At 40.4% G+C, this 288,358-nt stretch overlaps 5 protein-coding genes and 2 pseudogenes across 11 annotated transcripts; 3 read left to right on the top strand and 4 right to left on the bottom strand.

Annotated features, from left to right (window-relative positions):
- The first annotated feature begins 2,796 nt into the window (after positions 1–2,796).
- On the top strand, positions 2,797–51,699 carry RIMKLB (ribosomal modification protein rimK like family member B). 5 transcript variants are annotated; one of them, XM_060113121.1, is made up of 6 exons: positions 2,797–2,819; positions 24,018–24,253; positions 42,258–42,488; positions 44,213–44,299; positions 45,452–45,655; positions 48,465–51,699. In XM_060113121.1, the coding sequence occupies exons 2-6, from the start codon at positions 24,079–24,081 to the stop codon at positions 48,926–48,928; spliced, it is 1,161 nt and encodes a 386-aa protein (XP_059969104.1). In that variant the 5' UTR covers positions 2,797–2,819; positions 24,018–24,078; the 3' UTR covers positions 48,929–51,699. The 5 variants fall into 5 exon arrangements, with proteins under 5 accessions (XP_059969104.1, XP_059969106.1, XP_059969105.1 ...); XM_060113123.1 differs by lacking the exon at positions 2,797–2,819 and adding an exon at positions 11,821–11,841; XM_060113122.1 differs by lacking the exon at positions 2,797–2,819 and adding an exon at positions 12,298–12,320.
- A 42,250-nt stretch (positions 51,700–93,949) lies between these two features.
- On the top strand, positions 93,950–137,680 carry A2ML1 (alpha-2-macroglobulin like 1). Its single transcript, XM_060112843.1, has 36 exons — positions 93,950–94,014; positions 94,506–94,689; positions 95,000–95,162; positions 95,886–95,938; positions 103,814–103,834; positions 104,555–104,714; positions 105,349–105,433; positions 105,926–106,052; positions 106,537–106,651; positions 106,986–107,095; positions 108,098–108,265; positions 109,791–110,018; positions 112,625–112,685; positions 112,933–113,078; positions 113,535–113,684; positions 114,297–114,491; positions 115,770–115,858; positions 116,511–116,615; positions 117,231–117,459; positions 117,627–117,753; positions 118,898–119,019; positions 119,586–119,637; positions 120,000–120,083; positions 121,707–121,883; positions 122,046–122,127; positions 122,487–122,643; positions 125,484–125,558; positions 125,740–125,902; positions 127,720–127,934; positions 130,536–130,751; positions 131,134–131,261; positions 131,445–131,535; positions 131,839–131,907; positions 136,502–136,604; positions 137,038–137,079; positions 137,602–137,680. Exons 1-35 carry the CDS (start codon positions 93,950–93,952, stop codon positions 137,076–137,078), a joined length of 4,356 nt encoding a protein of 1,451 aa, XP_059968826.1. The 3' UTR covers position 137,079; positions 137,602–137,680.
- Positions 137,681–157,132: 19,452 nt separating this feature from the next.
- On the top strand, positions 157,133–179,263 carry PHC1 (polyhomeotic homolog 1). 3 transcript variants are annotated; one of them, XM_060111910.1, is made up of 15 exons: positions 157,133–157,482; positions 160,282–160,439; positions 161,543–161,653; positions 162,457–162,537; positions 163,012–163,161; positions 163,894–164,049; positions 170,197–170,686; positions 172,077–172,855; positions 173,425–173,572; positions 173,816–174,027; positions 174,625–174,739; positions 175,590–175,698; positions 175,906–176,056; positions 176,518–176,749; positions 177,625–179,263. In XM_060111910.1, exons 2-15 carry the CDS (start codon positions 160,326–160,328, stop codon positions 177,777–177,779), a joined length of 3,003 nt encoding a protein of 1,000 aa, XP_059967893.1. In that variant the 5' UTR covers positions 157,133–157,482; positions 160,282–160,325; the 3' UTR covers positions 177,780–179,263. The 3 variants fall into 3 exon arrangements, with proteins under 3 accessions (XP_059967893.1, XP_059967891.1, XP_059967892.1); XM_060111908.1 differs by having other exon boundaries at positions 157,403–157,482; positions 163,918–164,049; XM_060111909.1 differs by lacking the exon at positions 163,894–164,049 and having other exon boundaries at positions 157,403–157,482.
- On the bottom strand, positions 177,219–190,061 carry M6PR (mannose-6-phosphate receptor, cation dependent). Its single transcript, XM_060111913.1, has 7 exons — positions 189,824–190,061; positions 184,357–184,536; positions 183,349–183,515; positions 182,205–182,314; positions 181,799–181,929; positions 180,818–180,944; positions 177,219–180,346 (listed from the first exon to the last, which is right to left on the bottom strand). Exons 2-7 carry the CDS (start codon positions 184,533–184,535, stop codon positions 180,224–180,226), a joined length of 837 nt encoding a protein of 278 aa, XP_059967896.1. The 5' UTR covers position 184,536; positions 189,824–190,061; the 3' UTR covers positions 177,219–180,223.
- On the bottom strand, positions 186,552–187,446 carry LOC132498765 (small ribosomal subunit protein eS6-like; annotated as a pseudogene).
- A 36,671-nt stretch (positions 190,062–226,732) lies between the features above and the next one.
- A2M (alpha-2-macroglobulin) lies at positions 226,733–279,601 on the bottom strand. Its single transcript, XM_060113440.1, has 38 exons — positions 279,516–279,601; positions 277,112–277,295; positions 274,362–274,521; positions 274,148–274,200; positions 272,219–272,239; positions 271,786–271,954; positions 271,257–271,341; positions 269,805–269,925; positions 268,931–269,045; positions 268,675–268,784; positions 266,236–266,397; positions 264,599–264,826; positions 264,293–264,356; positions 263,029–263,171; positions 261,845–261,994; positions 259,771–259,938; positions 258,734–258,842; positions 257,034–257,154; positions 253,729–253,957; positions 252,871–252,997; positions 252,397–252,518; positions 251,950–252,001; positions 249,919–250,002; positions 249,471–249,647; positions 249,059–249,146; positions 247,698–247,854; positions 246,835–246,909; positions 246,208–246,388; positions 244,723–244,946; positions 242,877–243,095; positions 242,590–242,717; positions 241,614–241,704; positions 240,443–240,511; positions 239,471–239,573; positions 238,990–239,031; positions 228,985–229,109; positions 227,880–227,982; positions 226,733–226,863 (listed from the first exon to the last, which is right to left on the bottom strand). The coding sequence occupies exons 1-38, from the start codon at positions 279,599–279,601 to the stop codon at positions 226,733–226,735; spliced, it is 4,776 nt and encodes a 1,591-aa protein (XP_059969423.1).
- LOC132498362 (non-histone chromosomal protein HMG-14-like) lies at positions 276,096–276,400 on the bottom strand (annotated as a pseudogene).
- Positions 279,602–288,358: the final 8,757 nt, after the last annotated feature.

Below are 288,358 nucleotides of genomic sequence, written 5' to 3' on the forward strand. Positions count from 1 at the left end.
AATAAATAAAAATTTAAAAAGAAAAATTGATGTGAACCTGGTAGCGCCAAACTGGAAGTGGTTAGGTGTATTCCACCAACAGGATCTTGGAGTGAGACTTGTAGAGAAAAGGCAGAAGCAAAGCAAGAGAATCATGGCTTGGCTATAGCTTAAGGCCTCTTGGGCTACCCTTAGGTTTCAATATTGCAACCCTGAGGTATTTTCAGGCTTAGATTTTGGTTTGCTTATATAGGCCACCTTGGAATTAGAGCCACCTCAGTCTAATGGCCCCTTGCTTAATGAATTTAATGATTTCTCTCTTTTGACCATCATCTTGTACGTGATTCACCAAAAATTTGGTATTAGCGGCACTCTGTCACCATCAGAGTTGAGTTGCTCTTGTCTCCTTGTGAAACTGATTATGATGTCAGGTTCATAGAAGAATTTGTTTTGGGGGAATTCCCTGGCAGGGTAGTGGTTAGGACTCCAAGCTCTCACCGCCGAGGGTCTGGGTTCAATCCCCGGTGGGGGAACTAAGATCCCACAAGCCATACAGCATAGCCCCCCAAAAATTTTTTTTGTTTTTGTTATTCATCTCTTTTCTGTTCTACAAGCACAGCGAGACCATCTGATGTACTGCTGATGGCTGTGAATATGCATTTAAGGCCTTTGGACAACACAGTGCACCAAGGAAACAACCATGATTAGGAGGGTAATACCAAGAGTGAAGTATATTCCTTAATCAGGACCTCCCAGTTGTTCTCAAATAAATCAGAGAATGTACCTGAAGGGTTATCAACCCCTGGCTATTAATAAATAGCCAAGTGGCTATTTATTAATCTCTTGTATTTGGTACAATACCAGTTGCGTTGATCCAGCTGCAACAGGAGACATTCTGCTATGGCACACATTTCTCCTTGTTCAGCTGATAAGTAACGTTAAGCAATTCTATTATCTAAAACCATCCTAGCAAGAAAGTCTAGGGACTCTTGTTGTGCAACTATGGCCTTAGTGATAGATTCAGAGATGATTGCCAGAGTTAAAGGCCTTCCAGGAAGTGACCTTCCTTATTCACCTGGAAAGGCTGCAGGAATCCTGCAAACAGGGTAGCAGGCCAGTTTTTCCCAAGGGGCTTTATTGACTCCACAAAGTCAACCTTAGTTTTACTCTGGGCTTTAAATTGCTTTTAGAGCTGCACTTCTGTCCTTGTAAGGACTCAAGTTATAAGGCAAGTACAAAGTACAGTTGTTTTTAATTCCACAAAGAATAGTGTTGCAACCTGAAGGAGATCAAGAGGCTGACCCACCCACCCAAATACATTATCTTCAATGAGTTTCTTCATATTAGGGAGATTTCCAACTAAGAGGGAAAGATTCCCATGTTCTAGATTTAGAGCCCTGTGTCTTTGGAATATTTTCGTAAATGCTTCCACAATGACCTCAGAATGTTTTTCTTTCCCTCTGGATACATAGTTTCATTTTAGCTTAGGAGAGAACGCCTAAAAAAAGGTTTTGAAATCAGCTTCCAATGAGGCCAACTTCTGACCACAGGCCTATTTTTAAAAATATATATCCTCCCTCCCCCACCCCCAATATCTTGTCGGGTTTCAGCTGGGACAAACAGTAAATGCCTGGTAGTTTTGACCAATCCCATGGATGCAAGAGGTGTCTCCAAAGAGGGTGCAAAAGATACTACCTTCCCCAAATCCGGAGCCACTTCCAAAAATAGCCCAAAGAGAGAGCTAGCAACAATCAGTAGAATCCTAGCCACAAATAGAATACAGCCCACGTTTCTGTCCGGCTGTATTTTTGTGCCCCCAACCTGAGGACTGAGGTTCCCGCATATGCACATAAGAACCAACAACCTGAGTGCCCCAGGCAGGCAGAGAGCCAAGCCATGTCCTCAAGACACAAGTTGAGACAAGAAGGCAATCGCTGCCTCTAGGAGAGAAGCGAAGGATAACAAGTGGGTACCCCCAAATCAACTTCAAACCCTGAACTTGGTAAGGAAGGGACAACTGAAACTTTACCTTCCTCTCTTGACCAGGTGCCACAGACAGAGATCTGGGAGAACTGACTTTTTAAGAACTCTTACCCTTGGCGCACTTCTGCCAGTTTCCCTGAGATCCGGTCTGCAGGGTGTCCCAGTGGGTCTTTTTTAAAAAATATATTTATTTATTTTTGGCTACATTGGGTCTTCGTTGCTGTGCGCGGGCTTTCTCTAGTTGCGGCGAGCAGGGGCTGCTCTTTGTTGCGGTGCGCAGTATTCTCATTGCGGTGGCTTCTCTTGTTGTGGAGCATGGGCTCTAGGTGCACGGGCTTCAGTAGTTGTGGCACACAGGCTTAGTTGCTCCGTGGCATGTGGGATCTTCCCTTACCAGAGCTCGAACCCATGTCCCCTGCATTGGCAGGCAGATTCTTAACCACTGCGCCACCAGGGAAATCCACCCAGCAGCTCGTATTCTGGTAACTAGAAACTGTAGAGGAGGAAAAGTAATTTTCTTTCTACTTTTTATAGTGAGAGAAGTGCCCTTGTGCTCTAGGGCACCTCTTGACTGGATCTAGGTTAAAAGTTCCCCACTGTGTCCACTGTAATTCAAGATTGTCTGTGGTGAGATTAATAGACTTGTTCAGTCTTAAAATTTTACTCACCTGAAGCCTCACACTGGACCTAGTCCAGTTTAGGTCAGACCCAGTCCAATCCCCGACCCAGTCCGGTTTTTAAGTTGGACTCTGGCTGGTTTCCGGACCCAGTCTGGAAAAACTCAGATAAAGTCTGACAGCTCATAACACGAGGATCCAAGAGGGACTTGGACACAGAGAAGCAGACACAGAGAAGCAGTGAGTTAAAGGGGCTACATGGATACGTCCACCTGGTTCCTCATTTCTCCTGGGAGGGGTCCCTGGGGGGCTCCTTTGGGTCCTTCTTCTGACAACAGAACAGTTGAAAAGAGGCATATTAAAACTTTAAGTAAGAGTTTATGTGAACTAAAATCAGTTCTAATTGGGCAGCTTTCCACCGATGGGAGCTGGGGAGAGACTTACATAGGGAAAAGGGAGAAACAAGGAAATTATTGATGGGTGGATTAAAATTATGGATGTAGCTGAAAGCCTATTTAGTGGCCATTCAGTCTAACGGCCCCCTGGTTTAATTAACTGAACAACATTTATTAAGATTTAGGGAGGGTTCCATGAAAGAATTGTGAGGAAATCAGTGATTATCAAACTTTAGTGCATCAAAATAAACCAATGTATATCATCACAATGAAGATTCTTCAGCTTCTTAGGGATTTCAGTTTGGTACGATTGTGGGGTAGGGATAAGAATCTGCAAACACCTCCAGGTGTTCTTACTAAAGGTAGGCCTTCTTACTTCTTACCAGTATTTCTCAAACTTGAGCGTGAGTCAGAATCCTCTGAGAATATAATTGCCAGATAAAATGTGGAATGGTCAAATAAATTTGAATTTCACATTTTTAGTATAAGCATATCTCAAAAATTGGGGATTCCCGGTGGCGCAGTGGTTGGGAGTCCGCCTGCCGATGCAGGGGACACAGGTTCGTGCCCCGGTCCGGGAGGATCCCACGTGCCGCGGAGCGGCTGGGCCCGTGAGCCATGGCCGCTGAGCCTGTGCGTCCGGAGCAACGGGAGAGGCCACGACAGTGAGAGGCCCGCGTACCGCAAAAAAAAAAAAAAAAAAAAAATTGAGACATCAACTGTTGTTTTAACTAAAATTCAGATGTGCTTTCTTTCCAAGTGTCACTAAATCCTTCAAAATAGCAGTTTAAATTTTCCTTGTGGCAGATATTTGTGATTGTTGTCTGTTTTGTCTTTTTTCAGAAATTTCAAATGACGCAGTTTCATCAGGAGATTATTCTCTTTATCTCTGATTCACCTATTGACCTTTTTATAAGAATCTTCTGTCCTACTTCTACAGTCACCTTGGTAATGTACTGGGTAACAAAAAGCTCAATAAACTGTTATACCAAATCTTTCATACTTTTATCTTTTTTCTTAGTTTCTCCGTTTACTTTCACACCTCCGTTTTGTCTCTCCACTGCTTTCCCGTCCTAAATCTGTTTCTCTGCTTTTGTTCAAGTCGTCTTCGTTGAAATGTCTCCCGGGACTTTCTCTTTCCTTTCCTTTTCTTTCTTTCTGTTTTCTTTCTCCTCTTTTTCCTTCTCCTGAAGCCTTCCATGACAAAATTAAAATCTGTAGAAACAAGTTAGCGCACTAGGGACCAGGCCACGGTATTGTGTTCCAGAAGGAGGTTCTGTTCTGACAGTCCTTTTGCAAGACCAAATTCCCAGTCAGGGGAAAAGAGAGCTTCAAGAAACAATTGCTTTGCCCGAGGATCTGTTGGGAGAGTGATGGATGGCACTGCACTGAGAACTGCCGGAAAAGGAAGGGAGACCTTGCCAGGCAGCGTGAGGGGAGGAGGCGGCTGGGAGAAAGAGCCAGTCAGGAAGAGCTAGGAAAGGGGCGGAGAATGGGCTGCCTGTATATGCTGCCTGCAAGACCTTTCTGCAGATGTTGTGTCTTTGTGAGCTGACTGCAGAGGCCATGTGCATGCAGACTGTATGTGAATGTATGCGTTGCTTATTTCAGATCGTGGGTCTATGAACCGCTGACTGCAAGAAACAGGAATGTATTGTTGAAAGGATTTTGCAGTCAGAGTGCTTGTTTGTGGTTGTGTGGTATGTGTGACTGACTTTTTGCCAAATGCGCTCTTCTGATGCCAACTCTGAGAGTTTAGTGGAAGTCTGGCCAACTAAGCTAAGACACAACAAAGTCAGAAGGAAATATGGGGGCAACCTGAGATGGAAATAGAGAAGCTGTTGCAACGAGAGAAAAAAAAAAAGACTTGGAGAAAGGGGAAATGAATGAGAAAACAGAAAATAAGCAATAAAAATTCCTTCCTTAGAAAAGGAAGAAATTTGAAAGGAAGACAAAGAAAAGCAACATTCTTCCAGATGCAGGCACTATACATACATACATACATATATATATATATATATACATATATATATATATATATACACATATATATACATATATATATCCCTACATCTTCTGGTGCCTTGGTGAGATATTTCTTGGCTTTTCTCCCTTATTTCTTTCTAGACGCAGTTCATCGTGGCATATTTATTACACGTATATTTTGGTTACACCAGGGGATATTTTAAAACTTAACAGTTATCCAGAAAGGAACATTAGTAGCTCTTAAATGAGAAAGGATTTTTGGTTGCTATTGTTAGACAGGAGCGCTATTGGACATAATGGAAAGACATTCAGTTTTGATCAGAGATTAATTGAATTTTAATTCTTTAAAATGTTTAAGCGATTAAAACAGTACGTGAAGTGCATGACATTTCAAAAGCAGGGGTGTTGAAATACAGTTTCCACATTCCAAAGGTGGTTATTGTTGCTACTATGATTATTAACAATTTAACAGGCACTACCTACACCTGCAATGAGATATTTAAATTAGTCACGAGAACTTCTAGATCTCGACTGACCGATAAACACAGAGGCAGCATAACTTTGAACTTGGATGTGGACTGGGGAGGGAAGTCCTAGTTGGGACCATCCCAGTTTCGCTTTGTTGCAAACACACTACATATTTTGGATGGTTTCAAACTGCAACCATTATGGTGTCTTCCTCAGCTCTTTGCTTGCTTCATTTTTAAAACCTTAGAAGTTATTAGAATTGTATTTCCAGTATACTAATTTTGCTCCATGCGCTAATATGTTTTTTGGTTCATTCGGCCATCTTTTCCTCCCTTTCCACTATTGTTTTCATCTGCCCCTCTCCTTTTATTTTCTTCTTTCATCATGTTTTCCTGGTTTTGATTAAAATTCACTTCACTTCTCTCCTCACCACTCTCTCCTTTATGGAAATTATTCCTTTTCAGGCCTTGTCTTTTTCCTCATTCCCTTCTCTGGTGTCTTTGTCTCCAGCAGAGGGGTCTGATGTTGATATGAGGTAGGGAATGAGGCCTGGGAGAAAGCAGCCTGGGAAGAGGGAAGAGGGCGGAGGAAGCGGTGCTTCAGCTGTTTCTGCCATTAGCCTATAAAAGGCTGCCTGAAGTCCGCCTCTGTAAATTCCTCCCCTCCCATCCCCACAGTCCCCCCTGCAAAGGGTCTCTCCACTTCCCCACCTTAAATCCCACCTCCCCTACCCCCCACCCCACTACTTGGGTGACATCACTCTCTACCAGCTGTGACTGCCAGGGACACTGACCTACTTTTGCCCTCTCAGTCAGGCACTAAACCCTGGTTTGTCTTTTAAACCCTGACTTTCTGCTAAACCCTTTTTGCCCCAACATATCAGTGGGTCCCTTTTTGAGCCGCCAAACATTTCAGTTCCCCACAAAAATAGTAGTTTTTATTTTTAGTAACGGAAGTTGGAGAAAAAGCTTAATGATAAAAAGCTTCTACGACTTTAGCAAATCCATCTATGACTTAAGTGGATTTGTACTTTGTTGATTAAAATGGAATCTATATGTATTTGGACAATAACATTAATAATAATTTTTTGGTTGACTCTTTATATGTATGGTTGAGGAATGGACTATGAGATCCTTTGTGACAAATTCCAAATATATATATATATTCCATATATATATATATATATATATATATATATAACCATTATTTATCAAATGTTTGTATATGATGTTAGAGACATAAGCCAAAATAGCAGGCATCAATATCCAAATAAAACTTTACATACTAAGTAGTGGGAAGAAACTGCCAACAAAATCAATTGTGTAGCCTTTGAGGGATTATAAAGAGTTGGTTAAGAGTATGTACTTTGATGCTTGGATCCAAATCACGGTTTTGGCACTTGCTAGCTGTGTGAGGTTGAAAAAGTTACTCAACGTCTCTGTTCCTCAGTTTGCTCATTTGTAAAAAGGAGATAACTCAAGCGCTGTAGGGTTATTAGGAGGATTAAACATGTTCTAAGACATATTAGGTTTATTATGAGACTGGGGACAGATATAGAACTATATGTGTTTCAAATATTTCTGTGGCAATTTCCTCATTCACCGTTTATTTACTAAGCAAGCCAGTGTTAATAGGTCCTCTATCTTGGTCTCCATTGTCTGCCCTAGTTGTCCAGAAAAGTTTTGGGAAAGTAGCCAGAAGGTTTGGAACTTGTATATTTCGAGAGATTTGCCTAGTCATTCCACTGTGTCACTCATTTTTTTCTTTCTCTTCACTGTCTCCTCATGCTCCTAGGATGAATCCCAAACTGAAAGGCACTGAGAGAGAGAGAGACCAAAAAATCAAGGAAACAGTTAGTTTGGGGGAGTCAGGTGGAGTCGATGGAAGAAGGGTTAAATAGAAGAGCAAGGAAGATTAAACAAATCTAGCTTGATGATCAAAATGGCTTTGTAACCCAAGAGAGCAAAAATGATTTAAAAACAAAATGTAGAAATAGGGTAGATAAGGATTTGGACACAACAGATATAAATTGTTCTGTTTCTTTGCATCAAGGATAACTGCATGCACTTAGATTAATGAACAGAACTCCCTAGTCTAACTTTTTCGATGTGCAGAAGATAGCAAACTGGACCAGGACAATCATGGTTGTGGCAGATCATTAGGATGATCCCAGAACGCATTCATTCATTCATCCATTCAATCTGTAAATGTTTGTTAATCATTCAAGGTGCTGCTGGTGACATAGGTGTGTGGCAGATCCTACAGCCCATGCGTGGTTCGATACCATCATTTCTATGGTTGAAATGTCAACAAATTCAATCCGGTGTCTCCCTGCACCTAGTGGAGGGTTCTTGTTTTCTTTTTTTCCCCTATTATTTGAGGCTTCCTCTGTTCTTTAAAAGAGAGCATGCTGCTGCCTTTCCACCTTTGCTTAGTCCATCCTCTCTTCTTCTATTCTTCCCAGACTGAGATACTTTTATGATACTCCAGTGGATAGGGAATCAGGAGACTCGGAATTGCCACCAATGATTTTATCTCATTGCCTTGATTTTCCCTTCTGTCAGAAGAGACTAACAATATTTACTCAACATTTCAAGGTTGCTTGAGGCTTACATCGAGTTTATAAATGCTGAGTGCTTTAAATTAAGAACATTTTACAAATGGTTATCTCTTTAAGACACGATTCTCAAGCTGTCATGTATCTAAGATTCAACTTGGTAAGCTTGTTAAATTTGCAGACTATTGGCTGATTCCATAAGTTTTTTGTTTGGCTCAAAAAAATGCAGATACCCGGGCTCATTCAGAAGGTCGGGGTGAAGGCCAAGGAATCTGCACTTTAAACATCCTGGTTTATTCCTGTGTAATACAGAAAAAGAAATAGTAGCCAGATGCAATTAAAGGAAGGGGAAAAACCTACATCACCTCTTTTTCTAGGGGGAAAAACCTACATCACCTCTCTTTCTAAGTCATTTTTTTCCTTTACACTTTTTCTTTCTCTGATGCAGCCAATCTGAACAGTCTTTCCTCCCTTTCCCCATCCCACCCTCCTTTGTGTCTGGCATCTGTATTTTCTTAGCATAGTTAGAGAGGCGCTCAGCTTACTGTGCACAAATGGAGTGGAGGGAAAGGAGGAGGGATGTGGGTGGAGAAAGGCTAGATCAGGGTTTAGCTATTCTAACTGAAGACTGTTGCCGCCAGGCTGGTTCTAGCCGGCTGGCTCTGGGAGAGGAAGCACAGGGAGAGCTACATCCCCTGCAGCTGCTGCTACTGTTCTTATTTGCTAGTGTACGTTCTGATATAGGACACCCACTACCTTTTCTCCACCCACACGAATCACATTAGATACCCAGTGATGTACACTATTTTAGGTACTGAGAATAATTCTGGATTCATTCCTGTTTACAGTTTTTCTCTTTACTACTTTAGGCCTTAGTTTTGATCAAACCCCAGCTTGTTTGTTTGTCTTTAACCCCAGGAGAGAAAGATTTGCACCAGATGGTATCTATGGGGTACTTAAAGTTTTTGCTTGACCCGCAGTCTAGATAATAGGTGAGTTATGCTTTCTGGCTGATATAGATATACACCAATGCAACTCAAGTTGAATCAGAGAACCTGGGCAACTTTGTTGGGGGAGATTTTGTTTTCATCAAATCCTCTGTTTTATGTGCCTCGCCCACTATCTTCATATTGTCCACCAAGAACATTTCAATAAGGCGATACATGGATAATTCCAGCACCTCTTGTCTAATCCTCAGTCCCTTCAGCTTGGGTGAACATCAGTCTTGTGTAATAATAGCTAATATTTATTGCACGCTTCATATGTAGTGCATTATATTTAAGTTACCTCATTAATCCTTATAGTTCATTGAAATAGTTAATTTCATTTTGTTGATGAGAAGACTGAGGCTCATAGAGGCAACAATCCCATGACACCAGCAAATAAAGCTGGGATTTCAAATCAGATAAATCAGATTTATCTGACTCCAGAGATGTGAGGTTACTTATAATATGTCTTCTCAAGGGATTCAACCCACCCGCTCCTGAAGAGTATCAATTTATGGGTTAAAAATGAGTGGCGCATGATTAAACCAAGGTAAGTTACATGGCTACCAAAAGGAGATGTGAGTCCATACCTGACCAGACATAACTACCATGAAAACACAAAGATTATGGTTGAATCTAAGAAACTGAGCCTTTCCGGAAATGCTAAAAACAATTTCTGCTCCCTCATTACTTCATACAAAAATAGGAAGTATCAATTTAATCATTATTCATGTAAAGATTATCTTATAGAGTGACATATCATTGGTTTTGTTTTTAAAAATATACTTATGGGTTTTATTTCCCTGACTAGATTAAGTGAAAAGCAAAGTTGTTGTGTGTGTTATGAATTTCTTAGGATGTGTCTGGCACATAGTGACAGTATATTGAATGACAGCAATTTTTTTCTTTTTTCTTTTCTTTTTTTTTTGCGGTACGCAGGTCTCTCACTGTTATGGCCTCTCCCGTTGCGGAGCACAGGCTCCGGACACGCAGGCTCAGCGGCCATGGCTCATGGGCCAAGCTGCTCCGTGGCATGTGGCATCTTCCCGGACCGGGGCACGAACCCGCGACCCCTGCATCAGCAACATTGGCAGGTGGACTCTCAACCACTGCACCACCAGGGAAGCCCAATGACAGCATTTTTTAAAGAGACAAGTGGCCTGTTAGTTAATAGTCTCATACCCCCTATCCACAGTTTCACCTATACAACCTGGTTTTCTTGGGCAGTGCATGGTTACTGTGAATGGGGATCCTCTGCTGGGCATGCCCGCGACCTTTTCTCTGTGCCAATTTCCCTATGTATTTGGTGTCAGATTCTCATTGTGTTCCTATCTCTGTGATCAAGCTTTCTTTGATCACAAAATGATTCTCTTCTTTTCCTCTTTAGATTGAAGGGAAGTACTTCATGTTCCAGGAGATAATATCAGAGTGGAGTAAATAGCAACATTTTAGTTCTGTAGACTTTTCCCCCCTTTCTTCTGAAGGTAGTATATCATATAACACTTTTGTACCTCTAAATGTATCTTTCGTGAAAATAGTTCACCATCCTAGGTTACCCTGTGTCAAAACGTGCAGTAAACACTTAGTTAACACCCTAACTACATTTCTCAGTCACGGTACTCTCAAGTCCCCCTGAGGTAAATCAGCAAAACAAAAAACAAAAAAACAAAGCAGACCCTAAAGATTGGGAAAGGAATGCTGAAAAGAATTTGTTGGCTGACGGGACTGAGAAGGGATTGTGATCTGCAAGAAGGCAAACATGTTAGGACATACTCTCTCACATCTGGGCTATCTGGTGTAATAAATGACTAAGGTTATTTGGAAATGAATCTTCCATATAAAGTATGGTTTATCACAGGATATTGAATACAGTTCCTTGTGCAATACAGTAGGACCTTGTTGTTTGGATATTCTATTATATACAATGCACCTGCTAATCTCAAACTCCCACTCCATCCCTCCCCCAACCCCTCTCCCTGAACTCTGTTCTCTGTGTGTGAGTCTGTTTCTGTTCTGTAGATAAGTTAGTTCATTTGTGTCGTATTTTAGATTCCACATACGACATCACTTGGTATTTGTCTTTCTCTGTCTGGCTTAACTTTACTTAGTATGGATAATCCCTAGGGCCATCCATGTTGCTACAAAAGCATCATTTCATTCTTTTTTATGGCTGAGTAATATTCCATTGTATATACATACCACATCTTTACCCGTTCATTTGTGGATGGATATTTAGGTTGTTTCCGACCTATTCATATTCTTACCCTCCTTTATGGAGGAGTTTTTCGACCTTCCTCACTAGAGGGAAATTACCAGCAACATCTTAAACAATCTTCTATCCCTTCTCAGCCATACTGCGAAGAAACACACTAAAGTGTAAATGAAAAAAAGTGTAAAACATTCATTTTACACAGTTTGGAAATTTACAAAATGCTTGTAAGTCTATTATCACATTTCATTCACACAGCAACCCTGGAATATACTCTTTTCATAACAAAGGATCAGAGGAAGTTAAGTTACTAGGTTAATTAACAAATAACAAGGTTTACACTGGTTTCTAAGCGGCAGAGCTGGCTATACCACGGTGCCCCGCCTGTATCTTAAAACCTGCCTAAAGCCTGGCGAATACATGATGTTTAAAAATTGGCCTCACTATATACAGAGGCATTGTCCTTACTCTGTACAGGGACAAGGACTTTATGGGTGTTTACGGTCTTTGTCCCCCAAACCTTTGCCTCCGGAGGGAAGACCGCGGTTTGAGGGGACTCGAGGGGGAGGCGGTCCTCAGGGCGGTGCGGGAGGTGGGCGGGGACGGGCGGGAGGGGTGGAGGCGCGGACACGCACTCCGCACACTGCGCCTGGGAGACTCGGTGGGCTCGCGTCAGGGTTCAGAGTGTGGGGGAATGGGGCTGGAGGAGGGACGGTGAGGGCGGGGAGGGTGTACAAAGGAAGGGATTCACCACGCGGTTTCGAGTTGGGAACAAACCTCGCCCCTCCACCCGTTTCCCTTTCTCAGTGAGGACGGTTTGGCGGCGGGTGGGGAAAGCGCGTCCTCGAAGCGCTCTCGCGCTCCCCTTTTCCTCCCGGCGCGCACGCGCGCCCCATCGCCTCTCCTCGACCCCAGAGGCCGCGAGGGTTGCGTGTGAAGACGGGACGCCTGGGGGTCGGGTCCTGACGCAGGTGTCAGATCCGCTTGGCCAGGTTTGGCCGGCTGGCTGGCCCTGCCCCTCGCTCGGCCGGCGGCTCGCCGCGCCGCCGCGCCTGGAGGGCGGGGCCGGGGCCGGGGCGCGCACGGGTTCTCGGCGCGCACGGGTCCTGGGCACGCGGGCGGACGGCGCGCTTCGCCTAGGTCTGGGGGAGTGCGGGGCGGTCTCCACCGGCGTCGCGCGCGCTGTGTGAGAGCGGGGTCGCGCGCGCGCACGCCAGGCGAGTGAGGGAGTGTGAGGGAGTGAGGAGCAGTCGGGTGTGCGTGTGTGTGGGTGTGTGTGTGGGGGGGTGAGTGTGAGTGTGTGGGGGGGGTGAGGGAGAGCCAGACCGACCGCGCGGCTGTGAGAGGGGGCGAGTGGGCGAGGGCGCCGGGCCAGGCTGTGGGAGCCGTGGCGGCGGCGGCGGAGAAAGGAGGCGGCTCCCGGCCTCCCGACCCCCTCCCCCTCCTCTCCTCGGACTTACTGCCCGCCCGGCCGCCCGCCCGCGCAGCCCTCGGAGGCCCCAGCCGGGCGCCGCCGGCCGAGAGCCAGGGAGGAGTCGCCCCAGCCAGGTGAGCGGGACCCTTCGCGTTCCCTCCCCGGGGGTCGTGGCGAGAGGCGGAGGCGCGCCCGAACCCCGCCGCCTGCGGCGGCCGAGTTGGGCAGAACGGGCTCCTGACGAGCGGGGCCGGGCCCGGGAGAGGACAGGGCCGTGCGCGGCTGGGGCCCAGGGCTTGGGGAGGCCGGTGGTCGCCTCAGAGCCGGGGGCGGCGGGGCGCTCGGCGGACCCCGGCCTGGGCGTCTGCGCCGGGAGGGGCTGAGGATGCCGGTGGGTGCGGGAGGCTGGAGGGAGGCGGCGGCCTCGGGCGGGGAGCAGTGTGGTCTCTCCTCGGCGAGGGGGTGTGGTGACCCTGGGGATGCGCGTCGGAGCCACACACGCGTGGCGCTAACCTGTGCTCGGCAGCGTGATGATCTCTGCCTCCACTGCTGCCATCAGACAGATTCCTGTGGTGTGTGACCGAGGCGGGAGGGGCTGGTATTGGTCCCTCAATTATTCTGTTTTAATTCCACGCTTTCCTCCTTACGTGTACATTTTTAGAAGAGTGACAGCCATTCCTCTTTTTCTTTTGAAAGCCCTCTGAATAAGATGGGTGACAGTAATTGCTTGTCTCGTTTGATTTTTTTAACAGCATTTGACCGTGATGCAGATCCCCCCCCCCGCACCGCAATAAATCCAAAGCAGTTAGGGGATAATTACTTCAGATTTGCCTTACTAATTTTTCCTTATCGCTGATAGCAGATTTGTCATCCCCTGTATTTTCTCCCATTTGTGTTTACGGATAGAGATGGGGCGTTAATTCTCTTCTGTGAGTGGGATTATTATAGTAACCGTGTTGAATGTAACCTCGATGTAAATTCTTTGCTTGTGCCGTTTTCTCATTAATTACAGGAATTGTTCCCACATCTTTGTGGAGTTGGGTTAAATTTAAAGTCTGTATGGAAACTGCATGGGCAGCCTAATATGGAAGGTTTTCCTTTTGTGGGCTTGATATTTTGATTATGGATGATTTAATTTTTAACTGTAACCATTAAAATGTAAATGTTATTTATTTTAGATCTCATTTCATAGCATCGGATAGTTCTAAGGTCTTTTTAAAAAGAAAAAAAGGATTTCTTAAACAATTGACTGTCCAAATACTTTAACATATTCACTTGAAATAAAACACTCTCTGAAATTTTAGTCATGGAGAGTCACCATAACTTCTGGAATGAAAAGCTCTAATAGAGTCATAATATAGTTCGATTTCTTTTATAATGGTTACTGGATTTAGTAAGTGTGTCAAAGGGGAGGAGGCCTATTTTGTTTTGACGTAATCTTTTGTTTATTCCAGTCTATCTTGGTTAGGTATTCGTTTCCTTCGTTCACGTCATAGACTTAGTTGTTTGTTTGGCAACATGGCTGTTGATGTTTTTTCTCTTTCTCTGTCTCCCTTGTTTTCTCTCTTGTCTTCTCTTACCCCCGCCAGGTGCTGGAGTCTGCTTGTCAGGCAGGGAGGCAGTCTGTGGGATTCTGAAAACAGAGCCAAGAAGGGGAACCGCAAATTGAGTCACATTCAGCCCTCTCCTCAGTGAAGAGCCACTTTTCTCTTCCTGCCTTTCCCCCTGTAGGGGGTAAGGAGCTGTATATCTAACCTTCAGACTTTTGGCTATGAGCTACAATTCCACTTATCTTAGTTTCTAGTTGGATAGCTTTAAATTTTTTTTTTTCATGTTTCCTGTTGAAGATGATAGCATCTGGGGGTGCAGGGGAGAGTGACAAGAAGAAATTATCCTTTTTTTTCCTTTTCCCTTCTCATTCAGTCCCCTCTTCCTCACCAGAGGGAAATACCAGCAATATCTTGTATATCTTCTACCACTTCTTAGCCATACTGTAAAGAAAGTTCTAAAATGAACATTCTTTTTTTTCTCTAAACACCAACCAAACTTCATGCGTTACTTTGTTGGGGCACAGGATGAAACATACCTTTTAAATTATCTCCCAATTCTTTCTTTCCCCAGTTGGTATTCCCATGGGGTTTGCTACTGGGGTAAGTCACTAGACGGATCAGTCTCTCAAATCCTCTCCCCCTCCCAATGAGCTAAAAGACTGAGCACCGTGAACCCTGGAACAGATTAGGGGAATGGGACACAGTAGAGTGAGTTGTTCCACACGTTGGGACATAGCTTTTATCGTCTTCTGGGGAGCAGGCATAGAGACCTAAACACAGAAAATGGGTGGAGGAAGAACTCCTGTACCCACAAACAGGCCATGAAGAGTGAGAAAACCAAACATAAAGTAAGGAGGGTGAGTTCTTGTATGTTGCTTGCTGACAACTGTTTTTTGGGGGTGGATTTGTAGGAGATTTTATGGCTGATTAGTTTACAAAGAATATTCTCTGCAAGTGGGATTAAGCCATAAGCATTTGAGAAAAGAGCCTTTAGAATTGTTCTCGTTACGCTCTTGAGGGGTAGGTAGATAGTGATAAGAACAATGAAGAAAGTAGTATGTTTAGATGTTAGCTGTACTGGCATGTGCAGTTGTTTCAAGAGAGGTTGAATCGGGAGGTTAGGTACAGGTGTTGGGTAAATTGTCCTGCATTACTTGGGAATTTTCCTGCTTGTCATATTAAGTGTTGTGAAGAAATAATGTAGTACCTCCAAAAATATCTGTACATAATATATTTTACATTTATGTGCCATATGTATCTGTGTAAATGTTTGGTTTGCAGAAAAGGACTGATTTTCTGGCTTCATGGTAACTGATGCCATGGTGTCATTTTCCGTGTTTTCTTTTCCAATGTTTTTTCCCTTTCAAAATTGGCTTGGAGGACAAAAGTCACAGGGCTAGCCAGATCTACTCCCTGAGAGCCTGGTCTGCACGGAACCCATCTGCTTATGTCTTTTTCCCTCTCCTTACTGCCCCAACCCCAGGCCCCACTTTAATTGTTAACAAAGGTTGTATAGTGATGATAGAAAGTAGCAGTAGCTTTGGGTTGTTTGTTTTTTATGCGAAACTGAAAAAATAAAATTTTTAATTTTAAACAGCTACGTTTAGATATTATGTTGTACAATTTGCCTGGTGTTTGATTTTGAAAATAGCTCTGGTTTTTTGATACCCCTTTGTAATTCAGCATAACACAGTCCTTTAAAGTAACTCCTAACCCTTAACCATGTCCTTTTGAGGTTCTATGCTGCCCACTGGGGATAATAGTAAAGAATACAACAGATGGGGATTCTGTCCTCATAGAGTTTACTGTCTAATTTCATTGGTCCTCTTGTTTCAAGAGAGGTTGAATGGAGGGCGGGGGCGGGGGGCAGATTAGGTACAGATGTTGGGTAAATTGTCTTTCATTACTTGGCAACTTTACTGTTTGGTCCTTTCCCCTGTCAATCACTTCTCCCAGCAATGTCTGGAGGAGTCTACTGGATTGTGAATTGACGAATTAGCAGAACAAATTTGTGTACATGTTGATATGCCAGGTTTTTTTTTTTTTTTTTTTTTTACTACCTTTCAAACGTGGCAGCACACCACCAAGTTGTGATCAAAAAAAATAATCCAAACCTACCTCTTAAATGTGTTTGCTCTGTTCAGTTCCTTAACGGTCCCCTTTTTGTTTCCCTCTCTCCATCTCTCTCTCTTTTAACCACGTCTGATACTAGCTCTTAGCTTCATGTTCTTAGAAATACAGAAATAAGGTCTCCAGGCTTCCCTGGTGGCGCAGTGGTTGAGAGTCCGCCTGCTGATGCAGGGGACATGGGTTCGTGCCCTGGTCCGGGAGGATCCCACATGCCGCGGAGCGGCTGGGCCCGTGGGCCATGGCCGCTGAGCCTGCGCGTCTGGAGCCTGTGCTCCGCAACGGGAGAAGCCGCAACAGTGAGAGGCCCGCGTACCAAAAAAAAAAAAAAAAGAAATAAGGTCTCCAAGATAGAGCATGGATTTGCTATAAAAGATCAGACAGGTTCTGTCTTACTGCTCTGCTGTCCCGTATTTGGCAGTATTTCAGACTTTGATGCTTTATCAGAAAACTACATCTTGAAAATTCATGCAGGTTTGCCCAAATACAGCAAGCTTGGAATTCTTCCCTGATGCTTTGGAGTTCTCAGTTGTTAGCTTATTCCTTTGACATGTGATGTAGTTAGCCATATCTGCAAAGCCTTCTTGAATATGTTAACAGCTTCCCAACCCTTTTTACAGCATAGTGTCCGGAAAGAAAATTTCGAAGGAAGGCCTGACATTTAACATGTTAAATGTGATGAACTTTGAGCTGTACTGTGCATTGCATCTCAGGAACATTTTTTAAATTTTGTGCCACGTTCCAGAGATACTTTGATGTAACATTTCTCTGTTAAGTGAAATCATTAGCAATGTTATTTGGATTCCAGAGAAAACTTAGGTTTTGTTTATACCACAGACTATTTTAGGAATTTTAGTAACAAAGCTACAGGTTATTTAAGTAAAGGTAACATATTTTTTTGACCCTTTAGTTGGGAATGTGTAAACATTTGCATGTTAATTTGCTCATGACAGTTTTTTTCCTTTTCCAGTTTTCTTTTTATTGTAAAATACACACAAAATTTCCATCTTAACAGATTAGTGGTATTAAGTACATTCATATTGTGCAGCCATCACCATATGCATCTCCAGACTCTTTCATTCTGCATAACCGAAACCCTATACCCATAAAACAATAACTCCCTAATCTTTAAATGCCCCAGCCATTAACGACCATCATTCTACTTTCTGTGAATTTGAGTACTTTAGGTTGTGGGGCATAATGTCGTCAAGGTTCATTCACGTTGTAAGCATCTGTCAGCATCTGATGCCTTTTTAAGTCATTAGATGCTGATACATTCATTTTGCTTATTATTCATCTGTCAAATGTACACGTGGGTTGCGTCCACCTTTTAGTTATTGTGAATAATGCTGCTCTGAACATGTGTGTACAGATACCTCTTTGTGACTCAGCTTTCAGTTCTTTTGGGTATATACCTAAAAGTGGAATTGCTGGATTGTATGGTGATTCCAATTTTAATTTTTTGAGGAACTGCCATACTGTTTTCGGCAGCAGCTGCACCATTTAACATTCCCACCGGCAGTTGGCAGGGCTTCCAGTTTCTACACGTACTCCCCAAAACTTGTTATTTTCTGTTTTCTTTTTTCTTTCTTTTTTTTATTGTAACCATCCTGTGAGGTAGTTTTGTGTTTTTATTTACATTTCTTAGTGCTTAGTGATGTTGAGCATTTTTTCTTATTCATGACGTTTTAACATCAGATCATTTTTAGTTCTGTTGGGGCTGGGGGTTTGTCTCTTTTGTTTACCATGGTATCTTTAGGGAGAGTGCGTAGTAGGCCCTCAAATATTAATTGAATGTATTATGCAGTTGAATGCTTAGTTTTGTGTACTTAGTAGTTTATCTTTTTTGGCTATAATAAAGAATCCCCAAATATCATTGCGTTGGAAGTTTATTTCTCATGAAAAAGAGATAGTAAGCAGTCTAAGGCCACAGCACCGCGCAGTTGTCAGGGATTCGAGTTCTTCTAACACTTAGCTGCGCTTTTCTTAGGGTTGACTCTTGTCCTCTGTCCAGATGGTTGTTGGAGCTGTAGCCATGACACCCACATTCCAGGTAGCAGAATGGAGGAAGGGCCAAGGAAGAGTACATCTCTTTAGCATGCTTCCTGGAAGTTGGAGTGCAGTACTTTGGCTCAGCACTCTGCGACCATATCTAGTTGCAAGAAAGCCTACGGAATACAAATGCAGTCTCTTAGTCATACGGCATTGTGCTCAGGTAAATATCAGATCTGTTATTACAGAGGAGTAAGTGGAAAGTGGATATTGGTAGGCAGGTGGCAGTCTCTGCCATAGAGTGTGTGGAATTTGAAGTGACTCTGGGCTCTTCTACCAGTTTCTAATTTAGACAAATGACCTCTCTGCTAGTGCAGCCTTACCTGCCCAATGGGGACAATAATGTGTCACAGGGATGATTGTGAGGATTCAGTGAGAAGATACAAGTAAACTGTCTAACACAGTATTTGGTACCTATAATTACTCAAAAGTGAATTTATCCAAATTCCCTTCGATATCTTTAGATATAGTAGAAAAGAGTACAAGGGACCATATTGAGTATGTATAGGAAAATGGATATCCTCTCACTTTTCATGCAAAATCTTGTATATAGTTTTTTTAAGAAAAGGTATTATGATAGTGCTGTAAGGAGAGAGTATGAGTGAATGTGTCACGTAAAGTTTGGAAAATTAGATATTTGCTCTGTTTTTGAGGTATACTCTTTCAAGAATAAGTAGGGGACTGTCATCCATTTCTGTCACTGTAAAGTCAACTTTGATGGATTCCTAACCTGCTCCTGCTTTCACAGCCGTACAGTCTAACTTCAAGTTAATGTGCTAAGGAAAATGGCACCCAGACAGTGATATTTTTAAAGTGGCATCTTAGCTAAAGGATGAGATTGTGGAGGAACTATCGAAGTTTCTAAGGGACATTCGTTTAGTGGATGATGGGGTAACAGGTTTAGCACTATTACTCGGTTGTCTCTGAGATTTTCATTTTATCATTCATTTTCTGTACCCCTTTAATAAGTATATCCCCCCCCACACACAATGGGGTGTTCCTACCTTTCTCCCATCTTCCTTCTTAATGCTTTTGCCCCTCTGCCTCTTACTCCCATTCATTCTCATTTCGAGCAGAAATTCAGATCCACCTCCTAAAGAGACACTGGATAAGACAAGGAAAGGAAAGAGGGTAAAATTTCAAATGTATCCCAGATTGTGTTTTGTTGTGTTTTGGATTTTTTGGGGAGGCGGGGAAGCATTAGAACTTACTGAGATGGAGAGAAAAGCCTTGATAAACAGATCCTTGGTTTAAAACCTTAAGCATAACAAAGTAGGTGTTAAAAGGTACAATTAAAGTCAACATAGGCACGTAGTATGATTTGGAGGGAGACTGTTGGGATTTAGAAAATCTCTGGAAATACAAGCTATGCCGCTTAGTATTACTTAGTTAAAAAAATTTATTTTAGGTGCATTTCTTAACTCTCTTAACCTTCATTTCTTAATCTGTAAAATGGTTACTATTAATACCCGAGGTTTAATTTGAAATAGTGTTCATTCAACTTTTAGTTTTAAAATAGCCCAGTATTTGGAGTTTGATAAGGCATGTCATTCAACATCTTTAAACATTATGCTTCTGTTATGGCACTTATTATGTGTGTGTGTGTGTGTGTGTATATTTATTTATCATATGTATGTATATTATCACACACACAGAGTTGACCCTTGAACAACGTGGGTTGGAACTGTGCAAGTCCACTGATTTGTGGAATCTTTTTCAATAAATATGTACTGCAGTACTTTACTTGCTTAACCGAGGCAATAGTGGGTGGCATTTAGTTAAGGCATATTGAATATGCCCGTTTAGGCATATTGAAACAAGATCTGAAATTCAGTTGAGCTCTTGGTTGGAAAAATATATTTAGTAGGTCAATGATAGTAGTTGAAACTGGACTGAGAATGACTTTTCTAGAGAAAGGAAAGAAGGGTTTAAGAACGAAGCCCTGGGCATTATGTACAGGGGGAAAGCTGTCAGGAGAAAACAGTTACAGGAAATAATAGTGAAAGAGTGCCTATTCTCACATTTGTTATTTTTCTGTACAAACCTAATCCACATCCAGGACAGAACGATGTCATTGAAAGTACAGCTGTAGTTATTGCCAAGTTGAGTAAATTCTAGTTTTTATATTTAAGTATGTATATATTCTTTCCTCCAACATATTTTCTTTTTCAGTCTTTTGATTCTAAGTTCATTTGGTATATCTTATCTGGAATAAAGAATTTTTCTAGTAGTAAGAGATGCCCTTAATATCATCAGATGGTAGATTGTGATTTTGTTTTTTCTTTACCAGAATAATTACCACTGGGAAGGGGGCCTCACAAGAAATCACCTTGTTTATGATTCTCATTTAATTAGCCTTACCTGGAGTATTTGAAGATGACAGTCATAAAAATTGGTGTGCTTATCCAGAAGTTTTCACGGGAAAACTATCTCTAATATAAAATTAAATTTTATAGATTTCTCTTTATTTCAGAAAGGCTAGTTTAGGGCTTCCCTGGTGGCGCAGTGGTTGAGAGTCCGCCTGCCGATGCAGGGGACACTGGTTCGTGCCCTGGTCCGGGAGGATCCCACATGCCGCGGAGCGGCTGGGCCCATGAGCCATGGCCCCTGAGCCTGCGCGTCCGGAGCCTGTGCTCCGCAACGGGAAAGGCCGCAACAGTGAGAGGCCTGCGTATCGCAAAAAAAAAAAAAAAAAAAGGCTAGTTTAGCATTTATTTATTATCGGATGTTTATATATTATTTGGTTCTTTTGGAGAAATAAAAAAATAGAGAATTAGTAGATCTGATTTTTTTTTTATATTCTAAGAGGAAAAATCAACAGTGTATATGTGGACGTTTGCAAATGCCCTATTGATCTTACACTGTTGGAGAATAAACTTTTTTCCTACAGATATGTTATTGGGTAGCCAAACCTACTACTTTAAATGTCAGGGGGAAAAAGGGGAACCATTTTACTTTACAGGGGACTCTTTCCTGTCATTGATTGATTGATTGCTGTGTGGCTTGCGGGATCTTAGTTCCCCTACCAGGGGTCAAACGCATGCCTCCTGCAGTGGAAGCACAGAGTCCCAACCACTGGACCACCAGGGAAGTCCCTCCTGTCTTTTAAAACAGTGGATATGATATGAACTTCAGTACTAACCTTTCATTGGCATACTTTGTGCTCCTAGGCGGTGTAGGTTTACTGTTATGCTTCTAACTTTTTATCAGCTTTTTTGTTTTGTCTTTTTCCTTGATGTTAACAGATGGGGGAAAAAAAAGAGAAAAGTAGATGTTTTAAAATCATAGTCAGGGAGGAGGTACCAACCTGTTCGTCTCTGCCTGGCCTATAGGAATGCATTGGTGGCCTTGCAGGCCAGGAGGGCTGTTGGAGATGCAGAGCCTCTGCTTTGCGGCTGGCGTCTTTACCTGTTTCCTGGGTATTGTTAAATGTGAATCCCAACGGAACAGTCTGAAAAAGGAACAGCCACTACAGCAGCATCCCTGGGCACCAAGGATGGTCAGCCGCTTATCCTCCCGTGGAAACTGGGGGGGACCACTGGGCAGAGAAGAGGTCGTGCCCTTTCACTCCCTGGCAATAAACTGGTCTCTGGAGATGACTAAAATTATAGTAGATAAAAAATCTAGACAGGTCTTACTTGAAGATACCAACACCAGTCAGCTGAAGGTTGTTAAGCACACTTTGCCTTTTAGAAACTGGTGATGTCATTCACTTGTACAGGAAGACTGAGTTGGAATACAGTGTCGCATACCTCTACAAATCTTTACAGGAAAACCAGGGCATAACACAAAAATCTCTTGAAGGTGATAAAATGTATTCTACGTGATCAAACTGAAGATACCTCAGTTCAGGACAAGGTGACAGCCCCCATGGGGGTACCACTTCTTCTGCAGGGTGAGAGCATTCCTCCAGTTAGAGATTAGGGGGTGTGGGCATCCCCCCTGTAAGAATGTGGTCCAGTTGCGGCCAATGATGCTCTCTCTACCTTTGCTTCATGTCTTCCAGACAGAGAGGGGAATCATTTCTTTCTTAGAAACCTAGGCTCATGAGGATTTCGAGCCCTTTCATTAAAAAGAAAATGAAAGGCGATGGGGAGCCTTAATATGAGCCTGTTGTTAGTTGTTGGTTGCACACCAGTGTAGAAACACCCAAACTTTACATGAGGATATCAGGGCTGTGGCCATGAAGCCAGCCAGACAAGATGGATGTGTCCATTGGCATCATCTCTTAGGAGTTGCTGCATGACTGTGAGATTGCAGCCCTGGAGTGTTTTTATTGTCTGGTTATAGAATCACTGAAAACACCATGTTGTGTTACGGTTGTGGCCTGGGCATTTTCCTGAAAGCTGACATGCCATAACTGCTTCCCAGTTGCCAGTGGCTATAACATCCCATCCTGATTTCTACTGGGTCTACAACTGCCCTAGTAATGCAGTGCAATTTCATGCAATGAAGTCAATCATAGAACAGACAGTGGTCAAGAACTAAGGGTCAGGGGAGGCACAGACGTGGCTTTGGGGTATTGGAGGTCAATGACAGGTTGTTTCAAAACCTACCCATTGTAAACATTTTAAGGGCATTTTTATAGTTCCCCTCTCAAGGGAAACTGGACATCTCTACAATAGATGCTCTGGTGTGACTTGTGGAGCTTTTCCTTCTGAGTGAGACCCTTTCCATTCACCTGGAAGGCCACATCCCATGTTCCTCGTGTGTAAATTGAGCCCCAGTCCCCTGATGCCTTTGAGACTGTGGGTCCCCAGGCAGGTGGGTGAGTGTGGTAGGCAGGACAGGTCGAGGTCTTGAGGGAGGGGGTGGTGTGTGTGTGTGCGTGTGTATGTGTATGTGTGTGGTAGTGCCTCTGTCCCATGATGTTCTGCTCTTACTGTGTGCATCTGTGGAGCAGCCCCTTCTGGCTGAGACTGTGGAAAGCACGTGAACGGTGCGTAAGGGACCAGTCCGGCTGCTGTGATGCTGGAAGCCGTCCACCTGTATGGCCATTGCTTCCTCTATTCCTTGCCCTTGTCCTGTCCTTCTGTGTTAGGTTTCCCATGTCATCTGGGATAATACTAGAAATCACCTATTATGCTTGTTAGTAAAACTTGTAACTTTTTTCTTCTTTTCATGAAAATGATTTTCAGTTGTCTTGCTCATGATATAAACTCTGAGAAGCAGCACTGTCTTTTTTTGTTGGTGGCATTCTAGTAAACAAGCAAAGTTTGTTTAAGAAAAATTCTGTTTAAAAATAGAATAAAAACAGTGAGTAAGAGCATGCTGTCTCCTGACTGAAAAACAAATTTTAGTGAATGAACTTTGGCATTTATTTAAATAACTTTGGCAGTTATTTAAATTACTTCCCCCACATTCTCAAATTACTTATTTTGACAAAAGTTGCTATGTGAATGACATCATCTAGTAATATGTTGCTCATCTAGTAATATGTGCTACCAGCTGATTTTTAAACATACCTATAAATATGTTTATAAGAAACTATACATATATGAAATAAAGGAAGATAATTGAACAATAGCTATAGATACATGAATATACATAATTTGTTCAAGTTTGTAGTGACGGAAAGGACGGGGTATAGTTCCTGTTCTTCATGGCTAGTATATAATCATGGTGTGATTTGTGTGAAAGCAAAAAATTGAGTAGGTTTCTCGATTTACTTTGTATGTATATCTTCTTTTCCAGCTAGAAGGAGTCTATATTCAGGAGGAAGTAATCCCAGAAAAGGAAGAACAGGCAGAGCAAGATGTGTAGCTCTGTGGCCGCCAAGTTGTGGTTTTTGACAGATCGTCGAATCAGGGAAGACTATCCCCAAAAAGAGATCTTACGAGCATTAAAGGCCAAATGTTGTGAGGAGGAACTGGACTTTAGGGCTGTGGTGATGGATGAGGTGGTGCTAACAGTCGAGCAAGGAAACCTGGGTAAGTCTACATTTAAGTAACTTCTTTGCATTTTTACTTAGAATTTGGTGACTCTGCATGTTTTAGGAATAATTAGGGCAAAGGATTTGTTAATAGCCTTATTATTACTAAGTGTCATCTAATCTAAAAATCTAGTATATTTTATGGAAGAAATGGCAACACCGGTATTTGTTAAACCCCTTATTGTATTATTTAGGAAATAGTTGGGAGGGAAATTAAAGATAACCTACTAGTTTTCTTCCATTATTGTTCTCTATTTTTAAAATGCCTTCTTTATAAGGTGCCTCTAAGGGAATTTGTACCCCATCAGGGTCCTTCTAGTAAATTGACCAAAATCCATGTGTAATTCTCATTTGCTTTTTTCTTTGTAAGATACTTTATATGTATGGTGTTAAATACAGCTTTTCTTTCTGGATAAAAGTGTCCAAATGATTTGACTTAATTTGTGATAAGTATTTTTAATATTTTCAGTAGTTCATATTGTTTTCAGATTACTTGGGGAAGAGATTTTGGAAATGTGTAGAAATTCTTTAGGATTGACTTGCAGGAATCTTTAAGCTTTGTAAAAGGATTTGTTACAGCTAAATTGATCCTTTCTATTAGGGAGAGGTGGTTATTGTGAGAATTAATAATGCAGAGTACAGATCTGCTTTTAAGGTAATTTCACCCATGGGCTTATTTCAGTTTTTCTGTCTCTGTCTCTTTTGACCTAATTCATCCTTAAGAGCCATTTATGCCACAAAATTCTGTTGCTTTTTTTCCCCCAAGCCACAGCTATTCTGACTTCTACTTCTTACTGTCCTGGGTCAGGATCTTAAGGCCCCAAATTTTAATGCTACAGCAGCCCTCTATGTCTTTTTCAAAAGTCTTTCCTTTGTAGCCCTTTCTCATTCATTAGACACTACTTTTATCATCTTAACATGATAAAACCTTCAGAAACTCTCTACTTCCCTATAACATTAAATCTAATCTTATTTTAAAGACTTTTCACGGATGCATGTGCCATAAATCCAGGAGTTTCTACGTTTGTTTTTTTTGTTTACATTTTGCATATTTTGAATTATTTAAACCTCATACCATCTTGTAAGGAAGGTAATATTATCATTTTACAGGTGAGGAAACAGACTCTTGAACAATTAAGTGGATAAATTAGAATAAAATCCCTCTTCTCACATATTGTTAACTCTGCTGTAAATGCTGTAGATAGACCATTTGTCCAACCTTGTCTCTTATTAGTCTGTATTGTTTGCCTTGGATCAGTATGTTCAGTATGAAAGCTCAGTGTCATTTATGCTCATTGCTGTTTCTTTGTCTTTGCTCATATATTTCAGTACACCTTAATATTTCTGGACCACAGTTAACTGTGGTAACTGTGGATAAGGGGACTGCTGCATTCTCCTATAATATTTTTTATTTCTGTAGAATCGATAGTAATGTTCCCCCTTTCATTTCTGAGTTTAGTAACTTGAGTCTTCCCTCTTAGTCCATCTAGATAAAGTTTTGCCGATTTTATTGATGTCTCCTGTATTAGTGTCTTCTTTTGTGTTTAGTTGCCATTTTTGTAGAAATCTTTACATTTCCTTTTGTGTATATTTCATTTGCTTTTTGCGTTTACCATGGGGATTACATTTAACATCCTTATGTTGTACTACTCTAATTTGAATTTATACCACCCGAACTTCAGTAACATGCAAACACTCTGCTCCTTTACCACTCTGTCTCCACCCCTTTCATTTGTTGATGTCACAAAATTACACCTTTATTCATTTAGCGGCCAAAAACATAAACTGATAATCCTTTTAAATGGACAAGTCTCTTAAGTTATGTAGAAAACAAGAGTTGGAGTTACAAACGAAAGTTATAGCAATACTAGCTTTTATACTAATGGTTGTTTATTTTTTCTTGAATTATATTAGTCTCTAAATTGTGAAGTACAGTTACAAACTATTGTTGCAGTAATGTTAGCTTTTCTAATTGCCCATTTATTTACCTTTATTGAGATATTTATTTTTCCATACGACTTTGAGTTACTGGCAGATGTCCTTTCATTTCACCTTACAGGTTCACCAACTCCCTCAACTTTTGCTTTTCTGTGAATGTCTTAAATTCTCCCTCTTTTTTTTTTAACCCCTTTATTGGAGTATAATTGCTTTACAATGGTGTGTTAGTTTTTGCTTTATAACAAAGTGAATCAGTTATACACATACATATGTTCCCATATCTCTTCCCTCTTGCGTCTCCCTCCCTCCCACCCTCCCTATCCCACCCCTCTAGGTGGTCACAAAGCACCGAGCTGATCTCCCTATGCTATGCAGCTGCTTCCCACTACCTATCTATTTTACGTTTGGTAGTGTATATATGTCCATGCCACTCCCTCACTTTGTCCCAGCTTACCCTTCCCCTCCCCATATCCTCAAGTCCATTCTCTAGTAGGTCTGTGTCTTTATTCCCGTCTTGCCCCTAGGTTCTTCATGACCATTGTTTTTTCTTAGATTCCATACATATGTGTTAGCATACGGTATTTGTTTTTCTCTTTCTGACTTACTTCACTCAGTATGACAGACTCTAGGTCCATCCACCTCACTACAAATAACTCAATTTCATTTCTTTTTATGGCTGAGTAATATTCCATTGTGTATATGTGCCACATCTTTATCCATTCATCTGTTGATGGACACTTAGGTTGCTTCCATGTCCTGGCTATTGTTTTTTTTGTTTTGTTTTGTTTTTTTGTTTTTTTGCGGTACGCAGGCCTCCCACTGCTGTGGCCTCTCCCGCTGCGGAGCACAGGCTCCGGACGCGCAGGCTCAGCGGCCATGGCTCACGGGCCCAGCCGCTCCGCAGCATGTGGGATCTTCCCAGACCGGGGCACGAACCCGCGTCCCCTGCATCGGCAGGCGGACTCTCAACCACTGCGCCACCAGGGAAGCCCCTGGCTATTGTAAATAAAGCTGCAATGAACATTTTGCTACATGTCTCTTTTTTTTTTTTTTTTAAGGGGAAAACAGTGTTTATGGAAAGACTTTTTTTTTTTTTTGCTTTATAACAAATTTAATCAGTTATACATATACATATGTTCCCATATCCCCTCCCTTTTGCGTCTCCCTCCCACCCTCCCTATCCCACCCCTCCAGGCGGTCATAAAGCACCGAGCTGATCTCCCTGTGCTATGCGGCTGCTTCCCACTAGCTATCTACCTTACGTTTGGTAGTGTATACATGTCCATGCCGCTCTTTCACTTTGTCACAGCTTACCCTTCCCCCTCCCCATATCCTCAAGTCCATTCTCTAGTACGTCTGTGTCTTTATTCCTGTCTTACCCCTATGTTCTTCATGACATTTTTTTTCCCCTTAAATTCCATATATATGTGTCAGCATACAGTATTTGTCTTTCTCTTTCTGACTTACTTCACTCTGTATGACAGACTCTAGGTCCATCCACCTCATTACAAATAGCTCAATTTCATTTCTTTTTATGGCTGAGTAATATTCCATTGTATATATGTGCCACATCTTCTTTATCCATTCATCCGATGATGGACACCTAGGCTGTTTCCATCTCCGGGCTATTGTAAATAGGGCTGCTATGAACATTTTGGTACATGTCTCTTTTTGAATTATGGTTTTCTCAGGGTATATGCCCAGTAGTGGGATTGCTGGGTCATATGGTAGTTCTATTTGTAGTTTTTTAAGGAACCTCCATACCGTTCTCCATAGTGGCTGTACCAATTCACATTCCCACCAGCAGTGCAAGAGTGTTCCTTTTTTTCCACACCCTCTCCAGCATTTATTGTTTCTAGATTTTTTGATGATGGCCATTCTGACTGGTGTGAGATGATATCTCATTGTAGTTTTGATTTGCATTTCTCTAATGAGTAAAGATGTTGAGCATCCTTTCATGTGTTTGTTGGCAGTCTGTATATCTTCTGTGGAGAAATGTCTATTTAGGTCTTCTGCCCATTTTTGGATTGGGTTGTTTGTTTTTTTGTTATTGAGCTGCATGAGCTGCTTATAAATTTTGGAGATTAATCCTTTGTCAGTTGCCTCATTTGCAAATATTTTCTCCCATTCTGAGGGTTGTCTTTTGGTCTTGTTTATGGTTTCCTTTGCTGTGCAAAAGCTTTTAAGTTTCATTAGGTCCCATGTGTTTATTTTTGTCTTTATTTCCATTTCTCTAGGAGGTGGGTCCAAAAGGATCTTGCTGTGATTTATGTCATAGAGTGTTCTGCCTATGTTTTCCTCTAAGAGTTTGATAGTGTCTGGCCTTAACATTTAGGTCTTTAATCCATTTTGAGCTTATTTTTGTGTATGGTGTTAGGGAGTGATCTAATCTCCTACTTTTACATGTCCCTATCCAGTTTTCCCAGCACCACTTATTGAAGAGACTGTCCTTTCTCCACTGTACATTCCTGCCTCCTTTATCAAAGATAAGGTGACCATATACATGTCTCTTTTTGAATTATGGTTTTCTCGGGGTATGTGGCCAGTAGTGGGATTGCTGGGTCGTATGGTAGTTCTATTTTTAGTTTTTTAAGGAACCTCCATACTGTTCTCCATAGTGGCTGTATCAATTTACATTCCCACCAACAGTGCAAGAGGGTTCCCTTTTCTCCACACTCTCTCCAGCATTTATTGTTTGTAGATTTTTTGCGGTACGCGGGCCTCTCACTGTTGTGGCCTCTCCCGTTGCAGAGCACAGGCTCTGGATGCGCAGGCTCAGCGGCCGTGGCTCGTGGGCCCAGCTGCTCCGCGGCATGTGGGATCTTCCCGGACCGGGGCACAAACCCATGTCCCCTGCATCGGCAGGTGGACTCTCAACCACTGCGCCACCAGGGAAGCCCCTGTTTGTAGATTTTTTGATGATGGCCATTCTGACCGGTGTGAGATGATATCTCATTGTAGTTTTGGTTTGCATTTCTGTAATGATTAATGATGTTGAGCATTCTTTCACGTGCTTGTTGGCAGTCTGTATATCTTCTGTGGAGAAATGTCTATTTAGGTCTTCTGCCCACTTTTGGATTGGGTTGTGTGTTTTTCTGATACTGTGCTGCATGAGCTGCTTGTAAATTTTGAAGATTAATCCTTTGTCATTTGCTTCATTTGCAAATATTTTCTCCCATTCTGAGTGTTGTCTTTTGGTCTTGTTTATGGTTTCCTTTGCTGTGCACAAGCTTTTAAGTTTCATTAGATCCTATTTGTTTATTTTTGTTTTTATTTCCATTTCTCTAGGAGGTGGGACAAAAAAGATCTTGCTGTGATTTATGTCATAGAGTGTTCTGCCTATGTTTTCCTCTAAGAGTTTTATAGTGTCTGGCCTAACATTTAGGTCTTTAATCCATTTTGAGTTTATTTTTGTGTATGGTGTTAGGGAGTGTTCTAATTTCATACTTTTACATGTACCTGTCCAGTTTTCCCAGCACCACTATTGAAGAGGCTGTCTTTTCTCCACTGTATATTCTTGCCTCCTTTATCAAAGATAAGGTGACCATATGTGCGTGGGTTTATCTCTGGGCTTTCTATCCTGTTCCATTGATCTATATTTCTGTTTTTGTGCCAGTACCATACTGTCTTAATTACTGTAGCTTTGTAGTATATAGTCTGAAGTCAGGGAGCCTGATTCCTCCAGGTCCATTTTTCTTTCTCAAGATTCCTTTGGCTATTCGGGATCTTTTCTGTTTCCATACAAATTGTGAAATTTTTTGTTCTAGTTCTGTGAAAAATGCCAGTGGTAGTTTCTACCTCTTTTTTGAATTAGAGTTTTGCTGGATGTAGGAGTTTTCGTTGGCAGTTTTTCTTTTAGCACTTTGAATGTATTAGACCCCTGTCTTCTGGCCTCCAAAGTTTCTGATGAGAAATCTGCTGATAATTTTATTGAGGATCCATAGAATGTGTGATGATTTGCTTCTGTCTTGCTTTTTTCAAAATTCTCTCTTTGTCCTGGGTTTTGAAAGTTTAAGTATAGTGTATCAACATGTGTCTGTTTGAGTTCATAAGGTGGAGACTGTTGAGCTTCTTAGATGTTTATATTCATGTCTTTCATCACATTTGGGAAGTTTTCAGCCACTATTTCATCAAATATTATCTCTGCACAATGTCCCCCCCAGCCTCCCCGCCCCAATCTTCCTGGGACTCCCACAGTGTATAAGTTCACTGATTCTTCTGTCTGCTCAGATCTGCTCTGAATCCCTCTAAGTGAATTCTCATTTCTGTTATTGTACCTTTCAGCTCCAGAATTACTTATTGGTTTCTTTTTTATGTTTTCTGTCTACTGGTATTAACATTTTGTTCACACATTGTTTCTTTGACTTTTTTCTCATCTTTCTTTAGTTCTTTGAGCATCTTTAAGGTAGTTTCTTTTAATGTCTTTGTCTAATCTCTCTGCCATTAATTAGGACTTCAGGAATGGTATCTGTTGATTTATTTCATTCCTTTTAGTGGCCATACTTTCTTGGTTTTCTGTATGCCTTGTGGGTTTTTGTTGAATTCTGCACATTTGAATCTAATGTGGAAACTCTGGAAATCAGTCTCCCCCTTCCCCAGGGTTTGCCGTTTTTTGTTTACTGTTTTTGTTGTTTTGATTGTCATAGACTGTCTCTGTACCTCAGATCAGCCTAAGGTGCAATCTTAATGTCTTCTAAGGTCTTTTCTGAACCTTTGCCTAGGCACTTGCAGTCACTTTTTAAATTTTCCCCATATATGCAGTTGAATGTCCTAGTGTTTAGTGTATGGCTTCTGAGAGGGGAAAAATGACAAGGGAGAAAGGGGCAAAGAGGATATTTGAAGAAATAAATAAGTCCCCTGGAAGTGACTTCAGCTGGAAGGGGAGGGGCTTGTAAAAGTGGGAGGAGTGGCACAACAAAATTGGCTACTGGCCTCTTTGTCTGCACCTCTAATCAGAAGCTGCATCCAGCCATCAGAGCAGAGATGCCGGATATTTGGAGGGCAGCATCCTTATAGACCACCCTGACTCCTGCAAGGCATGTCAGCTGCTCCAGAACCAAGTGCAGTATTGCTAAAGAATGGGGGCTGGGTAGTTGCTACTTTTCTAGAGCTGAAATTGATGAAAATTAACTGCACTTACCATGCCAGTCTTTTCCTTCATTATCCTTCAACAGGTTGACAATGCATTTGTTGTTTAGGTGGCGAGACAGAGTCCTGATGCTCCCTACTCCTCCATCTTCCCGGAATCCTCTCTGTACTCTTTTTTTTTTAATTTTTTGCGGTACGCGGGCCTCTCACTGTTGTGGCCTCTCCCATTGCGGAGCACAGGCTCCGGACGAGCAGGTTCAGCGGCCATGGCTCACGGGCACAGCCGCTCTGCGGCATGTGGGATCTTCCCGGACCAGGGCATGAACCGTGTCCCCTGCATTGGGAGGCGGACTCTCTACCACTGTGCCACCAGGGAAGCCCCTGTACTCATTTTTAATTGGTGTGTGTCTCTTTTTGTTTTGTAGTCTTATATTATATTCTGGGGAAAAGTCTCTTACTGGATACATGTACTGTGAATATCTTCTCTCACTCTGTGGCTTGCCTTTTTCACTCTGTTAATGGCATCTTCTGGTCAGTGAAAGTTTTTAAGTTTAATTAAGTATGGTTTATTTTTTCTTATTTTTTGATTAGTGCTTCTTGTGTCCCAGTTAAGAAAATGTATGTGCCCAAGAGTCCTTATTTTGAGATACATGCTGAAAACCTACTTCATAAAATACAACATTGTTAAGTGAAATTATTGTTAGGAAAAGGGCGTATACTATTTTCTAAGGGGAGGATGGGTATGTGACTGTAACTTTTGCTGGTTTAAAAAATAGTTAATAGGGCTTCCCTCGTGGCGCAGTGGTTGAGGGTCCGCCTGCCGATGCAGGGGACACGGGTTCGTGCCCCGGTCCGGGAAGATCCCACATGCCGCGGAGCGGCTGGGCCCATGAGCCATGGCCGCTGAGCCTGCGCGTCTGGAGCCTGTGCTCCGCAGCGGGAGAGGCCACAGCAGTGAGAGGCCCACATATCGCAAAAAAAAAAAAAAAAAAAAAAATAGTTAATAGAAGGGTAAATCATAATTTTCCAAGTGTGGTTACCTTTAGGGAAAAGAAAGGGTTCAAGAGGACAGGGATGAGCTGGACTACTCTGACTCTAACAAGGTTGGCCATGTATTGATAATTGAAAGTAGGTGATGCTACATTGGATTCATTATAGTATTTTTATTTTCTGTTTAGGAGTTTTCTTAATAAAATTAAAATAAATGGAGAGAACATTTCAACTGATGAAAATTTTTGACTCAAGGATAGAAGGAGAAAGTTTGGAATTTAATCATTTTTGGTATGGCACTTTGATGAGATTATAGGTTGTTTCTTGCTCAAGTTAACTAGAAATATTTTAATTGCTTACAAATCAAATAACCTTCCCCATTACAGAAATTAATTCCAGAGAGCAAATTGCCAAAAATAGACGCTCAGAGACTTGGTTACTTGGCATAGATAGGGCAGAAATCAATTAATACTACGTTCCTTATTTCAGAGTGGGAATCTCATAATCCATGGTACACAGTGGTGAAACTGGTAATTAAGTAATTACTTTTATTCACTTGGAATCATGGTCTTTTTGAAGATAAAGCCTTGGAATCTGTTAGGTACTGCCACAGGAAACTTTTTTTAAAGAGTATGAGGGATTTGGAAACATGAGACTGAATAGCCTTCTGAAGGCATTGGGGAACTTAAAGCAAAGGAATGATGAGGAGCTCAGATCTCTTCCTTCCAGGCAAATAACAAAATTCAGGGGCTTTCCAGTATTTAGGATTATAGGTCTAACCTAACCATTAGAGCATATTCTTGTTGAAAGGAGTCTTCCAGCTGTCATGCTGCTAGGGCTTTGGAGGGAATTCATGTGATATAATGAAAAGAGCTTCTGCTTTAGAACTAGTTAGATCTAGCTATCCTGGCTGATTTAGTTTTTAAACTAAACTGTTTTGCAGTTGGTCAGACTGGTTGCCTTGATACTGCTAAATTAAGTCTGCTGGTAAATTCTCTCCTTGACAAGTAGAGAAATTTCTAGATCGCATGTAGTTAGGTCACCTGCTCTTAATTGCCAAAAGGAGGTTAGAACAGACTGATATACATATTTGTCTTTAACCTGGAGCCACTGTTAAAAAGTTTACTCTTTTTCAAAGAGGGACTTGACATTTAAAGGACATCACAAAGATACTTTGCTTACACTCTCCCCTTTTTTACATTAGTCTGTTGCTGGGAGACTGCTGTAAATTTTTATGGCTGGCTTCATTAATAGCGACCTAAATGATACATTTCCCCACTTTTCTTCTATATAGTTTTCTTTTAAACTATTTCAGTATAGATTGCTATCTTATGGGGGAATAAAATGTAATTTTGGTTAGATATAACATTTCATATTTGGATAATAGAAAAAAATTCATAAAGTTTTCATGTTAAGTTAGAAAAATAGAAATATGTTTTCTTGCTTCTAATACTGAGACCTTATGCATCAGATATCAGATAACTCAAGTTTGCTTGGGAGTTGAGGGAAAAAAAGGAGATGAAGAATCAGCAGCTACCACATGTGCTGTCAGCCTACCCCAATTGACTATTGTAAACTAAGAGTAATTGATAGCCACTAACAATTATTAACTACGTACTATGTGCCAATCTTTATCAAATACTTAACATGCACTTTCCCCCATCATCCTCCTCAAAACTGTTTAAGTGGGGCTAGGACTTTATCCCAAGGCTCAGAGCATCTTAAAATAGATCCTCAATGTTTTTGAATGAATAAAAGAAGGAGTGGTTAAGTGGATGAGTCCTTTAAGGGTATTTTATCTTTTTATCACTTTCATGAAGTATTTTCTTCTGAGCCATTTTTTTCTATCTATAGAAAAGGTAAAGAGAATGTACTCAAACATGCAGAGCTTGAATGCCAGCATTTATAAAATTAAGATTAATTACAATTATTTAGCTAGTGGCATCACATTTCTCTACATTTGATATGTCCTACCTGCTTTTTGGGGTAGGGTCGGTTGTCTTGACCCCCAGATTCTGTATTTTTTAAAGGTACTTAGAGCAGAAGCTAGCCAGTCATTACCTTCAGTAAAAGATGTTTTTAAAACAGACGTCATAATCTGACTTTCCTCATCTCTTTCTCCTTTTCTCTCTCTTTTTTTCAAACACATGATGGTCAGCTGCAAAGCGGCAGTGCTCAGTGATAATGAGGCACACTGTTACAGTAGACTTCCTTTTGTTTCTTTCAGTACCACTGATGGACCTGGGAAAGGAATTTTATTGGTTCCTTATCATTCCCCAAAGAGCATACCATTGAAGAGAAAAATTTTCTTGCTACCTGGGATTAATAGTGAGATAAGGCTTGGAAACAAATTGGACAGGATAAGGATTGCTGAGGATGTTAAACGGGTAGTTTGATAGGAAACATAAAATGTATCTTCGTAGGAAGCACGTAAGCAGAAAGAAAAGGCATGTATATTCTCAAAAGAATGGATTGTTTTATTCTTGTTTTTGATATTTGATAATTTAGATGTATGAGTACTAACCCAGACTTAATAAAGACTTTTTAGTGTTGTATATAACTCTTGAGAATTATCTGACCCTTAGTACTGTAAATTTCCATTACCAGTTGTCCTGTTCTCTTCAAAATTTGGGTAATTACTTTTCATCCTACATTTTTGGGACCTGGTGGAAACTAGCCAGTGATTTTTTTAAGGTGATAATTTTTTAAATATTCATTTATTTATCCCCCCCGCCTGCATCGGGTCTTAGTTGTGGCACATGGGATCTTCGTTGAGGCATGCGGGATCTTGCCTTATGGCACGCAGGCTCTTCTTCGCAGTGTGCGGGCTTCTCTCTAGTTGTGACATGTGCGCTCCGGAGCGCATGGGCTCTGTAGTTTGCGGCACTTGGGCTTTCTTGTTGAAATGCGAGAGCTCAATAGTTGGGGCGCGCAGGCTTAGTTGCTGCGCGGCATGTGGGATCTTACTTTCCCGACCACGGATCGAACCCGCATCCTGTGCATTGCAAGGCCGATTCTTTACCACTGGACCGCCAGGGAAGTCCCAAGCCAGGTTTTTTTTTTTTTGCGGTACTCGGGCCCCTCACTGCTGTGGCCTCTCCCGTTGCGGAGCACAGGCTCCGGACGCACAGGCTCAGCGGCCGTGGCTCACGGGCCCAGCCGCTCCGCGGCGTGTGGGATCTTCCCGGACCGGGGCACGAACCCATGTCCCCTGCATCGGCAGGTGGACTCTCAACCACTGCGCCACCAGGGAAGCCCCAAGCCAGTGATTTTTTTTAAGAAAAGCTTAGGAGGACAATTCTCATGAGAGGATAGTTTTGCATTTATAGTAGGCACCAGTTCTGTGTGAGCTAAGCCCTCTTGCTGCAATCTTTTTTAAATGTCCTAAAGTAGATTAATTGATAAATAGATTTATAGTGAGTTGAGTATTTTAAAACGTTCAGAATTATCTCATCTTTTTTGTTAATGTAGCTCCTTTTATTTTACATGTGGTGGTGAATTTAATAGCTTTGTCAGTTAAGTAATGGATTAGCATTCTGGATTATTGACCTAAACAACTAAAGTTTGTTATGTGAATTTAGCTGGAAGTAGGGAGCTCAGAAGTTATAAATCTCTTACCCTGACTCCTTGCTTTTTCTAAGTAGAACTCAGCCTGAGAAAGAACAGGTTAGATTTCTTGTCCTAAATTTGGTTTTGACTGCCTTTAGCAAGTTACTTTAGCTTTCAGTTAGTCTTCCCTCCTCCGCCTTCCAAGATGAACTAATATAAAGTTTTTACTGCAGTAGTAGCACTTGAAACATAAATGGCAAGGGAGATGGGTCACTGGCAGAATAGTAAATGGGCTTTTGGTGAGAGAAAGGATGAGAAAGCATTAAAAAAAAAAAAAAAGTGAAAAGCTGAGCAGCAAAACCCAGAGATTTTGAAACTGGAATGACCAGCGTCAGTTCTCTTTAGAGAATACTTAAGAATTTGATATGTCTTGGGTTCTCCCCTCCAAATCGGGTTTTCATTAAGAATTTTAAACGAAGAGAAAAGTTGAAAGACTAGAATTATGAACAGGTATATTCTTGCTACCTGGATTGAGTGTTCAGTAGTAACCCCCTGTCACAGTTCTTTAATATCTCTTTCTCCTAGTACGTATAAACATTATGTACATTACACACAGCTTTTTGAGAGCGTCATTATCTTTTGAATACAAGTAGCTATCTTAATGTTCACCCCTGAATATTTCAGTAACTGAGGCCAAAAAATAAGGATATTGTTCCCTATCAGCCAACACAATTAGCACGCCTAAGAAAAGTAAACTCTTTAATATCATCTCATATATACTCTAGAATCAGATTGTCGCAGTTGATTCCAAAATACCTTTTTCAGTTATTTTCAAATCAGGCTCTATAAGGTTCATGCATTGTATTTGGATATAATGTCTACTTAGTCTTTCTAACTCTAGACATTCTTCCCATCTTTATTTCTAAAGTGACGTCAACTTTTTGAAGTGATCAGAACAATGTCTCATATCCTGGATTTGTGTGATAGTTTTCTTGTGATGTCTGCTTCCTGAAGCTTCCTGTGAGTTGGCATGATTAGATAGAGTTCATGTGTTTTGTGCACACAGTTACCTTTTAGTTGACCATGGATACTTCATAGTGCGTCCTTCCAGGAGGCCCAGAATGATAGTCTGTGCCACTGTCCAGGATAAGTTTGATCACTGGGACAGGTAGAGTCTGCATGGTCTGTTAGAAAAATCTATTTTTATCTTTTGCCTAGCAATTCTTTGATATTTTGGCACTATACAGATATCCCATCCACTTTTCCTTATAACGATATTTTGATATTTCATTGGGATTTGCAAAATGGTGATTTTTCTAATTTTGCTATTCCTTCTATATTAATTGGCATTCTTCTCTAAAGAAGACCTTTTCCTACTGGTGATAAATAGCTCCTTCTGAAATGGGGGCATAAATGTAATTTTTCCTCATTATTTACCAGTTTTTATTTCTTTATTTTTTAATAAATTTATTTATTTTTGGCTGCATTGGGTCTTTGTTGCTGCGTGTGGGCTTTCTCTAGTTGCGGAGAGCGTGGGCTTCTTACTGTGGTAGCTTTTCTTGTTGCAGAGCACAGGCTCTAGGCGCGCAGGCTTCAGTAGTTGTGGCACGTGGGCTTAGTAGTTGTGGCACGCAGGCTTAGTTGCCCTGTGGCACATGGATCTTAGTTTCCCGACCAGGGTTCGAACCCACGTCCCCTGCATTGGCAGGCGGATTCTTAACCATTGCGCCACCAGGGAAGTCCCTACCAGTTTTTAGAATACAGATTTATGTAATAGTTCCTCAAGTGATAGCAAATGAGCCCCCCTTCTCCATTATCATTATAGATTAATGAGCTTTTTTTGCATTGTTAGTAGTTCTTTTTTTCTTTGAAATTTGGCTAAATTGAAAGCTCTTTCAGGCTGTCTCCTGTGTTCTAGTAACTCATCTGTCTTAATCTTTGAGTGCGTCCTTGATTTTTGGCACAGAGACTGTGTCACTTTTTAATTGTGTACAAATAGCTCCTTCACTGGAAACTTCCAGTTTAAATTCTTAAAATTTGTTAGCTTTAAAGTGATTCCAGAGGTCCTGGTAAGTCCTCTGGAGTACTAAAGGATGGAAGAAAAAGAAATGCCAGTCAGCAGGTAAGCCTATCCTTATTTCCTGAGGATGAAAACACCTAGTACTTATCATGTAGCCAAACTAGTTTCAAAACACACGGGTGTAGAGCAGGCTACATGAGAGATTTCCCACTTAATTACTGGCAAGGAGATTATTAATATCCCAAAGGAATCTTTCAACTTGGGAGAACAATCAGCCCTCAGCACCTTCTCACTCTGCCTTGACAACAGTAGCAGCCTTTTAATACATAATACATTTTTTTTTTTTTTTTTTTTTTTTTGCGGTACGTGGGCCTCTCACTGTTGTGGCCTCTCCCATTGCGGAGCACAGGCTCCGGACGCGCAGGCTCAGCGGCCATGGCTCACGGGCCCAGCCGCTCCGCGGCACGTGGGATCTTCCCGGACCGGGGCACGAACCCGTGTCCCCTGCATCAGCAGGCGGACTCTCAACCACTGCGCCACCAGGGAAGCCCCCATAATACATTTTTATCTAAAAAATGTAGGAATAAAAATTGTTCCCAACCCCATTGCTATTCTAAGGTTAACTCATTATTTATTGGCTTTAAATTTTTTTTTTTTTTAAGATTTTGTGGGTAGGAGTTTATTAATTAATTAATTTATTTTTGCTGTGTTGGGTCTTCGTTTCTGTGCGAGGTCTTTCTCTAGTTGTGGCAAGCGGGGACCACTCTTCATCGCGTTGTGCAGGCCTCTCACTATCGCGGCCTCTCTTGTTGCGGAGCACAGGCTCCAGACGCGCAGGCTCAGCGGCCATGGCTCACGGGCCTAGTTGCTCCGCGGCATGTGGGATCCTCCCAGACCAGGGCTCGAACCTGTGTCCCCTGCATTAGCAGGCAGATTCTCAACCACCGCGTCACCAGGGAAGCCTGGCTTTTAATGTTTAATCATACACAATTCAAAACTTACCCAAAATATTTATATTGAAATCTCTATCCCAGTATGAAACAAAACTAGATGAATAGTTTCATAAGTTGCTGTTTAAGATGATGAGCAAAAAAGACAGTATACGCTTGAGGAAGTGGAATTGAAAGCAAAGCTGACTGGTAGCACATTCAGTTGGAATAGCTGTTTTCACAATGAGTAGAGTGGAATTGTGCATGTGTATAATGAATAACAGGGATCTAAGGAAAAGAGTCATTCTCCGTATATTTCAGTTTTATAAGCTCCGCATCAAAGATGAGTGGTATTTACTAAGAGTACTCAAGAGGTCAGTAATACTTTGCCTTTTTTTTTTTGACTTACATTCATCTGTACCTGCCCTTCTTTCTGGGCAGCCTCGGATCACCTTCTGCTTGTCTAGGATAATAAAGTGTCTGTTTCTGTTGCAGGAGGCATTGAATTTCTTTCCATCCTCAATAATGCCCATATAGTGTACTATGCAGATCTGACTGTGCTTTGGATAAAGTACTCCCATATTCCCAATTTCCGTTGGCAGCAGACCGAGAGTGGAACACATTGCCTTCTCTATCCCCTTTCTTTAAAAGGAGCAAAAAGTGTGTCCATTTTAGGGAGATGAGAAGATAATGTCATAATGGATGAATTTTCTCTTGACAGTTGACAGTGTCTCTTTTCCTGATCACTCAAGTTTTCCCAAACTCAATCTTTTTTTACCTCTGTTTCATTTAATGAATTTGATTATTCTCTCCAGGTAACACTGACTTTTCTTATTTTTCATATTACGACTTAAGACTAGATTTTCCTGTTTTTTTTTTACTCTTTTTTCCTCAGGTTTTTGTTTCCTTCTCGTATCCCTTAACTGAGATTCATCAAATCCAGTCCTAGGAATTTCCATTTTTTCTTTTTCTTTTTTCAGCCTATACATCCCCATTTCTTTAGGTATTAAGTCTTGGGCTGATTCCTTCTGTAAGCACACACACACCCCACACTACCAGATAGGAATTATTTTACACACCTGTAATACACATGTGTATTGTATATACACATCTGTATAGTTCCCATCCGTACTTCAACTATTACAGAATAGTTCTACTTTGATGTTATCACCAGAATCTTTCATATCTACATCCAGAAGCAGCATCTTTTGCCGTAAACTGGGTTCCCTTTTTACCTTTCCCATTCTCCATGTCCCCTTTTAACTCCCAATTTGGTCACTAGGCTTTTTTCTGATTTCAAGTAAAATGCTGTTTAGATTTTCCTGTTGAGGCAAGTCAGCACAAAAGCCCAGGAAATGAGAAAATGTAGGATTGCAGAAATCTGCTGCTACTGATCTCAGGATGCCTGTAGCAGCATGGTCAGTGAACGACTGCAAGGACAATGCCTGAAGCCTTTGGCAAAAAACCTCACATCTGCTGATGATCACAGCGCTACCTGTAGCTGCCCCTGGAGAATAATGACTTCTACTTCTCTTTTTTTTTTGCGGGCCCGTAAGCCATGGCCGCTGGGCCTGCGCGTCCGGAGCCTGTGCTCCACAATGGGAGAAGCCGCAGCAGTGAGAGGCCCGCGTACCACAAAAAAAAAAAAAAAAAAAAAAAAAAAAGAGGTCCCAAATAATAAAGGAACAAGGTTCTTGTTGCTCCTTACAACCTACTTTCATGAAAAAACTATTCATATACTTATTTAAGTAACATTCAAATACAAAAATATAACACATTTACCTCCCATCCAACATCCTACATACTTAGTGTTAATAGTATATATTAACTATTAGTTAATAGTTAACTAATAGTATGTTAATAGTATTTTCCCCACCATTATCTAATTATAGAAAAATATATAGAAAATTTTTAGACAAATGAAATACTTTGTTTACATCATTTTATGTCACTTTCTCTCATCACTTAAAATTATACCAGACATCTAAGTCAGTGCACATATAACTGGGCTCAATAGAATTATATTTAAAGATACACCATATGATCAATCCCTTACTCATGGACATTCATTCATTGAATAAACATTAAGTAATTACTATGTGTCACATTCTTTTCTAAAAGTTGGAAATAGATTGGTAAATAAGGCAGGTAAGGTCCTTGACTAGTCACTGTACTCTATATACATTTACATACCCAGGACTTTTAGAGTGAGTGAGTGAGCGCGTGTGTGCGTGTGTGCGTGTGTGCGTGTACACCATATTCTTTATACATTCATCTGTCAATGGACATTTAGTTTGCTTCCACCCTGTAACTATTATAAATAAAGCTGCTATGAACATGGGGGTACAGATAAATCCTCAAGATAGTGATTTCATTTCCTTGAGGTAATATACAGAAGCAGAATTGCTGGATCCACAATTCTGAGCCAAAGAGATTTTATCTGTTCTGATTAAGGGAACTGATGTTATGTGCTTGATATTACCTGTTGATACTTCACACCTTCCCCATCTTTTACTCCCTCCCTGTATGGCAGGGACTAGAAGCACTTCCTACTCTCCCTTGCCAGCAGGATTCCATTTTGAGAATCCACCAACGAGAGACAATTACACAAAATTTTAAAGGTCAAAGAGAAGTAGAAGGGGCTTCCCTGGTGGCCCAGTGGTTAAGAATCCGCCTGCCAATGCAGGAGACACGGGTTCGTGCCCTGGTCCGGGAAGATCCCACATGCCACCTAGCAGCTAAGCCCATGAGCCACAACTACTGAGCCTGCGCTCTAGAGCCTTCGAGCCACAGCTACTGAAGCCCGCGAGCTGAGAGCCCACGCTCCGCAACAGAAGAAGACACCTTAGTGAGAAGCCTGTGCACCGCAATGAAGAGTGGCCCCCGCTTGCCACAACGAGAGAAAGTCCGCGTGCAGCAACGAAGACCCAACGCAGCCAAAAATAAATAAATAAATAAATTTACTTTAAAAAACAAAGCAGAAACTAATAAAAAAAAAAGAAGAAAAAAAAAAGCATATATCCTCACTTTAAAAAGATAGAGAATTGCATGGAGCAAAATGTTTTAAAGTTCCTCATTCTGCCTTTCTCTTCCTGCCTTACCACCCACACATACTCAGAGAAAGCCATTTTTATATATTTTCTGTACATATGTAAACACAAAAGTTATTTGCTCTTTAAAAAACTTAACCTTATGCATCTGGACATTCTTTCCATCTTCAGAGATTTATGACATTCTTTTTAATGGATATGTAATACTTCATTGTATTGACATGTACTGTAATTTATTTACCCAGGTATACATTCTTATTGCATCCTCTTTGTTCTTTCAAAAGAAAATTATTTAAGGAGGAATGTCTCTCTGTCCCAGTGAAATGTTAGCAAAATAGTACATTTAGTTTTGAGATCTAAGCTTTGGTATATATCTATTTCTCTATTTTATTGTATATTCCCCTTTAATGGTTGTGGTTTCATTCCTGTATATTTCAGGTCTTCGTATCAATGGAGAGCTAATTACTGCCTACCCTCAGGTGGTGGTAGTGAGAGTACCAACCCCTTGGGTGCAAAGTGATAGTGACATCACTGTATTGCGTCATCTAGAGAAGATGGGATGCAGGTTGATGAACCGACCTCAAGCCATCCTGAACTGTGTTAATAAGTTCTGGACGTTTCAAGAGTTGGCAGGTCATGGTGTTCCTCTGCCAGATACTTTCTCTTATGGTGAGTTAACTAATAAGAATTTATAGCCTAAATTTTACAGCACCAGTAAGTTTTGAAAGCCCTACTAAACTAATAGGGTTATGTGATATAAGGAAATTTGTGAACAAGGAAGAACTCTTAGAAGCAATTTTCAGTTTTAACAAACTGGGCAGGAGAATTATGAATCTGTGTATGGTATGGGTAGAATGGACTGACCAAACTTTCTGTAATGGGCCAAATAGTAAATATTTGGGGCTTGCCAGGCTATAAGTTCTCTCTTGTGACCCTCAGTAAAGCTGTTGTACTGAGAAACGTGCTGTAGACAAAGCTTAAACAATGAGTGTGGCTGTTTTCTAGTAAAACTTAATTACAAAAAAGGGCTGTATGCCAAATCAGTCCTTAGCGTGGCAACCCCTGAGGTAAAAGAATCTGTCATCTCTATAATTTCTGATTATCTTCATTACCATTTTCATGATAATGGTTCATCAATATTTTCATATTTTTAAAGAAAATTACACTATACTAGGTGTGCTTTAAACCAGTGCTTCTAAAATCATCTGTGGTAGAGGACTTTTTTTTTTTTTAAGACCCATTTGCTGTGGGTAAGTACACATAAAGTACCGTAAAAATAGCAGAGCAATGCCAAATTGCTTTCTTGTGCTTACTCTTTTTGTATTTATTTGGACACATATCAGTAGCAAAGAAGTCACAAACAGGCTGGGGTTACTGGACCACGCTTGGAGTAGCACTGCTATAAACAGTATTATGTTAATATATTTCCTGCCTTTCCAGTTTTTCTAGTTTGGAAAGAATCAGACTTGCTATAAATCAGTATACTTTTTCATAAAAATATTTCTTAAAATGTCCAGCAGAATGCTTGGAGAGTTAACGAGGCTTTAAAAAGAAATTCCTGTCCTGTTACAGTTTGAGAGTTCTCTCTTCCTGATGCTTTTGAGATATTATATAGTTTATTTCATCGTTCTGCAATTCTGATTTTAAGAGAATGGAAAGGAGAAAAGTATATTAACCAAATTAATGAATATTACCTGTCCTCACACGTTTAAGGTTTAAAATTTGGAGACTAGGTCCTCTTAATATCTCTAACCTGCAAATTTATGATATCACAGTTGTTTAATGAACCTTTTCTTGGTCTGATTATTCTGTCGTCATGCTGATGTTTTACAACTACAATCCATTTTTGCTGTAGCTTTGCTTCTGTATCGTTTGTTCCTAGGAATATAAACAGAAAGAACAAGACATAACCCATGGGTACTGAATAGCAGCTCAGTGTAGAAAGAACTCTGATTTATAATAGAGATAAGAAATATTAATTTGTGTATTTGACGAGAGAGAGAACCGTGCCTGTGCATGCAGCATCTTTTCAACTTTGGATAAGTCTCCCCAACTGCCTCACTCTTCTGTTTCTTAATCCAAATAGAATTCTATATACTAAAGTAGATCTTGGCTTCTATTATTTGTGTGGTAGAGAAATAAGGGCTAAAACTATGAAAAATGTTATAGAGTTGGAAAACTTTGTTTTAATTTCTTTGAGTTGTATATTAGAATATTTATAGTTTAAGATAGTTTTTATCCATTTTAAAAGGAGTGGTTGTTTAACTGAAGACAAAATTTAGCCATCAGGTTCTTACCTTATACCTCCCTTGTCTTGCTGACTTTAGTATAGATAAAATTGATCACAAAACACCTCTGTTGCTGTTCTTAAATTTCTTTTTTGCTCAAACCAGGTGGTCATGAAAATTTTGCTAAAATGATTGATGAAGCAGAAGTACTGGAGTTCCCAATGGTAGTGAAGAATACACGGGGTCATAGAGGTGTGTATGAGTTATTGCTACCACACATAATATTGAAATTACTTTTGAGAATTAATAAGTGATTATACAAAACAGATTTTTTAAGGCTTAAATTAGATCTGCCTTGTATTTGCTCATGGTTATTGACTAGACAGTAGTCTTGTCAATTGAAGTTTATAGCTTTTGAAACAGAGCTTCTGAAGAATTACTCTCGGGAAATTGCTAGGTGCATGGTACCTCAGACTTACAGAAGGCGCTTTTGTGAGTTGTTCTGCTAGGCTGGAACAACAACAACTCACATTTCTGTTCGTTTAGTGGTTATCCTAGAGATTTTAAGATGCATACTTTAATGTAGGCTGAGTCTCAATATCTTTATCTTCCTTTTCAACAATGCAGGGATTCTAGATCACCAACTCCATCATCCCCATCCCAATCTATATAGTTTGAAGACAGTGTATAAAATATCTTAATAACTTCAGATTAAGTAACTGTTTCTTAAGGCATAAAATGATTCATAAATCCAAGTACTTCACAAGGTTTAGTGCTTTGACAGAGATAGCTGGGTCAGGGTTCAGCTGGGACTTTTGACTGCACTGTTTCTACTTGGCTTCTCCAGTATGGCAGCCAAGAAGTCTCAGGGCTCCTGCAGTGAATGCTCCAGTGAACAAAGAATCTGTGTGACCTTTTACAATTTAGCCTCAGAAGTCAGATAGAATTGCCTATTCTGTATTTTTCTGAAACAATTACGTCCCCTCCTAGATTCAAGGGATAGGATATAGATTCCTCCTCCTCTTGATGGGAAGAATGTCAAAGGATTTATAACCATGTTTTAAAAGCAGACACTTCTGTTGGCATAGAAGTAGTAACATACTGCTATTTTACTATATGCAAACATGGCATCTTAATATTGTGTAATATATAAAACATATGTTTTAACTCAGAAAAATGTTTCGTTGATAAGTGGGGCTAGTATTATTGGCTAACCTGGAGGAATACAAATCTTAAGAACCCAAATATTTACTTTGTCTTTATATACATTTTACCATAATGCTGTTACTTTGGTTAAAAAGCAGTTGGTTCTGAAAAAGTAGATTGGGACACAAGAAAATGCAGGTAATGATACCAACTGCTCATAGTTTGTTGACTTACATTTTTTATTCTTTTCGATCACAGGCAAAGCAGTTTTCTTGGCTCGCGATAAGCACCATTTGGCTGATCTAAGCCATCTTATTCGCCATGAAGCTCCATACCTGTTTCAGAAGTATGTTAAAGAGTCTCATGGAAGGGATGTACGTGTCATTGTCGTGGGAGGCCGTGTGGTTGGCACCATGTTACGCTGTTCAACGGATGGGAGGATGCAAAGCAACTGCTCACTAGGTAAAAGCAATGCAAGTGTCTTTCTAGGATATAAAGTAATATTATTAAAGCTTATTCAGTGAGTATTTGTATATAACTTAGATCTTTTTATTTAATATGTTGAAAAACGTATCTTTCACATGTAAATATGATTCATAGATTTACCACTAATATAACAAATGTATAGAATTGTTTTTCTAGTAATGAAGTTGGATTTTTCTGAATCATAAATTTGCTTTCACCCAGGCTCAATTTGTACCCCAATTCGCACATGTGTGAAATGTCTAACAAATTCCCTCTTTGGTCATATTATTTCATTTAAGCTGTGTCCTAACCCATTTTACCCATTAGTCCAAAGAATGTTGCTGATTTTGATTTGCTTAAGTGTGTATCTTCTGAGATTTCTTACTGTTGAAGCGCCTCAGAACGTAGTCTGGGTTTTTTCTTCTTCTCTATTTATTTTACGTTCCTAGTAATCTTACCTAGCTCATGGCTTTAGATGCTATCTATGTTATTATTTTCAAATTTATCTCTCCAGTTTAGGCTTTCTTCCTGAACTCCAGGCACATGTAAATCACTGCCTCTCAATATCTCCATGTAGATGTCTGTTAGCCGTTTTAGTCTTAACATGTCCAAAACTGAACTCCTCATCTAACTCCTCCTCCCAATATGTCCCATCCACAGTTTTCTCCTTATTGTTTTTTGGCAACTGTATCTTTCTAGTTTAGACCAAAATTCTTGGAGTCATTCTTGATCTCCTCTCTAGTCTAACACCTCAGATCCAAACTCCTTGAAATCTCTACTCTCAAAATGCATCACCTCTTGTTCCCTCTCTCTTCCCATGAGAGGATTAGAACAGTTTTACTTCCCTTCCTACTCCTCCCTCTTGATTCATTCATTCACTGAACAAATATTTTTGAGTACCTCCTAAGTATCAAGTACTGTTATAGCAGTATTTTGTATATAGCAGTGAACAAAACAGACAAAAATTTCTGCTTCCCTGGGCTTTGTATTCCAGTGTTTTACTGATGAAACCATTTAATAGTTTTAGTTCAAGTCTATAATAGAATTTCTTTTATTGTGTGTCTCTTCTGTTTCAAGAATCCTTATGTAGCACTTACTTTATCCATTCCCAGGCAGTCTTTATCTGTTTAGAGTTAATTACACCTGTATTGCAAGAATTACACTACTCGTCACTGTTTACTCCCCATCTGCATCTTCCCATATCTTGAGTTTTCTGTCCTTAGTCATTTACTGCTATGTTAGTATCTTTTCTTGATTATTTTCCCTGGATGGTGTATGTGAGTGATAGATACCTCATAGCTTGCTTTCCTTCTCAAACGAGAATGATATATTGGCTGAGATAGGATTCTTAAATTGTGTGAGTCTTGCTTCTGTTCTACTGCTTTACAGTTTACACTTTTGCAATTGAATGTCCAAATCTACTCTGATTTTGGGAGGGGGATAGGTAATTTATATTCTTTGTAAGTTTGTTTTTTGTTTTGTTCTCTTATTTTTGGTTGTTTTGTTTTATTTGAAATGCTAAACAGTTTTGTCAGGATATTTTCAGATATGTGTCTCTTCTCAGTCAGTCCAACCTGGATTTTAGTAAGCTGTTTCTGTCAGATTCAGTTTTTCCAAGCTTCAGGAAAATTTCTTCTCTCCTTCTGGGGGTTAGGGTTTTTCTGATTCAGTTATCCAAATTTTTTATCCTTCTTTTGTGACTTGACCTCAGGTTTTTTGTATGTGCTTCAAAATATTTCTTACAGGGGGTTTTCCAAGTTATAAGTTAGACTCACAAAAGCAACTCTCCTTCAGTTCCTCTGTTGAAAGTTTTAAGTTGGGTAATCATGTTTTTGTTTTAGTTCAGAGAGTCTTTTTGTGCTAAACTTGAATTTGTGCTCTTATTTCTTTCATTCAAGTCATAGACAGCTTGTTATTTGTTCTTGTTATTGTCACATCACATCAGAGCTCTGCTCTGGTTATTTGGAGCATTCCAGATGGCCTCAGTACTATGGATGCTGAGAAGCAGTGTCATTTAATTCTTTGGCTAGTGTGCCAGTCCCCTCCTTCCTGCACTCCCCTCCCCTACTCTTCCAGCCACAGTGGTAAGGGGGACTCTGGTCATATGTGCATTTACCTTTGGTCTCTTTGGGTCAGGCATACTTACATAGTACTGATGTCAGCTTTCCTCCTGTTGAGCTCCTTAAGCCAAGGTTTTGTCAAAATTCTTTTGCTTTCTAGTCCTTATCTAGTCCTTTCTAGTCTTGAAGCGTGTCTCCAACTAGTTCTAATTCTTTTCTCTCAGATACCAGCGAAGACTTCACGCACACTCCTCCAGCTACCTGAAACCCCAGAATGCTTTTGGCTTAGGAACAGCAAAGAGATTAGAATTGGGACTGTGGAGGAAGAGGAGCATGTTCCTAGATTCTGTCCTCTCTCCCTCTTATGCATCTCTATTTTTACAAATCAAAATCTGAAACTGATAAAAACCAATAACAACATTAAGTGGTTTAACTGTATTTATGCAAAAGTTCCATGTTATTGCAAGTAAGATAGGCTTCAGTGAAAGTTGAATGTCTTCAGAAAAAAATAGCATATGGAAAAAGTACTAAGTCATGAATTTGTTGAGAGACTGTGTTGGAAGGGGATTCCCTAATGAAAGAATCTTAGACTTCAGTGTCCCAATTTTACACCAGAATAACACTTTTGCTATTCTACTGATTTAGAAGAGAGGTTTAGCCTTAGAGGCTAACTTTAAGGTCAGCTTTAGTTTTACTCCAAAATTTTATCATTTTGGTAACTTATTATCTTATTTCTCTTTTGCCAGGTGGTGTCGGGATGATGTGCTCATTGAGTGAACAAGGGAAACAGCTAGCTATCCAGGTGTCTAATATCCTGGGAATGGATGTGTGTGGCATTGACCTGTTGACGAAAGACGATGGCTCCTTCTGTGTCTGCGAGGCCAATGCAAATGTAGGTTTCATAGCCTTTGATAAGGCTTGTAATCTAGATGTAGCTGGTATCATAGCGGACTATGCCGCCTCCCTTCTGCCCTCTGGCCGGCTCACCCGGCGTATGTCCCTGCTCTCCGTGGTGTCCACGGCCAGTGAGACTAGTGAGCCGGAGCTGGGTCCCCCAGCCAACACTGCTGTCGACAACATGAGCGCAAGTTCCAGCTCTGTTGACAGCGACCCTGAAACCACGGAGCGAGAGCTGCTCACCAAGCTCCCGGGGGGCCTATTCAACATGAACCAACTGCTAGCCAATGAAATCAAACTCCTGGTGGAGTGATTCCACCAGTAAATAATTAACCAACAAAACCCTTGTAAAACTTTCTTTTTCTTCTTTCCTTTTTTTTCTTTCTTTTTTCTTTTTCTTTTTTTTTTTTTTAAACCAACTTGCAATGCTGTTCATGGAAAATGCTCAGAAAGATGAGAGAAAATTGAGTAGGATTAGTTAGGAGGGAAGAATGGGGGAGATAGACGAGACCTTTGCTACTAAGATGTTACTGACTTTGATTTACAAATCCTACAGATAGAGAGGCAGAAGAGGTGAGATACAGAAAAATGTCAGGCTCTCATAGTTTTACATTACTCAGAAATGTGTAGGCTCTCAGGCCGTGAAGAACATAATATTTTCATGGTCTCTTGCTTTTGTTTTTGTACAGTTGGTACAAATTTCAGAGTAGTGTACTTAACATTGTGTTGTAATCCGTGAGGAAGACATCTACCTAAATTATAATTTTTTTATACAAATCTGAAAATTCAGCCTATACACTATTATCTAGGTGCTTTATGTTCATAGTTATGAAATCTTGAGGAGCTCTGTTATTGACTTTTCCCCCTTAATTTGGGTGGGAGGGCAACGTGAATGTGACCCAATAAAGATTTTTTTTTAATGATAAAGTTGGCATGTTTGCATGATAAAAGGGAAATGAACAGTATTGCAATGTCTGGCACACAAAATAACATTTACTCCATTGTAGATAAAATTGCACTAGTTAAAAATATGTGCATTGACTTGTATTTGTTAGTGTTTTAGCCTTTTTTGAAAGATATATGCTCTGTTAATGTTGCTTTTTTTTTAAAATACATGCTAGTCTTAACATTCCCTGATCTATGCCTGCATCTTTAACAATGGCCAAAGTGAAGAAAATGCTACCTTTTTTGTTAACAAGACACTGACTTGAAACATGTGCATTTAAAGCCTTTTATTTTTTTCCTTTTTTCTTTTGGTGGTTGGGCATTTAAAGAATAAGGACAAGGAAAAATATTTTTGGGGGGCAAATCAAGGGTCTATAAGTTCCTAAGTATAAAGTTGAAGTGATTTCTAATACCAGCGTTATATATCTGCATTTTTCACATTTTAGGAGGATGTGTGTGTGCGCGTGCGTGTGTGTGCACGCATGTGCATGCTTGCATGTTTATGTGCTTTGCTTTTTGTTTACACCAACCAATCAAAAAGGAAAGATTCTAGAAAATGGAGCATGATGGGAAACAGTTTTTTACTTTAAAAAAAAAACAACTTGAGTTGTTTTCATAACTATAATCTACTGGTAGAGGTACTCACCTAAAGACATGAGGAGAATAGCTGCTGCTTAGGCTTTTGTGTATATGTATGTTGTTTGCTTTTTTTCTTTGGTTCTAGACTGTTCAGTGTATGATTTATTCCAGGCTACATGCTTTTCCTCTGCTTCTTGCTGTGCATTTTCTCCTATTACACATAGGTTTTGGGTTGGGGTGGACTGACCGTTTTTGTTTGGGGACTTATTTAGCAGTATTGAGTCTCTTATAGCCCTACTCTGAAGCCTTCAATATTCTACTCTTTATATTACTTTATTTCTGAATTTATAAAAGCCCCCAAACTGCATATAATATGAGCCTTTAAACATGGGTAAAACTATCCCAGTGAATGGTTTGGAAGGTGTGTTAAGAAATGGAGATGCACCCGAGCTCAACGTAATTTTTTTAAGCGGCAAGTTCCATCTCCCTACAATCCTCTGAAGCTTTTTACTCGAGTCCTTTCTTGCTTCTCCGGTGCTTTTTTCCTTCAGATGGACATTAAACATAATTTCTTGGACACTACTAGAGAGACTTCGAGGCAATAAGATCAGTATTAACCAGCTCTAACAGAGGTTTGATCATGCTTACTTGTACAGTTTTTCCCCCATTTTAAAAAAGGAATGTAATAAAACTTGTTTTTTCCATAGAATTAAATAATATTAAAATGGAGTGAAAGGTTGATTGTTGACAAATAGAATAGTACCTCTGATCTGTGCAGTGTCTCATTTCACCTTAGAAAAAGATACATAAGAAGACTTCCTAATTTATTTTAGGATATTCTTATCTCATCTAAAAGAATTTGACTTGTACAGGGTTATTGTGTGACATATTGTGGAATATATAAGTACCTCTGGCTCACATGGTACTTCTTTTACTAAATGACCACACTTTGGAAGATGCACACTATTCGGGATAGAGAAATAAACAAGGGAGAAGGAATCGCTTAATTAAATCATCATTCATATGTGTGTAGAGACCATCTGGTTGCCACATAGATTATGATACACATATTTTGAATAGTTACATATCACATGTATATAGATTAGTGAATTCTAAAACAAATAGAACACCCTGTCTATTTGATGAAAACTCAAGGTTTCTGTTGGGTGGGATAAGGCACCAGGAAAAATGCAGATAGCCTTTTTAAAAAATTATCAAATTAACCAAGTACATTAGAAGAAATATCTGAGATGATTTCACTGTTAGTTTTACTCACTGCCCATCTTTTGTGCATTCACACTATGTTAAAACATAGCCTTACCAACCTATTTCTGGATCGTACACTGAATGGACAGGAATGGACATCTCAGAGTTTAAAAACATGAATATCCTCTTGAATTCCTTCAAAAAGTAAGGTAAAGAATATGAGCAAACCATACTGGAAGAACCCAAATAAAACAGCCCAGATATTTAAGTGAAAGTTAAATATATTTTCATATTGTTGAGTAACTTCCTTAAAATCTTTATTGCTACTATGAGAGGTAAAAATGTGTATTTATCAAATATGTATAGTTGTTATTTTATCATGCAAAAATCTGAATTATTGTAAAACTATTGTACATTGTTAAAATTGTAATTCTGAATTGTATTTAAAAGTAATTCTTTCTGATACTGTTTTTATGTCACCCATGATGAAAAGTGGACTATGTGTATACATAAACACACAAATATGAACTATTCCATTTAAAATTTTTAATAGTTATTTTCTTTTCATTGGTCATTTCTGTTGGCTTTAACTCCACTGAACTTTGAAATATTTCTGTATATGCTATCAAATAAGAAAATACCCTGGAACATTAGAAAAATCCATCAAGAGACTTGCTTTCATCAAGCGCTTTATCAGACTTTTGAAAAGGTATCAAAGGCGTTGAAAGAAGTAATTGACTTTCAAGATCATCTCTTCTTTTTCTCAAGAAGAAAACAAAGGAAAAAGAAATTCTCTTCATTCAGTGAGTCCCCAGTTTGGGGTCTGGGGCGCTTAGAGACATTGTGAAATCAAATCTTGTGTTACATTTTTCTCCTGGCTCACTCTTTTTGAGAAGGTTTATGGGCTATATGGCTGGTGAGACACGATCCCCTCCTAAGAAAATGTAGGTGCTCAGACAGGTAACCTCTGCTGCTACTGTTTTTATTTGTTTGTTTGTTTGTTTAATTTCTTTTATAATTTGTTTTTGTCGTACTAGGATATTTTTAAATGTAATATATTGCAGGATTTATAACCAGGTTCACTGCTTTCTTTCTTTTTCTTTTCTTAAAACAAAACAAAATTTCATTTAAGATACATTTAGGCGCCTTTGAAGCTTGGATTTTGGAATGTTTCAGTAGTGGACAGAAATCTGCTGTTGGAATCTTCTAGTCTTCCAGGTTTAATTTGAAATGTTTTTAGTTTTGTTTTGGATTTTTGTGTGGTATTTTATTTCCTTTATACCAGTGCCTTTTTGCCATGCTGTTTTGGGGTGGCTGCCTAACTCTAGTGAAAATTCTTTCTATATTAACGAAAATGTGGTGTTTTAAATTCCTTAATGTTTTGCATTTTTAAAATTGTTTTTAAAGAAATATTCTAACTGCTTGCACTATTACTGTTCTTTGTCAGCCTTTTCAGGAGACAAAAAAACAAAAACAAACAAACAAAAAAATACCCAGAGAAAAAACTTTCCTTCTTCCCCCTTCCTGATGATGAGTGAGAAGTATTGAGAACTTTCGGGGTCAGTGCCCTTCTAAACTCCCCTTCCCCCAATAATGCAGCTGTAGAATGAATGGTAAATGCAGCGGTTTGGATTCAGGCACAGCCCCAGCCTGCTGGCAGGTAATTTGATTCTTTCTCCTTTTTTTCATCACAAGGCTAACTTTACTTTCTTTTTAAAATTTCCTTTCTTTTATGTACTTTGAAGGCACCAATGGGTTTGTAATATAACTTGGATTTCAAAAAAACAATATAAACATATCTAGCAAATAATTTGGTTATAGAAAAAGTTCTGGGGGTAAAGTTTGAATTGGTTGGGATGAACCCAGGACTTTCTTTGGGGATTTGTTTTAGCCATTTAGATATCTCCATATATCTTCCTTGCATATATGTCTATAATTATTTCAGAGTGTGACTTTTTTAGCTTTGTTTTTGTTTTGGGTTTGTATGTTTCTTCCATTGTGCTACTCTGGCTTAAGCTTTTTCAGGGGTTGGTGTTCCGAATACACAGTGAGCTCACAGTATAAAGACATCAATTAGGAGTTGACAGGTATGGAAAACTAGAGTTTTGAAAGGTAAAATTAGGTTCTAGGTTATATATATGGTAAAAACTCAACATAGCCTTCAGTTGACCTTAGTGCCTCTCTTTCTGTGACTTCATTATAAAAGTGAAAGATAATGAGACAAAAGGTAATAGCATTTCAGTTATTTCAGGAGCAGCGTGATTTCAGAATTAATGATTTTAGCATTTCTGATACCCTAATTCTAACAAAGAGATAGATGTCAGCCATTCGAGATTATCATTAAATAATGGTTTAAATATTCAAAAGTTATAGGTTTGAACAGATTGGAGGGCATTTCTGAAGCACAAGATCTTGAAGCAGATTAATCAAGCCCATAAAACAAAGTTAATCACAGGAACAGGAATATAACTTATCCATTTTAATAGCCTTCCTGTTAATATTACTGTCCCTTCCTGTCTACCCCAGTCCCCCTACCCTTTTCCTCCTTTTTCCTGTCCTTCCCAAAGTTTTAGCTCTAATATGAGTTATTATCATTATGGGAGATAATCCTCTTTCTGATAGGTAGAATTTCAGTGTCAGTAGTCAGGACCTTTTCAAGATATATTTCTATTTGGATGTCCTATCCAAGGAGGCTGTAAGTCTAGTAACTCACTAGTTAGGGAATAGGAAATCCTGGCTTGTAATGCTGTTTCTACAGCTGAAGGCATAAAATAAGTCATAAACTTGTTTTGTGCTTCAGTTCTCTCATATGAGGTAGGGACAGTCATTCCCCTAAGCATCTTAAGATGCTTAAGATAAAAATATTTATGTCTTGAACTGAAATTTACCAACAAAGGAATCCTGGCTGCACTCCTGCAGTAATTTATGACGTATGGAAGGATCTTGTTCTCTTGCTGATGAGAATGGCTAGCATTAGCATGTGTGCACTCTGTGATTGCATGGGATGTGGAGGATTTGTGAACCTCCATTCCGCTGCCCCCCCCGCCCCCCAAGATCACTGCCATGTTAAAAATGATCTTGCTTTCAGATTTCACCATATTCAAACTATATTAGATGGTCCTTATATAGCATATATACCTGGCTGCTACTGTGGGGTTTGGGAACATGAGGGGTGGGGTGAATTGTTGTTGTTTTAGGTTTCAGTCAGACAGCCATCCCTGTGCCCCAGTTCCCAGAAGCACAGCAGGCCTCTAGGAGCATCCGTGGGAACGGCGCAGTCCTGACATCACCAACTCTCCTGCTCAGGCTCATCCCATATACAGAGGTCAAAGGGTGGGGCTTGAGATGGGGGAAGGAATGAGAAAGTAGAAACAATGTCACGGCAATGCCACTGTTGACTAGCCTTTGGTGCTTATGTCAGTGTTTGTTTTATTTTTTAAGTTCACAAAATAAGTTTTTATTTTGGGGTAAAGGTAGTGGGAGGGTGGAACAAAAGCCATTATTACTAGTTCATCATTATCACTAGCTCATTCTTGCATATTGTTCTTTAGTAGCGAATAAAAAATTTGAAAGCTAGACCTCAATAATAAAGAGACTGGGAATAGAAATGAATCTCAGGATATTAAAAAACAAAACATTTATGTGGTATTAATTTCCAGTTCTACAACCACTATTACCTTTGTCACTCTCCGTTTTTTGCCCTAATTCTTTTATGTATGTATACAGTTTGAGGAAATGTGCATTTGTGGTCAGTCCTTTTAAAAGGACCTAATGAAATTACTACTCTTTGCAAAAAATATACCCATTGCTTATATGGGCATACAAATGCTACCCTATTTTAAATGTAGGTGGCGTATGTGTTCGTGTTTTAATGTATTCAGAGCCATTGGGCAATAAGCAGTCCAGAACATGAAAACTCAAGCAGGTAAAGCACCTAACACCCTTAGTTTCTAGAATTACTTTTAAAAACTCCTTTATTGCTGCATCTTCCACAAGTCTTTTGGTAGTCTCTGAACTTAAAATTTGGAGGAGTTGACTACCTAGTTAAAATTTTAAGTTATGCGTTTATTATTTGTAGGGACAGGTGAAGAAGGAAAGTAACAGAAAAGGAATGGCTCCTTGAGATGGCAACTGCTGAGTTTCTAAATCTTTCTAGCTCCCCCCTCCTCCAGCTTAGCATGAACATTGATCATACGTGTTTTGATCTTCTGTGATTGGGATATTTGTTGTTTTAACTTGGAGGGGAGGTTTCGGGGAAACAGGAACTTCATACACGTGTGAAAATATGAAATGTTAAGGAATTTTTCTGTTTAATATGAATAGTAAGCAAGAACTTTTTCTATATACTCTTCTGCTGCAGCAGAGAAATAAACTGGTAGGTGGCAGCAGAAGAAAGAATTCTTCAGATTGATGGCTACTGACAAAATCTGCATAGGAGAAGAGATAGAGCATGACATACCACGACAAGCAAAGGGGGCAAAAATGGAAACAGGACTACGATCCCTGATCTTGACTCTTAAATGGTAAGTTAATTTCAAGAATGTGTTTTCAATATACCAATGTCCCATAAGTCACTGTGGTGTGTAATCATGAATGCCTGTAAATTCTTGACATAGGGTGAATTTGTCCTAACTGGGGTACTATCATTCTTTAATTTGGAAAAAAATTAGCAATATGTAAAATTAGGGATTTCCAGTATATGGATACATGTGAAACCTTTTTTTCCCCCCAGCTTTATTGAGGTATAACTGACAGGTAAAATTGTAAGATGATGATTTGATATACATTGTGAAAGGATTCCCCCCCATCGAGTTATTATCATATCCAATATGTAGACCTTAATGATGGCAAAAATTATGCTATCTCACAGTAAATGTGATTTTTTAAAAAAAATCTGCAAGATAAATGAAATATGCATTGTTAATCATTTTGTAAAAATGAAAGTGTCCCCTTTTTAGTGTGAGCACTGGGGGAATAACTACAGAAGTATGTAACTTGACAATATTTTGTGGTAAAAATGACCTTGTCTTCTGGCTATCTCGTTCCTTTCTGGTCCCATTTCCTTGTCACTGTACCTGCCCATCAGTTCCGTTCTGCATATTCACCTTTCTGTCTTGCTTATCTGTCTCTGCCCTTCTTCTCCTACTCTTTCTTCAGTTGTGCTTCTGCTTTCCTGGTTTGGTATCTCTCTCTTTAGTCATTCAGTCCCTCGGGATTTTATTTTTCCAATGTTGTCATTTTTTGTCTCTGACTACCTATTTCTCTGTGTGTGTGTGTGTGTGTCCCCATTTTCATTTGTGTTCTCTCTGGTAAATAGGTCTATTTCCTTTCCATCAACAGCTGCCTTCGGACATGTGCATCAGTACCAGTATTGTGATTTTCTACATTTTAGAATTTGATGAGGCTGAATAAAATAAATGAAGTGATATTTTGAAGTCCCTAGATTTAAAGACTGTAATTTTCCATTCTTTTAATAAGTTGCAGACCCGTTTATTCACTCAACTACTTGTTTTACTATAGTATCTGTAGTAACAGATTAAACTACTGGCCTACAGAGGCCTACCATAGAAGTTTAGAATTTTTAAGTGGAAAGCTTAGAGGTCATATACTGTAATCTTGGATTTACTGGTAAAGAAACTAACGTTCAGAGAAGTTAGTAACTTAACCAGGATTACAGAGCCAGGACTACATCTGAAGTGTCCTAACTGCCAATACGGCGCTCTTTGCATTATGTGGCGTGCATTCTTCAAAATCTGCTGTAGTCCTGAATAAGTGAAGGGCTCTGCAATGAGACCGCTGTGAGTTAGAAAGAAAGTTGTCACTGTTTGGGCTTGTGGTTAGGATACTAAGGCAAGCTGTGGGCAGCCATTTTAGGTGGTTTGTATGTAGAATTAATGAGTACATCATTTACAGGGTTTGAGAATAAAAAAGTGTCCCTTGTTAAGAGAAGATGCAAAGAGGTTCTTTGCAATTTCTGGTCAAGAGAGAAGAGAAGTGGATCTCTTAGATCTATTATACCACTAATGCTCTACCTCTCCTCTGGCCTACCTTTATTTCTGTTCTGGATAATGAATCAATCTGCAACAAAGGTAAAACATTATACTCTGATTTTTTTTTTTTCTGACAGATTTTTAGGTTAGCAACGGGAAGTAGATAGTTAAATGGCCTTACTGTGTATACTTGGAATAAAGGATTTATAGTAACATGAAGCTAGAGTAACTGATATTATTGTTTACATACATGGTGAATTCTTTTGTTTTTTAAATAGTATAAAGAGAAGTCACCTTCTATTTAAAAATTGTTTAATGCTAAATACAGTTTTACATATATTAGTATGGAACACAAGAAAATACATGCCTCAGTTAATATGGTTAGAATTTCTAAACTTAAAAAGAGTTTTGTCACAAATTTTGGTTATTATATGGAGATGTCAGTGCTTTAGAACTGAAAGAAGCTTGAATCTTAATCTGAACCAAAATTTATTGCTCATTATATAATTTATTGAAAATGTAGTCTTGAGCACTAGAGTAAGAGCATTTAAGTTTAATTTTGTTTGTTCAGGAATTTTGCTACAATAACTTTCTGTGATGTTTTAGAAAAAATGTTCTTACCTCAATTTTTTCCTCTTGGTGCTAAAATAAAACAGGATTGTCTATATTATAGGGTTGTCAAGGAGTAATTGCTGACACATCTTTTATATGATTGTATTTTTTAATGTGAAATTCAGTGTCTAAAATTGGGTTGATTTTTGTAAAATATAAAGTATCTCTATAGTACAGTTTAAATCAATCACTAGGAAACTATGCTTACCTGGATGTCTAACTGAAATAAGTCTCACAAAACTCCAGTGATAAAGACCAAAGTTTTGGCTTTTGTGTTGGCAGCATCTTGAAAAAGTAGATAAAATAATGGACCTATAAATTGAATTATTGATTCTAGAGAGAAGAAATTTCAGGAAATAAGAATAGTTTCTCCTGAAGAAGACTCAAGTAAATCTGGGAAGTAAGCTTGCTCTTTTAAACCTGTTACAGGTTTAAGCTTTTAATTTTTAATGAATGATGATATACCTTAGTATACCTTTGTCAGCTGAGATCACCAAGATGAAATGTGGTAATTACAAAAAGGGTTATGATTCTTTTTAGCAATCTAGACAATTTGTATTTTTTATTGTCACATTAGTTAATTTTCTTATTTTCCTTTTCTTTTTTCTCATCCTAATTATAAAGACTGTTTAAAACTGTGATTTAAGTGAGCTCTGTGTGTTTCCCCCCTAGGTTCTTTTGATCTCGCAGAATGGATGAAGACTGTATGTTTTTTTCAAGGAGGATAGAAGTACACAGAACAAGGAAGCAATAGCTCTAACCTGTTTAATTCAATGTGCTTTCTAAAATAAAAACACCGGAACTGGAAATGTAATGGCATGGAGTATGGTTTGTTCTTTTGTCAGTTATTTCTGCTCACTCCATTTTGTATGGGTTCACTTCAGTCTGCATATCTAGACTTGACGTCTAGCTCCACATGTGTCATTCTCTTTTTTTTCTTCACTTTTTGCAAGATTAAACTCCTTGGTTCTTGACAGACTGATCTCTCTCTAAAATATTCTGATATGATTACTCCTTTTGGCACAAAGATAGGCACTAAAATGTGTATTATGGGGATTTTCTCCTGTCCCTTTCATCTCAGTTTATCTGTCCATGCTGAATAATTATTGCTGTTTTTCTCTCTGAAGAAATGCGGCCTTTTTTCTGTTTCACTCTGACAAGGCTCTAGCACACACTCGTCATAGCATTGCTCACTCCATTTTAATCTTGTGACTGGAGACCATGTCTGACCTACTTCATTTGAACTGTAGGGGATCTAATAATATACATGTGTATACAGAGGCAGCCTTTGTAAGCTTTGACTAAATGGGCTTTGTAAGCAGATACTGATAACAAATTCTGATTTCATTACTTACTGTTTAAATGGTCTTTGGACAAGTCACCTTCTGCAAGCCATAAAGGAGTGTTTGTAAAAAAATGGAAAGAATCGTACCTACTTTGCTAGTCTAATGTGTAAGTATTAGCTAAGCTATAATACGTGTATAATCCTTAGCACATAGTTGAGCATTTAATAAATACTGTCTTTTAATTCTGTCAACTTTGGTTATTGAAATCTTATTCAAGAGCTACCAAATCTTTTTTCATCTCAGAATGGAAGTCTGTAAGGTTTTCCTTCTTGATTTTCTTTTTTAAAAAAATTAATTCATTTATTTTTGGTACATTGGTTCTTTGTTGCTCTGCGGGCTTTCTCTAGTTGTGGTGAGCGGGGGCTACTCTTCATTGCGGTGCGCAGGCTTCTCATTGTGGTGACTTCTTCTTGTGGAGCACAGCCTCTAGGTGCACAGGCTTCAGTAGTTGTGGCACTCAGGCTCAGTAGTTGTGGCTTGCGGGCTCTAGAGAGCAGGCTCAGTAGTTGTGGTGCACAGGCTTAGTTGCTCTGAGGCATGTGGGATCTTCCCGGACCAGGGATCAAACCCAGGTCCCCTGCATTGGCAGGTGGATTCTTAACCACTGCACCACCAGGTAAGTCCATGATTTCCTTTCAGTTTTCTTATTTAAGCTCCTTTTAAACTCTTTTGGTTGGATCATTTGTGTGTGTGTGTGTGTGTGAGTGTGTGTGTGTGAGTGTGAGATTTCTCCTAATATAGACGGATTATTCCTCATTCCCACATTTCATTGGCTGAGGAATTTTATATTTCTTTAAAAAACCTTTTATCTCATTTTTTTCCAGGTTTTTCCCCCCTGTCAGCTCATAACATAAATATTCTTTTCTTGCTCCTAAACCGAGAGAATTAAGTAAGGAAAATGCATACCATGTACCATAAGGAATAGTTTAGGATAGTATGACTTGTTTTCCCAAAAATGATTTGAGGAGACTTAATATAAATGTATTAAAACAAACAGAAGATTGGGATGAAGCCAAAATAGAGAAAAAAATAAGGTGAAAAGAAGGGTTAAAATGCATATGCATGCTATCAGATCCTGTACATTTGCTCTGATAGAGGTGGACAGAATTGACAAAGAGTTGAATAAAATTAGAAAATTCATGGTAACCTTAAGATAGAAGCAGATATATTGTACAGGAAAAGCAATGTTTCCTGACCATGAGATGTCCCACAGTGCAAATCAATATGACACTAAAATTTAGTCCACTAAAGTCAGTCCAGTAAGAAGTCTTTTTGATGGTCTGAGCTGATCCCATGATTAAATTTTCTCGAAGTGTTCTTAGAACCACCTATATCATGATCACATGGATTATTTGTTAGGTTCCAGGGTCCTAAACCTGAATTTTTGGGTTGCCAGGAGTCTGCTTTTTGACAAACTGCTCAAGTGACTTATTCATAGTAATGTTTGAGAATCACTGCCCTAAATCTTGTCAGTGATGGTGCCTTTAAGAAACACTGCTCTTTGGAACAGGGATTTTACTCTCTTAAAGGACAAATTCTAAGTATTTTAGGCTTTGCCATCCACATACAGTCTCTTGCTTAAAAAAAAATAACCCTTTAAAAATGTAAAAACCATTCTTAGCTCAGTTTGTACAAAACAGGCTGATCCTTACTCTAGAGGAATGGGTGGGTGGATTGAATATACCTTAGGCAATGATCCATGAATTTTACTTCTCTAAATTGAGGCTTTGTTAGCAGAGTTTGAGGTTATTTGCTGTGATAGGAAAACAGATGTATTGAAATTCTTTGTAATGAACCAAGAATGGTGCTTTGGTAGTTATGGAAGGTGGAAGAGTTGATATTCTCGTTAAAGTTAGCATAAGTAGAAATATCAGGACAGAAGGGTGTACGTTTCTAAAAATATTAAGACACCGAATCCTTCAAAGTTTTTCAGACTTGAAAGCTCAGTAAATAAGGACTTCAGTACTACAAACAGATGGGCTTAGTGGGTTGTTTACTTTTTTAGTTCTGTACTCGGCTACAGGAAGAATCCTTTAAAGGTGAGGGCTTCATGAAGCAGGCTTCTAGAGGTTGCCTGAGTACTCAGCTATTCCATGATCTCTAAAATGGTACATGGTATAAATTTGAGAGACAGTATGGATTAAGCCATTGAAATCTATGTTACTGAACGTTGTGTAGAAAGAGATATGGATGGTTTTGGATAATCTCTCCCTCTTGTTTAATGATCGTTGTAATTTTAAAGGTTTATTGTTAGAGCTGGAGGCTGTTTGCTTCAGGTTTTCTTTTTTCCCAGCTTAATTGAGATATAATTGGCAAATCACATTGTATTAAAGTGTATAACAGTGATTTGATGTGTGTAAGTATTGCAAGATATTTACCACAAGTTTAACATCCATCATCTCACATAGTTACAATTTTTTTTCTTGTAATAAGAACTTTTAACATCTACTATTAGTAAATTTCAAATATACAATACAGTATTGTTAAGTATAGTCACCATGTTGTACGTTACGTCCCCAGGACTTCTTCATCTTACAACTGGAGGTTTATACCTTTTGACCACTTTCACCCATTTCCCCCCATCCCCCAACCCCCAGTCTCTGGCAACCACAAATCTGATCTCTTCCTATGAGGTGTTTTTTTTTTTTCTTTGAGATAGTCATTTTGTTTCCTTCAGGTGTATACCCAGAAGTGGAATTGCTGGATCATATGGCAGTTCTATTTTTTAACTTTCTGAGGAAACTCCATACCATTTTCCATAGTGGTTGCACCAGTTTACATTCCCACCAGCAGGCACAAAGCTTCCCTTTTCTCCACATCCTCACTAGCATTCATCTACCTTTTTTTTTTTTTTTTTAGAAGGTAGCCATTCTAACAAGAGTGAGATGACCTTCACTGGAGTTTTGATTTGCATTTGCCTGATGATTAGTGATGTGTTGAACACCTTTTCACGTATCTGTTGGCCGCTTGTATGTCTTTGGAAGAATGTCTAATCAATTCCTCTGATCATTTATGTTGTTTTTGCTATTGAGTTGTATTTATATTTTTTCAATATTAACCCCTTGTCAGATATTTGATTTGCACATATTCTGTTCAGTATGTTGCCTTTTCATTTTGTTGATGGCTTCCTTTGCTGTGCAGAACGTTTTTAGTTGGATGTAGTCCCACTTGTTTATTTTTGCTTTTGGTGTCTAATCCGAAAAATTATTGCCAAGACCAATGGCAAGGAGCTTACTACCTATTAGTTAATGCCTAGAAAACTCTTCTAGGAGTTTTATGTTTTCAACTCTTAAGTCTTTAATCCATTTTGAGTTAATATTTCTGTATGGTATATGTGTATAGTTTAAGGTAGGGGTTCAGTTTCAGTCTTTTTGCATGTGGCTGTCTAGTTTTCCCAACACCATTTATTGAAGAGACTGTCCTTTTCTCATTGTCTGTTCTTGTATCCTGCATTGTAAATTAATTGACTGTATATGTACGGATTTATTTCTAGGCTCTCTATTCTGTTCCATTGGTTTATGTGTCTGTTCTTACGCCAATACCATACGGTTGTTTACTAAACTTTTGTGACTTGGTTAGAAATCAGGAAGTGTGCCTCCGGCTTTATTTTTTTCACCTCAGGTTTTCTTGAAGAGATCTGAGTGGCACACCTGTGGCAACCACATTCCACCTCTAATACATGCTGCACAGATCTCTTCGCCCATACGTTTGGGGAACAGCTCCTCCACAGTTCCATGAGCCTCTGACAAAAATGGCTGCATTGCATCATTTTCTACCAATGGAACCTAGAATACCATACGGTCCACCAGATTATATGGTCCAGCTTGGCAGGGCTTCTTGCATCACAGCCTGAATCTTCTACAAAGCCCTTTCTGGCTCCAGACCCTACTCAAACTAAGTTGCTTTTCATACCATCCAGTATATAGGCTGGGATAGTGTTTCTAGGCAAAATGTGTTGCCTCCATAATCTAGAGAGATCCACCGGGCATTGTGTGTGTTTCCATGTAGCAGGTGATGTAAATGTAACAAATGGTGTTTTACTTTGTAGGGGATGTTCCAGATGCCTCTTGGTACAGGTCATCTAAAAACTTTATAGGAATGGCAGATCTCCAAATCTCTGTAGAGTTTATTTCCCACCCTCTGGAACACGTATCTCAGCAAGGCCTCTGGTATGCTAAGCTTCCTTTTGCTCATTTGTCCGATAAGCATGATGTCATTGATGTAATGCATTTATGTGATGTTCTGTGGAATGTCCAGATGGCCTATAATTTAGATTATATCATATGCTTGGAGCAAAACTAAATGAATATTATCCATTCCATGTGGATGCAAACTATTTCTAGTCTTCTTTCCTGATGGAGGTAGTGGGGGAAATTCACTTACCGTACCAGTGGTTGTATATTATGTCCCTGAGCCCTAGTATCCCTGCTGTGTGCAGTCATTGGCTAGGAGTAAACCAGGAAGAGAGTGGCCTTGGAGCAGGATACGGAGGTGGATTCAAAAGAACGTCAGCTGGAGGCTGGCAAGCCAACAACATTTTTCACAGCGAGTTATAGGAGAGGTCTGATTGGCAAACGTATGACTGCCACAGTGCTCTTGGTAGATAAATAGTTCTCAAGAAGAGAATAAACTGAAGAGGAAAATCTACGTAAACCTCTCCCACTCCTCCTGACTTTATTCTCTAGAGGGAATCACTGTTAATATTTTCTTGCATATCCTCCCAGAATTTCTGAATTTATTTTATAAGCATGTCTCTTTTTCTTAGCCCAATAGAATTATGATATAACCGTGTTCCATAACTTTATAATATATTATATTGTATGATATTATATATTATATTGAACATCTTGCCATACAAGATACAAGTAGTAAACTACTACCTCAGTTTTTTTAAACAGCTACATAAAATGCTATTATTTGCTCCTACCATAATTTAATTCCTTGGCTTAGTTACCTGAAATATCCCAGTATTCTTCCAATAGATTTTTGCTCTTTGTTTAAATTGTTACATGCAACCAGAGAGTTCTAATACAGGAAAGGAGACTGAGAACATGAAAATAAACTTTGACAGATTTTTCTTAGGATAACACTGAAAACAATTTGAACACAAATTGAGTGTTGCTAGAACACCTAATCTTTGGGGGGAAAATATATGTATACTAATGGTAAAAAATAGTACCTGGGAAAACTACAGTGAAGTTTTCCATTGTTATATTCAAAGTGAATCCCACGATTTGGTCATGTGCTTAATTACCAAAGGATGGGAAGAAAAGACGTGAGTTGATTTTTAAAAAGTAATGGCTTGGTTCCAGAAACCAGGCAGAATCTTGGATTGGCCTGAGTGACACTAGATCTAATGGAGGACGGCTGGCCCATAATAGGGATGTGGTAGGATTAAAGAATTGCCAAGTCTAATTAACATCCAGGGACTATAAAGTGCCAACAAGAATAGTGAAGTCATTTGTACCAGTTCAATAAAATCAATTGAGTATTTAAACACACACTCGGAATATTTTCAAAATCCATATTTGGCATAATTAGGGTATCATAATAAAAGCAGAAAAAAGGGCTGCCAACCAATTCAATATTTTAAAAATAGTTTTATGACTTTATTTCAGTATATATTCCACTCCATCTCCAGGAAAACCCATTTGAGTGAAAACACATGCCAACAATAGAAACATTTAATATATTTGCTGACATATGTAATAAACATTTTATAAGTTCAATTTATGTGTAAGATGAATTAACATAATTCCAGACCACTTTATGTAAGGCATCTCTGCCAAAGAGCCTGAAATATACTGGGTCTAGTATACATTGGACCAGACCTGACTTTGGATAACATGAATATATTATACTTGGAGTAGATCTATACAGATTGCCCAGTTCAAGGAATTTTCAATGAAGTAAACTAATGAGACCAGTCAAGCCTATGATTTGTCCAATAGTCTAATAACCCTAGCCTAATCACTTGACAAGTATTGTCAAAGTCAAGTTAGAACTGAGTCTAAATTTCAGCTTTGCCACATGCTAGTTCTGTGATTGTGTGGAAGTTAAGTTCTCTTTGCACCAATTTTTCTATGGCAAAAATGATCAATGATAGGTTTTAATTTGATTTAAAAGTAAACCTAATAGCATTTGGAACATAATTGATGTTAAATAAATAGCTCACCTAGAATTTCTCCCCTTTGCACTGAAGGATAATGAAAGAACTATAAACGATAATCTGTCTTCCACTAGTCTGTAATTCAGCTGGTAGATGGAGAGAAGAAAAAATACTTGTGAACAATTAAAAACAAATTTGCATAATATCAACAGTAAAACAGTAATCCATAGAATGGGGGGAAATATTTACAAACATGTCTGATAAGGAATTAATATCTAGAATTGAGAATTTCTAAATTGCAACAACAGAAAAATAATTTAAAAATGGGCAAAGGACTTGAAAAGACATTCTCCGAAGAACATGAAGTGGCCAGTAAACACATGGAAAGATGCTAACTAACATCACTAATCATGAGGGAAGTGCAGAACAAAACTACACTGAGATACCACTTCAAATCCATTAGGATGGCTAATACGTTTTGGCGAGCTAGATCAGCCCCTCCTAATACATAATAGAGCAACTTTCCCACAAGAATAAGAGGGAGGGTAGGGCAGTTTTCTTCCCTAAAAAGATAGAAGAGACAATGAATGGAATGAAAGTGGGGAGTATTAATATAGAGACTATTATCTTGTTTTACTGGAGATAGTATTTGAAAGATTAAGACATAGCTTTAGAGGATTTAAGTGGCCTTCCAATGGTTACATAGTAACAAAGCCAAAATGTTAAAAAAAAAAAGGTACCCTTAGGTTAACTCTTAGTCTCTGTTCTCAGAGTGGGGATTTCAAGCACTTTGGTCTGTTTTATGATGATCTGGTAAAGGGAAATTAATTGCAATAGGTCTGGATGCTCAGGAAGTGAGAAGAATGATATATCTTCCATTAAATCCCCAAGATTCCTATCCTCTGGTATACATGCTCTATCTCCCTTTAAATGGGACCTCTGAGTATGATGAACTATCATCTTGTGATTAGGTTATGTTATATGACAAAGGTACAGGGATTTTGCAACTCTTAAAACCTCTAATCAGTTGGCTTTAAATTAATCAAATGGGAGATTGTCCTTGGTGGGCTCAACCCAATCAGTTGGGCTGGTTAAAAGAAGCTCTAGAGGACAGAGAGGAGAAATTGGATTTGGAACAGCAGAGACACCCCTGGTGGCCTTGAAACGAACTGCCATGTGGAGGGGAGAAGAGAGGGCGAGGAAGAGAGTCACAAGGAACTGAATTCTACCAAGAATTTGCAAGAGGAGCCTGAGACTCAGATGAGATTGCAGCCTCCTGACACCCTGAGAAGACCTGTGCCCAGACTCCCTACCCGTGACAATTGTGAGATAATAAATGTGAGTTCTTTTAAATCCCTAAATTTGTGGTAGTGAGTTATACAGCAATAGAAACCTAATACAAGTATCTTTATAGTAAAAATATGTATGTAAAATAAATATATACGTACTATAAATATATATTTACATGTAATATATTTTCAATATAAATAATGTTTTAATCTAATGTATAAATATACTTTATTCTATATAAATATTTATAGTATATAGGTGCTGTGGCAGATTTGTGCTGCCTTTCTGATGGTGGGATAACATGTACTGGGCATAGCTTATAGCTTCACAGGCACAGGGGTCTAGTACATTGAATGATTTAGGGCAGTAGCATTGTGTAATGGAAAGAGCAGTGGATTGAGAGACAGGAAATAGTATTCCGTGCTGCCTCAGCCATTGACTAATTGAGTAACCCTAGATAAATCACTTACTTTTGAGAAGCTTCAGTTTCCTCATCTGGAAAGGGAAGGAATTAGACTGGGTTAATTCTGATGTCCCTTCTGGCTCTAAGCTATATTAAATGTGTCAGTTATATTGTACGTAGGATGTAATTAAACCTGGAAGGGAGGATAAGCTTTCCAAAGTGGTGACGCAAAAATATTCAGGAACAAAAATGTCCTGTGTGTGTACAAAGACCAGGTCCGAAAAGGGAAGCAGCAGGGACAAATTTATGAGAATGATGAGGGATGAGGACAGGGAGATTTGGGGGTGGGGGGAGGGATGGAAAGAGAGAATCTATAGGAGGTGAGTGTGAAAATAAGGGAAGAAGTGAATTTCTCCATGCAGCTGAGATGTGAGTTGTGAGAAATTGAACTTGACAATTTATGGCCACTCAAAGGATGACAGGCAATAAATATTGTGTACCTTCTATAATTCTCTGGCCTAAATGGGAACACCAAGATAATTACTACCTTGGAAAGCAAAAAACATGTTTTAGAACTGCTGTGGGTACTATGTGCTGCTCTATCTTGAGCAGACGGAGACCTCAGCCCACAAACTGCTGCCAGCTTCAAATGAGGTGGCCCACCGCGTAGAACTCCACCCTTCTCAAGGCCGGGAGAATTGGTATTGGCAGATGTCACAGAATGGAAGAATGGAGGAACCGCCAAGCAGTCTTCCTAGTAAGGTATATTTGAAGGAAAGATGAGATCTGACGTTATGGAAGAGGATTGAGTCTAGGACACATGTTTTTCTTCTTAGACAAAGAGACCTGTAAGTCTTTCTGCTTCAAAGACAGAACACAAGATGTGGTTGAATCACACAAAGAATTAGGAGGTCCTCTGGGCTTTATTCATGTTTTCTCCTGCTTTTACTTATACTGTATAACTAATCTCTTCAGGATATTGAAGGAAGAAGTTTCTTTTTAAGTCAACAATTATATAGGTGGATAAATACTTTTAGAAAAAAATTTTGTTGCACTTTTTTTGTTGTTTTCATTTAAGAATGGTGGTATTGAGGGAGTTTCCTGGCAGTCCACTGGTTAGGACTCAGTGCTTTCACTGCCGAGGGCCTGGGTTCAATCCTTGGTCAGGGAACTAAGATCCCACAAGCCCTGCGATGCAGCCAAAAAATTAAAAAAAAAAAAAAAGGTTATATTGAAACAGTTCTGGAGATGGGTGGTGGTGATGGTTTTACAGCAACGTGAATGCACTTAATACCACTGAACCGTACCCTTTAAAATGGTTAGGAGGGTAAATTTTACGTTACGTACAATTTACCACTATTTTTTAAAAATTGAAAAGTTTGCAACACAGTTCTACCGTTAGTTTCTAAGGTCCCATTTCACATCTTCATCAGCATTAAAAATCTTGACAAATCGGTTTTTAAAGAAGAATGGTGGTCTTAAATAACAAGTCTTCAGATAATTCTAGTAGGAATAATATTTTCCAAGTACACATCCAAGCTCCTCCTGAAGTTCTGCTATTAGACATTTTTGCCCTTTGAAGTCATGTTTTTGAGGTATTTCAGGCTGAGCTTAATATCAGGTCCTGCTTCCCACAGTTTGCGTCACTGTATCCCCATCTCAGCCCAATCTCTAGGTTAAATTCTGCTCTTCAGTAAAACACATTAAATATCTCTCATCCAACAATGACACTTCACATCAAATGATCTTTGTTACTGGCAAGACTCTGATATTATACTCCATTTTTGATAATTGGATTTCTTTTTTGTCTCCTGTGGCTGAGTGCCTGTTTTGTAACTTTCCTAATACCCTAAATGCTCTATGATTGGGCTCAGAGTTTCATCTAACAAATATCTAAGGGATCTACTATGTGCCACACACTATTTTAGATGTTTGGGTTAAATCCTTGCCATCACTTGCTTTATGGTAGAGTAGGGGAAACAGATAGTAAATAGTAAATGTTCTTAGCTGGAAGTGTGCCTGGAATGTTTGAGGAACAGCAATGAGGTCAGTATGGATGGAGCACAGAAAGCAATAGTAGAAGAAAGGTATTTAAGGACCAGATTAAACGGGCCTTAAGATAACTGCAGAGACATTGTTTTATTTTGAGAGAAATTGAGAAGCATTGGACAGTTTTGAGCAGAGAAGTAATATGATCTAACTTACATTTTTAAAGGATCATTTTAACTCCATTGTTGATAATAGACTCTGGACAGGTAGAAACAGGAAGACGACTGCAGTAATACTGGCAAGAGGACTTCAGCTTCTGGCCAAGATGAAGTACCAGAGACTGAATTTACCCTGCCATCTGAAACAACTAAAAAATAGGACATAGTCTATATAGCAGTGGTTTTCAAGCACTGGACATCAGTTAGCCCATGGTAATGATCCCTTAGAGATGGAAAACAACTCGGGTGAGCCCTGTGATTGCTCCATCTTACTACATGGGGAGTTTTCAGGTCACAGTGCAGGGGAAGGCAATCTTAAAGGAGCTTAGTGGTCCCACTGAGTTGAAGAAATGGAGTTGAGGGTTAGAGGGCCAGCCTGCTGGAATTCTCAGGGCAGAGTACCAGAGAGGAAAGATGACCACAGAGAGAATACAGAGATTTGCAGAGGGTCTTGCTGAGTTTTTCAGATGAGTCTTACCAGCATATGCATGTGAAGAAACTACCCAAGGGCATCAAAAGAACCACCTGAAATTATTAGTAGGAATGGTCCCTGGGGCTAACAAAAGGACTGGAATAGTTTGTATTCCCACCAGCCACAGTGGAAAACCCAAATATATCATGGGACAAAAAGTAGAGAACTCAGAAGGGTATTGCATCAGGAGTGGGAAAAAATTGCCACAGACTAAAAGCCATTCAGGAACTTCCCCGATGGTCCAGTGGGTAAGACTCCACGCTCCCAATGCAAGGGGGCCTGGGTTCAATCCTTGGTTGGGGAACTAGATCCTGCATGCATGCCGCAACTAAGAAGTCTGCATGCTACAGCTAAAAGATCCCGCATGCCACAACAAAGATCCTGTGTGCCGCAGCTAAGACTCGACGCAGCCAAATACGTACATACATACATAAATAAACAAATAAATAAAAGCCATTCAATCACACAACAAAGCTTAAAACCAAACCTTAACAACAAGGACCTACTGTATAGCAAAGGGAACTCTACTCAATATTCTGTGATAACCTATATGAGAAAAGAATCTAAAAAAGAATGAATATATGTATATGTATAATTGAATCACTTTGCTGTACACCTGAAACTAACAAAACATTGTAAATCAACTATACTCCAATAAAATTCAAATATTAAAAAGAAAAAAAAGAAGCAAGCCTTGATCACAGCTGGGGCAAACAACAGATTAACCAAAAAGCTTAAAAGGGAAAAAGCTGAAGGGGCTTCCCTGGTGGCGCAGGGGTTGATAGTCCGCCTGCCGATGCAAGGGACACGGGTTCATACCCCGGTCCAGGAAGATCCCACATGCTGCGGAGCGGCTGGGCCCGTGAGCCATGGCCAATGAGCCTGCACGTCCGGAGCCTGTGCTCCGCAATGGGAGAGGCCACAACAGTGAGAGGCCTGCATACCGGGAAAAAAAAAAGGAAAAGCTGAAGAATGAATTGACCACAGGGGCTTTGAAAGCTTCAACATATTCCTGGAATCTAGGAGGCCATGTGCATGAGTCAGGCTGTGCACATGCTCAGGAAGGACTGTAAGGAAAAGAAAGGAAAAAGGGAATTCCCTGGTGGTCCAGTGGTTAGGATTTGGCACTTTCACTACTGTGGTCCTGGATTCAATCCCTGGTCAGGGGACTAAGATTCTGCAAGCCACACCCCACGACAAAAAAAAAAAAAAAAAAAAAAAAAAAAAGGAAAGAACTGAGAAGGCCCTAAGCTCTCGCCTCTGACTGACCTTGAGACTCTGCGCAAGCAGGAAGTGAAGACTAAGATACTGTTGCAAACTGCCTGGCTAAATCTGAAGATATGCTCCAATATAACCACAGAGCCCCTCAGCAAGACTGAGAGATTTATTGGTTTAAGGACATTTTTTGCCTTAAAGAAATCTCTCTCCAGTTATTAGTTGACCACTAAGCTAACTGAGTAAGGACTTTGGTGGCGGCACACAAAAAAGAATATAGACTTTACAGAATCAGTACAGAAGAGTCACTAAACCATCAACAATTACAAGAAGAAGAAACAACAATGAACTGGGAAGAGGAGAGACTCTGACTGCCAGAGTTGCTACATTATATTACTTGAAATGCCCAGTTTCTGACAAAATGTTAGGACACGTTAAATCAGCTATTTAAAATAGTTCAAAGAAGTAAATGAAAACTTTGAAGAACTAAAGTTTGAGAACAATATCTCATCAAATAGAGAATACCAATAAAGAAATAAAAATTATAAAAGGAGCCAAACAGGAACTCTGGAGTTGAAAAATATAACACCTGAAGGGAAACAAGCACTAAAGGAAATCTGAGCAGGAATAAGAATCAGCAAACTTGAAGATAGGTCAATTGAGATTATACAGCATAAACGTAGGAGGGAGTGGAGCTATGTAAGAGCAAAGTTTTTGTGAACTGTTGCAATTTATATTAATCCAAGTTAGATTGCTACCAATTAAGGCGTTAATAGTAATCCACAGAGCAACCACTAAAGACATAATTTAAATATATGCTGGGACATAGAGAGTAGTGTTGACATATACACTACCAAATGTAAAATAGATAGCTAGTGGGAAGCAGCTGCATAGCACAGGGAGATCAGCTCTGTGCTTTGTGATGACTTAGAGGGGTGGGATAGGGAGGGTGGGAGGGAGATGCAAGAGGGAGGGGATATGGGGATATATGTATATGTACAGCTGATTCACTTTGTTATACAGCAGAAACTAACACAACATTGTAAAGCAATTATACTCCAATAAAGAAAAAAAACATGTAGTAAAGAAACAAGGAAATTTAGTGATATCTACAACAAAAAGGAATGCAGTAATGGAGGAATTGAGGAACAAAAAGACGTATAATAAGCAAATGGCAAAATGGCAGACATAAATCCTAACATCCTTTTTCTTTTCCTTTTAGCTTGTTTATTTTTAAATTTTTTCTTTTTTTTGAATTTTATTTATTTATTTTATACAGCAGGTTCTTATTAGTTATCCATTTTATACATATTAGTGTATATATGTCAATACCAATCTCCCAATTCATCACACAACACCCCTCCACCCCCACCCCCGCCGCTTTCCCCCCTTGGTGTCCATACATTTGTTCTCTACGTCTGTGTCTCAATTTCTGCCCTGCAAACTGGTTCATCTGTACTATTTTTCTAGGTTCCATATATATGTGTTAATATATGATACTTGTTTTCGGCTTTCTGACTTACTTCACTCTATATGACAGTCTCTAGATTCATCCACGTCTCTACAAATGACCCAATTTCGTTCCTTTTTATGGCTGAGTAATATTCCATTGTATGTATGTACCACATCTTCTTTATCCATTTGTCTGTCAATGGGCATTTAGGTTGCTTCCATCACATGGCTATTGTAAATAGTGCTGCAGTGAACACTGGGGTGCATGTGTATTTTTTTTTTTTTTTTTTTTTTTTTTTGTGGTGTGCGGGCCTCTCACTGTTGTGGCCTCTCCCGTTGCGGAACACAGGCTCCGGACGCTCAGGCCCAGCGGCCATGGCTCACGGGCCCAGCCGCTCCGCGGCATATGGGATCCTTCCAGACCGGGGCACGAACCCGTATCCCCTGCATCGGCAGGCGGACTCTCAACCACTGCGCCACCAGGGAGGCCCGCATGTGTATTTTTGAATTATGATTTTCTCTGGGTATATGCCCAGGAGTGTGATTGCTGGGTCATATGGTAATTCTATTTTTAGTTTTTTAAGGAACCTCCATACTGTTCTCCATAGTGGCTGTATCAATTTACATTCCCACCAACAGTGCAAGAGGGTTCCCTTTTCTCCACACCCTCTCCAGCATTTGTTGTTTGTAGATTTTCTGATGATGCCCATTCTAAATGGTGTGAGGTGATACCTCATTGTAGTTTTGATTTGCATTTCTCTAATAATTAGTGATGTTGAGCATCTTTTCATGTGCCTCTTGGCCATCTGTATGTCTTCTTTGGAGAAATGTCTATTTAGGTCTTCTGCCCATTTTTGGATTGGGTTGTTTGATTTTTTAATATTGAGCTGCATGAGCTGTTTATATATTTTGGAGATTAATCCTTTGTCCATTGATTCTTTTGCAAATATTTTCTCCCATTCTGAGGGTTGTCTTTTCATCTTGTTTGTAGTTTCCTTTGCTTTGCAAAAGATTTTAAGTTTCATTAGGTCCCATTTGTTTATTTTTCTTTTTATTTCCGTTACTCTAGAAGGTGGATCCAAAAAGATCTTGCTGTGATTTATGTCAAAGAGATTTCTTCCTATGTTTTTCTCTAAGAGTTTTATACTGTCCAGTCTTACATTTAGGTCTCTAATCCATTTTGAGTTTATTTTTGTGTATGGTGTTAGGGAGTGTTCTAATTTCATTTTTGCCTGTAGCTGTCCAGTTTTCCCAACACCACTTATTGAGAGACGGTCTTTTCCCCATTGTATATCCTTGCCTCCTTTGTCATAGATTAGTTGACCATAGATGCATGGGTTTATCTCTGGGCTTTCTATGCTGTTCCATTGATCTATGTTTCTGTTTTTGTGCCAGAACCATATTGTCTTGATTACTGTAGGTTTGTAGTATAGTCTGAAGTGAGGGAGTCTGATTCCTCCAGCTCCATTTTTTTCCCTCAAGACTGCTTTTGCTATTTGGGGTTTTTGTGTCTCCATACAAATTTTAAGATTTTTTTGTTCTAGTTCTGTAAAAAATGCCATTGGTAATAGGGATTGCATTGAATCTGTAGATTGCTTTGGGTAGTATAGTCATTTTTACAATATTGGTTCTTCCAATCTAGGAACATGGTATATCTCTCCATCTGTTTGTATCATCTTTTAATTTCTTTCATCAGTGTCTTTGAGTTTCCAGCATACAGGTCTTTTGTCTCCCTATGTAGTTTTATTCCTAGGTATTTTATTCTTTTAGTTGCAATGGTAAATGGGAGTGTTTCCTTAATTTCTCTTTCAGATTTTTCATCATTAGTGTAAGGAATGCAAGAGATTTCTGTGCATTAATTTTGTATCCTGCCACTTTACCAAATTCATTGATTGGCTCTAGTAGTTTTCTGGTGGCATCTTTAGGATTCCCTATGTATAGTATCATGTCACCTGCAAACAGTGACAGTTTTACTTCTTTTTTTCCAATTTGTATTTCTTTTTCTTCTCTGATTGCCATTGCTAGGACTTCCTAAACTATGTTGAATAATAGTGGTGAGAGTGGACATCCTTGTCTTGTTCCTGATCTTAGAGGAAATGCTTTCAGGTTTTCACCATTGAGAATGATGCTTGCTATGGGTTTGTCATATATGGCCTTTATTGTGTTAAGATAGGTTCCCTCTTTGCCCACTTTCTGGTGAGTTTTTATCATAAATGGGTGTTGAATTTTGTCAAAAGCTTTTTCTGCCTCTATTGAGTTGATCATGGTGTATGATCCTTTTAATCTGTTGTTGGATGCTGTTTGCTGGTATTTTGTTGAGGATTTTTGCATCTATATTCATCAATGATATTGGTCTGTAATTTTCTTTTTTTGTAGTATCTTTGTCTGTTTTTGGTATCAGGGTGATGGTGGCCTCATAGAATGAGTTTGGGAGTGTTCCTGCCTCTGCAATTTTTGGAAGAGTTTGAGAAGGATGGGTGTAAGCTCTTCTCTAAATGTTTGATAGAATTCACCTGTGAAGCCATCTGGTCTTGGACTTTTGTTTGTTGGAAGATTTTTAATCACAGTTTCAATTTCATTACTTGTGATTGGTCTGTTTATATTTTCTATTTCTTCCTGGTTCAGTCTTGGAAGGTTATACCTTTCTAAGAATTTGTCCATTTCTTCCAGGTTGTCCATTTTATTGGCATAGAGTTGCTTGTAGTAGTCTCTTAGGATGCTTTGTATTTCTGCGGTGTCTGTTGTAACTTCTCCTTTTTCATTTCTAATTTTATTGATTTGAGTCCTCTCCCTCTTTTTCTTGATGAGGCTGGCTAAAGGTTTATCAATTTTGTTTATCTTCTCAAAGAACCAGCTTTTACTTTTATTGATCTTTGCTATTGTTTTCCTTGTCTCTATTTCATTTATTTCTGCTCTGATCTTTATGATTTCTTTCCTTCTGCTAACTTTGGGTTTTGTTTATTCTTCTTTCTCTAGTTCCTTCAGGTGTAAGGTAGATTGTTTCTTTGAGATTTTTCTTGTTTCTTGAGGTAGGCTTGTATTGCTGTAAACTTCCCTCTTAGAACTGCTTTTGCTGCATCCCATAGGTTTTGGATTGTCGTGTTTTCATTGTCATTTGTCTCTAGGTATTTTCTGATTTCCTCTTCGATTTCTTCAGTGATCTCTTGGTTATTTAGTAATGTATTGTTTAGCCTCCATGTGTTTGTGTTTTTTATGTTTTTTTCCCTGTAATTGATTTCTAATCTCATAGCGTTGTGGTCAGAAAAGATGCTTGATATGATTTCAATTTTCTTAAATTCACTGAGGCTTGATTTGTGACCCAAGATGTAATCTATTCTGGAGAATGTTCCATGTACACTTGAGAAGAAAGTGTAATCTGCTATTTTGGGGTGGAATGTCCTACAAATATCAATTAAATCTATCTGGCCTATTGTGTCATTTAAAGCTTATGTTTTCTTATTAATTTTCTGTCTGGATGATCTGTCCATTGGTGTAAGTGAGGTGTTAAAGTCCCCCACTATTACTGTGCTACTGTCGATTTCCTCTTTTATAGTTGTTAGCAGTTGCCTTATGTATTGAGGTGCTCCTGTGTTGGGTACATATATATTTATACTTGTTATATCTTCTTCTTGGATTTATCCCTTGAGCATTATGTAGTGTCCTTCCTTGTCTCTTGTAACGTTCTTTATTTTAAAAACTATTTTATCTGATATGAGTATTGCTACACCAGCTTTCTTTTCATTTCCATTTGCATGGAATATCTTTTTCCATCCCCTCACTTTCAGTCTGTATGTGTCCCTAGGTCTGAAGTGGGTCTCTTGTAGACAGCATATATATGGGCCTTGTTTTGGTATCCATTCAGCGAGCCTGTATCTTTTGGTTGGAGCATTTAATCCATTCATGTTTAAGGTAATTATTGATATGCATGTTCCTATTACCATGTTCTTAATTGTTTTACGTTTGTTTTTGTTGGTCCTTTTCTTCTCTTGTGTTTCCCACTTAGAGAAGTTCCTTTAGCATTGTTGTAGAGATCGTTTAGTGGTGCTGAATTCTATTAGCTTTTGCTTGTCTGTAAAGCTTTTGATTTCTCCATCATATCTGAATGAGATCCTTGCCCAGTAATCTTGGTTGTAGGTTCTTCCCTTTCATCACTTTAAATATGTCATGCCACTCCCTTCTGGCTTGTAGAGTTTCTGCTGAGGAATCAGCTGTTAACCTTATGGGAGTTCCCTCGTATGTTATTCATCATTTTTCCCTTGCTGCTTTCAGTAATTTTTCTTTGTCTTTAATTTTTGCCAATTTGATTACTATGTATCTTGGTGTGTTTCTCCTTGGGTTTATCCTGTATGAGACTCTCTGTGCTTCCTAGAGTTGGGTGGCTATTTCCTTTCCCATGTTAGGGAAGTTTTTGACTATAATCTCTTCAAATATTTTCTCGTGTCCTTTCTCTCTCTCTTCTTCTGGGACCCCTATAATGTGAATGTTGTTGTGTTTAATGTTGTCGCAGAGGTCTCTTAGGCTGTCTTCATTTCTCTTCATTCTTTTTTCTTTATTCTGTTACGCAGTAGTGAATTCCACCATTCTATCTTCCAAGTCACTTATCCCTTCTTCTGCCTCAGTTATTCTGCTATTGATTCCTTCTAGTGTATTTTTCATTTCAGTTATTGTATTGTTTATCTCTGTTTGTTTGTTTTTTAATTCTTCTAGGCCTTTGTTAAACATTTCTTGCATCTTCTCAATCTTTGCCTCCATTCTTTTTCCGAGGTCCTGGATCATCTTCACTATCATTATTCTGAATTCTTTTTCTGGAAGGTTGCCTATCTCCACTTCATTTAGTTGTTTTTATGGGGTTTTACCTTGTTCCTTCATCTGGTACATAGCCCTCTGCCTTTTCATTTTGTCTGTCTTTCTGTGAATGTGGTTTTTGTTCCACAGGTTGCAGGATTGTAGTTCTTCTTGCTTTTGCTGTCTGCCCTCTGGTGGATGAGGCTATCTAAGAGGCTTGTGGAAGTTTCCTGATGGGAGGAACTGGTGGTGGGTAGAGCTGGGTGTTGCTCTGGTGGGCAGAGCTCAGTAAAACTTTAATCCCCTTGTCTGCTGATGGGTGGGGCTGGTTTCCCTCCCTGTTGGATGTTTGGTCTGAGGCGACCCAACACTGGAGCCTATCTGGGCTCTTTGGTGGGGCTAATGGTGGACTCTGGGAGGACTCACGCCAAGGAGCACTTCCCAAAACTGCTGCCAGTGTCCTTGTCCTCACAGTGAGACACAGCCACCCCCCACCTCTGCAGGAGACCCTCCAACACCAGCAGGTAGGTCTGGTTCAGTCTCCTATGTGGTCACTGCTCCTTCCCCTGGGTCCCGATGCACACACTACTCTGTGTGTGCCCTCCAAGAGTGGAGTCTCTGTTTCCCCCAGTCCTGTCGAAGTCCTGCAATCAAATCCCGCTAGCCGTCAAAGTCTGATTCTCTAGGAATTCCTCCTCCCGTTGCCAGACCCCCAGGTTGGGAAGCCTGACGTGGGGCTCAGAACCTTCACTCCAGTGGGTGGACTTCTGTGGTGTAAGTGTTCTCCACTTTGTGAGTCACCCGCCCAGCAGTTATGGGATTTGATTTTATCGTGATTGTGCCCCTCCTACTGTCTCACTGTGGCTTCTCCTTTGTCTTTGGATGCGGGGTATCTTTTTTGGTGAGTTCCAGTGTCTTCCTGTGGATGATTGTTCAGCAGTTAGTTGTGATTCTGGTGTTCTCACAACAGGGAGTGACCTAACTTATCCTTTAGTACATTAAATGTAAGTAGATTAAATTATCAAAAGGCTGAAATTGGCATACAGCTATATAAAAGGAAAAAAGTGATCCAATGATACGTTGTCATTTTTGGTTCAAAGATGCAAGTAGGCTCGAAGTGAAAGGACAGAAAAAGATATGCCATGAAACAGTAACCAAAAGAGAGCTAGAGTAACTATACTAATATTAGACAATACAGACTTTCAGACAAAAATTGTTACTAGAGACCAAAAAAAGGACATAATGACAAAAGGTCAATCTATGAAGAAGAAATAATGATTATAAATATATGCACCTAATAACAGGTCTGAAAAACAAGCAAAAAATGCACATAATTGAAGGAAGAAATAGACAATTCAACAATAATAGCTGTAGAATTTTATATTCCACTTTCAATAATAGATAGAACAACCACAAGGAAAATCAACAAGGAAATAGACTTGAACAACAGTACATCTAGCAGACATCCATGGAACACTTCAACACCCAACAGCAGCAAAATACATTTTCTCTAGTGCATATAAAACATTTTTCAGGATAGAATATATGCTTTACAACTTCAGAATCTCTATTTAGGTCCTTTAAAAACTTTCTATCTCTTTATTGATATTCTCTATTTGATGAGACATCATTCCCATACATTCTTCAGCTCTTTAGACATGATTTCTGTTAGCTCTTTGATCATATTTAAAATAATTGACCCAAAGTCTATCTAGTAAGTACAACATCTGGGCTTCCTCAGGGACTCCTTTCTTTCTTTCCTTTCTTTCTTTCTTTCTTTCTTTCTCTTTCTTTCTGGCTGTGTTGGGTCTTCGTTGCTGCATGCAGGCTTTCTCTAGTTGCAGTAAGCCAGGGGCTACTCTTTGTTGCAGTGAGTGGGCTTCTCATTTCTCATTGCAGTGGTGGCTTCTCTTGTTGCGGAGCATAGGCTCTAGCCACACGGGCTTCAGTAGTTGTGGCACACAGGCTTAGTAGTTGTGGCTCGCGGGCTCTAGAGTGCAGGCTCAGTAGTTTTGGCACACGGGCTTAGTTGCTCTGTGGCATGTGGGATCTTCCCGGACAAGAGCTCGAACCCATGTCCCCTGCACTGGCAGGCAGATTCTTAACCACTGCACCACTAGGGAAATCCCAGAGACTATTTCTATTGATTATTTTTTTTCCCCTGTGTATAGGTGATACTTTCTTGTTTCTCATAATTTTTTTTTTATTAAACATCTCAAGTAATAATATGTGGCAGCTCGGGAAAGCAGATTCTCCTGCCTCCTCAGGGTTTATCATTTTGCAGCTTTTTAGACTAGTTATTTGTTTGTTCAGTGACTTTTTCAAATAATTCCAAAGAATTTATCAGTGTCAGAGTTTTTCAAAGTCCCTATGGATATCTCACGCCTCAGCTTTTCTTGTTAAGCTTTCTGGTTAGTCTACTGTGTGTGTCAACATCTCAGGCAGCTGTGATGTTGAAACATTCCGGAAAAGCTCTTCCCTCCCTCCCTAAGGTGGTTAGTATCAGGCAAGTTTGTGTGAAGTTGAATAAAGAGCCTTTCCAGTGGTCTTCCAGGGAACCCCTAGCAGATAGATCAAATAATGACATTTCTTTGGGAATGAGATCCTTTCTGCTCCCTGCCAGTATTAGAAGTGCAGGCTGTTATTTTAGGCTGCCATGGAACTGGGGGGATGGGACTAAGGTAAGTTAAAATGCTACAAACCTCATTGCTGTTACCAGGGTTCAGCTCTTTTTCTTAACTAAATGTTCCTTGGATCACTGAAAGCCTTAGGTTAATTTTGAATTCTAGAGCTGATTCTGACCATTCTTGCCAGGCTTTTTTGGTTGCTTTTATGGAGGGACAAACTTTTGGAGGTTCTTACTGTATGGTTTTTGCTGAAATCGCCTTAATTAGGCCTTTTTGCTCTCATTATTTTTTTCATTCTTTCCTATTTATTAAATGCCTACCACAGCCAGACACTGTTCTAAGAGGCCTGAGGATACAGTGTGTTCTTCCCTGGGGCTCACATGTTATATAACCACAGTAATAAAATAGTGGCTGGTGGTATAATGTAATTTTATCCAGTATCTTGCTGTGAAGAATTTGTGTCCTGTTGGTTAAGTAGTCAACAAAAACGTATTGAATGCTTACTATGTGCCCAGCATTGCTGACTTTCCAGGAAAACTTTTGTTCCACTCTCACGTCAATCCCTTATGGTCTACTTCTCCAGAAGGAAGGTTAGACTTCACAGGAAGCACTTACATCTGTTCTGCTACCTCTCCCCCTCCTCCCCCCTCCCCCAAATAGTCCAGTCAGATTCAAAAAGAGTGGCTTAGTATGGATAAGACAGTGCCTCAGTCAAAATAATATGGTTAGGCCTGAGGAGGAAGGTCCTGACTTTCAGAAAAGAAGATTTTCTTTTATTGAGGCGGGGGGGTGGGGGTGGGGGGTAAAGGATTTAAAGTTAAAAAGTAAGAGCGATAAAGGCATAATGAAAACCTGTATGAAAGAGGTTCCCTGAAACTTCTCAATTACACACTGTACTCCTTTGAACTTTTCCTTATAACTCTAACCCAGCCCACAGGTCTGTCTTCTAAATGAGTAATACCTAAAGCATGAGTAGCATGCATTAGGTACTAAATCATATGCTATTCAAGGCATTTCTTTAGTATTTTTCTTATTTGTTATTAGACTTTTTGTGTGTATCTTATGTTATGAAATATTTTCTTTGAAGTCAAAGAAAAGGTCTTCAAATATTTCCCCTATTATGTCTGACATGCTGAAGGTGTTTTATATATATAAATCAAATACACACACACACACACACACACACACACACACACACATACCATTTATAACTGGCTCATATGATTTTGGAGACATGTCCAAAATCTGCAGGGTCAGCTGGCAGACTGGACACTAGCTACAAACACAGTCACACTCTGAGGTACTGATTGGGGTTAGGGCTTCAACATATAAATTTTGAGGGGACACAATCCATTCTATAACATTGATCAATAGATATTTGTTGGAAAAAAGTCCTTTTCCCAAGTATAATCTGAGCACATGATCTCTCTGTTTCTCCTTTGCCTCTTTTATTAGGAACTTTCAGTTTTCTTTCACTTCTTGCTTAGGAAACTAAATGCTGGCTCAGGTACTGTCGAAGCTTGGGTGGGGTTGGGTGGCAACTGCATTTGCCCTGATGCATTCATATTTGAACATTGACATATTGCATAGTTCACTTGAATGGGTTTGGAAAAGAAAGAATTGAGCCTATAATTAGTAGGGAAGGGTGGAGGAGACCCAGAGGTAAGCAAGGAGTGGCCCCAGCTTTGGGTGGTTTTCCCCTTCCATTTTCTCAATAGTATGACTTGCTTTGGTTACTTCCTGCTCTCCAGAGGTGTAGTCTCAGATCAGCAGACCTACAGTGGGACAGAAACAGGCTTTCTCTGCTGGCTTCCTCTGGAATGAGGAGAGCAAAAAGCTGGCTTGCTGAGAATATCATAGTACTAATGTGTATCCTAGGAGACTACCAAGTAAAGAGAGCTACTCACATTTTGGACAGCAAAATATTCAAAGAAAATGTTAGCAGATGGAAGACCAAAGAATATGTGTGAAAAAGTGGAAATAATCTGGAAATGAGAAAATAACATCCTGGAGCAGAAGGGTGTGGGACAAAATATAAAATATATAGAAAAGGATCAGGAAAGCTTGGATGAAATAAAGAAAAAAATTCCAAACACACCAGAACAAATTTTTTCCTTAGTTGTACTGAGTACTTATTACCACTATTTTTTTTTGAGGATGAATAGGAAATTTTTATGAGTACCCCGTAGTTATGCCTAAGATAATACATAGAATACTATAATAAGCTATTAGGATAAGATAATAAGATAATCTATAATTATATGATATACTATTGATATAATTCTTACTCCAGAAATACTTTTATTGTTTACAGTAAAAGGTCCCTGGACAAGAACTCTTTCAGATAATATATTATGACATCTATTTAGGCTAGCACTCTCAAGTCAGGATTCTAATACCCAAACAAAACCAAGTGAGCTAACTCTTTTTAAAATACCCTTTAACACAGCTGCTTTTTCTGTTTGTACCACATGATATGCCAACCACAAGACTTTATGCAGCCTAACTTTTGGAGATTTTTACACCCTCGACATTTTCCCCTGCCAAATTCCAGGCATATTATCAGGCTGTTAACTACATTTACATAGATTTTAAAATGGATCAGAAAAGAAAAAAATAATTGGTGGGCCAATTTGACTGACAAGAGCAGTAAAGGAAAATAAACAACTTCCAATGGAAGATCAGTTAGGCTTCTACAGAGGAGCTGGTATTACTGGAGCTGGGCGATTCTCCTTACACAGAAAGCAGAGACAGAGTGATGGACAAAGGAGAGACAGAACTTGCCAAAATCAAGCTTCAATCATGTTCCTATCACATGCCAGTGTTACCGGCAAACCACATTCATGGGGACTTCAGGGAGTGTTTATGCTCTGGAGTTTATTCAAATTCAGCTGCAGTTTGATTGAAATTGAGAGCAGAAATGGAGAGGTTTCCTGATTTTAACTCAAAGTAGTGTATTTGGGCTATATTAGTATTAATATAATACTTAACTAGTGAAGCATGTTTGAAGTTTCTTTTTCTCCCCAACCTTACTGATATATAATGGATAAATAACAGTGTGTATGATGAAGGCATATAATGTGACGATTTGATAAATGTATATGTTGGTAAATGATTACCACAATAAGGTGAGTTACCACATCCATCACCTCACATAATTATCATTTTGTGTGTATACGGTGAGAATATTTAAGATCTGTTCTCTTTGCAAATTTCAAATAGACAATACTGTATTGCTAACTATAGTCATCATGCTGTACATTACATCCCCAGAACTTATTCATCTTATAACTGAAAATTTGTACCCTTTGGCCAACATCTCCCCATTTCTCCCACTCCCCAGCTCCTGGCAACCATTTCACTCTGTGTCTATGAGTTTGAGTTTTTCAGATTCCACACATAATTGAGATAACACAGTATTTGTCTCTCTCCATGTGACATTTCACTTAGTGTAATGCCCTCAAGGTACATCCATGACATCTCAAATGGCAGGTTTTCCTTTTTATGGCTGAAAGTATTCCATTGTATATATATGTATATATATACCACATTTTCTACATCCATTCATCCACTGATGGGCACTTAGGTTGTTTCCATGTCTTGGCTGTTGTGAGTAATGCTGTGCTGAACATAAGGGTCCAGATGAACCTTAGCGATAGTGATTTCATTTCCATTTGATATATGTGATATATATAAGTGGGATTGCTGGATCATATTGTAGTTCTACTTTTAATTTTTTGAGGAACCTCCATACTGTTTTCTATAGTGGCTGCACCAATTTACATTCCCATCAACAGTGAACAAGGGTTCCCATTTTTCCACATTCTTGCCAACACTTGTTATGTCTTTTTGGTAATAGCCATCCTAACAGGTGTGAGACAATATCTCATTGCAGTTTTGATTTGCATTTCGCTGAAGATTTGTGATGTTGAACACCTTTTCATGTACCTGTTGGCCATTTCCGTGTCTTTGGGAAAATGTCTATTCAGGTCCTTTGCCCATTTTTTTTTTTTTTTTTTTTTTGCCACACTGCACAGCTTGTGAGATCTTAGTTCCCTGACCAGGGATCAAACCCGTACCCCCTGCAGTGGAAGCGTGGAGTCCTAACCACTGGACCACCAGGGAATTCTCTCTTTTGCCCATTTTTTAAATTGAATTGGTTTTGCTATTTTGCTAGTTGTATAAGTTCCTATATATAGTGGATATTCACTCCTATCAGTGTATAGATATTTTCTCCCATAGGTTGCCTTTTTATTTTGTTGATTATTTCTTTTGCTGCAAAGAAACTATTTCATTTGATGTATTATTTATTTTTGCTTTTGTTACTTATGCTTTGGGTGTCATATCCAAAAAATTATTGCTAAGACCAAAGTCAACGAGCTTTTCCCCTATGTTTTCTTATAGGAATTTATGGCTTCAGATCTTACATTTAAGTCTTTAATTAATTTTAATTTTTGTGAGTGTCGTAAGATAGTATTCCAATTTCATTCTTTTGCATGTGAATATCCAGTTTTCCCAACACCATTTGAAAAGACTATACCTTTCCCAATGAGTATTCTTGGACCCCTTGCCAAATATTATTTGACTGTATATGCATGGGCTTATTTCTGGGCTCTCAATTCAGTTTCATTGGTCTGTGTTTCTGTTTTTATGTTAGTACTATACTGTTTTGTTTACTATAGCTTTGTAATGTAGTTTAAAAATCAGAAAGTGTGATGCCTCCAGCTTCGTTCTTCTTTCTCAAGATTGCTTTGGCTGTTTGGGGTCTTCTGTGGTTTCATATGAACTTTAGGAGTGTTTGTTCTATTGCTATAAAAGTGCCATTGGAACTTTGCTAAAGATCACATTGAATCTACAGATTGCTTTGGATAGTGTGGGCATTTTGACAATAATTCTGATCCATGTATATGAGCTATCTTTCCATTTATTTGTGTCTTCTTCAATTTCTTTCATTAATGTCTTATAGTTTTCAGTGTACAGATCTTTCACCTCCTTAGTTAAATTTATTGCTATGTATTTTATTGTTTTAGATGCTGTTGTAAATGGGATTGTTTCATTTTTTTTAGATAATTTGTTTTTTGAAATTTCTAAAGTCACGACTGGCCCTATCAGCAGTTAAAAAAGCTATCTGATACTACCCTTCATGGTCACCTCAGGGAGGGGTAGATAGAAAAGGAAAGGGTTGGTTTAGGATAGAAGCATATACTTAAAAGGAAGTAGTTATTAATAATAGAAAAAAGATGAAATACAGTTCAGGATATCTCAGAATTCTAATTTCATGTTCCTCTAAATTGGTATTCATTTTCATATAAACTTTCTGTAGACCATGATTGTATTTGTAATAAAACCGATTATTTACTTAAGAATTTATTTAATGTAGAATAAAACGTAAATTGGATGTACTGGTTTTCCCTTCTGTCCACATCAGTCAGAGCCTGCAAGAATCAACCACAAAATGTTCCATACCTAACAAAAAGCTTTGGCATGTGCATGTATGTGTGTGCCTATCGTGTGTATTTGTCCTAGGATCCCACAAGCCACGCAGTGGCATGGCCCAGGGAAAAAAAACAAAAAACAAAAACCAGCAACAAATACAAAATTGCAACTGAGAAAAGTGTTACAAAAAACTTGTAAGAGATTTTATTAAAGGAATTTGCTCGAGTAAATGGGTGTCAGAGGAGGTCTTTGTGAGTAGAACTTCCCTCAGACCCTGGGAAGTGGGCTCCTGCCCAGGTTCTGTGCCTCAGTAGACCCAAACTTTGGAATGCTTTCCTCAAAAATTTACAAGTCCCATTCTGATGCCTGGGACAAGCTGAGGCTGTAGGAATGAGGGGAACATGGACGGATTATTTTAGACTGTAGATAGGAGTTCCCTAGTGCATTCCTAACAAGGATCTGATGGGATATTTATGGACGATCCAATCATGATCTCATCAATGCCCACCAGTATTGACTGATTAACTGAAGGTTCCTAGGTGCCAGGTACTATATTAAATGTGGGAGATACAATAATTAGCAAAACAAAGTCCCTGCCCTCACAGCTTATATAGTCTGACTATGCACACTGGAGAGGTTTCCAAATGAATTTAGATGTGACTCTTACATTCTGGGCCTTCAAATGCTAAGTACTCCAGGGTGTAGCTTTAAGTTAATGTTCACTGTTTTCCTTATGCATCATTGCTTATATGGATATATCTTAAAGAAAATAGTAGACAATAAAGCACAGAGGCAGCCCTTCATATTTTTCTGAGCAATTCTCCTTTCCCATCAAGGGAGAGTTCATTTGGATTCATTTCACAAAGACCTCATTAATGTTGGCATCTTATTTCTTCTATCCCATATGGTTACTATTTTCATTTTATTCCAGGTAGCAGAGTACCAAACTAAAGAAGTCCTAGGAGGACCAAACTAAAGAAGTCCTGGGAGGACCAAACTACAAGAGACAGAGGATGAAGAGAGAAGGAAGACAGTTTCATGGCCTCTTTCTTTTTAAAAAAAATTTTTATTTTTAAATTTTTTATTGAGGTATAGTTGATTTACAATGTTGAGTTAATTTATGCTGTACAGAAAAGTGATTCAGATATATATCTATATATAGATATATATCTTCTTTTTTAAAAATATTCTTTTCCATTATGGTTTATCATAGGATATTGAATATGGTTCTCTGTGCTATACAGTAAGACCTTGTTGTTTATCCATTCTATATATAATAGCTTACATCTGCTAATCTCAGCCTCCCACTCCATCTCTCCATCCCTCCCCCAATCCCCTCCCCCTGGAGTCTCTTGGCCTCTTTCTATTGGGCTTTGGTGGGAGCAGTGCAGAAGGGAGGTTGACATTCTGTGCCTTTATTATCAGAACTTTGCTCTAAACTCCAGGAAGCCTTTCTGACTAAACTGCTCTTAGAGCCAACATTACAGCGCAGTTCTCAAAGTGTGGTCCCTGGACCAGCAGCATCAGCATCACCTGAGAACTTGTTCAAAATGCAAATTCTCAAGCCCAGCTACAGACCGATGAATCAAAAACTCTGGGACTGGGGCCCAGCAAGATGTATTTCAACAAACATTTTTTTGTGTCCCCCTTATTAATAAATCAATTAAGACAAAAGATGGGTTCTTCTCCCTATAGTATATGAAGTATGTGAAGTTACCTATAAGAAAGAATAATTACTTAATAATGCCACAAATCATAAAGTCATACCAAACAAGAGCCCCAAAGAGGGAAGGACCATTGAAAGAGTTTGGGAGAGCAGGAACCAAGTGAATTATTTTGAAGGTAATGAAGAGATGGATAGGATGAGGCATAATTTTTGCTCTTTACTCCTCATTTATGTGTTTATACTGAGTACCCAGGCTAGGAGAAGGAAGACGGATAAGCTTTAATTCTCACTCTAAAGAGTTTGACAGTATGGGTGGGGAAAAGAGGCATGTAAGTAAGTGACAAGACAAGGTAGATAGTGCTGTGGTCAATTCACTAGGTACTGAAGTTTGGGGCAGAGAAGAAAGGAATTAGTTCTGTCTGGAGCAGTGGAGTATATGAGGTGGATTAGAAATGCCTTCATAGAGGTATTAGTTGAATCTGGAAGGACAATGAGAAACTCTCCCAGTAGAGAAGAAAAGGAGGCAATTCAGGCAAAGGGAATGGTATGGACAAAAGCATAGGTATGAAGAAGCAGTCTTTCAGGTTTTTTCCATCTGCTTTGCTGTGTCACTCTGTGCCTTCTGCTGATCATGTGGAACCCTCAATGCCCCAAACAGAAGTAAATATCTTTCTACAAATCTTTTTCTTTTTAATGAAAGTTGCAAGTTTTTTAATTTAAGAAATACTAGAACTAATTTAATTTGTCCTATTTTTTCCGACCTCCAGATCTTTATTGATTATCAATTATTATATTTTATTTTTTAATTGCATTAAAATACATAATATAAAATATACCCTTGGGCTTCCCTGGTGGCGCAGTGGTTGAGAGTCTTCGCCTGCCGATGCAGGGGACACAGGTTCGTGCCCCGGTCCGGGAGGATCCCACGTGCCGCGGAGCGGCTGGGCCCGTGAGCCATGGCCACTGAGCCTGCGCGTCCGGAGCCTGTGCTCCGCAATGGGAGAGGCCACAACAGTGAGAGCCCCGTGTACCGCAAAAAAAAAAAAAAAAAAAATGTACCCTCTTCACCATTTCTAAGTGTACACAGTTCGGTGTATTCACATTGTTATGTCACAAGTCCACAGAGCTTGCCTTATTTTACTCTTCAAAATGTTAATTGCTTGAAAGTTGCTAACCCTACGAAAGGGTGCTCCATCATAATTTTTAATAACACTAAAGCAAAATTTGCAAAAAGCTTACTATGTGCCAGACACTGTGCTAGGCACTTTCCATTCATCAAGTCATTTGATTTTTATACCAACTCTATAATATAGGTGCTATTATTGTTCTCATTTTATAGATGAGGAAACAAAAGCATAGAGAGGTTAACAACTTGTCATGGGTCACACAACTAATAAATGGCATCCTCTGTACAGATTCTTTTCACAATTATCTTTCTTCTGCAAGCTTGGTGTCTTATGGTTGCTGGAGCAGTAAATAGATGTTTTAAATCTCCCTTAGCAGTGAAGTTAACTTCCTAGGTATCTAAGTTAAATACATGTAATGTAAATAAGCACCCCTCCCTAGCTTAGGTATTACTATTTTTTCATGGCATAGCTAATATATTATTGGACGTGCATAGCTGGAACCACACCTGTCTCCATTCTCACTTCTCTTTTAGATCCACATGGTTGGAAAATGTTCAGCAGAATCCCAAAGTTAAAAAATCTTATAAACTAAAATCAAAGGGCCAGGGTAAAAGAAGATTCTTGGCTGAAGAGAATGAAGGTGTATTTCTGTGATTTTAGAAAAGCTGTGAGAAGTAGACGTGTAGTGGTGGGCCCTGAACATGTTACAAAGGGAAGAAGAGGGGAAAAATTTTAAATCAGAAAATTCAAAGTAGGAGGAGAGACGGAAAAGGTGCCAAAGGAAGTATGCTAAGCAGGTTCTACAAACTTTCTTTCTTCATTTTTCAGTTCCTTTGTTTTGACATGTGAAACATTACGTCTACATTGCAGCTCAGAATGAATTATATTTTTGCTTTAGGCAGTCATTTATCTTTTAGAGTGATTAAAAATTGATTTAAATGCCTTTTATATTTTATTTGATATAATTTCCAGAGATCTTCATTTATTTGTGCAGTTTCTGTATGGTGTCTTATTCCAGGGGTCGGCATTTACTTTTTTCTGTAGATAATCAGATAGTAAATAATGCAGGCTTTGCATACCACATTGTTTCTAATAATTCCGCAAATCTACTATAGCACAAAATAGACACTGATAATATGTAAACAAATGAATATTACTGTGCTCCAATAAAACTTTATTTACAAAACCTGTGAAAGGCTGGATATGACCAACAGGCCATAGTTTGTCAACCCCTGTTTTATCTTCTGACTTAATTAAGAACTCCCTTTAATATTGCTTGTAGCATAGATCTGCTGGCAATAAATTCTCTCAGCTTTTGTTTGTCTGAAAAACTCTTTATCCCCTTCATTACTGAAAGATACTTTTGCTGGGTACAGAATGCTGATTTCCATTTATTTTCCCCTCCTTTTAGTACTTTAAAGATGTCAATCCACTGTCTTCTGGATAATATTGTTTTTCATGAGGAGTTTGCTGTAATTCTTTTTTTTCTTGTGTGTGTGTGTGTAATGTGTCTTTTTTTCTCTGGCCACCTCCAAGACTCCCTATTTATCTCTGGTTTAGAGAAGTTTGAACATGATGGATTAGGTGTGTTTTATTTTAGCATTTATCCTGCTTGGACTTCTCTATGATTCCTGGATCTATTGTTTGATGTTTTTCATTACTTTTGGAAAACTCTCATGTGTTATCTCTTCAAACATTTCTTCTGCTTGTTGTTTCTCTCTTCTTCTAGGATTCCAATAACTTGTACATTAAACAATTTGCTATTGTCCCACAGCTCTTGGATACTCTGTTCTATTTGTTTCTCCTCTTTTCTCTTGATGTTTCAGTTTGGGTAATTCCTAATGACCTATCTTCAAGGTAGATATTCGTTTATTATTTCCTCAGCTGTGTCAGGTTTACTAATGAGCCTTTAGGAGGAGCTGCTCATCTGTGATACCATAGTTTTTATTTTCAGCATTTTTTTTTTTGCGGTACGTGGGCCTCTCACTGTTGTGACCTCTCCCGTTGCAGAGCACAGGTTCCGGACGCGCAGGCCCAGCAGCCATGGCTCATGGGCCCAGCCGCTCCGCGGCATGTGGGATCTTCCCAGACTGGGGCACGAACCCGTGTCTCCGGCAGGCGGACTCTCAACCACTGCGCCACCAGGGAAGCCCTATTTTCAGCATTTTTATCTGACTTTATCACGTATGTCTTTATTCTCAAATTCCCTATCTGTTCATGGATGTTGTCCACTTTTTTCATTAGATCTTTTTTTTTTTTTTTTTTTTTCTTTTTTTGCGGTATGCGGGCCTCTCACTGTTGTGGCCTCTCCCGTTGCGGAGCACAGGCTCCGGATGCGCAGGCCCAGCGGCCATGGCTCACGGGCCCAGCCGCTCCGCGGCATATGGGATCCTCCCAGACCGGGGCACGAACCCGCATCCCCTGCATCGGCAGGCGGACTCTCAACCACTGCGCCACCAGGGAGGCCCTCATTAGATCTTTTATAAGATTGCTCCCAGCCATTTTAAAGTCCTTCTTTGATACTATTAACATGTAGATCATCTATGAACCTGGTTCTGTTAATTGCTTTATATTTTGAAGACAGGTGGTTGTCTTCTTTGTTATTTTTCTTTTGGTAGATTATATAATTTTTGATTGAATGCCAGACATCTTGTGTAGAATAGGAGGGATTTAGGTAAACACTGTTTGTGCCTCTTCTCAGGCAGTTTAGCATGGTGGATAGAGTCAATCTAGTTAAAAGGTGAGGTGGAGTTAGGTTTTGCTTTGCCAAGATTACTTCCAGTGCACCATAAGCTTCAAATTCCTCTTAAGGTATCTTAGGCGTAGGGTGGGGTCTGGAATGCTGGAAAGATCTCTCAGTGTTTGTTCTCCACCCTCAACTCTCAACCTTCTTTATACACCTTGTAGGAGTATACAGAGGTAGTTTCTCTCCAAGTTCTTGCTCCTCTGCCAGTGGCAGACTGCTACTACTAGTTACTTGGTGTTTGCTAGGGTAGTGGTGAGGGGTAGGGTGGTTCTCTGTGGTCCTCTTCATTTTCAGGCTTAGGTAGTTTTTATATACCTGGACATTGGAGAATGAGATTTCTCAGGATTCCTGCCTCTACTCCCTGCCTACCTCTGCTGTGTATCTGTGGCGGGTCTTGTGTGGGAAAGATTTTCCTGCCCCTCCTTCAGTTTTAGGAGACCTCTGAAAGTACTGGCCTAGAACTCTTGGCTGAGGACTGTTTCTTTTCCCTCCCCCAGGGTAGATTTTTTTTCCCTCTATCCTTTTCTTGGCAACAGTGGGTTTTTACCTGTGCAACAATGGGGGCAACAGTATTTGCTGCTCCTCCCCAGAGGCTTAAGACTTTTGAGAGAAGAGTATGGGCATCTGGGCCCTTTCCTGCAGTGATAGATAATATTGTCCACTCTGCCTGTACTACTAAGAGAGGCTTAATTTAGTCTGTCATCCTCTCCTAGTCTTTCTTGTGAGCACCTGGTCAAGGTCTTGGAAAAGAACCCATGAGTAACAACAAACTTCCCTTGCTTCTGTTGCACACAGAGATTTTTTTAGTAGTTACTCAAGCCCACATAGGCCTTTAGTAGTTCATTAAAACTTTAGCTGTATTTTTCTCACTTGCTTCTATGATGGCCCCAATACTTCCCATGTTCTGGCACAGATGAGACAGTCCACACATCCAGTCTCTGCTCTGGAGGAACTGTGTCTCCTTAGATTTCAGGGTACTTAGTTGAGCTGCAGCCTTGACTCAGCTCTCAGATTCAATTTTTTGGTTCAAGAAAAGTTGTGATTTTGCAGTTTGTCTGGCTTTTCCTCACTGCCAGGGAGAGAGCAATGTTCTCTCCAGTTTTTTTACATCTATAAAGGAAGTAGAAATTCCTAAAAATTGTTTTGTATCATATTTTCTCCCCCACCACTTCAGTTAGTATTGCAAACAATTCCTTTTGTCCTGAAAACATTATTTTAAATGGCTGAATAAAATTGCTTTGTATTAATATGGCAATTTATTCAACCAACCTCATATTATTGGGCATTGTAATAGACTTAAAGTTTTATTTTCCCAACATCTTTACCCCAACTCACTTCTTTCTTCCTTTTTTTTAAAACTGTGATTTTCTTCCTCCCTCCCTTCCTTTCTCCCTCCCTCCCTGCCTCTCTCCCTCCTTCCTTCCTTCCTTCCTTCCGGCTGTACCGGGTCTTAGTTGTGGCACACAGGATCTTTTAGTTGCAGCATTCGAACTCTTAGTTGTGGCATGCATGTGGGATCTAGTTCCCTGACCAGGGATTGAACCCAGGCCCCCTGCAATGGGAACGTGGAGTCTTACCCACTGGACCACCAGGGAAGTCCACAACCCACTTCTTTCTTTAGAGAATTTCTCCTCCCCAATTCCATGTGGCTCTATGGGGCTGTTAATCACAGTAGCCTATCACTCAGGCCTCAGAATGACCCAGGAACTCCCAGTCATAGTAGCCTGGCTACAATGATTGATTCAGAAGTGAGCATGTGAAAGGAGGAACAAAATCTTCAGAAATTTCTATAACTTAGATGAAAATTTTTATCTACCGGGATCCTAGAGCTGGAGATTCTGGATTGAGGACTCACAGCTGCCATCTTTCCCACCCCTTGAAGGAAATCCTGTGTGCGGCAGGAGATGAGCAAATAAGACAGAAAGATTGGGGGGTGGGAGATGAGTCCTGGCAGGATCAAGTCTCTAATTCCAGGTCATAAAGTTTTCAGAGTTTCTCTGGTTCAGTTCTTTCTTTATGTCTGATCCTCCCCAGTTATTCAAAACTCTTTTTTGTTTAAGTTGGCTTGATTTGGGTTGGTCATTGGTCCTAGAAAGTATCCTCACTAATTTATACTTTAGGTGGCTTTCAGGTCTTGCCATTATAAAGAACACTGGGAAGAAACTCAGAGTGGACACATTTTCTGCATACGTGCCTGCCCTCATTCCCCATAAAAATACGTTCCCAGCATAGGAGTCAGAGAATATGCAAATCTGAAAGGCTCTTGATGTGTATTGTGAAATTGCCCTTTAAGATTGTCCACTTTGTATTTCTTCTATGAGTTTATATGTTCCTATTTCCATACAGTCACAATAATACTTATTATTAATTTTAAAAATTCCCAATTAGAGAAATGTATACGACTTTTGTATTCATACTGCTCCCATTCCTGTGCTCCCAAATATGTCTTTTTTTTTTTTTTTAAGTGAGTGAGTTTTTTCTTTTTAATTTATTTTTGGCTGTGTTGGGTCTTCGTTTCTGTGCGAGGGCTTTCTCTAGTTGCGGCGGGCGGGGGCCACTGTTCATCGCGGTGTGCGGGCCTCTCACTGTCGCGGCCTCTCTCGTTGCGGAACACAGGCTCCAGACGCGCAGGCTCAGTAGTTGTGGCTCACGGGCCCAGTTGCTCCGCGGCATGTGGGATCCTCCCAGACCAGGGCTTGAACCCGTGTCCCCCGCATTGGCAGGCAGACTCCTAATCACTGCACAACCAGGGAAGTCCCCCAAATAAGTCTTAATAGAATAATAAAAAGAGAAAAAAAAGATCTAATGGGGATGGGAATTTGGAATAAAGCCAGAAAAAAGGGAAGGATCTAAAACTTGTTCTTAGAGCTTTACCGCTATGAATACTCAACACGTTTTTTTTCCCCCCAAACAGGTTTTATAGACTGGCTGAGCCAGTGTGAATGTTTCAGGGAGAAATAAATTTGAGGAAGTGAATAGAAGCCCTACCTTGGTATACCACCTCTGCCTGAGGCCCCAAAAGGTGATTGGCTGCGGCATCAGCCATAGCTCCATATATATGCTACAGTGGGTGAGCAGACCTCTGGTTCCTGGGCCTGAGGAATCTGTCCCACCCACAGAGATGTGGGCTCAACTCCTTTTAGGAATATTGGCCTTATTGCCAGCCATGGCAGAAAAACAACCCCTGTAAGTGACTGGTGTCAGCGTTGATTTAGGGCAGGCGGCTTCTTCGTCTATCCTTCTCAAATATAATTATGGGGAACAGGAGATAACCTCTGGTTTATTTTAATTTCCTTCTCATCTTTTCCCTTCTTTGGTTTCACTTTTCCTTTACCCAGAGAGAAAAGGTAAGATGACAGGAAGAAACTTAACAACAAAAAAAAAAGATATTAAAATATAGTAGCCTCCCAGTACCCTGTTCTCTGTAAGAGAACTAATTTCCTCCGTGGTACCCTAGGTCCAGGTTCTCAATGATGGTCTACTGGTGGGAGGTTTAAGGCTGTACACTGAGTTATTTGTTACTTTTCTGTTTCTCCCTTATAGAAAATAAGGTTCATAAAGACAGGGGCTTGGTCTGTTTAATTCATTGCTATAGGCTGAGTGCTCAGGAGAGGGATTAATTTTGTATTAAATAGATGAATCATTACTGCCCTGAAATCCTTTTGCTTCTTCAATAGAAACTACCTGGTGACGTTACCAGCTTTGCTTAAGTTCCCTTCTACTCAGAAGGTTTGTTTGGATCTGAGCCCTGGGTACGATGATGTAAAATTTACTATTACTTTGGAGACCAAGGGCAAGACCCACACCTTGCTAGCACATTCTGGATCGAAGACGAAGCTCTTACATTGCAAGTCCTTTTCGGTAAGTACAGGCTTAGCCCAACTGTAGTCCTCAACTTTCCTATTCTCCTCCCTGGGTATTCACTATAATTTCTCTTTAAGTATGTTTTCTGTAATTTTACTTTTGCCATGGCCTTTAAACCTATCTCTCCTAAACTTTAATTCCTGGACATAACTTCTGATATTATTCTCTGGCCACTTTTAAATGGCTCTACCCTTGCTACCCCCATCTAACTCATTTCTTTCCTTTGATTCTCCTTCTTGGGTTGAGACGGGTTGATTCTGTTCCCCCAATCTCCTACTCCTCCCCTGAGCTCCCTTGTCTTGGCCAGGTACCAATTCCTTCGGGTGGCACAGAAGAAGTAGCCACGGTCCGGGTGAGAGGAACTGGAAATAAAATCAACATTGAGGAGAAGAAAAAGGTTCTAATTCAGAGGCAGCAGAATGGCATCTTTATACAAACTGACAAACCTGTCTATAACCCAGGGCATGAAGGTAAGAGGCACACAGGTGGGATGAGACAAGAGCCTGGGAACAGCTGCACCCATCGGTAGAGGGGCTTTGCAGGTTGGTGGCAGGCCAATGGACCAAGGAAGAGAGGGGGGTCTGGAGGGATGAAGGGTTATGGGTGTTGAATACATGCAGTACTACAAACGCACAAGACTGGTTGGTAGAGTTGCTACTGTGTGTGTGTATCTAAACAAAATACAGGGAATTCCCCTGGTGGTCCAGTGATTAGGACTCGGTGCTTTCACTGCCTTGGGCCTGGGTTTGATCCCTGGTCGGGGAACTAAGATTCCACAAGCCGAGTGGTGCAGCCAAAAACACAAATAAGTCAATAAATAAAATAAAAGAAAATACACATTTCTCTTGGAATGGAATTTGGCAGGTGTAACTAGATCCCTGGTTCTCACAGCAAGCTGCTTGTGTGCAAATCAGAAAACATCATCAAGGGCATTTGGCTGGAGCCCTGCAATTCGTATTTGTTCCTTCTGCCTTAGAAGGGGATTCCATTCTGAGGTTTCAAAGTCAGGAGCCATGAAGAAAAACTGTTGGGGGCGTGAGCTCTCTCTCAGACTAGGTTTTATTACAAAAGTAAAACCTGATGGGATTTTGCTGACTAAGAAGTATGTGTGCGGAAGCAGAAAGGGTGGAAGAAAGAAACATTCTGAGAGGGGAAAAAAATCCCCTTTGCTAATAATGCCTGTTTCCTTCTAGTGCATTTTCGCATCGTCACCCTCACCAGCAACTTTGTTCCAGTGAATGACCAGGTGAGAATTTAGTTGGGAAGAGGGACAGGGAAAGGGAAAGGGGTAGGGCTGACTGAGAGAGAACAGGGAAGAGGAGAAGAGATTCTTTCCAGGGGGGGAGGCCCTCTAGGTGCAGAACGCTTGTGGGAACTGGAGTTCTAGACTCCGAGCACACATCCAAATCGTCCCCGCCCTTGTCTGCCTGAAAACAGATGCAGAGGCATCTAGCTGCCATGTTTGATAGCTGAGAACATCAATTAGGTTAACATTCCTGAGAGATGGTTCCAGTTGCTGCTGTTTTTTAAGAGTTTCTTGCAAACTTCAAGACTTTCCCTCCAGGAGTGACACCTAGTGGCTCTGCAGTTCAAATACTAAGAAATAATTCAGGAGTGTATTTAACAGAAGGAAGAAATAAGAATATCCACCCCCACCATCTTTTTTTTTTTTTTGCTATGAGGCAAGGTAATTTATAGAGCAGACAATTCTTTTAAGGTAAAGTTCTGTTGCCAAAGGTAAAAACGTGGTAACATTTGGTGAATACTTAAATTTTCCTTGAACTACTTGATCGCTAGAATCATTAGCCTTATGATAGGTTTGCTCTCAATTTTTTTTTTCTTTTGTCATTTCTAAGTGCTTTTGAAAGACCTCTCAGACACTCCTGGCTGTCTTCTTTTTCCTTCAGTTACAGCCCATGTATTCAAATGAAAATTTTAAAGATAATTTTGGAGAAAGCATTACTTATATTTCCATCTCCATGTTTTCAGAACTGCTGTTTCCTTTCCCAGTTCACAGGGAAGCTATAAGCTTATTATTAATTGGTAGCCTCCTGCAACCACTACTTTCTTTCCTGATTTAGAATTCTTTTCAGTTTCTTCTTCCTATCAGCTGTATTCTTTATCAGTTGGGTGTAATATTAAGTACTTACTTCTTAAACAGAGTGTTGATTCCAGAGCTGAAAAGAGGGTATGCAAGGGTTAAAGTGTAGCCACAGCCAGTTATTTTAGACTCTACTGCCCCCTGGAGGTTGATCTCATTAGCTACCCCTCTTACATTATCTTTCCTCTGCTCAAATTGAGCCGAATTGCTGAGAGGTGCTCTGATTTCCATAGCTATGCTCTATTTCTGTTGTCAAATTACTCCTTCCTCCTCATACCATTTCTTTAGTCAGCCCCCGCTCCAAGTTCCAACTTGAAATACTGAAAATTTGAAACACTGAATTTGAAATTCCAAATGAAACACTGAAAGTAACTAAACATTTTTTTACTAGGTAACAGAGTGGCAAAAATTGTGAGTTTACAAAGCTCAAGATTTTATCCTCAAGCAACTGAAGGATACATGACACTAACTGATTCTATCTAGCTTGGTTGCTGTACCCATTTATTCAGAAGCCTCAGGCAGCTTCCAGTGCAAATGCTATCTTCCTAGTTGAACACTTGTTTCCTTCCAGAGACTGCTTCTGCCTGACTGGTGTCCAAATCTGCTTCTTGACTCCCTATGTGAGAAAAGTACTTTGCTATCTGAGGAACTGGGTTTTTTTGTTTGTTGTGGGTTTTTTTTGTAGAATTTATAGCAATCCACAGTAATCTCAGTGATACTTGCCTCCTTAATGTGTAAAGAGCCCGGTTTGTACATGTCCTATTCTTCCTTTCAGGAAGGAGGGCAGAATATTCTCCCCACCCCTTAACTGCCACCCCAAATGTGCCACTTTGGCATGTGGATTATTTTGAGCTGAAGGCAATCAAGGTCCCAAAGAGTCAGGAGAAACTTTTACTTCTTTCTTAAATGCCTAAAAGAATGTAGATGGGGGTGGGGTGTGTGTATGGGTGGGATTGGGCCAGAAAGAGAGCTATTACCTGAGATAACATTTTTTTACTTTCCAGTTTTATTGAGATATAATTGGCATACAGTACTGTGTAAGTTTAAGGTGTACGATATAATGATTTGACTTACATCATGAAACAATTATTACAATAAGGTTAGTGAACATCTATCATCTCATATAGATACAAAATTAAGGAAGTAGAAAAAAATTTTCCTTGCGATGAGAACTCTTAGGATTTAATCTCTTAGCAACTTCCATATATAACATGCAGCAGTGTGAATTATATTTATCAGGTTATATATTACATCCCTAGTACTTATGTTTCCTGTAACTGGAAGTTTGTACCTTTTTTTTTTTTTTTTTTTTTTTTTGTGGTACGTGGGCCTCTCACTGTTCTGGCCTCTGCTGTTACGGAGCACAGGCTCCGGACGCGCAGGCTCAGCGGCCATGGCTCACAGGCCCAGCCGCTCCGCGGCATGTGGGATCCTCCCGGACAGGGGCACGAACCCGTGTCCCCTGCATCAGCAGGCAGACTCTCAACCACTGCGCCACCAGGGAAGCCCGGGAGTTTGTACCTTTTGACCATCTCCATCCAATTCCCCATTCCCCCATCCCCTGACTTGGTAGCAAAAAAATCTGATCTTTTTCTTTGCCATACCTCATGGCTTGCAGTATCTCAGTTCCCTGACCAAGGATTGAACCTGGGCCTTCGGCAGTGAAAGCGCCGAGTCCTAATCATATACCGCAGGGAATTCCCAAATCTGATCTTTTTCTATGAGTTTGTTTGTTTTTTAAGTATAATTGACCTACAACCCTATGTTAGTACCTGTTACATCACATAATGATTTGATATTGCTAAACATTTCAAACTGATCTCCATAAGTCCAGTTGTCATCTGTCACCCTACAAAAATATTACATAGATTTGGGCTATACTCCCCACACTGTACATTTCATACCCATGACTCATTTATTTTGCAGCTGGAAATTTGCACCTCTTAATCACCCTCAACTATTTCTTTCCTTTCTGCACCCCACACCCATCTGACAACCACCAGTTTGTTCTCTGTATCTATGACTCTGTTTCTGTTTTGTTATGCTTGTTCATTTGTTTTGTTTTTTAGATTTCACATATATGTGAAATCATACAGTATTTGTCTTTCTCTGTCTGGCTTATTTCACTTAGCATAATGCCCTCTAGGTCCATCCATGTTGTTGCAAATGGCAAGATTTCATTCTTTTTTATGGCTGAGTAATATTCCATTATATATATATATATATACATACATATATATATTACATCTTCTTTTTAAAATTTTTTGGTTGCATTGGGTCTTCATTGCTGCATGGGCTTTCTCTAGTTGTGGCGAACGGGCTACTCTTTGTTGCGCTGCACGGGCTTCTCATTGCAGTGGCTTCTCTTGTTGTGGAGCACGGGCTCTAGGCATGCAGGCTTCAGTAGTTGCAGTGCATGGACTCAGTAGTTGTGGCTCACAGGCTCTAGAGCACAGGCTCAGTAGTTGTGGCACATGGGCTTAGTTGCTCTGTGACATGTTGAATCTTCCTGGACCAGGGCTTGAATCCGTGTCCCCTGCATTGGCAGGTGGATTCTTAACCACTGTGCCACCAGGGAAGTCCTGCCCATTTTTTTTTTATTGGGTTGCTTTTTTTGATGTTGAGTTGTATGAAATCTTTGTATATTTTGGATATTATCCCTTAATCAGATATATCATTTGTAAATATCTTCTCCCATTCAGTAGGCTGCCTTTTCATTTTGTTGATAGTTTCCTTCACTGTGAAAAAGCTTTTTAGTTTGATGTAGTGCCATTAAAAAATTTTTGCTTTTTCTTCCCTTACCTGAGGAGACATATCCAAAAAATAATTACTAAGACCAATGTCAAAGAGTTTACTGCCTATGTTTTCTTCTAGAATATTTATGGTTTCAGGTTTAACATTTAAGTCTTTAATCCATTTTGAATTTATTTTTGTGTATGGTGTGAGAGAGTAGACCACTTTGATTCTTTTGCATGTAGCTGTCCAGCTTTCCCAGTGCTATTTATTGAAGAGGATGTCTTTTCCCCATTATATATTCTTACCTCCTTTGTTATAGATTAATTGCCCATATATGTGTGAGCTCATTTCTGGGCTTTCTATTCTATTCCATTGATCTATGTATCTGGTTTTGTGCCAGTACGATACCATTTTGATTACTATAGGTTTGTAGTATAGTTTGAAATCAGGGAGCATGATGACTGCAGCTTTGTTCTTCTTTCTCAAGATTGTTTTGGCTATTTGGCATCTATTGTGTTTCCATACAAATTTTAGAATTATTTATTCTGGTTCTGTGAAAAATGCCATTGGTATTTTGATAGGGATTGCATTGAGTCTGTAGATTGCCTTGGGTAGTATAGTCATTTTAACAATATTAATTCTTCCAATCCATGAACATGTTATATATTTCCATTGTTTGTATCATCTTCAGTTTCTTTCATCAGTGTCTTATAGTTTTCTGAGTAGGTCTTTTACTTCCTCAGATTTATTCCTAGGTATTTTATTCTTTTTGATGTGATTGTAATTGGAATCATTTTCTTAATTTCTCTTTCTGATAGTGTGTAGAAATGAAACAGATTTCTGTATATTAATTTTGTATCTGTAACCTTACCAAATTTATTGGTGAGTTTTAGTTATTTTTTGGTGGCATCTTTAGGATTTTCTATGTATAGTATCATGCTGTCTATAAACAATGACAGTTTTACTTCTTTGGGAATCAATGTCTTGCTCCTGATCTTAGAGGAAGTGCTTTCAGCTTTTCACTGTGGAGTATGATGTCAGCTGCGGGCTTGTCATACATGGCCTTTATTATGTTGAGGTATGTTCCCTCTATACCCACTTTGTTGAGAGTTTTTTTTTCAATTATAAATGGATGTTTAATCTTGTCAAAAGCTTTTTATGTATCTATTGAGATGGTCACATGATTTTTATTCTTCAGTTTGTTTGGTGTTTCACATTGATTGATTTGTGGGTATTGAACCATCCTTCCATCCTTAGGATAAATTCAACTTGATCATGTTGTATGATCCATTTAATGTACTGTTGGATTTGGTTTGCTAACATTTTATTGAAGATTTTTACATCCATGTTCATCAGTGATATTGGCCTTTAATTTTCTTTTTTTGTGATATCTTTGTCTGGTTTTGGTATCAGGGTGATGCTGACCTCATAGAATAATTTGTAGAGCATTCCTTCCTCTGAAATTTTTTGGAATAGTTTGAGAACTTTTCTCTAAATATTTGATAGAAGTCATCTATGAAGCCATCTGGTCCTGGACTTCTGTGTGTTGGGAGTTTTTAAAAAATTACTGATTCAATTTTATTAATGATAATTGGTCTGTTCATATTTTCTATTTCTTCCAGTTTAGTCTTGGGAGATTGTACATTTCTAGAAATTTGTCCATTTCTTCTAGGTTGTCCTAGAAGGGTGATGGGTGATTATTCATGGTAATCTCTTACAAGCCTTTGTACTTCTGAGGTGTTGATTGTCACTTCTTTTTCATTTTTGGTTTTATTAATTTGAGCCCTCTCTTTTTTTTCTTGATGAGTCTGGCTAAAGGCTTATGAATTTGTTTATCTTTTCTGAGGAATCAGCTCTTAGTTTCATTGATCTTTTCTTTTTTTTTTTTTGCCTCTATTTCATTTATTTCTGCTCTGATCTTTATAATTTCCTTCCACTAACTTTGGGTTCTGTTTGTTCTTCTTTTCTAGTTCCTTTAGATGTAAGGTTAGGTTGTGGGGTTTTTTTGAGCTTTTTCTTATTTCCTGAGGTAGGCTTGTATTACTATAAACTTCCCTCTTAGAATTGCTTTTGCTGCATCCCATAGATTTTGTATCATTGTGTTTTTGTTTCTGTTGTCTCCAAGTATTTTATTTTTTGATTTTTTTTCAGTGATCCATTGGTTGTCTAATAACATGTTGGTTAGCCTCCATGGGTTTATGTTTTTTGCTGTTTTTATCTTGTAATTGATTTTTAGTCTCATAGTGTCATGGTTGAAAAAGATACTTGTTATGACTTCAGTTTTCTTAAATTTATTGAGATTCTTTTTGTGTCCTATCATGTGTCTATCATGCTATAATGTTCAATGTACACTTGAAAAGAATGTGCATTTGGGGCTTCCCTGGTGGCGCAGTGGTTGAGAGTCCGCCTGCCGATGCAGGGGACACGGGTTCGTGCCCCGATCCCGGAAGATCCCACATGCCGCGGAGCGGCTGGGCCCGCGAGCCATGGCCGCGGACCCTGTGTGTCCGGAGCCTGTGCTCCGCAACGGGAGAGGCCACAGCAGTGAGAGGCCCGCGTACAGCAAAAAAAAAAAATAAAAATAAAAAAAATAAAAAAAGAATGTGCATTTGGCTGCTTTTGGATAGAATGTTCTATATTATATTATATATATAAATATATCTATGTATATGTTCATATTTATGTGAACATATATATGTTCATTTGGTCTAATAAGTCATTTAAAGCCAGTGTTTCCCTACTGAGTTTCTTTCCGGATGACCTGTCCATTGATGTACATGGGGTGTTAAAGTCCCCTACTATTATTGTGTTACTGTCAATTCCTTCCTTTATGTCTGTTAATATTTGCTTTATTTATTTAGGTGCCTGCATCTTTTAAAAGTGTATCTTAAATAATCATCATATTATTATAACACCTTAGAAAATTAACAATAATTATTTAATATCATTTAATGTTCGGTTCTAATTTTTCCAAAAACTGAGTTTTTTTTTCCAAACTATGATCTGATCAAATTCATGCATTACATTTGATTGTTACATTTTAAAAATTTCTCTTAATCTAAACAAATCCCCCTTATTTTCTTATTAGATTGACTATTTTTTTTTTTTTTTTTTTTTTTTTTTTTTTTTTGCTGTACGCGGGCCTCTCACTGCTGTGGCCTCTCCCGCTGCGGAGCACAGGCTCCGGACACACAGGCTCCGCGGCCATGGCTCGCGGGCCCAGCCGCTCCGCGGCACGTGGGATCCTCCGGGATCGGGGCACGAACCCGTGTCCCCTGCATCGGCAGGCGGACTCTCAACCACTGCGCCACCAGGGAGGCCCGATTGACTATTTTTTTTGAGAGAGAGAGTGAGAGAGAGATCAGGCTAGATGACTTATAGAATGTCCACATTCTGGAATATGATATTGACTTTTGAGGAAGCCTAGTTGTCTTATGGAATATTTTATATTCTTGATTTGCCTGATTATTTCCTTACTTTGTAATATAACTTGTTCCTTTATCTTCTGGAAGTAGCTCTGAAGTCTTAATTAGGTTTAAGCTAAACTTTCGGTAAAAATACTTGGTGAAAGAAAAATAGGTAATGCTGTGAACCTCAAATACATCTCTGGAGGCACATAATGTCAGGTTGTCCCGTTATTAGTGATGGTGAGTTTGATTACTTAGTTAAGGTGATGACAGCCTAATTTCTCCAATGATAAGGTGTGTCCTTTTTTTGAAATTAGCAAGTAATTTTGGGGTGACACTTTGACAACTAACACAATGACTCATTCTCCAATTAAACTTAGTGGTTTTAATATCCATTTGCTTGAGGAAATGGTACATGATCCTTTGATGGAGCTCTTTTAAACATTTTTTTTAAAGAAATTATTTTGCAATGCTTGAAAGGTTCCTGCCCACTGGCATTCAGAAAGTGGTGGAGGAGGCCAGGAGAACATCAGCTACCAAGAAGAGGTTTAAACATGGTGGAGCCTCCAGATACTAATATTTTCTCTTAGGGCATGTTGTGGAAGAGCTCAGTCACAGAGCACTGACCGATGCTGAGGTTCATTTCTTCAAATTTTTTGGAGATTGGCAATCCCTTTAGGAAAGCTCTTCTTTCTCCTCCCCCAGCCAATAAGCCTTTGCCTCACTGTTACTCTTACCAGGGCACAAAAGAGACATTTAGAAAGGAAGGAGTGGGCAACAGAGAAAGAGAGAGGCCTTCGTGAACTTTTTGCTTTCAGCAAGCCTATCCTTATCGGTAGTTCTTCTTTAACCCATATTATCTGGTTTTCCTTTTCAGTACTCCATTGTGGAACTGCAAGTAAGTAGAAGTTTCTTTTTCTTTTCTGTCATTTGTGGAGAAGGTGGTTGGTGCTAAAGCTTGAAGTCAGCAACGACTCTGAGATCTTGGCACAGAGCCTGAGACTCTGCACCAGCACAAAGTACCTGCAATCCCACCTAAGCTGTGCCTGTTCTCTAGCCTCTGCCTACCCTGCCCCTCTCAGTGTTAAACCTCTGTAAATAAGGACACCAACCTCTATAGTGATGAACCTTCCTACTCTGATGCCTGTACCTTCTCTGCACTGTATCAATCCAACAAGGGTTTGTTCTGTACTCTTAGTCTTTGGGTTGGCTACTATCACAGACACTCAACCATTGAACATGACAAGAATACCTGCGAGAAGTATTAAGAAGGCGAAATTCCTCACAGCTTCCCCTCCATTTTTCTGTCAAATTACCTATCATTCAGGTATCTTACAATCAGTCCCCTCAGCATTGTCCCACTTAAGGGACCAAGAATAATCATTCTTTGTAAAGGGCACCCTAAAGCCCACTTTCTGAAACATGATAACATTTTAAAGGACTCAGTCTGATTGTTTGAATCCACAAGGGCCCTTTTCTTCCTGGACACAGACCATGGGGGTCACGAGCAATGAGTAGGATTCTTTAGGTTCTTTTTGCTTCTTTACCTGCTTTCTGCAGTGCAGGGTGGGAATCAAAGAGGCAGGCACGTCATGGGATTTCTTTTTAATGGACACAGGATCCAAACAACAATAAGATTGCACAGTGGCTGAACGTGGTGCCCGAGGAAGGCATTGTAGACCTGTCCTTCCAACTGGCACCAGAGGCGACGCTGGGCACCTACACTTTGGCTGTGGCAGACGGCAAGACCTTTGGCACCTTCAGTGTGGAAGAATATGGTAGGTGGGAGAAATAGTAGGTCAAAGTGTTGGACATAATCTTGTGTCAAAATCAGCAAAGGTCAAGTAAAATCTACTATGGAACTAGGTCCAAGATGGTGGAAGATTTGACTTCCAGTGGAACTTGAGCCTCATTATATGCTCATTGTAATACATTAGCATAAGCTAAGTGGCACACCCACCAGAGCCATGACAGTTCCCAGGCCGACCATCAAAGATCAAAAAGTGGACAGTGGCCCAATTACTGGAAATCTCTGCCCCATCCCCAAAATAGTTGGAATAATTCTCCCACTCATTAGCCTTTGAAATTACCCAGCCCATAAAAACTAACTGCCCCATGTTCTTGGGCCTCTCGCCTTCTGAAATGGCCCACACTCTATCTGTGGAGTGTGTTTCTCTCTAAATAAATCCACTTCTTACCTAAAAACAAAAAAAAAACCCAGAGGTATTATTTATTCCTTTTAGTGCTAAACCGGCTAATAACTTCAGGAGCATTTTACCTTAATAATGCGCTGTTAATTTAATTAGCTAATTAATTATCACTGCTTTATACCCCTCTACTTTAAACTACCTCTTTTTAACCACTACCTGTATGGTAAAACCTTCTTCGTCTTCGTTTTCCATCTCTCTCCAGTGCTGCCTAAGTTTAAGTTGGAAGTGGTGGAACCCAAACAGTTATCAACGGTACAAGACTCTTTCTTAGTGAAAATTTGCTGTAGGTAAGAATAAAGCTCTGGATCCAGTGAGGATTAAAGCTATATTGAGAGATGTTGTGAGGGAGTGTTATGGAAAGAGGGATTGTGGAGGTAGTAGCTAAACCTTGGGATGCTTTATGTAGTCCAGAGTCACGAGGTCTGCAAGAACACATGTTCTAATTGTGCTTCTGTCCTTACTTTCCACTGCTCTCTCAGCCAGCATTATTGATTTAGTGTCTCCTGTGTACAGAGCACAATATTGAATCCCATGGGGAAATAGGAGTAAGGAAAAAGAAAGACACTGTTGTTGTCCTTTGGATGGTATTTATGTGAAATGGCAATACTCTAAGGCTTTGAGCAAAGCAGGGATGTGAATGAGAGCTGGAGAAGGCTAGGACTGTCAGAGTACTTCCAGAGGTGGGAATGTGAGAGAGAAGGAAAAGTGGTGTTTGGGGGAGGAGGGTTGGATCGTAAGTAGAATTGCCCAACTCTGATTCTCATGCTTTTCTGGGTTAGGTACACTTATGGAAAGCCCGTGCTAGGGACAGTGCATGTATCAGTGTGTCAAAAGGTATATACTTACCGGCTTCCAGAGCCAGAAGGGGAACACCTATCTGACAGATGCAAGAATATCTCTGGAAAGGTGAGTAAATGGGATGTAGAAAAGGAACCTTAATTCCTATGTCCTAAAGAGTAAGTAAGTAAGCACCAATACAGAAAAGTGGTTAAAAACAAACAAACAAAAACCCAAAGTAGAAAGCATTTCACGTGGTTATTATCCCAGTTCCAAAGAACAAGGCAGTCTTTTTTATCCCCACAAAAGATAAAGCCTTTTAGAATCTGCCTTGGAATCAAGAAATTAACCTAAACCCTTGGGAAATAAAATTTTCCTGTTCTGAAGTGGGTTCTTTTCTCCTCATATCTTGGAATTTCCAAGTTGCTTTATGATTATATATGTGTGGGTGTATACTTCATGTTATGTGATGGGGTTTCTATCTTAAAAATGGAGAAGTGAAAGTATAGAGATGAGAAATTATTTTCTTCTACAGGACATCATGACATGGAAGTAAAGATTAGGTTATTCATCCTCTCTCTCCCTCTCTCTCTCTCTCTGATTGTGTCACTAGACTGACAAAGCAGGATGCATCTCATCTTCTGTGGCCATGTCTATCTTCAACCTCACTGGGCATTCTTACAGTGACGAAATCAATATCGTGGCTACTATGGTGGAAGAAGGGACAGGTAAGTGAGATGCTCCTTGGTTCATTAAGAAAAGAGAAAGGAAAAGAGCTGTCCCAGAGACAGACCTACTCAGAGGACTCAAGACCCACCCTCATCGCTGTTTGGAAGGAACTCTGTTCCTAGTTCACAGTCAAAGGGAAATGCCAGATTCCCTCTGCCATCCACTCCCTGTTTCTCCAAAAGTTTGGGGAGGAGGAGTTGGTTTGGATCTTTGGCCAGAAATATATTCAACTTCCTACTTCCAGTGGCACCATCCTTTCAGGGATTTTATGTTAAACATGAAGGTGAGGATATCAGGTTTTTAGATCATCATACATCTGGTTTCCCTCTGCAGGAGTGGAGACCAATACCACTCGGTATATCTACATTTCTCCACAAGAGGGATCAATGACCTTTGAAGACACCAATTATTATTATTACCCTAATTTCCCCTTCAGCGGAAAGGTATGTTAAAACTTGTCTCTGAACAGACAAAAAAATGCTTAACCATCCACTGTCACCTCCTTCCTGTACACATATAATAATAGCTAACTTAGCATTGTTTGAAGTACTTTATGTGTATTCACTTCTTTAATCTTTACAACAATCCTGAGTTAGGCACTATTATTGGCCCCACTTTACAGATAAGGAGGCTGAGGCACAGAGAGGTGAAGTGATTTTCCCAGGGTCATAAGCTCGTAAGTGTTAACTGTGATCAAAGCCAGGCAGCCTGCCTCTCGACTATGTGCTTAACTCCTTGCACTGTGTGTCCTTAATCTCATATGACATGTGCCTTGTATATTAATGTGACTTCAGTGCCGTTCCTAATGCCAGGGGTTCACATTCTCATGTTTAAATCTTTGAATTTTAGAGCTGCAAGTTATCTGGAGAGATCATCTAGTCTGAGCTTCTGCATCTAGGCAAGGTTAATATCAAGCTTCCTGTGACAGAGAGCCATTTATAGCTCCTTAAGCATTGTTTTTAGAGATTTAAAAATTGGTAGTGTTTTCTTGCTGATTCCTAGCAATCTACCCCTCTCTCCAGCTTAGCTTTCTTCACTTCCCAAACAACTGCTGAACATAAGAATGTTGTACATATTTAGATCCATTTATTCCTTAGTCATCTTTTCTCTAGACCAAGAGTAGATCCGGACTTTCTTAGAGCCTAAGGATTATGCAATTTAGGAGTGGAAGGGGTCTCTCTGTAGGAAAATGAAAACAAAAATGTACAGAGCCTTGGCAGGGGTGTATGCAAATGAAGGGCCCTGACGCTTCATAACCCATGTGGCAAATCTACTTCTGCTCCAGGCCAAGCTACTTCTGTGTGTTTCTCAGTTCTTCATAGATCCTACTTTCCAACCCCTGAATCACATTTACCTTTCTCTGGACTCTTTCCTGAAATATATTCTTACAGTTTCAAACTTACACTAAACCTGACTCTAATGCCTTAATGACCTTCACCCCTCAGATAAGAGTTAGGGACCATGAAGACTCCCCCCTCAAGCATCATTCAGTGTTTCTGTTGATTCACGGCGAAAAAGGAACCATGAAGCAGACCCTAACTACTGACAACGAAGGTCTTGCTCCCTTCAAGCTGGACACGATTAATTGGGACGGTAAAGGCATTTCTCTGGAGGTAAGCACTGGGAGGTCCAGCTTTCCAGGAAGGAAGGCCTCCCTGAAGGAAAACGTCAAAATTTTCCTTTTCCACCCACTACACCACCACCCACCACCCCTGGGGAATTCCATCTCCCCCATTCACCAGTCCTGCCCTTCAGCTGACAAAAAGTTTTTCTTAGATCCCATTTTTAATACCAATCAAATAAATGACCTTCAGATAAAAATTGCCATTTCTACTAATTCATTTTATAACTTAACTCCATCTCTATCTGATCCTTTATTTGAAATCAGATTAGGGAGGAAAAAGTGGTTCAGAGTCATCTTCTTCCTCCTATTCCCCTTTTCCCTCTTTCGGTTACTCATTAAAATAACAAAGAAGAGAAGTCTAGGTTTTGCATAACTTATAGGGAAGGTTACTTGTAGCAGTTATCAATTGCCACACACTACTGCTTAGCAGACAACTACAGAACTTTAGTGTACACAACAGGAAGTGTTTATTGCTCCCGTAGCTGGGTAGACAGAAGAGCAGCTCTACCCATCTTGGTGGACTTCCTTATGTCTGTGGGTCAGCTGACTGGAGGCTGGCGCTCCACACGTCTTACGATCCACCGAGCTAGCCCAGGTATATTCCCATGGCAGTGAAGAGATGCAAGAGCAAAAGCAGACGTGCAAGGGCTTCTCTAAGCCTCTACTTATCTTGCGTATGCTAACACCCATTCCCAAAAACAAGTCACATGGTAGGTCCACAGTCAGACTAAAAGGGCACACTTGGTAAAGTGGACTTCCCTGGTGGTGCAGCGGTTCAGACTCTGTGCTCCCAACGCAGGGAGCCTGGGTTCGACCCCTGGTCATGGAACTAGATCCCACATGCACGCTTCAACTAAGAGTTAAAATGCCACAACTAAGGAGCCCACTGGCCGCAACTAAGGAGAACACGTGCCTCAACTAAAGGATCTGGCAAGCCGCAACTAAGGAGCCTGCTTGCCCCAACTAAGACCTGGTGCAACCAAATAAAATAAATAAAATTAAGAAAAAAAACTATAAAAAAGGATGTTGCTATGGGGAGGGATGAAGAATTGAAGCCTTTAATGCAATCATCCAGCTACACTACTCAAGCAAATACATGTTATTTCTGCTGTGGCTAATTTATGTATTTCTGTACTCTAGGCATCATTCAATCATTCCACTTAGAAATGATTATTATCCTCTATACCTAGTTTTCTTACCTCTGAGATATATCCTTTAATTTCTTAGTCATAGTTATCTCTTCCCTGCTTCAGTCTGTGAAGGTATATCATCCACAATTTCCTACTTCCTGACAACTATAATTCAGCCCTTATTTTACTCCCCTTTGTACCAACATGCTGCTGCATATAACCACTATTATGGACTCCTGAAATATTCTTGGTTGAACCTCTAGTGAAATATCTACATGCCACTCTTAGGCAGTACAGACTTGAGAGTCATAACAAGTCCATGGGGTCAATACGGTTGGGGTACATGAATTTTAAGGCCTTTTTCTCTCTCTCTCTCTTTCTCAGGGGATGTTCCAATTGGAAGAAATGCCATATGATCCAGAAAGAGTGCCTCGTTACCACAACAATGCCTACATGTACCTGGAGCCCTTCTACAACACAACTCACAGCTTCCTTGCCCTCCAGGGGCCAAATGGCATCTTGGAATGTGGCCGGCCCCATGAAGTGCTGGTGGATTATTACATCGATCCAGCTGACGTGGAACCTGACCGGGAAGTCATCTTCACCTACTATGTGAGACTGGGAAATGGGGATGGGTGAGAGTGTGTTGGGAAGGAAAAGGAATGAAGACAGTGAGCTAGATGGGGTGAACAGACAGTCTGGATAGAGATATAATGCAAGCCACGTAGATAATTTCTAAATTTTTAGAAGCCACATTAAAAAAATTAGAAGAAAAGAGGAAACTAACTTTTAAAATATATTTTGTCTAACCTAGTATATCCAACATATGATCATTTCCACATGAAGTCAACATAAAAAATTATTAATAGATATTTTACATTCTGTGTTTCAGCTGCATTGCAAATCTTTGAAACTCAAAGTATGTATTTTATACTTAAAGGAGTTTGGACTAGTTACATTTCACAGGCTCCAGTAGTCACATGTGGCCAGTGGCCACTGTGTTTATATAGGTATAAAAGATGGGGGGAAATGGGGAATAAAGAAATTTTGAACAGGAGTCCAGGGAAGTTGTGTGGGGAAATAAAACTAGGAATAAATGAGACAACGTTGCTGACCAGGGCTGAAAGGGAGCTGGGTGGATGGGTAGGAGGGAGGATGAGGAGGGGATGGCGACTCAGAATAAATTTCATTGGTCAGTATTTTTTTTTTTTTTTTTTTTTTTTTTTTGCGGTATGCGGGCCTCTCACTGTTGTGGCCTCCCCCGTTGCGGAGCACAGGCTCCGGACGCGCAGGCTCAGCGGCCATGGCTCACGGGCCCAGCCGCTCCACGGCATATGGGATCCTCCCAGACCGGGGCACGAACCCGTATCCCCTGCATCGGCAGGCGGACTCTCAACCACTTGCGCCACCAGGGAGGCCCATTGGTCAGTATTTTTAAATAGATGACATAAGGTTAAAAATTAACATTGAGGGCTTCCCTGTGGCGTAGTGGTTGAGAGTCCGCCTGCCGATGCAGGGGACACGGGTTTGTGCCCTGGTCCAGGAAGATCCCACATGCTGCGGAGCGGCTGGGCCCATGAGTCATGGCCACTGAGCCTGCGGGTCCGGAGCCTGTGCTCCGCAACGGTAGAGGCCACAATAGTGAGAGGCCCGCGTACCACAAAAGAAGAAAGAAAATTAACATTGATAGCAGCTCTGCTGGGGAAATAAAGTCACAACTTGTAGACTGAAAGAAATATAAAGGCTAGCAGTTTTACTGGTCATCTTGATGATCGTGAGGAACTTAGACTCATGTGAACCTTGGGTTTGATGGTCCAGAGTCTCTTTATTCCCTTATCATCTCCTTAAAGTCTCTGAGAGAATTTCTCCCCCTGAATCATTCCAGTGTCTTCATCAAGTTAAAACAATCATCCTAAATAACAGAATGAGGAGAGGTAGGTGGGAAATAATAAGGCAGAGTGATAATACATGTACTGTCTTTGGGACAGAAGTGAGGCGAGGCCTAGGAGAAAAGTGGAGTTGGGGCTGATCAGTGTGGAAGATAGTCTGAGAAACTGGCCATAGAGCCCTTGACTGGAGCCTGAGATGCCTGCCTGCTTAGAAGGCATCTCAGTGAATTCAGTTTCAAGGGAGAGTGAAGAGGAAGGGAGAGTTAAAAAGAGATTTCTCCTCCAGAGAGTCAAATGTCAGAAGGACTCAAGACAATTTCAAGGTATACTCATTTCCACTGAATTTTTAAAAAAATTTTTTTATTGATGTATAGTTGATTTACAGTGTTGTGTTAGTTTCAGGTGTACAGCAAAGTGATTCCGTTATATATATATAATTTATATATATATATATTTAATTTGTATATATATAAATTCTTTTTCAGATTCTTTTCCCTTATAGGTTATTACAAAATATGTATAGTTCTCTGTGCTATGCAATATGTCCTTGTTGGTTATTTATTTTATATATAGCAGTGTGTATATGTTAGTCCCAAACTCCTAATTTATCCCCAACCCCTTTACCCTCCACCGAATTTTCAATTGAGTGATAATTTTTAAAAGGTTGTAAGAAACAGAAACAGACTCACAGATATAGAGATCAGACTTGTGGTTGCCAAGGGGACGGGGGAGGGAGAGGGATGGACTGGGAGTTTGGGGTTCGTAGATGCTAACTATAACATTTAGAATGGATAAACAACAAGGTCCTACTGTAGAGCACAGGGAACTATATCTAATCTCCTGCGATGAACCATAATGGAAAAGAATATAAAAAAAGAATGTCTGTATAACTGAGTCACTTTGCTGCACAGCAGAGATTGGCACGTCATAGTAAATCAACTACACTTCAATAAAAATAATTTTATTTAAATAAAAGGTTGTAAGGATGGATTTTAGTAGACTTTATGTTACAAGGATTATAAAAGAATAAAACTTAGAGATCTTCAAGAAAAGGTGTCAGCTATCTATTCTCTCTGGCTCCGTGGCAGTGGTGGCCTTTGTCTCCTCCCACCCACCCCATGGTTCTCGCAGACCTCCAACTGGAGGAAGAGTCATCAGGGCTCTTGGTACCATCCAACATTTGACAAGCTGAAGGACGCTGCATGAAGTACTGACCTGGGCTCCAGAACTACGAAAGGAGCCTCTCCTTATGGAGAGATGCAGGGATTGGGCCAAGGCTAAACTCCTCTAACTTCTATGTTGTTGATGACTTCTTTTTCTCTTCCTTAGTTAATAGGGAAAGGGAATTTGCAGATGGAGTGGCAGAAACGCGTGACGTCTAAGAGAAAAGGTGAGTGTTCATGCATCTCTTGGAATACTTAAACTTTAAATTTCCAAGAAATAGTTCTTATACTAGAAGCAAGAGTAAGAGCAATGAGAACAGACCATAACAGTAACCACAGAAGAATAGGATAGTGTGAAGCAACCTGCACCATGAGACCTGCAGCTGGCTCAGGAAGAAATGCAAACACAGGGTTGGATGTCATTGGTAGGTGAGTGTGTACTCCCATTCCTGAATATCCCCTCTTCCCTTTCAGGACTGAAAGGTTCCTTCTCTCTCTCATTGACCTTCAACTCCAGACTAGCCCCTGATCCTTCCCTGGTGATGTATGCCATTTTTCCCGGTGGAGGTGTTATAGCAGACAAACTTCAGTTCTCAGTGGAGATGTGCTTTGACAATCAGGTAAAATGGCAGTTGAAGAGGGTGAAGGAAATGTCTGGACGTAGAGGGAGAGCCTGTGTATGCTGGGGTTGGAGATAAGGCAGGGGCGGGGAAAGAAGGAGTTAATATTGAAGCTGGATATCATGTTCTCTATCTTTTGCACGGTCTGTTGAACTCTCCCGCTCTCTCACTTCTTTTAAAAGGTCATGCTGGGAAGTCATATGTTCTGTATAGCTATTCCACAAATTCTCTTTCTACTTTCTGTCTTTGAAACTTTCTACATTATTCTACCGTGCTGCTTAGTTTTTCCAATTGTATTACAAGACACTGTTTCTAAAGGGCAATACTTTACAAAGAAAAATTAGTGTAAAAATGAAGGAGTGAGCTGGGGACCATACTTAGGGCATGTGGGTGATGCCTGTTTCTCCTCCCCTCCAGGCTGACCTGAGCCCCACATTATCCTTTTCTCTTCCCCAGGTTTCCCTTGGCTTCTCACCTTCCCAGCAGCTTCCAGGAGCAGATGTGGACCTGCAGCTCCAGGCAGCTCCCCAGTCCCTGTGTGCGATCCGGGCCGTGGATGAGAGTGTCTTGCTGCTTAGACCAGAGAGTGAGCTGAGCAACCGCTCCGTGAGTGGTCTGCTGACGTGGTGGCAAGAGGGAGTCAACAGAGAAGACAGGCTGACTGCATCAGAATTAAGAGAATTAAGAGATGGATTCCAGGCAGTGGGAAAGAGAGTCTCAGGGAAATATTGCATCTCCACAAGGTGGTAGCAAAGCTACTGTAAGAACGCCCAGTGAGGTTGAAGATAGACATGGCCACAGAAATGATGATATGGGGACTTCCCTGGCAGTCCAGTGTGCTTTCACTGCCGTGGGCCCAGGTTCAATCCCTGGTCAGGGAACTAAGATCCCTCAAGCCATGCGGCATGGCCAAAGGAAAAAAAAAAAAAAAAAAAGAAAGAAATGATGATATGAGAAGGACACGGTTAATACAGTCACAGCGATCAGTATCAGGAAAGATGAAATAGGAGATAAGGGTGACAGATTATGAAAAAAGATGAACTAGAGGAAGGGGTTATGATGGAAGAAATTGTGGAATAATGAAGAGAAATAATACAAGAGCAGTAAACTGTGCCACCAGAATGAGAATCTGAGAGAAGTTTCTCAAGTGATTTCACTATGTCAATATTTTACTTTCTTAAGAAAAAAAATTTTATTTCCTTTTCTGTGTTTTCTCAGGTCTATGGAATGTTCCCATTCTGGTACGGTAACTACCCCTATCAAGTGGATGAATATGATGAGTGTCCAGGGCCTCGCCCATGGGAGTTTTCCCAGCCCCGCATTGATGCAGTGCCTGAGGAGCGTTGGGGCAGGCTTTCTTACATGTGGAGGCCTTGGTACTATGAAGGCGTAGCTCTTTTCAATTTTTTCAAGGTAAATGTTCTTACCCATTTTGTTCTCATAGAAACAATTGTGGTGGGAGGGGCAAAGGAAAGCCCACATCTAATAAAACGGGCAGAGTCATATGGGCACTGGCAGGGGCAAAATCTTGAAAGAAACTCCTGACGGGTAAGGCAGCCTCACTTGGTCCTCATGCTTGTAGAAGTCACCTACTGACTGAGGCTATACACTAGTCCTCTCTCTGGGGTCTCCAAACATTGAATTCCATGGGATCAGCCAAGAAGGAAAATGAAGAAAGGTAGACCAGAAGTCTCTATTATGAAAGCTACTGCACCTATTTTATCCACAGAAGTTTGGGATGCTTTGGCCCACATCTGACCAGGAGGTCTCCGAGGTCAGGTAGTGGGTCTTGTTCATCTTTGTATTCTCTATAATGCCTGATCCTTCATAATGCTCAATATATTTTTGTTGAATTGATTGAGCTGATACGGTCTCTGCCTTTAGAAATTTCAAGTCAAATAATAAGGATACAGTTACTAATATTTGGAAGAAGTATTAAACATATTGAACGATGAAATAAGTGGAATACTACTATTCAGCCAAAAAAAGAATGAAATCTTGCCATTTGCAACAACCTGGATGGACCTTGAGGGCATTATGCTAAGTGAAATAAGTCAGACAGAGAAAGACAAATATCGATTGATCTCACTTATATGTGGAATCTAACAACAACAACAACAACAGCAACGAAACAAGCTCATAGATACAGAGAATAGATTGGTAGTTGCTAGAGGTGGGAGGTGGAGGCGGGTAAAATGGGCGAAGGTAGTCAAAAGGTACAAACTTCCAGTTATAAAATACATAAGTCTTGGGAATGTAATGTACAGCATAGTGACTATAGTTAGTGATACTGTATAGCATATTTGAAAGTTGCTAGAGAATAGATATTAAAAGTCCTCATCACAAGAAAAAAATTTTTTGTAATTATATATGGTAATGGATGTTAACTAGACTTGTTGTGGTGATCATTTTGCAAAAACGTATGTATATGTGTGTATATACATATGCAAAATACATCTATCTATCTCTCTCTATATATAAACACAATGAAATAAGTTTAATTGAAAAGCTTTCACACTAGCTGGAATAGAAGTGAACCAATCTTGGTGGCTGAGTATTTGTCTCACAATTAATAGGCAAAGAATGTGTTGGTTTAACCCTTTGAGGGTGAAATTTCGAGGCAGTAGCCCTTGTAGTAAGGGAGAGGACCTCCTTAACTCTTTATTCTCTGGTCCCTTTGGTGCCTATCAGGAAGTGGGCCTGAAAATACTGTCCAACGCCAGAATCAGGAAGCCAGTAGATTGCAGTTACCGAACTTCAGGAGACAGTGCTGCAGGTAAGCTGCCTCTGTGGCTTGCAGATTCACTGAGATATTTAGCATCATGGAACTCTGAAAGCTCCCTCTTTGCCTCCTATTCTTGCACTGAGCCAGTAGCCAGAATGATAATGGATTGTGGGTTATAGATGAAGGCAGTTTCCCTAGGATCTCATTCTCTCTCTGTCTCTGCGGAGGGCTTTTGAAGCCTGAAGCCCTTATCTACTCATTTCCTGGCCAGACGTCCGTGTCTATCATTTCCCCTGATAGCCTCATGACCAGTCAGTTCCTCAGTGGTCCTTCCTCCTCATCTCTCTCTCTCTCTTTTTTTTGAAACTAATTAATTAATTTATCTTTTTATTTTTGGCTGCGTTGGGTCTTCATTGCTGCTCATGGGCTTTCTCTATTTGCGGCGAGCGGGGGCTACTCTTCATGGAGGTGGCTTCTCTTGTTGCAGAGCATGGGCTCTAGGCGTGCGGGCTTCATTAGTTGTGGCATGAGGGCTCAGTAGTTGTGGCTCTCAGGCTCTAGAGCGCAGGCTCACTAGTTGTCCTCATCTCAGACTGGATGTTCTCTGCTTCCCTCTGAATTTCTTGCTGGTTTTCTCTCCACCTCAGTTTATCACATGACATAAGTCTTCTGCTTTTTCCCTTGTTCTTGGTCTCCTTAGAAACCAGTGAACCTCGTCCAAGGACTTTAAGGATACCACCAGTTCAGGCAGAGGATTCTCAGGTTCGCCAGTACTTCCCGGAGACTTGGCTCTGGGATCTGTTTCGTGTTGGGTAAGTGATGCCTAAAAGGTATAACAAAATTATATATACAGTGTAGATTCAGCAGAGAACTGACTCAGATAATTTCTAATGAACCTAAGTCTCAAGCCAAGAAGGTTTAATGGGGATATGAGAACATGTTTCTTTCCCTGAATTCTTACACAGTTATATACAATCACTCAAAACAAATTTACACGTCTTCACATTTGCACAGTGCAGACAGTGCATTCTCACTGCAGGGCCACACAAACGGAAAGGCACATTTGATATTAGTTTGGTTCTTGCCCACTGCTTACCACCTCATTTTGACAAACCCTAAGAAGGCATATTCTCACCGATTCAGAGGGCACTGGGCTCTCTTACAGATATGTTTGCACACAGATGCTCACCCACACGTGCTCCCCCTCCTCACATCCTCAGACAACCCCCCTTCTCCCATACTTGTACATCCTCTCTTGAAGATTCACACTCTGAGATTCATGTGGGCCACCATTTCGGTTGCCTTTTTGCTTTTTCCCCCACGCACAACAGCAACGAAATATTCACTTCTGCAGACAAATTTGTAGCTTAATTCCCAAATGCCTTTCTCCTGCTGTCTGCTTCACCTGGGTTCTTGTATTCTCACAGTAACTCAGGGAAGACGTCTGTCCCCGTCACAGTTCCTGATACCATCACCACATGGAAGGCCATGACTTTCTGCACTTCCCAGTCCAGAGGCTTTGGTCTTTCACCCACTGTTGGACTGACTGCCTTCAAGCCATTCTTTGTTGATCTGACTCTCCCTTACTCGGTAGTTCGCGGAGAATCCTTTCGTCTTACTGCCACCATCTTCAATTATCTGAAGGAGTGCATTAGGGTAAGAGCTGGGGATGCAAGAAGCAGGTGTCATTCCCTAAACTGGAAGCATACCAATTTTCCCTGAGAAAGAAATGAGATGTCGGTGTCTCTGCGCCCATATTTTCCTAAACCTCTGTGTATTGTCTCCTTTACTCCGACCCTTTATCACTCAAATATCTTCTTCAGGTTCAGACTAACCTGGCTAAATCAGAGGAGTACCAGGTGGAACCAGGGACAGACTCTCAGGCCTCCAGCTGTCTCTGTGCTGATGAATCAAAATCCTATCACTGGAATATCACAGCTGTCAAACTGGGTAAGAGAAGGAAGTAGCAGATGGGCAAGGAAAGCACAGAGACTGAGAACTCTACCCTTTCCTCTACTGTATTTGCTTTGTTTTCTCTTTCCTCTTCTTTGTACTTGCCTCTATTTTTCTCCCTCCCAAGTCTATGTTATAAAAAAATAAGCGAATATTCTTTGGTAGATGACCAAAACATTATCCACACTGGACTATTTTGAGAGTAAAAGAGGGAGATTTTAATATTTACGCCAGGACAAGATATATGTTACTAGTCAAATACTTACTATGGGCCAGGCACTGTCCTAACTGTTTTACATGAATTAACTCATTTAATCATCACAATAATCCTATGAGATGTCATTTGCTCTTGGATTAAGTCCTTGCAACTCAAAGTACAGTCTTTGGGTGTATTAGTTATCTACTGCTGCTTAACAAATTACCCTAAAATTTAGCAGCTTAAAAGAACAAACATTTATTATCACACAGTTTCTGTGGGTCAGTAATTTGTGCAGTTTAGCTGGGTGCCTCTTGCCCAAGGTCTCTCATGAAGTTCAGCCAGGGCTGTGTTCTCATCCAAAGACTTGCCCAGGAGAGAACCCACATCCAAGCTCATTCCAAAGCCTTTGATCCTCATGGACTGTTAGACTGAAGGCTGCAGTTCTTGGCCTCAGGTGTTGGCTAGTGGCCTCCTTCAGTTTCCCATCACATGAATCTCCCCACTGGGCTGCCTCATGACACGACAGCTGGCTTCCTCCAGAGGTCATGGCTTGAGAGGAAGAGTGCACCTGAGACAGAAGCTGCAGTCTTTTTTATAACATAAGCTCAGCTGTGACATCTCATTGCTTCTGCCCTATCCTCTCCATTAGAAGTGAATCACAAAATCCAGGCCACAGACAAGGAGAGGGGATTACACAACAGTGTAAATATCAGGAGGCAGGGATCACTGGGGTCCCTTAGAGGCCACCTACCGCAGAATGCGGGCCCCACCCTAGATCTACGGAAATAGAGTTTGTATTGTAACAGACAAGAGCCGCAGGTGATTTGTATGCCGTTAGGTTTTGCCGTTAAGTTTAAGAAGCACTAGTCTAGAGGGGAAGAGACCTCATTGGTACCTCTGCCAATAGGGCTGATGTCTCCCTTTTGCCCTCTTTCTTCTCAGGTCATGTAAACTTCACCATCAGCACTAATATTCTGGACAGCAATGAACTCTGTGGGGACAAGAAGGGGTTTGTTCCAGAAAAGGGCCAGAGTGACACACTCATCAAACCAGTTCTGGTCAAGGTGAGTTTTCTACAGGCCTAGCTTCAGAGGTAGAGGCAGCAACCAAGCCAGGGATGTCCAGTGTGTGTCTAACCATGTCAGTTAGTCTCTTGCAGCAGTCTTACTCCAACTCCAATCAGGCAGCTCATCTTTATCCTTCCCTGACCCCCTTCTGCCCTTAACTACTTGCATAACCCATACTGATGGTCTATGGAAGTACCATACAGTACCTGTTACTTTGTAGACACTCAATGAATGTTAGTTTCTCTTAAGAAAATCCCTAATGTCATCATTCGCTGCTTCCTGTCATCATGAACCCCATTGTCAATCCTGTCTCTTAGAAGTTTCCTAAACTTATCCTTAGCTCTAGCCCAGAAAGAATTTTACTGAGAGGCCCCTCCCTGGTTTGAAATGGAATCCTTCTGAATGTCAAAGAGAAGCTCTGTTCTCTCCAGTTCTGAGTGAAGCCCTGGAGCACAGGCAGGGCCTCTTCTCCCCATTTCCCTTCCCCTTCCTATTCCTTCAGTGCCACCTGCCCTGATACTCATCTATGTTTTTTCACCCATCCTTGTCTCTCTCCATGGCAGCCGGAAGGAGTCCCTGTGGAGATGACACACAGCTCGCTGTTGTGCGCCAAAGGTGGGTGAACACAGAGAGGGGTTGGTGTGAGAATTCCCTTAGCAACAGGAGATCTTCTTAGGCAAAAGGAGGAATATACAGGACAAGAAGAAATAGGAGAGTCTAGGGGTGCCATTCCCAATGGGGCCAAGTAGCTGAAAGGCAGGATGAAGAAGAGAAAATGTACAGCACAATTATGTCTCTCACTGGAATTTATTTTCAGCAAAGACCACTGTGAATAGGGTAAAAAAATCTACCTCCAACCTACGGAAAGCACTGGGTACAGAAAACCCTGGATTATGGCAAGTTTCTCTGTGGTTTGGACGTGAGAACCCCCACTGTTTACACCTTTTATTGTTTTACCTTTTCTCTGCCCCTCATAGGAAAAGTGGCTTCAGAATCCATCTCCCTGGAGGTCCCTGTGGATGTTGTTCCTGATTCAGCCAAGGCTTATATTACTGTTCTGGGTAAGCAACCAGAGATTCTTGGCTCAAAAAGGAAAAATGGGGCCAGAGGCTGCCAAGGTGTGGCATGGGTTGAGGACTATGGCCCTACCTGGAGGAAGGTATGGTAGATTAGAAGTGATGAAGGAAGAAGAGCTTATTTTACAAAGTGGGCAAATACAGCCTGTGCAGTGCAGATGGGATTAAACAGACATATACTCTGGTTAAAAACAGAAAAGAGTCTGGGCAGGAGGAAGTTAAAGGTCGCTGAAGCTTGATATGTATTTAGGTTTAGGTCTATAAATTGGGTGGAGGGGAGATGAAATGTTTGCAGGAACCATTTAAAAATGAGGACTTTATATATTTGAATACAGTTTTGGGAAGATTCAACCATATTTGCATAGGACATGCCACTTCTTTAGGCAAGGAGAGGGAGCAAATAGAAAAACATGAGCTTGAAAGTTGTATCAAACTGGCTTAGGATCCCAGTTCCGCCATTTAATAGCCATGTGACCTTGGATAAGTTAATGAACAATTTCGGGGCTTCCCTGGTGGCGTAGTGGTTGAGAGTCCGCCTGCCGATGCAGGGGACATGGGTTCGTGCCCCGGTCCGGGAAGATCCCACATGCTGTGGAGTGGCTGGGCCCGTGAGCCATGGCCGCTGAGCCTGCGCATCCGGAGCCTGTGCTCCGCAACAGGAGAGGCCACAACAGTGAGAGGCCCACATACCGCAAAACAAACAAACAAACAAACAAAAACAATTTCGATCCCTCTTTTCCCTTCTGTAAGACAGTGATAATAACCTACCTTTCAGGATTGGTGTAAAGATTAAATATAATTAATTTCCCAGCACAATATCTAGCACATAGTAGAAGGCCTATACATGTTAGGTTCTTTCTGTACTCTAACCCCCTACCCAGATCCCTTCCAGGTTAAAGTGTCTCCGTTTTGGCTGTATTTGATTCATACCTCTGGTACAGCACTCACCTCACTGTATTATAGCTCACTGTCTCTGTCTGTCTTCCACACTGCTTTGAGCGATCCTTGAGGACAAGGGCCATGTCTTTTTCATGTTTGTTCTTAGTACAGTTCCTACAGTTGACTTTCAGTACATATTTGCACATTTGAATTGCACTCAATGACTAAAATGCAGATGTTCATGAGTCACAAGCTTACTGGCTTGTGACGTATATGGAGTGGTCAAGAGACATAACGAGGAAAAGCGTATCAGGAGTGTGTGTGTGTTTGGGAGAGACTTGGTGGTTTGGAGGGTGATGTATTTATATGCAGTGGAGGCACTTAGAGATTGAGACTAAGCATTGCAGGTTTTGTTACAAACCTCATCAGCTTCTTAAAAGCCATGAACTCCCTCAGGTGGCCTACATACCTCTCTGTGTACTCCAGCACCTTGTACATACCCGATATTATATATGTTATACTTGCTTATAGTAAATTAGCATTGCAATGTATTGTAATTGTTTGCCCCCCTGACTATGGGCTCTTCGAGGTGGAGACTGTTGCCCCCAAGGTCACAGAGTAGGGACTCACTAAATGATAGTGAATACGTGTTTGTTAAATGTATGATAATAACTCATAAGGGTTCCTTCTTCTGCCACCACCTTCCTTTCCTCTCCTTTTGGATCCCAGGGGACATCATGGGCACAGCCCTGAAGAACCTAGACAGTCTGGTGCAGATGCCAAGGGGCTGTGGGGAGCAGAACATGATCTTGTTCGCTCCCATCATTTACGTCTTGCAGTACCTGGACAAGACAGGGATGCTGACTAAGGAAATCAAGTCTCAAGCAATGGATTTCCTGAGGCTAGGTGAGTTGGTTCACTCTTTCTTCTTGGACACCTTGTCTAGCGCCTATGATCGGTGATAAGACTCAGGGAAGTTCAGCCCCTGAAGTGTCCCTCATCCTTGAAAGCCATGGGGGTGTTTTTTGAAGTTATCACTGTCATCTAAAACCACATCTGTCTTCCCAGGGTACCAGAGGGAGCTGATGTACAAACACAGCAACGGCTCCTACAGTGCCTTTGGGGAGCAGGATGAAAATGGAAACACATGGTAATGTTGCCCAGTTCCCCATGAGTTCTGTACCCCAGAGCATAATTCCTGAACCCTCTGGAATTATTCCTCTACCTCTCCCCTTAACCCCATTCCTTCTTGCTTTCTATCCTCTACCACTTTAATACTGTTTATTTCAGCTTCATGTATGGTCAAGCCCCTCACTCTTCTCTCTGACCTTATACCTCCCAGTTCTTGCCCCCATGAATGCCAATTAATGCCTCCCTTTTCCAAGCTTCCTATGGCATTATGTTTCCTCAACTCCCCTTCTGGGACCATTCAACAGAATAAGTTGTAGAACTATTGCACCCTCCCCTGGAAATCCACCCTTATGCCACATTTCCCTTTAACCCATACAGGCTGACTGCCTTTGTCACAAAATGCTTGGGCCAGGCTCAGAGATTCATCTTCATTGATGAGATGAACATCCAGGATGCTCTCAGCTGGATGGCGGGAAACCAGCTCTCCAATGGCTGCTATGCCAACGTGGGAGAGCTCTTTCACACAACTATGAAGGTGCGGACCTGCCCAGGGGCCCACAGCCCACTACTGTGTCTGGGAGGAACTTGTACCTCTGAGTGAACAGAATCAAGAGAGCACCGGCCTGAGAGTCAGTTCTTCAGGTCTCAGGCCTGGCTCTGGGTGACCTTGGTCAATATTCTTAACCAGTCTGAGCATTCAGCTTCCACATCTGTAAAATGAGAATATGTACTAGAATATGGTTCTCAAAGTATGGTCCCCAGATCAGCAGCATCAGCACCACCTGAGAACTTGTTTGAAATGCAAATTCCAGGGACTTCCCTGGTGGCCCAAGTGTTTAAGACTTCGCCTTCCAGTGCAGCGGGTATGGGTTCTATCCCTGGTCAGGGATCTAAGATCCCACATGCCTTGCGGCTAAAAAAGCAAAACATAAAACAGAAGCAATATTGTAACAAATTCAATAAAGACTTTAAAAATCTTTTTTAAAAAATCAAAAAAATCTTTAAAAAAAAAAATACAAATTCCAGCTCTCACCCCAGACCTACTCTGAGGAACTCTGAGAGTAAGGGCAGCAGTTGTGTTTTCACAAGCCCTCTGGGTGACCCTGATACTTGCTAAAGTTTGAGAACCACTGGACTAGAAGATCTCTGAGCCTTTTACTATTTCCCTAAGTCTGAAGTAAAGCCATTTCCTCTGGTGGGGACTCCTAGACAGCCCAGTGTCTTTTGTAAGGGGTTTACTCTCTGGCAGGCACTAAGTACTCTATCTGATATTCATATTTAATGTTTACAACAAATCAACATGCTAAGCACTGGCATATCATTATTAATTCCATTTTACAGATGAAGAAACTAGGTGCAGGGGTTAAGTAAATTGCCTGAGGTGAATACTAGTGGGCAGCAGGACTGTAATTTGAACCACAGCACTTGGATTCCAGGGGCACTGTTCTTGCCCATTCACTGCACTGCCTGACCTTTCCCAACACAGCAAGGTGTCAGGGTGCGGGCAGCTTGTTCAATTCAGAGCAGACCGAGTGAGAGAAAGACGTACCAACTTTCCTAGAGGAATCATTATTGCTATTCCAGGACCTAGATTAAAAATCTTGAGCGCCGGGACTTCCCTGGAGGTCCAGTGGTTAGGACTCTGCTCTTCCACTGCAGGGGGCATGGGTTCAATCCCTGGTCTGGGAACTAAGATCCTGCATGCCGTGTGTTGCAGCCGAAAAAAAAAAATCAATTAAAAAAAAATCTTGAGCATTGAAAACCAAATCTCTATATGATTCATTAGTGTTCCTTATGCAGGATCTTCCCAGTGTCCCCCATATGGAGGAGTAGTACAAGCCAGGACGTGACTAGAACAAGATCTTAGAGGTTTATCTTCCTCCTGTCTTACCAGAGCCAGCCAGTCTCTCAAGAAACCCATCATTTATGTTGTCAAGCTTGTTGGCTCGGTCCTTACCAGGAGCTCCAGAGTTAAACCCACTGGGTTCAAATCCCAGTCCTTCAGCTTATTAGTTGTGTATTTTTTAATATAAATTTATTTATTTTATTATTTTATTTTGTTGGCTGCTTTGGGTCTTTGTTGCTGCGCGCAGGCTTAATTGTGGCGAGCGGGGGCTACTCTTCGTTGTGGTGCGCAGGCTTCTCACTGCGGTGGCTTCTCTTGTTGCAGAGCACAGGCTCTAGGCACGCGGGCTTCAGTAGCTGTGGCTCGCGGGCTCTAGAGTGCAGGCTCAGTAGTTGTGGTGCACGGGCTTAGTTGCTCTGCGACACGAGGGATCTTCCCGGACTAGGAATTGAACCCGTGTCCCCTGCATTGGCAGGCAGATTCTTAACCACTGTGCCACCAGGGAAGCCCACAGTTGTGTATTCTTGAACAAACTATTTAACCATGTTAAGTGTTTGTACTCTTATCTATAGAACAAAGATAGTAATTTAGATTACATATATATTTTTAAAATTTGCTAATATCCTTCTGTGAAAGGCATTAATCAAGGAAGGTGTTACTGGGCTTCCCTGGTGGCTCAGTGGTTGAGAGTCCGCCTGCCGATGCAGGGGACACGGGTTCGTGCCCTGGTCCGGGATGATCCCACATGCCGCGGAGCAGCTGGGCCCGTGAGCCATGGCCGCTGAGCCTGCGTGTCCGGAGCCTGTGCTCCGCAACGGGAGAGGCCACAACAGTGAGAGGCCCGCGTACCGCAAAAAACAAAAAAAAAAAAAAAAGGAAGGTGTTACCTATTCTCCCCTGGAGAAGAAGCTGGGCTTTATGCCACTTGAGGGGAACGTCCATTTGGGGGAAGCTCAGATTCAGTAAAAAATCTGAGAATAAGAGATTTTCTCCTTATCCCCGCCCCCGACCCCGTTTTTTTAAAACCTGTTATCCTTCTTAACACCTTATCTTGGGTTTCCTAAATACCCACTCAGAGCTGAAGACCTCATATTACTTCTTGCAGGTTACCGTATAAGGCTGTGCAGTTATTGAAGTCCAGCCAGTTCTCCCCTCCACTGTGTGTCCTGGAGGCTTGGGGCTGCGGTCAGCCTGTGGAAAGGAGCGCTTTTTTTTTTTTTTTTTTAATATTTATTTATTTATTTGCCTGTGCCAGGTCTTAGTTACGGCACTCAGGATCTTTGTTGCCGCGTGCGGCATCTTTAGTTGAGGCATGAGGGATCCAGTTCCCTGATCAGGGATGGAACCCGGGCCCTCTGCGTTGGGAGCTCGGAGTCTTAACCACTGGACCACCAGGGAAGTCCCAGGAGCGCTTTTTAAAAAAAAATAATAATAATTCATCCGTTCAGAGGGGACACCTTTTTGCAATGTGCATGCAATTCTCCGTGTGCTGGCTGCTGCCCTGACTTCCTGTCTCCATTTCCATCCAGGGTGGAGTTGATGACAAGGTCTCCTTGACTGCCTACATCACGGCTGCGTTGCTGGAGATGGGAAAGACCGTAGATGTGAGTTTCTCTAGCTCCTCCCCTTGACACTCTCCTGATCATGCCTGTTTCCTAGAGAAAGTCACCTATTTTTGTCCCTAGCCAGCCTTTTAAACTCAAAAGAGGATATGATGATTTCCTTATCACTGCCCCTTTTAAAAGGAATGCCTTATAAATTCAGTTCTTCATCTTCACTTTTTAGAACCCGATGGTGAGTCAGGGTCTGCAGTGTCTCAAGCCTTCCGTCTCCTCCACCACCAACCCCTACACACAGGCCCTACTAGCTTATACTTTCACTCTGGCTGGGGATATGGACATCAGAAACATTCTTCTTGAAAAGCTAGATCAACAGGCTATCATCTCAGGTATGTTGGCCATGTTAGGAATTTTTTGCTTTCTTGTTTTTATTTTATTTATTTATTTTTGGCCATGCTATGTGGCTTGCAGGATTGAACCTGGGCCCACCACAGTGAAAACGCTGAGTCCTAACCACTGGACCGCCAGGGAAATCCCAGGAGTTTTTTGAAATTGTGAAAATATGTGAAAAATTTCTCTAGTCTCCATAGTCCCACATATATTCAATTCTAGGATTCATTTTAGTAAAAGTTAAGTCATAAAATCATTGTTAACAGTTTTGCGGGAAAGCCCCTGAAAGTCCTCAAAGGCATGTTATATTTTTAACATGAAGAGAAAATAGATGGTAGAAGCTAGTCAGAAAACGTATTGGTGTTGGAGAACCACCCTTTTGTAGATATTTAACAATTCTTTGGTGTAAAATCATGGAGTTTGATGGGGTACGACTTGAACTTGGAGATTTCTCAAGGTCCTTTTCAAACTTTTGGATGTATTTAGAATAATATTTGATATTCTGGGAATTCCCTGGCAGTCCAGGGGTTAGGACTCGGCGCTTTCATTGCTGAGGGCAGAGGTTCAGTCTCCAGTCGGAGAACTAAGATCCCGCAAGTGACGTGGTTTGGCCAAAAAAAAAACTCGATATTCTAACAGATCTTGTAAATACAATATTAATGAATTTTATTTACCTAGCTGTTTATTTAAAATTATACTTCCAGGCAGAAACTTAATCTCAGCTTTCATTTATACGATTGTTGTTGTCAAGTTGTCCTCTCATATGGGCTCTGGGTAGTTTTTCGGCCTGTGTATAAGCAACTCTAGTCGTGGAATGGGGATCTCAGACAGTGAGTGGAGTGATATCTGCGCAGGTGTATATTAGTTTAATGTGATTAACTCTTCTCCATTACCTTGCATTGCAGGCTCACATGTTTTCTTTTGTTCTTCCACTTAGATTGCCTCCTGTGGGCTATGTATTTATTATCTTTAACCTTATATGTAGTTAGACTTCTAGCTTCCACTCTTCTCATTTCTACTTGCTGTTCTTTGTCTTCAAGTTACTTGCCATTGTGGCTGTCACAGAGTCGGGATTTGGTCTCATATTTTATTTGCTCGCCCTCATTAGCGTTTCTTCTATGGTTTCTCAGAGTTCTTATGCATGTTCTGCCATTTTTATTCTTCTTAAAATGTTAGACCTTTTTTTTTTTTTTTTTTCTTTTTGCGGTATGCGGGCCTCTCACTGTTGTGGCCTCTCCGGTTGCGGAGCACAGGCTCCGGATGCGCAGGCCCAGCGGCCATGGCTCACGGGCCCAGCCGCTCCGCGGCATATGGGATCCTCCCAGACCGGGGCACGAACCCGTGTCCCCTGCATCGGCAGGCGGACTCTTAACCACTGCGCCACCAGGGAGGCCCAATGTTAGACCTTTGATTAAGGAAAATAAATGCTGAAAATTAAAAAAATTTTGTAAGCCAAAAAAAAAAAAGACCCCAAACACATAAAATTCTTAAAAGAAGTTTCTACTTACATATCCCCATTAACATAAGAATTTATAAATTAACAAGGGAGGTTTTGATATCATTGCTGGAGGCATTTATTGATGCTCCCAGGTTTACCCTGGGGAATTATGTGTGGGTGTACACACACACACAAAGACACACATCCTTGCATATACATTGTGGCCAATAAATCAGAAGATTTGAGAAATCTTTTTTTCTAACTCACAATTAATTTTTGGTTGGTACTTTCTCTGATTTAAGGTGTAGCATTTACAAAGTGAATATGGGAAAGTCATTTCCTTCTAAGACTTTCCTAATTATGTGTTTTTCTCCATAGGAACGTCCATTCACTGGAGCCACAAACCTACTCCATCATCGGATGCCAGCCCTTGGTCTGAGCCTGAGGCTGTAGATGTGGAACTTACGGCATATGTATTGTTGACCTGGCTTAGCAAAGCCGACTTGACTCCAAATGAGATAAACAAGGCCACTGGCATAGTGGCTTGGTTGACCAAGCAGCAAAATGCATATGGAGGGTTCTCTTCCACTCAGGTAAATAGCCTGCTCTCCTGCCACTTATCAGGTAGGATTAGATCCCATGTGGAGAGAGAGGAAAAACTATCGCCCTTGCCCTCTAGGTCCAGGGACTAATCATTCTATAGAAAGGGAGAAAATCATGCGAAAAATATATAGACGGGTTCATAAAATTAGGTCATTTGAGCACATAAATAGTACTATATGCATTTAAGTCTCTTTCTTTGTAGAGTATGAAACATCATGAGATCTATGTTCTACATGAAAAGAGGACATGTATAATTATGGCTAGATTTACATAGTCACAAATTAGAAAGCCAATTATGGGGTCTGTAAGCTTTTGCAAGATTTTACGGGTATACCTCCTATTTCAGGTATTGGAAAGCTGGTAAGATATAGTCTTTAAAAAGTTTACAATCTAGAAAGAAAACTAGGAAAAGTTGTATATATTACATAGCAGGCTCTGGTTACAGAACAAAGATACAAAATGTACAAAATACTGAATTTCAAGAGGGAGAGAGACCTCATACCAGCTTGGGGGATAAGAAAAATCTTCACAGGGGAATGGCATTTGAGGGAGATCTAAAGGGACATGTGAAAATTTTAGGCAACTATTGAAAGGAAGGGGGAATAGTCTGAGTAGAGACACCCATTTGCAAAACCATAGAATGGCTGTTGGGAAAACTGGTTTAGCTGAAGCATAAAGGGACTTAGTTGAAAAGGTAGGGTAGCTTCATATTATGAAGGGCCTTGCATGTCAGACTCAGTTTCTGCCTAATTCTGAGGAGCCATTATTTTTTTTAAACTTTGTTTCAGAAAGATTAATCTGTCCCTTGGACATGGGATGATTTAGAGGAGAGAGACACTGGATTTGAAGAGATCAGGAGACTATTTCATTTGTCTAGGTTAGGTGTAAAGAGGAATCGAATTGGTGGGGTGGCAGTAGGGAAAAGAGGAGGTAGAATTGTGTGATAAATTCAAATAATGTCATAAAAATCATCTTTGATGATGACAAAGAGAATAGCCATTAATTCATTTGTTCTGTAAATAGTATTAAATCCCTACTCTTTCCACGTCACTGATGATACAGAGGTAAACAAGAAAACACATTTTTTGTTCTCATAGTGATTATAGTATGACTTGTTGAAATTAGGGCCAGTTTCACTGAGGATGTAACGTGTAAAGTAGACCTGGAAGAATGAACAGATTTTAATAGATGGAGTGTCTGGTGTAGATGTTAAGAGATGATGTTAAGACCTTGCATATGGTAATGACTTAATTGGAATTTTAAAAAGTTATATGGTACTATGTTTCCTTATTTCAGGGAAATTCTTGGCCAAAGATCAGGAAGGATTTCCTTCTCCTTGCTGAGCCCTAAATAATTATATAATTTTAGAAAGCAGAGGATGGAATGTTTAGAATTCTCAGTGACAGATATATGCCAGAGTTGCTTTTCAATAAAATCCTTGGCTATTACAAGAAGTCACATATCATCCACTTTGGTTTTTAGGTGATGGTGAGGTCCCATTCCTTGAATTGTCTCCACATGTCCAAGGAATAAAGCCTTCCTGGGCTCCAGGTCACAGAGCACAGACAAAAAGTTGTTTGTAGAGGGCCAAGCTGCACAGATATAACTTGTTCACAGCTTCCCCTGGGTTGATACCTGTCTTCCTATCTTTATATGACAGTGTGATGTCTAAATATGACTGTTCTTTTTTGTTTGGGATAGGGAGAAGTGGGGTTCCTTTATTCTGCAGTAGATATTTGACAAAGTTTTGAGCATACAGAAATTCTTATAACACAGAGTGAGATATGACAATTTTGCAGAATATCTCATTCTTTTTTTCTTTCCTCCAGTTGTAATTTATATAAATCATGTTTTCAGAAAGGAAAGGCTCACACTTTTTACGTGATGCCATGCTCTTTTAGAAACAGTTTATCTGTCTTTTTCCCAGATGAAGAAAAGATTGTCACATGTCATAATAGCTAAGAAGCTTTGTCCTTCAAGGAGGGGTTTTCCAAGGATCCCCTGATACCCTGTGCCACAGCAGATCATTATGCAATTAAATAACTTTGAAGAGCATGCAATGTTTAGGGTTATCAAGTGACTGCTGTTTCTTCCCCAAATAAGGAAATTGTAAAATATATATTGAGCAGTGATCCACTCACTTCTTTATTTTTTTAGTTTTTTTTACCAATTAAAAAAATTGGAGTATAGTTGCTTTACAATGTTGCATTAGTTTCTGCTGTACAGCAAAGTGAATCAGTTATACGTATAGATATGTATACTCTTTTTTGGACTTCCTTCGATCCACTTACTTCTAACAATAGCCCGTTCTGAAGCTAGGTTTCATTGCTGAATATAAATATATGAAATTAGCCTAATGACCCATGAATGTTCAAGAATGACTTGATGGTGATTTTCTATGCAGGTAAGATATTATGATTTCTATGTCAGCTTCCCCAGCATTGGTGAATGTGGTTCTTAGATACTTAGAGGAGGTATCATCCAAGCTAGCGAACAACAATCAGGTGTGTAGGTTACAGGGTTGTTGGAGGTTAGTTCCAATGGTCCACAAAACAGTAAGCATATGCCTGATGCCTGACTGTTTTCCTCAGGATACTGTAGTTGCTCTCCAAGCTCTTGCCAAGTATGCCACTATTGTCTATGCGCCGTCTGAGGAAGTCAACCTGGCTATAAAATCTGCTCAGAATTTCCAGCACACTTTCAACGTTCAAGCTGCCAACCGGTTGGTGCTTCAGCAGAAGAGTCTGCCCGATTTCCCCGGGGTGTACACCTTGGAGACTTCAGGCAAGGGCTGTGTCTATGTGCAGGTAAGCAGGGCTCCAGGAGGACTAGTGTGCGTTGGGAAGGAGAGTCTGAGGACATCTCTGCCTCTAGTAGAACTTTCTCTCATCTACCTTATTTGCAAGGAAAGTCGTTCGAACCGTACCCTCTTTTTATTTTTTATTTCTTTTTTATTGGAGTAAAGTTGCTTTACAATGTTGTGTTACTTTCTGCTGTACAGCAAAGTGAATCAGCCACATGTACACATCTATCCCCTCTTCCTTGGATTTCCTTCCCATTTAGGTCATCACAGAGCACTGAGTAGTGTTTCCTGTGCTGTACAGTCAGTTCTCATTAGTTATCTATCAAACAGAACAAGCTTTAAAATCCTTCCCAACTCTGATCTGGTTATCTGTTTCTTCCAACTAGGTGGTGCTGAGATATAATATTCCCCTTCCTCAAAGTGTGGATGCCTTTAGTCTTAGTGTGGACATAACAAAAGCTCGGTGTGAGCCAAGTATTTCACCTCGATCCTTGGCTCTGACCATCCGTACCAGGTGAGGACAGCGGAGGTGCGGTGGGGGGCACCTAGACCGTGGAAGCTGAGCTGGAGAGAGTGAGAGAGAGAGAGAGAGTGAGAGCGAGTGTGTGTGTGTGTGTGTGTGTGTGTGTGGCAGATGCACAGTGTGCCGAGAGGGAAGATAATGGACTCACACAGGTTTTCTTCTTTCTGCCCTCAGTTATGTGGGGAGTCGCAGCTCTTCCAATATGGTTATTTTGGAAGTAAAGATGCTTTCCGGGTTCAGTCCAGTGGAAGGCACCAATCAGTTAGTAAGTTGCTTCTGTTTTCTATCTCTGAAGGGGGCTTATTATTATAGCTTTTAATTATCATTAAAAAGCTGGTGAAATGGGCATCATGGTTTATACATACAACTCATGATTTTATTATCTAAATGGGCTACAAAGGTGCACCGGATATATGATGTGGAACCTGTTATAGTCTTGGTTCCTTTTTCTTACCTTTTCCACAGTATATATTGTTTCTGCAACCATGGCAGAGTTTTGGAAGATTACTCTAGGGGATAGGGAAGGCTCTGGCTCTCAGTCTCCTTTTTTTTCTCCTTTCTTATTCAGCTTCTCCAGCAACCACTGGTGAAGAAGGTTGAATCTGGACCTGACACAGTCACCATCTACTTGGAAAAGGTAGGGATCAGGAACCGAACCAAAGAGCTTGATCACTTAGGTGTCTTTTCAGCTTCCCTTCTAATGTACATGTCCTACTGTCACATACACGAGGACGATGAACCTGGGAGACGGAGTTCACAACCACAAGATGAACTCCACTGGCGTACTGTAAAATACCCCTTTGCATCTCCAGGACAGCACTATCTAACAGATACAGAATGGGAGCCATCTGTGTTATTTAAAAATTTCTAGTAGCCACATTTAAAAAATTAAAGAGAAACAGATAAAATTAATTTAATTATATATTTTATTCAATTCTATATACCCAAAATGTTTTTTTATTTCACCATGCAATTAATATACAAAAGTGTGAATGAGGTCTGTACATTTTTTTTTTCTTACTACATCTTTGAAATCCAGTACGTGTTTTACACTGACAGCACATCTCACTTCTGACTGGCTACATTTCAAGTGCTTAATACCCACATGCAACATGACAGCTCTGGAGAATAACAGAGTGGTTAGTAGCTGAGGCTCTGATGCCAGAGTGCTTGGGTTAAAATCCTGTTTCTGACATTGGCTGCAATTGTTGAATGATTGTTTCCTCATCTGTAGAATGAGGGTGGGTAGTGGTAAAAATAGTTACCTATCTCACAGAGTGGTTGAAAGAATTAAGTGATTTAAGACATGAAAAAATATTTGGAATTGTACCTGGTATGGAGTAAACCCTCAATAAACATTAGCAATTATTATGATTATTTTATAATGTAATGTTAATGTTAATTAATTTTCATTAGACATTGTATGTAACTTTTCATTTCAACCAAATAAGGAGTTCTCAAGGACTAGCAGTATTCTAAAAACTGTTACGATGCTTATTTCATCATACTCTATTTAGCACAAGGAAGAAAGGTGGCATTATTATATAACTGACAGACAAGACTATCTCCAATTAAAATTTACTGTTGTTAGTAATGTTTTCTGCTCCCACACCAACTAATTCATCTAACTGTGGTTTATCTGCCAGGGGGTGGTTCTTTAGGGTAAGTCCTGTATAGTTTCTTTGGAGACAACTCTGGCTAGTGTATCGGGAAAAACCCTGAAATCATGATATTGTAGTTGTTTAAACATTTTGCAAAGTTTATGATGCTTTCATACACACCTTCTTTGAGTCTCACACGGCACCCCTCCTTCTATGTAAGGAGGCTGAGGCTGAATTGATAGAGTGAGTGTGCTTGTCAAGTCATCCTGTTTGTCAGTGTTCAAGCTGGGAGTAGCACCTGGGGATTCTCATTTCCATGACGCCATTCCTGAGACTGCAGTGGCAGGCCGGTCACTGTATCCAGCCAGCTTTGTCAGCTTCTAATCTGAGACATCAAGTCGAATGGTCTAAAAGCCAATCGTCATGATTATATCTGTGACTATTTCCTTTTCCTATGTATCTTCTCCCCTTTTCTCTTGATCAGCATCACCAGAGGACAATCTGATTCACATTTAACAAGTTATTCTTGGTTTTATTCCTCTTCTCTGTTGTTTTTTGTTATTTGCTTGCTTGGTTTGGGGGGTCTGTTTCATTAATTTCTTCATTATTTCTTTTCTTTATTTTGGGCTGAAGGGAAGAGGAAAGGACATTTTTTGTTATTCTTTGTCTAACTTCTTAAGTTGAATGCCGATTTGTTTATTTTTAGTCTTTCTTGTTTTCTGATGAATATGAACTATAAATTTCCCTCTAAGTATACTCTGTCTTTGTCCCACAATTTTTGACAAGCATTGTTTTTTTTTTTTTTTTTTTTTTTTTTTTTTTTTTTTTGCGGTATGCGGGCCTCTCACTGTTGTGGCCTCCCCCGTTGCGGAGCACAGGCTCCGGACGCGCAGGCTCCGGACGCGCAGGCTCAGCGGCCATGGCTCACGGGCCCAGCCGCTCCGCGGCATATGGGATCCTCCCAGACCGGGGCACGAACCCGTATCCCCTGCATCGGCAGGCGGACTCTCAACCACTTGCGCCACCAGGGAGGCCCGACAAGCATTGTTTTTATTACCATTTAGTTCTATATCTTAATTTTTGGGGAAATTCATGGGATATTTAAAGCCATCTTTTTGTTACTAATTTCTAATTTTATTGCATTATGGTCTGAGATCATGATAGTGAGCCTCTGAAATGCATAGAAGTTTCTTTTGTGACCTAATATATGATCTTTTTTGGAAATATTCATTGTGTGCTCCAAAAGAATGTCCATTCCCTTTCTTTTGGGTATGGATTTGATCTAGATCTAAAAGTCCAAGACGATTATTTCTGTTGTTCATGTCTTTGTTATCTCTGCTTATTTTTCTGCTCAATCTATCAGTTTTGGAAAAGGGCTTGTTAGAATTTCTAATTACAATTATTGATTTGTCCTTTACCCATTTATCTATGCAATTCTGTCAGTTGTTTCTTGATATATTTTTCAACTATATAATTAGGTATGTATATGTTATAAACATATATTTTTCAGTTTTCCTTTTATTAGTATACACTGTGCTTCTTTTACACTAATTATATGTGTGTGTGTGTGTATATATATATATATATATATATATATATATTTCTCTACTTTAGATTTCTACGTACACATGCACTTTTTTTTTTTTTTTTTTTTTTTGCCTTAGATTCTATTTGGTCAGATATTAAGGCTGCTATCCCAGCTTTCTTTTGGTTTATATTAGTCATTTACTTTAAATCTTTATGGTAACTAAATGTTCAACGAGAACAGTGGTTCTGAAGATTTTTTTCCAGGACCCCTCTCTACTTGTAAATGACCTCAAAGAGCTTGTGGTGATGTGGGTTACATCTATTGACATTTAACTTATTAGAAATTAAAACTGAGAAAAATATTAAAATATTTATTGTCATTTAAAAACAACAAAAATAAACTCACTACATTTTAATATAACATTTTATGAAAAATGTATTTCCCAAAACAAACAAAATAAGAATAGCAGATTGTTTTATGTTTTTGCTTTAATATTTAGCTTAATCAAAGAGAGTGAAATTCTCCCGTCTGCTTCTGCATTCAATCTGTTGCAATATCACACATCAGGTAGCCCCCTTACACTAGTATAGTGAAAGAGAATGAGAGTGAAAAAGGCAAATAATGTCTTAGTATTATTCCAAAAAGAATTCTGATCTCACAGGCTGCCAGATACAGTCTTAAGGATCCCTGAGAGTTCCTGGACCATGCTTTTAGAAGCACTATATCTAAAGAAATCTCTTTGGAAGTATCTTCCAATTAGGTGTTTCTAACTTCCTATCTTAATTTACAACATAGGGACTTCCCTGGCAGTCCAGTGGTTAGGACTCCACTGCTCCACTGCAGGAGTCACAGGTTTGATGCCTGGTTGGGAAACTAAGATCCTGCAAGCCACGCTGTGCAGCAAAAATAAAAAAGTAAATAAATACATAAATTTACAACATAAATCTTATTTTCTTTTTATATTAGATTAATTTATGCAATTGTTTTGAACTCTCCATTTATTCACTTATTCAACAAATACTTATTGAGCCACCAATATATGCCAGATACTCTTCGACGTGATAGAGATGCAGCAGTAAAAACAGTAGACATGACCCCTGCCTTCATGTGTTTGATATTCTAATGGAGAGACAAGCAATATGCAAATTTTAAAAGTACACGTATATGTGCACACACACACACACACACACATATTCAGGAATAATTTTAGTAGTAATCAGTACTATGCAGGAGTGTGGTGGGGGTAGGCCAGGATGTGATTGTTTTAAAGTAACGTGGTCAGGGGACTTCCCTGACGGCCCAGTGGTTAAGACTCTGCCTTCCAATGCAGGGGGTGCGGGTTCCATCCCTGGTCGGGGGAGCTAAGATCCAACATGCCATGGCCAAAAAACCAAAACAGAAATAAACCCAGAAGCAATATTGTAACAAATTCAATAAAGACTTTAAAACTGGTCCATGTCAAAAAAATCTTAAAAACATAAATAGATAAAGTAAGGTGGTCAGGAAAGGCCTCTCTGAGGAGACGTCATTTGATCAGAGACCTTAATGAAGAGAGAAAGGCGATCGGGAACATACAGGTGTTGGAGTGAAGTGGAAGCCTCCATTCCTTTGGCCACTTCACTTAATTTAGTGGAGGAGCCACGGGTTAGAGTAGACCAGGAACAGACCCATTTTACAGAAGGGCCAGGAAGCGGTAAGATGCTAAGAAGAAAAAGCCAGGGGCTTCCCTGGTGGCGCGGTGGTTGAGGGTTTGCCTGCCGATGAAGGGGACGTGGGTTCGTGCCCCGGTGCAGGAAGATCCCACATGCCACGGAGTGGCTCGGCCCGTGAGCCATGGCCGCTGAGCCTGTGCATCTGGAGCCTGTGCTCTGCAACGGGAGAGACCACAGCAGTGAGAGGCCCGCATACCGCAAAAAAAAAAAAAAAAGAAAGAAAAAGCCAGGAAGACAGCAGGAGGCAATATTAGGAGGAGTGGCATAGAGCGGAGGTAGAAGGGCTTCAGGAAATCTGTGTGAAGACAGCAAGAGTCTTTTAACCTCCACCTGACAGAGATGGTATTTTCACTTTTGTTTTAATGTGATGTTTGTCTGTCTTCCCCACAGCTTATTAAGGAGACTCAGATCTATACCTTCACCATCAGCCAAAGCCTGTTGGTCACCAACCTCAAACCAGCAACCATCAAAGTCTATGACTACTACCTACCAGGTGATGGCCAAGATTTATCTGCATCTTGCAACATACTTCTACTTCATTCTTCATGATATCTTTCTTAATTTTACAGATACTCCTTTCCAAGCCAAGTGCACATAATTATATTATCTGATCTCCTAAAGCATTTTAATTCAATTATATGCCACTTAAAAAAGTCTTCTGCACTAGACATATTTTATACAACGTGGTCCATAGACTGAAAGAACGATGTTCTCTAAAGACTAACTATTCTTAATATTTTTGCTGCAATGACTAATTTACTACAAGTGTGCAAATATTAGTCACTGGAAACTTGCTGTAATTCTGAATGTGCTCATAACCTGTAGAAATCTTTTGAAGAGGGTTAAAGCAGTAACTTTTATGTAGTATTTTCTCTCTGAATGTATTAGGCCTACAATATAATAATATATGTCATTTAATTTTACAGATGAACAGGCAACAATTCAATATTCTGATCCCTGTGAATGAGGTAAGCCCAGAAGAAAGAAGGCTGGGCTTTTGGGTTAGGGTGGCAGTATTCAGAAGTTAAGGAGACGTTCTTCTGAGTTAAGGGTATTATCTTTTGGAAGCTTATTTTTGATAAAGTGGCCTTTCCTTTTTTGTCCTGACCTCTTTTATTAAAAAAAACTGAGGTATAGTTGTTGTACAATATGTCCTAAACTCTTGAAGAGAGAATAATCATCTCCATAGTTCACATCAGAAAAAGTTAATAGTGGCATTTGTGTGAGGAGTTCTATGTGATTTTTAAAAACAGTATTTTCTTTTTTTGGATGAAAATTTTCCTAATTATTACATTATATATCTTTTTATATAAAAATACTAAGACAAAAGTAAAGATTACCTGATTCTACTTCCCTGAGATAATACTCTAATAATCCCATCATGTGTTTTGTGAGATTTTTTTTTTTTTCTAGTCAGGAAAAAACTCCTCTATAATTGTGAAGACTTTCTGTGTATCATAATTTCTTCTGTCTTTGTTTTTTCCCTCCAGGGTAGAAGATGGAAAGAGACTAAATGAATTCTCCACGACATTACTGGACAGCATTCTTCAGTCTCTTAAAGCAGAACCCGTTCGATCAAACAATTTGGTTTCCCTTGTTAAAAAACAAAATGCAGGACTTCCCTGGCAGTCCAGTGGTTAAGACTCCACACTTCCACTGCAGGGGGTTTGTGTTCAATCCCTGGTCATGGAAATAAGATCCCACATGCTACGTGGTGTGGCCAAAAAATTAAAAAAAAAAAAAAAAAGCAACCAAATAAAATTGAAGATTGAATGGCCTCTATTAGGTGATTTATGAATTGAGCAGCATTTCGTCTAGCAACCAGAAGGGTGCTCCAAGGGGTTGTACAAAATTGAAGATTTTTATATAAAGAAGGGTAGGGCAAAGGAGCTATTAGCAAAAGAAAAGAAAGAATTTTTTTTAGGCCACGACATCTTTTTGGGGGGACTGAGGGGGAGGGAATGGCAAGGGTTTTACGGCATAGATTGCCTCTTCTTCCTCTGGGGGATGGAGAAGGCCCACGTGGCAGATGACCTTGTTGGTGCTGACTGGAAAACTCCAGACTAGTTGATTAGGATTACATTCCTGGGGAAGGTGGAAATGGCAGTTAGGTCAGGTATTAAATCTAGGTTTGGTATCAGGGGCTTTAGCACAGGTGACACCATTTTGGGCCTGTGGTTTTTCTCTTTAACACTCTGATTGACTAGTGAGTGGGTAACAGATGAGTAGGCCTGAACCTCAGCTACTTTCTATGACTTCACAGATGCACAGGTGCCGGAATAAAGGGCTGGGAAGGATGGGCTAGGAATCATCACACAAAGGAGGAATTATATGGGAAAGCTCCTTGGGGTAGGGTCATTGGTTTAACCATTCTGTTGAGCCATTTAGGAGACTCTCCAGAGAGGAGATGGTGTAGAGGGTGTTCCAGGGAAGATAAAAATGTCTTCCTGGAGGTTAAATCTAAGGGAAGATGTAATTTAGGTCTTTGGGAATAGACTAAAAAGATTTTTTTCTTTTCTTTGAAAAGAAAATCTGTGTGCTCGACTCTGTGCATATTTCTGTGGTTACCAAAGGTTCTGTTTAAAGATATGGTTATTCTTTAACAAAAACTCACGACTTGGCTTCTTCCTTAAACCTTTTGACCCAGACTTCGCAAAGAATCGAGTCAAGTATTCAGAGAGAGGTCCAAAGAGAATCCTAATTAAGGGGCTGTGTTCAGCCAGTCTGTCACTGCAGGGCAAGCAGTGATTGATAACAAGAAAAGTGGCTGGCCACAATTCCCTATCATCTCTACTTTTCTCCGGCCTGATCCCCCCAGCCTTTTCCCACTTGGGGTACCTATCATGGTGTAAACTCTTCCTTGGGGCAATGTTTTTGTTTTGGAAACAAGTTTGGAGGCAATGGGGTGGGGGTTGGGGAGCGAATAGTGATATTTAAACAGAGACGATTCTCTAGGTAATTACACCCTTTTACCTTGGATGTCCAAACACTGATCTTGTTCCTCTTAGATCAGAAACTCTGACCAAAAGAGTCAGGGAAAAGTAAGTCCATGATGTAGATATTTCCCTAAACCCAAGGCCACACTTGCATAAACTATTTGTTCCTTACCTCCTCCACCCTAGACTTTGCCCTGCTCCTCTTAGGAGTTCCCAAAGTGAGAGAAGATGGGGAACATACCCAAAGGAGGTCATCCCTAAGCCTGCCTTACCCTTCGGTATGATGGGAAGAGAACAGAGAACTCTAGAGAAAAGAGAGCAGTCATGAATGCTCCTCCCACACAGTGAAAGCCCCACCCCTCTGTACTTTTGGGTCTGTAGCTCCTGCCAAAACTTCCCATTTTTTTTGCAATGGAAGGAGGTGGTGGTCCTCAAGATTTAAGAAGTTATATCTGGCCAAAAAAACATCAGATGATTACAAAAACTATTCTTGTGTCTTTGGGGTTGAAAGAATATCTTATGATTTAATATTATCAACTACACTGAAAAAAAGAATGTTCATGAGAAAATTTACATTCTTCAACTTACTGAAATATAAACGTTTGTGCATATTTGAGAAGCAAGGTGATTTTAAGGTTTAAGTAGTGTTTAGCATTAAAGTGACAGTGTTCTAATATTTATAGTTAAGTATTCAATACAGGCATTTATTATATGCCAGGTACTTTGCCAGGCCTGGGAATACAGAGATAAATAAAGTAAGGTTTCTGGGACTTCCCTGGTGGCACAGTGGTTAAGAATCTGCCTGCCAATGCAGGGGACATGGGTTCGAGCCCTGGTCCCGGAAGATCCCACGTGCCGTGGAGCAGCTAAACCTGCGAGCCACAACTACTGAGCCCGTGTGCCACAACTACTGAAGCCCGCGCGCCTAGAGCCCGTGCTCCGCAACAAGAGAAGCCACCGCAATGAGAAGCCCGCGCACCACAACGAAGAGTAGCCCCCACTCACCTCAACTAGAGAAAGCCTGCGCGCAACAACGAAGACCCAATGCAGCCAAAAATAAATAAATAAAATAAATAAATTTATTTTTTTAAAAAAGTAAGGTTTCTATCTTCAAGGAGCTCACAGACTATTGGAGTGAGAAAAAAAACCCAAATCAACAGTCATGATATAGTGAGACAAAAAAATAATGATAGAAAAATGTACATAAAGCTATGGGAGTACCTAGGAGAGGCACCTTCCCAGACTGAGGCGGCGGGGTGATCAGAAAAGGCTTCTCCATGTTGGTCCCTGAGCTGGATGAGTGGCAACCAGAAAACAAGGGAGCAAGTTTGGGCAGAGTGAGCTATGTGCGAAAGGCCAAGCGGTAGAAGAAGGCTGGTATTTCCCCAGAGTAGTTCAATGTACTCCTGGATGATGATGATGATGATGTGTGTGTGTGTGTGTGTGTGTGTCTGTGTGTCTGTGTGTGTCTGTGCGTAAGTAGAGAGAAGTTAGGTCACGAATTGCTTTTTAGAAAGATTATTCTAGGGACTTCCCTGGTGGTCCCGTGGTTAAGATTCTGCACTCTCAATGCGGGGGGCCCAGGCTTGATCCCTGGTCAGGGAACTAGATTCCGCATGCTGCAATTAAACGATCCCGTGTGCTGCAACTAAGACCCAGCGCAACCAAATAAATAAATATATTTTTAAAAAAAAAGATCATTCTAGCAACAGAGTGAAGAATGGAGTAGAGAAGAGTAAAGCTGAAGTCCTCGAAAGCTGAAGTCCTGAAGTGCAGGAGGCACTGCAACAGTCCAAGTAAGAGCTGGTGGACTGGCAGTGGGGGTTAAGAGGAGGGGGCATGTTCAGAATTACTCACTGAGGAGACAGCCTCAGGAAGACACAGTGATATCAAAGACAAAACGCACCAGACAATTATGCAGATGGTTTTATTCAGGCTGTTGCAATAGAGAACATGTTCATTAATGAAGAGCATCTCATGGAAAGGAAAAGGGCTCTGAGGTTTTACAGAGGTAGGAAAACTTAAGGAGTCATGACTGGATCTTACTGGAGTCATGAGCAAGGGCAGACATGAGTCTTTTCATGGAATATATAAGAGCAGTGCGATCCTTTACAGTTAGCTGTTTTCCCTGACACAAAAGGTATGGGGGCTTGGAAAACAAAAGGATGGTGGGATTTCCTAACCAGCCTGTCTTCCAGGAGGGCAGGGCTCAGATAAAGCTCACTCCTGTCAATGACTGATTGGATGTAAAACAAGAGAGTCAGGGAAGAGTCTGGGAAACTGTCAGGATTCTAGACTGTGGGCTGTAGACTGTAAGAGAGGAAAATCTTTTCCCCTACCTACGTAGATTCAGTGACTGGGGCCTGAGAATTAAGTTGGCAAAAGACAGATTAACAGGAGAAAAGGCTTATCTCCTGTGCACATCACTGCTTCACAGGAAAAAAGGGAAAACCCAAAGAAGCAGTCAAGCCTAATTTGAGAGAAATGGCAAAACAAAGGAGGAGGGCTTTGGGCTTCTAGGGGTTGTCAATTGTGGGAAGGTAAATATATGGGCAAAAGGAATAGGAGATGAGGGTTATTTTAAGATTTGTTTAGGCAGATACAAGTCATTGCCACTTTCTATCTCCTGTGATATGTTGTTTTCCTCCTGGTGTGGGAGAGGGGAGGAGAGGCAGCTCTGAATGGGAAATTTATGCCCTGCTTTTAGGCAGAAAGGGGGAGGGCAGAGAGTTCCTCCTGAATCTGCAGCTTCTTAATGGCCTTCAGCTCAAAACAATCCTTATGCCAAAGTGGCATATTTGGGGGTGGCATGTTCTGCATCTCGTCAACTATGTGGGTGGTTCCATCCATTCAGGCAGAGATATAGAAGGACGGAAAATTGTGTGTTCAGTTTCATACATTGACTTCGAGGATTTGTGAGGCCCGTGGGATATAAAGGCTCAAGTCAATAGCTGAAGAAAAAGACCGGATTAGCCAGGGAACTGAAAAGAGAAGGGGAGAGAAGGAAAGGGAGTGTCAACATTTAACCCACAGAGGAAGGGAAAAGAATTCAGAACCCAGGATTCGCCAACATTTCTTCTCTTAACAATAATTAATTGAGGGGACTTCCCTGGTGGCACAGTCGTTAAGAATCCGCCCGCCAATGCAGGGGACGTGGGTTCGAGCCCTGGTCCCGGGAAGATCCCACATGCCGCAGAGCAACTAAACCCGTGCACCACAACTACTGAGCCTGTATTCTAGAGCCCACGTACCTAGAGTCCGTGCTCCACAGCAAGAGAAGCCACCGCAATGAGAAGCCCGCGCATCGCAACGAAGAGTAGCCCCCGCTCGGCACAAGAGAAAGCCCGCGCGGAGCAACAAAGACCCAACGCAGCCAAAAATAAATAAATTTATTTAAAAAAACAATAGTTAATTGAGGGGCTTCCTTGGTGGCACAGTGGTTAAGAATCCCCCTGCCAATGCAGGGGACACGGGTTTGAGCCCTGGTCCAGGAAGATCCCACATGTTACAGAGCAACTAAGCCCGTGCGCCACAACTACTGAGCCTGAGCTCTAGAGCCTGTGAGCCACAACTACTGAAGCCCACGTGCCTAGAGCCTGTGTTGCTCAACAAGAGGAGCCACCACAATGAGAAATTATAAGCCCACACACCACAAGGAAGAGTAGCCCTGGCTCGCTGCAACTAGACAAAGCCCGCGTGCAGCAACGAAGACCCAACACAGCCAAAAATAAATATAAATTTTAAAAATTAAAAAAAAAAGTTAATTGAGATGGCTTTCCCTTCTCCCTTAAGTCCCATTCTTCATCATGGATTTAGTGGGAAACAGGATTGAGGGAGGGAAGCAGTATCAGGAAAGAGCCCTACCTAATAAACAAAATATACAAGAGGCGAATTTAGAGCACACAGAACTTTTCATCCCTCTTCCTGAAGCCCTGACTCAAATTTGTATCACATCATCCAGACTGTTGGAAAAAACCCTGTTCCTGCTCCCCCATCTCGGAACATTCCTCCACCACTAAGTGTATTATTACATATTGTATATTCTCTGTACACATGGCTGTCCCTGTTCATTCAACTAACACGTCTGAGTGTCTAATTGTTTCAGGTGATGTGCTTCCAGAAATATCTATTTAAAATCCTAATCTGACTATGTCTTTCCCTCACTTAAAATCCTTTAGGGACTCCTAGGAATAAAGTTCTACTTCATTTTTGTGGCACAGGAGACTTTCCCTTTCTGCCCCTCTAGCTCCAATTTTGGCCTTCCAACTTAATACTTCCTTCTTCAGGAATACCAGACAACTTTTAGTTCCCTAACTACGCTCTCTGATAATTTTGATATGTGCTTTTTATCCCGCTGTTGGAAAGCCTTTCTATCTCTTCTGCCTGGAGAACTTCCACTAGTCCTGCAGGTTGTGGCCTTCAAGTTGTGTTTTCTATTCTAATCAGTAAATCGCCCCTAAGGAATCTCTGTTCCTATAGCGCTTGTACCTTCCACATCTTCTTTATTCATTCATCCACCGATGGATAGCAAAATTAGGTTGCTTCCGTATCTTGGTTATTTTAAATAATGCTGCAATGAACATAGGGATGCGTATATCTTTTCTAGTTAACCATTATTCTACTTTCTGTCTCCATAGATTTTCTTATTCTGAACTTTCATATGAATGTAATCACATAATATGTGGACTTTTGTGACTGGCTTTTTTCACTTAGCATAATGTTTTCAAGGTTCATCCAAGTCATAACATCTGTACCGTACCAGGCATCAAGAAGTGGAAATAGTATTTACAAGCGCAGTGGAATTGGATGGCTTTTGATGAGGAGCAACGATGTTTTGGAGAGAGATAATTGCATGTTAAGCGTGATTAATAAGCAATTAAATGCCAAGTATGAAGTCAGAAGGCCTCTTGGCAAGATATAAAAATTTTCAGCCCAAGGGCAGGAAAATCTGAATATGGGCTTTGTCATAAGAGGAAGGTTGAACAGCTCCACAGATGGTTGAACTCTCAGCCATTGCAGGTCTGGTATGCCAAGGTCAAAGCACTGTTTGGGAAGGACTGGGACCCTGAGACATTGGGATGGAGATATCACAATTGATGCCCTCAAAAATTTTCAATTTCTAGATGCCCCTGAATTCTCAGGGCCTGAAAATTTCCATCTCCTCTCTGTTAAATGCTATCATTTCTCCCTTGCTTAAAGAGGAGACAGAGGCGTCTACCTTTTGAGACAGCACGTGGTCCTCTCAGCCTGTGTCCCTTATTTCTCTCCTGCCCAATAACTAGGGTTAAGTCACATAACAGTCTGACTGGGGAAGTGCTGGGCCTGCTAATGGAAGAACAAGATTATACCCAGAAGAAGCTGTAGGATCTTAAACCAGCAGAAGCCAGGAGAGTGCACATGAGATAAATTCTGAGGTGCTGAATCAAGGGATCTAGAACATAGGTCGAATAAAGGAGAGTCTATCAATATGGGGGTACTTTCTGACGATACAGGATTTTATACCCAGGTAAGGATATCAGGAGATGGTACAAAAAATACCACCACGATGGCGGTGGAGGACAGTGATGCCCACAGTAAGAGGAGCAGAAATGACAGAACTGCCATGGTAGATAGTTGAAGAAGGGATCAGCTAGTTCAGAGAAGTGGTCCATGGGGAGATACGGAGCACCTTTTGTTTACCAAAGTGCTAGGAGTGCTTTGTTGAGTGAGGCACCCGAATCATGGAGGAGCTAAGTGGTGGCTGCAGTTGCAGGCATGGGCTGAAGATTGGAGGTGCCGTTCAAAACTGGATCCTCTGACGGCACTCAGAACGATAAGTTCCTGAAAGGATAGAAGCCAGGTGTTGGCGTGTCACACTCAGAAGCAAGGTGAGTACATTTGTCATAAAGAACAGCCAGTCAGGGACTTCCCTGGTGGTCTAGTGGTTAAGACTCCGCGCTCCCCATGCAGGAGGCTGGGGTTTCATCCCTGGTCAGGGAACTAGATCTTGCATGCTGCACCTAAGAGTTCACATGCCGCAACGAAGGAGCCCACTTGCCGCAACTAAGACCCGGCACAACCAAATAAATAAATATTAAAAAAATAAATAGATAAATATTTGTTTAATAAACTCAACTGACACAATCAAGGTCATTCAGCTGTGGAGGTCACCCAACTTTCCTCCACTGCATCTTAAAATTTTGTCTATGGCCTTCTTTTTCCCAAAACCCAACTGAGGAGCCACCTCTTCTGGGGTATCCTTGAGCTTTAGCACTACAAGTATTCCCTTAGGCTACCCTAGCACTTCAGCCACACCTTTGGCATTGCTCATGTCTCTCGTACTTTTGTGTTTGTCTTCATGATGTTTCCTACTAGACTATAAACCCTTCAGGACAGGAACCATGTCAGATTTATTTATCTTTGACCCCTCAGTGCCTGACAAGTTTCTTCCACATAGTACGTGCTCAAGAATATTTACTTAATAAATGAACTGTGTACCACATATTAACCAAGGTCAGATATGAACAACCAGCACTGGGAACTCTTGTGTTTTTTAGATGAGAGGTACCAAAATATATGTTCTACAGTAACTATGATATAAATAATAGGAAATGGCCATTAAACACCAACCTAATCTCTCTGGATTTTATCCAGTTTTCCACTCTACCACTTCACACTTAAATCTGAAGTGGTTATTTGAGGTGTCCATTCAGATAGTCATGATTTAAGAAGACTTTCCATTAAGGAGAAAATGAATAGAAGGGAAAATAAGTTGAGGTGGGAGGGAAATGAGAAAATAGGGAAGGAAAATGAAGCCCCCCCACCCCCCACCACCCCCGCAAGAAGCTATGGGACTACTCTAATGTGTATTCAAGGTAGAAGCATGTGACTTAGACTATAAGAGCCTTAGGCAGTTAGTGCAATAAATCACAGATAAGAATAATGTCAGTCTATGTGTGTAACAGTACTGCCTTCTATCAAGAAACAGCCACGGGGTTTCCCTGGTGGCGCAGTGGTTGGGAGTCCGCCTGCCGATGCAGGGGACACGGGTTCGTGCCCCGGTCTGGGAAGATCCCATATGCCGCGGAGCGGCTGGGCCCGTGAGCCATGGCCACTGAGCCTGCGCGTCCGGAGCCCGTGCTCCGCAATGGGAGAGGCCACAACAGTGAGAGGCCTGCGTAAAAGAAACAGCCATGGTTGGTCTATCTTCATCTATTCTGCTACTTTGATACTTCTTTGTCCTCTCTTAAGTTCCCTGATGGAATAGGTGAGAAAGGAAAAGTAGGTAGGATAAAGGAAATACAAGAAAAAAGAGAAGTACAAAAAAAAAAAAAAAAAAAGAGGGATGAAAAGCATAAAGGATAAATAAGAAAATACATTAAAGAATGGAAAAAAAGACATTAGGGAGAGGAGAATTTTCATCAAGATGTTCTCTTTCCTTCTCTACCCCAGACCCCTTTCTTGGTAATGTTGAAGGATTACTCGATTTCATGAACTTCCTCTCCTCAATAATACTGAAGAGCTCCTTCTCAGTTCCACTGAACTACCACTGTGTAAGCCAATACTTTTCTTTTTTTTTCTTTTTTTTTTTTTTGCGGTACGCGGGCCTCACTGCTGTGGCCTCTCCCACTGCGCCACCAGGGAAGCCCTTTTTTAAAAGTTTTTATTGGAGTATAGTTGTTTTACAATGCTGTGTTGGTTTCTACTGTACAGCAAAGTGAATCAGCTATACGTATATATATACCCCCTCTTTTTTGGATTTCCTTCTCATTTAGGTCACCACAGAGCATTGAGTAGAGTTCCCTGTGCTATACAGTAGGTTCTCATTAGTTATCTATTTTATACATAGTAGTGTATACATGTCAGTCCCAATCTCCCAATTCATGCCCTTAACCACAGACTTAATATATATACCTGACTTTGTTTCCTAACTATTAAGTTGCTTGAAATGAATGAATCTTCTTGTTCATCTTAGTACATCCATAATGCCTAGTAAAATACCTTGAACAGAGTAAAATAATTAAATCACAGGAAATATTTACTAATTCTCTAAAGGGTGTTATTTGTGCAAAGAATTATAGATTCAGGTATATGGATTCAGGTTTTATAAGTGCTGCATCTGAAAGTTATTAACATATGCCACTACAGGGAATTCCCTGGTGGTTCAGTGGTTAGGACTCAGTGCTTTCACCGTTGTGGTCCAGTTTCAATCCCTGGTCAGGGAACTAAGATCCCTCAAGCCGCATGGCGTGGCCAAAAAAAAAAAAAAGAATATGTCACTACAAAATATGCCACTTTGATATAAGGATTGTTTCCAGCTGAAGGCAATTGAGAAACCACAGATGTAAGAAAAGCTCTCCACACTCGCCTTATCTGTCTAAAATCAGGGCATAAATGTCCCTTTGTGAAGGCATCCCACTTCCTCTCCCATACCAGGAAGAAGAGAACAACTCTCAATCACTAGAGACAATAAGAGAAAGATGGTATCAAGATGGGTCTACACAAACATATCTTATTAAAGTAACCCTTATTGGGAATTCCCTGGCGGTCCAGTGGTTAGGACTCTGCACTTTCACTGCAGAGGGCCCGGGTTCAATCCCTGGTTGGAGAACTAAGATCTCGCAAGCCTCGTGGCAGGGCCAAACCAATAAATAAATAAAGTAACCCTTATTTTCCATTGGTTTCCTCAATATATTTACCTTCTTACAATTTACCGCCCCTAGAAGCCCAAACCTTTTTTTCTTTGTCTTATTTCTCTACAAATCTATTGTCCTTTGTTAAAATGGTATATAAGCTACCAGACCTAACTGCTTTTTGGGATTTTTCAGTTCTTTTCTGTGAGCCCTTCCGGTCATGTGCATATGAAACAAACATTTTCTCCTGTTAATCTGTCTTTGTCAGCCTAATTTACAGGTTCCAGTTACAGAACTTAAGAGGGTAGAGGGAAGTTTTTTCTCCCCTACATATTCAAAATTAAGAAATCAGACTACCTATATGACACTCAGACAGTAAAATAATCACCCTTAGCAGGACCACCAAGCCATTAGGCTACAGAAGCCATACCCTGCCTAGGATCAATGTTGTTGCTTTCTCTACTTGGGTCATCATTACACATTGTTCTCAGTACAAAAATGAGACATACTGACCATTCATGTGATATTACAGTTAGTGGCTTCAAAAATCTAAACTTCTCTTCATCCATATGTCAACTTTGAACTTATTGGGCAAATGGTTGAATCTGTTGTAAAGTATTTATTTTTATGTAGTATTTAGAATTACTAAAGCTGAGCATACCCAGATAGCTCCTGGAAGCAATACTCTCAAATTTCCCGCTACTGCTAATGATGCCAGAATCCATTTGGGCTTGCCTTTTCATTTAGCAATTTTGGTTTATGTGCAGGTTTATGGGCAGAAAACTCATTCATGGTCAAATAATATACTTCTAACCCTAACCAGCATCTTGTAAATGTATCATGTTGGTTCAAGAAAAACAAAAGGCTCAGCATAAATTTATTACTATAAACAAAACTATCAAGGAGGGACTTCCCTGGTGGTCCAGTGGCTAAGACTCCGAGCTCCTAATGCAGGGGGCCCAGCTTCGATCCCTGGTCAAGGAACTAGATCCCACATGCCACAGTGAAGATCAGGAGCAGCCAAATAAATAAATAAATATTGGGGGAAAAAAAAACTATCAAGGAATTCCCCAGAGGTCCAGTGGTTAGGACTCCGTGGTTCCACGGCCAGGGGCCCAGGTTCGATCCCTGGTCGGGGAGCTAAGATCTCACAAGCTGCGTGATGTGGCCAAAAAAAAAAAAAAAACCTATCAAAAGTGTGTATTCTAAAAAAAAAAAAAAAAGTGTGTATTCTATTGACAACACATCATCTTTTTGTGGGAGGTATAGCTTAACTTTAGTTAACAAGTGTCCACAGGAGACATGTTTTCTGTGTGTGTGTGGAGGTGAGTGGATTGGTGGGAGTGTGCATGGAGGGTTAGAAAGGCAGAGAGAAAGAGAAAAAAGTTAAAAAGATAGAAAAAGACAACTATAAAATTACAAGGCTTAGATAAGAAGTCATCTAAAACTGAGGTTTTTAAATCGTTTTTCTACTATACCATGAATGAGATGACATTTTCACCTGCCATCCTTGCCCTGACTCATCTCTATAAGGAGATCCAGGATTATCTCTAATTCTGGCTTCCAGCATTAATTTACCCACTTAACAAAATATAAGAGTACAACATCTATGAACAGCAATTTTGCAATAGTTACTGAAATATAAAACGTGCACATATTTTGACCTAACAATTACACTTTAAGGAATTCATTTTACAGTTATGCTTGCATCTATGTGTATTGATACATGTTTAAGAATATTGTGGCTGTAAAATATTACAAATAACAAAAATGTTTATCAATGTATCTATATTATATAACAAAGATGCCTATTCAACATAGTTACACAAGGGAATACTATGCAATTGTTAAAGACGAATATGGCAGCTCTACGCAGCCTCTTATAGAATAACCTCTAAGGTCTATTCTTAGGCCCCAATCCTTGGAGGTACCTTTGTTTTCTTTCTTTTTCTCGCATCCCACATCCATTACGTCAGTAAATCCTATTGGCCCTAGCTTCAGAATATATCCAGTACCTGACCACTTCTCACCTCTTTCACTGTTATCACTCCACTCTACTGCAGATGCTTCCTGACTGGTCCCCATCCCTGTCTCTCATGCCTGTTCTTATCACGGCAGCCAGAGCCATCCTGTTAAAAACTGTATATCAGATCCTATTACTCCTCTACTCAAATCCTCCCAACATTTCTCAGCCAGAGTAAAAGCTGATGTCAGGTTTTACAATCATTATTTGCTTCCTCCCTCCCTCCTCCAGTCCTCCCCTGGCACTCCCACACTTCTTTACACCTCTGACCTCACTCCCTCTCCTCTCTTCCTGTCTCACTCTGGTCCAGACACACTGCGCTTGCTCTTCCTGTAGGGGAGGGAAGAGTTTCCTTGATCCTTTTGAGGTTCCTGGCTGGGTCTGAAAGTTAAACTGACAGATTAACAGAAGAAAAGCATACACGTTTATTTAATATAATTTTGATGTGACTAGGGAGCCTTCATAAGGAAATGAAGACCTGTAGAAATGGTTAACCCCACATTTTTTTTCCTGTACGTGGGCCTCTCACCGTTGTGGCCTCTCCCGTTGCGGAGCGCAGGCTCAGCGGCCATGGCTCACGGGCCCAGCCACTCCGTGGCATGTGGGATCTTCCCGGACCGGGGCACGAACCCACGTCCCCTGCATCGACAGGCGGACTCTCAACCACTGCGCCACCAGAGAAGCCCAAACCCACATATTTTTATGCTAGGTTTGATGAAGAGTGGACAGTCTAGGAGAAATCCGACAGGTCAAAGGGTATGTGGGAAAAAAACTGGGAGGAACTCAGAAAGACCTGTTTGTTCGGCCCCTTCTTGGCATCCCTGGCTTCAGAGGTAAGGATGTTCCTTACCAGGTACAGTACAGGGAGAGTGCTTCTCAAATGAGGGTTTATAACCTGTTTCAAGAGAGAAGGGCAGGGAGAAGTTCACTCTGACCTGCTTGTTTCCACCTTCAGCTTAAAATATTCAATATGCCGAGATATATTTTGGAGTATTGTTCCCTGACCCGCATGGTTCCTCTAACGCACTGGCACATGATCCCTCTGCCTGGAGCAAATATACACATGGCTGCCTCTCTTCCCTTCATCTCTCTTCTTAAGTACCGTCTTCTCTGTGAGGTCTTCCCTGACAACCGTATTTAAATTCTAGCCCTATACCCAAATTCCCCCAAACGTTTTCCATTTAAAAATTTTCCTCTATTGCACTTGCAATCATTAACATTCCATAGATTTTAGATTTTATTTGTTTACTGTTCTTCTCCCCCACTAGAACGCAAGCTCCATGAAGGTAAGAATTCTTGCCTGTTTTGTCTACTGATGGACATGCATGAGAGAAGAAAGTGACTGTGTTATAGTAGGTCCTCAAACTATTTTTTGTTGAATACTCGGTATATGGAGGACTTAGATGTAGGGTATAAACTACAGAAAGGAGTTAAGGATGATTCCAACATGTCTTCGTCTTGACATCTGGGACTGCCATTTTCTAAGCTGAGGAAGTCTGGGGGAAGAATAGGTTTGCTGCAATTGCTGGTGGTCTGCCATCTATGTCTCTAGAATGCAGTCAGGAAGGGAAACTCAGGCAGGGAGCTTGGATGGGGAGATCTGTTCTCCCTAACTTTGCCAACGCTGACAGTTTCTTTACTCGGATTTATAGTTGAAAAAAAAAAATGATCCAAAGATTAGAAATAGAGGGAAGAGGTTCCTAGGTGTTCTTTCAGTTTAGTGCTGGGCTTGGGCCTTGCATTGATTTCCTGTTGACTGAGTTATTTTACAACCCTGAAGAGACAGAGGTTAACTCAAACCTGCAAATAGCTCCTGTCCAGCAGTGGAAGACATAATCCTTATTTAGGTTATGGTTCATGGTCGAATATGACATTAACCAATTTTCTATTCAACTCAGCAATCTTCTCTAACATACCTTTATTAAATTGCCTCTAAACATCCAGCTTCTCGAATGGACTTTTAACTGATTTTAGGATCTCACTGGTTCTTTCATTAATTAACAAGTTATATGAAATCTTTGACACATGTTCTTTTTATTTTTGTATGAGAGTTATGATTCTACCTTTTTGAAAATTACACTTGAATGGTGTTTTCACAGAACTGAAAAGCTGCCACTCAAAATGAGTCCTGAGCACTTTCTCATTGATTAGCCCAAGCATGTGATACAATAACTTCTCCAGTTGTTAGCAAACAAAGGAGTAAAGAAGTTGGCAGCTGGCTGGACTTTAGGCAGCAGAAAAGGGATAAGATTAGCTTCTGTTTTTTGAAATACCGGTAAGCTTCTGTGTTCACTTTCTATTGCTGCTGGAACAATGTGCCACAAGCTTAGTGGTTGAAAACAACACAAATTTACTATCTTACAGTTCTGTAGATCAGAAGTCTGACATGCATCTCACTGGGTGAAAATCAAGGTGCTATCAGGAGGCTTTTGTGGATGCGCTAGTGAAGAATCCATTTCCTTGTTTGTTGGTTTGTTTCCAGCTTCTAGAGGCTTCCTGCACTGCTCAGCATATGGTCCCCTTTCACCTCCAAAGCCAGAAATGGCAGGATGCGTCCTTCTCCCATCACATCTCTCAACCTGTCTCTTCTGCCTCCCCATTAACACTTTAAAGGGCTCTTATAATTACATTGGGCTCATCCAGATAATCTAGGATAATCTTCCTATGTTAAGGTCAGGTGATTAGCAACTGTCAACCAATAAAATAATGTAGGAGGCTGCAAATAAGAGTTTATTTGGGATCTTAAGAATTGCAATTCAGGAGACACAGGTTATTCTGGTAGTCCCGAAAGGATGTTCCAAGGAAGAGAAAGAGTCAGGGGCTTTTAAAGACAAAAAGTCATGAGATTGTTAAAAGTTGCCTGGAGAGAATTGTGATTGGCTCTGATGCGAGTCAGAAAATCATTGTCCTTTAGGAATCATGAGTTGTTTTAGGGTGAGGGTCCCATAAGCATCTTGAGTTTCTAGCAGGTGTTTTGGATGACTTCATCAGGTCAAAAGGTCAAATTCCATCCAGGAGATGTGCATAAGTCACACTTCTTTAATGACCTCCCAGTTCCATTTTAGAGAGCTCTCTTAGCAATAGCAACCCCATTTTGATTTTCCTTTCACACTGCGTTATATCCATCTGCAGCTTTAATTCCCCTTTGTCATACTGTAGCACAGTCACAGGCTTCATGGACGAGGACATCTTTTGGGGCCATTACCTGCTTATCATAGTTTATAAGCCGATAAGGGAGAAAACAGAGAATTTAGGAAAGTGATATATACGTCTCTCTTCCTTATTTTTTGCTTCGACATCTACCCAGTATCTATGTAGACTGATCGCCAGAGTTATTTCCCTTGTTAACAAAGGCAGGTGAGCCTTCCATTAAGGGTATTTATGATGGCAAACGCCAAACATCTTTGTTCAAATGTTTATGTGTGTGCTAAGCATTTTAAATAGATCTTTTGCACTATTCTATTTTTCACACTGAAAGACATGATATAGTTGAGCTTTGGAGTCAGACAGACCTGAATTTAAATTCTGACTCAATTACTTACAACTCCCATGAACTCTGAGCAATTTACCTGAACTTCCTAGCTTTAAAGTAAGGATAAACTGTAAATTAAGGATTAACAATAGCTACCAGAAAAGGCTATGGAGAGGGCAGGAGCAGTTCCATCTTGGGCCTAGAAATTTATTTCAAAAGATTTATTTAGTATAATTCTGATGTGACATGGGAGACTTCATAAAGAGATGAAGACTCAAAGAAACAGACCAGTATATTTTTAGGCCAGGTTTGATGAAGCTGCGACAGGCATGGAGGGATAACATAGGTTAAAGAGGACTAGGTAATTGTAGTGACTGGGTGAAATTCAGCAAGGCCTGTTTGTTAGGATTCTTCTTTGTGTCCTTTTGTCTTCAGAGATAAGGATTCTCCTTCCCTCCCAGGGCACCTCTCACATGAGGGTTTTATGACCTGTTTTAAGGAAGAAGAGAGAGGAAAGAAGGAGATGAGACTGACTTTCCTGCTTCTGCCATTTTCTCAAATTCCTTCAGCTTAAGATACTCAATATGCCAAGATGCTATATTTTGGGGTAGTGTGTCCTGAACACCACTATGGGTATTAGTGATGAGAAGTGAGAGGTATTCTTTTTCTTTTTTGCTTAACAACAAACGTTTATTTCTCAAGGTTCTGAAGGCTGGAAGTCCAAGATCAAGATGCCGACATACTCAGTGTCTGGTGAGACCCCTCTTCCTGGTTCCTAAGACAGTGTCTTCTCACTGTGTGAGAGGTATTCTTATATCTTTTAATTCCACATATTGTTTTGCAGTTGAGAGAAGGGCAAGCACCTAGAAAATTAATTCAGTTAATCAATATTTATTGGACATCTTTTATTTGCCAGGGATTATGAAATGCCCCTCTTCTATATGCATCTTTTAGCCTTCAATTTTTCCCACTTAAAATTGAGGGGCTTGCATACTTTTAAAGATTTTTTTTTTTTTGCTTTCAAAATATTAGCATCTATGAATTTTCTTAATCTTCATTTTCTCCCAACTAGACCTAGAAGTGGCATACAGAATTGTGGTGGGATAGGGGTGGGATGTGTATGGAGGTTCACATCCACAATTTGTTAAAGTTTGATTGTTTCCTACTTCCTCCCATCCACATTTGCATAAAAATGAGATCACACATGTTTACTTACTTGGTTATTTGTAAATACATGACAGTAACACCTCTCTTCCTTCACAATTCATTGCACATTGCTGGGCTTGGAAGAGAAGCTTGAAGAATGCTTATTCAATGTTCAGTTGATGTGCAAAATTATATTACTTTCTATTTGTTTTAGTTGCTGCCAAACAGTTGATTTCCTTCAAGTCCTGATCTTTATTCAGATAAGTTTGCAGGGGGAGGGCTTCCATTTCTACACACCAGATAGAATGCATTTCCTTTTCACCTATTTAGGCTAATGGCTTTTCAGTGTTATGCAGAGTAAAGAAATTATTTGGCTTCTATTCAGAAGACAATTTGGTGTGAAAAAGAAAAGGCTAATTCCAGCATAATCATTAAATGAAAATGAGAAAGGTTAGCACAAATTAAAAAAAAAAAACAAAGAAAGAAAGAAAGGAAGAAAAGTCAGTTGAAGATTTTCTAGGAATCACAAATTGTTCTGCTCTTTTTAGGTTTAGATAAGCTTTTCAGTATTTCCCAAGCTGATAGAGTCTTTGACAAGGATTTTCTTCTGGGTGGAGGTTTTCCTAATACTTCACTTTGCTGTTAATAAATTTCTTTTTTAAGCTGAATTTGTCTTTGGAAAATTGGGTAGACTTATGACCCTGGAAGTCTGGTCTGTCTTGGAGAGAGAAATGAACTTGAAAAGAATTACTGTGAAGTGAGGGGTACAAGCCTTTAACATGAAAATTAAAATAATGGCCCGTAATCAATACAGCATGCTTTGTGACAGAATATCTGTAGACTAGATTTATATCAGAAATTCAACAAAATTACACATCATCACTACCTTATCCCCTAACATCATCTAAATGTATAACTTTTAGTAGATGTAGGGGTCCATGACCCAGGAAATTAAAAAAAAAAATCTTTAGAGATGGAATGAAATTATATGCAATAGTAGTGATTCTGTTCCACTTCTAATGGGGCTGAAGTGGCCATGTACCCTCCAGGTACGAAATCCCATAGGCTTTTAGAAAAATGAGTGCATACTGTCTGGCATCTGGATTCCTTCTCCTTGGGATATATTACAGGCCTTCTTTAAACACTTCACAGTGATAACTCTCCCATAGAAACATGAATAATGTTTCTTGACCTGAATGTCATATAATCTAAAAATTGTCTATAGATAGAACTTTTTCACTGGTGCCAGGAAATCAGCTTAGGCTCACTATATCCATTCTAAGCCTCCGAAAGAGAGCTTTAAACTTCTTTGGCATGCCGAAAATCTAGGTTTGAATTAAATGACTAATGCTTTACCTAGTTTTTACCACGACTTCTCTCTGCCAGAATCTTTTCAATTCATCCTCAGCCAAAGCTGTCATCCATCCTGGCAATGTACCTTTTCACCTCCCCACACCTCATGTCTGCTTTTCCAGTCCTTTGGCTGCCCTCCTGTTTCTTCCCTCACATACTTGTCTGACTGGTTCCTAGAAGCTTGGCTGAGATTTTTCTCTGCCATAAGTCTGGCTACCACAAATTAAGGGCCCGGTGCCCAAACACACCTCTCTCAATGAAAATCTAAATAGATCTAATATATAAACAAAAAGAATACTTCTATTTTCCTTCTAAAAATAAATCATGCCATGGCTTTTAAAGGAGAGAATGAAGAGCAGGTTGACAGAGAAAATAACTGGTTAGAACAGAGGTTAGGAAAAGACTTGAGGTAAGAGTAGTTACTCAACCATGATAATATCAGAAAAAGCAACAACCTTATTTATCCACAAGGCAGTCCCTCGCCCCATCCGCCCCATCCGTAAAGGCTAATGAGGGCAGTTATCTTTGTTCTGTGCACTGATGTAATCTAAGCCTTCAGAACCGGGGCTGCACATAGTAGGTGCTCTAGAAATATTTGCCGAATGTTCAAAGACTAAGAGAATTAAAAACTGATAAAAAATGACAAAGGCCACAGCTTCACCAAATGTTTAGCCTTCCCAAACACATCCCCATTGTTCTATTCTCTTTATACCCCTAGCCTTCTCCCTTGTTTCTGTCGTTCTCTTTTACATACATATTTAAATCTAAGCACACACACACACACACACACACACACACACACACACACACACCCAAATCCCTGAAATAACAGACTGAAATGTGTTATTCAAAGCAAGTTATATTGGGCTGTTGCTTTTAAAGGAATGTCAACTCCTAACGGGTTTACTGTTTCTGTACAGCTTTCCCGCCTTCTCCGAGTGGATGTGAGGGATGAGGAATGAAACAGTCAACATTCTCTCTCCTTTTCCTCAATCTTTTTCTGTCCTTTTCTCTCCTCTCCTCGGCTTTATCTCCTTTCCCCGTCTGCCGTTTCTCTAGGGTCGTTGCTTGGTTTTCTCCCGCTCAGCCTGTTGGTCTCTTTGATCCTTTCTTTCTATCCCTTATTCCCAGAAGCTCCAGAAAAATACCTTCTTTTTTCCCCTTTTCCACGTCACTTCCCTCCCTTCTCCCATCTCCCTCTCCTTCTCTGTGAGAGGTGAGTTCCCCGCTAGAGGCCAGCACTTTCTCCGTTTCGTCCCTCCCACCGGCGAGCAGAACTCGGAGAGAAAGAAGGGGAAAAAAGAGGAGAAAGAGCAAGAGAGGGGGAAAAAAACACAAAAAACCCCGGGGCCTAAGCGCGGAGGCCTGGCAGCAGCGTCGTCATGGCAACGGGCGCCGGCAGGAAACGAGGGACTCGCGGGAGGGAGGGGGGAGGGCGCCGAGGGGAGGGGGAGGGACGGGGGAGGGGTCCGGCTGCCCCGGAAGCACCTCCCCGCCAGCCCCCTCCTCCAGCCCGGCCCGCAGCCCCCGGCCTGCAGCCCCCACCCTCTCGGCCCGGCAGGAAGTGACAGGCCCCGAGCGAGCCCCGGAGGCCTGGCGGAGCCGCGGCCGGCCCGCACCCGGAGCGGCGGGAGGGGCGGGGAGCCGCGGCCGCGCCGGGCGCCTCCCACCTCGCTCTCGGCTCCCCCGCCCCTCCAGGAAGGGGAGGAGGCGAGGGGAGCCCGCCGCGGAGGCCGAGCGAGCCCCCCGCCCAGCCCGGCGCCGGGGGACCCCGGCACGTGAGGTGGACGCCCCCCCGAGAGCGCTCGGGTGCAGAGCCAGGCGCGGAGGTAAGCGGGCGGCCGCGGGCCGGGCAGGGGCAGGACCTCCGGGGGCTTGGCTGCGCGGGGATGTTTCTTCCGCCACCTCGGGCTGTGGAACGCCCCAGGTACCTCCCCCGGCGTCTTTCCCTGCCTACCTCTGGCGCTCGCTCTGCGGTCCTTCCCTCTGCCTGTCCAGCCTCCCGCTCTTCTGTTCATTTCGCTGTGCTCACTGCTGTCCGTCCGTCACCCTAGTTGCTTGTGACCGCTCATTCTCTCATTCATTTTCCCGTCTCTGACTTTGGCTTTCCCATCCAAGCATGCTGTCTAGTTATCTCCCTGCTTTTTCTGGTCCGCTGGGTTCCTCAGCCTCCAGTTCCTCGACTTCTGTCTGTCTCCCCGCTCTCAGTAAGCACATTTCTCCGCTCACTTGGGTCGGCTCACTGCTGGCACCGCTCAGTCGACCCCCGTCCCGTGGTGAGATTGATTCCTCTTGCGAACGTCGTTCTCATCCAGGTTCTAGGTACAACAAGGACCCCTGGGGCGTCTCCTCTCCCTCTTCTTCACATGGCTTCCATTTCTTTGGCACAGCCTTCCCCGGACCACCCCCCTCCTCCCGCCCCTCTTCCTATGCCCCATCCTTTCTACGAGACAGTTTTGTGCTTTGGGGAAATTGATTGCCTCCAACTCTTGGCTCGGTAGGCCCAGTACCAGGTCCACTTCAATATCCTCTTCCAGCTCCTTGCCAAAGGTCTGCTCCGACCCAACCACACACGCCCAAAGGCTGCCTTTCAGGATGACCGTGGTTTAGTTACTTTGGGGACCTCTATGGGTCAGCTTCTCTTTCTCTTCCAGTTAAATTCTGAAAATTTAAATTCACTGTGCTTCCCAAACTTTTTGTTATCTTCACTTTCTGTATTTAATTTTACAGTCCCAACACTGATCACTAATGAATAGATTTATGTGCCTGGGATCCAGGAATCCTGGTTTTGATGACAGTTTCTCCTGATTTTATTAAAAACTTTAAGCTGGTCCCTTTCCACCTCTTCTCTGTTTCTCACTCTGAAAAATTAATAAGACTTCCATTTTGGGGGAGAGATGAGGGATCATACGTTTTATTAGCATTTTCACCCATGAAGGGAATTAATGTCCCCTCCAGCTAGTAAAGGGGTCTCCTCCTGTCTCTGAGTCCAGTGAACTAAGTCCGGTGATCTATCTATACAGCTATGCCGTGCTGCCTCTAACCCTTGCCCACTTTTTTTCTTCACATGCTGATAATGAGGATTCATGGGTCTGTATCTGTTTAGTGCTTTAATATTTTGGCAAAAGATGTGGGGAGAAGATAGACTAGACTTGAAGCCAGTGTGATTTCTCCTGTGTACTTCTTGGGTTATATCCATGTTTGCAGTAACATTTGCTATTCCTGTGCAACTGAATTCTTGGGGGATAACGATGCAATCAGATGATACTGGGAATGGAATCATAAAAAATCTCCCCAACTTTATTTGCAAGCCCAAGCGTTCTGATTTTGTTTACTTTGTTTGTTTTGAATGCAGTCATTAAAATAGGTCCACCCTCATTAAACTGTCGACACCCCTTAGCAGAAATTCTGGTTTGATGTTTACATTCCAAAGCCAAATTGTGCTCTGCTGATCCGATATCTATAGTGGCTCCACGCCTCAAAAGTAGATAATATAGTATTTAGGTTTAACAGAAGACGGAAAAAAAAGAATGAACAAAAAAACCTTATTGTCATTTAGTGCTGCTTCGAAGGCATGTTTCTTCCTACTTCTCATCTGTCTTTTTGCTTGGTTCTTAGCCATGTTTTCATGTCTTTTTGCAAATTTTAGTATAGACCCCAGAGGGTAAATTCTGACTACTTTAGTGGACTCAAAAGTTGAATCTTATTTTCTTGAAGATTTTCATGGTTGTCTTTACTATGTTTAATACCTGTAAGTCATTTGTTAAAATGATGTATTACACTTATTTGTGAAGCCTTCCTTGCAAACAGGGAAACTGAGGTTATAAGAAGGGAAAGTAGTGACATGTCCAAGGTGTTACAAGTAGCCTGAGTGGGAACCAGGCAGCTCTTCGGGCGATATGGGCTGTAGGCTAGTTCTTCTGTCTCCTAGTTTTATGCCTTTCTATGATGCATTCGATGTATTGATATCTGTATCTTAAGCCCCTCCTTTAAAATGATGACTGGTGCGTACTCAAAGTGAGTGACGCTGCCTTAATCACAGATTGTTTTTGGTTTGAAGAAGCATATCCTAGTGTAAAGATCTGATACTTAACTAGGACAACTTTAACTTCAGAAAACCTCAATTCCACCATTGTAAAGTGGGGATAATTATATTTACTGTAAAGCAGTGAGAGATAATGGAGGTGAAGAGCCTCGCCCAGTGAGAGGAGGCACCTATCGGCCTCTCAGTCAGTGGCGACCATTGTTAATAAGATGATGCTGAGAATGGTGTTGCACGTGCTGAGAGAGATGAGATAACAGTGAATTTTAAATGGGACTATTTAAAAGTGTTATGGGGATATAAGGTGCCCTTACTGTGATAAGGAACCGCCTCACATTCTGGCCATTTTATATTTAATGGCATGAGGGAACAGGTAAAAGTTGTTTATTTTGCGACACTGCTTAGCTTCAAAAGATGGTGTGGGGAAGTTATGGTTATAAGAGTATATTGAAGATTTGGTAGTTATTAAACTGGAGAAATCATGGTTTATGGAAGAAGAGGAAGGTTCTTAGATAACTTGAATAATAACATGAAAGAGTCGTTTGAGATCAGGTGTAAATTTGAATCCTTTGCTGCTTCCATCTAGGTCTTGAGTCAGAGCGCCAGCCTCGGGCTCCCTGGACCTCTATCATGGAGACTGAGAGTGAGCAGAGCTCCAACTCCACCAATGGGAGTTCCGGCTCTGGGGGCAGCTCTCGGCCCCAGATAGCTCAGATGTCACTGTACGAACGGCAAGCAGTGCAGGTGAGGCTCAGCTCTGAGGGGCTGTGATCTGTGAGCATTGGCTTGGGGCGGGCAAGGATGCAGGAAGAGAATTGCCCTTGGTTCCTTTCCAGCAAACGCGGCGAGTCGGATTAGGTGACAACTAAGGTCCCTTCCAGTTCTGAGAATCTTAGGAGTTCACACGTTTGAGCAAGGAGGCAGAACGAGATTCAGTCTTTAAGGTTTTTATACCATTCAGTTCATGTTGCTAGAGTCTAACCAACCATTTCTCTTTATGGATTGTCAGGTTTTTAATTTTTGGTCTTTCTTGAAAATCACCCTGAGTAATGGAAGTTAAGAACTTTTACTTAAAATATTTTAGCTACTAGAATAACTATGCACATCCTAAGACTGGTTCTAGTTATTAAAAAGAATAAAGTAATTTCCCGAAGTTAATGTTAAAACTGAATTACCAGTATCATCTTGATAAACACCCATTAGTATTATGCTGTAGATGTTTGAAAATGGCAGTTACTTGAAAATTTTACCTGATACAGTCCTTCGTAAGTGACCATTTACTCTGTTTTTCATCATATCCAACCCCTTAGGATTCTGTCACCTTTATTGTATCCTTAGAATATGGTCTTTTATTTTCTTCTTCTCTTTACATTAATCAACATCCCATTTATTTTCACACCAGTTTAGTCCTAATTCTTTGTTATATCGTATATTTACAGATTCCGTTTTGGGAAATAAGAGTTCATGTGAGTTATACTGCTTTACTTTTCAAGAATAGAGCACAGCAGAATTAACTGCTTGTCTACTTTTTAAGGACTTACTGGTTCTGATATAAAAATGGACAAATCAGATGTTGACAATTTAACCAGATACCCATCTTCCTTTGTTTCCCTCCTTCCCATATGTCCCTTTCAGAGGATCACAGTGATTTCCATAGAATAGGAGTTAGGAGTGATTCTTCTTTTTTTCCTGGCCACACCGTGCGGCATGTGGGATGTTAGTTCCCCGACCAGGGATCGAACCCGTGCCCCCTGCATTGGGAGCACGGAGTCTTAACCACTGGACCGCCAGGCAAGTCCCAGGAGTGATTCATTCTAAGTGGATTGATCCCCGCTCTTTCTTCCTAGGCTCTGCAGGCACTGCAGCGTCAGCCCAACGCAGCTCAGTATTTCCACCAGTTCATGCTCCAGCAGCAGCTCAGCAATGCCCAGCTGCATAGCCTGGCTGCCGTCCAGCAGGTGAGAGGTCAGCAGCTAGCTGGCCCAGGAGGGAGGGAACAGGCATTACAGGTGGGTCGGGCCACTCTTCCTCCTCCGCTGAGCCAGGGTAGAAACAGTCTCCTCTGCCTCCTGTCCTCCTGCAGGAGGATGAAGGGACCTTAGTGTCTGGGCTCTCAGTAAGAACTGTGGGGAAACTACCTTTTAGAGGTAGCATGGCTTTGTGCTAGACCTGTCCTGTCCAGTATGGTAGCCGTTAGCCACAGGTAGCTATTGAGCACTTAAAATACGGCTAGTGCAAACGGAGGTGTGCGAAAAGATTTTGGATTTCAGAGACCTAGTATGAAAAAAGAATTTCAATAGTTTATGTTGGTTACATGTTGAAATGAGACAGATCAGCTTGAATAAAGTAAATTATTAAAGTTTACTTCTCCTGTTTCTTTTCACTTTTCGAAAAATGTTCACACTAGTTTATATATGTGGCTCATATTATATTTGTATTGCTTGGGCAGCACTGAGCTGGACTTAGCAGTGACTCATGACATGACCTGACCAAAGTTTCTTGCAGCTAAAAGAAAGTGGGAGGAAGAGGACGGGTTGCCTGCCTGCCCCGGGTGGGTCATGTGGGAGTTATTGGGTTAGCATATGTGACAACATGAGGGGAATTGGGATTGCGAAGACGCTCGTCCTTGCTCCACAGTAGAGGCTCTCAGTTCTTACCTGAGATCTCTATTATATTTTGTGCCTGTGATCTATTACTGGCAGATTCAGAGCCTTTTCCTTCATTGTCTCTGCTCTTTCTTGTCTTCTTCCCCCTCTAACAGGCCACCATTGCTGCCAGTCGGCAGGCCAGCTCCCCAAACACCAGCCCCGCCCAGCAGCAGACCACCACCACCCAGGCCTCCGTGAGTACTGCCCCTCCCCTCCGAGGGGCTTTCCTCTCTGGGTTAAACTACTTTGTGCTGCTGGTCTGAGAGTGTTTCTCAAGCCATCAATGGTATTTACTGCCCTTATGTAGAGAATATTAGTAAAATGGAAAGGAACCAGCTTGGATCTGTATAGGAGTCTTAATGAGGAGGTCTAAGAAAGGAGGAGGAAAATCCTACGTAGGCGGTAGCAAAGCCTTGAATGAGAAGTAAGATCGGTTCCATTTCGTTCCTTTGCCTTCTCAACTGTTACGCTGGTGGTTAGGGACTGGTTTGGTGATACCCTCCAGTAGCTGGGTGATAGTCATGGATAGCAAGGTATTATTCATTTCCTCCTGACTATGAAAGTGAGATACTCTGTTCTTGACCGCGTCACTCTGGATTTGTCAGTCGTGTATACTTCCTTTTACCTCTCCCCAATCCTGAGTCCTGGTTCCTTTCTGTACCACACAGATCAATCTGGCCACCACGTCGGCCGCCCAGCTCATCAGCCGATCCCAGAGTGTGAGCTCTCCCAGTGCTACCACTTTGACCCAATCTGTGCTACTGGGGAACACCACCTCCCCACCCCTCAACCAGTCCCAGGCCCAGATGTATCTACGGGTAAGCCAAAGCCACAGCTGCTGTGTTGCCCCAGGGGCATAAATGTCCTGTGACTTATTGAGTGAAAGCTTTTTTTTTTTTTTTTTTTTGGCTGCACCACGCAGCTTATGGGATGTTAGCTCCCCGACTAGGGATTGAATCCGGGCCTGCAGTAGTGAAAGCACTGAGTCCTAACCACTGGACCACCAGGGAATGCCCAGAGTGAAAGCTGTTTTATTTAATCATGGTTACCCAGATGTTTTAAGACAAGCTGATCTACCTCCTCTGCCTTACTTAACCTCTAGAAGTGATGCTTAGTGTTTACAGGTAGCCTGCAGATTACTGAGATCCTAAGTTAGAAGATGTTCACCTTAGTATTTGAGAAATTTGCGTCAGATAATCGTCTTATCTTTAAACCTATGACTCAAGTACACGAATCCTAAGTGTCATCTCTTGGCCTATCTACTTACTATGTATAGACACTTGCTCCACAATCCTCATTGTCTCAACTTCTTTGACGTTTGATTCTTTGCTATCAGTGTATAGTTTTATACACGTTCTAGGTTTTCTTCGGATGATTCATCGAACGTGGAGAGTAAGGGTCTCCTGGGTTGGTGTGGAAAGGGGCAGGGCTTAGCTGTTTCGTATCTTCTGTTTATTTTGTCTTGTGGTCCTTCCCTTCCGTCTCTTCTGTCTCTCTTCTTTTCCTCTCGCTCTCCTCCCTCTGCTCGTCCTCTTCCTCCTCCTTGCCAGCCACAGCTGGGAAACCTGTTGCAGGTAAACCGGACCCTGGGCCGGAACGTGCCTCTAGCCTCCCAGCTCATCCTGATGCCCAACGGGGCGGTGGCCGCGGTCCAGCAGGAGGCGCCGTCTGCTCAGCCTCCGGGAGTTCACGCAGATGCTGATCAGGTCAGTGGCGACCACTTGACCTGCGGACGGACGCTGGGGAGGGCGAGGGGAAAGGCCTCGGACCAGGGCCCACCCTTCCACCCCATTACCGCTTTTCAGAATCCTTTTTTTAAAAAAACTTTCTGTAGATCTTGAATACCTTACACCTTTTTAGTTCTTTGAGTTAGGAAGGGAAGTAGACTTGACTGAAAACAGCCCTGTGGATGTGAGAAGCCTTATTCTTAATACAGGACAGATGTCCTTACCCTTCTTTTAGCCCTCCATGGCTCAGTTTCATTCAGGAAGTCTTAGTTCTCTCTTCCTGTGGTACCATCTCTGTAAGATAAGGGATGGTTGAGGGAATTCTAGTTAGACACACGTGAAGCGGACCTGGCTGAGTTGCTGGCCGAGCACTTGATTCCTTGTCTTTATGAGTCACTGTAGCTCTCAACCTTCAGCAGTCTGTCTCTGCTCACTGTGTTCCCAGTAAAGTCTTCCTCACCAGTGCTTCCCATGCCTTATCTCCAATATATATGTGTGTGTGTGTGTGTGTTTATACATATATATATAGAGCCTGCATGTTTTAGCTTCTTATGGGTGGGATGCAAACTGGGATCTCATAGTACTCGTTTCATTCTTTTAGTTTATCAGTCAGCAAGTAAATATTGAGCTCTTTCTGTTGATGTGCTCAGGTATATACTAGAAACTGGGGGATTGAAAAATGAGTCAAGTCTTCAAAGAGCTTAGAGAAGAAAGAAGTGCAAGAGTAAACAGTACCAACTTTGAGTGATGCAGGAGTTTAGGGAAGAGTTGCCTGCATTTCTTTTCAGTGACTTTTAGGAACATGAGCAGATTCTTAAAGGACGGGTAGGATTTGATTTGGAGTAAGAAGAACACAGGAGAGAGAACAGTGTGTGTAAAGGCCTGTCTCATGTACGTGAAGATGATTTGGGGATGAGTGAATAAAGTGGAGACGGCAGGCCTGTGGCTGGAAAGGTCGTTAGGGAGAAGTCTGAAAGCCAGGTAACTTCACACGTAGCAGTGGTACTGCTGGCTTGAACAGCAGATTGATGGGGTCAGGAGACTCCTTGAGAAAGAATCATTTAGGAACACGTGCCTGGAGAAGAAAGAGAAATGAGGGAACCTGCTAAGAAACTGTTGAGGTCATTTAGTTACAAGGTAAGGCCTTTGGTTTAGACTACAGTGATAGCCGTGGAATCAGAGGATGAGGTGGAGCCTGCTTCCATAGCAATTCTTTCATTTATCCATCTATGTATTCATCAGATATTTGTGTGTCAGTGTGTGGAGGGACAGAGTAGTGGTTGAAAGTGGGAATCTGATGATTGGGTCGGATTCCAACTCCATGACTTAGTGTGACCCCTGCAAATGGCCTAACATTTTTAGCCACAATTTCTTCATCTATTAAATAGCTGTTATAAAATACCTACCTCAGAGTGTGTTGTGAGGACCAAGGGAGTTGATGTGTGTAAGCGTTTGAAGAGTGCCTGGACACAGCATAGTGAGTGTTTAAGAGTTTAGCCCTCGTTAGATCAGATATCAGACATTCCTTGGCCTTGAATGTCCAAGGTCATGATCACTGGACTGATGGAGATGACACATCATCAAAGCACACTGAACAGATAATCACCTGAATAGTTTAATGATTGCTTCATTAGAAAGTACAGAGTGCTGGGACTTCCTTGGCGGTGCAGTGGTTAAGAATCCGCCTGCCAATGCAGGGGATACAGGTTCGAGCCCTGGTCCGGGAAGATCCCACATGCCGCGGAGCAACTAAGCCCGTGTGCCACAACTACTGAGCCTGCTGTCTAGAGCCCGCAAGCCACAACTACTGAGCCCATGTGCTGCAACTACTGAAGCCCGCCTGCCTAGAGCCTGTGTTCCACAACAAGAGAAGCCACCACAATGAGAAGCCCTCGTACTGCAACGAAGAGTAGCCCTCTCTCGCCGCAACTAGAGAAAGCCTGCGTGCAGCAACGAAGACCCAATGCAGCCAAAAATAAATAAATAAATTTATTAAAAAAAAAAAAAAGTACAGAGTGCTCTGAAAACATAGAAAGGGGGGCTTCCCTGGTGGCGCAGTGGTTGAGAGTCCGCCTGCCGATGCAGGGGACACGGGTTCGTGCCCTGGTCCGGGAGGATCCCACATGCCGCAGAGCGGCTGGGCCCATGAGCCATGGCTGCTGAGCCTGTGCGTCCGGAGCCTGTGCTCCGCAATGGGAGAGGCCACAACAGTGAGAGGCCCGTGTACCGCAAAAAAAAAAAAAAACCCAACATAGAAAGGGACTTAATTTAGCCTTGGGATGGGGGTAGATGTCAAGAAGGCGTTCCCGAGGAGATGGCAGTTAAATGGGGGCCTGTAGAAGTCTTCAGGGGAAGACATGGAATGAGAGTGAAGGCAGGGTCCCCCCCACGTCCAGAGACCTGAGGAGGGAAGGGACTTTGTATATTTGAGGCACTAAAAGAATACCCGTGTTCCTGGAGCCTGGTGCTGGGGGATGGAGATGGCACTGGGGAGGTGGGAGAAACTAATCTTACAGGGCCTTGGGGACTGTGTTTAGGATTTGGGGCTCTATGTGAAGGCCAGTGGGAAACGGCAGTGACTTGGAGACTTGAGGGTTTAAAAAAATTTTTTTTTTAGTTTAAGGACTATGTTGGCTCCTCTGGAGAATAAATGGAAATGGTGTGAGTGTGAATATAAGGAGAAAAACAGTGTTGTAAGAGTTTAGGGGAAAGACGGTGTTCGGATTAGGTGGTAGCAATGTAGATGGACAGAAATGAGTAGATTGGAGAAAAACTTAGAAGATCATTGGAAAGGGAGGTCTGACCCAGTGGATGGGGGAGTGGGGGTAGGTGCCAGAGTTGGGATCTGACACGGCCGTGAGGGGCCAGGAGCGCTGTGAATGCAATGAAGAATGCCGGGGAAGTGGACACAGGGTGAAGTTCACTTGAGGATGTGCCGACCTAGCAGTGCTTGTGAGCCGCCCACGAGGAGGTCCTGGGTCAGCAGTCTGATGTACACAGTGCTCAGCTCGGAGGAGAGGTCTGACTGAGCTGGAGATGAACAGACAGGAGTAGTGTGCGTGGAGATGATAAGAGAAGTCAAGCACCGGAAATCTCTTGGGGGAGCTGGTGCAGATTGAGAAAAGCCTTCAAGCTGGAGCCCCGAGGTTTAGAACGAGCCCTTAGAAAACAGAGCAGCTCCAGGTGGAGTAGAGGGTGGTGGGCTGGCAGAGGGGAATAGGCAAGAGTGGCAGAGACGAGATCTGGATTGTGCAGTGTCACGAAGACAGGGGAGCCGCATGTTACGGAAGTGGAGGGGGTCCTCTGTCCAGCTCAGTGGAGAGGGCGGGAGAACTGGACTTAGGTCTGTGGGTGGAGAGCCCTTCCCGGGGAGTCGGGGGCTGAAGCCAGAGGAGCAGTGTGACTTGAGGAACGACTGGGTGGTAGGAATCGGTGCGGTGGTTGTAAACAATTATTAAGAGATTAGCAGGAACAGGAGAGGAGGGTGAGGCTGGGCTTGGGAATGGGGTTCCGGCTTGGTGATGGCAGGGAGCCAGTAGAGGAGAGTTTGAAGAGAAGGAGAGATTTGAGAAGGAGGAGGGGATGGGACCCTCAGCCTGGAGAAGGACGGCCCTTGGAGAGGAGGAAGGAGAGGAGGAGAGGGGGTGGTAAGTGACGGGGCAGGTGCAGGGGCACGTTTGGTGGAACTGCTGAAGCATCGAGCACATCTAGTGGTTTTAGTGTCTCTGCTGGAGTGAACAGTGACAAGGGAAAGAGGAAGTGGTTCTGAGGTACAAGGAAGGGAAAGTTTTCAATAGCCATTATGGAAAGGAAGCCGGTTAGAAAAAAACAAGCCAGGTAGTATATAAGCGCCCCAGCACCCAATCCTGATGATTCTTGTAAATCTCTCTCAAAAGCTATTACCTCTTGTTCTTTATTACTGTTGTCTGAATTCGGGTTCTTTTTGTTTTTCACCTGAATTACTGTACTAGTTTCCTAACTGGTCTCTTGACTTCGGCCATCTCTACTTCTTTTTTTTTTTTTTTTTTTTTTTTTTTTTTTTTTTTTTTTTTTGCTGTACGCGGGCCTCTCACTGCTGTGGCCTCTCCCGTTGCGGAGCACAGGCTCCGGACACACAGGCTCCGCGGCCATGGCTCGCGGGCCCAGCCGCTCCGCGGCATGTGGGATCTTCCGGGATCGGGGCACGAACCCGTGTCCCCTGCATCGGCAGGCGGACTCTCAACCACTGCGCCACCAGGGAAGCCCCATCTCTACTTCTAATCCTCTCCCACATTACTATCAGAATAAGTTTTTTAATAGGAAGATATATGTTGTTACTAACATTATTTTTAATTGTACCTCTGGTGTACCGAATTTGATAAATCATAATCCTTGGCTCATGGCCTCCTCTCATCAATGGTCCACTTTTTAAAAATATTTACTCAGTAAGTTTTAATCATGTAATAAGCTATCCCCAGTTCCACCCACTGCCTCCCCTTACCCGTGATTCCTAGGTTCATCCTTCCCTGTGTCCCTTTTTATGTAGTTTTATTGCCTTTATGTATATTTCTAAAATGTACTTTTATTATGGAACATTTCAGACATAAACAAAAATATAAAGAAATATGAATCTCCATGTACTTAACCATCCAGCTTCAACATTTATAAACATGTGGCCAATCTCTCCAAACCCCTTCCCTTCACCTGTGGATTATTTAGAAGCAAATTCCAGATACCATATCATTTATATATATATATACACACACACACATATATATATACACACACATATGTATAATTTATATTTAACTTTATAAGGTACTTGTGTTGTACTTGTGTGCAGTCTTTTTGGGAATGATTTCTTAATAGCTTATTGTCAAAATCCATCTGTATTGTTGTATGTCATTGTACTTTATTCATTTTGATTTCTATGTAATATTCCATTGTGTAAATGTACTACACATCTTCATTCATCTTCTCTTCTGATTATGGCCATTTGGTTGGTTTCCAGGCTTTTATTATTATGATTAGTGCTGCTGTGATCATTCTTAACACAAGCCACCCATTGTATACGGCGAGCATTTCTCTTACGGGATTCCTGGGTTATTAGAGTGTGTGTGAATATTCACCTTTAGGATATGATGCCAAACTGTTTTCCAAAGTGGTTGTACTGATTTATACTTTCATCAGCAGTGTTTGAAAGAATAGTTTCAGCTATAGATTTGATCACGATGATTCTGATGCATATTCTTCAGTGGCTTCCTGTAATCCATTAAGTGCTCATCATTCCTTCTCTCCATTCATACCTTGGAGCACTTACTATCTGTCAGGCGCTGTGCTAGGTGCTGGGGATATAACAACGAAGAAGATGGAGAAACTCTCTTTCCACAGTAAAGTTCAGGCTCTCTTTGTTTTAACACACCAGGCCCTTGGAGACCTGTCCTCTTTCTAGCCTCAGCCTACCTTCCTAGCTTCACTTCTTGCCATTTCCTCTAGTTCACCCCAAACATAATGAAATATTTATAATTTCCAAAAATGCTGTGCTCTTTCTTGGCTCAGTGGTCTTGCCGTGTTGTCACCTATGTTTTCAAACCCCTGCCTTCACTATTACCTGTTGGTTCTCAGCTCAGACCTCACCTGTTTTAGGACGTCTTCACTAATCTCCCTAGTCTGAGTTAATCTCCTGTCTGTGCTCGTGTAGCACTGTGTGCCTATCTGGGCATAGTGTGATTTGGTTTTGTTGTCTTTTTTAGTAGAAAGTACTCATTAAAAGCAGGGGCTCGTGTCTTTCATCTCTGCATTCCCAGTATCCAGTGTGGTACCTGAAGCATAGTAGATGTTTTGTAGATGTTGAATGAATGAATGGAGAGGAAAGGGAAAATCGGAGACATTTTGAAGGAATACAATAACCAGACTAGATGATGGATTTGATAGTGAGTGAAGGAGCCTGAAAAATCAAATATGACTTGAGTCCCTCCCTGGGAAGGCCTTCACGGTGTACGTTTGTACAGGAGGGGGTACGAGTTGAGGGGGGCTGTGGAATATCTGTAGCTGTCATCACTGCTTCGGAATCAGTCACAGAAATCTTTGCCCTGAGTGCCCTCTGTTCCCCTTTTCTCAGTCTGTCTTTTGCTTCTTATCTTTCAGGTGCAGAACTTGGCAGTCAGGAACCAACAGGCCTCAGCCCAAGGACCCCAAATGCAAGGCTCTGCTCAGAAGGCCATTCCTCCTGGAGCCTCCCCTGTCTCCAGCCTCTCCCAGGCCTCTAGCCAGGCCCTCGCTGTGGCTCAGGCGTCCTCTGGGGCCTCAGGCCAGTCCCTCAACCTTAGTCAAGCTGGTGGAGGCAGTGGGAATAGCATCCCAGGGTCCATGGGTCCAGGTGGCCAGACACCTGGGGGCTTGGGTCAGTTGCCTTCCTCAGGAATGGGTGGTGGTGGGAGCTGTCCCAGGAAGGGCACAGGAGTGGTGCAGCCCTTGCCTGCAGCCCAGGCAGTGACTGTGAGTCAGGGCAGCCAGACAGAAGCAGAAAGTGCAGCGGCCAAGAAGGCAGAAGCAGATGGGACTGGTCAGCAGAGCGTGGGCATGAACCTGACACGGACAGCCACACCTGCTCCCAGCCAGACGCTTATTAGCTCAGGTAAGCTGTCACCTCTCATAATGTCATTGTTCTCTCGGGACTTGTTTGAAATCGTCAGAGTACATATCTTTGCCTTTTTTCCTGCTTGTCTTGGTCCTGGACTAGTGGAAGGAAAGAGAATCACATCAACCTTGATCATATTAGTCCAGGGAGACAGGACGACAGGTAACAGAGATGGATCTTACCTGTTTCCACCAGGCAGCAGTCAGTTTACAAGTTGCCTTGTCCTCTGTCTTGGGTCCTAAGTTCTTCAGTTTACTCACTTGATCCATTCATTCACTTGGTTCTTTTTGAATTGCCTGCTGTGTTCTAGGAGGTGCTGGGACACATCTTTGAAAAACAGACCCCTCTGCTCACGGAGCTTACAGTTTAGCATAAGGGATGCGTTTAATGTTGGTTAGTTGGCCCAGTGTAGAGCAGAGACTGTATAGGTGCCTTAGAGCACTTAGGATGAGCAAATAGAGCCATGGTTTAATACAGTCAGCTTGTGATCATCTATATCAATGATAAGGATAAAAAAGAATAAATAGTAACCCAAAATAGTTCTTGATTTCAGGCTGTGTGTAGAGTTAGATGTGTGCACCTTACTTGGTAATGTTTATTTTTGCCTTCCTTGTTTCTAGTTCTTTAGTTGTTGCTATATTTGAATAATGTATTCACAAAATGTAACAGTTAATTATCAGTTTAATACCTAGTATTTACCGACTGTAGCACTTCTGTTACCGAAGTGCTTTCATTTCACATATATCCTCTGGACAGTCTGGTAGGGTATGGAGCGGGGAGATCCCACCTCTAGTTTACAGTGGAGGAAACTGGGTAAAGTCTGAGCTCGCAGCTGCTGCTGACTCGTAAGACTTCTTCTCATAGGCGGTGACCCAAACTGATAAATCTTGGAGACCGAGGCATTCACAGGAAGATGTTGGTATCTTTACCTCTGTGGACGTTTATTCTTTCAGTGACTGCTAAGTGTTTCTCATGTGTCAGGCCCTGGGCTGGGTTCTAGGGGTGTAAAAATGAAACATGGCCTCAGTGCTTGAGCTGAGTCTAATCACGGAGAGGATGGGCCCGCCGTTGTCCTTGCTGAGTGCAAAGTAACAGGATTTAAGTAGAGCAAAAAAATAAAAGTTAGATAAACGCAAGAAGTTACCGAGGACTGTTAACTGCTCGAGCAAGAGTGGTCTCTTGCGGAAACCTTTAAGACTGGAGGTAGCTGGTACTGTCAGACTCGGAGGAAGGAGTGTGAGCCAAGCAGCCGGCCGGGCCCCTCCAGGCTCGCCTTCCATTCGCCGTCTGGGTCCGCCTTGGAAGGTTGCTCCGGCTTCCCATTCCTGGTGCTACTGCTGATTTTCTGCCCCCCTCCCTCTTTGTCGCTTCTGGGCTGTCCCCGCAGCCACCTACACGCAGATCCAGCCCCACTCCCTGATCCAGCAGCAGCAGCAGATCCACCTGCAGCAGAAGCAGGTGGTGATCCAGCAGCAGATCGCCATCCACCACCAGCAGCAGTTCCCGCACCGCCAGGCGCAGCTGCTGCACACGGCCACCCACCTCCAGCTGGCCCAGCAGCAGCAGCAGCAGCAGCAGCAGCAGCAGCAGCAGCAGGCCGCACCCCTCCCTGCCCCCCCGCCCCCGCAGGGCCCCCCCGCCCAGCAGGCCCCGCCTTCGCAGTCCCAGCAGCCAGCCCAGACTCTGGTTGTCCAGCCCATGCTGCAGTCTTCGCCCTTGTCGCTCCCTCCTGACCCAGCCCCCAAGCCTCCCGTCCCCATCCAGTCCAAGCCACCTGTGGCCCCTGTCAAGCCTCCTCAGCTGGGGGCTGCTAAGATGTCAGCCACCCAGCAACCTCCGCCTCACATCCCCGTGCAAGTCGTGGGCACCCGACAGCCAGGTTCAGCCCAGGCCCAGGCTTTGGGGCTGGCCCAGCTGGCAGCTGCCGTGCCTGCTTCCCGGGGGATGCCAGGCACCGTGCAGCCCGGCCAGGCCCACTTGGCCTCCTCGCCGCCTTCATCCCAGGCCCCTGGTGCGCTGCAGGCGTGCCCGCCCGCTTTGGCCTCGGGGATGACCCTGGCTCCTGTGCAGGGGACGGCACACGTGGTGAAGGGGGCGGCTACCGCCTCCTCACCTGTTGTGGCCCAGGTCCCTGCCGCCTTCTACATGCAGTCTGTGCACCTGCCGGTGAGTGATGCCTGATGGCTTTGAGGGCACCATCATCCTTGAGAGGACCTGAGCTTAATTTAGGAGGGGAATAAGGAGTTAGGAAGGTTAAGATACTGGTATCGATCACTGCTTCTTTTGTAAGAGAGAGACATGTTCATGGAAGGTTAAGATCCTGCCATTTATTTCTTCCTTTTGTAAGAGGGAGACATTGGTGTAGATAATATCTGAAGTTCATACTCGTAAGTTTGCCACTGAAATTCTGTGTTTTTGGATCTGTACTAAGTTATATCAAGATATAGCCTTAACCACCAAAATTGATTTTTAGAAAAACAACAGTTCGTGGTTGGGCTGTCGATGAACCCAGGGTCTCCACGTCTATGTGAGGACCTGGAGAAAATGTTGTATTTTTTGTCTTGATGTAGAAGTTACACTTCTTGGGAATGACCAGAAATTTTACTGTACTGTGGGAAGTATACAAATTGGGGAATCTAGAACTAAGAAAATTTTCTCTGACAGTATGGGAATAATTGTGTTTTCTTGTTATCCTTCACTCATAAATCTGTTCTTTCCTGTTCTTCACTTTATAGGGCAAGCCCCAGACATTGCCCGTAAAACGCAAGGCTGAGTCAGAGGAGGAGAGAGACGATATCTCCACGTTGAGTTCAATGCTTCCTGTGAAGGCGTCTCCGGTAGTAGAGAGCCCGAAGGCCATGGAGGAGAAGGGCGGTCTCGGAGGTGAGTAACTGGCTTCTGCAGTGCTGCTGGAGTACATGGAAATTAGAGGAAGGTTCTGAGTGAGCTGAAAGATCACTCTGCCTCAGCAGGCTTGGTGGAGTACATCCAAACACAGGGCATCCAGGGTGAATGATCCAAAGGGAACATGTATTAATTACTGTGGAAGATCAGGCTGACATGGCTCATAGATGGATCAGCTGGGTCTTCCCCTACCTGTTCCTCAATCTTGTGTTTATTTTCCAGACAAAGCTGAACCAGTGACCACTGTGAATGCTGGTACCCCGAGCAGTGATGTAGTAGCCTTGGCTCCTGCCCCGTCAGCACCGCCTCCCACGCTGGCCATGGTGTCCAGACAGATGGGTGACTCCAAGCCCCCACAGGCCATTGTGAAGCCCCAGATTCTCACCCACATCATTGAAGGCTTCGTTATCCAGGAAGGAGCAGAACCTTTTCCGGTGAGGGCAGGGCCAGAAGGTGGGGCTTGGTCTGATTGTTGTCTTTTCAAACTCCACGAAGTCAAAAGGCTCAGAACTATTTAATTATTAGCGAATGGTTCAATTCTGTTGTTTGTATGGTTAGTTGTAAAGTAGGAAGTGAAGAGAAGAAACAGTATGTAGACTCGAAAGTGAAAATGTTGGGAAGAGGAGAAGAAAAGGAAAAAAGTGACCTCTAAAGCTGTCATGTTTAGTTAGACAAATTAGGTTGTTTTATAGTGAAGAAAATTGTGGTAGAGAAGAGACTTTTCCGGATACCATGAGTTGCAGAACCAGGACCTAGAACACAAGTATCTTGACTCCTAGTATGTTCCCTACAATTTAGGAAGGAAAAGGACAAAATAGGGAGACCAGGTAGGAACTTGTTCTCCAGTGGCTTATCTGAAAAAAAGCCAGTTAGAGGCTCTTGATTGCTATATTGAAAATGGTTTTCTCTGCATCGGACTTGGTCGTTAACTCAGAAATCTGGGCAAAGACATGGTGGTGAAAAATGGTGGGGAAAGCTATAGGGAAGCAGAAAGGAATTAGGCTAACTTAACTAACCTTTTTCTGGGACAGGTGGGTTGTTCTCAGTTACTGAAAGAGTCTGAGAAGCCACTGCAGACTGGCCTCGTGACAGGGCTGAATGAGAATCAGTCGGGTGGCCCCTTAGGTGGGGACAGCCCATCTGCTGGTAAGTATTTATTTAGAGACCCATCTGGGGAAGGAGGCTGATGGAGATGTGTTTGAGGACTTAGTGTAAAATAGGAATTATCTATTTCAAGTGGGAATTACGTGAAGTCCATCCACGCTGAGAAACCAGAAACCACATCATATAACAGAACACGCAGACTCACACAAAAGTTGTTCCATAGGATGGAACGAAGGGGAATTTTATCAGGCGAGAGTAATCTGTTGAATTATTTACTATAAGGATATATTTTTCAAAAGACGATCTAAAATAGGCTATTTCTGGGAATTCCCTGGCGGCTCAGTGGTTAGGACTCCGTGCTTCCACTGCAGGGGGCACGGGTTTGGTCCCTGGTCGGGGAACTAAGATCCTGCATGTTGCAGGGTGCGGCCAAAAAAAAAAAAAAAAAAAAAAATACAGGCTATATCTTAATTTCCAGTTCTCCTTATTCTAGATTCTGTACTACATGTTAAGGAGTCCTGTTCACATTTCCCCCCCTGCTTTTGGAAACTTCTGTGGGAGAGAGGTCTTATGTCTTTCCAGGCATTAAGTAATCTTTTCCTCTCTCCTGTTCAGAAATGCAGTCTTGTCTGAAATCTGAGATTGTGAGTCAGGATAAAATTAGTCATTTAAGGTGGAAATCGTCTGGCTTAAGGTTAGGAAGACTGTGATGTTCTTGAGGGACAGTTCTTTATGGTTTTGGATCTTGAACTTTGTTTTAGGGATTCTCAATTAGGTTGAGTAGGTCTTTGGGGGGAACCCTGAGAGTAATTAAGAGTCCAGCGCTGGGCCTGACGGGGGCCTGAGTGGCAGCAGAAACCGATGCAGCCCTCCCGCGCTGCCTTGTTTTCAGAGCTAGATAAGAAGGCGAACCTCCTGAAGTGCGAGTACTGTGGGAAGTACGCCCCTGCAGAGCAGTTCCGCGGCTCCAAGAGATTCTGCTCCATGACTTGCGCCAAGAGGTACTGTAGGCACCCCGCCTCACCCCCCTCCATCTAACCTTACACCCCTTCCCTAGGATCTGCTCAGGGCTCGTAGTTAATGTCTCCTCTGCTTTCATTCCCTTCCCCAAATCGGCCCTTAAAATCCCAATTCACATTTAGTGCAGGGGAGCAAGGTGGTCTTCTCTGGCAGCACTCATGACCTCCTGCACGTGCCCTGACCCGTAGGTATAATGTGAGCTGTAGCCACCAATTCCGGCTGAAGAGGAAAAAGATGAAAGAGTTTCAAGAAGCCAACTACGCCCGCGTTCGCCGGCGCGGACCCCGCCGCAGCTCCTCCGACATCGCCCGTGCCAAGATCCAGGGCAAGCGTCACCGGGTGAGCTGCCGGTGCGGGGCGCACTACCTCAGCAATGGGCCATTTTCCTTCCTCTTCCCCACAGGGCAGTTCCTTTGCCCAGCTAAAAAGAGTATGAGACCAGAACTCCGGTTTTGTGTTGATTGCCTTCCTCCAAATTCCAAGAGATCCCGACCTCTTTGTCCCTTCTCACCTTACTGGTTGCCTGTCCCTTCATCCTTCCGCTGTGTTTGAGGAGGGAGAATCTCGGGCAGTCGTTGGTAGAAGGGGAGAACTGAGGGATCCAGTTCAGACTTGAAAGGCACTCGAGAGTGGACTGGTGACTTCGGGCATTTGCACGTGAAGTACAGGTTATTTCACTTGTGCTAAGATGAGTTTTTCCTCTGTGCCCAATAGTAATCCAAACCCAGGGTGGCTGGGGAGAGGAGAGGGAAACCTCATGACACTGTTACTTGTGACCTGTTTTGTGGTTTTTTCTGTAGGGTCAAGAGGACTCTAGCCGGGGTTCAGATAATTCCAGTTACGATGAAGCACTCTCTCCAACATCTCCTGGGCCTTTATCCGTGCGAGCGGGGCATGGAGAACGTGACCTGGGGAACTCCAATACAGCTCCGCCTACACCAGAATTACATGGCATCAACCCTGTGTTCCTGTCCAGTAATCCTAGCCGTTGGAGCGTAGAGGAGGTGTATGAGTTTATTGCTTCTCTACAAGGTATCGCGGGCCTGTCCACCAGAACCCGGGTCACCTGTATTGCTTCATTTTCCTACAGTTTTCTTTAGGTCATCCCACAGGGGCTTTTGTAACTGGAAATGTAACGGACTTAAGCAGTAGAGGCTTAAGTATGGTATGACGAAGCCTCTACTCTTGGTATTTATTCCAGTTACTTGTCCACAGCCTGGTTCCCCAGTTTTCCTGGGTTGACTGTCCTCTGCTATGTCATTAATTTTGCAACAGTTGATTTTCATCTATGATTCTTAACCAATAATTTTTAGATAAAGTATTTTTTATGTGTTTAATTGGGATACCCACCATGGATAAAAGACTTTTCTCAGTGGAGAAGGGGATTAGGAAATAATGAGCCATTGTTACCCTGCTCTCTTCAAGGCAGGATTATTTATAAGCTATTCTTTTTTTTTAAAAAAAATAATAAATTTATTTATTTATTTATAATTTTGGGCTGCGTTGGGTCTTCGTTGCTGTGTGCGGGCTTTCTCTAGTTGCGGTGAGCGGGGGCCGCTCCTCAGCGCGGTGCACGGGTTTCTCATTGCAGCGGCTTCTCTTGTTGCGGAGCATGGGCTGCTCTAGGTGTGTGGGCTCAGTAGTTGTGGCGCACAGGCTTAGTTGCTTTGTGGCATGTGGGATCTTCCCGGATCAGGGATCGAACCCACGTCCCCTGAATTGGCGGGCACTGCGCCACCAGGGAAGTCCCTGTCTTGGTTCTTTTTGTTTTTATAAATAGCCAGTTGCTCTGATTTCATTTTGCTTCCAAAGCTTGCCGTCTCAGACCACTGTATTACTGAAATTAGGACAAGTACTTTGGTACTACCGTGTAGTTTCTCATACATATTCCCATCATTTCCTTCTAGGCTGCCAAGAGATTGCAGAGGAGTTTCGTTCCCAGGAGATTGATGGACAGGCCCTTTTATTACTTAAAGAGGAACATCTTATGAGTGCCATGAACATCAAGCTGGGCCCTGCCCTCAAGATCTGCGCCAAGATAAACGTCCTCAAGGAGACCTAAGGTGGCCCTCTTGCACAAACCAGCCTAAGGCAGACACTCCCCACTGTCCAGGTTATAACCTGGTGCCAGCAGAGACTTCACAGGGAAGACAGAGCTGTTCCAATTATGTATGTCTTCTGTAGAGGGGATTACTGAGACAGGGAAGACAAGTGCAAGAATTGGTCGCTGGTGCTACATGGCGGCAGCTTTGACGTTTCTCTGGGTTCTCCTTTATTTTTTAAATCTTTACGACTCTCACCTACCCTCATCCAATCTTTATAAACGAGGCAGTCTAGAGAACTAGGACTGCTCGGCCTTATCCCGGAGCGGAGCGTCTAGCCAGGGTCAGAATTCTCCTAGAGGAGGAATGTACAGTATGGTGAGGCGAGGAAATGGGTGGAATGTAGGTGTGCCTCAGCAATGGGGGAGCTAGGGTCTTCTAGCTTGTGTGACACAAGTAGCAAAATCTGGCACTCCCTCTTCCCTCTGGATCGTCTGACTGTAGCTGTGGCCCAGAGTTTTGTTGTCACTCCCTTAGTATTGGATATTTTCTCCTGCATCCACGGCAGGGTCACCAGCCAGGGTAGAGACTGGGTTGGCATCATTCTGATTTGCTGCAGGGACTAAAAGTTTTGGGCACACATGTGGCTGTTGTCTTTCTTTCCGCATCCCCCTGCTCCTTTCCAGTTTTATCTGTTGTCTCCTACCCCACCTTTCTTTTCCATTCCAACTCTGCTCTGTCCTATAGCTTTATAAAGCAGGAGCGCGTGGGACTGAGGTCAGGAATAGAAGTACCTGCCTTAGGCGCTATACCTTATACAACAAAAATATTAAATATTTTTTTTCCTCCTCAGTAAAAGGATGAAAATTGGTCTCAGTTGTCTCTTACTCCATCATTCCAGTGTATCTACCCTCTTCTTTCACACAAATGACTAGGCCAACTGTGTGTTTTTTTTTTAAATCTTTTAAGTGTTTTTGTACAAAAAAATGTATACATATATTTTTTGCATTTTTAAAACACCAGAGTGTGGGGGAGGGATGCAAACAAATAACAAAAAAGATGCTTTTATAACATTATTTTCCCTGTTTAGAAAGAAGAAAAAAAAATCATTCCAATAGTATTTAAAAGTCCAAAGATGAAATCATTTCATTTCCTTCTCTAAAGGCTAAGAAAGGCCCCTGCCTATTGATTCCATCCTCCTGTGTCCAGTGGAGCCATGTTACTCTTCAGTGGCCCAGGCTCGCTACCACACAAAGATCAGGCCAGGTTTCTGGGCACACGGCCTGAACAGAAAGGTGGAAGCATCAGAAGATTAAGACCGTCTCCCCACAGAAGTAATGTCGTGGGCAAGAAGACACGTCCCTGAGCCAGAAAAAGGGACAAGTGCTGCAGCCGCCGCAGCCAGGGCGGAAGGTGGCAGGGCCCTGGATGTCCCACTTCTGCCTCCATTCCCTTTCCAGAAGACTGGGGGCAAAAAAAAAAAAAAAAAAAAAAAAAGTCAAAATGACATGCCTACGAAGGAAAGTGCAACATGTTTAGAAATACTGCTGGAGGGAATGTTTTAGGAGTAAGAAAAGCTTTGCCAGCTTTGACCGCAAGTGGGAGAAGCAAGTCATCAAGGAGATCCCACTACAAGGTAAACAGACTTCCCTTTTCTGGAACACCGGCAGCATAGGAGGTCAATTTCAATGTCCCTTTCCAATGGACTGGACTCCTGGATTAGGCATTTTGGCTGCCGATGGACCAATAACCTAAGACTACAATCCAGGTCCTAGCTCCAGCGATAAAGTCACTCCAATGCCAGCAAATGATGTATGGTACCTTGTAATCCTCTAATTGGGAAATTTCAAATTTTCCCATCCTAATCCCAGAGGTGGGAGAATTAAGTCTATGACATCACCAGGCTCAAACCAAATGGCAGTACTTGGACTACAACCAAGTAATCACTGCAAAATAGTTCCAAGCAGCAAGAAATTACATCCAGATTCTCACGGAGACTACTACTGGAGGGTACAGAGTAACAGCATGAAAGCAATCAAACCTTGTATAAATAATGTTTCTTTGCTTTTTTTTTTTTTTTTTTGAATTAAAGAAATCCAGTGTCTCAAAAACTTGTGAAAATGTGTTTAAAAAAGGAAGGGTCAGGGAGCCTGCCGTACCCTTTTGCTCATGATAACTCCCCTACTTGTACTTTCTGATACCAAGAGACAGTGCAACAGCCTCTGCTGCCATTGGCCCTATTATATGATCTCTGTCCTACAACTGTACCTCTCAGGAGGGAAAACAAATAGGGAACAAAGGGAAGGCATTTCTGCTACTGACAAGTGGATGCAAACCAAAAGCAAACCGGAAAGCAAGAGCAATATTAAGGGTGAGATGAGAGACTGGAGCGGAGGCTGCTTAAGAAACCTGGCTGAGGATGCTTTGGTTTGGGGGCTGAAGAAGCCGGACATTTAAAGTGCAATCACATCGGTAATAAATGATCATCCCTTTCTTCTGACTCCTCCCCCAGCTGGTCATCCCCCACACCACGATATGCAGCAGGCACATTTCGGGGTTTAGATCGGCACACAAAGTCACAACCATCCTGCAGGGGGAAAGGAAAGGAAGGAAACGATCATTTGAAATCAGCAGCTTTCAGGTGGGCAGAGTATGTTTATGGTCTAAGAATGTGGCAGGAACTGGTTTTCTCCAGGGATAACGAAGAGAAAACCCCAAAGCTCCAAGGATCAGCCTGAATCAAATGTGGGGAAGAACAGACAGGTTCTAACTTGGCCTCACCCTTTCCTCACCTAGGCTCCTTAAGAGCTGTATCAGGTTCCCAAATCTCAGCAAAAGGACTGCTCTTCCAGCCAAGCCTTAGCAAGGCCGGACGCTAAGATGCTATGTTGCTTACCTGTACTAGGGCAACCAACTGTCTTGGTTTGCTGGGACTTTTGTGGTTTTAGCACCCAATGTCCTGTGTCTCGGGAAACCCCTCAGTCTGGGCAAACCAGGATGGCTGGTCATTGAACCTTGTCTGTAGGCCACGGACTCAGCCAGCTGCCCTGTTACTTACTGCTACCAGGTTGCCAAGATCCTGCCAGAAGGCCAAGTGGGGAAACTGCTCCATTCCTTTGGCTCCCACCACCAGTCGCTGGTACAGGAACCCCCCGATGATATAGACAGCGATCAGCGATGCAAACCTGTTGAGGGAGAAAGACATCTATACTCAAAAACCAAGAAATAGTAAGACTCAGATACTAAAGATAATCTCTATATTCATTGCTACCTGTTTCCTAAGCTGTGTTCCATAAAAATGAAAGGAAAAACAAAAGCGGTAGTCAGTTGAATGAACAAGGGGGCTGGTAGGTCCTTAGAAAACCAATTAGAGTGTCAGTCTGAGAAAACCAGAATGATCAGAATAAAATAAGAGTTTGTGACTCTGACTTAGGGCTGAGAACAGTCACCATTAGATATACAACGCCATTTCTTTAAAAGTTCTAATAATCTAGGGCTTCCCTGGTGGCGCAGTGGTTAAGAATCCGCCTGCCAAAGCAGGGGACACGGGTTCGAGCCCTGGTCCGGGAAGATCCCACATGCCGCGGAGCAACTAAGCCCATGCACCACGATTACTGAGCCTGCGCTCTAGAGCCCACGGGCCACAAGTACTGAAGCCCATGCACCTAGAGCCCGAGCTGCACAACCAAGAGTAGCCCCCGCTTGACGCAACTAGGGAAAGCCGTGCGCAGCAACAAAGACCCAATGCAGCCAAAGATAAAAATAATAAATAAATTTATTAAAAAAAAAAATTCTAATAATCTAATGGCAGCATATTAAAAACTGTCCAGCCCTCCAGTAGGGGAAAAACCCTACATCCAAATGCAAATATTTATTGGCGATAAAACATTAAGTCATTTTTAAAAACCTGCAGAGTTTAAAGAGGATTTTTACAAATTACAGTATAACATATGCATGCACACAAACTATTTGTACCTATAGACCTCCAAGTAATTGTGGAGTTAAAAAAGTTTGGACTGATAAAGGAAAAAGTACTCACGTGACAAGTAAGATAGAACCCACACTGAGGTGGGAGATCTCTGGGGAACAGGCCAGGCTGCTGTCTATCTCAAAGAGGTAGAAACAATCTTGGACTTTGCCTCGCTCCTCAAACACAGGGTTAAAATTGTCCTGATGACAAGAGGACAGAACACAACATTTATGTTGCGTCTCACACCTGTCTGAAAAAAGCACAAACCCACAAAACCCCCAAAACATGTGTTTTCTCCTGGTTCAAAACCTCCTCTTCCATGTATGATGGAACACAGGTGCCTATGACTCAGGAAAAGCTGAACTTCTTGTTTTATCTCCTCCCTCCCAATTATCTTGTTCCCTCTGGACAGTCTCTCCCACCTCAGGCCAGTCCTTTCATTTCCTCTAGGCTCCTAGGCCCCAGGGTGCCTCACCGCTAGGGTGTGTCGATTGCAGGAGATCATCACCACTGCCCGACGCTGCTCCTTGCCGCAGTGATTGTCATATTCATCACCCCCTTTATAGATCAGCATGATCCAATTACCTGAGGAGGGACAAGGAAAATGGAGCTTTGGGGTGCGGGAAAAGCAGAGGCAGACCTGGGCACTGTGGTAGAGTGGAAGTGAGTTCAATGAAATGGGCTGTAATTAAAATAACCCTTTCAGGATGAGCTCTGTATAGCAGAAACAGCAGCTAAACCTCGCTCCTTTGTAACAGCTATGTGTTCCCTTATTAAGACGACTAGGAATCAGACAGTCATACAAGAATAACCTTAATCTTCCACAAAAATTAAGGCAACTGATAGTGCAAATACAATTATGATCCATACCTTAATCATGACTCATTTTCCGAATACCTGCTAACAGCAAAAGGAGGGGTTCCATACAATTACTTGGTGGCAAGGGAAAGCCTAAGATCATAAAGTCGCCCCAGATAAATTCAAAGTGGATGATTTTGAAGACTGAGGGGCATTTTTCCCTCTTTAGTATTTACTGTGTTCAAATTTCTTTCGCAAAGTATCATCTGATAAATAATCACGTGAGGTGAATCAGGTAAGGACTGCTTCCAATTTTGCATATGAGAAAACAAAAAGGTGAAATAATTTTTCAAAGTCACAGGACAAAAAAATAAGAGCTGGATCAAAAATCCAGTCTGACCCCTAGCCCCAAACTCTTGACATTGTTTTTTATTATGTTATTTATAGGAGCAACAATGTGCAATGAATAAATTTATCTATCTGCTTAAGGGAGGAAAACAGACCATAGTTGCTCAGAGTCCTTTCCAGCAATATGATTTTATGACTTTTGAGAAATATTATCAACATAACTCAAGATGGTGGGGAAATTTCTGTAGACTGACTGGTTTGCAAAAAAGCTTGATCTCACTTTAAAACAAACACATAAATGTCCTGAGCCTTGGCTGTGGAGGAGCTGTGGAACTAGGTATCCTGTGGTTTGCAGGTGTCTCAGGTGAGCTGAACCACACATACGGTATGGTACACTGAAGAGCCTGGGAAGGGCTGAGACATACAGGATTAACAGAGGGCTTCAGTTAACTGATCAACAGGGAGAAGCTTACTTCCGTTGAAGATCTGAGTCTCATTGAGTCTCCCGACGACTGTCTCCTTCCCATTACTTTTGCTGATCTGCACCAGGCCTGCCCCAGAGGTGTGGTTGCCAGCTTCTCGGCACACCCGGAACATGTAGATATACGTGTCTGAGCCCTGGCCCACGGTGCTCTCAAAGCTGTGAGGAGAAGAGAGGAGAAGGAAGAGGACAGTTACAGCTGTCGGCCTTAGGAAGAGCAGTTTTCCTTTTTAACGACAACAACAATGGTGCACTCAACTTATTTATCTGATGTCACGGCTAAACGTCCTAGTGAATAATATCTGTTGCATCATGAGATAGCCATGACCCAGACAGAACACCCTAACTGTTGATGATGACTGATTAAAATACAGAATCCAAGACAGCTAGTATTCTAGATATTTCTAGAATAATTGCTCTAGACTATGCTAAAACATTAGCTACTACTTCCCCTTGAGTAAGGGTCTATGTTCATGAGATTCCTTAAAGATTATCTTCCTTCCTTAAAGGAAGGAAGGACCTTAAAGGACCCTCCTTCCTTGAAGATTATCTTCAGATTTATATACCAGAAGATTCCTGACACTTATGATGATGCAGTAGGCCTAAATATGTGATTCTGATACTTCTAAATATCCAGGCATCAAATAATGCTGTTTAGTTCCTATGAGCTGGTTTCTTGGATCCAGTCTTGGAAACCGCTACTCTTCTGCATAAGGTACCTGCACACGGCTGCTGAACACTGGGCTGAGCATGTGCTCTATATCATGAAGGAAAGCAAGATAGCATGGCCAAATAAGACTAATATTGCTAAAGTTCAGATTAGAACCGTCTCTCAGAGGAGGTTATGATACATGTATCCCCCCTATGTTGGGGGGGGGATAAAATCAGTACTACATACTAAATACTAGTAAATAAAATACTAAAATAAAATCAGTAAGAGGAGGAAGAGATTCTTTAATAAAGCTGTCTCCTCAAGCCCTTTAAGATTCTTCTCATTTACCTTTTGTTAAACAGCGGCGTCAGCCTCTTCAGTAGAGCCAACTCTTTCTCTGACTCTTTATCCTTTTCTCCTACCAGGTCGCATGTTTTTTCTTCGGTCTGCCAGGATTCTCTTACTGCCACAGCCAGCAGCAGCAGCAGCAGCAGGCCAGTCCTCCAGGAGCTGTAGAGGGGGAACATCCTTTTGGGAGAGGGAGTGTGTGTGTTAGGGAAAGAGGGAGAGGATCGGGAGAGAAGGGAAAGAAAGAAAGCATATGAATGTGTCATAAATGAATGGTATTTTTTTAACCTTTTAATCTTCCACCCACCACCTATTATTTTACACTAGCCAGTTTTCTTCATTATTATGATGTTGGGCTTTATTTTCTTGTCTCCATTTCAAGTTCTGTTTTCCCCATTATTTAATATTCAGAATTGGAACCTTAGGTCTCCAGGTTTCTCTTTTTCTTTTAAAAACTTATTTCAAAAGCGTCTTCCTAGCTGACTCCCTTGCCTGACACCACTGGTCACCTCCTGTCCTTCTCGTGCCCCTTTCATGTGCATTCAACAAAGAGGACAGCAGTGGCCTTGGTGAAGAGTTAGTGTCTACAGATTGTTGTTGAGATTTCTGCAAGGTGCGCACAAGAAAAGAATGTCTAGACTTCTAAGCTGTATTGGGAGAAAAACACATTTTTGGTCCTAGAAACTGTCAGAAGAACCAATCAGTGGCCTAGAGAATACTTAAGTGTGACTAATAAACAGTATTTTGATTACGCAGAAACTATAAGATTCTTTGGCATATTACTTTTTTTTTTTTTTTTTGCGGTATGCGGGCCTCTCACTGTTGTGGCCTCTCCCGCTGCGGAGCACAGGCTCCGGACGCGCAGGCTCAGCGGCCATGGCTCACGGGCCCAGCCGCTCCGCGGCATGTGGGATCTTCCCGGACCGGGGCACGAACCCGTGTCCCCTGCATCAGCAGGCGGACTCTCAACCACTGCGCCACCAGGGAAGCCCAACAAATATTACCTTTTAATATCTCTGTGCCAAGAGCACCTGTGTTAGGAAACCCACATACAGATATACATATACATACGTATATACACACATGCACATATATATCTATCACCTGTGTCGGGAAACTCTATATATCAGTCACTTTCAGTCTAATTCATAGGTAAGTCCTTCAGAACAAACCATGGGGCTGAGAAGAGGGAAAGGAAAGAACAAAAAGCATTAAATTATGACAGCCTGGTGGAGACATCCTTGCCTCTTTACCATCTGGTGAGAAATTACATTAAGATGTCTCATTACTTAGAGTTCAATACTGGTTCATAAATACTGCTTAAACCAGTGGCCCTCCATAAGATAATACTCGAATTACAATTGACACTTGATAAGGGCTAGTTGGAAGTTATTAAGAAAGATGTAAAATAGAGAAAAAGACTTGAATACTTTGGGACCTAAGTCCTCATTTTAATATTCAGGAGCATCTAACAGTCTTTGTTCATATTCACCATAAGAATGATGAACAGAGATAAACACAGCCACAGCACCTAAAACTCGACATCTACCTGTTCTGATGTCTCACCTCTGGAAAAATCATTCAATCATTTAAATGACAGGAAGAACAAAATTCACTAGGTTCAAATGAGTGGTTTGAATAAGCATTCCAAAACCCACCTCAGGCTCCACAAGTCATGAACCTCAAGAGTTTCTAGCTTCCAATTGCTGATAACTCTTGGGATTCATCACGTCACTTTACAATTTAGCATATCCAATTAATCTGATGCTTGTACTGCTTTAGGAATGGAAACATGCGGCTGTTTCCCAAACTCATTTTCTTTTCTCTAATTCCATCTTTACACCCAGGATACACTGATTTACCCTTTCAAAAGAATTCACTTTGGTATCCATTAATGATCCCTTAGGCCATCACTACTGGTTAATTTTATAACAGTATCACCAATTTTTCTGATACAAAGATTCAATTCTTCCAAACTTTTCTCACTTATGATAAAATGCTTTCATACTACAAGTCTGGACTTCGGTTTGAATACTCTTTTAAAGTCCTTTAATTCTTTGTCATGCTGGTCCACCGACTCCACTGCATTTTTAGCACATAAAACTTAAAACAGGCAGAATTTAATGGGTACTAATAGGTACCTGAATAAATTTTCTCCACTCTCCTCAACAAACTTACTTTTTTTTTTTTTTTTTTTTTTGATATCTGATCTCATTTATTTGTTACTCTTAGAACATCTCGTTTTTGACTGGACTCAGACTTAGAGGTAGAAGCTCTCAGAGGACAGCCTCCGTCTCTTGGCAATCTGTTCCTGGTGTTTTTCTTTGACTTCCTTCATTCACTTGGCCCAGAGTTTAGCATATTCTGCAGCCTCTTCCTTATTTTCTTAGTACGCTGTTTCTTCAGAGCAATATGCTGACGTTTGTGTTGCAGAACACGTGGAGTAACAAGACGCTGAGTCTCGTGTGCTTTGGTCCTAGGTTTCTTACCTTCTTTGTTTAGGGGTTTTCTCTCACAATATACTGGCGGACATAGAGAGAGACTGAAAAGTCTGTGGATTCTGCTAGCTCTTTTGGGGCCCAGCAAACGAGGCGAAGTTGTGAGTCCAGGAATATGCTTCTCCCCTTTTTCCATTATGACCAAATTGAGAACACTCAGATTGGCATCCACAATGCAACCCCGTACAGATTTGTGCTTTCTTTCTCCAGTCCTCCTTGGTCTGTAACAGGAATGCCCCTTACTCAGTAGCGAGTAGACTCTACCATGGGTCCAGACACCTGCTTCATGGGGAAAACCTTGTTTGTTGTTCCCACCGATTCAGACCACATAACCCTTCCATTCTTCACCCAGAGCATCAGCAGCAACTTCTGTGGCCATATGCTTCTTACAAAAGGTATGAAGTTTTTGTTCATCGTCCACTTCAATGAGTTTCTGGCAGCCACTGGCTGGGTAAGAGATGTTCAACTTCATCCTGAAGTGGCCAACCGCCTCTGAGGCACCATGATAAAGAGCTAAACGAACTTACATTTGACCTTCTTTTTTTAAAATTTATTTTATTTATTTATTTTTGGCTGTGTTGGGTCTGCATTACTGTGTGCGGGCTTTCTCTAGTTGCGGTGAGCGGGGGCTACTCTTTGTTGCGGTGCGCGGGCTTCTCATTGCGGTGGCTTCTCTTGTTGTGGAGCACGGGCTCTAGGCGCGTGGGCTTCAGTAGTTGTGGCGCACGGGCTTAGTTGCTCCGCGGCATGTGGGATCTTCCCGGACCAGGGATCAACACGTGTCCCCTGCATTGGCAGGCGGACTCTTAACCACTGCGCCACCAGGGAAGTCCCACATTTGACATTCCGTTTCCCACATTCCACTAGGGCAACCAATACTTGGGAAGTCATCTCCCTGACTTGGTGTACTCCAAACATCAATTCATCGTAGTAATATTAATAAGGTGTTTCCATAGAATAAGTATAGCCAGCCACAAAGTCTGAGGCTCCCATAAACACATACAAAGCATCAACAGGAAACACTTAAATAGAGTGCTTGCCTTTTGCTAGGCATTTAACATACATTAACCAGTTAAGCCTTACAAAAACCCTATGCAGTAAATATAATGACTGTCCTTATTTTACAGAGGAGAAAACTAGACACAGCTAGTGGAGTGAACCAGATAGTGCAGCTCTGAGCTCATGGTCTACACTTAACCATTCCTTTCACATTAAGTTTCTGGGGGATCAGAGTAGGCAGTCAAAGTCTTGCTTTCATTTTGACAAAGCAAGAAGGGGAAGTGACCCCTCACATGGTTCACCAAATAGGAGGCGGAATAAAGAACCCAGACCTCAATCTCCTACCTTCTCTAAATTCACTCACTGTTCCACACAACTTGACCAGCTGACGAAAATAAGAGGCTCCTTTTAGTAGACTGATTAAGCATGACGTTTTCTTTATATACTAGCAGGACCCAATTTGAAATTTCAACTTTCTGTGCTTTCAATATTCTTTTATCCAGGACCATTTTCTGGAGGGATGCTCACACAGAAGGCTGTGTTCTTTGGCTTCAAAGTTAGTTCCTTATCTGTTAACAGTTGATGATTTCTTTCCCCAAATTAGAACAAAGACTCTCACAAAACTGGGAAAGGATGAAGGGCTGAACACCCTGCAGTCAGCATTAGTTGAGTTGAACTAGCTTTCATTTAATTATTGGTTCAAAAAGATAGGAGATAAAAAGAGATATATTCTTCTCTTTCCTGCTTAAGGTTTGGCTACGTTTGAGCTGCTTCTCTTTGATTCAGTAGCATATGCTCTAAGTGCTTTATCTAGATGATGTTCGTCAATCTTCACAACCCAGAAAAGTAGGTATAATTTCTCCCATTTTACAGATGAGGAAACTGATTCTTACAGAGCTTAAGTTACTTGCCTTAGGTTAAGTTACTTGCCTTAGGTTATACAAGTATTAAACATGTATGAAGTTATTAGTAAGGCAACTTGAATGAATCATGGTATAAAGCTATTTTCTGATAAATAAAGGAGTGAAAAAATGTATTGGTAAGAGTATGAAATCCAAGGGCTGGGTAGTCCCTTTTTACATCTAATTGTGCTACAATTAGATTCTCAAGGTGCAACACTTTGTCCTACATACTCTGGAAACAAGCGGCAGGACTTAAAGATTTTGAAAAATCCCTTTCAATTTTCTTGTTCTACGATAGATCCATACAGTTAAGGCTAAAAACTTCTCCTCCGATGGGATGACCAATGACTAAGCCAGGAATTGGGAAACACTTTACATCACTGGGCCTCTGTACCACTCACTTCCCCCAGACTAGCCATGACCATTTTCTGTTTTTCGGTGGAATTTCTACTTTCTTCTCTCTGGCTCATTTCTTATGGCGACAGCCCTTATCTCCTGTCTCCAGCAGCCCACACTTTCAGAAGTGCAGCCCTAACTAGCTGAACCGCCCAAGGCTGAAAAGCCTTAAGAAAGCAGCTCTATGGCCCAAGGGCGGAAGCCCCCTCCAAAGAGAAACGCAAACCCCTCTATTGGCGACTCTTCGTACCATACACTCATCTCCCTCAAACTTCTTCCAGGCTTCCAGACATTCGCGTCCCGTCTAGTCTCCCGACTTTCCAAATGCTTAGAGCCATACCCTCTACAAATGATGCCACCTGACCTCCCTCTACGATGCGGGCCAAAATCCCGTCTACAGGTATCCAGTAACACCTCGAACGGACTCCAGACTTAGCGACCTTCCTTTCTCTGCCTTCCAAACTCTGGTCTTGGAGATCCTTTCTCCCTCACTCCTTTGGCGACTCTGTAACTCCCCAACCTTACGCCTCCGCCTTTCTACCCTCAGGCTCCTTAGCTGGATTTTTGGGCTAGAACCCGGGCCAAGGGAGACTCAGCGATCCCGGCCCCCGTCACAGCCACGAGGGGTGAGCGCTCTCCAGCCCACTCCTCCTCCACGCCCCTCGTACTCACGTGTCACGGGCAAAGGGAGCAGCCACAGCTCAGAATCCCCGGCCGAGTACCTGCTCGCGGGTGGGAGACAGAACCAGCGAGGGGCCGGCCGCAGACCCCGGTTCCAGAGCTCGCGGCAGAGCCAGCGACCCCACGAGCGCCTCGCTGGGCTCCACTCCGAGAACCGGAAACAGGAAGTGCCGGGCGGCCGCTGGGCAACTGCTCCTCCCACTAGACCCCGCGGCATGTCACGGTAGAACCATTTCGCCCCTTTCCCCTTCCCGGCCTCTCAGATCATCCCGGACGCTGATTGGCCAGGACCGTGGGGGTTAGGCTCCGCCCTCGAGGCATCAACTCCAATCCCTATCGAGATTTGCAAGTTTAGTTCCACCTTTGCGGGTCGCCTTTCTACTGACTGGGATCCCAGACTCCCACCTCCTGGCCTCTCGGCTCGGGCCCTTGTCACGCGGGGTCACGCGGGGGTCACGCGCGTTCACGCGCCAGGCTCGCTCCCTGGTAGGTCGGACCGGAGGGCGGCGGAAGTGGAATTGCGGGGCGGGGCCAGGTCCCCAGGCCGCGGCGGGAGCTGTAGTTCTCGTGCTGGTTGCTGCCTCAGAACGTCTGCCGCCTGAGGGGGACGCTGGTTCGCTGTGTGCTGGCCCCGAGTCGCGTTGTCCCTGGAGGATAGTGGAGAGAGACCGGGTTGTGGTCCTCCTGGCTTTCTTACCGTCACTTTTGTTCCTTACGTCCTGCCTCCGGTTTAGCACCTTGAGGTGCGGCAGGGGTTACTATTCCAGTTAGCCTTATCGTCCCTCCGGCATTTTGTGTGATAAACACTCTGCAGCCACTTCTGCTGACCGAGACAAGTCAATTTGTGGTCTTTGCGCCTTTGCTAAGATCCTTTGCGGTGTCTCTCACGTGTGGCGTCTTAGCCGCATGTGGAAGCCCTACCCGTTCATAGAACTCGGTTCCTAGGCTCCTGTGACTCCTGGACTCACCCTCTTCAGCTGGAACCGTTCCGTCCTCCCAGTGCCTGCTGGCTGCTCGCACCTGGCTTTAGTCTGGTTTCTTTCTGCTTTGATTCCTCCGTTGCATTTGCGTGTGCCTCCCAACGTCTCCTCGGATGGGGACTGGATTTTGATTCCTCTTTGAGCTCACCAGAGCTAGAACAGCGTTTTGAATCGAATAATAATAGAAGCTCACACTGTGAGAAACCCGGCACTGTTGTACGTGCTTTAAACGAGTATCAATTCACTTCACCTTCACGACCAGCTTACTGAGGAAGTATGTTATCCCCATTTTACAGATGAATAAATTAAAGGCGACAGAGGCTAAGTGACTTTTTTTTTTTTTACTTACCCTGGGCCCCACAGCTACTAAGTTATGGAGTCAGTATTCCGGCTCCATCATTTAGGGATAAGTTAGTTATATAGGTTGTGTTTACAGTCCAGAGTTCATGCTCTCGACACTGCGTTATACTGACTATAGGAAACTGCATTTGTTTATTAACTGGTACATTCAATTCAGGCTAGGTGGTATATCTGGGTTGGGTTTGGATGTGTCTTCAAGTAAAAAATACGAAAATTGAAAGATGAGTAGCTTTCTAATAATAAAAGTAATTTGTCTATTGACACATACACACTACTATGTATAGATTAGATAACTAATAAGAATCTACTGAATGGCACAGGGAACTCTATTCAATACTCTGTAATGATCTATATGGGAAAAGAATCTAAAAACAGAGCGGATATACGTGTGTCTATAACTGACTCACTTTGCTGTACAGCAGAAACTAACACATTGTAAATCAACTATACTCCAATAAAAATATTGAGAAAGCGCTTCTAGGAGGTTCCTAAAAGCAAATGTTGAGGCTGCCTCCTCTTTAGTATGTGCAGAAAAGGGAAGGGTGCTTGAAAGAGCTAGGTATTCTGATGCTTGCTTCAATTCATGGCTTTGAAAATTGTCCCAGACCTGCTCTTTTGTCGACTCTGAGGTGGGAGCTCTGTTGGGAATTCCTTTTTTAACCTCTCAAGAGCTTTGTCCTGTGTGAGTTTTTTGTTACAGGTTTTGCTGTGGTTTCACTGTCAAATACACTCTACCTGCTCACGTTTTCTGATCTGCTTAGCAATCTTTTGAAATTTGTTTGGTAGTTTCTCAGTCCCATTATGCATGTATTCAATTTGCCATCTTGAACCAGATTTCAATTTTGAACTTTTATTGATGCCCTCCTTTAAAAAATGATCATATTTAACATATTTCAAGGGCTAAATATATTTTTGTTTTTGGTAATTTTCAATTTTAATGTATCAGTAAATTAAACATTTTAGAAAAGATGCAAGAAGAGTACAAAGAACTCTTGTATACACTCTACCTAGATTTGCCAAGTATTTACATGTTGCCCCATTTGCTTTATTGGTCTCTCCCCCCGACCCATCCTCCCTACACACACACACACACACACACACACGCACACACACTTTTATTTTGAACAATCTGAGGGTAAGTTCCCCATTACCACTAAGTACATCATTGTGTATTTCCTAAGAATAATGACATTCTTAATTACCACAGTATAATTATCAAAATGAGGAACTAAAGCACTTTTTTACCCTTTCCCAACCACAGAAGCAAAGCCAGAGTCACACACTGCAATTAGTTGTCATTTTTCTTTACCTTATTTGACCTTGAAATTTGGAAAAGTACAGGTCACTTACTTTGTAGAATGTCTCTCATTTTGGTTTGGTCTGATGTTGCCTCCTGATTTAGGTATGCATTTCTTGATAGGACTAAGAGGGAAATAATGATCCTGTATCACTCAGCATCCAATCAGAAGACAGATACCACATGAGTCATTTTAAGGAAAAATTTAGTATAAATCATCGTTTTTTAGTAAAAAATAATTACTAAAAGGGATAAGAGAGGACTGTAAGTTACACACAAATCTTACAGAAGTAGGAACTACAAAATGCAGCTACTACCTTGAGGACTGAAGATGGGTTAAAAAGGAAGCAACTTAGAAACTTAAAGGAAGTGCTAACTTTCCACCCACAGGGGAGAGATTCAGACCTCTGAAGAAAGGGTGTGGTTCCTGCCACAGGAACATGCAGCCCACTCATGAGGTGAGAGAAAAATTGCTGGGGGCTGTGGGTCACTGGGTCACTGTTGAACTGTCAGTGGGAGCCTCTTTATGGTGGCTTCTTTGTCTTTTGGACTTGTCCCCATCATTTTTTGAGCAGTTCTTTACTTTTGGGCACATAGATGTTCCATGCGGATCTTGAACTTTTCTTACCCTAGAATCAGTCATATCTCGAAGGCGGCCTGGTTCCTTTTCGTGGAGAAGGGTACTGAGAAACCAAGATCTGATTACAGTGTGTGTTTATTGCTACTTGTGTGTCCTTGCTTTCGTCCCTCTCAGCAGACAGTTAGGATATCTATATATCTTTCCAAGAGTGGGAAATCAGCTCCCATTATATTCAACATATTTATATCTTTGTTCACACATGAGAAAACACAGGAAGTAATTTTATAACTGGTAAAGCAAGCCTACTAATTAGAGTTCAATGTTTGTTTAAAGTTTTATTTTTTTGTTATTGAGGTAAAATGTATAAATCATGAAATTCACAATGCTTTTTAAAATTTATTTATTTATTTATGGCTGTGTTGGGTCTTCGTTTCTGCATGCGGGCCTTCTCTAGTTGTGACGAATGGGGGCTACTCTTCCCTGCGGTGCGCGGGTTTCTTATTGCCATGGCTTCTCTTGTTGCGGAGCACGGGCTCCAGGCACGCAGGCCTCAGTAGTTGTGGCACATGGGCTCAGTACTTGTGGCTCGTGGGCTCTAGAGTGCAGGCTCAGTAATTGTGGCGCACAGGCTTAGTTGCTCTGTGGCATGTGGGATCTTCCTGGACCAGGGCTCGAACCCGTGTCCCCTGCATTGGCAGGCGGATTCTTGACCACTGCACCACCAGGGAAGTCCCACAACTCTTAAGTATAGAATTCAGTGAATCTTGACAAGTGCATCATAACTGTAACCCCCCTCTAATCAAGACTTAGCAGATTTTCATCACCCAAGAAAATTACCTCATGCCCTTTTCCAGTCATTCTCCTAGGCCTAGAGGCAACTATTGCTCTGAAATTTTTACCATAGATTAATTTTGTCTCTTCCAGAATTTCATATAAAATTGAATCATATACTATGTTTGGTTTCTTTCACTCAATATGATGTCTGTGAGGTTCTGTTGTTACATATATCAGTAGCAGGGTTTTTCTCTTGTTTTGGCTAGATAGTATTATATTGTATGAATATTTCACAACTTGTTGATCTATTCTTTTGATGGGTATTTAGGTTGTATCTATGTTTTCTTCCAAGAAGCTTTATAGTTTTAGCTTTTATGTTTGTATCTGTAATCAGTTTTTTAAAGTTTTTTAAAAAATATTTATTTTGTTTATTTATTTGGTTGCGCTGGGTCTTAGTCGTAGCGGCTGGGCTCCTTAGTTGTGGCTCGCGGGCTCCTTAGTTGTGGCATGCGAACTCTTAGTTGCAGCATGCATGTGGGATCTAGTTCCCTGACCAGGGATCAAACCTGGGCCCCCTGCATTGGGAGCACAGAGTCTTAACCTCTGTGCCACCAGGGAAGTCCCTGTAAGCAATTTTGAATTAATTTTTTTGTATTGTTGAGGTAGGGTCGAGGTCACTTTTTTTCCCACATGGATGTATAGGTCTTCCAGTAACGTTTGTTCACTTTTCTTTTTCCCTTAAGTTGCTTTGGAACTTTGTTGAAAATCAGTTGACTATATACATGTGATTCTGTTTCTGGACTTAATTCTGTTCCATTGATCTCTTTGTTCATTATTATGACAACAACACCCTGTCTTGCTTCTTCCAGCTTTATAAGTCTTGAAGTAAGTTAGTATAAATCTTCCTTGTTTTTTCAAGATTGTTTTGGCATTTCCATAAGTATGTTTAGAATCAACCTGTCAATTTCTATTTAAAAAATCTTGCTGGAATTATAATTGGGATTAATGTGAATCTAAAGGTAAATTTGAGGAAAATTGACATTTTAATAATGTTGAATTTTACAATCCATGGATAGGATATTTATTTAGGTCTTATCTAATTTCTTTCAGCTATGTTTTATAGTTTTCAGTGTGGAGGTCTTACATGTCATTTGTTACATTTATTCCCAAGTACTCATATTTTGATGCTTTTATAACTGAAAATATTGTGAAAGTTTTTTTTTAAATGAATGTTTGCTAGTAGTGTATAAAAATACAGTTGATTTTTGTATTTTGACCTATATCCTGTAACCTTACTAAATTTACTTATTTTGGCAGTTGCTTCTTTCTTTTGAACTTCTGGCCATTATGGTGTAACTGGGACTGGATTTATTTTCTCATCTGAAACAACTGGAAAACGAAAATATATGAAACAGTGGTTTTCAGATACTGGACAACAGGCAGTACAGGACAGTAATTCCTGAGAGAAGGAAAATAAGGTGAGCCCCTGCTTATCCTTGCTTACAGTTGCCTCTGCTTACTAATTCTTGTCAAAAAGTAAGCCTCAAAAGTATCAAACTGGTACCAAGTAACTGTGTCCGATAACAAAAGCCAAAAATTTTGAAAAGAGCTCAAGACAATTTGGCACCAACAGCATAAAATTCACAATGTCTGGAATCCAGCAAAAGATTATCAGGCATGCAAAGGAGGCAAATATAACCCATAACCAGGAGAAAAATCAGTCATTAGAAACTGAACCAGAAATGACAAAGATGAAAGAATTTGTAGAAAGGATGTTAGAATAGCTATTATAAATACACTTCATATGTTCAGTAGATAAGAGGAACATTGAACATTATAAAGAGAAAAAGGCAAGGTATTTTAAAAATAAACCAAATTATGCTTCCACAGATGAGAAATACAATATCTGAAATGATGCCATGAAAATATACTGAATGGAATCAACAGTAGACTAGAAACTACAGAAGGAAAGGTTAATTTTTTAAAAAATTTATTTATTTATTTTTGCTGCATCGGGTCTTAGTTCTGGCATGCAGGATCTTCACTGGGTCTTACGGAATCTTTTGTTGCGGCACATGGGCTTCTCTCTAGTTGTGGCGAGTGGGCTCCAGAGTGTGTGGACTCTGTAGTTGCAGCGTGCGGGCTCTCAAGTTGTGGCACATGAGCTTAGTTGCCCCGTGACATGTGGGGTCTTAGTTCTCCGAAGAGGGATTGAACCTGTGTCCCCTGCATTGGAAGGCAGATTCTTAACCACTGGACCACCAGGGAAGTCCCAGGAAAGTTAATTAACTTGAAGACATATCATTAGAAAATATCCAAAATAAACACAGGAGGATAAAAGACCCTCCCCCTCCAAAAAAATCCCCCAAAACCCAGAACTTCAGTTACTTATGGTACAATATCAAGCAATCAAATATATTTAAAATTAAAGCTTCAGAAAGAGGACAGAAAATAATTGGCCAAAATTTTTCAGAATTTGACGAAAACTATAAATTTACAAATCAGAGATATTCAATGAATATCAAGCAGAAGAAACATGAAGACACATTATTATCAAGCTGTTGAAAAGCTGTGATAAATAGAACATCCTAAAAGCAGCCAGAGGGGAAAAAACACAGTGGCATAATTCACATCAGAAACTGTGCAAGTCAGACAAAATTAGACACCTGTAAAGTACTTTTGTGGGGGAGGAGAACCCTGTCAACCTAGAATTGTATACATACAAAAATACCTTTAAAAAAATGAAGGCAGGGGTTTCACTGACGGCACAGTGGTTAAGAATCTGCCTGCCAATGCAGGGGACACGGGTTCAAGCCTTGGTCCAGGAAGATCCCACATGCTGCGGAGCAACTAGGCCTGTGCGCCACAACTACTGAGCCTGCGCTCTACAGCCCATGAGCCACAACTACTGAGCCCATGTGCCACAACTACTGAAGCCTGCGTGCCTAGAGCCAATGCTTCATAACAAGAGAAGCCACCATAGTGAGAAGCCCATGCACTGCAACGAAGAGTAACCCTTGCTCACTGCAACTAGAGAAAGCCCACGTGCAGCAATGAAGACCCAACACAGCCAAAAATAAAAATAAATAAATTTTTAAAAATGAAGGCAAATTAAAATTTTTTTCAGATGAACAAAAGATGAGGAATTCATTGCAAACAGACCACTAAAATACATATTAAAGGAAGTTCTTCTTCCAGAAGGAAAATTATACCACATGGGAATTTAGAATTATGTAAGGAAATGAAGAACTTTAGCAATGATAAATATAACTATAAAACACTTTTGTTCTAATTTTAAAAGATACCGTTAAAAGATTAATGCCTGATTAAAAGAAAAATATTAACAATCTATTGCGGAATTTATAACGTAGGTAGAAGTAAAATGTTTGACAATGGCCAGGGAGAGGGAGAGAAAGTATACTATTGTAAGGTTCATTTGATATACATGAAGTGGTATATATTATTTGGAGGAAGAATGTGATTAAAGATATAATGGAGACTCTAGAGCATTCAAAAAAAGAAAAAGAAAAAAGAAAAAAAAAGAAAAGGGAGTTCCCTGGTGGCCTAGTGGTTAAGATTCTGGGCTTTCACTGCCATGGCCCGAGTTCAATCCCTGGTCAGGGAACTGAGATCCTGCAAGCCACGTGGAGCAGCCAAAAAAATTTAAAAAGGAAAGAAGGAATGAAGGAAGAAGGAAAAGAGGAAATAAGGAAAGAGAAAGGTATAACTGATATACCAATAAGGGAGATAAAATGGAATCATAAAAGACATTCAATTTTATAAAAAAGATCAGGAAAATAGGGAAAAAATGAACAAAGAATAAATCAAACACATAAATAGCAAGATAGTAGATATAAGGCTACCTATAATGATAATCACATGATCTAAAATGGCCTAAATACTCCAGTTAAAAGGCAGAGATTAGGGCTTCCCTGGTGGCGCAGGGGTTGAGAGTCCGCCTGCCGATGCAGGGGACACAGGTTCGTGCCCCGGTCTGGGAAGATCCCACATGCCGCGGAGCGGCTGGGCCCGTGAGCCATGGCCGCTGAGCCTACGCGTCCGGAGCCTGAGTGTCTGGAGCCTGTGCTCCACAATGGGAGAGGCCACAACAGTGAGAGGGCCGTGTACCGCAAAAAAAAAAAAAAAAAAAGGCTCATAAGGATAAAAGAATCAGATCATCAAGGGGACATATGTTTGTAGCTAATAACAGCTTTAAAATATGTGAAGCAAAATCTGAGAGAATTTGAGAGAAAAAGACAAATTGACAATATAGTTGGAGATTTCAATATCCTCTTCTCATAATTAACATAGACAGAAAATCTGCAGTGATATAGGAGACTTGAACAACACCATCAACTAACTTGACTAATTGACATTAATTCACTTGCCACCCCTTTTGTGAATAAAGTTTTATTGGAACACAGACACACATACTTGTTTATATTTATCCGTGTCTGTTTTTGTACTATAATGGCTGAGTTGAGTAGTTGTGAGAAGACCATATTGCCAGAAAAGCCTGAGATATTTACTATGTGGCCTTTTACAGAAAATGTTTGCTCACTCCTGACTTAGATGAAAAGAACAGATTTATTGAAAGACACAAACTACTGAGGTTAACTCAAGAAAAAATACATAACTTGAATATCTCACTATCCATTAAATTGAATTTATAGTTAAAAGCTTCCCATAAAGAAAACTTTAGGCACAGATGGCTTCACTGGTAAATTCTACTATCTTTTGATCTTCTATTTATTATTCTTGTCTAGTTCTTTCTGTACAGTGTTGAATAGAAATGGTAAAATTAGACATTCTTGCTTTGTTCTTGGAATAAACCACACTTTGTCATGATGAATTACCTCTTTTATGTTCTTCTGGATTTGATTTGCTGATAGTTTTTTTTTTTTTAAGATTTTGATGTCTATATTTATGAGGGTTGGGGTCTGTAATTTACATACTTGTAATTTTTTCTCAGGGTCATGATGGCCTCCTAAAATAAGTTGGAGGGTGTACTTTCATTTTCTGTTTTCTGAAGGGATTGTGTTATTTATTCCTTAAAGTTTGATGTAATATGCTATTTGAAGTCATCTGAACATGAAGCTTTCTTTTTCTTTCTTTTTTTTTTAATTGAAGTATAGTTGATTTACAATGTTGTGCCAGTCTCTGCTGTGCAGCAAAGTGACTACAAAACAGAAGCTTTGTTTTTTTAAAAATTAAATTTAAATTTTTATATTATTTTTTAATTAATTTTTTTATTGGAGTAGAGTTGATTTACACTGTTGTGTTAGTTTCTGTTATACAGCAGAGTGGGTCAGTTATACATATATCCACTCTTTTTTTAGATTCTCTTCCCATATAGGTCATTACAGAGTATTGAATAGAGTTCCCTGTGCTATACAGTAGGTCTTTTTAGTTATCTATTTTATATATAGTAGTGTGTATATGTCAATCTCAATATCCCAATTTATACCCCCCCTTCCCCCTTGGTAAACAGAAGCTTTCTTTTTTTTTCTTTTTTTTTTTGCGGTACACGGGCCTCTCACTGCTGTGGCCTCTCCCATTGTGGAGCACAGGCTCCGGATGCGCAGGCCCAGCGGCCATGGCCCATGGGCCCAGCCGCTCCGTGGCATGTGGGATCTTCCCGGACCGGGGCACGAACCCATGTCCCCTGCATCGGCAGGCAGACTCTCAACCACTGTGCCACCAGGGAAGCCCCAGAAGCTTTCTTAATGGGAAGGTTTGTACTAACGAATTCGATTTTTTGAGTGAAAAGAGAGTTATTCAAAAATTTCTTCTTGTGTCAGTTTGGTAAATTGTGTTTTCCAAGGAATTTTTCAATTTTATCTACATGGTTAAATTTATTGGTATATAGATATAATATTCCTTTATTATCCTTTTAATGTCTTTAAAATCTATAGAGGTATACTCTCTTTATTCTTGATATTCATAATTTGAGCCCTCTCTGTTTCTTGATCAATCTTGTTAAAAGTTTATCAATCAGTAATCTTATCAAAGAACCAAATTTTGGCTTTGTTACTTTTTCTATTGCTTGGTTTTTAAAAATTTTATTGATTTCAGATTCTAAAATTCTGATCTGCTTACTTTGGTTTTAATTTGCTCTTCTTTTTCTATCTTCTTAAACTTGATTGTTTATTTAAAATCTCTCTACTTTTGTATTCGTTTAAAGCTATGACATTCCCTCCAAGCCTCTGTTTTAGCTGTGTTCTACAAATTTTTCTATTGTGTTTTTATAATAATTCAGTTTGATATGTTTTCTAATTTTCACCCATGTATTATTTAGAAATGTGTGTATTTTTTTAGATGTACAAAAGTCATCTTAATTCTTCTAAGAGAACTTAATTTTCTTTGTTTTTTTCCCCCTTTTAAATTATTTTTATTATTATATCAATGGAAAAGTCTCAGGTTAAAAATAGTGGATTTTTAATACTTCTCTCTAACATTTTAATTTTTTATATTTATTTTTTTGAGATATAATTGACATATAACAATTGTATTAGTTTTGGGTGCACAGTGTATGATTTGATACATATATACAATTTGAAATGATTACCACAATAAGTTTACTTAACATTCATTACCACACAGTTACAATTTTTTTTCTTGTAATGAGAACTTTTACAATTTACTCTCTAACAACTTGTAAGTATATAATACAATATTGTTAACTATAGTCACCATGCTGTATATTACATCTGCAGGACTTCCTTGTAACTGGTAGACTGTACCTTTTGACTACCTTCACTTATTTCCCCCATCTCTACTCCCCACCTCTGGCAATCACCAACCTGTTCTCTGTATCCATGAGTTCGGGTTTCTTTTTTCTTTAGATACCACATGTTAAGTGAGATCATACAGTATTTGTCTTTCTGTGTCTGACTTGTTTTACTTAGCATAATGCTCTCAAGTTTCATCCATGTTGTCACAAATGGCAGGTTTCCTTTTTTAATGGCTGAATGATATTCCATTATATATATAAAATCACATTTTCTTTATCCATCCATCTATCAGTGGACACTTAGGTTGTTTCCATACGTTGGCTATTATGAATAAAGCTGCAATAAATGGGGGTACAGATATTTTTTTAAAGATAGTGATTTTGCCTTTTTTGGATAAATATCTAGAAGTGGAATTGCTGGATCACATGGTAATTCAATTTTTAATTTTTGAGGTGCCTCCATACTGTTTTCCATAGTGGTTGCTCCAATTTTTGTTCCCACCGACAGTGCACAAGAGTTCCTTTTCTCCACATTCTCTCCAACACTTCTCATTTCTTGTCTTTTTGATGTTAACCATTCTAACAAATATGAGGTGATATGTCATTGTAGTTTTGATATGTATTTCCCTGATGATTATAATTTCCAAATACTTAGGAATGTTTTAATTTCTAAATATTTAAGAATTTTCTAGACTTTTTGTAATTGATTTCACTGTGGTCATAGAACATATCTGTAGTACTTCAATATATTGAAATTTATTAAAACATTATTACTCAATATATAATTTACTTGATGAACATTCCATTTACACTTGAAAGTCATGGGTATTTTGTAGTTGTTTGATATTATTTTGTTGGGTAAATTTCAATTAGGTCAAGGTGGTTGACAGTATTGTTTAGATCTTTTATATTTTTAACTGATTTTTTTTGTCTAATTTATCAGTTACTGAGAAAGGGATGTTTATATGTCCAAATGTGATTATGGATTTGTTTATTTCTCCCTTTAATTCAGTCAGTTTTGCTTCCTATGTTTGGAAGTTTTATTCAATATTATTAGGTGCATGCTCATTTATAGTTGTGTATGCTTAATGCTGTGATTCATATAATTATGAAATGTACTTCTTCATACTTGTCAATTTTGTCTTGTAATATAACCAATTGTGGTAGGCTGAATAATGTCCCCCTCTGCCATCCCCCAAAAGATGTCCACGTCTTATTCCCTAGAATCTGTGAATATGTTACCCTATATGGCAAAAGAAACTTTATAGATATTAAATTAATAATCTTGCAAGAGAGATTATGTTGGATTATCCAGATGGGTCCAATGTAATCACAGAGATACTTATAAGAGGGAGGTAGTAGTGTTAAAGTCAGAAAAAGGAGATGAAGCAGTGGAAACAGAGATTGGGGTGATGCCCTTTGAAGACGGAGAAAGGGGCCATAAGCTAAGGAATTTGGGCAGCCTCTAGAAGCAGGAAAAATCAAGGAAATGGATTCATTTTACACTTCTGACACACAGAACTGTGAGAGAATAAATATACATCATTTTAAGCCGCAGTATTTGTGGTAATTTATTACAGCAACAAGAAGAAACTAATATATCACTCCAAGTTTCTTGTTTACTGTTGCATGGTATATCTTTTCCAATATATTCCTTAAACCTCTTTGTGTAATTACATTTAAACTGTGTGTATTAATATAGAACGTATAGTTGGTTCTTGCTTTTTCATTTAGCGTTACAGTCTCATTGTCATTTATTTGATGTATTTAGTCTATTTATTCATTTATTTAAAAGAGTAGTTCACTGTTCACTTTGTTTGTTTGTTTTAATATTTATTTATTTACTTATTTATTTGGTTGCACTGGGTCTTAGTTGTGGCACGTGGGATCTTCGTTGCTGCATGCAGGATCTTTGTTGCAGCATGTGGGATCTTTGTTGAAGCATATGGAATCTTTTAGTTGTGGCATGCAGGATCTTTTAGTTGCGGCATGCAGAATCTTTAGTTGTGGCACACCGGATCTAGTTCCCTGACTAGGGATTGAACATGGGCCCCCTGCATTGGGAGCATGGAGTCTTAACTATTGGACCAACAGGGAAGTCCTACTATGCCCTTTGTTTATTTATTTATTTACTTTTATTATTATTATTATTTTTTTGGCTGGGTCCTGTGGCTTGCAGGATCCTTGTTCCCTGACCAGGTATCAAACCTAGTGCCCTGGCAGTGAGAGCACTGAGTTCTAACCACTGGACAGCCAGGGAATTCTCTGTTTAGTCTATTTATGATGAATTCAATTATTGATACGGTTGGCTTTAGGTCTTTCCCTTTGCTATTTGTGTACAATTTATCTTATCTATTTTGCTTTTTTTCCTTTCTTTTAAAGAAATTAAGGGGAGGAAAAAAACTGCAATCTTTTTTTTTTTTTTTTTTTTTGCTGTACGCGGGCCTCTCACTGTTGTGGCCTCCCCCATTGCGGAGCACAGGCTCCGGACGCACAGGCCCAGCGGCCATGGCTCACGGGCCCAGCCTCTCCGCGGCATGTGGGATCTTCCCAGACCGGGGCACGAACCCGTATCCCCTGCATCGGCAGGCGGACTCTCAACCACTGCGCCACCAGGGAAGCCCTGCAATCTTTTATATGTATGTAAATATTTACCATTTCTTCTTGTCTTCAGTCTTGTAGATATAAATTTTCATCTTGTGACATGTTCAGTATGAAGAAGTTTCTTTAGTATTTCTAGTAGTGCTGGACTGCTCATGACAAATTATCTGTTTTCTTTACTATGAAAATGATTTTTTTTTCCTCTTCATTTTGCTGGATGTTTTTATTGGATATAGAATTCTGGATTGGGAGTATTATTCTCCTCCCGACCCCTACTCCAGCTTTATTGAGATACAATTGATGTATAACATTGTGTAAATTTAAGGTGTACAACCTGATTATTTGATACATGTATATATTGTGAAATGATTACCACAGTAAGGTTAGTTACCACAGCCATCAGCTCACATACTTACCCTTTTTTTTTGTAGTGAGAACATTTAAGATTTACTCTCAGCAAATTTCAAGAATACAATACAGTATTGTTAGGTATAGCCACTATGCTGTACATTAAATCTCTAGAATTTATTCATCTTATAACTGGAAGTTTGTACCGTTTGACCAGCGTCTTTCCATTTCCTCTGTGCCCTGGTCCCCGGCAACCACCGTTCTACTTTCTGTTTCTATGAGTTCAGGGTCTACCAATGTTGTCACAAATGGCAGGATTTGCTTCTCTTTTATGGCTGAAATATATATATATATATATATATATATATATATATCTATATCTATATCTATATCTATATCTGTCTCACATTTACTGTATCCATTCATTAATCAATGGACACTTCGGCTATTTCCATGTCTTGGCTATTGTAAATAATGCTGCAGTAAACATGGGGGCACAGATACCTCTTTGAGATTGTGACTTTATTTCCTTCAGATACATGCCCAGAAGTGGAATTGCTGGATAGTAGTATTTTTATTTATTTATTTATTTATTTTAAAATCTTTTCTATTTTTTAAAATTAATTAATTTTTGGCTGCATTGGGTCTTTGTTGCCATGCATGGCTTTCTCTAGTTGCTGCGAGTGGGGGCTACTCTTCGTTGCAGTGCATGGGCTTCTCATTGCAGTGGCTTCTCTTGTTGCAGAGCACAGGCTCTAGGCGTGTAGCCTTCAGTAGTTGTGGCACGTGGGCTCAGTAGTTGTGGCTCACAGGCTCTAGAGCACAGGCTCAGTAGTTGTGGCACACGGGCTTAACTGCCCCGTGGCATGTGGGATCTTCCCGGACCAGGGCTCAAACCCGTGTCCCCTGCATTGGCAGGCGGATTCTTAACCACTGTGCCACCAGGGAAGTCCCTAATGTCAACATCTTATATAATCACAGTACATTTGTCAAAGCCAAGAAATAAACACTGCTACATTATTATTAACTAACTCCAGGTTTTCTTGAATTTCACCAGTTTTCTGTTAATTTTCTTTTTCCTGTTCCAGGATGTAACCCAGGATACCACCGTGCATTTAATTTTCAAATTTTCTTAGTCTTCTCTGGTCTGTAATAGTTCCTCAGTATTTTCTTACTTTTTATGACCTTGATGAATTTGAAGGGTACTGGTCAGATATTTACAGGTCTCAATTTGGAGTTATCTGATTATTTTTCATGTTTAGACTGAGGTTATGGGTTTTGGTGAAATATACTTTAGTGATTAGGTGCCTTTCTCATTGCATCATGTTGGGGGTGCATGATACCAACAAGACTTATCACTGGTTGTTCACACATTTAACCCTGTTCATGGGTGAGGTTGTGTTTGCCAGGTTTCTCCACTGTAAAATTACTGTTTTCCCCATCAATACATTATTCTTTGGAAGTGAGTTGCTAAGTATTGCCAACACTCAAGGGGAGTAGGATTAAATTGCACATCATGAGGCAGGAGTATCTCCATATATTATCCGGAATCTGTGTAAGGAAAATTTTAACTTCTCCCCCATTTATTTATTCAGTCATTTATTTATAAATCAGTACAGATTCAGAGGAGTGACATCAGTGATGGCAGAGTAGGAGACTCCAGCCTCTGATCCCACAAAGAACAACAATTAGACAGCTATCTAATAACAAAAATAGCTCTGGGAGACCACGGGAGTTCACTTAAGAAACATCAGCAACACAGTGGAGCCAAAAACTTGAGAATAACCACACAAAAATGGTAGGAAGAATAGTTTCATTTTGCCTGCATCATCCCTTCCCCAAGTATATACTAATTTCTGACAAAGGGACCGAGACTATGCAATGGGGAAAGGATAGTCTCTTAAATAAATGATATTGGGAAAACATTTCCACATGCAAAAGAATGACAAAACAACTCAAATTGGATTAAAAAATTCAAAGTAAGACCTGAAACCATAAAACTCCTAGTAGAAAACATAGGGGAAAACCTCCTTGACATTGGTCTTGGCAATGACCTTTTGGAAGGTACACCAAAAGCACAGGCAACAAAGCAAAAATAAATGAGTGAGACTACATCAAATTAAATAGTTTCTGCAGAGCAAAGGAAACACCAGAATGAATGGAAATGTAAATTGGTACACTCACTATGGAAAACAGTATTGAGGCTCCTCAAAAAATTAAAAATAGAACCACCATATGATGCACTAATCCTACTTCTGTGTATATATCCAAAGGAAATAAAATCATTATTTCAGAGGTATCTGCATTGCTATGTTCATTGCAGCATTATTCATAATGACTATGATATGGAAATAGCCTTAGTGTCTGTTGATTGATGAATGGATTAAAAAATGTGATATATATATATATATATATATATATATATATATATAAATAGAAAGTTATTCAGCCTTAAAAAAGAAGGGAATTCTGCCATTTGCAATAATAGAAATGAACCCAGATGACATTATCTAAGTGAATCCATGCACAGAAAGACAAATTTCACATGATCTCACTATTTGGAATCTAAAAATAAGTTGAACTTATAGTAACAAAGAGTAGAAAGGTTACCAGGAATTGGTAGGTGGAGGGAAATGGGAGATATTGATCAAAGGGTATAAACTTTCAGTTGTAAGGTAAATAAATTCTGGAGATGTAATGTACAGCATGGTGACTATAACTAATAATAATGTATATATACCTGAAATTTTCTAAGAGAGTAGACTTCAAGTATTACCACCATACACACACACACACACACACACACACACACACACACACACAAATGGTAACTATTGGAGGTAATAGATATGTTAATTAATTTGATTGTGGTAATCATTTCATAATATATACTTATATCAAAACTTCTACATTGTATATCTTAAATATATATTACAATTTTTATTTGTCAAGAATGAATAAATAAAAATAAGTCAGTGTGGATTCATAGATTCATTTTTTTTTATTCCTGCATTATAACCAATACGTCCAATACTTACACTATAATCCAATTTATTTTATTGCTCTAATTGTTTCATTTGGGACATCAGGAGCTCTTCCGGGTTGATTCTTGAGTCCTTCTGACGTGCCTTCATATTTTTTTGTTTTGTTTTGTTTTGTTTTTGAGTACTCCCTTTTATTCTAGCACTAAAAGACTAAAAGATGCTCCAGGCTCATCCTGTGTGTTTTCTGTCCTGGCCCTAGTCATTTCTTCAAGGACCCCTGGTTCCTATGTTGCCTTCCTTTTCTCTTTTTTCTTTTTCAAAAACCATCTTAACTATTTCAAAGTGTGTAGTTCAGTAGTGTTCAAGTATTGTTATGGACTGAATATTCGTGTCCCCTCTCACCCCCAAATTCATATGTTGAAAGCCTAACCTCCATTGTGGCCCTACTTGAGAAGGGCCTATAAGGAAGTAATTAAGGTTAAATGAGGTCATAATGATGGGGTCCTGATGTAATCAGATTAGTGTCCTTATCAGAAGAGATAGCAGAGAGCTCGCTAGCTCTCTTTTGCATGCCTGCACAGAGCAAAGGCCATGTGAGACCATAGTGAGAAGGTGGGTGCTGCGACCCAAGGGGGCGTCTCACCAGACACCAACTCTGCAGGCCCCTTAATCGTGGACTTCCAGTGTCCAGAACTGTGAGAAAATAAATTTCTATTGTTTAAGCCACCTAGTCTATGGCATTTTGCCATGGCAGCCTAAGCAGACTAATACAAGTATATTTACATTGTTGTGTAGTTGATCTCCAGAAGTTTTTCATCTTGCAAAACTGAAACTCTGTAACCATTAAACAACTCCCCATTTCTCCCTCTCCCTGGTTCCTGGCAACCACCAATCTATTTTCTGGTTGTATGAATTTGACTACTTTAGATACTTCATATAAGTGGAATCACAGAGTATTTGTCTTTTGTGATCAGTGTATTTTATTTAGCATAATGTCTTCAAGGTTTATCCATGTTGTAGGATGTGATAGTATTTCCTTCCTTTTAAAGACTGAATATTATTTCATTGTATGTGTTGGGGCCCAGGGTAGGCCACCCCCAAATGTGCCACAGTGGCACATTGATTGTTCTGAATTAAAGTTACTTAAGAAACAGCCAATGCAAGAGGGACACTGTGACCTTCCTCTCTGTGTCCCTGAAAACAGGAAATAAGTGTGAAAAGTGCACTCCCTGCATCTAGAGGTAGAAGTCCACCCTTATCGCCAAAAACAGGGAATTTGGGGCGGAGAAGCTTGTATAAACAAACTTTGTTACTTCTTTAATTTACTACCCCAGTCCCAAACTGTCTAGATTCTTCACTGATTGGTCACCCAAAACCTGAGTTTCTTTGTCCTGTCAGTTCCTCACAAATTTATTGTTTCTTTGTCTGCAAAGTATAAAACCTGCCTGCTTTGGCCATTTCTTAGGTCCCATTTCTATGAACCCTCCATGTGCATTAATTAAAATTTGTTTCTTTTTCTTCTGTTAATCTGTCTTGTGTCCAGCCGCAAGAACTCTGTAAGGGTAGTTGGGGAAATTTCCCCCTCCCTGACATATATATATATAGACCACATTTTGTTTATGTTGTCTTCCTTTTAAGGGCGTCAACATTTATTCTCATAGGCAGCTAAATTATTGGTGGATCATTTTTGGTTCTGTCAGGCTGTGTTGTTTCTTTGTTCACACGGGTCAGCACTGAACCACCACTGGTCTCACTATTCAGCTGTCGGCTGTGCAGGAGGCCATCTCTGCAGGGACCACAGAGTCTTGTCCTCTGTCTGTGCACCTAGCTGTTAGCCAGGGACCTAGGATGAGCTCCCACCACATCTTCTGGACACCTCTTTCTGTGACGCTCTCTTTTGTCAGTCACCCTGATCTGCAAATTCCAAGCATGTAAGCAGCTCAAAACTTGGATCACTGCCTCCTCAGCTTCGTGAGACTCCTGCTCTGTTTAGGATTCATTTTCCTGCTATGGGCCAGAAAGTGGCCCTAGGCAGAATACCAGGGTGACCATAGCGCTCACCTTTGTGCGTTATGTTCTCTCAAAGGTCACAGTGCTGCCTGTTCCGTCCCTGAAAACAGTTGCCTCACCTATTTTGTCATATATAGTATTTTGGCTGAAGGTCAAGTCCTGTATCACTCTGTCATGGCTGGAAATAAAACTATATTAGTTTTTAATTAGTATGCTCTCCCTGTTTCTCTTCTCTTTCCTCTCTTCTGTCTTTATACATTCTATCTTGGTGACCTTATCCTTGGAATTTCAATTCCTTTTCTAAATATTTTCTTTAACTTTTTATTAAGATTTCACCTATTAGAAATAAATTACTAACACTGTAGTATGTATTTATTTAATTTATTCCTCTTTATGGTTGGCTCTGCATATAAAAATAAGAGAACAAGGAGAGAAAATTTAATGGAATTCCTTACTCTGTGAAGGGTAAAGATTAGAGCACAACTGGGAGAATGTTTTGGGGAACACAGGTGTATAGCACATTCACAAAACATGTCAGAGGGAATTGCTGGGTCAATGGGTACTTTCAAATGGGACCACCAGTTTAAAGTCTCCAGCAATGTATGAATTAAAGGGCCTATTTCTCTATACCCTCATCAAGCAAAGGTGAAGTGAACCACAGGATCCTCAAGATCATGATGACTTTTCACTCCCGGCTGTATCCTGGAAAGGTGATGAGTTTTTACTTAGGAGAAGGTCTTTCATCTTCTTCACGTTAGAACATCTATAAGACAAATCTTTTCCTTGCTAGTAATGGTCTTCTCTCATAGCAAAACTTCGATGATAATAATGTCTTCATTTCAATATTAGTACTGAGATGGGGAAGGAAATGAAGGGGAGGGGAGAAAACTCCTGTGCTGGCCTACAGGAGAGAGTGTGAAAGAGATGTGATAAAAGCTAAGGAAGGAGTGATTTTCAAGGTGGAGGGAGCATTCAAAGTATAAAGTGCTAAAGAGATGTAAGGTAACATAATGAGAGGAGACTATTCAATGAAATTGACAGTGTGGAGGTCATTGTTCACATCCTTCATTGGTGTGCTGGTGAAAGATGTGAAATTTCAGTGAGCTGACTAATAAGTAGAAGGTAAGGAAGTGGAAACAATGAGTTTAGAAGTCTCTTTTAAGAAGTTTTGTGACGGCAGGAAGGAAGGCGATGTTATCTAAATAAAGGGTTATATGTAAGGCCAATATATTTTTACATATCGATAGGAGAGAGTAGCGCATGTTTACAGCTTGAGGTGAAAATTTCAGTTGAATGGGAGAGACTAAAAACACATGCAAGACAAATCCTTGAGGCAGTCGATGAATATGAGACCCAACGCACAACTGGAAGAAATGACCTTGGGTGGAAAGGGTGCCCCCTTTTCTCAGGGAAGTGGGGAGGATGGGTGAGGATGTTGACAGGGTTTGAGCAAGGGGTAGGGAAGAAAATGTAGACTGTTCTTGTCTGGTGAATTCCATCTTCTCAGTGAGATAAAAGACAAGGTCCTAAAGCTAAGAATGAGGGAGGTAGTGAGAAGTCTGAGATCTGTGGAAGGCTGCGTTTTAGAATAATCACAAAGGGAAAAGACAGACATCCGCTTAGAGACACAGCATTTGCTGGTCTGCACCAAGCACTCTGGTGAAGCAAGAGGCCACACATTTTCAGGGATTTCAGTCTGCATTATTACATGATTATTGGCAACAGCCCATGTCAGACTAGTTGTAATAACAGAGAAGTCAAATGGTAGGAATGATGAAGGGTGGGGATTTTACAGGGTGGTTTCAGGGGAGAAAAAATGTGTCAGGAAATAGAAGTCGCCAGAAGTAGACAAGAAACTTAAAGAATAGGGACCCCAAAGTAATGAACATACTGGGTGGGAAAAGATTTGGGAGTAATAGTAGAGAAGATGAAATAAATAGTACAGTGAACATTTTTGTACATATATCCTATTTCTCTACCGTAGATTCATAAAGGTGACACGAATCATGGGCCAAAATGTATAGCAAGTTTAAACTTTTATAGATATTACCAGATTACAAAAAGACTGAGGCAATTTTACTCCCATTAGCAATGGATGAGAGTACTGGTCCTCCACCCTTCTCAGCTCCGCATATTCTCAATGTTTTAAATTTTGGCTAGTATTATCATTAGTGTGAATGTGTGGGCTGGGGGAGCGGTGTAGGAATGGTATATCCCTGTTTTAGTTTGTGTTTTCCTAACTGCTAGTGTCTTTGAGAATCTTCTTATATTAATCTGTTATTTGTATTTCCTCTGAATTACCTGTTTATATCCCTTGGCCATTTATGCTATCATTCTTTTTTTTTTTTTTGGCTTTTTCTTATCAATCTGTAGGCACTCTTTGTATATTAGGGATAACCTTTTGCCAGTCACATGTCTTGCGATTATTTTCCTCCAGTCTGTTATTTGTGTTTTTAAACATTATGGAGATTTTTCTTTCTATTGATGCATTTTAAGTTTTAATAAAGTCAAGCCTCTCATTTTTCCCTCATTGTGGATTCTGGTTTTCCATCCAGAATCTCCTACCTGGGATTATACATACATTTTTCCAAAATGTTTTCGAATACACTTATATAATTATTATTATTTTTATTTTGTTTTACATTTTAATCATGAATACATTTTTTTGCTGTTCTGAGTAGAGGTCTAACTTGGAACTGAGAGGATGACTGAGTTCTGGGCCTAAGTCCTGGATCATTGTGAGGGAGGGAACAGGTTTGAGAACGCTGGTGACAAGAAGGAGTTGAGTATGAGGTGGGCATATGGCATGGGCGTTAAAGGAGCCATTTTTATAAACTGTAGTAGGGACTTCCCTGGTGGGCCAATGGTTAAGAATCCGCCTTCCAGTGCAGGGGACGTGGGTTTTGATCCCTGGTTGCAGAACGAAGATCCCTCATGCCGTGGGGCAACTAAGCCCATGCACTGCAACGAAAGATCCCACGTGCCACAACTAAGACCTGACGCAGCCAAATAAAATAAATAAATAAATAAAATATTTAAAAACATAAAAAATTGTAGTAAAATATTTAAAACATAAAATTTACCATTTTAAATATTTTTAGCTGTACAATTCAGTGGCATTAATTTTGTTCACGATGTTGTGTAACCATCTGCCACTATCTATTCAAGGAGCCATTTTTATATGATTAAGAAATAATGGTCTGGAATCAGCAAAGGGAACAATCACACAACAACAGTAAAATGCAGACTTTCCTCTTCTCGCCACTTGTACTCCCCTTCCAACTCTGGGAAATTTAGCAGACTCATCATGAGAGGACATGATTTTTTAAAAAAACAGTTTAAACAGGGTTGCAGTTAAGGCAAAGAAGCGTGGGAATATTCTGCATAAAGGATCATAATACAGGGTAATCTGTTTTCGATGTCCAAGGGTTATAGTGAGCACACCAGATAGGGTTTACGGACAGGGGCAGTGAGAGGATGGTCAAACTGTGTGGGACCCAGATCAGGATGGGGACAAGGGCGTGGGCAAGTACCAAGGACAGGCATGAGCCTTTCCCATAGGCTCAGACTAGACACTAATGGTATCTCATACCACGTTACTCTTCCTGCTTTTGGCCTGGTCAGTGTGTAGACGTGTTACACTGCTAACAATAGATTCTAAAAAATTGTTTGTACAAATGCACAAAGATTTATGTACGAAGAATTTTATTATACTTCTACAGTAGGGAAAATTAGAAACAGTTCAAAAATCTATCAATATCAAGATGATTAAATAAATAACCTCCTTTTTTGCTTTCTTTTTTCTTCTGGAGAGCAAACCTTTTAAAATGAGAATGTTTTTATCTTTTAACTGTACAACTAGAAAACAGTAGTAATCAAGACAAAACGAAACCAGTCTGCACCCTCTAACCCCACTGTCAAGCTCTTATGTTGGTGAGGTGGCTTGGCCTTGACAGTGTGTTAGGCTGTTCGCTGGGGCTTCTCTGAGCTCGTCCCAGGCAGAGGACTAGTTTGGTTCTATTGCTCTGGGGATGGAGGTTTAGACTGTAATTGTGCTGCTTCATTTGTGCTTTGGATTACTGCTTAATGCACCTTCTCCTTTCTCCCCCGCTTTTAAATCTACTCGCAAATTTGCATTTTCTTTCTTTGTCCCCTCAGAACAGGTCCTGCCTGTCTTGAAAAGGGCCACATCCTTGGTCACATGGACATAGGGTCAGTGACCTCACTGCACACATTCCAAATTTTGTCATGGATGCTGGGACTGCTCTTAGGTTTTGGCTTGTCTTAGCTACAGTGATGTCCCAAACTGTTATATATGTGATGTCTCTCCACAGATTGGCTAGAATGTGCTCTGTAGACCCCCAGTAAAGAGCTAGTGGGTTTCTTCCCCTTAGTTCTTCCTATATTTTGCTTAAGTAATGTTCATGACTTGCAAGGCCCTGCATGACTTGTAACCAACTATTTGCATCTAAATGCTGCTGGCTGTGACAGGTATAGAATGCTCAAATGCTTTCCTGAAAATTGTTAGTTACACTGGTTCTTTGGCCATATATTTTTCCTTAGAAAATGCCTGTCCCCTCTTGAGAGCAGTGGGAACATAGTAGGAAGATCACTGATGCTGGAGTCAATAAGACCAACCTTTACTCAAATCCTTTTTCTAATAATTGCTGTGTGACTTTAGGCAAAATGCTTAATTTCTCTGAGCCTACATTGAGCCATACTGTATGATTGTTCTATCCCAAATAGCTAATCTCCTAACTCTCTGCAACATCCACTTGTCTAGTTTCTTCAAAGCTCTTGTCACAGTTTGTGATTCTCTTCTTTATGTGTTACTTCTTTCAAATTATTATTTACCATGTTTTGAAGATGTGCATGCTCACAGTATAAAATTCAAAAGTTACAAGGGATACATAGTCATGAAAAAAGAGTCTCTGTTCCACCTCTGATTACCAGCTCACCAGTTCCTTTCCCTGGAGAAAAATACTGTCGACTTCTTATGTTCTTTACCAAATATAACTTATTCATAAGCATTTATGTACACAAGTGCACACACACACACACAAATACACACAAGTTGTAGCATAGTATACACACTGTTCTGAACTTTACTCCCCATCCCCAATTAACAGTATATCTTGACTCTTTCTATGTTTATACTCATTAGTACTGCCTTATTCTGAATTCTATTTTATGGATTTAACAATTTATTTAGCTAGTCTCCTATTAATGGAAGTGTAGATCATTTCCTCTCTTTTGCCTTTACAAACAATGCTACAATGACTATATTTCTACAGATGTAATTTTGTGCTTTTTGAGTGTTTGTAGACAGGCCAAATTGCTCTACATAAATCTGCAGATTTACACTCCCACCAGCAATGATAGTTTCATTTTCCGCTACGACTTCACCGATGCAGTTTTTCATGAAATGTTTTGATCTTTGCTAACAATTGGAGAGATTAAAAACGGTTTCTCATTGTGTTTTTAAAAATTAATTAATTAATTTAGTTTTGGCTGCGTAGAGTCTTTGTTGCTGCGGGAGGGCTTCTCATTTCTCATTGCGGTGGCTTCTCTTGTTGCGGAGCAAGGCTCTAGCCGTACGGGCTTCAGTTGTTGTGGCTCGTGGGCTAAGAGTGCTGGCTCAGTAGTTGTGGCACACGGGCTTAGTTGCTCCACGGCATGTGGGATCTTTCTGGACCAGGGATCAAACCCGTGTCCCCTGCACTGGCAGGCAGATTCTTAACCACTGTGCCACCAGGGAAGTCCCACTCAGTGTGGTTTTAATTTGTATTTCTCTTATTAAGAATTATACTGAGCATCTTTTCACATGCTTATGAGCCATTTGTATTTCCTTTTCTGTGAACGGACAGTTTATAGCCTTTATCCTTTTTTTTTTTTTTTTTTGTGGTACGCGGGCCTCTCACTGTTGTGGCCTCTCCCGTTGCGGAGCACAGGCTCCAGACGCGCAGGCTCAGAAGCCATGGCTCACGGGCCCAGCCGCTCCACGGCATGTGGGATCTTCCCGGACCGGGGCACGAACCTGTGTCCCCTGCATCGGCAGGCGGACCCTCAACCATTGTGCCACCAGGGAAACCCTATCCTTTTTTAAAAAGAAATTGGGTGATAGATCTTTTCCTAAATAACTAGTGAGGAAAAGTTTTTTATATACTAAATAAATGAGCCAACTGTGTGTGATACAGGTGAAAATATTTTGTCCTGGTTTGTAATTTTTCTCTTTATATCATTTGAAATCCTTCATTCTCTGTTCTAAGATTAAATTAGTTAAGGGAAAGTATAAGACAACTGACCTCTAGTGAAGAGCATAATTATAGAAGCACCAGGAACCAACTGGATTTAGTATTGTTGTGTCAAAAAGGATGGAAAATTGGTGCATTTGCTAGTGAAACACTGAAATGAGCACAGTGATTACATTTATGAAGGCTCATCCAGGAGACTTTAAGAGTCTGTAGTGTATAGCATTCACTGACAGACTCGGGGACTCATCAAATATCCCTAGACTCAGAACAGAGCCACTAGTGGAAAATGTTGTTGAGAGACTAGAGCAGCCTGGGAATATTCTTTAAAGATATAAAATTCCGGATAGGAGCTCACCTATGAATAATCAATTTTTGCGAGAGTGCAAAAACTTCCCCCGTGATGAGAGAGACTTTTTTTCTGTGGTCTCAAAATTTTGGTTGAAATCTAAACCTATGTTCCAAAGAGAGTCTTTAGACACACCCCATAGGACTTTCCAAACTCATCTGGGGACAGTTACCAATAGCTCATATAATGAAAAGTTCAAGACTAATTACAGAGGCAAATTCTTTGAAGGAATTTGTGGATGACGAGATTGCTGGCCTGTTTCCCCTCCTTCTGCCCAGGCCAAGTGGGAGAGGAACTGGAGGGCCCCTGCTTGCTGGAGGTGGACACAGTCTTACTCCCCAGTCTGTGTTGCTCAGCTATGGAAACTTGTAGATCCGAGGCTGACTGGAGAACAAGAGAGTGCTTGGAAGAATTTGACCTGAGTACCCTGTTGTGGACGGCAGAGAAACTTCTGTCTGAATGTTGCTTGGAGAGGTCTGGTGGTGGGAAGCTAGCTGAAATTGCCCCTAATGCCAGGGTAGATGCAGTGGATGCACATCACAATTTCACCATTTGCTCAGTGGGTATAGGAGGAAGCAAAGAAGGTAATGGGGTTTGAGTTGTCTACAAAGGGCTTTATTCTCAAGGGGACCCCAGAAGAAAGAGGTCCTGTGGAATGTTTCACCATAAGTTGAGAGTTAAGGTAAAGTTAAGAGGCCTTCCAGAGAGCATATCACCTGTATCAGGAAATGGTGCAGTGCAGAAATTCCTCAAGGGTGTATGTATCTGGGTGGGATCTCCTAAAACCCACAGAAGTGCCCCACGAGAGATAACTAGTATCTGGGTATCATATCAGTCTGGGTTCAACAAGAGAAGCAGAACCAGTAGGGGATATATTTAAAAATTTTTATTGCATGGAATTGGTTCATGCCACTGTGGAGCCAACTAGGCAAGTCCAAAGCTCAAAGGGCAGGCTGTCAGGAAGGGCGGACTAGAGCTCTTCAGCAGGGGCTGGCACTGCTGTCCACAGGTGGAATTTCTTCTTTGTCAGGGAAGCTTCACCTCTGCTCTTAAGGCCTTTCAACTGATTGAACCCATCCCACCCAGATTAAGAAAATCTCCCTCGTTTACAGTCAACTGGTTATAGACTTCACTTACATCTAAAAAATACCTTCAAAACAACATCTAGACTAGTGTTTGATTGAATGACTAGGGACTGTTGCCTGGCTGAGTGACACATCAAACGACCATTGCAGGTATCCTCCACGCAAAGCGAGGCCAGATAACAGAGTACCAGTAAGAGAGAATTTGCCTCTTTCTTCCAATCCCCATCTCCTGAGGCTAGAGGGATGCCTCACTTCCCCACTGCTGGTCTGTGGAAACAAGAATCAGACCTGAGACGGGGGACTTCCCTGATGGTCCAGTGGGTAAGACTCCGCACTCCCAATGCAGGGGGCCCGGGTTCCATCCCTGGTAGGGCAACAAGATCCCACATGCATGCCGCAACTAAGAATCCTGCATGCCGCAACGAAGATCCTGCATGTCACAACTAAGACCCGGCGAAGCCAAAATTAATAGATAAATAAATATTAAGAACTGAGAGGAATGTAGGCAGAAATGTTGAATTGGTTATAAGATTGACATTTTGTTTTAGACTGGATTAAAGTTTTCAGGTATCAGTTTGTATACACAGAAATTGAGGATTGACAGAATGGTCTTATTTGGTTTCTGCACATGTATAAATTTAGGGTTTTTTTAAAATTAAAAATTCATTCTCTCCTATCACAGTACCTTGTCCTTCATTCCTTCTCTTTCCCCAAGTCATCCACTTTAAAAACATGCGTGATAATCTCTTGTGATTTTAATTGCCCTCTTGTGGTCAAAGTCGATGATTGCAGTGATCTAAGAGTTGCTAAAGCATTCATTCAGTTCAAGGCCATTTCAGAGGGTACTGAGTTAAAGACCATTATTTCAGGTTTTTGTTTGTTTGTTTGTTTTGTTTTTAAATGGCCAATCATGGGTAGAATCTGTTATATCCAATCACTAGAGGAAGGAACATTTTCTTATTACCGTGATTCTAGAAAAATTCTTGCGTTGACTTTACTCAGATACGAAGAGTTCATTTGTGGCGAATCACTCCCTTTGTCACTGTACATTTTCAAAATAGAAATCTAGGATCATTTGATTAACAAGATTGCTTGTACCCTGTTCAGGTCACTGCCAGTTAGAGACACTAGTCCTAGAATGACAGTGAGCGAATAAGAACAAAAAAACATGATTACATTAAGTAGCAAGGAAAGTGGAAGGATCAGTAAAAAGTATCAGTAGTGAAGAAAAGAACAGAAGAGGATAAAACAGAAACACATCATATTTTTAATAAAAAGATGACATTTGATTATAGAAAATGAAGCTTTCTGAAAAGTAGGAGAGAAAGGAGAAGTAGGGTAGAATTAAGTGCTAATCTTGTTATCATTTTGGAATAGTTCATAGTCACATATACATAATTCTAGTTATATGGCACAGAATCATCACAGAGCCACAGACACAGTGCTAGGTCCCCGGGCCTTTTCTGTCCTTAAGGAGTAAAATGTAATTTAACCCCCTACCCCATTTTGAAAGACAAAAGCCATGCTATCCATTTTTCTGTTTGTTTAAGTGCCTTTTATGTTGGGTTATCCAAATCAGGAAATCTTTCCTTAGTGTTCTGTAGAAAGCACTTGGCTGGAAATCAGGAGCTCTTTCACTATTTGGGTGATACATAGCAATGACATATTTGGAATGTCAGCTACCTTTTCTGTTCTGTGCCTCCCTCCCATACCTACATCTGGCATTCAGTGTTCCTAAAACTTATTTTCATTTAGAGTGCATTTCTTCTGAATCACTTTTCTACTCCATGTTCTTCTATACAATATTGTGTTCTGTGTCATCACGCGCTGCTGGTAATGCAAGATTTCCTCAAAGAGGGCCTCACTATTGTCTCTGAGATTGTTTGCCAAGCTGACAACCATTCAGTAGGTCTTCATGCTAACACTGTTTTGACCTTACTAGAAGATGTCAAGGGAGCGTTTCAAACAACAATCAGAATTCCAGTTCCTTTTTCAGATGACTCATTAAACCATTGAGAGATTAAAGTCATTTAATGGGAAGGTCAATGGGAAAACAACCAAGTTCATACATGAACACGGAATGATGACCACCTGACAGCTACTGTGTAAAATACTGTGGCAGATTGTGTTTCCAAAGGTGGCTGCATGTCTTCCATCAGACATGCTCTTTAAAAACAAACAAACAGATGCCTTTATTGGGGTATAAATGATGTACCATAAACTACACATATTTGAAGTGTACAAAATAATGAGCCACAAGCTCTTTGCACTGTGTCCTTGCCACATCAAGAAGTAGAGCACGTTTTCCCTACACTTCATGCTAGATTGAATACTTGTTGCACTTACCCTTTCTTTGTCTCACTATCGTTTACTGAGTTTTCGTGTAGGGCAGATGTCTTGTAAGTTCAGATTTCTTCAGGAACTAGGGAATTCCCTGGCCGTCCAGTGGTTAGGACTCCGGTGCTTTCACTGCCAGGGCCCAGGTTTGCTCCCTGATTGGGGAACTGAGATCCCACAAGTCATGTGGTGAGGCCAAAAAAACACACAAAAAACAAATTTCTTCAGGAACTATACTTGAGGAGTACTACCTAAGGAACTTCACCCCCAAAGCACATTCACACCTGATTTAGATGGTGAGATCCTAGAGCATCCATAATAGGATGAGATTTTCTGGGGAGAGAATAAGTGCATTTTGTATGTGGGGGAGAGATGTGATTTTGTAGTCAAATGGCAGATTTACCAAATCGTGTTTCCAAAAGTGGCTACAACAATACCTGCAACTACATGCTCTCTTGTAATGTGATCTTGCTTCTTCTCCCTCAAGACACGGAGTCTGTTTCACTTTCATTTGAACATAAGCTGGCCTTGTGATGCTTTTGATCAATCAAATGTGGTAGAAGTGATTCTACATGACTTCTGGGCTACTTCATAAGTAATATTTCAGCTTCTGCCTTTGTTTCTTGGAACTCTTACTCTTGGGAGCACTGAAATGCCATGTAACAAGTCCAGGTACCCTGTTGGAGAAGCTACAAGGAGAAGCCCTGAGGCTACATGGAGAGGGGGAGAAGCCAAGCTGTCCAAGAATCCCAGTGGAGCCTTCAGATGATTGCAGTCCCAACTGCTATCAGCCTGCAATTTCATGAGAGACCCCTGGCAAGACCATCAGAAGAATCACCTGGATAAGGCCAGTCAATACATGAAACTGTGAAATGTAATAAATTTTTTTTTGTTTTATTAACTTATTGAATTTTGGGGTGGTTTGTTATGCAGCAACAGATAAATGAAATAGATGTTATCCACTGTCGGATGTGTCCCAATTTCAGGGATGTTAAGATGTGAAGAATATGCAATTTAGAATTGATGAAATACAAAAATAGAAACATATGCAAATTACATGAATAAGTACTTTGGAGAAGAAGAAATGTTAATGGCTCATATGAAGAGATGCTCCACCTCTCTAGTAATCAGAGAAGTAAAAATTAAAGCAATCAAGAAATAAGACTTTTTATTTAAAAAAGTGCAAAAGTTAGAAAGTTAGTTAAATGTTGGCAAGAATATAATGGAAATGGGAATCCTTTATGTACTATTGGCGGGAGTATAGATTGGTTGCAGCCATTTTAGAATACTTTCTTGCTGAATTCTGAAATTAAGTTTGTATATATCCTTTCACCCAACAATTTCAATCCTAGCTCTATATTTGAGAGAAATTATCACACAGGTCAATAAACTGGCATGTATCAGGGTATTCAAAACACTTGTCAACAGAATTGAAAATTTCCCAAACTGAAGGTCAAAGAAAAAAAGGTTTAAAAAAATAGAGCAGTAAATCAACTGTACTTCAAAGAAAAGAAAATAGAACAGAATATCTAAGAACTGTGGGACAGTTACAAAAGGTGTAACATACAGGTAATGGGAATACCAGAAGGAGAAGAAAAAGAGAAAGGAATAATTGATCTGCTAAGAGATGAGGGAAAATGGAATCATAAAAAATGATCACTTAAAATCGGAGAAGGCAAAAAAGAGTGGATGATAAAGGATAAATAACAAGGGCAATAAATAGAAAACAGTTTAAATATTTTAGAGATTAACGATATGAAAAATCAACTTAAATGTGAATGGTCTAAATACATCAACTAAAAGATGCTACTACAGAGGATAAAAAAAACAAGACCCGGGCCTCCCTGGTGGCGCAGTGGTTAAGAGTCCGCCTGCCGATGCAGGGGATACGGGTTCGTGCCCCGGTCTGGGAGGATCCCATATGCCGCGGAGCGGCTGGGCCCGTGAGCCATGGCCGCTGGGCCTGCGCGTCCGGAGCCTGTGCTCCGCAGCGGGAGAGGCCACAACAGTGAGAGGCCCACATACCGCAAAAAGAAAAAAAAAAAAAAAGAAAAAAAAAACAAAAAAAAAAACAAGACCCAACTATATGTTGTCTACAACAAACCCACTTTAAGTATGAAAACACAGATAGATTAAAAGTAAAGGTTGGATAAAGATATGCCATGCTAACATTAATTTTTTAAAAGCCTGAAGCAGCTATATTAATTTCAGATAAAGTATATTTCAGAGCAAGGAAAACAGTCAAGGATAAAGAGGGGCATTCCATAATGCCAAAGGGGCCAATTCTCCCAGAAGATTGATAATTTGAATAGGTCTAAATCTATTAAATGAATTGAATCAATAATTAACAGTCTTTTGAAACAGAAACACCAGGCCCAAATGGTTTCACTGGTGAATTCTACCAAACATTTAAAGAAGAAATAATACCAATTCTCTACAATCTCTTCCAGAAAATAGAGTTAGAGGGAAGACTTCCTAACACCATAACCAGGGCAAGACATTACAGGGAAGGAAAACTACAGACTCTCTCATGAACAAAAATGCAAAAGTCCTCAACAAAATATTAGCAAATTGTACCCAACAATGTGTAAAAATAATTCTCTACATCATGAAAAGTGAAATTTATTCTAGGTATGCAAGGCTAGTTCAACATTTGAAAATCATTGAATGTAATCCACCACATTAACAGGCTAAAGAAGAAAAATCATATGCTCATAGCAATACATACAGAAAAAGCGTTTGACAAAACCCAACATCCATTTGTGTTAAAAATTCTCACCAAACTACAAATACAGGGGAACTTCCCCAACTTGATAAAAATAAAATCACCAAAACCCCACATTTAATTATATTAATGCTGAGAGACTAGATGCTTTCCCCTAAAATTTGGAACGAGAGGTGTCCCCTCTAACCAGTTCTCTTCAACATTGTCCCAAAAGTTCTAGCTATTGCAACAAGACAAGAAAAGGAAATAAAAGCTATACAGATTAGTAAGGAAGAAATAAAAGTGTTTTTGTTTACAGATTATATGATTGTCTATGTAGAAAATTTGAAAGAATTGAAACTCAAGGGAGGTTTGGGGCAGGGTTTCCTGTCTTTTGATTTTAAAAGAATAAACAGGGGAATAACAATTTAAGAAGGAAGAAAGCCAATTAAGAGACTAAGGTTTCTAACTAGAATGACTAAATGCTTTAAACATTTCCCCAGACCAAAACAATTCTTTCAGCCTGGGCAGAGAGGTCAGTAGTTTCCTTGGGAGAATAACAGAGAAGGTTTGCATGGAGCACCTGGAAGGCTGGATCCCAGGCCCAGCCACTTGTTCTTTGTCAAATATTCCTATCCCTTTGGACAACAGGGAGGCCACAGGGTGGTGGATCTAAAACAGTCATGTAAACTAAAGACAGATGACTGCTGTGGGGTGGGATGCAATACCTTGACCCTGTATTAGATCACCAGGTAGGAAGAACCCCAGAATATTTTAGATAACTTTCCTGTAGTCTAATGGGGCTGGGGTTTAGAGTCACATTTCATTCACAGAAGACAAAGAAATGTAATATTTCATGTAGAATATACTGATTCTAAGAAAACCAACCAACCTCCCTCCCCTCCCCTCCGCCATACACACATACACACACAAACAAAATCACTATTCCCAGAATGCAATTCTGTGGACCAGTAAGGACAATTTGTGCGCTAGTTACCTTATTTTGTTGTCTTCTTACTATAGGTTTCCATGATTATTTTATTCCTCTCCTCTCTTCTCTTTGCCTAACTTTTTTTTACAAAGTTTTTTTACAGTTAATAAAGCAGCAGTACTCATATTTTTTAACCTTTGCTGCCACCCTGTGGCTATCTTTCATTACTGTACATGAAGAGGGGGCATCTAAGAACTGCTAAGGTATCAGATCAGGGACAAGCATAAGGGACACACATTAAAAAAAAAAAAAAAAATTGGCAGAACATCCGAGATGGTCTTTCACTATAATGCTCAGAATCTGAGGCATGAATCTAGTATATGCTATATTTGTCTCTTATGTATCAGTATTTGTCCTTTAAAATCCTTTTAGTTTATGTCTAACCTTATCTTAGTAGTCCCCCATTCCTCCTCTTAGTTCAAACTAAGATGCATAATTAATCACATTAATTGTTGATCCTAACTTGCCATTAGTGTCAATTATGGCTCTTAATGGACTCGGAAAAAAACTGCATAGGAACCTGAACCTATTTACAGTAGGCCCACATATTAAAATTTCTTTGTAGACTTTCATTTTGGTCTAGAACTTGTCATATTAATGCGAAGCATTCTGGCTTTCTCTAAGTGTTAAAAATGAAAGAATCAGTTTTAAGAAGTAGAATATATTCACAGCCCATTTTCCACACACATTTTTCCTGAGAAATAAGGGCTACTGTAATTGTCTCCTTACCACCTGTCTCTACCACTCTAGCCCCTTTCTGCTTCTTGTTACCATCTTAAATCAAATATGATCATGCCACTATCCTGTTTTTAAAAGATTCCATTGGCTTCCTATTACTTATAGGATAAAACATAGACTTCTTTGAACACCCTTGATAAATCAGTCTCAACTGATCTGTCAAGACTCTCTCTTTTTTTTTTTTTTTTTTTTTTTGCGGTATGTGGGCCTCTCACTGTTGTGGCCTCTCCCGTTGCAGAGCACAGGCTCCGGATGCGCAGGCTCAGCAGCCATGGCCCACGGGCCCAGTCGCTCCGCGGCATGTGGGATCTTCCCGGACCGGGGCACGAACCCATGTCCCCTGCATCGGCAGGCGGACTGTCAACCACTGCGCCACCAGGGAAGCCCCCAAGCCTCATTTTTAATCGCTCCCATAAACACTGCCTTTTCAACATTCAACCTGGTCTGACTCTCTTAACACAGAATAAAATTGAAACCTGCTTCCACCTTCTCTCCTAGGTCTTATATTTTTTTCATGGCAACTGGGCAAAAATATTAGAGCATCAAGAGTCAGAGACCAGTCAACAGGATTTTCCCCATTCCTTTCTTCCCCTCCAAATGCAATGCTAATAGTCTTTGGTTATTTATTTGCAGTGCTTTTAACTCATTGCATGAAGCTAGGATTCCCCATTATGTCCTTTTTTGGGGGAGAAACCCCACAAATCTGGTCTCCAAGCTGATGCAGCTCTCTTGTGATTGGGGCATGTAACAGAGGGATAACAGTGCCTTGTATAAGAGTGCCTGTGGGCATGGCCAGATCCAGTATGAGGGTGGAGGGTCTCTGACCCTTTTGTTGTGATCATTCAGAGGAGGAATCTTGGATCCCATGATATTATCCCATCATAAGTTTACTAGTTCTTTCAGAATACTGAAGGTTCTTTTCTTTTTTTAAAAAAATTAAAAAAATTATATATTGGGTTGGCCAAAAAGTTCGTTTGGGTTTTTCCATAAAATGGTACAGAAAAACTCGAATGAGCTTTTTGGCCAACCCAATAATTTTTAAAGGTTACTTTCCATTATAGTTATTACAAAATATTGGCTATATTCCCCAGGGTTGTACAGTACATCCTTGAGCCTATCTTACACCTACCTAATAGTTTGTGCCTCCCACCCCAAACCCCTTTATCTCCCCTGCCCCCCCTTCCCTCTCCCCTCTGGTAACCACTAGTTTATTCTCTATATCTGTCTCTGCTTCTTTTTTGTTATATTCCCTAGTTTGTTGTAGTATACAGTATTTGTCTTTCTCTGCCTGACTTTTTTTCACTTAGCATAATGCCCTCCAAGTCCATCCATGTTGCTGCAAATGGCAAAATTTTGTTCTTTTTTATGGCTGTGTGGTGTTCCATTGTATATATATACCACATCTTCTTTATTCATTCATCTGTTGATGGACACTTAGGTTCCTTTCATATCTTGGCAATTGTAAATAACGCTGCTATGAACATTGGGGTGCATACGTCTTTTTGAATTAGTGTTTTTGTTTCTTTCGGATATATACCCAGGAGTGGAATGGCTGGGTAGTTCTATTTTTAGTTTTTTGAGAAACCTCCATACTGTTTTCCACAGTGGCTGTACCAATTTACATTCCCACCAACATTGTACAAGGGTTAGGGCTCTTTTTTTTTCTATACTCTAGAAAGAAAGATAACAAGTCAACATAATCTTTAAATAAAGAGGCTCTAAGAAAAATTTGTAAGTGTTACCTCTTCTCCTCCCTCAGTGTAGTTTGACTTTTGGGAAAGGCATATTCAAATCTTGGGCCACACTGTTCACAGTCTACAATCCCATATGCTTCACACAAGAAAGGGACAACTGTGACATGGCAATGCCAGCAGGTCTCATATGTGAACTCACCTGAAGGTCTCCCAGAAACCCTAACATCTGATTTTCCTGCTTCCTCTGCCCCATTTTTCTTACTTTTCCCTGCTCCCATATACATTTCTCTTCCTTTGCACACATCTCTCTTTTTGAATTCAGCCTCTTACCATCATCTGAAATCTCAAAAGAAGAAATAACCTTCTCCATCCACACTAAGTGATAGAAGGATGTGGGTAAGGGTATGGACTTATCACTAGAAAGCCCAGCTTCCAGCTTCAAATCTTGTCTTCTTCACACTTGGAGTTTGGGAAACTTTCTAAACTTCTTTCTGAACTTTCTAACTTCCCTAAACCTCTGTTTGCTCATATTTAAAATGGCATTAATCATAGTATGTCCCTCATAGAGTGATTGTGAGGATGGAATTCCATAACACAAACAAAATGCTTAGAACAGTGCCTAGCAGATGGTAGACACTCAGTATTGGCTTAAAAAAATTGTCAACCCTTATACCTCTTTTTATGCTTCTACATTTTCTTATCTCCTCAGAAACCTTGTTCCCATACTTATTTGTCACTTTTTCAGTAACATCAGACTCTCTCTTATACATGAAATTGATATCTAGAGGTTAGCTGGTTGATTGAAAGTCAGACACATGGTCAGTGGCAGATTTTGGGCTAGAAGTCAGGCCAATGAATTCCTACTTCAGAGAAATTAGCGTAATAGTTTTCTGTCTCCCACCTTAACATAACTTATTAATGAAGTAATTTTTAGCATCCTACAACATGGAACTCCTGTCTAGTCAGGCCAGTCATTTTACCTGGCGTAAAGTACACTCTATGTCTTCGTAAAAAGTACACTTTATGACTTTGTAAAAAGTATACACCCAGGTATACTTTATACTCTTCTTGTCACTAATCTAACCACCAAAAAACTTCTTTGGAGGTAAAGATTTCTCAGATTGCTGTTACATTTATTTTGAGTATTCTGAAGTTCTGCAGGATTGAAGCTGTTCTGAATTATTCCAGTTTTTATACTACACGTTATCACCTCAAATAGAATGTCATCATTTGTTCATTAGAAATACAGGGTACAATGCACAGCACTAAGTGACCTTGGAGTAAATTTACATTAAATGAAGAAGGAATCAATGGTAGATACTCTCTGGAAGTATATATTTATTTACCATCCTTGTTTAGCATCTGTATTGCAGACAGAAAACAATCCTTTCAAAGAGTCCTGGTTCTGAGGATTCCAGCAAAGCCCAGTCTATAGATATGGGCCTCAAACATTTCCTTGCTCTGTGTCTGTGGAGAGAAGAAAGTAAACAGGATGATTTAGGGCTTGACAGGGGTGAATATAATTCTAGTTGGATATGAATGACAGGGCTTACTAAAGGAAACCAAACTGGCTGTGGTTGAGATTGGGATCCATCAAATATCCACCCTACAATCAATACAGACTCTTCTTTTTTTTTTTTTTTTTTTTAATAAATTTTATTTATTTATTTTTGGCTGCGTTGGGTCTTCGTTGCTGCGCGCGGGCTTTCTCTAGTTGTGGCGAGTGGGGGCTATTCTTTGCTGAGGTGCGTGGGCTTCTCATTGCAGTGGCTTCTCTTGTTGCAGAGCACGGGCTCTAGGCGGGTGGGCTTCAGTAGCTGTGGCTAGCGGGCTCTAGAGTGCAGGCTCAGTAGTTGTGGTGCACAGGCTTTGTTGCTCCACGGCATGTGGGATCTTCCCAGACCAGGGCTCGAACCCGTGTCCCCTGCATTGGCAGGCGGATTCCCAACCACTGCGCCCCCAGGGAAGACCAATACAGACTCTTCTGATAAAGGAATTAGAAATAAATCTTTCAGAGAGTTAGTACTCTTCTCCCAAGCTGTATATTTCTGTGTTATTATGCGGTATGAGGAATCTGAGATCAACTACAAAAAGATGTAGATGATTTTGTATTTAGCAGGACTGGCTTTAAGAGCAAAATAAAGGCTTGACACATGGAACACAGACGGCTTATCTGTGTTGCAGGGGGCACTGTACTCAGCCAAATCTGCTTCATCTGAAAGACACGATGGGGGAAAACCTTGAGAATGGGAGCTTCAGTGGGACAGGGTTTCATGGAGAGGTTTTGACATATCAGGACTGCACACTTCACTGAATCAGGAACTGCATCATTGCAGAAATGTCGGCTTGCTGGGGAAGTAGACAAGAGTGGTCTTGGGATTTCCACTCTTGGTACCATTGACATAATCCCCTTCTCTGTGAGAGAAATGAAGGGCTGACCACACTGCAGTTGTTCAAGCAAAGTATAAGGGGGATAACTGTAGGTGTGTGTCCTTTCAGTTCTGCTTTGATATTTGCTTCTTTCCCCCTTCATGATATTTTCTTATCGTTTTCTCCTAGTCTGCGGCATTCAGCATGTTCCTCTCCACCAATCAGAATAACACCTACGTTTTATCTTACAACTCAGATTTTATTTTCTTTGTTTGGTCTTCGTTGACCATTCAAGGGATTGTTCTCTTCCTATCTCTAATTTCCTCCCCTAATTATCTGTATAATTCTCCAGGCTCTTATTTATTACTTTGCATTGTTATAGCATCTTTTTTTTTTTTTTTTTTTTGCGGTACGTGGACCTCTCACTGTTGTGGCCTCTCCCGCTGCGGAGCACAGGCTCCGGACGCGCAGGCTCAGCGGCCATGGCTCACGGGCCCAGCCGCTCCGCGGCACGTGGGATCTTCCCGGACCGGGGCACGAACCCGTGTCCCCTGCATCGGCAGGCGGACTTTCAACCACTGAGCCACCAGGGAAGCCCTGTTATAGCATCTTTTAAAGGAGATTTATATATCTCTTTATCTGTATATATTTCTTTGTAAAACTCTTAGTCCCTTGGAAATTTTTGCATGATTGGCAGACTTATGTTGTAGGTAGTTTTTGTAGTAGTTTTATAGGCCAAGGCAGCAGGAATAAGGTAACAGAATATGTTGAAAACAGGGCTTACTTACAAATGTCTGTCACACTCTAATTCCTTTATTATGGATTGAGGTTACTCAGGGTTCTTAGTCCTCTGTTACTCACCAGTCTCATAGTAGGCATAGACTTTCACAATACCAGGTTGCAGATCTCTTACAGGGATGTCTTGCAGAACTGAGAAGGAAAAGCTCAGTGTCTGACTGGTTACCTGAAAAAAGAAAGGGAGAATAATCCAGAATCAGAGAGACCTCACCTCTTTTCCTTTGGCACCATTCAATCTTCATTCTTTGAGGAACAGTTCTTAGTTGGCTGACAGAGTTCAATCTCAAACCAGCTGTGCTCCCTAACTTCCCACCTAGGAGGATGGCGATAAAGATTTTAGAGTAGGAACCTGAGTAGCTAGAGAAGAGCTCCTTAGAGTAATGAAAATTTACCAGATTTTTAACCAATTAAAACAATTCATATTCCTCCATAATGTCCCATACATGGCTCTGCTCATAGTGAGAGAAAAATTCTTTTCACTGGCAGACTGACTCTATCCATAGTAATGTTTCCAAATATTTAGAAAACAGACATTTTTCAAAGTATAAACATACATGTACAAAATCACAGTGGTTTCTTGTGTTGCTAATGAAATCAATTACATTATGATAAAACTGACTGTGATTAATACATCTAGACTGATAATATATCATCTATCTGTCTATATCTATCTATGTATCTATGTATCTACATATCTATATATCTAACTACCTACCTATCTACTTGTCTATCTGCCTATCTATCTACATCTAATTTTTTGTATATATTTATGTTAAGGTGAGGTTGACATAATCATTGGCCAACTCCTGGGAACACTTCCTACCCTTAATCAGCAACTTTTCAAGTAGGCTTCTAGATGATCAGGCCTGTTTGCGGAAAAGAGCGTCTACCTGAAGTAAGCAGAAATACTCATATTCCTATTTTAGTACAAACAAATCCATATCCTCTGGCCCCCCCAACCCCCATACTTCTGATGCTCCAAACTCCAGGGAAGCCTGTAATGAGGAAAGAGAATTTAAAATATTATCTAATGGAACAGAAAGGATGTGATTTTCAAAAAGGCTTTCCTCGTGATTGCTCTTCTCATACCATGCACCTCCTAGGTGAAGAGACCCATCTGAAAGGACTATCCACCTGGATGTGTCTAGCAACGCTGCAGGGCCCTTACCTGTTCCAGGTAAATCAAGACATTGTTGTTGCTCACTTCTGTCCTGCTCATGTGGCATGATAGTTCAAGCCGAGGGAAATGAGAGAAATCACCAGTGTTACTGAATAAATGCAGCCCTTGGGGTACTAAGAGACAAGCGGACTATGGGACTGAAGTATGTACAAAGAGGAAGCTGGGATTGAATTCCTTGAAATGAGGTTTGCAGATACTCATCCAGTAGAATGGAAACATATATAGAAAATTGTGAATACCAATACATCAGATGTAAGACTGAATATTCATATGACTCAGTAACAGGTGTCCTTGGCTTCAGTTTGAAGGTAAGGGAGAAGTAGCCTCAAGTAAGATAACTACTCATCTGAGATTATTTGTGAAGGTATCTTTTTTTTTCTAAAGTTACAACTAATAATAATAGTTTACATTAATTCAAACACAGCTCTGAGCATTCATTGTGTCTTTATCTCATTCAGTCCTCCCCGCAACCCTATGAGACAGGCACTTGTTATGCCCTTTTTACAGAAGAGGGGACTGAGGCATAGCAAAGTGAAGTGACTTGCCCTAAGTCACACAGTAAATAGCCAAACCAGGATTTGAACCCAGGAAGTCTGGCCCCAGAGCTTGTGTTCTTAGCTGCTAGGCTGCCCTGCTCTCTGCACGGAAAACTTACTCATGGGTGTGGAGCTGAAGATATCTTTATCTATTCTAACTAACACTGATCTCAATTTTTTCTCAATTCTCACAGTATTTGAAGACTATACCAATAGTTTTGGTACTTAATTACATCTTGTCCCAAAATGTTATTTGACGGTTTCAGTTACCCATTTCTAAATATTCTTAACTAGAATGTAGGCTCAATTAATTCAGACATCTTTCTTCTATTTCTTGTATTGGTACTTAGCACTATGCTAAACATATGCTGGGTACCAAATAAATTCAGTTTCTTTAATTAGGACCAATGTTGTTTTGACAAGTTGACCTTATGAGGATGCTGTTGGTATGGTTGTACGCTGGGGATACAGAAAATTCAAATACCTAGGATCTACTTACCATTTTCACTGTTGGTTTCAGGGGAATGAAACCAGATATCATCTTTACATCAACAATCACCATGTTGGAGACCGGATGGTTCCCTGTGTATCTACAGATACAAGGAAGGGAAGAAACAGGCCCCTCTATATTTGAATCTTGCCCTCCTTTAAGGTCCAACATAAGCCCTAGCATCTTCAAGAAGTTTTCCTAATGATTGCCTTTTCCTCAGTGATCTTTTCATACCCAGAAATATATAACCTTTATAGTCAATATGAGTGGTTCTAAAAACTGACTGTATGGCAGAATCAGCTGCAGAATTCATTTAAAAAGTGGATACCTGAGCACAGCTCCAGAAATACTGAACTAAATCACTGAGGGTGGGACCTGACAATATGCATTTTTAAACAAATTCTGCAAAGGACAATAATCAGATTTTAGAATCTCTGGTATATGCTACATCTTTGTAACTCATACATTTTAGATTAATGATTATCATTTTTTTATTTGAAAATTATCTTCACAACTAGACTATAAGATTCCTTTAAGTAAGAGACCCAGTCTGTATTTATATTCACTGTAGCTACTTGAGTGTATTTTTTATTTTTGCTTAGTTAACATATCTTGCTTTTTTCTTTCTTTACATCTTTATTGGAGTATAACTGCTTTACAATGGTGTGTTAGTTTCTGCTTTATAACAAAGTGAATCAGTTATACATATACATATGTTCCCATATCTCTTCCCTCTTGCGTCTCCCTCCCTCCCACCCTCCCTATCCCACCCCTCTAGGTGGTAACAAAGCACCGAGCTGATCTTGCTGTGCTATGTGGCTGCTTCCCACTAGCTATCTATTTTACGTTTGGTAGTGTGTATATGTCCATGCCACTCTCTCACTTCGTCCCAGCTTACCCTTCCCCCTCCCTGTGTCCTCAAGTCCATTCTCTACGTCTGCGTCTTTATTCTTGTCCCGCCCCTAGGTTCCTCAGAACCTTTTTTTTTTTTTTTTGCGGTATGTGGGCCTCTCACTGTTGTGGCCTCTCCCGTTGCGGAGCACAGGCTCCGGACGCACAGGCCCAGCGGCCATGGCTCACGGGCCCAGCTGCTCCGCGGCATGTGGGATCCTCCCAGACCGGGGCACGAACCCGTTTCCCCTGCATCGGCAGGCGGACTCTCAACCACTGCGCCACCAGGGAAGCCCCAGAACCATTTTTTTTTTTTTAGATTCCATATACATGTGTTAGCATACAGTATTTGTTTTTTTTCTTTCTGACTTACTTCACTCTGTAGGACAGACTCTAAGTCCATCCACCTCACTACAAATAATTCAATTTCATTTCTTTTTATGGCTGAATGATATTCCATTGTATATATGTGCCACATCTTTATTCATTCATCTGTTGATGGACACTTAGGTTGCTTCCATGTCCTGGCTATTGTAAATAGAGCTGCAATGAACAATGTGGTACATGACTATTTTTGAATTACGGTTTTCTCAGGGTATATGCCCAGTAGTGGGATTGCTGGGTCGTATGGTAGTTCTATTTTTAGTTTTTTAAGGAACCTCCATACTGTTCTCCATAGTGGCGGTATCAATTTACATTCCCACCAACAGTGCAGGAGGTTCCCTTTTCTCCACACCCTCTCCAGCGTTTATTGTTTGTAGATTTTTTTTTTTTTTTTTTTTTTTTTTTGTGGTACGCGGGCCTCTCACTGTTGTGGCCTCTCCCGCTGCGGAGCACAGGCTCCGGACACGCAGGCTCAGCGGCCATGGCTCACGGGCCCAGCCGCTCCGCGGCATGCGTGATCTTCCCGGACCGGGGCACGAACCCGTGTCCCCTGCATTGGCAGGCGGACTCTCAACCACTGTGCCACCAGGGAAGCCTTTACTAGTTTTAAATTAGAAACTAATAAGAATACACAAAGTGAAAAACATAATAAACACTTTTTAAACTATTGTTATCCATAAAATTATAATTCATTAATTTTTTTAGCTGAACTTGGTAATTAAGGTAATTTCATTCATTTCTAAAAATGACCTGAAAAATAAAGTACATCGGTAAGAGTGTCAACTTCTGGAAATTAAAATCTTATACCAAAAAGGACTCAAGGTCATTGTCCAGTGAAAATAATGGCTCATTTATTCCCCTGCTAAAGTTCTTTCTCTGCCACCCTGCATTTTTTTTAAGGATACATGAAGGACATCTTTTAAGACAGTCCACAAGCATAGAGTCATTGTAGAGGGATTAAAAGAAAACAAAAACCCCAAAAAACTGGAATTCAAATCCAGGCTTTACTATTTTTTTAAACTGTTTCTTCTGAGTTTTAAGGCAAATTAAGCAAATTTGCTCATTGAACATTTCAAGTGAAAATCAATTTTTTTTTTTTTTTTTTTTTTTTTTGCCTAAGGGATTATATAAACTTTCCATTGATTTTGCTGTGATTCTCTCCTTCCTTGATCCAGCTGGGTAAAAATTGCCATTTATGTGTAAAGGATTAAGAATTTTATCTAATGGAAGAAGAGTTTCTGAATGTTCTAATTCAGAGCCAGTTAATTCATTGTATCCTCTCTGTAGTATTACAGTGCACAATACTACATTTTATTTAGCCATTTTAATACTCAAACTGTGGTTTCTAGTTTTTCTTAGTAACAGTACTGTAATGAACATTCTTGTGTAGTCTCCTTATTTACACGTGGAATATTTCTTTATGGCAGCTACTCAGAAGTGGAATTGTTACCAGTGTATGTATACTTTAGAATACTAACAAATTGCCCTTCAATGTATATAATCCCTTTCTGCAACCTTGCCAAATTAAAAATATATAGTATTTATTTATTTATTTATTTATTATTTTGGCTGTGCTGGGTCTTATTTGTGACACACGGGATCTTCGTTGCGGCATATGGACTCTTAGTTGTGGCATGCAGCCTTCTTAGTTGCAGTATTCGGACTTCTTAGTTGGGGCATGCAGACTCTTAGTTGCAGCATGTGGGATCTACTTCCCCAACCAGGGATCGAACCTGGGCCCCCTGCATTGGGAGCGCAGAGTCTTACCCACCAGGTCACCAGGGAAGTCCCAACCTTGCCAAATTTAATATTACCAAGCTTTAAAATTTTTCTTGATGTGATGTGTATAATGTTTTAATTTGCATGTTTCTGATTACTAATGAGGCCAGGTAACTCCTGTGTTTACCAACCACTTATATTTCCTTTAGGTGTGAACTGCTGTTTCATGTCCTTTGTCCATTTTTCTATTGATTTGTCTTATTCATGATGATTTATAGCCTTTAAAAGATATAGTGTAGACACTAATACTTTTTTTGTTGAGGTATAGTTGATTTACAATGTTGTAAAAAGCAAAGTGATTCAGTTATATATATATACATTCTTTTTTAGTATTCTTTTCCATTATGGTTTATCATAAGATATTGAATATAGTTCCGTGTGCTATACAGTAGGACCTTGTTGGTTATTCATTCTATATATAATAGCTTACATCTGCTAACCCCAAACTCCCACTCCATCCCTTCCCTGACCCCCTCCCCCTAAACAAGTCTGTTCTCTTTTAAACACTAACACTTTGTTTATTTGAATTAAAAATATCTTCTCCCAGTCTGTCTTTTGTTCATCTAAAAAAATTTTTTTGGACCCTTGTTTGTAAGTGATGATTTATCTGGGTATATATTTTTAGATTTGAAGTTATTTTCTCTCAATATTTTGAGTATATTATTTCACTACCTTCTGGCTTCAATTATTGCTTTTGAGTGGTCTGTTCATTCTAATGTATGTTCTCTTTGTTTTTGAAATTTTCACTCTGATATGCCTAGCACTGGATTTTTTATTTTTGTGTTTTTATTATGGTGAAATATATAAAATATAAAAGTTGCCATTTCAACCATCATTTAAATGCACAGTTCAGTGGCTTTAATCATATATGCAATGTTGTATAACCATCACCACTATTTATCTGCAAAACTTTTCTGTCACTCTCACCACTATTTATCTGCAAAACTTTTCTGTCACTCTTAAGAGAAGCTTTGTACCTGCTAAGCAATAGCTCCCCAGTCTTCCACCTGCCCCCAGTCTCTGGTCTCCTCTAATCTACTTTCTGTTTCTATGAATTTTTGTATTCTAGCTATTTCACGTAAGTGGAATCATACAATATTTGTCCTTTTGTTTCTGGCTTATTTCACTTAGCATAATGTTTTCAAATTTCATCCATGCTGTAGAAATGTCAGAACTTTATCTTTTTTCATAGCCGAATAATTTTCCACTGTAGGTATATACCACATTTTATTTATCCATTCACCTGTTGTTGGACATTTGATTACCACCTTACTGTGACTAATGCTGCAATGAACAATGGTGTACCAGCAACTGGTTGAGTTCCCTTTTCCAATTATTTGGAGGTGTGTCCTTAGGACTGGAATTGTTGAATCGTATGATAATTTTATGTTTAACTTTTTGAGGTACCACCATACTTTTTCACAGTGGCTGCACCATTTTACATTCCCACCAGCTGTGGGAACAAGGGTTACAATTTTCTACATCCTAGGCAACACTCGTTAATCTTTAAAATAATTATGGCCATTTTTTAGGTATGAAGTGGTATCTCATTATGGTTTTGATTTGTGTTTCCCTAATGACTAATAGTGTTGAGCATCTTTCATGTACTTATATGCCATTTGTATAACTTCTTTGGAGAAATATCTATTCAAGTGCTTTGACACGTTTTAACAAGTCTTCTAGGTAACTCTGATGCACACTAAACTTTGAAAACCAAATGACTAGAAACTAATGAACGAATAACCACAAATAACCTAATAACATAATTGGAACTGACTGGAGTAAAGGTGTTAGGTTTTTTTTTTTTTTTTTTTGCGGTATGCGGGCCTCTCACTGTTGTGGCCTCCCCCGTTGCGGAGCACAGGCTCCGGACGCGCAGGCTCCGGATGCGCAGGCTCAGCGGCCATGGCTCACGGGCCCAGCCGCTCCGCGGCATATGGGATCCTCCCAGACCGGGGCACGAACCCGTATCCCCTGCATCGGCAGGCGGACTCTCAACCACTTGCGCCACCAGGGAGGCCCAAGGTGTTAGGTTTTTATTGTAAGACTATTTGATGGATCAGGGTGAACGTGTGCTGTTCAATTTTAAAGAACTTGTTTCTTGTCTTCTTAAGTAGACAAAGGCTGAGGAGAAATGGATAAACATTTGGGGAAAGGATGAGGAGAAATCAAAGACAAGGAGGAAAAAGTGAAGCAAGAGCAAGAAAATACTTTTCACAAAACAAGATATGAAGAGTATTTGGGATTTAAGACCAAATGAAGATTATGAGGTAAGATATCTTTAATTGTACTTTATAGAGTAAGTATTCTTTCTCCTTGTATAGATTGGCAGGTACTGAATTCAATATTTCTTCTTAGACTTAAGCTTCTTATTCACTGGATTTTAGTTTACTTTTCAGAATAGTAAGTATGTTCAAACAGTTCAATAGTCAAATAATTTTAAATGGTATTCTCTAAGTGGTCTCCTTCCCATCCTTGAAAACTTCCACTTACTTTATACCGTTTCTGTAGGAAGGTAAATACTTTTTTAGTAGCTTTTTTTTTTTTTCTGGTGGGTATCATTCTTGTCTTAGTTTATTTAATTCCAAAAAAAAAGGACATGTCATTTCCTCTCCCACCCTTTTTTTTTTTTTTTTTTTTTTTGCTGTACGCGGGCCTCTCACTGTTGTGGCCTCCCCCATTGCGGAGCACAGGCTCCGGATGCACAGGCCCAGCGGCCATGGCTCACGGGCCCAGCCTCTCCGTGGCATGTGGGATCTTCCCAGACCGGGGCACGAACCCGTATCCCCTGCATCGGCAGGCGGACTCTCAACCACTGCGCCACCAGGGAAGCCCTCCCACCCTTTTTTTATAATATGAGTCCATAATATGTATCCCGTTCTTAGCTCTACTGTTTTCTCTTAACAGTATAATCCTGGGATATTTCTTTAATGATACATAGAGTGCTTCCTCATTCTGTTTCCAGCCACATATTTTGCCATCATTTAGATGTTTCCTAACATATTCTGAATTCTTGTGACCTCTTTCATACAGTAAACTGTCATACTCTAATCTTCCAGGATTAACTTTTGATTTATCAGTGGGGTTTAAATAAATATAAAAGTCATTTATTCTTGCAAGGTGAATCAAGTATTCTATTTCTTTCTCTTTGAATTCCTGCCATAACCACCCAATTTCCCTGAGGCACGGGGTTGCCTCTGACCAACTCACTCAAGGTGGGGAAGGATGAGTTTGGTGATGAGGCAAATGTGAGAAAATGCAAGCATATAGGGCTTCCCTGGTGGCGCAGTGGTTGAGAGTCCGCCTGCCAATGCAGGGGACGCGGGTTCGTGCCCCGGTCTGGGATGATTCCACATGCCGCAGAGCGGCTGAGCCCATGAGCCATGGCCGCTGAGCCTGCGCGTCCAGAGCCTGTGCTCTGCAACGGGAGAGGCCACAACAGTGAGAGGCCCACGTAGCAAAAAAAAAAAAAAAAAAAAAAGCAAGCATATAGCACCTTATTATTTTTAAAAATAAAATATAAAACTCTATATAAACTGACCCCTGAACATCTCTATCTCACTTACTGTCATGTCTCCACATCCTTTTACAGAAAGTAAATCTCAATTCACAAAATTCGATGTAGTCAAGATATGTCACTCTTTAAAATTCTACTCATACCAGTAGGCTGGTGGCAAATCCATTTTCAATTATAATTAGAGCTTTCCCCAGGGTAAAGAACACAATGTGAAAATTCATGGCTCAAGAGGATGCACGGGTCCAGGTCTTCCTGGTCACAAAAATAGTGTCCAAAATCTTACAATACAAATGAAAGAAAAATGAAGCAAATTATAAATGAATTCATAGAGAGTGCTTGATAATTACCAGAATATCAGAACTTGGATGTGGTACGTCAAAACTTGAGAAGGTCACTGTGCCTGGAGTCCGTCTTGGTAATAAATAGTTTGCAGTATTTATCATGTAGTATTATAATAAGCCAAATATGTATCTTTTTCATTTACTCTGCAGTGTAATTTCTCTAAGGAAGGAATCCCATTTTATTGAATTCTGTATCATAGCATGGAATATAGTGCCTGACATACAGGAAGTAATCAGTAAGTGTTTCTGGAATGAATCTCCTTGGTCCAAGGAGACACAATGATTGATTTGCAACAAGTGCACTCTTCAAGTACATTTGCAGTCATGATTTGCAATGAACAAAGAAAAAAGGACTAGAACTGATAGAATTTATTTTAATCCTGTTATTTCCTTTTGTCATACCCCTAATTTTTTAATATTTCATGCCCCAGATGGATGCTTAATTGATACTAATTATAACATTTATTCAGCTCTGAAATATGTTTTTTTCTTGACTTTCTTGTCTGAAGTGGGCTGGAGAGACAGCATGGTTTGAGGTTATGAGTGTGGACTTGGAAACCAGACTTCTTGGTATTGAATTCTGGTTCAGCCTTTTACTAGCTGAGTAGCTTAGGGCAAGGTACACCTCTCTGTGCCTCACTCTCCTCATTTGTTTTAAGAATACCTATTTCATAGAGTTGATATATTAATACCTATGAGGTGCTTAGAGTAGAATCTAGCACAAAGGTGATAACATTTATCTTTCACTTTTGCCTAGCCTGGAGACAGAGCTAAGGGTGCTTGAACTTCAAGTCCTTTAGAGTTCTTAGTTTATAGCATCCAGGCTTCTGTCAGACTCAACCAGATGAAGACTAGGACTCTAGGACTTTTCAGGGACCTTCTCTTCAAACTCCAGAAGCTTCTGCCCCTCCATCCACATAATGGATGATTTTAATACTTAATGCCTCTGAATACCTCCTTGAGTTTGTATCCATCCTTTGGTTCTGGCTCAAAGTTGCAGAAAAAAGATGTAACAGTCCTATTTGGGCTTTGAATCCTATATATTCTTTCTTCTAGGAAAACTCACTTCTACTTGAATCACCTCTTCAGCATTTTCAATCTGTCATCCTTTCTTGAATCTGAAACCCAAGGTTAACTGACTGATCACTTGTATTGGTCAATGGCAGATTTGGTTCTGAGGTCACGTAACTTCCAATTCAAATCAAGTCCCAATTAATTATGCTGCCTCCCAATGTTGGACATATCCAACTTTCTATTTCATATTTCCCTTTAATGTGGAAAGTCTTTCCTTGTCAAGTCAGCCTTTTATTCTCTCATAAATCCACTCTTTGGCTTTTTCTTAGGGTAATCCTATAACCAAGCTCACTTTACATGCTCCTACTACATAATCCAATACTTTCTTCTATTCCCTGCAACCTCTAAATGAAGCCTACTGTGACCACCACCTCTGTAATGTTTTTCATTTTTTGAAATCCTTTAGCCCTTGATTGCTGTGAATTTTTATCTCAGGAGTCTATTGGGAATCACATGGAAGTGTAATAAGTGTTTATTGAATAAATGAGTAAACAGTGATATGGGCTGACTAGAGAAAAAGGTTTATTCAACAAGCCTTCAGAGATATAAAAACTCTTTTCTCCCATGGAGACCTGAGTCTGTGGAACAGGGACTCCAGCAAAGCAGTTTTCATTGATGTGGTCTTTAAGCATTTCCAGTGTCTGTGATAGTGGAAAGAATAGAAAATTAAGATGGACTTGGGTTTCCAGAACAGTGAATATTCCTTCCTTTAGATCTGGGTAGCATGGTTCCTGAGGAAATCCAATTAGTATAGTGGGAAATGAGATCCATTACTTAAAATTATCTAATATGCAATTCTGTGAACTGTCTGAGGTCTGACTATCAGGGACCCTTTCCCAATAAATGTATTTTTCTATAATAAGTTGCACTGTGAACAGTATGATGTCTGTGAGAACTATTTAGCTAGCATTTTATGCAGGAGATTTGAGGGACAAGCCAAAGGGGTTCTGACTCCATCTGGAAGGAGTATGAATTGCTTACCTTTGCTGCAAGGAGCACTGTACTCAGCAACGGCAAACTCATCTGAATAAAAACAAAAGTAGTCAGGAGAAGTGAGAGGGAAAGCGAACATCTATGTTACAGGTCAGTGAAAGAATCTTTATTGTGGGAAGAATTGCATCAGAAACCTCAGCATCATTCATTTGATGTGCTGCTTTCTGTCTTATATTTTCAAATACTTTATGTTATGCTTTCCTTTACCTTAAACTCCTGAAGGGTAAGAGTACAGATGTTATACTTATTTAAATTTTGTATTGTCCTACAGTTGATTTTATCTGAAGAAAAGGGAACTAAATATCTTACAGGTGCTTTGTATTAGTAATAATATATTTATATCAGACTTGATAGAGACAAAATGAAGTGATGAGAGTGATTAGTGTAATGAATTGCCCCAACACATCCCTCAGATCTAAATTTCTGTGATCAGGTATTTAATTTCTGTGTGAACTTTGCTTTCACTCACCTGTCTCATAATAATCATAGACTTTCACTATGGCTGGTTTCAGATCCCTTACTGGGATGTCTTGAATAACCGTGAAGGACAAGCTCAGGGTCTGATTTGTCACCTATAAAGCAAAAGGGAATTAAATGACTCTCCAGGGAGCTTTCCTCTATCTTCTTTGAGTGAATTTAAGTATTCATCTATTTTGGGGAAAAACTTTTTGTCAACTAGCAGGGTACTTAAATTGGGCCAAAAGCTCTCAGAGTAGGTGAAAACTTCCCCAAATTGTTTCTTAAATAACTAAAACTATTCATATACTCCCATCAATGTGAGTGCATAGCTCTGTTCATAGTGGGTGAATGATGCAGGCTTTTTATTGTTTGAATAGCTGTGTTTATTTTTAAGTATCAGAGATTCAGTACAGCTTCACTACTCTATCTTGTAGAAATACTTGTGTCGACTCAAAAAGGAATATAAAAGGTGGATCACTGCAGCCTATGTTTCATAAAATTTGTAAACTATAATGTCCGTCAATATAGGAATGAATAAACTATGCAACAACACACAACTATAAAATCAGATTGGTTTATTGGTGCACTGGTCTCATTGTTTTATGGTCTAAGTCCTTGCTGAGATTGATAGCATATTCCCCTTTTGTCTTTTTGATGTGCTATTGATATAATAATTGACTAATCCCAATGGTTACTTCCTTATATGTATCTTCAAAATAACTTGTGCACCTAATGAGCACCTTTTGTGGAGAATTTCTTGCTTATGGGGTCCTAGAAATATTCATATCCCAATATTATAACAAGTCATTTCTTCCCATAGTGCCAGATGAAATATAAATAGAGAAGGAGAGAATATTCACTGGACCTAATGTTAGAACTCTCAAATTTTTAGCATGGAGGTGATGTCTCCAAAATGCCTTCATTCACTTCCCAGGTAGCTCATTATCCATATTTTTTTGGGATAGAATGGCAGGGCTCTCACCTTATCCAGGTAAATCAAAACATGGTTGTTGCTGACTTCTGTTCGGCTCACGTGGTCAGATGTTTCAAGCTGAAGAAAATTAAGACATCACAAATGTTAATAAACAGAAGAAAACCCTGGGGAACCAGAGAAAAGAAGAATGTTTATTACCAAATTAAGCCTGAGGGTAAAATTTCTTCAAATGCTTTTTGTGAGCAAAGGCAATAATGTGGCAGAATTAAAAATGAAAGAAAATTGGGATGCAGGGTTTAACTTTAATACGACACAGGACCTATGTGTAAATTGATTTATTTGAAGAAGAGGGAACTAAATGTCCTAAACTTGGAAATTACCCATATTTCAAGGTTCAATTCACATTCCATTCCTTCATGAAGGAGGTTTTTGTTTTTTTACTTTTTTTGCTTATTCTAACTTGTAGCAATCTCAGTTTCCTCTGTACTTCTGTAATAGTTCTAGTTTATGTCAATAAATCTTTCTCAGTTTTTCACTAGTTCACGTGCGTATGCTTTATCTTCTGAAGGTTCTACGCTCCATTAAAGCAGTAGCCTGCTGACAATTTTTTCCCAGTAGATGTGGTTCCTAACAAAGTGCTGTTCATGACAAGAGATAGACCGTTGCTGTGGGTGTCCCTAAAGCAGTGGACAGGAAGGCTGCTGGAGCTGGCAAGGTCACCAGGTCTGCCCAGATAGTTCAGAAGGCTAAATGAATATGACCCCTAATACCTGCCACCCCAGTTTGATCAGTGGTGGAAGCCCAGTCTCAAAACCCTCTGAGTTGACCATTGAACTTAGTAGTGAAAGACTGGTTAATGATAACAATGTATCATAAAACTAGAAGAAAAGGAGAATGTTTTATGGATCATTTGGTTTTCTGTGGGTGGCAGTTTTGAGTTATTAGTTTTTAAAATTAGTATTTTTATTAATACCTTAATGGAAACTTGACCAAAAATCCATCATAAAATTTTGAGACCTATTTAAACAAAGTTAAATGAGAAAACAAACAAACAAACCAACCCCCATATAAATGTGCTAAATTATATTTCTGCTTTTGGAGACAGTAATGTCTTTGATAGAAGTTAATTTAATAGTATTTTTATATTAATGTTGTCTTAGTCTAGAGCTACATAAAATATTAAATAAAATAGTGTCTCCTGGACTTATAGTAAACCTACCATTTTCACTGTTGGTTTCAAGGGAATGAAGCCAGATACCATTTTCACGTCAGCAATCACCATGTTGGAGGCTGGACGGCTTCCGGTGTAACTAAAGATCCAGGGAAGAAAGGAATTAGGATTTTCTGTGTTATTAAATATTTTTTTCTATGTCCACAGTAAGCACTCAACAGCCCTGAAAAGTACCAGAAGTCTTCCAAAATTTCCTACCAAGTAGCTTAAAAAACTGGCTGTGCATTAGAATCTTCAGGGGAGCCTGTTAAAGCCACAGAGACCAGGCCTATACTCTAGACCTGATGAATCAGAATTTCATGGGTGTGAACTCTGAGGATCTGCATTTTAAGAAAGCTCTGGAAATGATGCTTAGCTGGGCATGAGACTGCTAATCTATCCCAGTTATTTGTTACATATACTTTGTCTTTTTTCCTGAATAGTATCCCCAACCAGGTTATAATATTCTTGAGGACAGATACAGATAGCCCTGTAGGTATTTGAATATGGCTGCTTATGTACGTTATTTTCCCCCAAATTGATTATTTTGTATATAATCTGAGATTTAATTATTACCAGTAGGAATTCTAATTAGAGAGTCACTACTTCCTTCTGTTCACGCTTTCAAGAAGTCTCCACCTCTGTCCCAGATAAAGCAAGAATAATATAGGATTTCATTATAATAGAATGAAATCAGGATGAATAATTACGTTAGAATAAAGTCAGGAATTCAGGTTAGAGGTTCTTTATTATTGAGGGGAATTAATAAGCTGTAAATAATGAGACTAGACACTAATAGATCCTGGAGTTGTGGGATGTACAATGTAAGCCCCATCACTGAGAAATTGTGTCAACACAAGAACACGTTGCTTTTTCAATAAAGGTAGAACAACATTCACTGTCACCCTGCTCTGCTTAATGCGGAGTTCCAGTAAGAAGATTGGTTGTTATACCCAGAACTGCATGATGCAGTCAGAGATCTTACCTGACTCTCAGTGAGATTTGGAAGCTGGTGTGAGCTTTGGGTCCATCACAAATTTGGGGCAGAGTCTGCACCTCCAAAGCAAATGGGAACTCTTCCTTTTTCAGGAGAATATTGTATTTCAAAGATGTCTGTGGAACAGACAAAAATCTGTGATTTTTCCCTTGCCCAGGATTCCTCCCAACTTCCTCAACTCTTTCTTTGATTTGCCCCATCATTTGCTGTGTTAGGCCTTCTCAGTGACAATGTTACTCTGGACCTTTTGTCCCCACCTGCCCCTGGAATCTCACCTGGAGGTAAACACATCCTTCTCCTGTCGTTGTCATGCTGTATTCTCCGGGCACCTCTGGCAATGAAACCTGCTGTAGTAACAGGAGGTTGCTGTTGTCCACTCGGAATTTTGTGGAAAATGTCCCTGAAGATTGGATGGTCACCTGTGCAGCCTTCCCAGTCCTGGTGAAAGTGGCTGCTCCATATTTGGACAAAGCATGGAGAGCCACCACAGTGTCCTGGAAGAGACAGGTGAGGGAACCCACTTAGGCATGATAACCCTTCGAAGACCCAAAGGCCCATGTTAGCTGCCACAAAAGGGGCTTTGATTTCCTATTTCCTATTTCCCTCACTGCTTAAATATTGAGGTTCTCATTTCAAGATTGATTGTCATCCTTAGATAGATGACAGAACCATAACCTTGACATATCTGCCTTGTACTATATGCTTTAGAAATTTATTTCTCAGAAAATCCATTCTTTTCTCTCTATAAATATATGTGAGGTATGCAATGTGGAGAATATATATGAATGGGAATAATTTATTAGAATTAGCTATTTGCCTAAGATGTCTTTCTTGATAACTGTGGTCATATCTGTCACCACCCAACCAAAGTTTAGTTTGGCTCTCAGCCCAAGCTACACTCCGCTCTGCTGCTGAGGTCAGTGCCCTGAGAAAACCCAGGGTCCTTTGCAGCCATGATCAGGGTCATGCTTCAGTTTCTCCAGAGGAAATAAAAAATGAATAATTATAATTATATTCTGGATTTGTTGACATTTTTATTTGGTCCTCTCTTTTTCATCAGAAGTTTGGATCCCCCTCCACCGGGCAGGTCATATTCTCAATTCTCATCCACATTGAACCTGGCATCCTTCAAATAATAATTTTCTAAGAAACGAATGATAACTTTTAACAAAATTATTTTCTCCATTTATATGGAAAAATAAGAGATTAAATACAGTGGAAAAAAGATGGAATGTCTTTCTGTCACATTCTGCTTCTCTTTTAGGGTGCATACGCTAACCTCTGAATTCTCTGGAGATGAAACTCCCTGCTCTGTCTATATTGATGAATTTTTTAGATATAAGATTATATAGTTAGGCTCAGGAGGTTGGATGAATAAAGATAGTTCTTTATGCTCCCAATGAACAAATGTTTGTATATTAAGAGGTGGATAGAGGAAGCGTGAAATGTGTCAGCCTTAAAAGAAGCCAGTCAGGGCTTCCCTGGTGGCGCAGTGGTTGAGAGTCCGCCTGTCGATGCAGGGGACACGGGTTCGTGGCCTGGTCCGGGAAGATCCCACGTGCCGCGGAGTGGCTAGGCCTGTGAGCCATGGCCGCTGAGGCTGCGCGTCCAGAGCCTGTGCTCTGCAACAGGAGAGGCCACAACAGTGAGAGGCCCGCACACCACAAAAAAAAAAAAAAAAAAAGAAGCCAGTCAAAGTGGACCTAGAAATGGAGAGCTTTGCAAGGAGAGGTGATTGGTTTCTGAATAGTGTTTCTGGGAACAACTTGAAAGGACTCTTAGAACTTCCAGAAGAATGGTGGATTTTTAAATTCGTTCTGCTGTGGCCATTGTGTGTAGGGTCATGGTGCCCCACTATTGCTTTAGGGATGTAGAGTTGTTACTGGAAATAGGAGCCTGTGATAAAAATACGGGATGGGGGTGAGGCAGAATTGGCATTTTCTTTTCAGCCCTCTTTGACTCTCATTTTTTCTTATTTCTCACCATCCTTGAATACTAATAACATTCTTCTCATTTCAAGTTATTCTTATCTTCATTTCTTTTCTTCTTGTATGTGTTTGCATCTTGTTCAAACATTTTTCTACCTGAAGGTAAAGTAAAAGGCTCTTGCTAACCACAGACCTGGGTGGAGGAGAAGCCCCCCTGGGAGTTCTGCTGCCTTGAGATCCACTTCACGATGCGCGTGGCAGGGTTTAGGTCCTCCGAGGGCAGGGGAGGCTGGGCAGTGAGGTAAGCGAGGAGCACATAGGCTGTCATCTCCACTTCAGCAGAGGGAGCCCGGGGTTGGTACAAACGCTCCACTCGTGCCTTGGGTTTCTGAGGTCGTGTCCAGTGGACAGAATTATCTGGAGGTGAGAAAAAGATTTGCAAGTGACCACATGTTCATATTTAACTTCAGGTAAAAGGACAAGGGCCAGTGCTGAAGTGCAGTTTGCCTTCCAGTGATAATCTCTTAAATCTTATCTGGCGGCTTCTCGCCTACAGACAGCTGAACGAGGCTTGTTTCATCTGGGCTAAGGAGTCAGAAGCTGTGCCATCTAATTTTTCAAATGGTTGCGGTGTTTGCGTTGGCGGAAGAGAGAAATGGCAGAGCAAGTTCTCTGACTGGTTGTGGTAATTTCCGACATCTGATGTTATCCAGACCCTATCTAGGGCTTGTTCAACTTTCTGTAAAGCCTGTCCTCCGAGGTTTCTTATGAGGATCATAGATCACATGAGATAATGGAGCTTACACTCATTAGATTATAGAGTAATCCTCAAAATAGCAAAAGCTGACAGGGTGTGAAATAACGGGAATGGATTTACACTGCTGTGGGAAGAAAACAGCTCTTTGGAGAGTAATCTGATGATATCCAGCAAAGGGGAAGATGTGTTTAGCCCACTAATCAGCAGTTACGCTTTCTAAGTACAAGTTAGAGAAACTCACACACCCCCTCAAGGAGATGGGTGTATGAGTATTCATTGCAGCATGGTTTGCAATAGAAGTAAATAAGAAACAAGAAAAGATCCACGAGGAGAGACTCTCTAAGTAAATTATGGCCTTTTTAATATATTGGAATGTATCATGCAGCAGTGAAAATTAACATACCCATACAGGAGACTCCTATCAGCCTGCCTAATGTTGAACTTAAAAAACAAAAGGCAGACAGACAGACAAGGATCAAGCAGAAATACTCAGAAGGATGATACTTCTTATCTAAAGATGAAAAATGTAAACATTCTGAATATTATTTAGGGATACATATGCAGTAAAAAGATAAATCCATGGAGTTTGTAATGACAAATTCAGGATAACGATTACTTTTGCAGGTAGGAATGGTACACAAGGGATTTTTCCAGCATTGGTAATATTTTGTTTCTTAAGCTGGAAGGGAAGTATTAAAGGTGTTTGCTTTTTATTCTTTATGCCTTTTTTGTATATATACAGTACATTGCCTCTTATCTTTGGATGTGTGACTTGAGTAAGAAATCCTTGAGTCCATAATGACATAGACAAAAGAAGAGAGGGGAAAGGGGTCCTGAGAGGTAGTCATGGGGGTATTTTTGATATGGAATCCTTGATCCAGAGACTGTGGGATGGGAGAAAGATCCCGGGTGTGCTCTCACCTTCCTTTACGGCTTCCTCATCAAGTGACTTGAGTACTTCTCTCCTCTTTTCCTGGTTACCTGCCAGGGCAAAGGCATAGGCCAACAGTGCCTTGGTGTAGACGTGGCTGCCTCGGGATCCTTCCTTGGCTGACTTCCAGGCTGACTCCAGGCAGAACAGGGCATTGCGGACGACAGGGTGCTGGGAAGGCAGAGCAAGAAGGGAGCGAGCTGTGTGAACAGGGGGGCTAGTGCTCCCGGGTAAACACAGACCACAGCACAGAGGTCAGGAAGTTGTTGGAAAGCATTTGTCTTTCTAGCCTCATTCTTAGGGATAGGGAGAATAGTATTTTTTTTTAATCTGTTAGTCTCACATTCATAAGGCAGGAATATAGGCCATATCTTTAGAATTCATTCTGCATGTGTGGTGATGGTGGTAGTGGGGTTGCTAGGGGAAAAATAGACTAGGGTCGTCACTGGGGAAGTGTAAATCTTTCTTAATGGACTGACTAAATTCTCTACTGATCTGGGAAGCATTGACATTGCATAGAAGGAATGCCGACAACTGGTTTTTAGTAGGGTGTTGTTTCAGACATCAGGTCAGCAGTTTCATTGCATCTAGAACGAGGCTTCAGCAAGGGCACCTACAGTGACAGGGAGAGGAATCTCCAGAAGGGCGATGGTGATATAGGCAGAGAGGGTCACTTCATCGTCCACTCCACCCTGTAAATATGAGAGAGAGACAGATTTGAATAATTTGAGGGACATTTATAGCGATACAAGCTTACCTCGGGAAACCAGAAAAATCTCAAATAAACAACCTAACCTTATGCCTAAGGCAACTAGAGAAAGAAGAACAAACAAAACCCAAACTTAGTGGAAGGAAAGAAATCATAAAGATCAGAGAAGACATAAATAAAATAGAAACTTAAAAAAATAGAAAAGATCAGTGAAACTAAAAGCTGGTTCTTTGAAAAGATAAACAAAATTGATAAACCTTTAGCCAGACTCATCAAGAAAAAAAAGGGAGAGGGCTCAAATCAATAAAATCAGAAATGAAAAAAGAAGTTACAACTGACACCACAGAAATACAAAGGGTCATAAGAGACTACTACCAGCAACTATAGGCCAATAAAATAGACAATCTAGAAATGGACAAATCCTTAGAAAGGTATAATCTCCCAAGACTGAACCAGGAAGAAACAGAAAATATGAACAGATCAATTACCAGTACTGAAAATGAATCAGTAATTTTAAAACTCCCAATAACTTTTGAGAATGCTCTTAATCAGCTCCTTGTATTCTGCTGTCATGGAATTTGTCCTTACCCATATATGTCCCCAAGAAGCAAAGTATCACAGTCACTCTAAGTTCCATCCCCTCTTTCTTGGTGCTATCCAGGTTTTATTTTCTTCTGATACCTTCCTTAAGGAATTATGTTATCACATCCTCTCCTCTTCCTTGTAGACAGTGTAATGGACAGATCAACACTAGCTCCGAGAACACTTCACCTTAATGGCATTGTTGAGCAGTGACCCAGAACTCCTGAAACAGCCACTGTCCCTCTGCTTTTGGGCGAGCCAGGTGAGAGCTTCGGTAATATGTGCTTCATCAATGAAGATATAGGTTCGAGCCTGGGCAAAACTCTTCAGTACAAAGGCTGTGAGCCTGAAGGGGAGGAAGTGATGATCACATTTATGTTGTTACAATGGTTTTATACCCACATCACAGCAACAGGCTTCATAGGACACTTCTCACACTGACATGAGTCATCTAACAGGAATTCTTTACTTAGAGCTCCCATTGCCTTTACTTGATGAATCTGCTAGCTCTAGTACAGCTGACCCTTGAACGACATGGTTTGAACTACATGGGTTCACTTACACATGGATTTTTGTTTTGCTAAATATTTACTACAATACTACATGATCCCCAGTTGGTTGAATCCGTGGATGCACAACTGGGGATACCGAGGGCCGACTGTAAAGTGATATGTGAATTTGCTACTGCTGAAGGTCAGTGCCCCTAACCCCCATGTGTTTCAAGGGTCAACTGTACTAATGTTACTTATTTTTTTATTTTATTTGAGTAAGGCTTTAAATCTTTTTTTTTTTTTTTTTTTTTTTTTTCTTTTTGCGGTATGCGGGCCTCTCACTGTTGTGGCCTCTCCCGTTGCGGAGCACAGGCTCCGGATGCGCAGGCCCAGCGGCCATGGCTCACGGGCCCAGCCGCTCCGCGGCATATGGGATCCTCCCAGACCGGGGCACAAACCCGCATCCCCTGCATCGGCAGGCGGACTCTCAACCACTGCGCCACCAGGGAGGCCCTTTAAATCTTTTCTTTAGCGATTTTCTTCTGTAGATGGCAGAATCTTCTCATACACAGCACTTACATGCAGTAACTTCTGACATTGCTTTGCCTTAGGGATTTTAAAACAGTGTTTCATATCACTGGCTCCATCTCATTTCTTTCCTCCTATTATTGAATTCATTAGTGATTAAGATGAATATGATCTAAAAACATAAACTGAAGTGAACATGGTTTATCTAGAAGTTATATGATATGTTTGCTGGCTATCTCATTAAAAAATCATGGTTATGGGGGCTATTTTAGAAAAAAATAATAGCGATTTCAGAAGGAATACCTTGGTGTATTATGAACAGGATGAATTCTGGGGACAAATCTAACATACGTGTATTTGAATCTCAGCTTTTTTGCTTGTTACCTTGCTAGTTTTGGTATACTTATCTAGTATAACCAACTATAGCCTTAATAATACATATCTGATAGGCTTCCTGGGAATATAATTTTGATAATATATGTAAAAGACCTGACACAAAAATAGGAGCTCAGAAAATTGTCTTTCCCTTACCAGGTATTACCCTCATTGTTGCCATGTTGCTCCCCAAAGGTGCTATAAGAGCCATGATAGTGCCTGTAGAGCAGCTGTCTCTGGTAACCTGGAATGGAAGGTTAATGAAGCAACATGACGGGTTGTACATTCTGTAGCCAGAGAAATAAACAAAATGCCTTGGCATCTTGTGATAGTTCCTAAATTTTGCTGCAATATGTTAGATGGTTCTGAGTCCTAAACATTTTATTGGAGGTTGAACACTGGATAGGTACCATGAAATCAACTGTCGTAGTATTCTTAATATTGTAACTATCATTGTATGATAAATTTACATATCATAGAATTGATAAGTAACTCAAGCCTATTGGGGATTCCAACCTATTGTTAAAATTGCACTGTGAAATTTTCACTCCCTTATTCAGTGACTCACCAGTGTTGAGGTAGCGAATGGCCTTGGACTTGATCTCTGCAGTCAGTTGCTGTGTTTTATTTAGATAATCCAGAACGTAGATGTTAGGAGCGAAGAGGACCATATTCTGTTCTCCACAGCCATAGGGCATTTGGAGGAGATTTTGTGTATTTCGCATGGCAGAGCCTAATATGTCTCCTAGGAAATGGGAGAGATGGGAAGTCATAAAGCTTATAGATTATAATCTATCAGAATCATTAAGAAGAGATGAATAATTAGCTGAGGTAAAGAAATGAGGAGTTTTAGGAAGGGTGTCTTCAAGGAACAGAAGTATGATTGGAAGCAATAAATAAGTCCAAAGAAGAAAGAAGTTAAAAGTATAGCTGTTATTTTGAGAAAGTATTTATGGAAAAAATATAGTAGACATTGTCTAATATAGTACAGTAGTCCCCTAGGGCTGGAGACTCACCCAAAACTGAGAAGGAGGCTTGGGCAGATTCTTCTACCACATTTGGTGGCAGCTTCAGAGATAACTTTTCAGACACCTCAGCACCTAGAGAAAGAAACAAATCAGCCACAATGAAGATGATTTCTGCTGTATATCTTCCTGAAGAGTTCCAAGACCCAGAAGCCAGAACTATGCCTTGTACCTAAACTTCTTCTGGAAAGTTGTCCCTCTTTTAATATTCCAGTTTTAAAAAATACCTTCAACATATATGAATGGGATTCTGAGATTTCTAGAACTTTTCCTTCCCCAACCTCCTTGTATGTGGAGTTGCATTCCAAAAGAAGGCTACAAACTGACAAATACCTGTGATGTTGTGATTCTGTTGTAATCATCCTATGGCTAACACAAGATTGTTATCACAAGGTGATATATTTCATGTCCATTCCCAGCCTCCTTACACAACAGTTGTAGGCAAAAACCCCGCTATGTATATATAAGCAAAGGAAAAATCTTCAAAAAGTTCCTGAATTCTACCATAATGCTCGGTCTTTACCTCCATCAAATTTCACCAGATATGAAGACAGTATTTTTAATGGAAGCGCTAGACATGGGGCTACGGGTGAAGATGAACAGTATTTGACTCAGTGAAAATAAATTAATTGCTGCTGATAAGCATACATTTGCTGGCATTTTAATATTAGTGAATTACATGAAGAAGAAAAAAGAAAAATGTAGTATTTATCATTATACTGCATCCTGTCCTCATAAGATTAATAATAAAACTTTTGTGAAAGGGTACAAACTATCAGTTATGCAAGATGAATAAATTCAAGAGGTCTATTATAAAGCATAGTGCCTACAGTTAACAATACTGTATTGTAAATCTAAACATTTGCTAATAGGATAGATCATATATTACAAAAATATAATAATGAGAGAGTGGGAGGAAACTTTTGGAAGTGATGGATAGGCTTATGGTATAGATCGTGCTGACAGTTTCACAGGTGTATACTTATCTGCAAACTCATTAAGTTGTATACATTAATTATGGATTATCAATTATATTAATTACTGATAGTTATATAATTAAATTTAATCATGTAGTTAAATACATAATATAATTATGTGTTAAATACATACATAGTTATATTAATTATGTATGTATTATTTGTATGTCAAAAACTTCTCTTACCTTCAAAAAAAGTTTTGTAAGAAAACAGATGACATATATGGATTTGGTAGTAAGGACTAAATTCACTTAAATGTAGAAATAAGGCTAAATAATAAGGCAATTATGTTTTTAGAATACATTTTATATATTTTAAGTATTGACATGACAAAAAAGATAATAAACAGAAATTAGTAGGTACAGAAAGGTAAGGAACACATGATGTTGATTAGACATTGGTTTGAGATGAGAACACATTGTGTTGATAAATTTCTTAGTGTACTAAATTTCTATAACTGTTTTTGTTTAGGAAATTCTCCACAAAGATAAAGCTGTATCTTTTATTGTAAGCTTCTTTAGTCCCTTCCCAATGACTGGTAGGATACTAGGTATAGGATTGGCACCAAACAAATATTGACATGACAAATGGTAAAGGCTATGGCAACCTTTTCTTCTGGAAATAGCATAGTCTCATTATCCAGTGTGGTTAGCTATGCAAAACTCAGTGTTGAAGGGGCTTGAATTCAGCTACCCATGTGTGGTATTACTAAATGTCCAAGGAAATATCCTCTTTGGTAGTAGTCATTTTGAATCTACCCACTTTCTACCTATAACCACATCATACACTGGTCAGAAGGACAATTTGATGTTTGCACAGGTGCTTAAGAAATAAAGACTCAGAATTCCTGGGATACGGATATTCAGTTGATCAAATTACTTGACCTCTCTAAAAACCAGTTTCCTCACTTACAAAATGGGTTGATGGTTCTTCAGGTCTTACTTACCTCATAGGGAAAGTGTAGGAATGGTATATATAAAATACTTTGAACTTCAACTATTATATTCTAGTCAATGTTGTTTTAATTATGATGACTGAGTCTTACCTGATGGACAAAGCAGGGAGTTGAATGTTTCTTCCTTCTCTAGTCCTTCAGGCTTTAGGTGGAAAGAAAGAAAAGTTAGAAGTGAGAATGGACTGACTTTCAGGACATGTGTGTTAATAGGGGAACTACAGGTTTCTTGATGAGAAGAATTGGAACTGATTTTCACACGTATTGTAGAAGCAAATTCTATAAGTGTAAGTAATATGAAGGCGACAGGTTGATAGATGAGAAAGGGAGGAGAAAATTACAAAGTAAAATCAAGAGAGAGAGACAGAGAGACACACAGAGAGAGACTCATATTGTGAAATATCCCATGACCATATATATATTTCTTTTTTTCATATATCTATTTTTTAGCCCTTCTTACCTAAAAGTTGGAACCCCAGCTGGATTCACCATTGTTTTTCTTGACTCACTGTGACTTATCAAATGGGCAGGCTTACTTACTTCCACCAACAGGGGCTTGATGACCGTGTCTTTCCTTCCATGTTCAGGGACCATAGCCACCTTGGTCCCACACAGCCCTTGAGACTCCAGTGCCTCTGCACTCACTGTGAAATTCACATTCCCTGGAAAAAGGGGCCAGTAGAGATGAGCACCATCTCTCTCTTCCTCCATGCCTCCAAACCCCAAGATTTATAAATGTTTAATGCTTTGTGACCTTATTTTTTTGTTTTATAAAAACATAGGAGCAGGAATGGAAGCAGCATAGACTAGAGGCTAATGATACTGAGAATCCAAGGTGGAGCCGGAGGTGAGGGAAGGGGGTATATCCTTCTAGACATCCTAGAATGAAAGACAAAGAAAAAACTTCTACCATTTGGTGGGGGGTGAGGGCATCTTTGCCTGGATATGAGGATCCCATAGACAGACACACACAGTTGTTGAGTAGAGAACTGCCTCTAGGAGGCTGTCTCTCACCTAATGACTTTGGGGTTACTGCCCAGGACACGGTTTGCCGGCCATTCCCACAGATGCACTGAGTCTCTTGTTCCTTCTCTCCTGGGACAGCTAGGAATGCAGGAGAGGCTTCTAGGTGCACATTGACCTGAAACCATGCACGAGACAAAGAGACAAATAGACCAGAGAGAAAGGGGGCCAAAGGAAGAATGGCTTGAAATAAAGCACATTGAGGGATTGGGTAGATTCCAGGTTGCCTAATATTGAAGATAATATAAATGAAGACTGAGCATCTTATAAGTGGATCTGACATCTAAACATTAGTATTTGGGGATCATCTGTCCTTTCACGTGGTAGGAGCAGAGGAGAGGAGAAGTCATGATGGTATGTTTGTTGCCTGTGGAAGCTCCACTCCTTTGGCTTAGGATCTTGACCGTACCCTCAGCTCTCCCAGCAGAGTATACAAGATTTATAAACCATGATGGTAAGATGCACATAAATAACTTTAAAAGTTAAGTTTAATACAGTTCATCATATAAGAAAAGTTAAATATATGGGGATGTAGAGGTTGAAACCTTGGAGAGTATAAGACATGAGAATCAACATACTGGTTTTTGTTGTTCATGTCAGAAACCTTCATGTTACACAGACTTCCTAACTTTAAAGGGTTATGATAAGGGTCAGAACCTTGTTTTAAGTTGTCATTTGGTATTTGGAGATATCAGCAACCATAGTCATCTAACATATGAGTATCTCTGACAGTATTATCTCCTGGTGAGCCCATCTTATACACAGGAGTTTGTCAGTATTCCCACGAATGCGGTTTTTAATTTACTTGACTGTTACCTTGTGTTCAGGTTAATAAAGAGAAGTCCTTACCCGGATGCATTTGGGAAGGTAGTTTAACACAGTGGCCTTGAGTGTGAAGGCTTCTCCGCGGATCACAGAGTAGGGCATCGTGAGATCCACAAAGAAGGGCTGGAAGGCTCGGAGAGAGGCAGTCGGAGAGAGACCAAGTCCAGTGTCACTGGACAAGCAGAGGGCCCCTGCCTTCCACTCAGTGATGGTATCGGGGACTATTACTCCTACTTCAGCCACACCCGAGGAGCTGGGGAGGATGGCAATGTGCAGAACAAAAAGTAAGCAGTTAAATACAGGCATGCCTCATTTTCTTGCACTTTGCTTTATTGTGCTTTACAGATACTGTGTTTTCTTTTTTAAACAAATTAAAGGTTTGTGGCAACACTGCATCAAGCAAGCCTATTGGTGTCATTTTTCTAACAGCATTTGCTTGCCTTATCTCTCTGTGTCACATTTTGGTAATTCTCTCAATATTTCAAACTTTTAAATTATTATTATATTTGTTACGATGATCTGTGATTAGCAATCTTTGATGTTACTATTGTAATTGTGTTGGGGTGCCATGAACTGCACCCATATAAGATGGCAAACTTAATAGATAAATGTTGTGTGTGTTCTGACTGCTCCACCGACCAGCCATTCCCCTGTCCCTCTTCCTCTTCTTGAGCTTCCCTAGTCCCTGAGACACAACAATATTGAAATGAGGCCAGTTAACAACCCTACAATGGCGTCTAAGCATTCAAGTGGAAGGAAGAATTGCACACTTCTCACTTTAAATCAAAAGTTAGAAATTATTAAGCTTTGTGGTAAAGGCATGTTGAAAGCTGAGGTAGGCTGGAAGCTAGGCCTCTTGCACCAAACAGTTAGCCAAGTTATGAATGCAAAGGAAAGTTCTTGAAGGAAATTAAAAGTGATACCTGAGTAAACACTTGAATGATAAGATAGCATAACAGCCTCATTGCCGATATGGAGAAAATTTGAGTGGTCTGGATAGAAGATCAAACCAGCCACAATATCTGCTGAAGCCAAAGCCTAATCCAGAGCAAGGCCATAACTCTCTTCAATTCTGTGCAGGATGAGAGAGGTGAAGAAGCTGCAGAAAAAGAGTTTGAAGCTAGCAGAGAATGGTTCATAAGGCTTAAGGAAAGAAGCCATCTCTGTAACATAAAAGCTCAAGGTGAAGTAGTAAGTGCTGATGTAGAAGCTGCAGCAAATTATCCAGAAGATAATTAGTGAAGGTGACTGCACTAAATAACAGATGTTAAATGTAGATGAAACAGCCTTATATTGGAAGAAGATGCCATCTAGGACTTTCATAGCTGGAGAGGAGGAGTTAATGTCTGACTTCAAAGCTTCAAAGGACAGGCAGGCTATCTAGTTAGGGGCTAATGCAGCTGGTGACTTGAAGTTGAAGCCAGTGCTCATTTATCATTCTGAAAATCTTGGGGCCCTTCAGAATTATGTTAACTCTACTCTGCCTGTGCTCTATAAATGGAACAACAAAGCCTGTATGACAGCACATCTGTTTACAACATGGTTTACTGAATATTGTAAGCCCATTGTTGAGAACTACTGCTTAGGAAAAAAGATTCCTTTCAAAATACTGCTGCTCATTGACAATGCACCTGGTCTCCTGAGAGCTCTGATGGAGATGCACAATGAGATTGATGTCGTCTTCATGCCTACTAACACAATAGCCATTCTGAAGCTCATGGATCAAGGAGTAATTTTGACTTTCAAGTCTTATTCTTTAAGAAATACATTTTGTAAGGCTATAGCTGCTGTATATGGTCATTCCTCTGATGGATCTGGGCAAAGTCAATTGAAAACCTTCTGGAAAGGATTCACCATTCTAGATGCCATTAAGAACATTCTTGATTTATAGGAAGAGGTCAGAATATTAACATTAACAGGAGTTTGAAAGAAGTAGATTCCAACCCTCATGGATGACTCTGAGGGGCTAAGACTTCAGTGGAGGAAGTAACCACAGATGTGGTGGAAACAGCAAGAGAACCAGAATTAGAAGTGGAGCCTGAAGATGTGACTGAATTGCTGCAATCTCCTGTTAAAACTTGAATGGATAAGGAGTTGCTTCTTATGGATGAGCAAAGAAAGTGGTTTCTTGAGATGGAAGCTACTCCTGTGGAAGATGCTGTGAAGGTTGTTGAAATGACAACAAAGGATTTAGAATATTACAAAAACTTCGTTGCCAAAGCAGTGGCAGAGTTTGAGAGGATTGCCTCCAATTCTGAAAGAAGTTCTACTGTGGGTAAAATGCTATCAAACACCACTGCATGTTACAGAGAAATCGTTTGTGAAAGGAAGAGTCAATTGACGTGGCACACTTCATTGCTGTCTTGTTTTAAGGAACAGCCCCATCCCAACCTTCAGCAGCCACCATCCTGATCAGTGAGCAGCCATCAACATCAAGTCAAGACCTTCCACCAGCAAAAAAATTATGACTTGCTGAAGGCTTAGATGAAGGTTAGCATTTTATAGCAATAAAGTATTTTTGATTAAAGTATATACATTTTTAAAGACATAATGCTATTATACACTTAATAGACTACAGAATAGTGTAAACATAACTTTTATATGCCCTGGGAAACCAAAAAATTCATGTGACTCACTTTATTGTGATATTCGCTTTATTGGAGTGTCTGGAACTGAACCTGTAATATCTCTGAGGTATGCCTGTAAATCCTTTCTAGGAAGAGTACCCCTATATAAATGATTCTATTGTCATGACTTGAATGCACTTAGTAGAAATACCAATAATGGAGAGTATAATCAAGGCTTGAAATGGGAATATATAAGTCCCTTTTTTCCAACTCTGTTTTCAATTCTAGTCTATATCAGTCTCTCCTTAGACATGTAGTTGTAGTATAATCTGTTATAGACAATATAGTGATAACTATGTAGTTTTAGATTGTTATTAAATTTTTTTCTCTAAAATACTGTTCTACTGAGGGAAGGTTTATAATTTTAAATTCTACTACTACTGTGTAGAGCTGGCTTGACTGACACTGTGCTTAACTCAGGACTGCCGAGCAATGAAGGATCTCTTATAGGTGTTAATCTGTGCAGTGCTTGGTTATATTTAGTCCTTATGCTCATTTTCTGGAAATCTTAGAATGACATTTGTGCAAAATTTCTGATACAATTAGATTAGTGAGACGTCATAACAGAAGTATTATACTAAACCTCTCCTGAACACAGCAATGTGTCCAAAAGATATACTTGGATATTGAAAAACTAGCTAAAAATTGAAAATTGTGAGGAATCTATATTGTTGCATCTTATATATGAAAGAAGTTACTTACTCTACTGCCACCAAATCCCAGATCCATGTCTCAGGGAAGTACTTTCGCACAGTCTCTGTGGGAGGCTCTGAAATACGTATTATATGCATAAGTTCATGACTTCTTCCCATTTCAGCTACGACTGCGGAGGAGACAGAAACAATAAATGTAAAGATAAGGCTTATGAGAGATTGTAGTAAGTGCTACAAAAGAAATAGCGTGATAGGAACCAGGAGAGGACACTTGGGTATTAAGGGAAAGCTTCTTGGAAGAGGTGGTGTTTTTAGATGAATTCTGAAGCATTACGGTAAGCTAGGAGTGAGCTGGGGGAAGAGAATCACAATCAGAGAACAGTGAGACCTAGAGGCAGAACGAGTCTTGGATTGCCTGTGAAAGAGACCTAGAGGCAGAAAGGAGGCTCTGCAGCTCCTGCGCACTGTACTAAGTGGTGAGTGCTGTGACTTGAGGTCAGGATTTGGTCTGCACCTCTGCGGGAGCAAAGAAAAACCGTACCCAGACATTTTGACAGTGGCTTTGAGAAACCGATTGTAGGAGTGAGAGAATCAAGAATTTAAAAAGCTCTTTATTCCCAAATGTGACCCTTTATTCCCAAATGTGTCAGAAGATAAGACACAAGAGATAAGATTTGTCACTGGGACAAATCTTGTGCATCTATACACTTGTTCATACATAAATTTACTACAAATCTTATTGATAAAGGATTAAAGGATATAATTTATAAATACTAATAAAAATATACAATGATCTTTATTTAAATTCCGTATAGCCATTTGATTCTCACTGAATGTTTACCTTGATTTTTGACAAGCTCTTTTGTTTGTACTCAACCTATATTCAACCATGATTTGACAGTATCAGACCATAAATAAATAAATGATTGATTACTATATGATTCATCAAAGAAGTAGCCCATATCATTGACAAATGAGTGTGATTTCAATATGGATATTAGCTGATGTTTTGGGGAAGTTAAAGAGCTTCTTTTCTTGACTGGTGAGAATATAGTCCCAATTTGTGAACATTTCTTTTTCTGTTTACATTATCCTATGCCTGGAAACTTTCCCTTCCCTTTTAAAACTCACACATCTCCATTTACTAGAAGCAGATTCTATATAAATGACTTCTTGCTTCCTCAATCAGAATCAATCCTTTCTTTTATTCTTCATATCTGCACCTGTCTTATAACGCTTTTTACAGCCTGCCTTGTGTTCTTTCCAGCTGCATACGTGGGAGCTGGACACAAACAGAATTTTTTGATTTGTATCACTATGTGACCTTGAGCAAGAACCTTAATATATCTAAATCACGAGTTCTTTTTTTTTAAATTGAAGTAGAGTTGATTTACAATGTTGTGTTAATTTCTGCTGTACAGCAAAGTGACTCAGTTATACACATATATACATTCTTTTTTATATTCTTTTCCATTATGGTTTATCTCAGGAGATTGGATATAGTTTCCTGTGCTATACAGTAGGACCTTGTTGTTTATTCATTCTAAATGTAATAGTTTGCATCTACCAATCCCAAACTCCCAGTCCATCCCTTCCCCACTCTTCCCTCCCCCTTGGCAACCACAAGTCTGTTTTCTATGTCTGAAATCACAAGTCCTTTTTGATTAATTTTGTCACATTTTATCTTTTTTAAGGAATTGTTTTATTTGGTTCAATATATTAGGCAATTAATTTTTCTTAATTTCTTACCTGGAGAAGATAACAGTCTTTGAGATGAATGTATTTGATATTGTTGAGGCTGTGGACATATTTTGGGTTTATGAATTTTTGAGTTGGTGAATACCTTTAAGCCCATATCCTGTAAAGGAAATCATCACCTAATCAGTACACAAATATCATAAAATATGTATATACACATACTTCTTTTCATTGAATTTAACAAACAATCCAACTAGCTTAATATTAATCTTTTTTGTGCTTTTGGATTTGGAAGTTGTTTCTTTCAAACAGTGTCCCTGCCTCTTGTCACCCCAGCGTTACCTGTAACTGTTACTCTAACACCCGTCTTTACTGTGCACTGAGGAAGCTCAGTCAGAATCCAACTTTTGAGCCTCACCACTAGCATCCTTAAACATGGGAAGCTAGCGCCATAAGCCCTGGTGCTGAGTATGTGTGGTTTAAGCACATTTCAGAGTAGCTGAGGTCATTCTCTCCTGCAAAGACTTTTTTCTTTGGAATACAAAGGCTTGCATTGTTTCACTTGATGTGTAAATATTACAGTTTTTCAGCTGTCTAATGACTCTAATCAGGTAGAACCATATGAAATTACTGATATTTGACCATTTTTTAAAAACTTTAATTGGAGTATGGTTGCTTTGCAATGTTATGTTAGCCTCCACTGCACAACAGAATGAATCAGCCATACACATACAGATATGCCCTCCCTAATATTAAACTTTTAATGTTCACATGAGTAGAAAGGAAATTGATATACTTATAGAGATAATTTCATTCTGTTTTTAAACCTTTTTCAACAGTAATTATTTTACACGTGTAATATTTATAAATGAAGAAAAAAAAACTTGCTTAATAATCCCAAAAGTTCCAGTCCTGGCTCTGTTGTTCTTAGTAGATCTGCTACTATTAGTGACCTTGGAGAAGTCACTTGACCTCTCTATGTCCCATTACCCTCAACTATAATATGGAAGCATTAAAATAAATATTTTTTCCATATGTAATATTCTGTGAACCTTAAGAACTGACCATCAGCAATATAACGGACTTACCTTTAGGAAGCTATACATATCTTTTTCATTTGTATTTGATACTGGGGAATACGTGATCCCATCGATATAGATATTTTGGTGACTGATGCAGTCTTCATTGTCTTCCTTCTGTTGATTTAAACGGTCAGGGAAACCGTTGAGGTCCTTTACTGGTAGCAGGTTATAAACCTGTACAAATGCAAAGGGCAAAAGGACAAACTTACTTGTGGCTTATTTTTCTTAAGTGCAGGGAGAAAAGAAAAGAATAATCACTACCAGACTTTCTTTGAGTGGCTCCATTGCCTAGATAATTTACAGAGAAGATGATTTTGAAAACGTTTAACAATTTTAGGGAAAAAAAACAATTAAAACATTCCTATCTAAGTACTCAGGATCATAATCTTTTGTTACGCAATTCAGAGGCAAACCCTAGACTCTGCTGGAATGAAATAAAACTTAATTAAGAGAAATTGAGGTTTGCTATATTTGAGGCATTGTGCAACGCTTCAGGATGACAGAATTAGGTAATAGTTTCGTCTCTATCTGGTGGTTAGCAACCAACTCAGTGTTTAACAAAGTAAATGGACAACATGTTCTAAACAGGCACATGGATAAGCATGTATCCTCTGTATAGGTCAGGACAGTATTTTCTTAGTATTACTCATGGGAACTAAATGCTCCATATCTTTATAAAATACATAAAACTTTAACTGTAGAACACTGAAAATGATACTTTCAAATTCACTTCAACGGGAAGAATAAGACAAACATAAAAATCCTGTAGGTGTTTTACATTTATAGGACTTCAAAATTGTTTGATAAGAATAGATTAGCAAAGTGAGTAGCACAATGAAATGAAGCACTTTCTCAAAGGCAGCTCCTTCTTAGCATTCTCCAGCTCCTCCCTCTGCTTTATTTTTCTCCAAAGCATATCACAGAATTATTGTCTGTCTCACCTATTAAGTTCCATGAGTGCACGGATTTTTTTCTTTCTAGTAGTTCACTATGAGATCCCCAGAATTTAGGGCACACCCAGAACACAGTAGGCACTAAATAAATATGTGTTGAATGAGTGACTTATGCTACTAGGTGCAAGCGTTTCATTAGTGAAACATTATCAAAGACTGAGAGGAACCCTTGTTCTAACCCAGGTCTACTCCTAGATACATGAAAGCTTCTGCTTTATTATTAACAAACTAATAGAATTTTCTGCCTTATCTATCCACTAGGATTGTTATAATTGAAAAAAACTTTGAGAACTATAAAATTATGTTATACAAACATAAAACATTAATGTTATTGTACAACATATTCCCTTGCTTCCACTATGCACTTAATATCTCCTTTAGAAGTATTCTAATATTTTTAATTAAATACTATTGGAAGGACCAAAAAATAAGAGATCTTTTCTTATAAGTTTCTCTTGTAGGGAAGTAAAAACGTAACTTTCCCTTTATAAAATTTTGATAGTGAAAAAAACTTCAGTAAGAGGTCATTCCAATTGGCCTCATTGAAAATTTGAAGTAATGGGCAAACTACTGTTAGGACACATTAAGTAGTTTCCCGTTGTTATACTAAGCATACCCTTTTGCTATTTTTCCTATTAATCCAGTATTTGAAAAGGTTTCATTTATTAATGTCATTTATCACATAGTAATTAATTTTTCCTAATTTCTATTAATCAGAGACAATACAGATCTTCCTTCAGAAATTGTGTTCATCTTGGGCATGCAGTGTTTCAACTGATACAATTCTTATTAAAAGAAATTTGATATTTCACTTAGCCTGTGCAGTCTAAGTGCAGGTATATGTACCATTTCTGTTAGACTTTTTGAAATATTAAAACTAGTTTGAAAACTCCTACTATTGGTTTCATAAAGCTCTAGGATTTCAGGGATTTTGGATGGTGCATGATTTATACATTGATATTCATATGTAATATCTTCCTCACCAAAAAAAAGTGCACATGAAAGAGCTCAAAACTATTAACTCCTAGATAAGTATAACTGTAATAGATGCTATCCCACTCAGGGTTTTTCCTTGCTCTGGGTCCCTGATGTGACCCTTCCTGACCCCTGGGGCTGACGGAACTCACCGTGGCCACAGAGAGCTCAGCCTCGGGACTCATGAGCAGCACACTTTGGTCCACGGCGCGGAGGGCACAGAGGGACTGCGGGGAAGCGGTGACTTGCAGGCGAGCGTGGGAGGCTGGGAGACTCTGTGCTGGGCTGAAGTTCAAACCCACCTGTGGAATTGGGGACAAAGTCAGAAAAACAAATTTCCTGATTTACGCACGCATTCACCAGCATTTCCTGGGTGCTCCGCAAATTCAATGCATAATCACTTCGTTTGACTTCGTTGATGTTTGGCACCATGTAAGCCTTGAGGCCTTTGGTTCCTGATTTTGTCACTCTGATTCTCATCAGTTGAGCTATTATAATGATATCTGTTTTTATAAGTTATTAAATTGGAGATGCCATTTTTTACCTTTGATACATAGCGAGGTGTTCATTAACTAACTGTGAGTGGAATGCAAATGGTTCTAGACACTCTTGTATTTTTCTTTTGGCCCTTTTGTAGTCTTATAAACTTGGTTACATGTTTCCCAACATTTCGTCATAAGAGAAGGGAACAAGGTACTCTGAACTGTATCATATGGTAAGAGACAATGCATGAGAATTTTGCAGTAGGAGTCAAGTGACATGGGTGGCTTCTTTTTTTTTTTCTTAAATTGGGGTATAGTTGCTTTACAATGTTGTGTTAGTTTCCGCTGTACAACGAAGTGAATCGGCTATATGTATACATATATCTCCTCCCTCTTGAACCTCCCTCCTACGGGCCCCCCCCCATCCCACCCATCTAGGTCACCACAGAGCACGGAGCTGAGCTCCCTGTGCTATACAGCAGGTTCTCACCAGCTATCTGTTTTACACACAGTAGTGTTTATATGTCAATCCCAGTCTCCCAGTTCATCCCACCCTCCCTTCCCCACTCCTTGTTCACATGTCTGTTCTCTATGTCTGTGTCCCTGTTCCTGCCCTCTATTCCCAAATAGGTTTATCTGTACCATATTTCTAGATTTCACATATATGTGTTAATATACGATATTTATTTTTCTCTTGACATGGCTTCTTAGTGTGATCTGTCATTACCTTGCCGAAAATCTCTGGGGAATTCATTTAACCCTTTTGGCCCCAGTGCTTGCATGTAGAAAATAATTGATAGTGATAGTAACTTCTAGTTTTAAATGTTGAAAAATTTATGATATAAAACACCCACCTTGTTGGCCAGGCAGTTTTCAACCTCATATTTTGCAGAGTCCCCAACCACTTCCCCATCAGGTAAAATGGCATAGATGAGCAACCTAGCGACGGGAGCAATGTCTGACTCCACAGGGACTGACAGGGGAAAATGGCCTTTCACTGGAGCACAGAGAGAATGAAAGGAAGTGGTCATGGGTTAGACAGCTCAGGGCTGAAATAACACTTTTCTGCTGTACAATGTCATTTTAGGAGCCTGGTCTGGTTGATGACTCTATTAGTAGATGTAACAGATATAAGAAATAGTAGATGCAATAAATGGATGACTATCTCTAAGAATCCTGGCTTTAGAAAAAAAAAACCTTATCATAGCCCCCTCTTCTCTCAAAATCACATAATGATTTCTCCGCAGTTTTAAGCTCGAGTTCATCTATACAAAGTCCTGATGCTATCTAAGGATGTGGAGACATCCATTTGGCTACCATTTGATCTAGACTTTACATTAGAGAAGGGAAATAGTACTTGAAGTTGCGAGATGTAATAGTAAGAGTTTAACACATTGTATTTACCCATATATCCTCTTTAACTTTGTATGAACCAAATATTCTATTCTTTCTTCCTAAGAGGAGTACTGAGCTCCTTTGCAACTTATTTTTTGATGCCTACACAGAATTGTTAGAAGTTGCATCGAACTTCTCTACTGTAGTGCTTCTATGTTGCTACAAAGTAGCAACAAAAGGGTAGTTCACTGATAATTTTCTTAAGGGAACTTTTAGACTCCCTTAGGATAGATGAAACCTTCAGAGAATTATATTGTTCCACATTTGTTCCTGGGGAGAGTCCAATTTACCTCTTCATAAAATCATAACTATCTTCAAAAGGGATATATGATGTAAAGATATAAATGACTCAGCACAAGACCTAACATATAGAAGATACTCCAAAGTTTTACCTTCTCTCCATTGTCTAAAACAATTTTGACATGTCATTTTGAGAAGGAGGTCCATGACTATTTATGGTTTGAAAATTTGGAATAAGCATAAATTATGAAACAACTAAACACTTTAAATAATCTGAACAGAATAACCTGAAAGAAAAGGAAATAAATATTTGATAAAGGGTTTAAAAAAAGAAAGAAACATTATTGCTTTCCCCTTTCAACTTCTTTATTGGGGTTAGATGAAAATTCTCTCTCTTTATTTGAAGGTATTCCTGGTATTTCTGCAGCGTAAGGTTGCATGTGACTGAGGAGGGCAGAAATGGGGAATTATGGAAATACTCACTGTCTCCCTGGTGCACGGGCAGTACGTGAGTCCCAGATCGGACAATGCTTCCCTTTGCCATTACCTGCAAAAAAGGAAATGAAAAGGGATTTAATTTGCCGGACAGAGATCTGACCCCAAGTCTTGCTCTCTAGGTGATATGCTTGTTACATTGAGCCCCTGCTGGCAATAATTAGCCCTGAGAGAAGTCAGACTTTCAAAAGGAACATAGATAAGAGGTCAAAGTAGTGATGCCTAAAGAGCTTCATAAATCCTTGCCCACACAGGAGTTTACAGAGGAGTCAAAGTAGTGGCCTTCCTTCTCACCAGGTAATAGAACACGAGCTCCTTCAGCTCCTGCAGGACCTGTCCATTCAGTACATAATGTGCTTGGACTGTCTGAGCTCGGCCGCAGGGCAGTTCACGAGGCAAGGGCTCAAGGTGGACAAAGCTCTTGCTTCGGGAGAACACAAGATTAGCGGTGTGATAAGCTTCTTCATATTCTTCTGACAGCCACTGGTAGCCATAACAGGAACTTTGGTCCTTGTGTTTGACCTAATGAATTAGAAAAACAATATTATCTTATAGATTATATGTCATAGAGAATCAGTGTGCTCACAGAATTGCATTCGTTTAGTATCCTACCTTAACTAGTATCTAGAAATCTTGTGCTCCACACTCAAAAGTGAGAGAGGAGGGTCCCTTATGGTGTTTATCTGTATTGCAGGCCTTTACAGGGCAGAGGCTCCTTGAGTTGGTATTGATTTTTACATTTGTGAAGAGCATAAAAGGAGGCATCCTTTGCTCTGATTAGCTTGGCTTGCATTTCTTTGGCTACTTTACAGACAGAGAATGAAATGTAGAGACAGATAGAGACACTGGAGCTATGAAACCTCACTGAGGAGACTAATCCTCAGAAATGGAAGAATTGCATTTCAGAGAGTAGATGCCTCATTTATGATGGGTTTCAAATGGGTATTATGAATAAATGTAATATTGCAACCTTAGGGGTCTGAGAACACTTTCTGTAAATAGCATTGGTTCAAGAGTTGAGTTAGCGAAGTAGTTGAAGTCTATACTCAACTCTTAGTTATTTGCTCTTAATATAGAGTTCAGCCAGGATTTTAATCTAATTTATCTGATTCTGGAACCTACACTTAAAAAAATTGTGGTAAAAAACACAACATAAATTACCATCTTAACCATTTTGAAATGTACAGTTTGGTAGTGTTAAGTAATATGCAGCCCATCTCCAGAATTCTTTCATCTTGCAAAACTAAAACACTGTCCCCAGGAAATACCAACTCCTCATTTCTCCTTCTTCCCAACCCCTGGCAACCACCATTCTACTTTCTATTTCTATGACTTTGAGTACTTTAGATACCTCATGCAAGTGGAGTCGTACACTATTTGTTTTTTGTGACTGGCTATTTCACTTAGCATAATGTCTTCAAGGTTCGTCCACACTGTAGCCTGTGACAGGATTTCCTTCCTTTTTAAGGCTGAATACTGTTCCATTGTACATATATACCACATTCTGTTTATCTGTTGATGGATATTTGGGTTGCTTCCACCTCTTGGCTACTGTGAATAGTGCTGCTATGAACAGGGCTGTGCAAGTATTCCTTTGAGATTCTGTTTTCAGTTCTTTTGAAGGTATACTCAGCAGTTAGAATACTGGATCATACGGTAGTTTTCATCTGGGTGGACTGCCACACTGCTTCCCACAGCGTTTGCACGATTCATGTCGCTACACGCGAGTGCACACGTGGAGCCCCCACTTTAGCCACAACACTATACTGCCTCCTTTTAACAAACTTTTTCAAAATTGACCTTGAATTGGTTTTTAGTTTCTCATTTTTTTCCCCTAAGACTAAACACAACTTGGAAATGCCATCACTTTTCGGTTGCAACCTTTCTTCCAAGACTACTTCACATCATTGGTAACTTCCCTCCAAACTTACCCTGACAGTGAGGTAGGTGCCTGTGATGCTGGTGGTGTTGATGGAGAACTGCACCAGGCCGTTCTCATCAGTGGTGGCATTGGAGTCATAGTGGGCTTCATCTGCTGTGATGAAGATGAGTTTATTTGGTATAGGGACACCTTTTCCATCCGTTAGGCGCACCTGAAGTTTAAAAGCTGCAGATCAGTTACGTGGCTAATATCCAATAGACACCAAACATTCATTTTATTACAAATATTTATTGAGTGTGTCCAATATGTCAGACATGGTTCGAGGCATTGAGGCTACAGCAGTGAACAAAACAAAGTTCCTTCCATCATAGAGCATACTGTCCAGTAAAAGAGATAGCTGCTAAATAAATGCGTAATATATACTTATTTAGTGGTAATCAGTCCTAAGACGAAAAATAGTGTAAAGAGGTAGAGAATGATGGAGATAATAGAGGTGACCTGAGAAATGTATTCTGTGGATATTTTGGAAACTCTATATATTATATATAACTTTTGTAGAGTCACAGACCACAAGAGCCATAATGAAAATTTTTAACCCATTAGTCAAATTTAATTGAGCCTCAAATACTTATTTTATGGCAGACCATTCCCTTTCTATGGATTAGTGTTCTGAGGTTTAATATTAGCAATTGCTAATATATTGTCCTGTGTGCTCCTCTAGTTTTATATATGATATTTGCTTCTTGACCTAGATTTGCAAACTTTTGGAAGGTAGGTAGATTTTATGAGGTACTTCCCATCTGAAAAATGTAAAATTGAAAAGAAGCATAGAATATTAAATAAGGGCCTAAAGTCAAATTACTGCTAATACTGAACCCAGAAGATGAGTAGTTCAGTTCAGATTTTAAAGATGGTGATTTTTTTTTCTCAGTATAAGCTACTTTTGGTAGAAGGAAGCACAACCAGCAGACTTGGATTAGTATTTGTAATTGATTAACGAGATCTAAGTTTGCTAATGAAATGTCAGCTGTATGTAGGAAGACCAGGATAGGTACAAAATTCTGATTCTTTCACTTTTGGTGAGAGAGTCTTATGATAATAGAATAGTTATTTCGCAGGAATAAAATCTCAAAAAAGTACAGTATACTTCTGAGAAATTTAAAGAAGTGAACTTTCATTTTAGGAAGTGACCAAAGTTTCTGAACATGTTTGCTGTCATAACATAATCAAAACATTCTAAAATTTATTCCACTACTCTTTTGTGGAGCCTGGTCCCTCTGTCTTTTAACACTCTCCACAGCTGACATCTTATAATATTTCCATTAAAAACAGGATGCACAGTAATTACATGTGGAGGTGCAAACAACTCTCATCTCAGACTTCTGGAGTCCGAAAGCTCCATTAGCACATCTGCTTATAACAGTAAGCAGAAAAATAACAGTAGCAGATTTTTTTGTACATCTGAGAGAAAAAATGTATATCTTTAAAATCTGGGTATACTTTATTTATTTTTTTTGTGGTACGCGGGCCTCTCACTGTTGTGGCCTCTCCCGTTGCGGAGCACAGGCTCCAGACGTGCAGGCCCAGCGGCCATGGCTCACGGGCCCAGCCGCTCCTAGGCCTGTGGGATCCTCCCGGACCGGGCCACAAACCCGTGTCCCCTGCATCGGCAGGCGGACTCTCAACCACTGCGCCACCAAGGAAGCCCTGTGTATACTTTAAATAGCAGTATTTTACCCCTCTGTGTACTGTTTTTAAAATATACTTGCTAAAATAAAACAAATATATTTGAATAAGTATACTTGAATAAAATAAAATATACTTGAAAAAGTAATGTGTATATAATATCCATTAAAGAAACACTACGTACAGTAGAATCTTTTATATTTCAAAATAAAAATGAAAGCCACCTACCCACCCATTTCCATACAAAGTTAATGTTAGAAGGATAATGTGATTGGCCATCAGGAATTTCGAGATGCTTGTGAAAAAATATTATAAAAATCTGAGACTGCCTGGTAAACCATGGGAAAGAGATTGAGTGACATCACGCAGTGCTGTTCCCAAAGCCTTCTAATTTTTTTTTTTTTTCGATACGCGGGCCTGTCACTGTTGTGGCCTCTCCCGTTGCGGAGCACATGCTCTGGACACGCAGGCTCAGCGGCCATGGCTCACGGGCCCAGCCGCTCTGCGACATGTGGGATCTTCCCGGACCAGGGCACGAACCCGTGTCCCCTGCATCGGCAGGCGGACTCTCAACCACTGTGCCACCAGGGAAGCCCCAAAACCTTCTAATTTTGATAGTGCTTTAGAATGGTTTTATAGATTTGATGTACAGATTTACAGAGGAACAAACCTATTTTATGTGGTTTTATACCTTTGATTATATTAATCAACAGATAATATTAACCAGGTGTAGTTTTAGCAGAATATGTTGTACGTAATAGGTAAGAGTACAGTTTGATTTGTGAATTGAAAAATACCTCACCTGTCCAAAGAAGGGAATCCCTCGTCTAGCGTCCGAGTCTATTTTCACAAATGAGAGTTTGGTTATGGTTCTTGTTATTTCAGTGGTCCCTTTTCCAGTTAATTCCACCTCTGAAAAAGAAGGAAAAAATAAGTTCTCTTTTGGAAGGATGCTCTCCCTGAACTTATACTACTTCCTCCCTTTCAGTTCACTGTTGGGCAAAGGAACTAAATCCATGTCCGTTGTTCTTTCTCCCATACCCATGAGGTATACACACCTGTTCCTTCTTCTTGAATCTTGGCCTCCACTTCAATTTTCATTTCAAACTCTTGTCTCTTCATTTGGAAGATCTTGGTCTTTACTTGCTGAGAGAAGCAGCCCTGGCTGTTTAGCTAGGAGGGGACGAAATAAAATACAAAAACATAAGACTGGACAAATCAGTGGTCAGTTAATCTGGTGGCATTTTTTTTGAGACAACATAACCTAGGAATTTTTTATGATAACACAATAAATATTCTCTAGGGATTAATTATAATTACATCTCACAACAGTTTCTGGCTTATAACTGACAGGTGTATTCCTTAGTATCTGGTATTCTCCAGAGTGAATGAGGTGAAGAAATGAAGAAATGCCTTAAAAATTGGGGGGTAATCTTACTGTAGCAGGCAGCTAACCCTTCACCGAAGCCTGGCTTCCCTTCCATAGTTTACAGCTGTGGCTGGGAAGTGGCTGCTCAACTGGGCACTGTGTTTCCCAGCTCCCTGGCATCTAGGTGGGGCCTTGTGACAAGCTCTTGCTCATAGAAAGAGAGAAAAACTGACACCCTTCCCAGCCAAGGTGGTTAAGATTTGTATGTTTTTTTCTCCTTCCTTTACATAATTGGATGGATACTCAAGGCGGCTTTAGATACCAGGTACTGGAGATGGTTCAACTTGGATCATTCTGGGTGCTTGGTGCACCAAGAATACCCGCAATGGACAATTACAAGAAATAACTCCTATTGTGCTAAATCACTGATTTTTAAAAAACGACTATAGCTAGCATAGAATTCTCTTACAGATTGGTCTCTTCCTGAGTTACCACCGTGTTGTAACTCACTGCTCATCAACAGTGCCTGGGCTGTTAATCCCTAGGAGTAGTTTCCCACATACCTGCTGACTGAACTTCTCACAGACAGCATGTGATTCTCCACCAAAGCAGTTAGAAGGGTTACTGTACTTTCTGCACATGTTTATAGTCACACGTCCTGGGACAGGCTTCCCATATGTGTATCTGTCATAAGAACATTGCCAAATGGATCAAATCAGACATTTAACACCCCCATTTTCTACCTGTTTATATTTTCCCTTTAGCTATAATATATTTTTAGACTCTGTACTTCCCTGTAATTTCTGCAGGGCTCATACAGTGTTGAGGGCAAGTAAACTAAGTAATGAACCTTCTCTTTTAGAAATTTCCTGTGCAACATGCTGGAATTTACTTCAGCCTTCTTTTACCATGTCTATTTTTTTTTCTTAATCTCTAATTTTCAGTTTCATCTTTTAAAAAATATTTTTTCTTTTGCCAAAGCTACACCAGATCTTAAGAGAAAAAACAATACCAACAAAACAAAACAAAGACAAGAAATAAACACTCTCAATTCTACCTAGGAATATAAATTATTAATATGATGGTATCTCTCCTTCCATCATCCTCTTCCTATGTGTAGCCATCTCTGTTCATGTAGACTTTTACTTGTTTACTTTTTACAAAAATGGGATTGTGCCATAAATATATCATTGATAATTGCTGTGGTCTTGAGGGTATTTGTTTCCTTCCCTATTCAAAATACCCTCTATATCTATATTTGCAAGAGTACTGGTTCACCAGCTCTGTGGGATCAGGAGCTTGGTGACCTTACTCTGAGATAGTGCTGGGGCAGTGACCCAGCTGAAGGTCTTTAGGACTGGTTTCTTCACTCTGCCTGTTCTTTCTGTACTGCTACTGCTGGGCTACTGGAGATGGGAGCAATAAGATCCTAGAAACATGAATTTTCAAGGTTGGAAAAGACTGACTGTGAGATCATGTCTACTCTCATCAGTAAAAATGGCAGTTCAGAGAAGTATGTGACGTGCCTTAGGTAGACAGATGAGTTAGATGACATTTCTGCAATATGCCTATCTCTACAAATTCTGAATCTGAGCTATTTTTCCACTATGTATCCAAGGTCAAGTAAATGATCTGTTGATGATTGAATTTACTTTACAACCTGGTAAAGGGAAAGTCACTACCCTTCAACACTATCTCATTTGTGTGTGTACGTGTGTACGTGCATGCGCGAGTAGCTTTATTACTTTCAGAATCAATCCTACTAGCATAGCTTAGCTCTAGGAATGGTTGCCTGCCCCATGATAGTTATAATAATGTTGGAAAGGACGTGAAAGAAAATAAGAAGGGAAATAGAAAAGCAACAGGAGAGGAAAGTTCTAGAGATGGGGATGCTCCCATGTATTTAAGGTATTTTTGCTGCACTGCTTCTAGACACGCTAGTCAAAATATCCCAAAGGGTGAGTCTCCTTTAAATAATTCCCCTCGCCAAAGATTTTTTAAAAGTATAAACTCACAGGCCACACACTGATACATTCATTTCTTCTTCCAAGATGGTGATTATCCTTGGCACTCTTACTTGCACTTCAAACTTAGGAAGCACTGTTGATTGGAGATAAAGGAAGTTGGTGATTGGTTTTCAACTTCTGGGGAATTGGTATTTCCAGGTTCTCATAGCAATTCTCTAATCATATTTTAGGGCCCTGAAAAGGTAGCCCTCTTCTCCAATATATCCACCTTTCTCTCAAATGGAGATCCTGGTTGAAGGACTATGATGGATCAATGTAACCTTAATGAATTATGGGAGACTCCACTGGACTAAGAATGTTTTACTTTTTTTTTGAAGATTAAAAATTGCTATAAAAATGCTATATGACATCCTATTCATGAATCACTGATGGTCCTCATTGGATTAGAAGTAATTAGTTCCACTCCAAGCCTAATTTCACCCGTGGGAAATAGAAAGTAATTCCAAAGAAACTCAAATTCTAGACCCTAGAAGTTTAAATATGAAAAAACTGTTCCCTGATTTTGCATAATCCATACCAAATTCCTCCACGGTGAAGGGGTGTTCTGCCATTTCACCTGATTCCTTCTGTACCACCACCTTATAGGAGCCCTGAAAGGGCTCTGATGAGAGGGGAAAGGTCAACTGCTTGAGGCCACTCTCTACCTTGAGGTTCTGCCATTGCATGATGCGATTTCCTCTGGGGTCCTGTGGACACAGTAGTTGTAATTTACAAAAGAGCCCAGAGCATGAGAGACAATAAAGGAAATCTGTGGGGACTCCTATGTTATCCACAAAGAGGTGGGGAGGGGTGGGGAAGGGAGATGACTTGGAACCATCTAGTGTTACATGAGTTTGAAGGCTTCTCCCTTCAGGACAAGTTTCTGAAATATTGTAAGAATCTCTCAAATAAGAACCTTCTCCCTAAGTTTATTATTTGTTTCTAATTATGGAATGTTTCACGTTGCTTACCTCAATATATACTAGTGGAATCTGAAAGACAAAAGAGAGAGAAAGGAGTTTAGAATTGCTCTCAAATATTCTCAGTTCTGATTTATAAGCAAGACAGCTTTATGCAGAATAACTTTATCTGTAGTAAAACACAGAAAAATTCCAGATTAAGTTTTACAGAACTTTTGATTAATCCATTACAAGCAATTAATAAGTAATGTTAAGTACTTACCGGGTGTGAGCAACAAATACATATGTGCCATTCATTAGGAATGGTATTTACTGCTATTACTTAAATGCTTATAGTATCCCAGTGAAGAACATTCCTTTGCTATGCTATTTTACAGACTGAGAAATCAACACTAATGGAATTATAAGTAACCATGTTCAGATCCAAATGTTAAGGTGGGTCACAGAATTCTTAGGTAGTTCTAAGAATAAGGACGACTGGGAATAGCTCCTCTACTATCAATGCTTATTCATTTTTAAAACTAATACTTATTAAGTGCCTAACATGTGCTGTGTATCATTCTAGGTGCTATGAATAGAGCAATGCACAAAAGAACAACAGATCTGCTTTCATAGAGCTTACATTCTAATAGGGATGGATACATGAGAAACACAGTCATATATGAAATATATATTTTTGATATATATAGATATATATTTGAGATATATATGTTTGACATATATATTTGAGATACATATATTTGATATATATATTTGAGATATAGATAAATAGATTTGAGGTAGTGGTAAATGTCAAGAAATAAAAATAAAGCAGAGTTAAGCTGATAGAGTGAAGGGCTAGGTGTTTGATTTTAGATAGAGGAGTGTAAGTGGAAACCAGGAGACCAATTTCAAGGCTATTGTAATAGTCTTGTTTAGAGGTGATACTGGTCAGGACAAGGTCGTAGCAATTCATGTGGTAAAACATAGTCTGGTTATATTTTAAACTAACATGATTTTCTGATGAAATGGATGTGGGTGAGACGGAGGAATATGCCTTAATCCTTTGCCTGAGGAGCTAGAAGAAAAAAGTTGCTTTTTTCCCTCCCATCCCTTTCCCTTCTTCACCCCCTAGCAAAGATGGGTTTGATCAGGATCAGCAGGGAATTGCAAACTCTATGACAAGGGAAAGAGAACACTTTTAAGAGGGGGAAAAGGAAGTTGGGGGCGGAGGGGCTATAGTCAACAGAGTCCCTGGCTTTTCATTGAAAATTGCCTCTTTCTGAGATAAGAAAATGTGGTTGAGGACTAGATCTAGGAGAGAAAAATTAAGACTTTGGTTTCTTGTCTACATTAAAATTGAGAGTGTTAGTCTTGAGGAACAAACATTGATTACACTCTCCTTCCTTTATAGGAGAGGTTTTGTGTTTAGAAAAAGTTTGAATCTTTGAGAAGTCGTTTAAACCTAAGTTTTTTGATGGTTTATTTATTATATAGTGTATCTTTCGGGCTTCCCTGGTGGCACAGTGGTTGAGAGTCTGCCTGCCAATGCAGGGACATGGGTTCGTGCCCCGGTCCAGGAAGATCCCACATGCCGCAGAGCGGCTGAGCCCATGAGCCATGGCCGCTGAGCCTGCGCCGCATCCGGAGCCTGTGCTCCGCAACGGGAGAGGCCACAACAGTGAGAGGCCAGCATACCGCAAAAAAAAAAAAAAAAAAAAAAAAAGAGATATAGTGTATCTTTCTAGTTTGGCTAATTGAGAATTTTCTAAAGAGTAAGTTTGTGTGACAACTGACTAAGTATGAGTACCAAGAAAGAATCAGCTACTCTCTTGACCCAGAATACTGTTTAAATGAGGATATTGCACTATGGCAATGCCAGAAAGTACTGCTATCAGTACCAGATTCTTCCTCTCCCTGGTTCTCCCCCAACACCAAAAACAAACTCTCAGCCTGTTTACATAGATAATAAAAATTCTAGATCAATATTAGGACACTTACCAACTCATTCAGGGGGTGAAAATTGTCATCCAACAAGACAACACGAAATTTCACTGAAACAGAAATATTTTTCATGAGTCCCAGAAACCTGAAGCCAGGCCTATAGGCTAGTAAGACAGACCATAAAGGAACCAGGATTCCTTTGACTGGGGAATACACAGGGGAGGAAGATCTTTCTTTTTTGAAGTTGTCCTGACCATAGGCCTTTTTGTACCTGTCTGCTCTGGTTTGTAGATGGGTTTGTCTGTCTGGACAAAGACCAGACTCTCTTCATTTTTAACCAACACTGTGGTCCGCTTCTTGAATTCTTGGGTTGGTCCTTTCACTTGGATAGTGAGGAACATTACCTCCTCATTGGATGAAGATCTTGGGATCTGAAATATAGGAGAGATCCTGAGAACTCATTCATCTGCCAAGTTTCCTCCTCCAGTCCCTGTCCCAATTCTCCCTGGGGATCTTGTTCCTTTTACTTAATTTCACTCTCTCATTCTCATCAGGGAAATTTGGCATGGACAGGAATTCACAGACAGAATGACTTCTGTCATTTACAAATGGGAAGACAGAACACAGGATGGAGGAAATTACAACAGTGAGAGAGGTCATAAATGATACTCACATCTCCTTATAGATCAGCCAATACAGGTTTTTGTAAAAATATTTTTGCTTTATTTATTTATTCATTTTTAAATTTTTATTTTATGTTGGAGTAGAGTTGATTAACACTGTTGTGTTAGTTTCGGGTGTACAGCAAGGTGATTCAGTTATACACATACATGTATCTATTCTTTTTCAAATTCTTTTCCCATTGAGGTTATTACAGGATATTGAGCAGAGTTCCCTGTGCTATACAGTGGGTCCTTGTTGGTTGTCTATTTTAAATATAGCCGTGTGTTCGTGTCAATCCCAAACTCAATCTATCCTCCTCCCCACCCTTCCCCCGATAACCATAAGTTTGTCTCTACGTCTGTGAGTCTGTTTCTGTTTTGTAAATAAGTTCATTTGTATCAGTTTGTTTTTAGATTCTGCATATAAGCAATATCATATGATATTTGTCTTTCTCTGTCTGACTGACTTCACTTAGTATGATAATCTCCAGGTCCATCCAGGTTACTGCAAATCAGCTAATACAGTTTTTTTTTCTTTCATAATTGAGATGTTTTATTGGTTGTTTTGAGGATCAGTACACAGACATTTCAATTTGTACACAATTCTTAACATACATACCAAAAATCTAAAAAATCACGTAGTTGTGATTCTTTTCTGAACAGTTATTCCAGTGACTTTCCAGCTTAAAATTTGGAGGCAAATTTTCCTTGACAGGCGATCAAGTACCAATATCTTCAAATATTGATATGCTGTTACATCGTAAGTCCTACTAATTCACAATTTAATATCATATACACTACATACCCAAACTGTCAATCGTTCACAGCACATTAACAAAGTTACTAGAAGAACTGGACTACCACGACCAAAGATGTTACAGAGTGCACAAAATTCTGACCAGGAGAGCCAAGATCAAGAGGTGAGTGGTTTGCTTTAGGAAATAATTCTACCAAAAACAACATGGGAAGAGAAGTAATTTAAAGTGTTCAGGGCATTAAATGCACAACTGACTCCAAACTGCCATTTAGTATGCTTTGTATTATAGGATATAAAATATCCCCCCATCTATGGAATGTTAAGCTGGCACCCAAGACAATGCCTGCCACATTCAATATCCCACTATTTTCTGGTTGTACCAAAAAATAAACAACCAGCAAATGATTTCACCTCTTAAAAAAAAGCATTCACACTTAAAAAATGGGATGAGGTAGGATTCCCTCCTTTTTAAAAATGTTTCTAAAGCTACTAAAAAACTTGCATTTACAAAATAGTTGATAAAAATATTCCTCTGTATTGTACAAGAAGGGAGACAGGGGCCCCTGATAGGACCAGGTGTGTGATACTAATCAGACTTGGCTTCTTTCTCTCCTGCTTCATCAGAGGCTGGGCTCTCCTCGTTTTTAGTTTCTCCGTTTTCTGCAGGTGAGTCTTCTTTAGTCTCTTGGTGAGCCACTTCGGCCTGTTTTCCCTTTGCTCCCCTTTTCCTTTTTGTTTGCACTTTTTTGTCTGAAGATTTATCCTTTCCTGCCGCTTTTTTGGCTTCGTTTCCACTTTTTCAGGAGCCGGTTTCGCTGACAGCCTTGCCAGTCTCCTCTTGGGCTCCTCCTTCGCCTCCCCGTCGGCGGAGCTGACCTTCCTCTTGGCCATGGTGGCGGCGGGGCCGGCGCGTGCTCGGGGCCTGCGAGCCGTGCACGCCGAGAGCCTTGGCGAAGCTGGGCTGCCTGGCCGCTGCCGGTCCTCCCGCCACCCGAGCTCGCTAATACAGTTTTGATTCACTTATACACTGAACTTTACCAAACTGATGTTATGTGGTAAAAGGGCACGGTAGAAGCATCTCTTAAAGCTATGAGAAAGGAAACTGCAACATGTTATTGGCTGTACGCTGTAAGGATTCTATATATGGGCAACTGTGAAGAGCTATTGGATAGTCACCCATGGTAATTTCTACAAGTTCACTCTTAGAAAGAGTACGTATGGGGTGGTGTGTTCCTGTCAGCCCACTACTGGGGCTTATGTTAAACACTGGCCTAGTTTTCTTTGTTTGTATTTTTTCCATTTTAATTTTCAGGAGAACTCATATTTTCCCTTTGTCTAGTGCATACTGCTTTTTTTTTTTTCTGGCTAATAGGAATTTTCTCTAATCATTAAGTTGATTTTAATATCTCTATAAATATTGGTCTACCATTATTTATATTGGAAATTCATGCATTGCTTCTTAATTTCTACACTTAGTCGCTACGTTTAGATTCCTTCCTGAAGTCCATGCCAGCCTCTCAAAGTCTTATCTTGACTGAATTCTGGTTGCCTATGTTCCCAACCAATAGAAACAAGTATTTTAAGTCAAACAGCTGTACTTACAGTGAAGGAGACACAGTGGAATAAGTCTTTCTCTGCCACCACATCAGTAAAGAGGCTTCTGTTCTCTCTGAGGGACTCCAAGGAGGCGCTTACGGTCACCGTCTCATTCAGGTGGCTCAGAAGGAGGCAACCCTTCTGAGGGGTCCCAGTGTGGAGCAGGGAGGGGACCAACACCATGTAGTGCCTGGGGATGGGGGAATCCAGTTAGAGGAGAGTGTAGGAGGCGAGGCATTATTATCAGCAGCATTATCTTCTGCTGTAATTCTTGTTACTATTGTTAGTTCTATGCCAAGAGAAGACATGTTGATAAGCATGAAATTGATCTCTGCCGTTGGAGGGCATGCATGCGAATTACTCCCCTTTCCATCGTCAGTGCCATGGCAGTGAACATTTGACTTGAAGTGAGCCTTTAAGAGGTTAACATTTGCAGGTATACCTCACTTTAAGGAACCCAAATATCAGTCTGTGAGCATCTGAATTCAAATAAAAATATGCTAATTATATATATTTATGCTGTAAATCTATTTTACATTAGGGTTGCTGTAAAAAGCAAGCAAGTTCTCGTGTGGAACACTACAGAAACCAATCCACTTACAGAACTTATATATATTTATAAAACAAGCCTGTAAAAATGGAATGGCAAGTTCTTGCTTTCTACTCTGAGGCTTAAAGAGAGTCCTTAGTTTAAAGTCTCAGTGTGTTAAGCAACTAATGAAATCTTAGTGTGTTACCTAACCCTGGATGTTTGCATATTAAATATTTGCCTTTCAACTCAGGGTAGACAAAAATGGTCTACTCAAGAATGGTCTTCTAGAGATTGAATTTGGGGTCCTCATGAACAGAACAGAAACTTTCTCAATACTCTCATATATAATTTTATTGACACATGAGTTTTCAAACATTTTTGCTCCCAGAATTCCTAACTATTTTTAGACACTATGCCTTCCTTACATGTATTCAAGTAAACATACTATATTTTTTTATCACAAGTTTAAACAATAGCAATATATATTATTTTTGATGACATTTTAAATTAAAACTTATGTTACTTTTTTGTACATCTCCCATCGAATCTTAAATATCATAGTGATAAGATATCCAGTATGATCTATTTAAAAAATACACCAAAATGTTCTTTTTGTAATGATCAGAAATTTAGCATCTTTCCCCCTTTTCCTCCGTGAACTTGAATTTTCATGCCATTTACCACACAGAAGTTTGTCCTAACATTTCTATGCTTCAAAATATTTTATGGATCACTCTTCCTTCTTTGTTTATATATATATATGTGTGTGTGTATATATATATATACACACATGCATATGTATATATATACATATATATGAAATATTATATGTGGGTATATGCATTTAACTCTTCTTTTAAATTTAATGTGACCTTAAAGTTGTAAATGTTAAACATTTTCTTCTGGATTGAATTGTTTTCAGAAGTCTTACTAGTATACAACTGATCAAAACAAAATAAATATATTACAAATTATGATTCATATTTATTATATATAAAATCAAAATACTTTTGAAGTACATTTTTAATGAAAATGATGAGTTGTTCTTATGTATCCATGGATGGATATTCCTTATTGCAAGAATTAAATAAGGTCTAACATTAACTCTGTTGCTGTTTTTGGTTTGTGTAGATATAAGTGCCATGAAAAATTGTTCACATAAAAGTAAATAAATGACAGATGAAACAATTATATCATTTTTACCAGTTCTTGTAACTCCTTCTGCATTACATGCCAAAGATCACCCAGTGCCCTATTATCAAGAATTGCTTCTAATTATTTATCAGCTGGTATCTCCCTTAGATCTTCCTTCAATTTTGTTGAAACAAAGAATTCGCCACCACAAGATCTGCAAAAGGATTTTTTCTCCTGTCATTAGAGTCCTTTGCTTTCTCAACATCAACATTGGTATTTCAAATTGCTCCTTTATTTGGCACCCTAGAGACTTTTATACTCCAGGACAGCGTTCCACAGTAACATCTGATTGAGGGAGGTTTGTCTTTCTCTTTTAAAGTGAAAGATAGGAAATTAAGAAAGGGGAGGTAAGAAAGGATAAATAGCATGGTCTCAAGCAGATCAATATGAATGTGAGGATCTGAAAAGTGATTCCTTTAAAAGAATCACTTTCCAATGCCCTTTAGAAAGTCTTTGTATATCCCCAGAGAATTTAGAGATGCAGAGATTCAGAGATCCAGAGAGTTGGAGAAAAATGGTTAAGAATAAGTGAAGACTGAATAAACCAGATTTGTAAAATCTCATCATTGGAAGACACCTTAAAGATAAGAAGGTGACAGTTCCATAGGGAAGACAAGTGAATGATAAGGAGGATTTGAAATAAAGGAAAGGACTCTTCAAGTTTATGCTCTATGTGAAACTCACGGTATTCCAGAGACTGAGGCATCTGTAGGCAGGAAGACCAGAAGAAGGAGAGTAAGACTTGGATGGAGGAGTTTGTTCTTCCCCATGCTGCAGGGAGAAGGGACCAGAGGAGACCAGACTGTATTGTGCCTTTCTCCCTGCAATTGGTCTGGTCCCAAACATTCCTCAGAGCAACTAGGCTTTATGCTGTTCTCTGTGTAAACAGGAAGTTCCACCCACACAAGGTGTCTAAACAAAGTAGAGGTCTTTGAACATTCTCTGAAAGGGTCATTGCTCTCAGGGACTTAATTACAGTCAAGGTTAATTCCTGGTGGGCTAAATAGGATTCCTAGAGGGATAAAATCCACATTCCCATTAGTACTCACTTTCCCTGGGTTTTACCGTAAAGCAGCTAATCGGCTTTTCAACCCCTTCTCTCTCTTACTCCCTCCTTCCCACTTCCCCATAGTGCCTTTTATGGCTTTCCTCACATCTCTTGCATGAATAGCTGGCAGGGGAAGCTATAATTTAAGCAACACAGGACAGGCTCAAAATAGGTATTTCACTACAAGTCAGTCTGCCTGCAAGTCTTCCATCAGATATGTCTACCTCAAATGTTGAAGCAGTTTCAGAATTTAGCAGTCCTCTATGCAAAAGACATTGGGCTAAAAGAATAGCTTTTTGACCTTGGGGATATTACTGGATTGCAGATAAAGAGCTAGGTTCTGGAAGAATGATAATAGAAATATTTTCCTGTATTAAGGAAGTGAAAAGATGAAAGGAGAAGTAGCAGGACCTCAGAAACAAGCTTTGACTTACTGTGCCTAACAAAGATACCAATTGCCTTTACCATCTACTATACAAACACATTTTGTTACTGCCTTCTAAATGTGCAACTCCCCTTCAATCTTTAATCATATTAACTATTTTATTCATCCATCCATCTGTCCATCCATCCACTCATCCATTCATCCATTCATTCATCCAACTGTTTGATTGTTTTGTAAGTGTTTATTGAGCCTAGTTGGTCTAGGAATCATACAAAATCATGGAGATGGATGATCAAATATGAAGAAACAGATTGCACATTCTTGCAGGTGTAAAAGCAGACAATAAAAATACAGTAGCCAGACATTATTATTGGAGAAGTTCAGGATGCTCTGGTAGCACTGGACAGGGACACACAATGCAAACCTGGGCCTTGGAAAGGAAATCTAAGGCAAAGCAAAATGTAAATCAAGTTCTAGAGTGTGGGTGGTGGTTAGCCAGAGGGAAGTAGGAGATGAAAAGTGCATTCTAAGCACATAAGGAATGACATAAACAAAGGCACAGGAGGTAAAAACCATCACGAAATCTTTGGTAAAATGAAAAGTGTTTGGTATGAAGAAAATGCCTGTACACTTAGAAAAGTGGTGAAGCAAGGTTGCTTCAAATAAAAAAGGAACTTGTTGGTACTACTAGGGTATCTGGGGAGTAATCAGTGAAGTGACTTCCCCAGATTTGTTTCTTGGAAAGATCACAATTACTGAAATTTGGAAGACTGATTGGAAGGAGGCAATCCAGGAGGCAAGGTAGGAGTTGCACAATTATATGGGTGAGAAATGAGGATATTTTGAGCTAAGGTGTTCATAATGAGATTGGATAGAGGTTGACAGATTTATGTCATATTTAAGAGGTAAAATTATAGTACACAGTGAATACATGGATGTGATGGGTAAACGAGAATGTGCTTTTCAGTTTTCCTGGTTGGTCACTGAGTGACTTGCATTGCCTTTAACTGGTTGAGTGAAACACAGGAAACAGGGTGGGAAGGAGAACAGAGGGCTGAGGGTTGGGAAGAGAAAGAGTCTAGTTTCAGAAAGCGCTTGTGGGATAGTCCAGTAATAATATCCGTAGGGAGTTTAACATTTGCACCTAGAGCTTAAGGCAGTGTGATCTAATAAAAATATAAGGTGAGCCTCCTATGTAATTTTACATTTTCCAGTAGCCACATTGAAAAACAAAAAGAAACAGATTAAATTAATTTTAATAATATAACTTACTTCCCTCAATATTGCCAAAACATTATCATTTCAACATTTAATCAATATAAAAATTGTTAATGAGCTACTTTAATTTCTTTTTTCATACTAAGTCTTTGAAATCTGGTGTGAATTCTACACTCACAACACATGTTAATTTAGACTAGCCACATTTCAATAGCCCATGTGGCTACTGGTTATCAGATTAGACATAGCAGGTTTAAAGCAATGTTTTTCAAATTGTGGGTCACCATCTATAGTGAGTTATAATGTCATGATCAGTGAGTCATGACCAAGAGTTTTAAAAATGTAATAGAATACAATAAAATAGAAAACACAGTGTATCAAACAGAATAAGTGAAACTATTGATTTTGGAAATACTCGTTTCAATGTTGTACAGCAGAAACTTTGGTTGTGTCTTATTACCCCTTCTCCAATTCTGTCTTTAATACTAGAACACCTGAGTTTTCTCTGGGCGCAAACTGCCTCACTGAAAACTTTCATTTCCTAGCCTTCTCCTTTAAGGCTGGGCATGGTATATGGCTAAATTCTGGTGATTGAAATGTGAGTGCAAGTGATGTATGCAACTTTCAGTTCATGATTTAAAAAGGAAGGGCTAGGTTCTGTGCCTCCCTTTGCTCCCTACCACTGGCTGGAATGTGGACATGTGGACGGTTGTCCGATCTTCCATTGTAGGTAATAAGATGGAAGCCATGTGTCAAGGAAGGCAGAACAGCAAGCAAGACATAGACTGAAGAGGGAGGGGATATGGCGATGTATGTATACGTAGAGCTGATTCACTTTGTTATACAGCAGCAACTAACACACCATTGTAAATCAACTATACTCCAACAAAGATGTTAAAAAAAAAAAAAAGAAAAAAGGAGTCATAGACTGAATCCCTGAATCATCCAAAGGCCATTTTAGCTTGGACTTTCATGTAAGAGAAAAACACTTTCTCTTATTTAAAAGCCTTTGCATTTTGAGATATCTTTGTTCGAGCAGTAAAACTTGTATCCTAACTAATATAATTTTCTTTATTACTATCTCTATCATCTCTATCTTTAACTATGAGTGTCCTGAGTTACAATGTAAAGGTTACATTGTGAAAATGTGATTTCAGTGTTACATTGCAAACTGTCTGATGAAAATATACAAAATTCTTATTATAGGTTAAAGTTAAAGCAATCTGAACACCACCAGTTTACTGAGATCTGGCCTATTTGTACAGATTAGAGATTTATCAGCTTATAGGGAGAGCTGATGCCATGGAAATAGATAATACGGGATGAAAATGGAAAATAGTCCAGGACAGAGCTAGGCAAGGGCACCCAAATGGAACCCGAATGGCTAGACAGAGAGAGAGAAACACAGGAGAGTGTGGAATCTCTGAGTTCCAAAGAAGGGACATTTTAAGAAAATAGTCAAGAGAAGGTTTTTACTAGTCAGAGTGATTGGGGCTTTATGCCAACACATCATGTTAATAGCATACAAAATTGAAAAAAATCATTTCAAAAGTTTGCATGATTTTATAATACATTGATTCAAAACATAACAGAAATTAAATGGTTTTTAAGAAACTAGAAATAACTAAACACTTATTTGCAAGGTTAATTACTTAAAGAAATAATTAATAGCATTCATTTGGTGCCTTATCAAAAATTACAAAGAGCATCTGTAAAGATTATTGCTGAATCCCTGGCTATTCATGTCAAATGTCACTGTGAAATCAAATAATAGATCGAATGATCTTTTTTTTTTTTTTTTTTTTTTGCTGAATTGAGGGACAAGAAGAATATGGGGACCCAGCTTTAAGGGTCTGTGTGGAGCAGAGCCTGACTGCAGCTCAAGGGGGAGTGAGAGGGAGGCTTCTGAGTTGATGTGAAAGGAAAGAGAATGATAGGGCAGTACTCAGCAGAGATGTCGGGCTGAGAGGGAGGCTTCCTTAAGGGGAGAGAGACCTGAACAAGTTTAAATGAAATGTTGCTTCTGTAAATGCTGACGATCAAATAAAAGGGAGAGGTTGAACAGTGTGAGTGAGAAGTGATAGTCCCAAGAGAGAGAACTTTGAGGTTGCGTGAGGTGGACGTATTAAGTAAGTGGATGGCTGAATTATCCTCAGGAGAAGCGACATCACTTCAGTATAAGCGCAGATAAAGAGGAACGTTTTATCTGAAATGCTCCCTTCACGAAGACAGAGCTTTCTCTTCTTGGGAAGACAGAAAATGAGCTTGAGGGGGGAAAAAATGACTGGATCAGTTGTCAGGGTACCTGAGCCCTAGTTCTGACTCATTATAAGGTCCTGGGTAACTCATTTAACTGCTCTGAGCCTCAGCTTCCTCACAGATAAATATGGGGTTAATAATATCTGTCCTGTCAGCTCCAAGGGGTACTTTTATACAAGATGCTATATGGAACAGTTTTTAAAGCTGTGAACCTTACTGCACCTGTCAGAATTAATATTTATATTTTGAATCTTAATGACTGAGAAAGAGGTCTATTTCATCTGTCTGCTGTGGGCTTTGATATAGGGCAGCATCCAAATAGAGAAAGTTAGGTTACCTGAATAACAAGTCCTTGACAGAAATGATAGCACACAACTTGGACAAGTTCTGTACAGTTTTGAAGCACTTAGCAAATAGTTACTGTTAGAAAGCTGAGGTAAAGTGTTAAGAGAAAAAAGAAGGTAAGGGAAAGAAGGAAGGCAGTTTATGGAAAAGAAAGTAAGGGAGCAAAATGCAGGGAAAAGCCATTTAAATAGAACAAGGAGAATCATTTGGGAATTGAGAAAAAAGATTAAGAGGTATTGGGCCTTAACAAAAATAAACAGAAAAAAATGTTTCCCCTGTATTGCTGTAGTGCTTGCTGGGTACTGAATGTAGTTTCTCTAATGGCACCACTGGTTACACATACACTACCCTAATAAGTGATAATGAAGGACATTTCAGCTGGTTACATATTAACCACTTTCAAAAATCAGAAAGCCCAGTTACTGGCATACCACATTCGCTCTATCAGACAGTACACTTGCTTTACCTTTCTGTAAATATCTAGGGCAAACTTGGAGTTAGGGCAACGTGTATCTACAGAGATGTTCTCAAAGATCAGAGTGTTTCCCATTTGTGGTATCTCAATGCTCCTTTCTAATTTTTAATGAGAAAAAATATTTGAATGTACAAAGATAAAAAGCATAACAAATCCTCAGATCGTTTCTGAACAATGTACTTGCCATAGTTTCTCAAAATTATCAAAATTTTAGTGTGTTTTACTTTAAATGTTCTTGATTTTTTGTTTTTTTAATTTATTTTAATTTATTATTTTTTAAGATTGATCTGATGACTCTCAAGTTTTATTTATCTATTTTGGCCATGCGGTGCAGCATGCGGGATCTTAGTTCCCTGACCAGGGATTGAACCTGTGCCCCCTACAATGGAAGCGTGGAGTCTTAACCACTGGACTGCCAGGGAAATCCCTAGTGTGTTATCTTTTAAATTAAACTCCACTTGTTCCTTTCAGTTTCTAAAGAGTACTGATATTCACAAATCTAATCTTTATTACTAGACGCTACATTGTTATGCAAAGGAATTAGTGCCCGAATTAAAACAATTTATTACAAACAATAGAATTCAATGTCTGTCCTTATATATACATACTTTGGGGCATGTAGAAGTATTTTTGTATGATGAACCTGTGCTGTAAATTTTCTATGTCAAAGAGTATACACATTTAAAACTTTTATAGTACTGTTACATCCCCTTTCTGAAATGAATCTGCCAGAAATAGAGACACAGACATAGAGAACAAACATATGGACACCAAGGGGGGGGAAGGGGGAGTGGGATGAATTGGGAGCTTGAGATTGACATATATACACTAATATGTATAAAATAGATAACTAATGAGAACCTACTGTATAGCACAGGGAACTCTACTTAATGCTCTGTGGTGACTTAAATGAGAAGGAAATCCAAAAAAGAGGGGGTATATGTATACATAGAGCTGATTCACTTTGCAGTACAGCAGAAACTAACACAACATTGTAAAGCAACTATACCCCAATAAACAAATAAAATAAAATAAAATAAAATAACTCTGCCAATTATCTTCTACCAGCAATGTCTACAACTGCATTTTCCCCATGCCTTTAAAAAATTTCCCAATCTGATAGGGAGGGGTGCATGACATATATTTTTCTTTTTCAAGTTTATGATTACTAGTGATGTATTGTATCATTGTTACTTGTAGGAACTCTGTTCCTTGTATTTTAACTTTGTCTTGGGGTTTTATTTTCTGATTAGGAAGTCCTTTTGTACCCCCAAATTGTAAAACTATGCTACATGTTTTTCCTAATTTAAATATTTGTGCTTCATATTTTTATATCTAACTCTATACAGTTTATTTTTGAATATGAGACTAGGTAGGGAATATGTTTCAGGGTGAGTTTTCCTTTGGTGAATGGAAAATGCATGTGTGAGTGTGTGTGTGTGTGCATGCACACACGCATAGGGTTGTTTCATGACTCTTTACTTTGTGAACCCACTTTATTCTCTGTGACTCTCATGTTCACTCTGGAACTTTTCAGTGTCAGAACTTTTGTTTTAGAGAGTTATATTTAGTCTGGGAGTGAACAATGGAATCAGATTTTAATAGAAAAAGATAAAATTATTTGTCAAGTTTTATTTAATTACTTAGATGATAATGATGATATGGACAACAACAGTAATGATAGCTCGTAATTACATAGTGCTTACTATTTCTATGACTGTGCTGAGTAATGTTCTAAGAGCTTTAGATGCTCTAATTTATTTGATTTTTGTTATGCCCAAATGTTATTGAATTGCAGGTTCTTAAAATAACACACAATTTCTAGTAATATAAAATTTTGTAAGAAAAATTATGGAATATATATTGTAAGATACTATTAAAGCTGTTAAGTTTTAAATGGTATTGCTTTTTAAATTCATGTGTTTTCATAGCAAGTTATAAACACACAACCTCCTATTACTTCATTTGAAATAATCAAATATAATATGAGGTAAAATTGTTATTTATGAAGCAAAGGGTACAAAATCAGGGAGTCTGATACCTCTAGCTTTGTTCTTTTTTCTCGGGATTGCTCTAGCTAGTCTGGGTCTTTTGTGGTTCCATATAAATTTTAGAATTTTTTTAGAATTTTAGAATTTTAGAATTCTATTTCTGTGAAAAATGTTCTTGTGATTTTGATAAGGATTGCACTGGATCTGCAGGTTGCTTTAGATAATATGGCCATTTTAACAATATTAAGTCTTCCAATCACGAGCATGGAATATCTTTGCATTTCTTTGTGTCTTCTTTAATTTCTTTTATCAACGTCATATAATTTTCAGTTTACAGGTATTTCACCTCCTGGATTTAATTTCTTACTAGGTATTTTATTCTTTTTGTTGCAATTGTAAATGGGATTGTTTTCTTAATTTTCTGGATCATTTCTGCTAGCTCATTTTTATCATGTAGATATGCAACAGATTTTTTTTTTTTTTTTTTTTTTTTTTTTTTTTTTTTTTTTTGCGGTATGCGGGCCTCTCACTGTTGTGGCCTCCCCCATTGCGGAGCACAGGCTCCGGACGCGCAGGCTCCGGACGCGCAGGCTCAGCGGCCATGGCTCACGGGCCCAGCCGCTCTGCGGCATATGGGATCCTCCCAGACCGGGGCACGAACCCGTATCCCCTGCATCGGCAGGTGGACTCTCAACCACTTGCGCCACCAGGGAGGCCCGCAACAGATTTTTGTATGCTGATTTTGTACTCTGCAACTTTACTGTATTTATTATTTCTAATAGCTTTTTTTTGTGGAATCTTCAGGGTTTTCTGTATATAAAATCATGTCATCCTTAAATAGTGATAGTTTTATTCTTCCTTTCCAATTTGGATGCCTTTATTTCTTTTTCTTGCCTAATTGCTCTGGCTAGGACTTCCAATACTATGTTCCATAAGAGTGGCAAGGAGTCTTATAGTGTTCAAGGAGCAAGGTGTGATCAGCTGGTTGGCATTCCTCTGATTGGTTGGTGGTGAGGTAAATGGGAGTCAATATCATCAATCTTCTGGTTCCAATCAGTCTGGAGTCTACGTGCTTTGTGGGCAGCACACAGTTAACTTCTTTCACCTGGTGGGGGTTTCAGTATCTGCAAAACAGCTCAAAGGACATGGCTCAGAATATTATCTATAGTCCTTGAGGAAGAACTGAAAGTCTTTGACTTTGTTTAATGGCTAAAGTATTATTAGTTTGTCTTGCTTGACTGTTTTCCTTTCTGCATTTTCTTATTTCTCTGATTAAATTTATTCTTTGACTAAAGTTTTTCTAGAGACAAAAGGCAAGTAGAGGACATGGGTGGGGGTCTATTCTGGGAAGGCCTCATAGGGTCCTGCTCAGTTACATGAATTGAATGAGTTAAAGAATGTGCAAGTTCTTGGTAAACTTAAAGTGCTACATAATGTTGATGTGAACTCCTTTTGTTGTAGATGGCAATTTACAGAGCTCCCCTCTTTCCATAGAAGTGGGTGCCTAAAAGTCATGACTGTACCTTGATCGTGTCTATCTGACCACAGTGTATCAGAGCAGGGGTGGACGCCTGACCCAAACAGGGCTATATGGATTCTCCATCTTGAAATTTGAATTTGGACCGAAAGATGACTGTTCTGGCCTTGCTGATCTAATGTAAGATATTAGAAACCTAGGAAGCTTTAGGGCAGCTGTCTTCTATTGGGTTGGCCAAAGAGTTCATTTCTTTTTTTTTCTGTAAGATGGCTCTAGTAGTGCTTAGTTGTCTTTAACTTCATCTGAAACAATTTTGTTAGATTGTATTG

The sequence above is a fragment of the Mesoplodon densirostris genome, chromosome 11 (assembly GCF_025265405.1).
Source record: "Mesoplodon densirostris isolate mMesDen1 chromosome 11, mMesDen1 primary haplotype, whole genome shotgun sequence".
Classification (NCBI taxonomy): domain Eukaryota; kingdom Metazoa; phylum Chordata; class Mammalia; order Artiodactyla; family Ziphiidae; genus Mesoplodon; species Mesoplodon densirostris.

What these genes read in the sequence shown, in the direction of transcription:
- A2M (XM_060113440.1), bottom strand. Translation starts at nt 279,601, where the DNA reads ATGGGGAAGAACAAACTCCTCCATCCAAGTCTTACTCTCCTTCTTCTG. An exon ending in ATATGTATAGCTTCCTAAAG is followed by an intron (nt 258,843 to 259,770) that starts GTAAGTCCGTTA and finishes TTTCCTTTACAG; the next exon opens with GATATGGGCTTAAAGGTATT. An exon ending in AAGACTGTTATCTTCTCCAG is followed by an intron (nt 257,155 to 258,733) that starts GTAAGAAATTAA and finishes TCTCCTCCGCAG; the next exon opens with TCGTAGCTGAAATGGGAAGA.
- PHC1 (XM_060111910.1), top strand. Translation starts at nt 160,326, where the DNA reads ATGGAGACTGAGAGTGAGCAGAGCTCCAACTCCACCAATGGGAGTTCC. An exon ending in CCAGACGCTTATTAGCTCAG is followed by an intron (nt 170,687 to 172,076) that starts GTAAGCTGTCAC and finishes CTGTCCCCGCAG; the next exon opens with CCACCTACACGCAGATCCAG. An exon ending in TCCAGGGCAAGCGTCACCGG is followed by an intron (nt 176,057 to 176,517) that starts GTGAGCTGCCGG and finishes TTTTTTCTGTAG; the next exon opens with GGTCAAGAGGACTCTAGCCG.
- M6PR (XM_060111913.1), bottom strand. Translation starts at nt 184,535, where the DNA reads ATGTTCCCCCTCTACAGCTCCTGGAGGACTGGCCTGCTGCTGCTGCTG. An exon ending in ACGCCGCTGTTTAACAAAAG is followed by an intron (nt 183,516 to 184,356) that starts GTAAATGAGAAG and finishes TTCTCCTCACAG; the next exon opens with CTTTGAGAGCACCGTGGGCC. An exon ending in GACTCAGATCTTCAACGGAA is followed by an intron (nt 182,315 to 183,348) that starts GTAAGCTTCTCC and finishes GTCCCTCCTCAG; the next exon opens with GTAATTGGATCATGCTGATC.
- A2ML1 (XM_060112843.1), top strand. Translation starts at nt 93,950, where the DNA reads ATGTGGGCTCAACTCCTTTTAGGAATATTGGCCTTATTGCCAGCCATG. An exon ending in TACATTGCAAGTCCTTTTCG is followed by an intron (nt 94,690 to 94,999) that starts GTAAGTACAGGC and finishes TGTCTTGGCCAG; the next exon opens with GTACCAATTCCTTCGGGTGG. An exon ending in TATGGTGGAAGAAGGGACAG is followed by an intron (nt 106,652 to 106,985) that starts GTAAGTGAGATG and finishes TTCCCTCTGCAG; the next exon opens with GAGTGGAGACCAATACCACT.
- RIMKLB (XM_060113121.1), top strand. Translation starts at nt 24,079, where the DNA reads ATGTGTAGCTCTGTGGCCGCCAAGTTGTGGTTTTTGACAGATCGTCGA. An exon ending in AGTCGAGCAAGGAAACCTGG is followed by an intron (nt 24,254 to 42,257) that starts GTAAGTCTACAT and finishes TGTATATTTCAG; the next exon opens with GTCTTCGTATCAATGGAGAG. An exon ending in GAATACACGGGGTCATAGAG is followed by an intron (nt 44,300 to 45,451) that starts GTGTGTATGAGT and finishes TTTCGATCACAG; the next exon opens with GCAAAGCAGTTTTCTTGGCT.